The sequence below is a fragment of the Cetorhinus maximus genome, chromosome 15 (assembly GCF_964194155.1).
Source record: "Cetorhinus maximus chromosome 15, sCetMax3.hap1.1, whole genome shotgun sequence".
NCBI lineage: Eukaryota > Metazoa > Chordata > Chondrichthyes > Lamniformes > Cetorhinidae > Cetorhinus > Cetorhinus maximus.
The window spans coordinates 11,807,624-12,055,715 of record NC_135893.1 but is presented as its reverse complement, the minus strand read 5'-3'; the positions used below and the strand labels follow the sequence as shown (position 1 = coordinate 12,055,715).

Sequence of the window (248,092 nt, the reverse complement as noted above, 5' to 3'; positions counted from 1 at the left end):
CAAAAGGGAGTTGGATATATGCTTGATGGGAAAAGAAATGTATTGAAACATGTAAGATTCTTAGGGAGCTTGACAAGATAGATGCTCACAGGTTGTTTTCCCTTGTGGGAGAGTCTAGGACCAGAGGACATAATCTCAAAGTAAGGGGTCACCCATTTAAGATTGAGATGAGGAGGAATTTCTTCTGAGGGTAGTTAATCTGTGGAATTCTTTACCACAGAGGGCTGTGGAGGCTGGGTCGTTAAGTATATTCAAGGCTGAGATAGACAGATTTTTAATCAGGAAGGGAATCGAAGGTTATGGGGGAAAGGCAGGAAAGTGGAGTTGAGGATGATCAGATCAGCCATGATCTCATTGAATGGCGGAGAAGACTCGATGGGCCGAATGGCCTACTTCTGCTCTTACATCTTAGGGTTGTCTTATAAAATTACAGGGCTCTGGGGAAAGAGCAGGAGAATGAGACTCACTGGATAATTTTTGAGTCAGGGATGTTATCGCTTGTTATTTTTAAAATATTGTTTTGTTGTTATTCAAACCTCTCATTACACTCTTATTGTTGCTGTTTTATATTTATTCATGCTACTCTTTCTTTTAAAAGAATGCAGAGGTGCCAATCATTTACATATTGTTGACAGACACAAAAGACAGATTGTTGCCCAGAGCAAAACACAAAACAAGCTGTGATGGAAGAATTATGAAGGTTTCTCCTTGTTTGGAGAAACTTGATGTTTGTTCTCTTTAATTCTTAAATAGGATGGGATCCTTTGGCAGGAAGATGCGAGAGTATTGGATTAATTACTCCCTAAACAGTAATTACTACTGTAATGTGCAATTCCTGATGTGGTAATGTGAACAATTGTAACTTCTGTAAATATTGGAATAGAACACCAGCTTGGTGCTGTGATTTTTAAAAGTTTGTAAATGAGTTGACTATATATAGCATATAATCAGAATTTGGTGCTGATGGCCACACTTCTCCATGTTACGTGTGTGGCCATTTTTCAACTTTGAGCCTAAGCAGAGAGCTGACATGTGATTCAGTTTTAGGTTTTGTCTGATATCCTCTCACCTACACACCGCTTCCCCTGTTTTCCACCTATCCTATCCTGATGCAACTTGAAGGATAAGTCTTAAAGAGTCTAATGTTGTTACAGCCGAGCAGTGGACAGCTCCGGGAGTTTTTATACTCCATTATCATTATCGGCTTCCGTTCAGATTACCTATTAGCTTTAGGGGTAGAGCAGCTAGCTATTCTGATATATCTGTAGCTTTAGGGGTAGAGATTGGTAGAAACCTATCAGAGAACACCAGGTTTTCACTCTGGGATGGGGATGGGATTCTGAGTGTTGGAATCCTAGTCTCCAATATCATTTCAACTTAATTTCTAACTCAGCTTAGCCATGATGAGGTTTTTGAGGTCAGACTGCACCATGATGAAAGAAAACTGCCAGGCTCATCCATACCTTATAGAAATAGAGCAGCCAGCTGGCAGAAAGCCTGTGGAAACTTTCAATGGAGCGATCCATACCCTGATCTCCCACTCTGGCATGAAAAGGAAGGCAAAGGGAGTGCAGCAGTAGAGTTCCAATGGAAAGGCAGCTGGTATAAGAATAGTCTAACCCTTTGTGGGGGAAAGGTTTAAAAAAAAAAAGCCAATTCAATGGCACATCTTTTCTTGGAAAATGGAAAAGGATTGTGCTTTACACGTTCTACAGAACACACTTTATAAATGCTAGTCTACCATTTATTCATTAGCTGCCTTAATACCAACTTCAAAGAGCCTCCCCACACCTGTGATATTTTCATTTATCTCACAGGCTTCCTTGTGGGCTATCAGTGAGGCTAGCAATAAAGGAGCACACAGTACCCATTTTGGATGTCTAAGCCTCCAACTAGTGGGCAGAACTTGAAACCTGAGGTTTTCATCCATTTGAATGGGCTAATTCATTACAGACCCTTGAGATGAAGATACAGTGTGCTACCTCTTTCCCCTCCCACTTGCCAATAATTTATCTTTTTATAATCCAAGGGATTCTCATGGTACTTCGCTTGTCATTTTATTTTATAGGTGGCCTCAGAGGAAGCTGGTACTTTAATTAAAGGGAATCAGCTGGAGAAAGCATTGAAATACTACACATTGGCTGTCCTTGCAAGTAAAAATAAAGCTAAGTATATCCGCCCACGTGCAATATGTCTGACCAGATTGAAGCAGTACGAGAGGGCACTAAAGGACCTGCATGAAATCATCAAAAGGAACACCTCCAGCAACTCCCCAGAGCTGGTAGAAGATTACTGCTCCGCAGGGCACATCCAGTTCCTTATCCTGAAAGATGAAGAGGCTTGCAATAACTATATAAAAGCCCTACAGTTGGACCAGTCTGTGGCACTAACCAACATCTCCAGTAGGCCAGGGCGTGTCAGCTTGTCCCAACACTTCCAGCGAATTGCTCTCCATTATTTTGAAAAGCAACTTTATGAAGAAGCATGGCATTTAGCAGAATACGGACTGATAATTGATGAAAGCAACACTGAATTAAAGAAACTGAGAGCTAGGATCAAACGAGAGGCATCAGGGTGTGTTGTTCACTAGCACTGAATGCCACTCGTGCTTAAAAAAATGATGTGAAAAATGTACCTTGCATACAGTGAGGTTCAGAGGGCAAAAGGGAACAGCAATGTCTGGCAAGCTTGCTGATTGGCCTAGGACTGACAATAGTAGAGAAAGTATTGGAAATATAGTCTGAGGAAAAGGTTAAATATTTAAAGCGACAGTGCCTTTGTAATAAAAACAGGAAATGCTGAAAATATTCGGGTCTGGCAGCATCTGTAAAAGGAGAAAAGCATTAACGTTTCAGTTCGTGACCTTTCATCAGAATAGTTTCGCAGTATTTTGCTTTTGGATTAGGACCTTTGTAAATTGCCTGGCAAATCATTTGGTAAACACCCAGATTTCCCCCTCAACTGCTGTTACGCTGCTGCTGTAACTGAATGATGTTTCTGCTGCAATTATAGCAGGGGAGATGCAAGAAACTATTCCTTACAGCAGAATGACAAAAATTGAGTACAGTTCAGCTTCAAAATATTTTAAATCTTGGTTAACAGACAAATGGGTTTGTTTTGAAGCCAACACTTCTATTTGTGCTCGGTACTCCTAAATAGCCTGAAGACTATTTAAGGGCTGCGTCTGCCCCTCGGTAGTCCTGTTGTGCTATGTGCCTCTGGGCTGCTATTCAAGGACAATTAATTGTCAGATATGACAAACTGAGATCCAATGTTCTCCTCCTTTTGCGACAAAAGTAGAGAAAGGAATGCTATAAACGCACAGGGGAAGGCCTTTTTATAAATAATTGGGTTTTGTAATTTTAATTTTTCCTTCTGTGTTGAAATGCCTGACCTCCACTTTACAAGGGGTCCATTGGTATGATTGAAATCACCGGTGGTTGAAATTGTATCCATGGCTATACGTTAATGAATAACACTATCTGGAAGGAACCCTTACTAAAACTGTTTTCTTCCTGTATGATCACTGTATATTTTAGCCCTTTGCAATGTGGGCACTTCGTGGAAGTCTAGCTCAGACACCATCCCTCACCACCGGGATGAGATTGCAGATATTGCTAATGTATAAATGCAAGTTCATTTTTTTCTTAAATTATATAATCAGTATGTGGTATTTATTTTGTACTAAGTTATAACTTGTACAGGATTTGTAGTTGGATTCTGAAATCCACCAAAAACATTAAGAATAAATGTAATTTGACAAATATTAACTTAACTGTTGGCAATTGCAGAATTGTCACAGCTCCCCAAATGAGCATTATGACTTAGTGCCATTCCACGGAAGTTAAAATAGCTTGAAAAAATTGAGATGTCAAGATGGCTCTTGATTAATCTTGGATGTTTAAAAAAAGTGATTTTCATCACCAGAAGCCCCCAAGTTATTTTGCATTATCCTCCTTTTAGTTTCTGTTCCTCCTCCTCCAACTTTCAGACCTTGGGTTTAATTCCACAGGTTCCAGCAGCGCTGAAGAATCTTTACTAAGTGATCATTCTTCATATGCATGCCCTGACACTTGGCATTGGCAGGATGTTCAATCGTGCTGATGTTGGCATGGCCTTGCTGAGATGTTCACTTACATTTACTTCCCAGCAGGGGTCAGTGGCCAGCAATCAATTACTCAATTAGCAGTCTGGAATTTTCACTATCTTTGCAACATGGAAAATTTCAAAGTGCTTTACCTTGAAATATTTATCGATGATTGTTTCCCTACTTTGCAAGTCCAAATAAATGATGGAATCCCTATCTTCAGGGACTTAATAGTTTTTTGTAGATTGGCATTTCCTACAACCATCTCAGCTGAGTCTGGCAGCAGGTTTTGGGAACGTGGCTTGAGTCCTACCATCACTCATTTACTTTTCTAACTAGTTGTTCATTAGGTGTTGGGCAGAAGTGTATTAATTACAGCAGCTTTTAAAACACGTGGAAAAGTGGGTTTCCACTGCCCCTCAACAAGGCTAGTTGGGCTGGATACATTCCTAAATGAAGCTGGAAGTGGGAAAATTTGGAGATGCTATTAGGAATACAAACAACTTACCTTATGGCACAACAGATTTGCTTTGCTGTTAGCCTGGAATTAAATGGTTGCAGCTTAGTGTATCACTTTAAACCCCAACTTGCTTATTTTAAAATGCCTGCATGGCCTTCCCCTGCCTAACCTCTGCAACCCCCTCCAAACCTCTGTCTCAATCTTTGCTCTATGCCCCTACAACAATGAGTTCCTCTACACCACTTTTCAAGTTCCTCAACTTTCTCAGTTTCGTCTTTCTCTCAACTCTCTCCTCAAAAGGCTTTGCCTTGATACTTGTGCAAAATTTAAAAACTTTTTCAAAATCTATTTCTTTGACAGTGCCTTTAGTCAACTTGCCTGAGCTCTCTACTGCTCATTGCTACTTTCTCTTGAACTCTTTAGTGCTTGGTTTGCCACTCAGCCGGATTCTCTACTGATTGACCTGCTGCTCTCTGAGATGCCTATGGATGTTTTATGTTGAGGACTGTAAATACAAAAGTAAACTATTGTTTTGGCTAGAAAATGAACAGAGAAAGGCTATGTTTGTATAATATCTCAAATGGTTGAACAGTAATTTTGTCAAAACATTGTAATACAGCAGCCAGTCTGATAAAATACAATCTGTGTGTGATGGCTGAAAGGCTCTTAAGTTAAATGAATTTGGCTGTCTGAACCCGGTTACTAGGGACATGAGTGCACTGCACAAAATTGCCTCTAGTTTGATAATTTCAAGCCACAGGATACCTAAAATGAGGAAATAGAAAATACATGTTATTGCATTAGGTGTGCAACTCTGAAGTGGGCTGCAGCAGAGCAAGTATTAATGTGCAGTCAATCATCCATGCCTGGCCAAGGAGTGGTACGTGGAGGATACACTCCTCATCACTTAACACTTGACTCATCCTGAAATCAAGTATGAAACGAGAGTGGAAAAGAAAAACAGCACAATTGGACACTAAAGTCAAATTATAGAGGGAATAACCTAAAAATGGTTTAGAAATATAGATTAAGTATAAATGGGCTAATGTTGCCATAAAAAGTTAAAGGTTTATACAACAATATTGCACCACATAATTTCTCAGGCATTGAAATAATATACACTAAAGTTCCACATCCTCATTCAAAACATGCTAATCTATTCAGAGTAATTCTTTCACAGGATCTCAACAATTCAATCCCCTTACTCTCCTCAATCTTCCCTTCCACCAATGATAATCAGAAGGTTTTATTAACGTGTGGCTATGGTGCCAGATTTATGCCTTCTGCCAAGTTGAAAATCTACCCTGTTGTGCCCAAACTTTAATTGTAGTTAGTAAATCTATATCCACTAAACAGCAACCTGGAAAATTGAGTCCTGAGGTTTTAGTTTTACCTGGCTTGTGGTAATACACTAAGGATGGAAATTAGGACTAATACAAGAGAAACATGGTTTTGCACACCAAGAAAGATGAGTGCAACATTGCTGAAGGTTTTGGCTTTCATATGAGCTATTAGAAAAAGGTTCAAATGAAGGCAAAATAGGCAAGGCACTGTTCACAAGACCAGGGGAACAGTGTCCTGTATAACAATTATCCCTCAACCTCTCTCCTGGTATCATGCCCTGAAAGGCAATCATGGACTTCTGTGTTGGTGCATGGTTATGCTGGGCAAAGTACTGCAGTGATTTGCCATTGCCTTCTGCAGATGGCTGACCAGGAATCTCTCCTACAGCAGATGGCAAGAGTGGGAAAAATTTACAAGTAGGTACTCAACCTGTTTGACCACATTATGAATGCACCTTCCTTGACTATCAAGTTCTGGAGTGGGACCTGAACCCAGAGCTTCTGGCTCAGAGGCAGGGATGCTACCTACTCCGTCACAAAACGTCCTTGGATCCTACAACCAACACCCGTAAAACAAAACCTGGTCATCTATCTCATTGCTGTTTGTGGAACCTTGCTATACATGCAAGATTTCTACCATATATATTTACAAATCAGCAGTAAATTTATCTTAAAAGTGCTTCATTGACTGTGAAACACAGAAATCCTGAGGATATGAAAGACACTCTGTAATTACAAGTTCTTTTACTTTGCATTTTAGTTTGAAGTAGTTTGCTAGATTTACCTTTTCCATACAGTTTATAAGGTCACTTCTCATTCATTTTTTAAAGCTGAAAAGCCCATCTTTCTCTAAACTTCCTTAATTGTTCAGTCTTCCGATTCTGGGAATCAGTCTTATGGCTCTTTGAGCTGTCTTCAATGTTTTAGTGTTTCCGTTCTTGTTGGCAAGAACTGATACAGCGCTCCATATGATCTGACCAGGGCACTAAACAGTTGGAACAGACTTAATCGCTGCAGTTTTGCTTTTATGGTTCAACTATCTACTCGCATGGCTTTGAAATGAGCTTTAAGTGTCTGCTAACTGCATCTATTTTGCAACTTTTTGAAAATAGACACAACATTCACTGATTTTTCACTTCCCACCACCACCTCTTGCTCCACCACCAATGTTTAACAACTCATTTATAAGATAGAAAGATAGATCTATAGAAGGATCCATCGGTGTAAATTGTTAGTTTCGAGAACTTCCATCACCTTTATAGCAAACTTGTTAATTCCAAGGGATGCTGTTTGTATCTTAGAAGAAAGCAATCATTCAGAATACTAACTATTTCAAAGTAGTATTAACTATTTTTAAATTATTATCCTACAAAAAGGCAAGCGTATGTCGAACATTCTTCAGTCCATTTGGGCTGCCTTACTCAACTCATTTTCCAGTACATTGATGACTGTATCGGTGCCATGTCCTGCTCTCCCCCTGAATTGGAAAACTTCCAACTTTGCTTTCAATTTCCACCCTTCTCTCAGTTTCACATGATCCATTTCCAATTTTTCCCTTCCCTGACTTCTCTGTCTCCATTTCTGGTAATAGGCTATCAACTAATTATTATAAGCCCACTGACTCCCTGAACTATACTTGCACACACCCTACATCCTGAAAGGATTCCAATCCATTCTTCTAGTTCCTCCATCTCCATCGTAAGTGTTCTGATTTGTGCAACCTGCCTTTTTTTCCTTCAACCAAGGATTCCTCCCAACCATGGTTCTTAGGTCCTTCAACCTTCCACCCCAACACACCTTCCCCTCCTCTCCCCTCCCCTTTCAGCATTCTGAAGGGACCATTCCCTCTGATACCTGGGCCACTCCTCAGTCACCCCTAACATCCTATCTCCTTCCCACAGCACCTTTCCTTGCAAACACAGGAGATGTAACACCTCTCCTTTTAACTGCTCTCTCCCAACCATCCAAGGCCCAAAAACATTGCTTCCAGATGAAGCTATGATTCACATTGTTGTCTTTCAATCAAGTCTACATATTTGCTGCTCAAAATGAGAATGCAGATTGGGTGACCACTTTTACAGAATACCTCTGTTCAGTCCACAAGCATAACCCTGAAGTGGCCTATCATCTTAATTCTCTACCTTGCTGACATTTCTGACCTCGGCCTACTGAAATGTTCCAATGAAGCTCAACAAGCTTGTGAAATGGCATCTCATCTTTCAGTTAGGCACCTTACAGCCTCCTGTACACAATGGTAAGTTCAACAATTTCAGACCATAATCTCTGCTCCATTTTGTTTCATTTTCTTGTTTCCCCTTCCCCCCCCCCCCCCTCCAGCAGCACACCTGCTCTAGGCACATCTTTTGTTTCTTTGTTTTTTTATTGCCTCATCACCATAAACATAGTATATATATGCAAATTGATTTAGGTATATATTGTGCACATTCAGCATTATGCCTTTATAGGTCTTCCACTTATCCTCTACTGAAATGTTGTTGAGCAAATACCCAATCAATTTGCTTAACCTGGTCCCTCATTTATACGATTAGCTGTTTTAAAATTGTATACCTGACTCCTGGACCTCAGTTCTTTAGAGTTCCAAATCATTGTTCTGTGATTTTCTATGGCCAAAGTAACCTAGGTTTCATGCATACACATAAATAATGTTTAGAGTGAGCCTTCTGTTGCACAACACCATCTGTATCTGCGCATCTTGGACAAGACACTCTCTTTTACCACTTAAGTCTGTACTAGAGTTTGAAATCTGACACGATCCATTTATTTCTCTGCTTTCTGGGCTGCATTTTGCTTCCTGCTTCTTCTATTTCACTTTAATTGACTGATAACTTCCAGCAGTCCCCTCAACCACCTTTGCTTCACTCGTACCTCAGTTGAGGACAGATGGTGGAGTTTGACCTGGTGGTCCAGTAATCATTCAATAACATGATAAAGAAATCATCACTTTCATCGCACAGCACCATCAACTTGGATACTAATAAACAAAGTCAGCCAGAAATGTAACTTACAGCCAACATGCACTAACACCTGTGCAAAATATATACTATCTTTCATCTCCTTGATGAAAGATTTTAATAACTTTTTTAAATCAGTTGAACCTCAGAGCTAATGCTGCCCTATCACAACATTGTCCTGAGTAACGGACCAACCTAAATGAAGTATAATATGTCAGCTTGGCACAGTTGGTAATACTCTTGCTTGTGCATCTGAGGCCCACTCCAGACTGAGACTAAGCTGCTTTGTCCCTCACATCCAACAATCTGTTAAACCAGCCATCTGCTTGTACAAGTAGAAAATCTAAGATCCCATGATGCTATTTGTACAGCAGCAAATTCTGCTTCTCTCAACTAACACCATGTAAATAGTTGCTGCTTTACCATTCTCTCTCATTTCTGAGATCTTGCTCTGCACAAATTGGCTGCCATATTTGCATACAAAACTGCAGTGCCTATGCTTCAAAAATAATTCATTGGATGTGATATGTTTTGAAATCATGAGGATATGATCAGGTGCTATATAAATAAAAGATTTTTTTCCTTGACCCACAGATCAAGACTCAAGTTATTTAAAAATCCCTGATATCTGCATGGTTCCCCTAATGCCTCGGCCGGTAGGAATCATGTAAAGAACCCAAAAGGCCTCAGGCTCAATTCCCTATCTATGCTGCTAGTCAATTTCAGCCAGTAAGGATCAGTAACTGGCCTCAGTACATAGACTAAAGGAAGGAAACATAACAAGGGTTTTATTTCCTGAATACCATCTAGTGACCCCTACCTCAGGATCAGCCTCTGTTATGAAAACTCACGTGATGAGTAGCCTTCACTGGAAGCATTGTGTGTCCCCTGCTGGGCAGTCCTGGTATCTATGTTGGTTTTTCATGCCACAACACAGCCATCTCAAAATGGCTGCCAGTCTGGGGTTTTCCTGCCATTTCACCTGATTTGATGGGCTTTCTTGTGGGTGGGGCTGCTGCTTGTGGGCCTACCCTGTCAATGGAGCCCTGTGAAGTCTTGGAGTTGTGCCAAATTATAGCCTAATTAAATTCTCCAAATTTGGCCTGCCTGGCATACTGGATCCAAAGTAAGCTCATCTTTAGCCTGCAGAAAGTCAGAGTTTTACACCCTGGACACCTAAGTCTATGCAATCACTGATTAGCTCATCCTTCAGCACCCTATATCCGCAAGAACTAGCTAAGTGATATATAGATCGGTTAGAAATAATTCAATCTATTTCCCCTGGGTCATTGTGACCTCTGGTTAAAACGTGCTTGTTCAATTGCTAAGTTTCGCTTCTGGCTAAAACAGGTGTCAAAGACTTTTAGTACAGTCTCAAAGTCCATAGCGGACTTTCCCACCCCCCTGCCTCAGGAGAATGTCATCTGCTACTGGACCTACAGCATAAAGAAAGGAGCTGACTTGATGCTTCTGCTGTTTAGAGTGAAGACCTGATGCTGCTCGATATCAAAAGAAATGTTATTTCCATAATTTCTGCTGCTGGCCTCTCTGTGGGCCCTCTAGACAGGTAAGGGCAGGGACTGCTCACCAAGTACAGTCATTGTTACCTCTCTCGGGTTTGCCGCCTCCTGATGTTGAGTCGTAAGTATGAGCTTCTATCAAGGTTTTCTTCATTCTGGTTCCTTTAATAACATCAATGTATTTTTTTACATTGATGCTTTCTCTGCTGTCATCATGTTTCAAGATGATCCTTTTATCTGTGGACTCTAGACATGTTACTTGGTTACTTGAAAAACTAGTCATACTCTTATATCTGCTTACCACTTGTTTATTAGTTCAGGTTACAGAATAGGCATGTTGCTCCTAGGCATGGTGTTCCAACATTTCTCAAAAGAGTCTGTCAGAAGAATGACTGATGTCACTGGTACATCATCATCTATATCATACATTAACATATTCTATCTGTTAATCCTTAAACTACACAAACTCTCAATTTGGGCTTTTTAAAAATTCATTCTTGGGATGTTGGCATCACCATATTTTTTGCATATTGAGTTTCCATTGAAAACGAAAACAGAAAATGCTGGAAAAACTCTGCAGATCTGGCAGCACCTGTGGAGAGAGAAACAGAGTTTACATTTCGAATCCGTATGACTTTTTCAGAGCTCTGAAGAGTCATACGGCTCAAAACATTAACTCTGTTTCTCTCTTCACAGATGCTGCCAGACCTGCCAAGTTTTTCCGGAATTTTCTGTTTTTATTTCAGATTCCCAACATCTGCAAGATTTTGCTTTTATCTTGGTATTCTCCGATGCTTGTTTAAAAGACCAATTCTAGGCCCTGGACTCATCTGATGTTTGAACATGTTCATTCTGAGGGCCAGAAACTTGTTACAGTCCTTACGTTCTGAGTAGTGGTACAATTACAGACTTACAAGTGAAATTGGACTTGGGAATTAGAAGTACAACATCAAAATTTGTGGACAACATCAAATTGAATGGTAGGGTTTAATACTGAGGAACACTGCAACAAAATACAAAAAGAATCACAGAATTTTTACAGTACAGAAAGAGACCATTTGGCCTATCGTGTCTTCAGCTTTCCAAATGAGCAAGTCACCTAGTACCATTCCCCCGCTTCTCCCCATAACCCTGCATATTCTTCCTTTTCAGATAATGGTCCAATTCCCTTTTGAATGCTTCTTTTGAACCTGCCTTCACCACACGCTCAGGCAGTGCATTTCCAAACCCTAACCATTTGCTGTGTAAAAAGTTTCTCCTCATGTTACTTTTGCTTCTTTTACTAATTACTTTTAAATCTCTTCCCTCTCATTCTTGATTCTTTCACAAGTGGGAACAGTTTCTCCCTATCTACTCTGTCCAGACCCCTCATGATTTTAAATACCTCTATCAAAGACAGTAATAAACTTGTAGAATGGGTGTGTAATTGGCAAATTAATTTTAATGCAGATAATTGTGAAGTGTTACATTTTGCTAGGAAGAATAAGGCCTCATTCAATTTCGATAACGAGAGGCTAAATTGGGAAGCAAAAGGATCTAGCAGTACAGATATGCAAATTACTAAAAGTAACAAAACAAGTTAATAAGGCTATTAGAAAAGCACTGGAGTTATTTCTAAAGGGATAGAATATTTTTTTAAAAGAGTTGTTAAACTTTTATACAGAACTTTGGTTAGACTACACTTTCTAACTAGGGATGATTATTAGGAATGAGCAACAAATGCTGGCCTTGACAGCAATGCTCACAGCCCATGAAAGAATTTTTAAAAAAAACCTTGTGCATGGTGCAGGTCTCCATATTATAAAAACAGAAGTATTGGAGAAAAAGTGCAAATTAGATTCACATCCATGAAGAATTCAGGAGAAATTGCTTTACCCAAGGAGTAGTAAAAAAATAGTTGAACAAGGAGCCGCTGTGGTGAATATCATAAATGTCTGTTCCTTCCTGTGTTTTATGTTGGATATCTGAAACAAAAAGCGTCATATTGGACTTGAAATGCTAACTCTGTTTCTCTCTCCACAGATGCTGCCAAACCTGCTGAGTTTTTCCAACACTTTCTGTTTTTATTTCGGAAGTTTATGGTGCTTGGGTTGGGCAAAGAGAGATGGGAGGAGGCTTGTGTGGAGCATAAATACTGGCATAGACCAGCTGGCCGAATGGCCTGTGCCTATACTGTAGATTCTATGATACATATATAAAGTACATGTATGTGTTATTTAAGGCAGTGTTAGTCACATTTACTGAGTCCCGATCTTTAATTGACCTTCTCAGTGGCTCACAGGCAGCTGTGGAGCCACTCTATTGCAATCTAATTACAATGTGTTGTAAATGGGCTAATGAGTTTCATCGCCTCACCACAGGCAGGGAAAAGGGAAAATCAGTCACATCACAGACAGCAAGCATGCTGATGTTCTGTTATTTCTTTGTTTGTAAGACAGGCAGAGACTGATCTTTGTCCAAAATGAATATGCCAAGAGTGCAATTATGCTGCCAGCCTTGTGAAGATGCAGAGCAATTTCAGGTGAGCCTCAGGTCCCGTTCTGATTACCCTACGATATACCAAAACTACGCATAATGAGATTGCCCTCAGGTATACCATCTTGTATCTTTTGGGCATAGTCCTAAGTGGAGTAAAACTGCAGTGTGGTTGAGGTGGATTTTTAAAATCACATGGGTGCCTAATGCAAAATTTCTCATCTGCCTACTCCCTCCTAACAAAAGGCACCATGAAGAGAGAGTTCCTGTGCAAAGCTCCATCCAGGTGAGCAAAGGACCATTTGTAATCTGCTATATTCAGTCCCCACCACATGTACCATGTCCCAATTACTTATACCATATGTACTTATCATTGGCAGCCACTCACGTTGGACAAATAGCACTAACCATTTGTTTATACCCTAGGAGCCAATTACAAAGGCGCCACTTATTAAATGCATCTTCTATTTTGATCAGTTCAATAAATTCTTTACCTCCATGAGAGAAACAAAGTGATGATGATTCACCCAACAACAATAACTTGCATCTACATAGTGCCTAACATACTGAGATGCCTCATGGCATTTCACAGGAGAATTATCCAAACAATTTGACACCAAACCATGTGAGATAATAGGGCAAACGATCAAAAGTGTGGTCAAAGAATTGGTTTTAAGGAGCAGTTTATAAGAGAAAAGGGAGGCGCAGAGGTTTAGGAAGAGAATGCCAGAGCTTAGAGCCTCAGCAGCAAGATGCATGTAGAGGGATAGTTTACCATGGTCACAGTCATTTGTGACATAAATAAGAACCTTTTCAGTACTGTAGCAGAGGTAGGAAGGATTCAAACATGGGTTTCTGAGAAAGATAGGTATGGATTTGGAAAACAACAACAGGTTCAAGGACTTTGAAAAGGAAAGTGAGATTGGAGATGGAATGATAGTTTACAAGGACACAGGGATCGAAGGTTAATTTTTAGAGGAGGAGGTGATGATGCCAAATTTGATGGAGAAGGGTATTGTACCTGAGGAGTTGATTTGTTAATCCCTCATATTTATCACTTTAAAAGCGATGCTGATTTCAGCCAAAACCAAGTCTTCAATCAGCCTCAGTCGGGTGTTTGCATAGTTAACAATTACAGGTTTACCAACTATGTTTTGCACTCTTCAGCCATTGACATCAGAGGACAGAGCAGCGTAGGAGAATGTCAATCAATTGTACATGTAAAAGGTTTGCACCCAGTATGTGTTCCTCATATTTAAAAGTGTCAAATGCTGTAGAAAAAGAGAACATCAGTCATTTATTTTGGCTTCTTCTAACTTGGAGCCAGGAATTGATGAGCCTTCTGCCAATCTGCCAATTTTCCCTCGCCAATAGCAATTAACATCAAATTGATGCTGGTACATATTTACAGCAATTAGGCTTAGAGATCTTAAAGGGACAGGCTAACTTAATACAATTGCACCATAGCAACAGAACAATGCACAGCATTGTGAACCTATCATCTGACTTATCATGAAAAAAGTTAAGGGAGAGCCAAAATTCGATTATAACCAGATCACTGGGTTTTCTATGTGTTTTTTCCCTCATTTCCTGAGGCTTGCTGGGACAGTAGTTTTGTGAGCAACAGCAACAGCCTAGTACATCACCTGTTCTATTTGATCACTGTAGAGCACCACTGCTTAACCCAACTGTTCTCTGACCTGACATCTATAGGTGAAATAGTTTCATATTGCTCTGGCTTTGGGCTTTCTATAGTATCACTCCCACTTGTGTACAAAGAGTGTAAAATGGTCTTGAGGAGTCTAACTTTTAAATTCCACCCGGGACAGGCTATTTTAGATCTAGTAATGTGTAATGAGGTATAATTAATAAGGGATATCGCAGTTTTGCATCAGTCTCCACAGTGGGGGACACTATAAACATCCCAAATATATCAGATAAGCAAGGAGCTAATGGGTGGAAAGATCTTGCAACAGTCTCTATCACGAGGGATGAAGTGATATTAAAAGTAATAGGACTAAAGGCAGACAAGTCGCCAGGACCCGATGGCTTGCATCCAAGGGTTTTAAAGGAAGTGGCTGCGGAGATAGTGGAGGCATTGGTCGAAATATTCCAGAACTCTTTGGATTCCGGGAGGGTCCCAGCAGATTGGAAAACCGCTAATGTGACGCCCCTGTACAAGAAGGGAGGGAGACAAAAAAACAGGAAACTATAGGCCAGTCAGCCTAACAAATGTTGTTGGGAAAATGCTAGTATCTATTATTAAGGAAGTAATAGGACATTTAGAAAAGCTTAACGCAATCAAACAGAGTCAACATGGTTTTATGAAAGGGAAATCATGTTTGACAAATTTTCTAGAGTTCTTTGAGGATAAAACAAGTAGAGTTGATAAAGGGGAACCAGTAGATGTAGTGTATTTGGATTTCCAGAAGGCATTCAATAAGGTGCCACATAAAAGGTTATTGCACAAGATAGGAGCTCACGGTATTGAGGAAATGCATTAGCAAGGATTGAGGATTGGTTAACACACAGAAGACAGAGTCGCGATTAATGGATCTTTTTCAGGCTGGAAAGACGTAACTAGCGGAGTGCCACAAGGATCAGTCCTAGGGGCTCAATTATTTACTATCTATATTAATGGCCTGGAGGAGAGGACAGAGCATAATGTATGCAAATTTGCTGACGATACAAAAATAGGTGGGAGGGTGGGCATGTTGTGATGAGGACATAAGGAATCTGCAAGGGGATATAGATATGTTGAATGAGGGCAAAAACTTGGCAGATGGAGTTTAATATAGGAAAGTGTGTGTCATGCACTTTGGTAGGAAGAATCAAAAGGCAGACTGTTATTTAAATGGAGAGAAACTCCAAAAAAGTGCAGCACAGAGGGATCTGGGTGTTCTTGTGCATGAAACACAAAATTAGCATACAGGTGCAGCAAGTAATTAAGAAGGCAAATGGAATTTTGGCTTGTATTGCTAGGGGGTTGGAGTTTAAAAATAGGGAAGTCTTGTTACAACTGTACAGGGTGTTGGTGAGGCTGCACCTGGAGTACTGTGTACAGTTTTGGTCCCCGTATTTAAGAAAGGATATACTGGCATTGGAGGCAATTCAAAAGAGATTCACTCGGCTGATTCCTGGGATGAAGGGGTTGACTTATCAAGAACAGCTAAACAGGTTAGGCCTTTATTCATTCGAGTTTAGAAGAATGAGGGGTGATCTTACTGAAACATACAAGATTCTGAGTAGGCTTGACAGGGTAGATGTTGAGAAGATGTTTCCACTAGTGGGGGAGGGCTATGAGGAGCTGGCACAAAAGAGGAGTTGAGGCCTAGGGCAGATCAGCCATGATCTTATTGAATGGTGGGGCAGGCTTGAAGGGCCAAATGGCCTACTGCTGCTCCTATTTCTTCTGTTCTTAACCACTTGAATGACAGCAGAGAGTCGATTGTCCCACTGGCTCATTACTGACAATAAAATTTAAGCAGTTCTTGGACACTGGTAAGTGTATGCAAACCTGATTCAGAGAGTGACAGAGCTGGTAGTATAACTTGAGTAAATTAGTGTTCATTTCTCCAAACAAGTATTGATCTCAAGCTTTCATGTATAGTATAATGAGTCTTTTAAACATTCTTGTACAATATAACCCTTGTCAGTAATCTTCCGATTGATTGAAGTTCTTCTTCAAGAAATACCCAACAGAAGGCTCCCTCTGCACTTAATCTTTAATGGTTTTCCTTTACTTAAACATATAACACAATGACATAACTTGAGGATTGATACACTCATTGGTCTGTAGGTCTGTCACAGTATTAAACCAAAGAGATCTCACATTCACTCCCTGATGTGTCTGTTTAGTTACACAATTTAGCTGTGGCAATGATGAGTCTCAGTCCTCAGGCCAAGAAAATAGGCAAAATATTAACCCAGAAATTCCACTGTTGACCACTTTTTTTACAAGAATATACTTCATTCATAAAATGTCTAAAAGAACATTACAAAACATTTCAAAATGGCCATCACAGAAAATGTAATGACATTCAAGTTGTCTACATAGATCATGTTGCATTCTGAGGTGCTTCAATACAATAAAAAGATGACCACCACCCAACAACTCCTGTTGGAAAGAGCACACGTGTATGGATGTTAGGTAAGGGCAGAGTTGGGTTTGATTATAACCTTACCCCTTACATTTATTGTCTGAATTTGTGCATGAAGAATGGCTACTTTGGCAGGGATTGCTAGCTTCTACCCAGCTAAATCCCAGTTTCATGAGGTAAAATTGGCAGAGGATGAAAAAGGCTAAATAAAAACTCCAAATAGTACACAACATAGTATTATTTTCTTCTATGTTATCCCTTTCATATTAAAATATATTTGAAAGTTTAATAATAAGGCTGTAAGTATGAGCAGGCAAGGGTGACAGAACAGAACCACAGTACTCATTACCATATGTATGTATCATTTCAACCCATCAGCTGAGCCCACAGTCATTACACCCCGAGTTCACTTGGCATTCTGATCCACCTGTGTGGAGTGAGCGAATTCCCTCTCCCCTCACTGTGCTACTTGCTCAGGCAAGGTTGTTAGGGGATTTACATTTCAAGACTTGTGCCTAATTCATCACCATCTGAGAGCAGCATCAAAGAGAACTGGACTGTTGTACTGAACACTCGGAGAGCATTGTGCCGGAACACGAGCCTCCCTCCCCACATACAGACTCCTACAGGCAACACAAAGGCAACCCGTGTGAGTACAAAAAAAATAAGTTTTTCTCCCTCTTGTGGTCTCCTTTCTCTCTCTCTCTCTTCCCCACTGCTTCCTTTTCGGAACCTTTGCTGTAAATCTGAACTGTCCGTGCCTTGTTTTCCAGATTCCAGCAAGCCTGTACGATCTTATAAAATTTTTCTCAGATGAAGAATGTACAAAACAACCCTCTGCGTGGGCTGAACTTGAAAGATGAATTAATAAGTCCCAAAAGCTGTGTAAAGAAATTGTTGCCATTATACAGGTGGCCCAGAGTGAGATTTAAATAAAGAGAATGCCATCAATAATAAAAATAGCACAAAACATTTTTAAAAGAAGCTGTAGCAGAAATCTGGCTTATGATGGCACACTTCATTTTGCAGCAGTTACTCTGACAGTTGCAGTAATAAAGCTACAATATATTATAGTAAGCAGAAGTATATTTAGCATGAATGTTAAATGATGGTCCATTAGATTGTGGTAGTTCCGATCTGTCATGGTTGCAATTGCTCTCAGCTGCAAAAAGGCTGTAATTTTAAAACTGCAGAGGAATGAAAGTACTCCGTAGATACAGGGTTCAGCAGAAAGGGGACATTTTCTCAGGCGTTGATTTATTTTTCAGTTACTGCACTCGGTTCACACAATTGCAATTACTGCAGGAGACACTGATAACAAAGCAGAAGAGGAAACGTTGACTAATTTCACTCTCCTTCAGCCAGGGACATTGAAGCAAATTTCAGCAGCTTTTAAAGGATGATTCCATGATCATGATGGTCAGCCATGGCTCAGCGAGAAGCACCCTCCTCTCGTGATTTTCAGTCCTACTCCAGAGGCTTGAGTACAAAATCCAAGCTTTTACTCCAGTGCTACACTGTCAGGGACACCATCTTTCGGATGAGATGTTAAACAAGGCTCCATTTGCTCTCTCAGATAAAAGTAAAAGATCCTCCTGTATTATTTTGAAGAAAAGCTCTGGAGTTTTCCCTGGCCAATCTTTATACCTCAAACAACATTACTATAAACAGGTTATTTGTTCGTTATCACATTGCCGTTTATTGAACCTTCTTGTAGGCAATTGCTGATGCATTTCCTAAACTACAATAGTGACAACACTTCAAAAGTACATCATTAGTTGTAAAGTGCTTTGGGACATATTGAAGTTACAAAAGGTGCTGTGTAGGTGCAAGTTTTTTCTTTCAGTTTTGTTTATTTATTTCACAATCAGCGCTGCTGGTGAAGAGCAAAGAAAATAGGGATCAGATCTTGGCAAAGCTGTGGGCACCCAACCTGTTAATATCCAGGATGTGTTTCTAATTGGATACTTCTTGCTGGAATCACAGAATCACCCCTTTACTGCTATCTGACTTGAGGTGGCTGGCTTAGCCCAGGCCAAGTTGCTGGTCAGCAGAATTCAGATACATACAGGGCAGAGGCTTTATTGAGCTGTCAGGGAGCTCACATCAAAAGTATTTTACTGAATAAAGGGTGAGTACACTGACTAATGGATAAGAAAATCCTTCAATTATAATATTTAAGGCAGTGCAGAAACTGACTGATATCTATCCATGGTTAAATAGGGCTTTTCTTACCTGAGAAATTATATATCCTGCACTTGAAGATATTGTTATTTAAACAAACATTTAGTACATTTACCTCAAAGGGAAAGGTGTTTAAAGGATTACTACATTAACAGCATGCCTTTATATGGTGCCATTAACATAGTAAAATGTCTCAAAGTGCTTCACAGAAATGTTATCAAACAAAGTTTGACACCAACCCACATTTTTGAACATGTGACCAAAAGCTGGGCTAAGGAGGTAGCTTTTAAGAAACACTGCACAGAAAGAGGGAGATGAAGAGCGACTGAGGCAATGGATTACCTTGCTCTAATGTTCCTTAAGGACAAACCTATATCCTGCTGAATTAATGAAGAACCCAATATGGTTACACATTAAAAGACAGTGGCAGGAGTTCTGTGCAGTGGCTGTCACTAACTTTAATCTTATTGTATAGATAGAAACACAAGAGCTAGAAGTCAGTATAATAATGAGCCACAATGGCCAGAAAGTGCCAGCTTCAATTCCTAGTCTATGTTGAATTTTCTGTGACAGCATTTGAAGCACTACAATTGGCCTTGCCTAGGGAGATGGAAAATATCAAATAGGTGTTTCACACAGTAACTATTCCATGACCTCTGTTGCAAAATACATGTAGTGGTTATTGGATAAAGGCAGGACTTGTGACACAGTGGTAGCATCCCTGCTTCAGGCCAGAAGCTGTAGATTCAAGACCCATGCCAGGACTTGTTGGCCACAGGAGTGTTTAAGATGTGTTTCAGCCCAGGAATCTTTCCACCACCACCTCCCCACGATTCCTCAAAGGGAAACAAAGTGTGTTTGAAGATTATGCTATATTTAAAAAAAGGATAAAGACAGCACTGGGATTTGGTGTGATGGCCTCCATCTAACTAATGTCAGCCTTAGCTCTGTGGGTAATGCTCTCTCTGAGTCAGAGCTTGTGGTTTCAAGCTCCACTCCAGAGACTTGAGCACAAAACCCATACTGATACTCCAGTGGAGCATTGAGGCAGTGTTGCACTACAGGAAGTGCCATCTTTCAGATTAGATGTTAAACAGAGCCAGCCTTCTCTGGTGCACTTAAAGGATCCCATGGTAGTATTTGAAGAAGAGCAGGAGAGTTCTCTCTGGTGTTCTAGCTAATATTTATCACCTAACTAACACCAAATATTATCTGGTCATTATCACATTGTTGTTTATGGGATCTTACTGTGCACTAATTAGTTGCCACATTTCCTTTATTATAACAGTTGCTCCACTTAAACTTTATTGGCTGTAAAGTGTTTTGGGACATTAAAAGGCTATGAAAGGAAAGTCCCTTTCTTGTTTCTTATAGGGGCTATCATGAACAAATCTTGATTCTGTCCTTACTTGCCATCCACGCATACACTTTCCATCAAGGCCACAGGGTATCATTAAAGAATAAGATTACAAACAGGGGTATTGCTAAGACCAACACACCTATAACCTCCCAGTTGTTTTACTTTATGCATTAATTTGATATAATTAAATTAAAGAGCTAGAAAATATTACTCTAATATTTGTGGCATTGAAGTATTTTCAATTAACTTTTAGTTTGATGAAATAACTAAGGACTAGCGTTTATATATAACTTTATCACATCTCTCTGAAACATCCCAAAGGACTTCACTTACAGTAGATTACTTTGAGGTATATGACTGTTGTTATGGAGTCAAATGTGGTGATCATTTTGCACCAAGGAAAATTTCACTAGCAGCATTGAGATGGATGACCAGTTAATATGTTTATGATGTTGATTAATATTGATTAATGCCTGGGAATCCCCCAGGAGGAGCTGGAATCTGTGGTTGAGGAAAGGGATGTCTGGTTGGCCCTGCTCAGCTTAACTGCAACCTTCACCAGGAAAAGTGATGTGGGAATGGATGGATATTGATTAATGAAAGAGCATTGGCCAGGACCACCAATGTCATAAGCGCCTGTCATAACATCCACATGAACGGTTAGGAACTTGGGTTAATATCTTAAGATTGAGATCAACATATTTCTTTTGACCATAGAACATCCTTGTTCCATCAAGCCTAGTTCAAAACGTTTAATAACTTTTCCCAGTTCTGACGAGAGGTCATTGACCTGAAATGTTAATTCTCTCCACAAATGCTGCCATAACCTGCTGAGTATTTCCAGCATTTTCTGTTTTTATTCAATAGGTTTTCTGTTAGGTAAGGTTATCAAGAGATATGGGGAAAAAATGAATAATTGGGTTGTGGTACATAATATTGAATAACATTTGCAACACAGAACCAGGACAAGGTCAGCCATTATTAAGTTGGATGGCAGAACTAGTTTGAGGAGCTGAATGGCGTACTTCTGATCCTATACAAAAGTTGGGCATGTGATAATAGCTATCAATCGAAGTATCCATCTAGACTGCACAGAAATCTAGGCTGACACTCCAGTACAATATAAAGGGGATACTGCACTAACGGAGCTGCCATATTTCAGATGGGACGTTAATCCAATGTCTGCTCTCTCAGATGGATGTAGAAGATCCCATGTGGCACTTTTGAAGTAGTGGAGGGGAATTCTCCTGGGTATCTTCACTAATCTTACAATCTAGCCAAGTTGTCTGGTCATTAATAAGTTGCTGTTCCTCAGTTGCTGTATGCAAATTGGCTGTAAAGTGCTTTGGGACATTCTTAGAGTCATAAAAGGCGCTATATAAATGTGATTATTTTTCTTTTCAATGCAGAACAGTGAAATTGAATTAGAGCAGCATTAAAATGCCTCCAACCGTAAGCTTTCTACCCAATTAAAGAGCTCATCACAGGAGAGGCTATGCTCCTAATGAACTCCATTTGTAGTAATGATGAGTTATTAGGCATGAATACAGAATTAAATTTTGTCCTTCTTGAAGCAACATTCCTTGTCGGCTCCATTAGAAATACTAAACAGGAATAAAAATTCATGATATTCTCCATTAGCAGACTCTGGAAATGATCCCAAACAAATGCTGTGTGATATTTGTTATTAAAAATCCTTAAGTAAATTGTATGATATTCCCTGGGTTAACAGGTTCTTAAAAGGTTCTGAACAAAATGTCAAGTCATATTCCCAAATTATTATGTGAAGTGGATTGCCCAATAAATAACAGACAATATCCCATACTTACTGGGTTCTGGGAAGAAACCTGAATAAATGCTGTTTATTAAGCTTTGGGAGAAACTCTAAATAGATTCAATATTCCACATTCACTGAACTCTCAGAAGGGTCCTGAATGCTAAACTGCACTGGCAATGAAGAATAATTAAAGAAACCCTGCTCATGGGACATCCCACAGCGCGCAAGAGCAGGCAGGAGTGTGACAGCTGAAATATAACCAGCACTCCAGTGTCATGTGGTCAGGGTTGACCTCAAGGTGCAGCATTGGAACAAATGTGGCAGAAAGTCAAATGATGTACACCCACCAAGCACCACCCTGTGCTTTAATTAATTTTCAGTCAATCTTTGGCACCAAGCCATGTCTCTTTTTGTGTCACAACATCTATAATGGCTCTTTAGAAATATAGTTTTTTTTTTGTTCAAGGGCTTGAAAGCATTTACTGGAAATAATGCGGGGACCACAGGAGCTGGCACACTGCTATATTCTAAGAGGCAGCACTCAAGCTAGCCAAATGTGTGGGGGAGCTGTGCCATCTATATCACAGAATCTTAATGGCACAGAAGGAGGCCATTTGGCCCATTGTATCTGCACCAGCTCTCCAAACGAGCATTATGACCTAGTGCTATTGCCCTGCCTTTTCCCCATACCCCTGCACCTTGTTTCTATTCAAATAATCATCTCATGCCCTCTTGAATGCCTCGATTGAATCTGCCTCCACCACACTTCCAGGCAGCGCATTCCAGACCCAAACCACTCGTTGTGAGAAAAAGTTTTTTCCCTTATCATGGCGCCTTGATATTTTAGGCTGGATCCTACAGTAGATACTCAAAAGAAATTGGAAAAAAGCAAACTGAATAATGCACAATTGTTTTAAGAATGTATTTCATGAAGTAACCGCCTGTCATACTTTGCCCAGAGGCAAGCCAAGGTTCACACAAAGTTGTGAGTACAAAACCACTGGGTTGCTCAAGCCAAAGAAAAACATAGGCACCTCTACCAAGAGCCCCTACCCTACATTCTGTCTCTGTTCCCAGCACTGTCACAGGAGCTGACCCTGTAAAAGTCTGTTGTGCAGCAAATGGGATGAAGAGGCTAATCCTGGGCAGCTAAAAAATTAGAAAAGGTATGTTTAATGAAGGAAGTCCACTATTCTCATTTATTCATCTCTCCCTACAATGTACTTTGTGACCATTCCTGTAAATGCAAACTCCAGAAGAGCACAATGTATATTCAAAACGCTTAGAGAATTAATGCTGTGATATTGATCATTTATCGATGCCTTTACTTTTGCAAGCTCTTTGGCTGTTATTTCATAAAAGGAGCTGATATGTTTATCTGTGTTATGCAGCAACAAACATCTGCAATGAACTCTTCATGTTTGTGTACTGAAACTGGTGACCTTAACCACAAAACACATTCATGTATCATTGCATATCAACTTCTGAAACCTTCCATTAAAAGAATAGACACACATTCATTAAAAAAATGCCCTGCATTCATATATCACCTTTCACAACCACAGCCAATTAAGTACTTTTGAAGTATAGTCACTGCTGTAATGTAGAAAACACAGCTGCCAATTTGTGCACAGCAAATCCCACAAATAGTAATATGATACTGGTATTAGCAATGTTGGTTGGGGGTTAAATGTTGGCCAGGGCATTGGGAAGAACTGCAGCTCTTCCACAAATAGTGTCATGGGATCTTTTACATTCACCTGAGCGGGCAGACAAGCTTCCATTTAACATCTCTGACTGCACCGCTGACAGTACAGCACACCTTCACTCTTCACTGGCGGGTCAGCCTAGACAATATGCTCAAATCTCTAGAATGAAATTTGAACCCAAAGCCTTCTTTCTTAAAGGCATTACAGCTTACAGTTACACTAAGGAGCAGAGCAAACCAAGGGTAGCATCATGTATGCATTTGGCTACACTGCTATAGTATGAAAGCACTTCAAAAGAGATAAAATTCTGATCAGGTATAGGAGGGATGAAGGACACATAGAATAACCAATGGTCATAGGTCAGTCTATCAGTGTTGATATACTAGAACTGTTACAGTCTTGGTCATCTATTGACTCAGTCTAAATACCTTACTATGGCAGAAAACTACAGAAAGAAGAAGGATACCAGTTCAATTCCCAGTTGATATGAGTTAGTTGATTGCATTTGGGTCATTACAACTAACTTCAATGTGCTTAGACTAGAGATGGTGAACATGAGCCAATGCTGAGGATGCAATCAGGATCAGTTATGATGCCCTTCACAGTCAAATAGCCTGATATTGTCTGGGCTTACACATAATGTGCAGATGCAGCAAGCAATTAGGAACGCAAATGGTTTGTTGGCCTTTATTGCAAGAGGATTTGAGTAAAGGAGTAAAGAAATCTTGCTGCAATTGTATACAGCCTTGTTTAAACTGCACAGGGTGTACTATGTACAGTTTTGGTCTCCTTCCTTAAGGAAGGATATACTTGCCATAGAGGGAGTGCAACGAAGGTTCACCAGAATGACCTCTGTGATGGTGAGATTGTTCTGTGAGAAGACTGGGCCTGTATTCCCTGAAGTTTAGATGAATGAGAGGTGATTTGGTTGAAACATATAAAGTTCTTACAAGGCTCCAAGGAAGGATGATTCCCTTGGCTGGGGGGGCGGGACCAGAACCAGGGGCTACAGTCTCAGGATAAGGGGTAGGCCATTTAAGACTGAGGAGGAGGAGGAATTTTTTCACTCAGATTATGGTGAATCTTTATTCTCTACCCCAGAGGGCTGCGGAGGCTCGGTCATTGAATCTGTTCAAGACTGAGATTGATAGATTTCGAGATATTAAAGATATCAAAGGACATGGAGATAGAGTGAGAAAATGGTGTTGAGATAGAAGATCAACCATGATCTATTCTAGTTGAATGGGGGAGCAGGTTGAGGGGTTGAATAACCTACTGCGGCTCCTATTTCCTATAATGAAGCACCAGAGCGATGCCAGACAAATTCAAAAGAGGATGCGGGTGAACAGGATACTAAGTCTCCTTTCAGATTTGCTACCAGTTTTCTCTTTTTGCATGGGGACTGTTTTATCCATCTTGGTTTACAATCTAAACGGTGAAACACACAACAGTTCAATCTATCTGCGATCATTTTCCTAGTTTTATTTGGATGGGTTCTTCGGAAACTGACTCGCGATTAACATAGGCTCACTTGCATCATTTACTTCCAGAACTACCACTGGAAGCACAGGGGAGAACCGAACTGTCTTGTCAACGGAGTTGGATGCGAACATTTCGACTTCGGTTCCACCACCGCCCTAAGAGGTTCATTACTTCTCATTCCGTGAAATGACGTTTACGAAGGCTCCTAACTAGTTAAAATGGCACGAAAGCTTTCGAGTTAATTTGCAAAATAAAGCCTGTAAACTGAAGTCAGTTTCCACCTCACCACAGTCAATTTCCATTAATGACTTTTTAAATTACAGCATGGTGTTTTTCACGGAACAAGATCGGACTACCTTGAAAACCAATTCACGTTCTGTATATTCTCTTCAATGAGCTTGGCCAGCAAGCTTTGTAAGAACCCAGGAGGAGTTTTGTGCACCAGGTGATCCTTACAATCTAGAAGATTGTGAGTTATTTATTGTACTAAAATGCCTTTTAAGAGCAAATTTGTATTTTTATCCCCGCCCTTTTAACCAACTTTGAGCTAACTTCTGCCAAAGGAGCTCCGTATTTTTCACATATCGGCAAGATACTGGACCGCGAAGGGCATCGCAGTCTGACCGCTTCTGTTCTCTCCCAAATATTCACACACTTTCCAGGAGGAAACACTGAATAGCAATCAGGAGTGGGGTCCTGGCTGGTTTGTTTTTGACCCTGTGGTAAAGCTAGGATCACTGAGCTCAATTATAGAGTTATTCAGGCCTGGATGGAATGCAAACCTCAAGTTCTGGTCATCTGGCCTGGGCAACTTGCCCAAACCAGTTCCCCAATTTTTATTTAATAAGGCAACTTTTTATTTATAAGCAAACTATAGACGAATACGATGCAGTCCTACCACATTCTGTCGTGAATGGTGGTGGACAATTAAACAACTAGCCAGAGGAGGAGGCTCCAAAAAACATCCCATTCTCAATGATGTGAAGACCAGCAAAAGAAAAGGTTTTACCTTTACAACCATTTGCAACTTCTCAAATACTGAAGCAGTCTATGCCTGTATACATAAAGACCTGGACAACATTCAAGCTTGGGCTGATAAGTGACAAGTAATGTTTGTGCCACACAATTGCCAGTCAAAGCCCATCTCTAACAGGAGAGAACCTAACCATCTCCCCTTGATGTTCAATGACATTGCATATCTAAAAATGAGGTGTCAACCTGGTGAAGCTACAACACAGGACTACTTGTGTGCCAAACAGCATAAGCAGCAAGTGATAAACAGAGCCAAGTGATTCCACAATCAACGGATCAGATCTAAGCTCTGCAGTCCTGCAACATCCCAGTCGCGAATGGTGATGGACAATTAAACAATGCACTGGAGGAGGGGGCTCCATAAATATCCCCATCCTCAATGATGGAATGGCCCTGCACATCAGTGCAAAAGGTAAGGCTGGACCAATCGCAACAATCTTCGGTCAGAAGTGCTGAGTGGATGATCCACCTCAGCCTCCTCCAGAGGTCCCCAGCACCACAGTTGCCAGTCTTCAGCCAATTCGATTCACTCCACGTCATATCAAGAAATGGCTGAAGACACAGGATACTGCAAAGGCTATGGGTCCTGACAACATTCTGGCAATAGTACTGAAGACTTGTGCTCCAGAACTTGCCATGCCCCTAGCCAAGCTACAACACTAGCATCTACCTGGCAATGTGGAAAATTGCTCAGGTATGTCCTGTACACAAAAAGCAGGACAAATCCAACCCACCCCATCAGTCTATTCTCCATCATCAGTAAAGTGATGGGCTCATCAACTGTGCTATCAAGCGGCACTTGCTTAGCAATAACCTGCTTACTGATGCTCAGTTTGGGTTCTGCCGGGGTCACTCAGCTTCTGACCTAATTACAGCCTTGGTTCAAGCATGGACAAAAGAGCTGAACTCCAGAGGTGAGGTGAGAGTGACCACCCTTGACATCAAGGCAACACTTGACTGAATGTGGCATCAAGGAGCCCTAGCAAAACTGGAGTCAATGGGAATCAGGGGGAAAACTTTCTGCTGATTGGAGTCATACCTAGCACACAGGAAGATGGCTGGGGTTGTTGGAAGCCAATCATCTCAGTTCCAGGACATCACTGCAGGAGTTCCTCAGGGTAGAGTCCTAGACCCAACCATCTTCAGCTGCTTCACCAATGACCTTCCATCATAAGGTCAGAAGTTCGCTGATGATTGCATAATGTTCAGCACCATTCGTGACTCCTCAGGCACTGATGCAGTCCATGTCCAAATGCAGCAAGACCTGGACAATATCCAGGCTTGGACTGACAAATGGCAAGTAACATTCATGCCACACAAGTGCCAGGTAATGACCATCTCCAACAAAAGAGAACCTAACCATCACCCTTTGACATTCAATGGCATTACCACCACTGAATCCCCCAATATTAAGATCCTGAGGATTACCATTGACCAGAAACTGAACCGAGCTGGACTAACCATATAAATACTATGGCTATAACAGCAGGTCAGAGGCTAGGAATCCTGCTGTGAGTAACTCACCTCCTGGCTCCCCAAAGCCTGTCTGCCATCTACAAGGCACAAGTCAGGAGTGTGTTGGAATACTATTTGCTTGCCTGGATGAGCGCAGCTCCAACAACACTCAAGAAGCTTGACACCATTGAGGACAAAGCAGCTCGCTTGATTGGCACCCTTTCCACAAACATTCACTCTCTCCACCATCAATGAGCAGTGGCAGCAGTGTGTATGATCTGCAAGATGCAATGCAGAAACTCACCAAGGCCCCTTAGGAACACCATCCAAACCCACGACCACTACCATCTACAAGGACAAGGGCAGTAGATACATGGGAACACCACCACTTGGAAGTTCTCCTCCAAGCCAATCACCATTCTGACTTGGAAATATATCACTGTTCCTTCACTGTCGCTGCGCCAAAATCCTGAAACTCCCTCCCTAATAGCACTGTGGGTGTACCTGCACCACAGGGACTGTAGCGGTTCAAGAAGGTGACTCACCACCACCTTCTCAAGGACAAGTAGGGATGGGCAATAAATGCTGGCCTAGCCAGTGACGCCTACATCTTGTAAATTAATAAAAAAGATAGTCTCCCACCATCAACATCCTGGGGGTCACCATTGACCAGAAACTGAACTGAACTGGACCAGCCATATAAACACTGTGGCTACAAGAGCAGGTAAGTGGTTAGGAATTTGGCAGTGAGTACCTCACCTCCTGATTCCCCAAAGCCTGCCCACCATCTCCAATACACAAGTCAGGAGTGTGATGGAATACTCTCCACTTGCCTGGATGAGTGCAGCTCCCACAACGCTCAAGAAACTTGACACCATCCAAGACAAGGTGGCCCATTAATCCACACCCCATTCACCACCTTAAATATTTACTCCCTCCACCACCAATGCACAGTGGCAGCAGTGTGTACAATATGCACTGCAGCAACTCATCGAGGCTCTTTCAACAGCACCTTCCAAACACATGACCTTTACCAGCTAAAAGAACAAAGGCAGTAGAAGCATGGAACTCCACCACCTACAAGTTTTCCCCCAAGTCACACAACTTCCTGACTTGGAACAATATTGCCATTTCTTCACTACAGCTGGGTAAAAATTCTGGATCTCTCTCCCTAACAGCACTGTGGGTGTATCTGCACACCATGAAATGCAGCAATTGAAGAAGGTAGCTCACCACCATATTCTCCAGGGCAATTAGGGTTTCAACAAATGTTGGCTTTTCCAGCAACGCTCACACGCCAAGAACAAACTTTTTTAAAAGTATGTTGATAAATGCATGTGCTGAGCTTGTTGATCACAGCCAAGTTGATGACAGGAACAATACAATAGGCCTCAATGTGCTGGAGTTGGGCAGGGAGAAAAATCAGACCTGGTTTCTAACCTGATTGCTATTCAGTAACTTTTCCAATGCGGTACAGTTGTGTGGATTTACATCCAGGGATGCATTGGCGTTGGCTGTGGTTTCTTCCAATAGTCAAATAACCTGTTAATACACTTAAGTTCACATGTGAAGGATAGTATTCCTAACTGAGACCAGAAGGTGATTGGTGCACATAAACCTGAGCCTGACGAAGATTTTTTAAAAATCTAAGGGTCCTAAAATTGCATTTTAGGCACTAGCGTATGAACACTGAATACACATATCTGAAATGCATTCCTCTGCTTTATTAGCATCAGCCAGGTTGCTATCATACTGGAAACTATGAGATATTAGTATATAATTAACAACTCTCAAATTCACAAATGTATGTACTGCAGGACCACTTTCTGAAATATGTCTAAATTGAAAATGACTTAACATCTCTAGGCAACTAGTAAATGAATAAATCTAAGACTCCTGATAGGCTAATATCTCATTGAATAATTTGAAGATAAAGACTCTTATGTTGGGAAATTTGACAAGAGATAGGATTGAATAAGAGCCCTTAACATGTTCAGATGATATTCATCTGTTGACCATTTCATCATCTGCATTAATCAATTTATTTTAAATGTGTAACATCCCCATTAAAATAGCAAACTGAGGTATGTCACAAGATCCTTACTTTAAATTTTGGGCCTCAAGTTGCATTAGTAACCTTAAATGTGACAAACAGGGAAATCTTTCAGCTCCAGGACATATTTTCAGCTTTTGGAATCCTTCAAATTTTAATATATCTATAACAGCAGCCTTCAAATACATTTAACATGACCTTTTACTTTCTAAAACATGCCTGAAAATGTTTTAAATCCGTAATGGGATTTTTCCCATCCCAGATGAAGATTTTGTTATGTTTACTGAGGTCATAAATCACCATGGTCACAAGCTTATTAAAAGTATCTATAAACATTCTCATTAAATGTTAGCTTCTGGATGGTTTAACAGTCATTGTTTTAAGGCTTTTCTCTATCTAGCTCTAGTGTGGTGACCGAGATCACTTGTGCAAACTCATAACATTTGTGGCTGTCTGTCTCCCACATGTTTCCTTCCTGGCCTGCAGTCTTCTTGATGGAAAAAATAACAAATGGTGTGGAATTGCTCCATTCATTATATGTGCCAGCATCCTAATTGTGTTCAAGAAGGATATGTTTACAATGTCACTGCATGCAGCAACCAGAGCATTTCCTCCCTCATTTGGTCCCCATCTCCTTTCAATGGTCTTCAATGATTTATCAGCAGTCCAAAATCTTTAGTCAAACAAAATCACCAAGAAGACTAATTTTTAGTTTTGTTCCGTTGACCCGAAGGCCCATAAGAGGCGTTCAGTCATCGTTTTGATGGCATTAGTTACAGGTTCGAGAGTTCAAGAATCCACTTGACAGGGTGGGCCATAAGAAAGCTGTCATCATCCATCCTGTCATCTCTATTCGACAGGATGCAGCAGCACGCAGAGAAATAACTCGTATCAGCAGCAATCTGGACCTCCCCATCCATAGAGACCTTGAAGACACCCCAACCCACCACATGGCTCTACAAAACCCCCACTGGACATGAAGCAAACATCTCCAACTCCATAACACTGATGAAACCTCGAGGAAAGCTTGTGCAGAAAACACCCTCCCAAATAAATACATTGTCTCTGACTTAACATCTCAACAACCAGGCTTCAGTCTCCCCCAGGGCATGCGGACAACCCTCAATAGAATATAGACTGGACATGGCCAATGTGGCCACCTGGTGTACAAGTGGCACCTGAAAACCTTGCCTGGCTGTGACTGTGGAAGCCCTGACCGACCTATGGGGCGCTTAATAAAATCTTGCCCCCAGCTCAAGTTTGAGGCAACATCCTGGAGTTGCACTTGCTTTTCAGCAGGGCATTGGACTGGTTAGGGAACTTGACATTAAAATTGTGACTACAGCTTCTGCTCCTAAAGCCGTATGAAAGAAGACCAGGAAGACCCCAAACTCGATCCCCAATCTCTGTAGGGTTATTGATCTCAGCCAAAACAGGAGTAATGTTACAATTTGTTTCGGAACTAGGGAATGGAAAAATCAACTGAAGTATTACTCCTCCTCACCAACCAATGACTGCTAGTGGAATAGTTACATGTAGACTTCAGGAATCAGTCCCAGCTGCAATACTCATACCCACTATTAAATAGCTCACTGATAGTTACTATCTAGCCTTTGATATGAAGAATGGCCAAGTGGATCATGTACTGGAAAGCAATTATTACTTGTGCAATTCCAAACTGAGTACCTGTGGGAGAGGAAGAGAGAGGAAAAAAATATTGTAAATTAATCTTGATTCAGTTGTGAAAGTTATTGGTCAAACCCCACTCCAAGACATGTACACACAATCTGAGTTAATGTGTCAGTGCAATATTGAGGAAGTTCTGCATTTTTGGAGGTGCCATCATTGAGATGAAATGTTAAATCAAAGATCGATCTGTGTGCCCAAATGGATGTTAAAAATGTTATGGCACCTTTTGAAGAGGAGCAGGGAGTTCCCCCAATATGCTGGGTCAATAGTCAACCAACCCCACCATAAACCTAATTATTTCTTTTCTTCACTCACAGGATGTGGTGTCACTGGTAAGACCAGTCTTTATTGTCCTTGAGAACAACTGAATACAACTGAATGGCTTTCTAGGCCACTTCAGAGGCAGTTAAGAGTCACTTGCATTGTTGTGAGTCTGAAGTAACACATAGGCCAGAACAAATAAGGATGGCACACTTCCTTCCCTAAATTATATTAGTGATCCAGATAGATTCTTTACAATAATACAGCAGTTTCATCTGTACCATTGCTGATACTACATTTTCATTTTAAGTTTAGTTTTGGCTCATGCAATAAAAGGCAAAGTAGCAACATAGATATGAAATTGGCTGTGTGACAGGAAACAGAGTAGTGACTAACGGCTGTTTTTCAGGCTGGAGGAAGGCTTGTAGTGGAATAACCCAGGCATCAGTTTTGGGACCCTTGCTTTTCCTGATATATATTAATGATCTAGACCCTGGTGGACAGAGCACAATTTCAAAATTTGCAGATGATATGAAACTTGGAAACATTGTGAACTGCAAGAAGGATAGTGTAAAACTTCAAAAGGACATAGATAAGCTGGTGGAATGGGCGGACAGTGGCAGATGAAGTTCAATGTGGAGAAAGGTGAAGTGATTCATTTTGGTAGGGGCATCATGGAGAGACAAAGGGCCTGAACTTCCTCAGAGTGTTAATCAGTGTTGGATTGCCACTCTGCTCCTACTTTCTTACCCAAAATTTGTTTCCCATCCTGTCTCGTCCAACATTCCGACTCAGGCTGGGCGAGATTCAGGCAGTGCAGTGCGTCCCTGGAGACTAGTGTTGCATGCAGCTCTGTTGGATGCAAGGAGGCCATACCCTCTTTTTTATAACACTAGCTGCCGTAAACCAGTTAAACCTTAAGATCCAGCCAAGTTTAACGCTCCTTGACAGGCCAGGTAATAAGGTAAGTGGGTAGGATTTGGGGGTGGGGGGGCGGGGAGGTGGGGTGGTATTTGGTCAGGCCGGGCATCTGGAGTGGGAAGGGGGGTTTTGTTGGGTCAGTCTTGTGGGGGGAGGTGTCAGGTTGGGCCTTGGGAGGGTGGGGATGAGAATTAAGCGTGGTGGGTGAAGGTAGGGCCTGGCGGAGGGTGATGGCTCCCCATGGGTGTGGGGGGAATCCCGTGGGTTGCAGAGTTCCCTTCAGGGAGCATTATAGTCTTTTAGTCTCTTGGGGGTGGGGGGGCGGTGGGGGGAAGAGTCCCTTGGGGGGATAATCGAGGGGATGGGGGCAGACCCCTGGGGAGTCGGGGGGTGAGGGAATCCCGTTGGGGGAGTGGTCAGGGGATGGAGAGGAATCCCTGGGAGCTTGGGGGTGGTGCGGGAGTCCCGTGGGGTAGGCAGTAGATGGGAGGACACCTCTGGGGGTTCAGGTGTGTGGGATGGGGTCCTGTGGGGTGGGGGGGGGGAGGTGTCGGTGTGGGTCTGTGCTATAGTTAGAAGTGGCTTTAATCCTTCTAACTTTTTATGGGTCACTATTGATGTAACCTGGTTGGAGCCATCCGAAATTTGTGATTTAAATCGCAGTTTCGGATGATTCCCAGTGCAGGGCAATTGTCCAGGGGAAGTTTGCACTTTCGGGCAATCGCTGTATAAACCTTATGTGTGATCTTCCGGGGGGAGGGGGTGGCGGTGTGGGTTCCCCAGCTCATCTTTAGGGTAACCCCGCCAATACAATGCTCTGGAGCTCGGAAGTTATGGCCTAATATAAAATAAAGGGTACAAATGTAAATGGGGGTGCAGGAACAGAGGGACCTGGATGTATATGTGCAAAAGTTATTGAAGGTGGCAGGACAGCTTGAGAAAGTGGTTAATAAAGCATACAGTATCCTAGGCTTTATTAGTAAGGGCATAGAAGACAAAAGCAAGGAGGTTATGTTGAACTTGTATAAGACACTAGTTCGGCCTCAGCTGGAGTATTGCGTCCAGTTCTGGGCACTGCTGTTTAGGAAAGATGTGAATAAATTGGAGAGAGTGCAGAAAAGATTCACAAGAATGGTTCCAGGAGCGAAGAACTTCAGTTATGAAGACAGATTGGAGAAGTTGGGACTGTTTTCCTCGGAGAAGAGAAGGTTGTGAGGATATTTGATAAAGGTTTTCAAAATTGTGAGGATTCTGGACAGATCAGATAGGGAGAAACAGTTCCCGCTCGTGAAAGGATCAAGAACGAGGGGGCACAGATTTAAAGTAATTGGCAAAGAAGCAAAAGTGACATGAGGAAAAACTTTTTCAAACAGTGAATGGTTAAGGTCTGATTGCACTGCTTGAGAGTGTGATGGAGGCAGGTTCAATTGAAGCATTCAATGGAAATTAGACTGCTACCTGAAAAGAAAGAATGTGCAGGGTTACGGGGAGTGGCACTGGCTGAATTGCTTATTCAGAGTGCTGGTACAGACATGATTGGTCAAGTGGCCTCCTTCTGCACTGTGACAATTCTGTGATTCTGTGAACTAATTGAATTTAAATTCCCCAGTTGCCATGGTGAGATTTGAACTTGTGTCTTAAATCATTAGCTCAGGATTATGAAGTTAGTAACTTAACCACCATTCTGCCATTCTCATTGCTGTTCATGGAATCTTGCTGTTGCACAAGTTGGCCACCGTGTTTACCTACAAATGATTGCACATCAAAATAACATTGATTGCAAGGCATTTTGGACAACTTGGAACATGATAAAGTGTTATTGAAATATAAGGTAACACCTTCAAACTGTAAATTCATGTTCAAGGAAATCTTCCCATATTAGTCAGGTTTATAACCCAAATATTATAAAGCACAGATAGTACATGAATTTAATTATTTTGAGAAATCACACCCAGACAAAACTGAACAGTAATATAAAATTCCTAAATTTTCCTGTACTCCTATGATATTTTACATTGTAAGATGTCTCTTGGGACCTGTTTCTTCCTGTTCAGTATCAGATATTGTGGCACTCTTGCCTCAGAATATCGCAGTGTCATTTCCAGGTGAAATGAATCCCTGCCAAATTCCTCTAGCTATTATTTGAACGGACGCTAAAACCCATTTACTTTCACTTATTTTAGTACTCACGACTAAAATTGATTGCATGTACATGCACTCTCGCACAATTGAGCTTAAAAAGTTCCATTACCCAGACAATTGATCAACATTCAAAGCTGCCTAATCATTTTTATTTTAAGAATCACACTCCAGTCTTTCCATAAATTGCCGCAGTTCGATGACCTGCTCATTCTCTCTGTTAAAAGTTACTGAAACTGCATTGCAGTGATCTCTCCGAGCACACGGCACTGCCTCCAGCGCAGTTTAAGAAGTGGGGGATGGTGATGGAATGCTTCAGGGTACGAATGAATGAAACGGAACTGAAATTGACAAGTAGGGATGCTTGGACTCAGGACTGGGGAGTTTGTTGTTCCTCCTCTCCCTCTCTCAGTGCTGTCCGTTCGCCCAACAGCTCCTGTTACCTGGTGAGATTTGATGAAGTCAGAAGCCTCAAGACAAGGACCCACAGAGTAACTCCTGCGTGTTGAACCCATTATAAGCTCCCACCCCCTTTTTTTGCAGGAACAATGTCAGAAATTAATCCTTAGGGGGAGTTTCCGTCACTAGGCTGATAAATGCTGGTTAGCCGAAGTATTTTCCCTGACTCTTGTACCCCACTTCCACCTTCGCTCCCTCTTACCTTTGAATCACAAGAGAACGACTCTCTAAGACCCCATTACAAAGTTAGCCGGTGTCTCCTGCTCGCTCACATTTCAGTGTCCCCGGTTTGAGAGAATCCAACATCCAATGTCATTCGCAGCCCCACTTTCCATTCCTCAGGTTCCGCGGATCAATATGTTGCTTTAAGGAAGACCCCCACCCATCGATAAGAGATTGGGGGATTTATCCATAGGACAGCCACAAGAGGAGGGGAGATGGAAGATCAGGCGAAAGTGCAGATGTAAAGTGGTTTATTTTTGTTCTGTCGGTTTCCAGCCTGTTCTGATAGAGCCGGTGCTTGCTGTACTGTTTCAGTAACTGCACTCGCTATCTTTTCTCGTATAGAGTCACTATAATGGGCAAGTCGGAAAGCCAGATGGACATCGTGGAGAAGTCGACAAAATCAGTCAAGAAAAGTTGGACTTTCATTGAAATTGCATTAACTGTGCTGCTCCTTCTCATGACATGCGCAGTGGTGGCGCTGGTTGTGTTGTACACAACGCAAAGAGGTAAGGTGACCCATGAGAAATAACCTGGTTAGTTTCCAGCAGACCCTGCTCCCAAAATATTACCCTTGATGGTTCGGACGATTAATGCAGCCTTGTAGCTAAACCATACCTCCATTTTATTAAGAATTCCCAGGGTGTGGACATTGTTTACAAGACTGGCATTTATTGCCCATCCCTAATTTCTCTGAAGCTGGTGCAAGGCCATCTTCTAGAGCAGCTTAATTTTCTTTGTAATGGTTTGATAGAAGAGGGTGGTTCATTAGACCACTTCAGAGGACAGTTAAAGAGTGTGTTGGTGTGGAACAGAAGATCCCTGGAATGTTTCTTGGATTATATTTGGTGAATTAGCCCAAATTTGGTTAGCATTGGAGGCACTACAATTAGCCTCAAAGCTAGTGAGAGGAACACCAGTGAAATAACCTCTGCTGTAAAGTGTGTATGTATGGAATTTGAATTGCATTAGCCTAGACTGTGGTGTCCCTCACTGGCAGCTCAGTTGGTAACATTGCTGTGTCTGATTTAAAAGGTGGTGTGTACAAGTCCCACTCCAGTGATTTGAACACAAAAATCTAGGCTGAAGCTCCAATGCAGTACTGAGGGAGAGTGGGACTGTCAGAGGTGCTGTCTTTCTGATGAGACATTAAACTGAGGCCCTGTCTACTCTCTCAGGTGGATGTAAAAGATTCCATGACACTATTTCAAAGAGCAGGGTGGGTGTGCTGGTTGTTATCACATTGTTGTTTGTGAGCACTGGCCATGTACAAATTGGCTGCTGTTTTTCCTACATTACAACGGTTCCTACACTTCAAAACTACTTCACTGATTGTACAATGCTTTGAGACATCTTGAAGTTGTGAAAGGTGCCACATAAATGCAAGACTTTGTTTTCTTTCTCGCATATGAAGAAATCACTTGAGCGAGATATTGGGGTACCTGAGGGTGGTTGGCACGTGTGGAACCATAATCCTTTTTGACTCATTGCAGACAAGGGGAGAGAATGGGCAAAAGCACAAGTCCTGACTATGTTACCTTAGATAGTCACAGTGACCAAAGTATCCCAAGAGCTAGTTATGTCACTGCATCTTGAGCTTCATGAAGTATATTTGTCTGTGCATCAATGCAGAAACTCAATCTCTGCAATCAGAATGGAGATCTAACTGTGGGCTGCCCTAAAGCTAGGAGGTAGTCACACCACATGGCTTTCAGATCTGTTGCATTATAGCTGCAGTGAGGTGCTAAACTACAGGATTCCCAGCATTGAAATCGAACTGACATTTTGAAGCCTTCGTTCTGTTGACACTGGATGAAACCTCCAGGAGGACTGACAGTATAGCTTGGTTCTCTCAGTGCCCCACTGCACCCTATAAGGATAGGGCCCAGAGATAATGCAGCACAGCTGTCTTCCTATTTTCAAATCTAGGTTTCCCAGTGACATATAAAATGTTCCATCTGCATCTTTTTCTCAATGCTCATTAAAAGATATGTTGGACTTTAAGATTATATTTTTGATATTAAGCAGCTGAAATTAATTTTGACGCTTTTACTGAAACTGTTAGTCATCTTTGTTTAAAACTGTTAATGGTACCGTCAGTTGTCGAGTTAACGTAGTGTTAGGGACATTGGCCGTGTTAGAGATAGCGTAAGTCACAATGACAGTGATAGTAAGGGCGTAAGTGCAAATTATAGTGCTAGCAATCACATTTGTGTCAGTGCTTATTTTAGACATAATGTTAGTTTTCATCCAGTGATACTTTTAGAGAATAAAAGAGGAAAACAGAACATCCTCATTCCTAAAGGTCAGTACTGATGGGTCCATATGCTTCCCGAGCAGGCTACCTGAAATCTGCTTGAAGTTAAAATCTACCACAGTGATTCCAAATGTTAAACGTTTATCTCTGTGTTAAAGTATATTAACACTTGGGACATTTATGCTAGTGTTAGTAATGGTGCTAATGATAACAGCAATACAATGATTACAGTAGCATCTGTATGATTGGGATCTGCAAGTGATATTACACTCTTCATTGTAGTTTTTCAGTTTATATAGTTCAATCTGATTTTAGAGTTAATTATTTCAATTTATCTTAAAAAAAATGAACTGCTTAGCATGGCTTAATTCAAATTTTTTTGTGCAAAATCACTTCAAATGATAAAGACTACAACAGAAAGGAGTAGAATAGATTTTGTTACAGGAAGTATTGACAAATATTCTTTTGGTCATTGAAGCTCTAATTTTCCCCCCTCTGACTTTTCAAGTGATGCAATTCTGAGTTATTGATTTCGAAGGGGCAATGAGATTGCTCCAGGTGACTCTTCTCCCTGTGTAAGGAAACAGGTAGTCTGCATCCTGTGTCTGAACACAGCAAGGTCAAAGCAGCAGTCATGAAGTTAGGGAAACTGTGATCCAATGATTTTACTCCATGACTTCAAAGTGGGGCATATTAGTGTTCAAACACAATATGCCAGCACAATATTTGTCAAATGTATTTAATTTATCCCATTTAGAACACTGTGATTTAGTTATTATAATCTTTTCATCTCTCTAAGTTTAAGCAGTGTTAACAATTAGAGTGTTTTAAGGACCAATTTGGACTTTCTCCAGTCAGTATACTTTGACCAAGAGTTGAAGTGTTGATAAAGTCAAGTCACCCATACTGCTGCACTAATCTGACATAAATCACATAAATAATTTTTTTCAATGATAGACACCCCCAACAAAAACACAAATTTGTCTGATGAACTGCACAGTAGAACTCAAGTGATATTGCACAGTAGTGCATACAGTTCAACTAATCATTTGATTGTAGGAATTCTGTGCAACATTTATTCCTGCTGGGATGTTATCCTGCATGTAATCCGTTCCTGTGGGTGTTAGCCTGCATGTGATGTACTCCTGCTGATGTGCTATCCTGCATACACTCACTGCAACCCTGAGGTGAAATCTCAGCCATAAGTTTTTTTTAAAATCTATTTTACAACACTATATAATGGCTTGTTCCACAAGATTTGAGTTTTATAGCATGCATGACATTATAAGACAACATCATTTATGCTGGGGACATATCTACACATTGTGCTATTTCTTTCCAAATAGAAATAAATATGTATGATCTGATAGCCATTACAAAGACTTGGCTACAGGATGACAAAGACTGGGACCTGAATATTCAAGGGTACGTAACATTTAGGAAATTAGGAAAAGGTGGAGGGGTTGCTCTGTTAATTGGTACAACAATTGACATTAGTACAATAGAAAGAGATGACCTTAGTTCTGGAGATCAAGAATATAGAATCGGTTTGTGTAGAGATGAGAAATAGTAAAGGTAAGAAGTCACTTGTAGGAGTAGTCTTTAGGCCCCTAACAGTAAGCACACTGTAGAGCAGGGCATACAAGAAGAAGTAATGGAGGCTTGTGAGAAAGGTACGGCAATAATTATAATGAGTGATTTTAATCTACATATACATTGGGTGAATCGGATTGGCAAAGGTATCCTGGACGATGAGCCCATAAGAGTGTTTTCAGTACAGTTTCTTAGAGCAGTACGTTCTAGTACCAACCAGAGAGCAGGCTATACTGGATCTGGCAATGTGCAATGAGGCAGGATTAATTAATAACCTCCTAGTGAAGGTGCCCCTGGTTGGTAGTGATCATTATATGATTGAATTTCACATTCAGTTTGAGGGAAAGAGGAAAGGATCCAAGGCTAGTGTTTTCAACTTAAATAAGGACAATTATGAGGGCATAAAGACAGAGCTAGTTAAAATGAATTGGGAAATTAGGCTAAGGGATAGGTCAGTAGAGATGCAGTGTCAGAAATTTAAGGAGATATTTCAGAATACTCAGAAAAGATACATTCCAGTGAGAAATGGTAAGGGTAGGACACACCATGCCGTGTCTAACCAAGGAAGTTAAAGATGGTATCAAATTGTTAATAAAAAGCGTATAACTCTGCAAAGATGAGTGACAGGTCAGAAGATTGGACAGAATATAAAGAAAGGCGAAGAGTGACTAAAAGCTTAATAAGGAGGGAGAAAATTAGAGTGGGAGAAAAGATTAGCTAGGAATATAAAAAAAGATAATAAGCATTTCTGCAGGTAGTTTAAAAAGGACTGAGTAAGTAAAGTGAGCGTTGGTCCTCTAGAGAGTGAGTATGGGGAATTAATAATGGAAAATAAGGAAATGGCAGAAGAAATTAACAGATATTTTGCATCTGTCTTCACTACAGAGGATGCAAATAACATCCCAGAAATAATTGTGAATCAGGAGGTGAAAGAGAGAAAGGAACTCAAAAGAATTACATTCACCAGGGAAAGGGCACTAAGAAACTTACTAGAACTAAACGATGACAAGTCCCTAGGTCCTGATGGATTTCACCTACGTCCTTTAAAGAAGTGGCTGCTAAGGTACTAGATGCTTTGATTTTAATTTTCCAAAATTCCCTAGATTCTGGAAAGGTACCATCAGATTGGAAAATAGTGACCAGGACTTTCCCCTCAACGATTTGGGGGTGGGGCCCGGTCGCCGAGGGGAAAAGGACGCCGGGCCATTTAAATTTTTAGGAAGGCGGGTGGACAGCGAAATCAGCTGTCTGCCCACCGACCTGTCAATGGCCAATTGAGGCCATTGACAGGCTAGTTTAAGTAATTAAAGACCTGCCTGTCCAACCTTAAGGCTGGCGGGCAGGCCAGGAGCCCCAGTGGGCTCCAGATTATTGATGAAACTTCATCCACTGGCGGGATGAAGCTTCATGTACGTATTGTAAAAAGTTAATAAAGTGTATGTGTTCTTTATTAACATGTCCCATCTTGTGTGACATTGTCACACGAGGGGGACATGTTAATAATTTTTTTAAGTTTCTATTATTAATGTTTTTGACACTGTCAGTATTCTCCCTGAGACAGGACTTTGCCTCAGGGAGAAGTGTGCTCTTTCATGCACCCCCACCCCTCCCCCCCCTCACACAGGAAGCGCATAGTGCTTCCCATCAGGGATGCCGCTGGGCGGGCCTTAATTGGCCCGCCCACTTAAAATGGCGGCGAGCCCTATTTCAGTGGTGGGGGTCGGCTGCCCGCCCGCTGCCAAACCGGCGGGGCCCGCACGGCATCCAAGGGCAAAATTCTGCCCAGTGAATGTGATTCTTTATTCAAGAAAGGAGGGAGAAAGAAAGCAGGAAACTATAGGCCAGTTAGCTTAACACCTGTCATAGGGAAATTGCTGGAATCTATTATTAAGGAGGTGATAGCGGGGTGCTTAGAAAATCTCAATGAAATCAGGCAGAGTCAACATGGCTTTGTGAAAGGGAAATCATGTTTGACTAATTTATTGGAGTTCTTTGAGGAAGTAACAAGCAACATGGATAAAAGGGGACTTGTGGATGTGGTGTATTTGGATTTCCAGAAGGCATTTGACAAGGTACCATGTCATAGGATACTATGCAAAATAAGAGCTCATGGAGTGTGGGGTGGAAGGGTGGGGGTAACATATTAGCATGGATAGGGATTGGTTAGCTAACAGGGAAGAGAGCGTAGGTATAAATGGGTCATTTTCAAGTTGGCAAGATGTGATGAGTGAAATGCCACAGGGATCAGTGCTGGAGCCTCAACTATTTACAATTTACATCAATGACTTGGATGAAGGGACTAAATGTATGGTTGCTAAATTTGCTGATCTCACAAAGATAGTTAGGAAAATAAGTTGTGAAGAAGACATAAGGAATCTGCAAAGGGACATAGGTTAAGTGAGTGGGCAAACATTTGGTAGATGGAGTATAATGTGGGAAAATGTGATTTTGTCCACCTTGGCAGGAAGAATAGAAAAGCAGCACATTAGTTAAATGGAGACAGATTTCAGAACTCTGAGGTAAAAAGGGATCTGGGTGTCCAGATACATAAATCGCAAGAAGTTAGTATGCAGGTAAAGCAAATTACTAGGAAGGCGAATGGAATGTTGTCGCTTATTGCAGAGGGAATGGAATATAAAAGTAGGGATGTTTTACTACAGTTGTATAGGGCATTGGTGAGACCATATCTAGAGTACTGTGTACAGTTTTGGACTCTTTATCTAAGAAAGGATATAAATGCATTAGATGCAGTTCAGAGAAGGTTCACTCAACTGAAACCTGGGATTGGGGGGTGGGGATATCTTATGAGGAAAGGTTGGACAGATTGGACCTGTATCCATTGGAGTTTAGAAGATTGCGAGGTGATCTTATTGAAACACATAAGATCCTGAGGGGACTTGACAAGGTGGATGCTGAAAGGATGTTTCTCCTTATGGGAGAGACTAGAACTAGGGGACATAATTTATAAATAAGGGATCTCCCATTTAAGATAGAGATGAGAAGAAATTTTTCCCTCACAGTGTTGTGGGTCTTTGGAACTCTCTTACCCGGAGACTGGCGGAGGTAGGCTTATTGAATGTTTTTAAGGCAGACATAGATAGATTCTTGTCTAACAAGGGAGTCAAAGGTTATCAGGGGTAGGTGGAATGTGGCAATAAAGCCACAATCAGATCAGCCATGATCTTATTGAATGGCAGAGCAGGCTCAAGGGGCCAATTCGTATGTTTTTATGTAAGTACAAAATACTCAGAGCTCAGTCACAAATTTGAAGCACTTTAGCATGTAGAGAACAAACACTGTGCTACTATTAATGATGTGTAACATGACTACAGAACTGCAGAACTGCAAATCCAGCTGGGAAGAAAGCAAAAGGAAGAGAGAGAACTTAGCTTCCAGTGGGCCATTCCAGCAATACAGCACATTGCTAGTAGGACACTCGCACCCACATTGTCCTGGGGGAATGTTATCTTTGCAGAAAGGTGATTGACAGACTTTAGTTTCTGCTGGGGTTTTCATGCACAGCAACATGATATTTAAAGGGATTTTTAAAAAATGTCTGATGGTAAGCTCTCCCTTACCACTCTGCTGTTTTTTTGTCTACTCTTAAGCAAAGCATTCTTCATGCAGGCCACAAGGAAAATTAATTAGTATCTGTTTATGCCAGTAATTTGCAGCATAATTACTTGCTTTGAAATAGTAATTCCCGATCCCTGCATTTGCTAGGGCCACCTGTTGCCACAATGAATTCAGAAAGTAAATAGTTTTTCATGAAGTGTGCATTTCCTTCCAGCAGATAAGCAGCGGGAAGTGCCCCAAACATCTGGCTGGCATTTCCTGAGGGCAGAATGGAAGTCCAGTCTATATGACTTGCAAACACTTTGCATGTCTTCCTTTCTGAATGAGCAAGGAGGAAATTATTAACCCTTTAAATACATTGTATATCCCCAAGCTCTGGAGGACAGTGTATCATTAATTAGTTTGTAAGTGTCTTTCTTCAACGGACGTAATCTTCTCCAGAACTCTCTGACAATTTTTCACTAAGCACGTGTTTTGATTCAGTAGGCAAATGGGATTGAGGAACAGATCAGCCATGGTGGAATAGACTTGAGGGACTGAATGCCCTATTCCTGTTCCTATGTTCATGTCAACTGGGATTCCTGCTAGAAAGTATGTGTATGTGGACATTGGGTGAGGCTGATATTAAGACCATAAGACATAGGAGCAGAAATTAGGCCATTCGGCCCATCGAGTCTGCTCCACCATTCAATCATGGCTGATAAGTTTCTCAACCCCATTCTCCCGCCTTCGCCCCGTAACCTTTGATCCGCTTACCAATCAAGAACCTATCTATCTCGGTCTTAAATACACTCAATGACCTGGCCTCCACAGCCTTCTGTGGCAATGAATTCCATAGATTCACCACTCTCTGGCTAAAGAAGTTTCTCCTCATCTCTGTTCTAAAAGGTCTTCCCTTTACTCTGAGGCTGTTCCCTCGGGTCCTAGTCTCTCCTACTAATGGAAACATCTTCCCCACGTCCACTCTATCCAGGCCTTTCAGTATTCTGTAAGTTTCAATCAAATCCCCCCTCATCCTTCTAAACTCCATCGAGTATAGACCCAGAGTCCTCAAACGTTCCTCATATGTTAAGCCTTTCATTCCTGGGATCGTTCTCGTGAACCTCCTCTGGACCTTCTCCAGGGCCAGCACATCCTTCCTGAGGTACGGGGCCCAAAATTGCTCACAATATTCTAAATGTGGTCTGACCAGAGCCTTATAAAGCCTCAGCAGCACATCCCTGCTTTTATATTCTAGTCCTCTCGAAATAAATGCCAACATTGCATTTGCCTTCCTAACTACCGACTCAACCTGCAAGTTAACCTTAAGAGAATCCTGGAATAGGACTCCCAAGTCCCTTTGCACTCCAGATTTCTGAATTCTCTCCCCATTTAGAAAATAGTCTATGCCTCTATTCTTCCTACCAAAGTGCATGACCTCATATTTCCCCACGTTGTATTGCATCTGCCACTTCTTTGCCCATTCTCCTAACCTGTCCAAATCCTTCTGCAGCCTCCCCACCTCCTCAATACTACCTGTCCCTCCACCTATCTTTGTATCATCTGCAAACTTAGCCAGAATGCCCTCAGTTCCTTCACCTAGATCATTAATGTATAAAGTGAAAAGTTGTGGTCCCAACACTGACCCCTGCGGAACTCCACTAATCACCAGCTGCCATCCTGAGAAGGACCCCCTTATCCCCACTCTCTGCCTCCTGCCAGACAGCCAATCTTCTATCCATGCTAGTACCTTGCCTCTAACACCATGGGCTCTTATCTTACTGAGCAGCCTCCTGTGCGGCACCTTGTCAAAGGCCTTCTGGAAGTCCAAGTAGATAACATCCATTGGCTCTCCTTTGTCTAACCTACTCGTTACCTCCTCAAAGAATTCTAACAGATTTGTCAGGCATGACCTCCCCTTGATGAAACCATGCTGACTTTGCCCGATTTTACCATGCACTTCCAAGTATTCTGAAATCTCATCCTTAATAATGGACTCTAAAATCTTACCAACGACCGAGGTCAGGCTAATCAGCCTGTAATTTCCCGTCTTTTGCCTCACTCCCTTCTTAAACAGGGGGGTTACATTAGCGATTTTCCAGTCCTCTTGTACCCTCCCTGACTCGAGTGATTCCTGAAAGATCACCACTATCTCTTCAGCTATCTCCTTCAGAATTCTGGGGTGTAATCCATCTGGTCCAGGTGATTTATCCACCTTCAGACCTTTCAGTTTTCCTAGCACCTTCTCCTTGGTAATGGCCACCATACTCACCTCTGCCCCCCGACTCTCTTGAACTTTGGGGATGTTACTCGTGTCTTCCACCGTGAAGACTGATGCAAAGTACCTATTCAGTTCCTCTGCCATTTTTTTGTTCCCCATATTAGCCCTCCATGTGTAACATTGTTGGCAGTCCAAACTCATAGATAAAAATTGGCTACACGAACAAGATACTGGGTGACTCCCGATGCTCATGGCACTGCCCGCCAATATAGCTCGGAAGGCATGGGAAGGAAATTGTAAAAGAAAAAAAACACTACAGTTCATCATCATGTCACTTATAATTGACAAAGCAGCAGCAAATTTTATCAATGTTCTGAATGTGATTATTGTTTCAGATGTGATCATTGTCCCTGGTGACAGGCAGCATCTTTTCTAAGCAGTAGGAGTATCTTTTGTCTTTTTTTCCCTCCTGAGTATATGTTTGTGAAATTTGGGTCAGTCTGTTTTCTGTTAAATACGCTGAAAAACTATATCTTATACAGTCTGTATTTTCAACTCAGTGCCCACTTAACCACATTTGCAATTTGAAATCAGCTTGTCCACATACCCCTCATTTCTACTTGATGCTTCCAGTTCTGGTGTAAGCAGGAATTGTTGACTTCTCAAAATCTATTGCTAATGTGACTTGGGAAGTAAGAGAAAGAACAAGCGCTAATGTGAACTAGGGGAGAAAGAGCAGGCTATGGGGAAAAGGGCCAGTCTGAACTGGCTGGGGTTGGAATGAGTGCCAATTTGAATTAGGAGAAGGGGAGAAGAAGAGTGCCTCAGAGAACTGGGGTGAGTGGGGAGGTTGGTGTGGCGGGGGAAGAAAGACTGTTTTCAGATCACCGTGACAACCACATATAAAAAAGAATTACCAAGAGTATCAGTACATAGCCTCACAATTTCAGTCCAGGAAATAAGAGAGAATTCCTGCAACATTTGCTGTGACCTTCCACTATACAGGTGATAGAAAGTTGGATACATCTGTGCCATTGGTTATGATGAGACAGTGTCCCACCACACTTCCATTATAGCTATATGTGAAAGGGTGTTTTGGAGTTGTCAGATCTTCTAAGCTATTGAGTCAATTTTACTTATTTTCAAAGTTGATGTCAATAGAATAAGTAACCATTTGTATGGATTTAGAAAATCTTTCTTTATATTATCTTTGGTTCAGTTAGGTGCATTTCCTTTGGACTGAGATAATGGCCCAGAATTTGCAGCAGTAATTACAGTGAGCTGCCAGCCCTCAGTATTATTATTGTGTAAAACCCACAGCAATGTCCAGTGTCCATACTCATGCAATTAAACATGGAAATTCAGAAGTTGCTGTCTGTGATACCCTGCTCTTCCACAGGGTACGCTGTTGCAATCTTTGCAGATTAAATCATTTAGAAATTACTGATTTGTTGTGAATGCCAACTATTTACACACTATGTTCTCAATGTAAGCAATAATAAAGATAAGCCTTGTTTTGAAATTTTAACAGCATGCCAAGTATTACAATCTCTGTAGAGACCGATAGATAACTTTAAAAAAATAATTTGAACTTCCACATAACAGCTGAAAGGATGATACAGCAAGATTTCTAATTTGAAGACTTTTACTGTAGCGAGATCAAAAGCACTATTGACTAAGCACTTATACTTTAAACCACAAAACAGAAAATTCCTCTTTTTCTTTTAGCACAACTGAAAACATACTTCACTGATATACTTTACACTGTCCTTTAAGTAGACATTCAATTCTCCCAGACCCAGTCCAAGGTGATTCTTTGCTTTGGTGATTCTTTTCCTTTTGCAGCCTGGGAATTTTTAATCTCAGACTGTCTTTCACAATGAATTTTTTTTTACCTTGGTGATTCTTCTTCCAGCATAAGCTAGGTGAATCTTCCAGCCTCATGAATTTGGTCTTTTCAATCTGAGCTGGTGAGAACATTCCAGGATAGATTGGAAATGATTGGCTTTCCTTTTTTCTCTTTTTAAAAAAAATATGAATCAGAAACTTGCTTGCATGACAGTGTGACAGTTGTATTACTAAACTTTTAATATTATAGTGATCTCCTTTGGAACATTTTGATACATTAAAGGTGCTATATAAATGTAAGATGTCTATTTGGTGTTGAAGTGCTTCAGACAACAGTCAAGAATAAAAACAAAAACAGAATTACCTGGAAAAACTCAGCAGGTCTGGCAGCATCGGTGGAGAAGAAAATAGTTGACGTTTCGAGTCCAATGACCCTTCAACAGAACTGAGTGTAGTTAGGAGAGGGGTGAAATATAAGCTGATTTAAGGTGGGGGGTGGGGTGGGGGGAGAGAAGTTGAGGGTGGGGTGGTTGTAGGGACAAGCAAGCAGTGATAGAAGCAGAGAATCAAAAGATGTCACAGACAAAAGGATCAAAGAGGTGTTGAAGACCCAAACCTCCCTGTCGCTTGCCATTTTAACACTCCACCCTGTTCTCTTGCCCACATGTCTGTCCTTGGCTTGCTGCATTGTTCCAGTGAAGCCCAACGCAAACTGGAGGAACAGCACCTCATCTTCCGACTAGGCACTTTACAGCCTTCCGGACTGAATATTGAATTCAACAACTTTAGATCTTAAACTCCCCCTCCCCCCATCCCCACCCTGTTTCTTCCCCCTCCCTTTTGTTTTTTTCAATAATTCATATAGATTTTTCTTGTCCCACCTATTTCCATTATTTTTAAATCTAAAACTAAAACTTTGTTAGTCTTTCCACCCCACCCCCACTAGAGCTGTACCTTGAGTGTCCTGCCATCCATTCTTAATTAGCACATTCTCTTAGATAATATCACCACCTTCAACACCTCTTTGATCCTTTCATCTGTGACATCTTTTGATTATCTGCTCCTATCACTGCTTGCTTGTCCCTACAACCACCCCACCCTCAACTTCTCTCCCCGCACCCCACCCCCCACCTTAAACCAGCTTATATTTCACCCCTCTCCTAACTACACTCAGTTCTGTTGAAGGGTCATTGGACTCGAAACGTCAACTCTTTTCTCCTCCACCGATGCTGCCAGACCTGCTGAGTTTTTCCAGGTAATTCTGTTTTTGTTTTGGATTTCCAGCATCCGCAGTAGTTTTTTGTTATAATCACAGTCAAGAATAGACTGACATGCAAGACTGTCTTCAATTGCATGTGTTCTCAAGTTGAATATTAAGTAAATATGAATGGTTATCTGGAGGTCAAGCAAAGTGATTGATTGTCCAATTAGATAAAAACTGCTATTTTGACAGGATCACTCCCTAAGATTCCTGTCTCCTAATTGTTTTCACTTGTGCTTGTGAGAGTTTGTTTATTGGAGGATCTGTGTCAATGAGTTGGATGAGTCGATGAGAGTGTGACTTGGTGTGTGAGTGTGAAAATATGTGTGTGAGCAAGCTGGTTCAATGAATACCTGCTCGAACATGTGTGGATGAGCACTGGTACATGAGAGTGAGCACATCAGTGAAAAACAAAATTTTGGCTCAGGAAGTGTGAAAATGAGTAGTCGAGTGTGCAAGCATAAGGTGTGTAAATGAGAAGGTAACTGATCGATAGTGCAAGCAGAGGGGTGAGCGAGTACAGCAGAGAGCTAGGTGAAGTTAAAACATCAGTATTTGTGGAAAAGTTAAGGTTATGAACCCTGTCTACACTTTGTTGCCACACAAGGACAATCTCCCCTTGTTCTAAGCGATAAAACAGTAACACTAATCAATGCGCACAGACTAGTTGTAAAACACTGACTATGGGTGAGAAGTCAGCACTTCTATACATTCTGCACTGTGTAGAGTTTTCAGTGACATTGAGCACAGAAGGCATTATTCAAAATCTTGCAGCAATATGTTAAACTAAATGAACTGTTAAGACTGAGACCACCTTTTCTCCTGACGGCAACTCAGTTCGACAGTTGTAAATTGGGTGTCACATATTCATTGTTGTGTGATCTCACTGACTAAAACATTTAGTCCATGTAGGATCCTGTTGCCAATCTTTCATGGCTAGATACCTTTGACATTCAGGAGAGAAGATTTTTAAATCTCCTTTATTCAGTTCTGGTGCAGTATTTGTTGGTCATTTATAGATGGATTTAAAAGGTGATCATTATACCATTAATGGTGACCTGTATATAAAATTGTTTTGTAAATATTTTGTATTTTGTCAAATTCTAAGAAACAGATGGAGCAGATTTTCAACTTGAAGCGGGGAAATCAATGGAAATTAAGATCTTGTGGTTTCTATAATGGGCAGCTGATTCACAACATCCCTATCACAACTGTTAGCAGGTTGAAAATCTATCCCAACAATGTCTATGGAAATTAGTTATATCATTGGTACTGTTGACTTGCTCTGTGAATGGCCAACTAAATCTTTCAGCTTTACAATTTTGGCGCATGTGAATAATGGCCAATTCCTTTCCATATTGTGAGCTACTCTGACAGTTTCACCAATAACACAGCATTCCCTTGATACTGCACTGAAATGTCAATCTAAATGATGTCTTCTCTAATTCACTTGCCTTCAAATAAGCCAAGCAGACCATCAAGATGAAAGCACCAAAACGAAATCAGCTTGGTTTAAAGGAAACAGCTATGGAGTTCCCAAGGCCATGAAGTGTGGAAAAACCGTTTTGCACTTCATTACTATTGTTGGTGCAGAGTATATGATAATGTCACATTTGGAATTTTTTTCTCCATTGTACATGTTTGCTTAACTGTTTGCCACTCAGCTCCTGACCTCATTACAATCTTGGTCCAAACATGGGTAAAAGAACTGAACTCAAGAGGTGAGGTGAGAGTGACTGCCCTTGACATCAAGGCAGCATTTGACCGAGTGCGGCATCAAGAAGCCCCAGCAAAACTGGAGTCGATGGGATTCAGGGGAAAGCTCTCCACTAATTGGCATCATACATTGCACAAAAGAAGATGGTTGTGGTTGTTGGAGGACAATTATCTCAGTCCCAGGACATCATTGCAGGAGTTCCTCAGGGTAATGTCCTAGCCCCAGCCATCTTCAGCTGCCTCATCAATGACCTTCCCTCCATCATCAGGTCAGAAGTGGGGATGTTTGCTGATGATTACACAATATTCAGCACCATTGCAACTCCTCAGATACTGAAGCAGTCTGCGATCATATGCAGCAAGACCTACAAGACATTCAGGCTTGGGTTAATAAGTGGTAAGTAACATTCACGCCAGGCAACTGCCAGGCAATGACCATCTCCAACAAGAGAGAATCTAAACATCTCCCCTTGACATTCAATAGCATTACCATCGCTGAATCCCCTACTATAAACATCCTGGGCATTAGCAATGACCAGAAACCACCCATATAAATACTGTGGCTATAAGAGCAGGTCAGAGGTTGGAAATTCTGCAGCGAGTAACTCACTTCCTGATTCCCCAAAGCCTGTCCACCGTCTACAAGGCACAAGTTAGGAGTGTGATGGAATATTCTCCACTTTCCTGGAGGAATGCAGTTTCAACAACACTCAAGAAGCTCGACACCATGCAGGACGCAGCAACCTGCTTGACTGGCACCCCATCCACCACTTTAAACATTCATTCCCTCCACCACTGATGCACAGTGGCAGCAGGATGTACCATCTACAAGGTGCACTGCAGCAACTCACCAAGGCTCCTTCAACAGCACCTTCCAAACCATGACCTCTAAAACCTAGAAGGACAAGGGCATCAAATATATGGGAACACCACAAGTTCCTGCAAGTTCCCTTCCAAGTCACACACCATCCTGACTTGGAAATATGCCACCTTTCCTTCACTGTCACTGGGTCAAAATCCTGGAACTTCCTCGCTAACAGCAGTGTGGTTGTATCTACACCACATGGACTGCAACGGTTCAAGAAGGCAGCGCACTATTACCTTCTCAAGGGTAGTTGTGGATGGGAGAAAAATGCTGGCCGAGCCAGTGATGCCCACATTCCCGTGAATGAATAAATTAAAAAAATAACATTTCAGCATTCATAAAAAGCAATTTCATTAATCACACCTAACATTCTGTTTTTCACATGATAATTGAATGCAAAGGTAATAAAACTATGTCATGAAGTAATTTGGCCTCATTTCTTGAGGGTTTGCAGTACATTTTTAACATTTCTGCTGATAATGCTCTGGATCATTATTGCTTTCTACAAACAATTTAATCTCCAAAAATCAAACCATGGAAAATGCACTCTAGATTTTGATTGTAAGACCATTCCAGTTGCTCATAACATCCGGATCAAACATAAATCCACACATCTCTGGGGGGGGGAAAGCAGAATTCTGACAGCTGAAGTCTTGCTTGTTAAAGCCATGTTGAAAAGTTCAGTATCTTGCGCATCCAACCCACCCTCTGTTTATATAATCTAAACTAATTCCTCAGTGCAGTATTGAGAAAGTATTGCCAGAGGTGCTGTTGCTGAAATTATACATTAAGTCAGATCCCATCTGTCTACCACAGTGGTTTGGGTGGATGCAAAAGATTCCATTGCACTGTTCAGAGAAAAGCAAGAGGCTCTTTTGCTATTCTGGGTAATATTTGTTCCTCGACCAACTCGTGACTCAGGTCATTCACCTCAATTGCTGGTTGTCAGATCTTACTATGTTAAAATTGTTTGCTCCATTTATTTACATAACAAGCAGGACTACACTTCAAAAATCAAATTGGATGTGTAAATCCTTGAATGTTGCTCAATGTTGCAAAGATGTAACAGTTTTTCTTCCTCAAATTTTATTAATACTTTGAACTAAATATTGTTTATATGCAACTTCATGGGCTGTTTATAAACAGAATTTAAAAATTTTTTGCCAAACACCTGTTTTTTAAATTACCTGTGAGATTAAGTGTGTCAGTACAGGAGGTCATTCTGTGAACAGCTGTCATTTGCTAGTTGTTAAGTACTACGTGAATAACTTTTAATGAAATGGATGGTTCTGAGGGGATTTCCTCACATTGAAAAGCTGAGTTGAAGGATCAAGGCTTATAAATGTAGGACAACAGCAAAAGTTGAGAAGAGACTGTTAAATAAATGTAACACATTTATTAAGACTAACCTAACCCTTGCAGTGGGAAACTCGCACAATCAGGTTGGCTTGATTTTACTCCCTGTTGACATAAATGGAATATAAAATCGGCGTGATGTAAAACAGATAGCTGATTGTGTTAGTTTCCTGTCAGGTGGGTTAGGTTAAAGTTACCCGAGACAAGAGTCTTGGAAGCCTGATGGATTATAGAAAGGAGGAAAAGCTGCAGAAGGTAAGAAGTTCCACAGCTTTGAATTCCTGCAAAAGAATGAGCTGGAGAAGAAAATGATGCAACAATTCTTGATTTAAGCACAGGGAGCGTAGGTGGATGAAAGCATGTGGGATGGTGCGTTTGAAGCTTAGGAGGAACAACAGAGGGAAGTTTGGGAAGGAATGACCAGTGAAGTATTGATAAAAGAGAGAGGAAGAAGAATTTGCATTTATAGAACAATTTTCACTCCCTTTAGACACCCTAAAGCGCTTCATAGCCAATGATGTACTTTTGAGGTCGTCACAATTTGTGCACAGCAAGGTCCCACAAATAATAGAGATAAATGACTAGTTAATCAGTGATTATTAAGGAGTAACTGTTGACCCAGGACACCAGAGAGAATTCCCATGTTCTCCCCGGAAGGGCCTCTTTTTTTCACATATAGACAGATAAAGGTACGGGATTGGTGGGGGAGAATCATTTATCGTAGCTTGCTTGATACCTTTTTGCCTCTTGTTGGTGAAGCAAAACTAAATAGATGTTGCAGTTTTCTGACTGAAGTCTTATTGTGTCCTTGGTCCTCAGACAAACAGTTCTCCAGCAGCTTGGACAATGTATGCATGACCACAGGCTGTGTGGCTGCGGGTGAGTGAGTTTCAGAGCCTTGCATTAATTATGCGTAATAAATAACATCACTCACACTTGAATTGTAAATCCTATTAAAAATTTGTGTACCGCCTTATGGAAATAAATTGTTGATAAGGTGACAATAATTAAGGACTACATTTTCCTAAAATCATTCATTTTAGTGGAAAAGTAGATACAAATGCAAAGCATAAATTGCACCGCTATACCCACATCTCTCTTATGAAGATGAGACTGAAGAGGAAAATGTGTCCTTAAATGTTAAGTAGTAATTCTTATGTATAACCATCAACTCATAGAACCTTACAGCATTAATGAGGCCATTCAGCCCCCTGGGGGTCTCGTAAAATAACAAGGAGCTGTGTGGGGATGGCTCCCAGATGCAGTCCTGACGCCGGAGTGTTTTCTGAACGGTGGCCATCGAGGTGAAACAGGCAGCCAATTTTCATAATTAAAGATTTTTTTTTACCAATTAACTTAAATTGATTATCAACCTTTCCTCCAAGGAAATAGTATCTTATAAACTCTATTGAAACGCTTCCTAATCTTGAACATCTCTCTTAAATCTCCCCTTATCCTTCTCTGCTCTAAGGAGAACAATCCCAGCTTCCCTGGTTTCTTGACCCCTGTGACTAAAAGTACTCTGGCTATTGACACCTTCTGTGGTAGTGAGAGACACAATGCTTCGTGGCAGCACACATTGGAACCTGATGTGCTGCGTTCTCAACCTCCATGAGGCATCCACCACTGCCTAAGGCAGTTGATGCACAATGTGAACCAGACAGGGTTTATATCCTTCATGATTAAATAACACACTAACATTAATTGTCCAGATTAGTGCATGAGGAGCAAAGTAGAGGTTGCAAATGTAGAATAGTAGTTGGCAGTGATGCCTTATATTCAGGTGAGGACAGGAGAAAATGGGAATGAAAAGAAATAAAATAATACAACCAAATATAATTTTGAAATTGTTTTTAAATAATCATAAAATATTACAGTGGCATAACACCATCAGGATAGGCAGCATACATATAACTTGTTTCTTCATTATTTGGTTTAACTGACTCCTTGGAGTTTCTTCCATTTACAAGATCACAAAGTTAGTTCAGCTGAAGAAGATCCTTGAGCCTACTTAATTTCATATTCCCAGAATACAAACCCCATAGTTAAACAGCCCCCTGACACAGACTAGATTAGCGCATGAGGAGCAAAGATTCATAGGGGAAAAATAGGCACATAGGCCAGAGAACAGAAAGTTACCAGTTTCCATGAAGCTACAATCCTGCTTAGGTTAGCACATTTTGGTGAGAAGAGTTGGGAATGAAAAATTGATGATGGGGTAGGGAAAGTTGAAAAGAAAAAAACTCCTCGGGAGTTTTTTAAATCTATTCTTTCATGGGATGTGGGCGTTGCTGGTAAGACCAGCATTTGTTGCCCATCTCTAATTGCCCTTGAACTGAATAGTTTGCTAGGCCATTTCAGAGGTCAGTGAATCAACCACATTGCTGTGGGCCTGGAGTCACATGTAAGTCAGACTGGGTAAGGATGTCAGTATTCCTTACCTATGGGACCTTAGTGAACCAGATGGGTTTTTATGACAATCAATCATAGTTTCATGGTCATCATTACTGAGACTAGCTTTCAATTCCAGATTTATTAACTGAATTTAAATTCCACCAGCTGCCATGGTGAGATTTGAACCTATGTTCCCTCAGAGCATTTGATAGGAATACTGGTCCAGTGACATCACCACAATGCCGCCACCTCCCCTCAAGGAGTAGAGCAATGTGCTCTGTTCATTTGGAAGAAAGTTGTCATTTTTGTTTCAGGCTAATTCTGAATTGAACTCTTCCAACACTCTTCCTGGTTAGGAAGCCCATGTCCTAACAGCCCACCCTACAAATTTATTTTTCTTAATTTCTCTCTTTATTCTATTAATGATGGTTTTCAATTTATGTTGTCTAGTTACTGACTCACTGACCAGTGGAAATGGTTTATCCCTGTTCAGTTTATCAAAATACTTCATCATGTTGAAATACATGTAGAAACATAGATAACACAGTCCCAAAGAACTGGATAAACTGTACAATTATTTTATTTTTTCTATTAAGCTGCACGGATAATCCAGAATATGGATCCATCTGTCTCACCATGTGAAGATTTTTACAGATACGCCTGTGGGGGTTGGCTGAACAGGCACATCATACCAGAGACCAGCTCTAGATACAGTATATTTGATATTCTAAAAGATGAAATGGAAATCATTCTAAAAGGTAAAAGTCCAAGACTAACCAGACTGGAACTCAAAAAGCTATGTTATTTTCAAATAAGGCTAAACAAAAACACTGGCTGTCCTTCAGATGGGAATTACAAATAAATGACTTAATTTCCTTCAAATGCAACAGAAATGATTATCAGACAATGCATGACACTTGAAAGGCGATGGGCAGGACAGTTCATGTACATAAAGTAGGTTATTTTAAGCCAACCCATCCAGTGGGGGACTGACAGGATCTGATTGGCAACTTGTTTTTAAATCTGACGTGATTTTACATTTTGTTGACTTCACTGGAAAGTAAAATCAGACCAGGTATAAAAACAAGAAGCTGATTCAATCCCGTAAGCTTCCTGTTAGGTAGATTGGGTAAAAGTTATGCACAAAGTTTTTAATTCTACATAGATGTGTTTTTGTGTGCATAGCACATTCCCATAGATTATAATGGGTATTGTCATATATGGATGCACTCAGCTATAGTTTCTGCACATTTCTTGACATATTCTTATTCTGGTGAATGTGGCAACCAATATACAAGGAGAGATCCAGTGCTTATACTATATGTAAAAGTTTACAGAAATATTTAGTCCTGCTATGAAACACCGTAAATTTACCCAGATATATCAGTAGCACAAAACAGGTAACTGGGTTAACTTTGTCTTGTAACCTCTTACCCTGTCTCATTAGAAGAAGTGTCATTCACTATCTAGTAATTGGTTTTGATTTGTGAGATGCACAGGTGTTGGTCTGATGCCTGGGTGGGAGAGTTATCTTATGAGGAAAGGTTGGGCAGGCTGGGCCTGTATCCATTGGAGTTTAGAAGATTGAGAGGTGATCTTGTGGAATCATATAAGATCCTGAGGGGACTTGACAGGATGGATGATGAAAGGATGTTTCCCATTGTGGGAGAGACTAGAACTAGGGAACACAGCTTAAAAGTGAGGGGTCTCCCATTTAAGATGGAGATGAAAATATTTTTTTTTCTCAAAGTCATGAACCTTTGAAACTCTCTTCCCCAGAGAGTGGTGGAGGCAGGGTTATTGAATATTTTTAAGGCAGAGGAAGATAGATTCTTGACTAACAAGGGGGTGAAAGGTTACTAGTAGTAGGTGGAATATGGAGTTGAGGCTATAATCAGATCAACTATGATCTTATTGAATGGTGGGACAGGCTTGAGGGACCGCATGTCCTACTCCTGCTCCTAATTCTTATGTTCACATATATGTAGGTCTGGAAGAGAGATCTGCTTCTTTAAAGGTAATTTTGATCCTTTGATTAGAGTCATATTTAACCCAGCTTCCCTGCCCTTTTAGGTGTTTTAGAAAGATCAGACGATGGAGACCGTGATGCTTTTAAGAAGGCTAAACAACTGTACAAATCCTGCATAAATGACAGTGAGTTCAACTTAAGTTCATTTGTTTTCTTAAAAATATATTTATGTCCATATTTCCTTTGGTGGCTCAAAGAGTAAATGTACTGTCACATATAGAATAGAGGCACACAGACACGGAAGGTCAAATCTCCAGTCTTTACTGAGTTCAATGACAGAGGTGGCATGGAACCATTAAGATTGATCATCCTTGGATTGCGGTGGAACTGGAGGGTGGGTTCATATAAAGTTCTTGCTGCTGATACACCTTTCAGCAGGAGCTACTAGTTATGAATGTTGGATGGTGAGAGGAGCAAGTTGGGGCATGCTGCCTTTCACAGCCAAATAGTCTACAAACATTTATAATATAGTTTCATAGAATGTGCAGCACAAAGTAAATCGATGTAGTTCTATCCGCCTAACTTGTCCATGCCAATGTTTATGCTCCACACTGCTTCAACTAATTCTTTCAACATATTATTCTATTCCTTTCTCCCTTACTTTTATCAAACTTCCCCACAAATGCAGCAAATTCCCCTTAAATGCATAGTTGAAGAATGACTGTTTTGTTGAGAAAGCAGTCAGTGCTGGTGGAGCAGTCTGTGGAACAAGTGTCTTCAGAAGATGTACAGAGCGAGCTGATATTCATTTTCTCACTCTTTGGCCATTGTCTTTTGCAATTTTCTGCTGTGATCACAGGACAAGAGAGGAAAGGTGGCCTGCTCCTTAACCTGACTATTAATCAATAGGAAAGTGTACCATAGAAACATAGAAAATTGGAACAGGAGTAGGTCATTCGGCCCTTCGAGCCTGCTCCACCATTCATGGCTATGATCAACACCATACTACTGCACTCTCCCCATTCCCCTTGATGCCTTTAGAGTCCAGAAATCTATTTCCTTTCCTAAATATATTCAGTGACTTGCCCTCCACAGCCTTCTGTGGTTGAGAATTCCATAGGTTTACTACCCTCTGAGTGAAGAAGTTTCTCCTCATTTCAGTCCTAAATGGTCAAGCCCATATCCTGAGACTGTGACCCCTTGTTCTAGGCTGATGCCTCCCGCCTCCACCCCAGCCAGAGGAAATATCATCCTTGCATCCAGTCTGTCCATCTCTGTCAGAATTTTATATGTTTCAATGAGATCTCCTCTCATTCTTCTAAACTCCAGTGAATACAGGCCCAGTCGATCCAATCTGTCCTCATACGACAATCCTGCTATCCCGGAAATCAGTCTGGTGAACCTTCACTGCACTCCCTCTATGGCAAGTATATCATTTCTATGGTAAGGAGACCAAAACTGCACACAATATTCCAGGTATGGTCTCACCAAGACCCTGTACAGCTGCAGTAAGACATCCTTGCTCCTGTACTCAAGTCCTCTCACAATGAAGGCCAACATATCATTTGCCTCCTTAACTGTTTGCTGCACCTGCATGTTTGCTTTCAGTGATTGGTGTACAAGGACACCCAGGTCCCTTTGTACATCAACATTTCCCAATCTATCACCATTTGAATAATACTCTGCCATTCTGTTTTTCCCAGCAAAGTGGTAACTTCACACTTATCCATGTTATACTGCATCTGCTATGTATTTGTCCACTCACTCAACCTGTCTAAATCGCCTTGAAGCCTCTTAACATCCTTCTCTTCGCTCACATTCCCACTAAGTTTCACGCCGTCAGCAAACTTTGGAAACATTACATTTGGTTCCCTCATCCAAATCATTGATATATAGTGTGAACAGCTGGGGCCCAAGCACTGATCTCTGCGGTACCCCACTAGTCACCGCCTGCCACTCTGAAAAAGACCCATTTATTCCTACTCCCTGTTCCCTGTCTGCTAACCAATTCTCCATCAATGTCAATATTTTACTCCCAATCCCATGTGCTTTAATTTTACACTAACCTCTTATGTGAGACTTTATCAAAAGCTTCCTGAAAATCCAAATACACCACATCCACTGGTTCTCCCTTATCCATTCTGCAGGCCCGTTCAACTGACCTACGTGCTTTTGCTGTGAAATTTAGTAGTTTAGTGTTAATCAGAAAAATAGAATAGTTACAGCACAGAAGAAAGCCATTCGGCCCATTGAGTCCATACCAGCTCTCTGCAGGTGCAGTTCAGCTGGTCCCACTCACGAGCTCTTTTCCCCAAAATCCTACAAATTCATCATCCCTTAGAAAGCCACGATTCAATCTGCTTCCACCACTCTCCGAGGCAGTGCATTCCAGATCCTAACCCTACTCGCTCATTGTATTAAAAAAAATTCCTCAGGTCACTGTTGGTTCTTTTCCCAATCACCTTATGTTTGTGTCATCTGTTTCTCAACCCCTCCATCAAAGGGAACAGCTTCTATCTATCTGCTCCATCTAGACCACTTGTAATTTTGAACACTCGGATCAAATCTCCTCTCAATCTTCTCTTCTTCAAGGAGGTCAGCCCCAGCTTCTCCAATCTACCCTCATAACAGAAGTCCCTTACTCTGACAACCATTCTTGTAAACCTTTTCTGCAGCCTCTCTAAAGCCTTCACATCGTCCCTAAAGTGCAGTGCCCAGAATTGGACATATCACTCCAAATGAGACTAAACCAGAGTTATATAAAGGTTCATCATAACTTCCTTGTTTTTGCACTCTATGCCTCTATTTATAAAGCCCAGGATCCCTTTTGCCTTTTTAACCACTTTTAACGTTACAGAATTGAACAGTTTCTGATCTCTAAGGCTGTCTACCACTCATTGATTTCTAAATCCCCACCGTTGGTCATAAATTCCACCATGACCAAGGTCACATTGTTTGTGCAGCCTAGGACCAGCTCTGTGTCCCAGCCTTCAGCTTCCACTTTCTGTATACCCCTTCTCTCCCTTGGGTTCATCCTTGTTGGAACCTTTAGCCAGCACATCTCCGCAATTGAACATCCTTCCTAGAACCTTCATCTCATTAATTCCCTTCTCTCCTCAAAACCAGCCTCTCCAGCACTCATTTACCATCTCCTTGAATTGTTCTCCCATTCCTATTTTGTATCTAATTTCACCACTCCACCCCAAATAGCTCTCCCTTTTGTGAGATGCCTGGCCAGACTTTGCTTTGACAAAGCCACAAATTTAAGTACAAGTTGTTCTAATTGATGCTTGAGTCCTTTTTTTTTATTGTTTTAATATTAATTTCAAGGACACAGTGCCTCAGCTGAAAATAAATAAAATTGGTTGATGCAGGGAAACAAGTTGTTTATACAAGCTTGCTGCCTGTCAAAGAGTTGAAAAGGTTTTGGGGGTGAAATCTGACTTCAGTGTGGGTGCAAAACAAATGGCAATGGATCAGCCTACAGGTTACCATTGACCAAAAACCGAACTAGACCAGTCATAGAAATACTGTGACTACAAAAGCAGGTCAGACGTTTGGAATTCTGCAGTGAGTAACTCCTGACTCCCCAAAGTCTGTCCACTATCTACAAGGCACAAGTCCGGACTGCAATGGAATACTCCCCACTTGCCTGGATGAGTGCAGCTCCAACAACACTCAAGAAGCTTGACACCAGCCAGGACAAAGCAGCCTGCTTGATTGGCACCCCGTCCACCACCTTAAACATTCACTCCCTCCATCATTGATGCACAATGACAGCAGCGTGTACCATCTACAAGATGCACTGTACCTTCCAAACCCGCGACTTCCACCACCTAGAAGGACAAGAGGAGGAGGTACATAGGAACACCAGCACCTCCAAGTTCCCCTCCCAAGACACACACTATCCTGACTTGGAAGTATCTCACCATTGCTTCACTGTTGCTGAGTCAAAATCCTGTAACTCTCTCCCTAACAGCACTGTGGGTGTACTTACACACCACATGGACTGCAGCAGTTCAAAAGGCGGCTCACACCACCTTCTCAAGGGTAATTAGGGATGGGCAGTAAATGCTGGCCTGGCCAGCAACACCCACGTCCTGTGAACAAAGTAAAAAACAGTAGTCAAAAGACAGATAAAAAATATGTTGTTGTACAGCATGACTATCTCTCAAGTTGATGAAGACTTTTGCAAGCACAAAGGTTATTGGGTTCAAATGAAGCATTGGACTTGTTAATTATATTTTAGCACACTTACATAGCAATGGGATTCCCCTAACAACAATTCATTCAATTCACTGCAAATTACAGGGACCTTTTGAGCAGAAAGATTTATTTGTTCGAGCTATCAAACCTCCAACCACACACCACTAACATGCAAAAAAAAGCATAGGAACAATATAGTGATTATGCCTTCTAAAAGAGATTGCAAACTTTTTTAGGTTAGTTCATGAAGTTTAAGTTCTCTCTGGCATCACATGTGAATGGAATTGCCAATTGCTTAATAAAATATTAATTGTGGTTAAAAGAAACACTCACCATCTTTTTCCTTGCTTCTGTGTAAATTCCGACATTATGACGGTAACCCAGCTTCAAGAGTGCTTCATTTGCTGTAAAGTGCAATGTCCTGAGGCTGTGAAAGCCACTATATAAATGCAAGTCTTGTTTTTCTTTTTTACTGTAGGTTTAATAGAGGAAAGGGATGCTGAACCACTCTTAAATCTATTGGATGAAATAGGAGGATGGCCAGTTACCACAACTGACTGGGATATCACTAAAGGTATGCAAGTTTTCAAGTAAGTCTCCATGCTTGGCTATTATTAACTTATTTTTTTAACACTTCTGCGAGACATTGAAGCTTTTGTGAGCCTGGAATTATCTGTTTCTGTTATTACTGCATGGACTCTTAATAGGGTGATTCTGGAATCCAGCTCTATCAGAGGGAGCCACACTTGCAGAGAACTGCATGCCCCAAGATGCAACTTCTTTCTCCCTTTCTCTCTCCCTCTCTCACTCTCTCTCTCTCTCTTTCTCTCACTTTTTCAGTGCTAGGTACTGTACATCTGACCTCTAGGATATTGAAGCAACACTTTTTAATGTTATGACAGCACTTTGAAATCCACCCCAAGAATACGTTAGCTGAGCAAATGCCATATATGTGCCATAGATCTACACCTTTCTGAAGAGGAGGAGGGTACAAATATACCATTTCCAGAGATGCCAGATATCAGGGTGAGGTTAGGTTCACAGGCACTGAGTAATGACAATGTTTTTAATTCATTAAAGATAGGGCCCTTCCAACAGACCATTTAGTTGAGTTATCATTCCCTCTGTCAGTGCTGTTATTTCCCTATGGATCACAATCGATGTTACCATTTATCCCTGTGTATTAATCTTGCCTGTGTGATTGCACTTTTGCCTATGATTCAGCAAAATGTCGGTTTGAGCTCCAGAGACTTGAGCACAATAATCTAGGCTGTCTTATTGCTGTGGTACTGAGGGCACGCTACAGTGTTAGAGGTACCAACCTTTAGATGATACATTAAGTATTGCTGAGAAAAGAGACATGCTCTCAAAACTTTTCATTTTGCACTCATCAGGGCACGTGCAAAAATGCCAAATTTCAAAGGGAGCAACAATTTATTACTGCATGAGAAAAGGATGCTGATTGGTTGGTAAATTGGCTCTGATTGGTCAAAGCATTGCAATGTAGACGCACCAGGGAGCCATTGTCCCCCATGATGCCTGGACAAATTCCTTCTACTTGCAGAGGACAGGGTCCTGGGTATGAATATATGTAGCTTCTAGCAAGTGTAAATGAGCTACATTGCGAGCCTAGCTAAATATCTTAAATTGGTTGTTAATGTAATTCTTAGCACGCTTGGGATTGTTCAGCAAATGCTACCTAATTGCAGAATCACATCTAACATTAGACATTATGTTCTGAGTTTTGCAAGCACGGGTTGGTTGAGTAGTCAGTAGTGTGCCTATTGCGAACAGCTGAAGGGATGTGCTGTTTGATACGATCCGCCAGTCATTGAAACATACGACCTACGTACCTGACATCCCACCGGCACTGAAATCATATACCACATTACTCGTTTGTTTGGTAGGCAGAATGTCTTTTTGGCTTGACAGCGGCACCCTGTTAGTGGAAACTGCCTAACATTAAATGTGATTCAGGCAGTTGGGCATAACTTGCTGAACAATCCCAAGCATGCTAAGAATTACACTAACAACCAAATTAAGATTATCAGTCGGGCTCACAATGTAGCTTACTCGCGCATGCTAGAAGATACATTTATTCATCGGGATCTGTCCACTGCAGCCAAAAGGAATTTATCACAGCTTTTTTGAATTAAACTAAAGCATTGGGACAATGGCTCCCTGGTGCATTCTCCATGGCAACATCTTGACCAATCAGAGATGTCTTGCCAACTGATCACCTTTTTCTCATGCAGTATAAATTGTTGCTTCCTTTGAAATTTGGTATTCTTGTGCTTGTCTGATGAGTGCAAGACGAAAAGCTTTGACAGCATGTTTCTTTTTTCAGCAATACTCAAATTCTGTACTACCAAGCAACTACATGCTACATTAAACTAAGGCCCTGTGCACTATCTCAGGTGGATTGTCAGGTCCCTTATAGGAATCCTCATTTTAATCAGCATTTCCACTGTCACTTCCTTAACTTGCCAACAAGCAAGTTTGTAGTCAGCCAGATTCAAACCAATTTAAAGTGATTCTTATCTACTCTCAGCTAAAATGCTACAATATTTTGGGAGACATTTTGCTGTGATTTTTATAGTGCTATTTTGTTTGATAATGCTCTTGTGAAGTGCTTTGGAACATTTTTACCGTTGGCAATAGATGTTGTCAGAATAACATTTCTATTGTCCAGACTCGCCACCCTTGTGCCCTGTGATACCCTTGCCACTAAAAATGATACCACCTCGGAAGGTGTTACATTACTTTTACTCTGCTGATTCATGCCCGGTAGGGTGAGTTGGATTCTGGCGAAGTCCACCATGCATTCTGCACTGTGTTAAAACTTCCAACCAAATTTATAGGTGTTGCTTTCAATCTGTTTCTCCAGAGCCTGACTGGAGTTTGGAGACCATCCTACCACGGCTCAATGCCAATTACAATAAGAGAGTTGTTTTGGACACGTTTGTTTGGATTGATGAAAGGGACTCGAGTAGACATATCATTTGTGTAAGTAAAATGTCATTCATTTACACTTTAAGTAAGTGTTTTGAACATTCTTTTGCAGCCTGGATGGGGAGGTAATCTCTGTGACATTGTGGAATGACACTGGTATGTAAAGAATTCTCTGTTTGCAGATATGGTTACCATGAATTTGCCATTTGAGGATTAAGGGTATGTAACACTTTTTTTAAAAAAGCATTTAAACCCTTTCTTCGCAATGGCATAGTGATTACATAGTATCTAATGTGCAAGCACTTCCAACAAAGAAACTTAATATTTTAAAGACACAAATGAGTGATTGTCACTCTGAATGATTGACACTTGATGCACCAGATTTCCTTTATCAGTTGTTCATAGAAACTTCAAATATCTGTTTGAAATATTTGAACTTGTGATAATTGAATTTATGAATTTCAATCAGACTATCTGATGCATGGAGGTTATTTTTTGACCTTGTGTTTCTAATGGTGAACATTAGCCGCAAGGAGTCAATATCAAAATATTTCTCACACACTTTGCTAGATTTTTTCAAGCGTTTTAGGTAGTCAGGGATTATGTATTTACAATTGTTGATGAGGTAGAGGACTGGGAATTCACCAGACTAATCACCTGAAATATGGATCACCGAGGTTATATTGTGGCCTGCACGCTGGAAAATTGATTTGAAACCCTTCCAATTGCCTTCCATGCACAATGCAGTCAGATTACTGATTTCATTCAAGAGCTAGGCACTGTCATCTTATGAGCCTGTGTTGCCAACTGGGAAATTCACTCACTGGCAACACCAATCTGAAAGCCAGGAATGCTTTACCAACAAATGTCCAACATGAATGGCTGGAGAGTTACATGCATTTTTATTGGAGATGCCCATACTCTTCTCTTTGAATCACAGAGGCGCAGAAATCACTTTGCTAAGCCAGTGTACCTTTTGCTTAATGAGTCGCCCGTAACTCTTGCAGGTTGATCAAACTAACCTTGGGATGCCTTCCAGAGATTATTACTTCAGAGATGGAAACTACAAGAGGGTGAGCACTGAAACTGACTACACAGAACATATCATAGATTTTACTGGTGCAATCTACTATCTAGTTTCTTTCATTCATGAGTTTCCTATTGCCACTTTTCCTCACTTTAAGGGCACTCATTACTGTTTTGTTTCAAGGGGGATTGTGCAGTTGTCATATAACCTTTTTAAAAGTGGGCTCATTCCACAACCTGGTGGTTGCAGAAGATCTATTATGGGAAATCACCATCATTGTTTTCTAATTTATAAAATTAACAGATAACAACACTCTCATTCACCTCTATCTTCTTCAGATTGCTAGCTGATGTGTTATGTTCACTGCTTAGTGTTCATAGTGCAGAACTAAGATTGTTGGCAGCACATGCTGGAACTCAGGAATATATCTGACTTATGGCTCTATGTTTAACTGTATGTTGCTTTTAATGTGGGGTTAAATATTGGACATGTGCCTAATGTCCCAAAATTCTGGGCACAGTAGCCCAGTGGTTATGATACTGGATCAGTAACCCAGATGTTATGAATTCAAATCCCTTTGAATAAATTGTGAATAGAATTCAAAACATCTGTAAATTTTTGGACTGGCACCAGAAAATAAATATGGGATTGTCATAAAAACTCAAGTAATTAACTAACCTCCCAACCGTACCTTGAATGACCTTCTTGTGACTCAAGTTCCACATTGTGTGTCTGACTTTAAATGCCCTTAGGATACCTACAGAGGTGTAATAAATACTGCCCTGACAGTGTTGCACATATCCCAAGAACAAATAAAAGATAAATGCATTTCCATTGTGTTGGGAGTGTGCAAGACAATAGTTTACCCCACAGTATAAGGATGTACAAATGTAAAGACTTGTATGCTTGTATCTGTCAGATAAATCGCTCCCTGAACTTAATGGTGTTACTCTTATTAAAGGTGCGTGAAGCTTATTTGCAGTTTATGATTTTAATTGCTAAGATGATCAGAGAAGATAGAAATATGACAAAAAATGACACTTCTGTTGAAGAAGAGATGACAAAAGTCCTGGAGCTTGAAACTGAAATGGCAAATGTAAGTATTTGAAAGATAGTTCTGTATCCTTTCCATGAATTTAGTGTGTTGTGCAGAAAGCAGAGCACACAATTGCATTGAAGAGTTGAAGTGTGTTGCATCATTCTCCTTAGGTGTGTGCTCCTAGATTGTGCTCTCCCTGAACACATGTCCATCCCTCTTGTTCTGTCTTAAGGCCTCATGTTGGGTACTTAATGCCGTTTAATGTGGAATGAGAATTCAGCAGTGTAAATGAGGTTTTTAGTCACCTCCAGGGCTAGGTGGAGCAGGGCTCAAACCCTTCACCTCTTCATCCAGAGGCAGAAATGTTACCACAAAGCCAAAGGTTCACAGTTTGAACAAATGGTCTCAAACAGCAAACAGATTTCAGAAAACATGGAATAGATTGTTCACAAAGCAATAGAGTGGATTCATTGGAAAATAAGGAATGGACATATGTTTGAGAAGCAATTTGCCTTTACAAAATGTTGGAAACTGTTTCTGTGACATTAATATGTATTTATACTGCTTGATTATTTTCCTACAGTTTGTGCAATTAAACAGCTGCATCTGGATTCACAAATATTTTCTTGACCAATTAATTTGACAGTTAAATGATACATGTTTAAATGTGTCATAAATATTTGAATAAGATTCAAATGCTTAATGAAGTGTGAAAGCTTGGTCAGTTCAGCTGTATCATTCTGTGACGTACTCTCAGAAATAAACTGGCTAATATTCTCATACGTTCATAAATAAAACTAAAAGCGTCTCTGTAGATTTAGAGGTCAAACTGTTACTGTTTTGTTTTTCTCATTTTTCTGCCCCTCCCTCCCACCGCCTGACACACCACCCCTGGAGATGTTCTCTCTTGATGGAGGACAGTCCCACAGGTAACGTTAGCCCAATGGCAAATCACCAATTCCCACGCAAAAATCTACCAGTGAAGGTCAGCAGCATTTTTGCGGGCATCATAGTTGAGCCCAATTCTGGCCTCACCTGAGGAAAGTCACAGATAGTGATTAGGAGCCAGAAACCTGGCTGACATTTTCCACTCTGTAGCCCGGGGGTTACTGAGGCTGATTGTAGAGATTCTTCCACAACATCTGCTGAAATCAACTAATTTATTGTAGGATTACAATAGGATATGAGATACAGAAATGGGCCATTTGGCCCAACCAGTCCATGCTGGCATTTGTGCTCCAATCGAGCCTCTTCCCATCTTTTATCCCTCTAAATCTATCGCCATCTATTTCCTTCACAATCCTATGCTTGTCCAGCTTTCCCTTAAATGCATCTATACACTTCAACCACTCCCTATGGTAGTGAGTTCCACATTCTTACCGCTCTTTGGGTGAAGAAGTTTCTTCTGAATCTGGCACCTTAACCACACTGTTCTGCGCTGGCACTGCCTGAGAGTGTCGTGGAGGAAGGCTCGATCGCGACACTCAAAAGGGAATTAGACTGTTATCTGAAAAGGAAGAATTACAGGGTTACAGAGAGAAGGTGGGAGAATGGCATTAAGGGAATTGCTCATTTGGAGAACTGGTGCAGACACGATGGGCCAAATGGCCGCCTTCTGTGTTGTAACAATCCTGTGAACTCCCTCTTGGATTTAATGATAATTTATTGATTTATTGGTATTGATGGCTTCTATTTATGTTCTTCCCCACAAAAGGAAACATTCTCTCCATATCCTGTCTGTCAAAACCTTTCATAATTCTAAAAGTCTCTATTAGCCTTCTTTCTTCAAGAGAAGAGAGATCAAACCTGTCAATCCTTACTGAATATGCATAACCACATGTTTCTGCTATCATCCTTGTAAATCTTCTTTGCACCCTCTCCAGTATGTCTATATCCTTTTTATAAAATGGTGACCAGAACAGCGCACAGTTCTCTAAGTGTGGTCTAACCAGGATTTGATACAGATTTAGCATAACTTCCTTACTTTTCAATTCTATCCCTCTAGAAATAAAACCTAGAGCTTGTCTTGCTTTTATATGGCCTTGCTAACATTTGGTGCAACCTTTAGTGGTTGATGTATTTGTACTTAGTGATCCCTTTGTTCCTCTACCCCACCTAGACTTGCACTTTCCAACCAGGGACCTACACCTAGGGTCAGATGTCAGTTATTATTGGTTCCATTTACTCTTCAATCTTTCTATCAATTTATTTCATGCATTTGTTTTGGATAATTTTTGATGATAAATGGCCTACCCCAAACTCTCATTAACTCCTCCTCTTTGACCAGCACTAGGAGGAACAGGTTTTAATCCTGTGCTTCCCAAACATATTCCCCAGTATGACCCCATTTTAATGTCCCAGAATTTGCGTGACCCCACAGTGAAAGTTTGGGGAGTACAAGAGTTGTTAGTGGGGGTCAGGGTGGCCTTCATCTGCTGAGCCAGGGATGGGTTGGTGGGGGAGTAGGATTGAGCATGGTAGGATGTGTTTGAACTGCAGAGATTTAAAAAAGAACAAATACCTACTTTTTTTACAGCCTTTTTTGCAGCAGGGACCGGGGCCTCAAAGATCACTCTGTTAGGCCGTGCCCATCAACAGGAAACAACATGAGGATTTAAAGGGACCTCGCAGCTGTTAGTGTAGTGTAAAGGGTTAAATATCAAGTATGTAAATGGGCAACATCATCAATGATGTAAGATCACAAGACAACAGAGCATGTGGAAAGATAGTGCCATGTGAAACCTTGTGCTAAGCTTTGTCCTGTATATAATTAGAAGAATGTTTAATAAAAGGTAAAGTTTACCAACAGCCTTGCCTCTAGCAGTCTCTATCAGTCCTAACCAAGGATAACCAAAGCTAAGACCCACAATGATGATAACGGAGTTAGCACCCAGTCTATGCTCCATGATAGCTATTGCTGCCTTGGAGCTTGTGACCCTAAAATCTCATCTTGCACCCCCACTGGGGGTCATGACCTACAGTTTGGGAACCCCTATTCTAACCAAACCACATGGCCCCACTCCAACTTTCCATCACTCTTGATCAGAAATGCACAGTGTCCATCCAGAGTGGCTGAATTTAAGGGCTTGAGAGGAGTCAAGGGCTCAAGCCTGAGTCCCCTATTTCTTACCACTGAGTCTCAGTGCACCAATGCTCAACAACTGCTAATAGTTATGTAGCTCTCCTCGGGTAGAAGAATATTACTAAGTATTTACAGCAAAGAAACAGGCCATTCATCCATTACATCCATTCTAGTGTTCATGCTCCCACCCCTTTTCATCAAACCCATCAACATATCTCAAAGGTTAGAGGAGAAGGCGGGAGAATGGGGTTGAGAAACTTATCAGCCATGATTGAATGGCGGAGCAGACTCGATGGGCCGAATGGCCTAATTTCTGCTCCTATGTCTTATGGTCTTATTCCTTCTCTTCCTTTCTCCCTCGGGCTAAGAGGTAAAGATTGCCACAGGTGGATGGAGGTGATGGGGTTGGGGGTGAGAGATTTGAGGTACAAACAGAAAAGATTAGAAGACTTTTGGGCATAGTTAAGAGAAAAGGTTTTGGCGGAGAGGGTTGGGCCGAGTGATGAGAGCTCACCTTCCAGTGGTGGAGTGAAAGGTGTGGAAAGATTGAACAGCAACATGTGTAACAGCAATGAATTGTGTGGGTTGGTGTTGTGGCTGAGGATTTCCCTAAAGCATGTCAAGATTTGAGAACAAGTATGAGGATGTAGAAGTCGCTTTGCAGAGGCACCCAGTGGAGCTGGGTGGCGATGAGGCAGCACTACTAGAATTACATATAAATTATAGCACAGAAACAGGCCATTCAGCCCAACTAGTCTATGCCATTCTTTATGCCCCATGTGCTGCCATCCTCCTTCATCTCACCTGTGGGCATACCCTTCCATTCCTTTTAGGGCTGGCTCGAGGTTTGTTAGTACCCCGGACAAGTTGAATTTCAGCACCCTGAAGCCTTTTTGCCATTTTCATAATTATTTCATAATTGTTTCATAATGACAAAAATTCTACAAATATAGCAATAAAGAATTTATTACAGATAAATGAAAAAAATCAAACACAACAGACATCCAAATATGTACATTATCCTAACTGAAACTTTAAGACCTTTAAATTTTAATAATTTTTTTCATGATAACAAAATAGAGGAAAGGAAAAAGAGAACTTTAGCTATTACCCTGTACAAATAAGTAAATAAAAGAGAGGAAGAAAAAGAAAAAACAAACCTAAATCAAACGCAACAACAGACATGCAAATTCTTATATTATCCTAACTGAATTTTATATCCCTCAACTTTGGATCTACAGATTTTTTAAAGCACTTTCCATATTTATATTTCTGACAAGGTTATTTTCTATTGACAAAATTGCTAGAGAATTTTGTTTTCCTTGTGTCATGGAAAACCTTAACTATGTCTTTATTAGTTTCAGCTTACTAAAGCATCTTTCTCTCGTGGCCACAGTTTTTGGAACTGTAAGCATTATCCATGATGCAACCCACACATTTGGCATAACATCCTGCAATTTGTTAGCGCTGATAAATCTAACTGTTTGTATTGGGGACTTTACAACTTCAAGAAATATTGCATTTGCAATTTGTAATTCACTCAGTAGTCGCATCCATTATTATCACTGTTTTCTTGATACTTTAACTTATCCTCCAACCTTTGACACGCACATGCCAGTTCATTTTTACCTGCCAAAGCTCTTAGGTTACTTAAAAATCTCCATGAATTATTGAAGTTTTGTAACTGTTCGAATCTTTATGATAGAGACATTATGGCTGTGTCTACTATAAAATTAAACACACAATTTTTGAACAGACTTGCAGGATTTTCTGCATTAGGAACTTTGTCAACACTCCCATGCTCAAATTGCCTTTTCTTGCACCTTACTCTTGTATTTTTAAAAATAGCCTCTGCATCTAGTTCTGCAGTTAATTCCTTTGCTGATGTTAGTGTCTTTTCATAACCATTTGCACGATAATTAGTGACACTACTCATTAATGAAACTGCGGTAGACAATTCCACAGAGGCACTCTGCATAGCTTTGCTGACATCATTCGTTCTGAGTAAGATATCATACCAGAAACTGAGAATAACTAAAAATTTGAAATCCTCTATTTGTGATGTAAGAGTTTGCGCTTCATGTCTCATTACAGGATCAGAAACTGGCATTTCTGAAAGCTCCTAAAGAGCATCTCCGATTCCAATAATTTCATATCTAATAGCTTTGAGACATTCTATTCTGCACACCCATCGGGTCTCGCATAAAGGCTTAGCGGTGAGACATTCAACGTGCTTTTTCAGTCTCTGCCATTGCACAACAGAGGCAGAAAACAAAACATATCTGCGCTGGAGAGTTCCAAAGAATGACGTTGATTCCAGGCAACTTGAGGCACAATCCCCAACTACTAAGTTCCAGGAATGACATCCACATGGCATATGAAATGCTTGTGGATTTTCTTTTAAGATTCATGCATGAACCCCTTTATTTTTTCCTTTCATATTGGGCCCATTATCATATCCCTGACCTCCCGCAGTTTTGTAAGTTCAGACTGCTTTCTCTTAAAAAAAATCAAGTATCCTATCCTGCAATCCTTTTCCAGTAGTATCTATAACTAGTTTCTAGCTCAGAAAATGCTCCTAAACTGAAATATTTTCCACATCTAAAAATCTTATTGTATATGAAAGTTGCTCAGTATAACTTATGTCTGGAGTACAATCTAAAATAAGGCTTAAAATATTTGGCTTCTTTAGTATGATTTGATGTATTTTCTTGAACAGCATTTCCCAGCAAATTAATGATCTCATTCTGGACATTTCATGAGTGTGTTTCCAATCATTAATTTCAGATGTTCCTAAAGATGACTTAGTTGCGACATCAAAGATTTTCCAACAAAAAGAAAAATTTTTATTGGCGCTCTCTGAATATACTAGCCACATGGCCTGCGTTACCACTAACGCCACTGGTTTTAGCATTATGTGGCCAACAACAATACTAACTATATATGAATACGTCTTACCGTATAGAAATAAATATTGTAGTTAATTGTTGTTCACAGGCACAGGATATGCACGGGGACAGCCTGTGCTTCCCCACGCTCACCTGCACCAAGTCACAAGACAGGCTAAGGCAGCCTTAAGTGTACTATTGGCTAAAATGAAGTTAAATAACACTAATTAAGATTATAATACAAGATACCTTAAGTAATTCCATTTTCCATTTATTCATTTATCTCTTTTTCTCTCCATCTCTCCATTTTTTGGCACCCCTCAGCACATTGTGCCCCGGGTGACCGCCTGGTTAGCCGAGCCTTGAACCGACCCTGATTCCTATTTCCCTAAGCTTCCCCCGGCATTTATGTTATTAACCTCAACAACTCCCTCCAGTAGCAAGTTCCACATTCAAACCACTCACTGGATAAAGTTTCTCCTGAGTTCTTTATTGAATTTATTAGTGACTTTCTTATATTTATGAACCCAAGTTTTGAACAGCCCCCACAAGTGGAAACATCTAACCTATCAATTGACTTCATAATTTTAAATTTCTCTATTGAGCTGCCTAAGGTTGTCACCCTAAGGCAAATTGCTTGATTCCTGCTATCCCATCGGGGAGACATTTGGTAGAAGCTTAATTAAAGCTGTCCCTCTCTCCATAGGCTACTGCACCGCCAGAGGAAAGGCACGATATTACACAACTCTACAACAAAATGACACTTCCTGAGCTTCAAGCAACGTTTGATCTCAATGTGAGTGATTTTATTTTAGTGATTGCTTTCTGTAGGCACACACTGTACATCAGACATTAGGTGTGATATCTTGGCTAATACCGAGGAGAGATGTAATGATTCTCTTACTGTCCATTTCCAGAAATGTCAATAGTGTTCACATTCATTCCTTTGCCTCTTTGTACATCCATCTCCCACCTGTATACTTTACCTGGTAGCTCTCTATATAGATTTAATTCATTGTCTTCTTTAGTCCACTATTCCCCCTTCCACCTCGTGTTGAGTGTTGATCATTATTTATGCCTTTGGGTGTTTTGTACTTCCCTGTTATCTTTGCCTTATCTGACTGTCAAAGAGCAAGAATATATTGGCTATTGCTAAAAATATTGAGCAGTCTAACTCCAACTTATGTTCTTAGCTTTGTTGCCTTCTATACAACTTCTGGCAGATCTGCTTATTGGTACCTGAACCCAGTTTGTATCATTTTAATATCCAGCCTTCTCTGAGGTTTTGTTAAACATACAGATAAGGGTTAGTCTCTTAAATTCATTGATCTCATGTTTGTGTCTCCAGGGATTTAATTGGACAGAGTTTCTTCAAGAGATCATGTCTAGTGTTAACATTGACATCTATCCAGAAGAAGAAATTGTGGTCTATGGCGCTGGATATCTTCAGAAACTGAAGTATATCCTCCCCAAATACTCCAAGAGGTAAAGTCATTTGATTCTAAACAGTTTTATAATGGTATGTGCTACTTGCTCAGTTTCATTTTAGGAATTGGGGATTCCATCCTAGTGGACAAACCCAACATTCCATTGCAATGAAAGCACTCGCCTTTCCCCTTAACGGACATCACCAAAGTAGCTTTAGAGGGAAGGAGATTCAAAATGGTGGGTGCCCATTGTGCCGCAAATAAAACAGTGTTTTAACTAAGCGCATGTTATTTTCAGACTGAGCTGTTAGGGTATGTTGATCAGAAGCTACTGCCCCTGGACTACAAAGAAATCCCACTAGTGAAATCATCAGGTTTTTGACCATATAGAGTTGGACAGTCGAATTTCTCAGTTCGTGATGGTGGTGCTTGAGCTGGGATCACACTTGGTAGTGCTGATGATATCCACCAGTGCTGACTCCATCAGAGTTCACAGGGTCAGCATGAGGGAACCTCAGTCGCATGGGACAGGCTGGCAGGAGAGCAACTTTGGATGTATCTTCGGCAACCTCCCATGGAAGTGACAGTGGAAAACTGGCCAGTCTCTCCCCTACCTCACATGAGATTTCAAAGCCAGTGTCACAATCATGTTGCCCTCCATTTTTATTGTATACGTCAGGGCACATTATGCCCTACACTAAAAATAAAGGCTTTCTGGTGTGGCTGGTGTAACTGCCTAAGAAATGTTACAAAGTGGGGACCATGTGGATTGTCTTAGTATTTTCGGGACGTCGCCCATCCAGAAAAGTTTGGAAATCCTGACGCTTTTATTTATCTGTCAAGTTTACAAATCACACACTCAGCCTTTAAACAATATATACATATATCATATGTACATAATCAGAAGGGTTCAAAATTCATAATGGTATTTAAATTTATATGAGGTATGTTTGGACTCATCATATGACACATTACTTCAGTGATTGGTATTCAAATGGAACTTAGAAAATTTCAGCAAAACATTTTCAGCACAAAAAGCCCTCCGGTCTTTCATTCATCTTTAACCTGACCCTTGTGACTTCTCACTATATCCTCCAACGCCCTCAGAATTCACGGACAAGTATTCCTCTGTCTGCTGTATGTTAGCAGCACTGTAAATGCAGTGGGAAGATCTCCTTTGTTATTTAAGCCAGTTAATAAATGCAGTCAGAGATGATCTTCGCACAACATTTATAAAGTTATTAACATAAAGGAAATTTCAGGCACCCCTCCCTCCAACCTAATTGTGGCTCAAACCTATTTATACCATTTGCTAAGTATTTGATATGACGATAGCCTTTTGGGTTGCTATCCCACTGCAATTGCATTATTATACTAGTATGAAGTTCTGTTATCCATTATTTTAATTGTTTATATACAAACAAACAAACAAATTGACAGATGGGAAAAGACCTGCTGGTCCATCAAACCCACCCCCACATCATGATGGCTGCAGCATCATGTGTTAAACTTCACCCCTCCCTCCGTTAGCCATGTAATCTCCTGGGAGAGGGAAAAGTAGTTGGAAAAAATCCCAGGACTAATAAGAGGGAATTACTTTGGGGAAAATTCCTCTCTGATCCCTACAGGCAATCGAAAACAATCCAGGAGATCACATAAACTAAGTGTCATCTGTAAAGACATTTCTGCATGATTCGGTACTTGCTCAATCAAGAACTGTGGGATGTGCTGCAGATACAGTGTGTAGAGAAGGTTTGCATGGTGGCTCCAAACCAGTTCCATGCTGACAAAAATAATTTTGATCCCCATGGGTGCATGGAGCCATTTTGGATGATTTAAGTGAATTGTCATCTTTGATAAAATAGTGGATAAAGGAACTTCTTGTAAACGTGCTATCATGTTTGTCACTAACATCACACAGGGCATAATCAACCCTTTTGTCTAGTCCTAATTCTAACCCTAACCCTAGTCTAGCCTGAAAACCATGCTGACCCCCAATCTTTAAATTAAGCCATCCTGGTTTTTGAACAATTTCACTATGAACTTTTTTTTTTCTGGAGCAGTATTAACAAACTCCTTTTACATGTTTGGATAAACTATTTTTTCCAAGAATCAACTTCCTTAGCCTTTCCTCATTAAGGTATATGTCGAGAAAAAGGTAAATAAGGTGCCATTTTAACAGCCAGTTTCTTTGCCTTGTCGATATTGGACTTCTACAACTGGACCTCATGCCTTTAACTCTCTCATGTTTTTAGCACTCTTCAGAACTACCTGGCTTGGCGGCTGGTTATTGATCGTGTTAGAAACTTAAACAGACGTTTTAAAGATGCCCGGGCCAACTACCGAAAGGTACACATTTCAAAAATGTTATTAGATTTTGCTCATGGAGTTAGTATTTGTCAGTACAGTACGCACTGCTGCTTTTCTTAGCTTTCTTCATTCCTACATGTCCTGATCATGATTGCAAAAGATGGGGATGATATTCATATCATCTTGTATGGGCAGGATTTTGCCCCCCATCGGGGGCGAAGTTGAATGGCAGGCGTGGGGCGCGGCGCCATTTTACGTGGACGGGCCAATTAAGGCCTGCCCAGCGCGCTATGCGCTCCCTGTGCGGGCAGGGAGGGGGGATTCCCTAAACCTGAGAGTGCGCTCTTTCGCACATGCGCATGAAAGAGTGACTCATCTCCCTGAGGCTAAGTGCTGCCTCAGGAAGATCGGCTGTTCTGTGACAAAAATTAAAAATAGGAAAAAGAATTCCTGACATGTCCCCTCATGTGACACTCACATGAGTTGGGACATGTCCATAATTTTTACAAAAACTTTATTAAAAGTTTTTAAACCCTACATGAAACCTCATCCCGCCCGTGGATGAGGTTTCGTGCTTTTTCTAATTCCCGCTGGGGCTCCTGGCCTGCCCGCCAACCTTAAGGTTGGACAGGCAAGTCCATTAATTAGTTTAATGACTCTGTCAATGACCTCAATTGGCCACTGACAGGTCAACGGGCGCGCAGCTGTACCGGAAAATTTAAATGAGGCCGGTGACGTCAGGAGTTCCGCCCAATGTCACCGCGCGTCACTTTACTCGTCAGCGAGCGGGCCCCATCCCCCACTTGCTGACAGGAAAATCCTGCCCTATATGAATTTAAAATTTTGTAGTTTATATATTATTTAGAACTTGAATGAAAGTAGTGGCTTTAAAATGTGCTAATATTTCTACTCTCTCCCAAGCTCAGGTCCCAGCCCTCCTAGGTACCACTAATTACTCCACTAACCCTTCCTGGACCACAGAACCTGTCCCGCACTCACTCTGAGGCTGAATGTGCTCTCATGTTAGACTTTGAGTTTGAGGGGTGACTGATGCCTAGAAGGCGAGCCTATGTTGGAAGTATTTTATCTGTCCCAGAGAAGGATGAGAAGAAGAGATATGGAGGAAAAAAAAGCGAGATTTAGACACAAAAGAAGAGAAGCATACAGAGATGATTTTTTTTGATTGTTTCACAGGATCTGGGTGGCTCTGGCTGGGCCATCATTTATTGCCCATCCCTAATTGCCCTTGAGAAGGTGGTGGTGAGCCACCTTCTTGCGCCGCTGCAGTCCACGTGATGTAGGTACATCCACAGCACTGTTAGAGAGGGAGTTCCAGGATTTTGACCCAGCAACAGTGAAGGAACAGTGATTTTTTTTCCAACTCAGGGTCAGGATGGTGTGGGGCTTGGAGGGAACTAAGTGGTAGAGGTTGCAGGTTTGGAAGGTGCTGACAAAGCAGCCTTGGTGAGTTGCTGCAGTGCATCTTGTAGATAATACACAATGCTGTCACAGTGCATCGGTAGTTGAGGGAGTGAATGTTTAAGGTGGTGGATGGGATGCCAGTCAAGCAGTCAGGCTGCTTTGTCCTGGATAGTGTCAAGCTTCTTTAGTGTTGTTGGAGCTGCACTCATCCAGGCAAGTGGAGAGTATTCCATCACATTCCTGACTTGTGCCTTGTGGATGGAGGACAGGATATAGGGGGTCAGGATCTGAGCTATTCTCCGCAGAATTCCTAGCCTCTGACCTGCTCTTGTAGCCACAGAGTTTTTATGGCTAGGGAAGCTCAGTTTCTGATAAATGGTAACTCCCAGGGTGTTGATAGTGAGCTATTCAATGATAGTAATGCCATTGAATGTTAAGGGGAGATGGTTGGATTCTCTCTTTTTGGAGATGGTCATTGCCTGGCACTTGTGTGACACGAATGTTACTTGCCACTTATCAGCCCAAGCCTAAATGTTGTTCAGGTCTTGCTGCATATGGGCATGGACTGCTTCAGTATCTGAGGAGTCGCGAGTGGTGTTGAGCATTGTGCAATCATTGAACATCAAATGAAGGAAGGTCATTGGTGAAGCAGCTGAAGATGGTTGGGCCTAGGACACTACCCTGAGGATCTCCTGCAGTGATGTCCTGGGACTGAGATGATTGGCCTCCAACAACCACAACCATCTTCCTTTGTGCTAGGTATGACTCCAACCAGTGGAGAGTTTTCCCCCTGATTCCCATTGACTGCAGTTTTGCTAGGGCTCCTTGATGCACACTCTGTCAAATGCTGCCTTGATGTCAAGATCAGTCAGTCTAAGCTTACCTCTGGAATTCAGCTCCATGTTTGAACCAAGGCTGTAATGAAATCAGGAGTTGAGTGGCCCTGGCAGAACCCAAACTGAGCGTCAGTGGGCAGGTTATTGCTGAGTAAGTGCTGCATGATAGCACTGTCGATGACCCCTCCTTTGCTGATGATCGAGAGTAAACTGATGGGGTGGTAATTGGCCGGCTTGGATTTGTCTTGATTTTTGTGGACAGAACATACCTGGTCAAGTTTCCCCATGGTTGGGTAGAATCCAGTGTTGTAGCTGTACTGGAACAGCTTGGCTAGGGCACGGCTATTTTTAGAGCACAAGTCTTCAGTACTATTGCTGGAATATTGTCACGACCCATAGCCTTTGCAGCATCCAGTGCCTTCAGCTGTTCCTTGATATTGTGTAGAGTGAATTGAATTGGCTGAAAACTAGCATCTGTGTTGCTGAGGACCTTGGGAGGGGAATGAGATGGATCATCCACCCAGCACTTCTAGCTGAAGATGATTGGCAATGCTTCAGCCTTGTCATTTGCACTGATGTGCTGGGCTCCACCATCATCGGGATATTTGTGGAGCCGCCTCCTTCAGTTAGTTGTTTAATTACCAACCACCATTCATGACTGGATGTGGCAGGACTGCAGAGCTTAGATATGATCCGTTTGTTGTGCGATCACTTAGCTCTGACCATTGCATGCTGCTTACGTTGTTTGGCAAGCAAGCAGTCCTGTGTTGTAGCTTTACCAATCTAACTCCTCATTTTTAGGTATGCCTGGTGCTGTTCCTGGTATGCCTCCTGCACTCTTTATTGAACCAGGGCTGATCCCCCGGCTTGATAGTAATTGCAGAGTGGGGAATGTCGGACCATGAAGTTACAGGTTCTGGTTGTATGCAGTTCTGCTGGTGCTGATGGCCCACAGCGCCTCATGGATGCCCAATCTTAAGTTACTAGATCTGTTTGAAATCTATCCCATTTAACACAGTGGTAGTGCCACACAACACGACAGAGGGTATCCTCAATGTGAAGACAGGACTTCTTCTTCTCCTCCACAAGGACTATGCGATGGTCACTCCTACCAATATTGCCGTGGACAGATGCATCTAGATTGGTGAGGATGAGGTCGAGTAGGTTTTTCCCTCTTGTTGGCTCCCTCGCCAGCTTCTGCAGACCCAATCTAGCAGCTATGTCCTTTAGGACTCAGCCAGCTTGGTCTGTAGTGGTGCTACCGAGCCACACTAGATGATGGACACCCAGCCAGAGTACATTTTGTGCCCTTGCTACTCTCAGTGCATCTTCCAAGTGCTATTCAACATGGAGGAGTACTGATTCATCAGCTGAGGGGAGATGGTAGATGGTAACCAGCAGGAGGTTTCCTGATGCCATGAGACTTCATGGGGTAAGGAGTCAATGTTGAGAACTACCCCATCCTGACTGTATACCACTGTGCCACCACCTCTGATGGGTCTGTTCTAACAGTGGAACAGGGCATACCCAGGGATAATGATGGTGGTGCCTGGGACATTGCCTGTAAGGTATGATTCCAAGCTGTTGCTTGATAAGTCTGTGGGACATCTCTCCCAATTTTGGCACAAGCCCACAGATGGAAGGCTTCGCAGGGGTGACAGGGCTGAGGTTGCCATTGTTGTTTCCAGTGCCCAGGTTGATGCATGTGGTCCATCCAGTTTCATTCCTTTTATTAGAATTCCTAGCCCTTTCTGAAGGTATTTAAGAGTCAACCACATTGCTGTGAGTCTGAAGTCCCACGTAGGCCTCAGGTAAGGACAACAGATTTCATGAAACATGTGGGTTTTAACAACAATCGATGTTAGTTTCATGGTCACAAGAACTGAGACTTGTTTTCAATTCTGGATTTATTAAGTGAATTTAAATTCCACAGCTGCCATGGTGGGATTTGAACCTCTGTTCCCAGAGCATTAGCCTTGACATCTGGATTATTAGTCCAGTGACATTACCACTATGTCACTACTTCCTCCTATAATAATAAAAGTAATTTAAACAACAGAGACGTACCACTCCCTTACAAATGTGGTCATCTGGTATAGTTTAGCTGTTAATAATTAGGGCATTCCCCCTGAGTCAAATATTGTATGTTTTAATCTTGTAGAATATTCAGCTTTTAAATGTAACGTGTGAGGCATACAGATGGGACAAATGCAGACTGAGACACACTTATGGGCTTTATCCCTCTGGTAACGAGTTAATGGAGTCATTTAAAATGTCATAGAAACACTGATGTCCACAGTATAGAAGGAGGTCATTTGGTCCAACATGCCTGTACTTGATTGTTACTAGAACAATTCAGAATTTATCCCACTGCCCCCAACGTCTGCCCATAGTCTTGTCCTTTCCTGTTCAAATATTAGCCAATTTTCTCATGAAGGATGCAATCATCTCCACTTCAACCAGAATGGCAAAGCTTTCCACACTCGAAACAATCAGCTGCATCTAAAAAAAATCTTAACGGATTTATTGACCTGTTTAGAACAGTACACAAGGAAATGTTAACAAATTCATTGACCAATATGCTACTAGAGAAACTTAAACCATGTAGAAAGAAAATGTGTGCAAGCGATAGAAAGTGTGTCAGACCTAGAGCATTCTGTAATAATAAAAGCAATTTAAACAACAGAGACGTACCCACTCCCTTTACAAATCTGGCCATCTGGTATAGTTCAGCTGTTAATAATAATTAGGGCATTTCCTCTGAGTCAAATATTGTATGAGTTTTAATGTTGTAGAATGATCAACTTTTAAATGTAATATATTAACATGTGTTTTCACTCAGCACCAACATCCCCTCCCCTCCCCATACCCAATAAATTCTGCAAAAGTGCAATATGTAAAGGAATACTTCCTCATCTGGATTTGCTCGTCTTTCATGGCACTTGATTTATCTGCTTGTTGAGCAGCTTCCCTCTGTCTGACTAGCAATTTATTTATGTTGTCCATCTCTACTCCCCTCCTGACCTGGTATGTTTCAATTGGCTGTTCTTCCATACACACTTTGGACAAGATTTTCCCTTCGTCCGGCGGGCGGGCCTGGGAGCAGCCACGAAACGGACCACCGCCCGCGATTGGGCCCCAACCGCGATTTCACGCCGGCTGGTCAATTAGCGGTCAGCCAGCGTGAAAGGCGCGCTGACAACCTCAGCTCTGCCGGGGTGGGGGCGGGAGGAGCGCGAGCGCTAAAGTCTGCACATGCATGGGGGAGCGTGCACTGAAAGCTTCCTGAAGGCACAGAGCTGCCCCAGGGAGCTGAAGAATTTTACAATCAAAGATAAAGATTTTAAAAGTAAGGGAAACATGTCCCCCCACATGTGACTCAGTCACATGAAGAGGGACATGTTATAAATGATGTTGAAAATTTTTTTAAAAAATTACCGCTGGAAACTTCATCCCACCCGTGGATGAGGTTTCATAAAAAATCCAAAGGCCGCTTGGCTGATTCACCCACTCGCCAACTGTAAGGTTGGACAGGCAGTGAAAAATAGCGTTCAGTTATTATTACATGTTATTATTACCTTAATAGCCTCTTAATTATAGGCGGGCGCACTTCCGACTCCTGCACGCAACCGCCGACCGAAATATCACGCGAGTGTACGATGATGTCGGGAACGCTTGCCCAACATGATCGCGCATCATTTTATGCCCGATCAGATCAGGCGCACGCCTGCCCACGGAACTTAAAATCCTGACCTTTGTGATCTTTGCACTCATTTGGATGCTGGGATGTGGGGGCGGTTTTATAATGAAACACACTGTGCCATGCATGGGGGAAGCCCCAAAATGAATGAGTTTCAATTTTTTTTTTTTGAAAAATATACTTTATTCATAAAATATCTTGAAGAACATTCCAAAACATTTCAAAATCACCATCACAAAAGTACAATCAGATTCAACTTTTACACATGGACCACGAGGTGCTTCAATACAATCAATGAATATTACAATCATTTCAATATGGTCATTACAGACAATCAGACAATGGTATTGGAGTTATCAACATACATCATGTTGCACTCTGAGGTGCTTCAATACAATTATAATACAATTAGTATTCAATGCATGCATTCATTTTGAGCTGTACAGCCCAAGGGGCTCTAAACAATTCCCAGCCCCTTGGCGCACTATGGCAGAAAGGTCTTAGACAGCGACCTTTCCCCATTGCGCCTTTGCGGCGGCTGCCCCAAGCTTTAGTGCGTCCGTCAGCACGTAGTCCTGAACCTTGAAATGTGCCAGTCTGCAACACTCGGTCGGGGACAACTCTTTGCACTGGACGACCAACAAGTTTCGGGCAGACCAAAGAGCGTCTTTCACCGAGTTGATGATCCTCCAGCTGCAGTTGATGTTTGTCTCGGTGTGTGTCCCTGGGAACAGCCCGTAGAGCACAGAGTCCTGTGTCACCAAACTGCTCAGGATGAACCTCGACAGAAACCACTGCATCTCTCTCCAGACGTTCTTTGCAAAGGCACAATCCACAAGGAGGTGAACAACGGTCTCGTCCCCACCACAGCCACCTCGAGGGCAATGTGCAGAGGGGGTGAGACTACTGGCGTGTTGGAAGGATCTGATGGGGTGGGCCTTTCTCACCACCAGCCAAGCTACATCTTGGTGCTTGTTGGAAAGTTCTGGCGATGAGGCATTCTGCCAAATGACTTTAACAGTCTGCTCGGGGAACCATCCCACAGGATCCACCTTCTCCTTTTCCCGCAGGGCCTCTAAGACGTTACATGCCGACCACTGCCTGATGGACTTGTGGTCAAAGGTGTTTCTCTGCATAAATTTTTCCACGAGGGACAGGTGGTACGGCACGGTCCAACTACTTGGAGCGTTCCGCGGCAGCGTGGCCAGATCCATCCTTCACAACACCGGGGACAGGTAGAACCTCAGCACGTAGTGACACTTGGTGTTTGCGTACCGAGGGTCTACGCATAGCTTGATGTAGCTGCACACAAAGGTGGCCATCAGTATGAGGGCGATGTTGGCCATGTTTTTTTCCCCCCTTATCTAGAGGCTTGTACATCGCGTCTCTGCGGACACGATCCATTTTCGACCTCCAGATAAAGCGAAAAATGGCTCGGGTGATTGCCATCGCGCAGGAGTCTGGAATGGGTGTGTGTGGGAGTGAGGGTGTGTGCTGGAGTATGTGCGCATGTGGGTGTGTGTTGGAGTGTGTGGGAGTGAGTGTTTGGGTGTGTTTGTGAGTGTGTGTTTGAGAGTGTGGGAGTGGGTGTTTGTGGATGTGGGAGTATGGGAGTGTGTGGGTGTATGGGAGTGAGTGTTTGTCTGTATGTGTAGGAGCGGGAGTGTGTGTGGGAGTGAGTGTGTCTGTCTTATTCACTCATTCTCACCATCGCACACCAACACATACTCACACCCAGTCACAGTGGGTGAAGGTGATTGAGTGCGCACCCTGAGACTGAGTGTGAATTGGACACACACACTCTGATCCTGTCACACTCTGGGCATCTTTATTAATCGCTTTTTTTTAACTTGACAATTTATTGCTTTGACATTGCTATATTTTTGCTCAGCAATTGTTTATTTTCTTAAAAACAGAACATTTTTTTGAAATTCAGTTTAATGTTGTGCCAAACCTCATCTTTCCAAAATTTGCTCATCAGCCCCTTGAATGTGAAAGAAATGGAAATGTGGCCCCTCAAGCAAAAAGGTTGGACAAGCCTGAGTTATGGTGTTGAGGTGGTACTGGGGTTAGAGATGCCAATGCGTGAGGAGTAACAGCGACCCATAATGGCAAGAAAAATACCACGGAGTTAGTGGGCTTGTGAATTGATTCATTCTGGTTCTGAATTTTGGCTGAATGATTAGCGAATACAGGGAAATGGTAACTCTCCTCATCACTCAAGATTCAGATAGATCACAGCATTTTTCAACAGCCCCCTGATCACAAGGTAGGCTGCCAGTGACAATACACTGTACCAAACAGATATAAGCTATATATATATAAAACCCACAGAAGCAAATGTCTTTTTAATATTTCCCCAGCTCTTCAAATATAATAAGCATTAAATGTACAAGATATTGTGTGGGATAGTGAGTTATACAATTTAAAAGAAAAAATTTCCAAGTAAAGTTCCTTACGTCTGTAGGGATATATACAGGTACATATGTAAATGTGTTTTAAATGCTGTAACTTATAAAGAAGCAATTTCTCTTTTTAAACTGGCAGCTGCAGCTTTGGGAATATCACACATAATATTTAGATTGCAATGTTATTTTTAGATTGAGTACTATTTGAAAAGGACTATGTGTTAAGCATGGTGAATTTTATAGTTGATATGTTATTAGTAACAGCATAGTTTATATCAGCTTCCACATCATCCTTTACACAGACCATATGTAATTTCATTTATTCAATGTCTGGAACTCTTCTGCATTCCAAATGTCTATTCCAATGTCCATTTCAACAGACTGAAACTGGATTTACAAGAATGCTTCAGGTGAAACTGTCCTGAATTCCCTTCCTTCTGCAAATGCTTTGGTCAGTTCTGATTGAGCCCTGCAACTTCCTCGGAGTTAGCTGTCACCTGCCCTTGGTTTGCGCTAGCGCCAAGGCGGCAACCGTTTCCCAAAAAAAGAATTTTGGTTTAAAATCTTTGTACCCTGCACATTCCCCATCGGACTCATTTACTGTCAGACTCCTTAATTCACTGCTTTTGACACTCACTGTTGCTGTGTGGTAGGCTCACTTGGTGGTTGAATTAAAACTAAAAATAACACTTACAAAGCATGTTGGGGATCTGATAGTAAAAATGGTGGTATAGATGAAAAAGAGCTGTATGTGTTTGCATACAGCTCAATCGTTTTTTATATATATATATATAATTCTACTCATATGAGAGAAGCAAAAGGAGAGGTTCAAACTAAATCCAAATGAATTGTCCTTAGCATAAATGATACCCAATTTTTAGAGCGTTATTTTACCTTACAACACCTTTAAATATATATTCAGATAGATTTATTAATCTATCTGTGTGCAGAATGAAAGGGGATTAAGTAAAGGAGACACAAGTATGCTCAGGGAATAAAGACTATTGTTCCGTCAATCAATATCCAATTCAATAAAGTGCCTTAGCGCATTGCTGCAAGTGTTATCTTACCACTGCATCACCGGACAATATTTTCCAAAAATGTATTCTGCAGTGCCACCAGCCCTCTTTTTCCACCAGCACCCTGGCTCTGCAGAGTTTTTGGAGGAGGTTGTTAGGGAGCGACTTACTCCCAGCAAGTCCAAACAGGTGATTAGTTTTTGATGGGAATAGGCTCATAGTGCACATTATATTGCTCGTTTTGAAAATGTTCAAGACGGTTAATGCGATATTAATCGCCCAGGTTGATATAAAACAGGCAGGAAGCAAGTTTGTGATCCAAGCCACAGCACTCGAACAGGATTTCAGCACAGACATGCCAAGGGTGTCCTACTCTGGTGGTAAGACTATTTCACGATTACTGTACACAGGCATGTTTTAACAAGTGAAGAAGCACTGATCAATTTGTGTATTTTCTTGGCTTCGGCCTTTGGGCCCTGGGGGAATCCTGGGGGTGGTGGGGGAGGAGGGGAAATGAAGCTCAGCACGGGGCCTCACTAACTGTAAATCCACTACTGCAATGTGTGGGGGAGAAACATGAGATGGGGAACACTGATAAATCAATCACTGCTCCCTCAAGTACAACTCCTATCTCCACTTTCTCAATACAGAGCAATGCAAGCTCAAGTGTACACAGCACACAAACAAAAATACCTGGAAAAACTCAGCAGGTCTGACAGCATCTGCGGAGAGGGATACAGTTGGGGTTGAGAAACTTATCAGCCATGATTGAATGGCGGAGCAGACTCGATGGGCCGAAGGGCCTAATTTCTGCTCCTATGTCTTACAGTTGACGTTTCGAGTCCGTATGACCCTTCATCAGAACTAAAAAATACATAGCACACACCTGGCCTAGTCATCAATAAAGAGATCTGACCTGGCCATGCATAACCACTATACTGCACTGCTATAAGATCACCTTCTCTGAACATACCCTCCAGGCTGAAAAGTCTAATCTTTCCTCAAGGAAAGATTACAAGGCTGATCCTTGTAGTGTATCCCTACCCTGCTTTTAAAGAATAAATGTGTTCCCATGACTGGAACCAGGTACAGTTAATCAAGTTATAATCTGATCAGAGAACTGTACAATTTGACCATTACTATTTCTGAATTGTGTTCTGATATCTTGGATATGTAGTTTGACATTCAATGTAACTTGACATTGGTTTTGTTGGTTGCTGCTCTGCACTTGTTGGACATGTTTAGTGTCAAGTCTGTTCGGACACACTAGTCTAGTTCAACTCCACCCTCAGCCATTGCAACACCACTTATAAAGCACTTTTTTTCTACTGATGTGCTTGTTTGCATTAAATTTCTTCTGCCATTGCGCTACTCACTTACATATCCTATCAGCTCATTCTGTAGTTTCAGTGATGCCTCCTTCAATTCTATTGTCCCCTCCTAGTCATCTACAATTTTTCCATTTTGTATTGAATTTCAGAATCCAAGTCACTTATGTCAATTAGAAACTGTAGGAATCCTAACTGAGTGCTGGGGCGCCCCACTTGGTAATTTCTTCCAAACCTCCTTTAATAAGTATTCTTTCTTTTCTGCTCTGCAGCAAATTTATCTTATGCATTCCTAGGGTATGACTTGATTTCCGACAGCATTTTGTTTCACCAAAAACCTTTCAGACGGACAAAGTTTGAAAATGGAGACACTGTACAGGAATTCAGGGATTTCTACAGTCAAATGACATTGTCACTTCCTTACAGAAGCACTAAAAACAGATCATTGATCAATTTGCACAATCCCTAGCTACTTTGTCATTGAAATTAGTAATAATGAGAGTTTTGTGTCCTGGAGATTGTTCCTTTGGTATCTATAATATGGGAGCAATGCTGATGAAAAGCTCTTTGCAATAGGTTTCTCGACCTCTCCTTATGTCTTCATCCTTGGGGTATTCTGGGCTATGGGCCTTTCCCCTTCATGCAGTTTCCTCAAGGCCTGGGCATAAATTATCACAAACTAGAAGGAAGAGGCAATCGGTGAGGTGGGCCCCCTCATCATCTCTGGATAATTGCCCTTAAAAAGCCTCCATTGCCCACTTAAATTGTTAATTGGACCATAAAATGCTCGGTCACATTCCTGAAGCAAAATCAAAATGCGTCCCAAGAGGATAAAACTGTTCTGTCAGAGCAGCAGCTGCAGCAATATTAGTTGCTGCTGTTTCTACCATCAGTTAGTATCATCACTGCTGGCTAACTGTTGGGAGCCAGCACTCCACACCAACCTGGGCATCAATATGTTGCTGTCTGAGTGATTAAGTGAAATTAATTTGTAGAAAATTTCAGTTTTAAGAAGTCTTTGACAAAAAAGAATTTCTGCTTTTGTCACTAAAATTTTTAAAAAGTCATTCTTGGGGTATAGGGAGCTAGGTTACAGATCAGCAATAAAGAAAGACTTGCATTTATATCGCACTTTTCATAACCATCTGACTCCTCAAAGCGCTTTACAGCCAATGAAGTACTTTTAAAGTGTAGCCACTGTCATAATGTAGGAAACGTGACAGCCAATTTGCAAACAAATTGATTGAAGGATAAATCTTGACCAGGACACCAGGGATAACTCTCCCCCCGCCCCCTCCCCATTACCACTCCTTTGAAATAACGCCCTGGGATTTTTTAATGTCCACTTGAGGGGGCATGCCGGGCCTCGGTTTAACATCCCACCTGACAATGCAGTGCTCCCTCAGTACTGCTCAAGTCCTGGAATGGGTTTAGAATCTGGAATCTTGTGTCTCAGAGATGACAGTGTTACCAACTGAACCACAGCTAACACAATCTGATTGATAATCTCATTGAATGGCCAAACGGATTTGAAGGACTAAATAGCTCACTCCTGTTCCGATATGGGCATCACTGGCAAGGCCAACGTTTGTTGCTGATCCTTATTTCCCTTTGAGAAGGTGAAGACAAGTCTTCTCCTTGAACTGCTACAGTCCATGGAGTGTAGGTACTCCAACAATTAGGCAGGGAGTTCCAGGATTTTGGCCTGGTGATGATGAAGGAACAGTGATAAATGTGCAAGTTGGGATGGTGTGTAATTTGGTGGGGTACTTAGAAGTGAAGGTGTTCCCAGGCACCTGCTGTCCTTGTCCTTTTAGGTAGTGGAGATCACAGGTTTGCAAGTGCTGTTGAAGAAGCTTTCGTGAGTTGCTTACAGTGCATCCTGTACACGATACATACTGCAGCCGTGGTGCACTAGTGTCGAAGGGACCAGATGTTAAAGGTGATGGTTGGGCAGCCAATCAAGCGAGCTGCTTTGTCCTGCACGGTGTTGAGTTTCTTGAGTGTTGTTGTAGTTGAACCCACCTAGACAAGTGAGACTATTCAATCATACACATGACTTCCCAGAAGCAAGAAACAATTCGGACCAGTACTCTTATTTCCCAGTCTTACTGGTGTTCCATTTTAAGTTATACAAGTGCAGTTCGCTCCAGTATTCTTATTTCCCAGTTTTTACTGTTTTTCCCTTCTGGGTTGTGCCTTGTAGGTGACGGAAAGGCTTTGAGAATACCCAGCTTCTCATCCGACCTAGTAGCCTTGGCAGTTGTTCCTGTTCAATAGTTATGTTTACAATGTTGCTAATGCACAGGACGCAGGTTAAAGCATCTCTGCTTATGTCCTTATCGCATAAATCCAAAGACCAAGGAATAATTTTCAGTGGAGCACAGTTTCACAGCTACATCAAGGCATTTCATAACTCTCAATCTTCGATTAACTAGAATAACTCAGTAACAGATGAAGCAGATCAGCCAGCTTCTGTTAAGATAAAAGGCAAGTTAACATTTCGGGGACAATTCTTTGTCAGAACATAACAGTAAAAGCTATTATCAGAATCATTGTTCTGATATTCATCATTATCCGATTTAGTTGCTAGGTTTTCTGCCTTTTAAGAAGTTGTTATAACTCTGAAGGTTTTTATAAGTGTATTGCTTGTGTTTGTAAGGGGCACCCTGTGGCTTCATCAGACTTTTAGACTTTATGACTTCAATCTTAGTATGAAGAAGGAAACTAGTGGGTATTGTTAAACCTGCAGCCAAATAACTCAAGCTCCATTATGTGCTGCTTATTTACATGACCACAGGGATTAGTAAGTATTATTAGAAATTTTGTGTAAAGATGTGTATTTTCTCTCCAGTAGTAGATGCAAGTTTAATGCACACACTGTTATTAATGTGTTTTAAAAATTAACAAACAGCAACTTGTGCAAGGAAGAGACGAACATTTAGTTTTGCGAGGCACCACAAAATGCTGAACAATTTGTGTTGCTTTGCCCTGCCAATGACCTGGTATGTTTTTGGTCTGGCTCGGTGAGTTTCGAGTTATTGTCACATTTACACTCTTAAAACAAACTAGACTTGCCACAGAGAATCAGGGCTGGTATTTCACAATCTAAGGACCCACTTACTGATGAGATTTATATTTCTGCAAAGACATTCAACCTTGGAGGTCCAGAAAGGGAACAATTCAAACTGTAGAATCCCATTCCTGCTGGTAACATATTGTTCTGAGAGTTTTAAAAATTTATTTAATTAGAGCTAGTGCCGTGTAAAAGGGCCGTGGCTTCCTTTCCCTTGACTCTCCTGCACTCGACTGAAGGCCTCGGGAACCTGCTGTCTGCACTGTGATTGCCACTCCACAGGAGTCCTGGCCCTATATATTTATATATTTAACATTAACCCTTTAGACAACATCTCCCCCCAAGTCTCCGACTCAATAAATGCTATTTACAATATCCTACATCTCCCCCCAAGTCTCTGCCTCCTCAACAGGATTTATGTCCTCTTGTTCAGGCCTCCCAACAGGAATGCATGACAATGCATCTGCTGTTGTTAGCTGCTTGCCTCGCACATATTTGCTCGGTTCTTTCATCCCCTATTCCAGGGAAATCTTGTCTGGTTTCCTCAAGGTTTTCTAAATCATCTCCTTCAAAGATGAGTTCTAGATCTGTGCAAGCTCTTCGACTTAACAGTGAACATTCTTGATTGTGAATCACATACGAAGTTTCTGTGATTTCTCTTCCTTTGTGCTGGAATTTAGCAGTCAAACTGACTTTCAGCTGAATGCCTCCTGAACTATGATGGTTTATGATCAATGGCTGGAGTATTTCTGGTTTTAACCACTTTTCTTCTGTGTCTGACAGAATTGAAATTCCTGCTCCATTGTCTAATTTGAAGTTTGTTTTATGTCCGTTGGCCATAATATCTGTGCTCCAATATTCCCATTTGATCCTGTAATATCTCCCAAGAATGGTACTTCTGGCTCTTCTTCTTCTTCTTCAACTTCCTAAATGTTTACAATTTCTTGAATGCTGGATGATCTTGACTGGTTCTTCCTTTAATTGTTTTGTTAAAAGCCGTTTGCTGCGGCAAATTGAGTTAAAATGGCCTATCTTCTTGCAGGAACGGCACACTGCATTTTTGGCAGGGCATTCTTCGCACCGATGTAGCCTTTCCTGCCACAGCAAGATCACTGAATAATGGCGGCTACCGCACCCTATTCTCTTTTTCTCTGTTTGGGGTTCAGTGCGCTGCAATTTTTATGTGCTATAAACTGGACAGTATCAGGCAGTTTTCTCCATAAGATTTCTTCTCCGCCTCGAATAAAAATTTTGTTTTGCTTTCTCTCTTCTGCCTGCCTCATTATTTGCACAGCTTTCGATTGGGTCAAGTCTTCCCTCAATTGCAAAAAATGCAATGGTGACTCTTCTAAGACTCCCACAACGACGGATAATTAATTTGTCTTTCAGGGCTGCATATTCACAATTTTCAGCTAATCGATATTGCTCATTAATAAAGAAATCTATGCTCTTTCCCGGTCTTTGGGTGCGCCTATTACATTTTGCTCTCTTGATAATGATGTTTTTCTGAAGAATGAAATAAGTATCAAAGGCTTTGATAATTTCTTTGTAAGTCACTGTGTCTTCATTTATGTCTTGTCTGACCATAACATCATCTGCACTACTGCCTATGGCATAGACTAAGTTACTGACCTGCTCCTTGCTAGTCTTTTCTGCTAGTCCCGGTGCTGTTCTGTGTACTTGATAAACCTATGATGACAGTTTGCCACTTCTCTGTTTGATCTGGGCCATCCATGTGGTCGAAGCACTCTGGTAAAGGTAGGATTTTTTTCCTATCTCTTCCTTTTATTGCCACCTTTTCTGGAGTTTGGTTGAAGATTTTCCTGCATTGCCCCGCAGTTGTTTCTGTTCCAGCTCCTACCAGTCGCTGGGCTCTTTACTTGTTGCTCCTTTTGTCGTGTTCAACCACTGTTGTGAAGGAATATGGTTCAAATAATATGCAGGAATGTTAGATTAACAGTTACTTTGGGTCAACTCACAGTAAGACATATTGTAACAGGATTCAAAACTGGCTTGCAAAATCAACAAGATTAACTCCCTTCATAATAATGTGAATTCACCGATAAGAAAAATGGTATTCTGTGGTTCTTGCCATTACACTAGCACATATGCATACAATGCTACCCCTGATAATTAAAACAAATCCGAAAAAAGAATGCTAGGTCTCAAGTCTTAATTTTCTTGCTGACCACTGGACCTTGAATAAGTAAAATTGACTAACATGACTGTTACATAAAGTCCAGTTTTCAGGAATAAATTCAAAATAACCTTTCTTAGAAATTGAATGGGCAGCCTCATCATAATGGGCGGTCCTTTCACCAAATATGGGATATTAACAATGGCTGGTCTTTTACTGATCAAATGAACATCTCCGACATAATCATTAATTATACAACCCCAAAATTCATTATAAATATCTCAACCCAAACGCAAATTTTCAGATTCATTAGATTCTTGTAGATTGACTTCAGATCTGTTCTGAACCTAGCAAACCTCACATACTCAAGGATTAAGGTAATACTACTTCAATATTTGATGGATATCCTTACTTTCTTTTGAAATGAAATATCTGTAACAAGTAAAGTCTAAACCTAGGATTCTCTTATAGAAATAAAAACTAGCTATCTTTTCTTTTTGGGATTTATCTAGCTTGCAATTTATACCTTTTTGTAACTCTTTTTGAGTCATATACCTTTTTGTAACTCTTTCGAGTTATCAACAGTCACAGATTGTAACTCTTTCGAGTACATTCACAGTTCTTGGTTTCCGGGGGTGGGACATGAACCCACAACCTTCTGATTCAAAGGCAAGGGTGCTATGAACTGAGCCACAGCTGACACCTCATACCTTTTTGTAACTCTTTCCAGTTATCAACAGATCGCATGTAACTCTTTCGAGTACATTCACAGTTCTTGGTTTCCGGGAGTGGGACATGAACCCACAACCCTCCGATTCAAAGGCGAGGGTGCTATGAACTGAGCCACAGCTGACACCTCTCATACCTTTTTGTAGAATCTTTTGAGTCAAAACAATAAACTAAATGAGCAAAAAAAACAAGGGAGAAATCAAGCACAGCCCCTAAGTCAGGTCAGCTGTAAAATCAAGGAAAAAAAAAACTTTTAAAGGAACCTTACAAACATCAAACTAAGATGTGATTAAAGGGGTCAACAAAACACCCCAGTCCCCGCGGTGCCCACCGGGCACAGATAGAGGCACCTTTCTGTAAGTCTCCTTGATACTCTTTCAAGTTATCAACAGTCACAGATTGCAACTCTTTTCGAGTACAATCACAGTTCTTGGTTTCCGGGAGTGGGACATGAACCCACAACCCTCTGATTCAAAGGCGAGGGTGCTATGAACTGAGCCACAGCTGACACCTCTCATACCTTTTTGTATAAGCACCACAATTGCATGCTTCCTTATTAGAATAAATTTGTGTGTGCTTAAAACTTTAATCATCTCGTTTAGACTTCTGTATCAAAGACTCACAAACCTGCAGTCCAGTTTTCTTGTGGCGGGAGAATATTTACTGTGAAGTTTCACCCGGACCCTTATAATATCCGGGAAATTACGATCTATCTAAGAAATATTCCTTCATGGGATGTGGGGATCACTGTCTGGGCCAGCATTTATTGCCTGTCCCTAGTTGCCCTTGAGAAGATGGTGGTGAGCTGCCTTCTTGAACCGCTGCAGCTGATGTGGTGTAGGTATGCCCACAGTGCTGTTAGGAAGGGAGTTCCAGGATTTTGACCCAGTGACAGTGAAGGAACAGCGATATGTTTCCAAGTCAGGATGGTGAGTGACTTGGAAGGGAACTTCCAGGTGGTGGTGTTCCCATCTATCTGCTGCCCTTGTCCTTCTAGATGGTAGTGGTCGTGGGTTTGGAAGTTGCTGTCTAAGGAGCTTGCTCAATTCCTGCAGTGCATCTTGTAGATGGTACACACTGCTGCTACTGTGGAGGGAGTGAAAGTTTGCGGATGTGATGCCAATCAAGCTGGCTGCATTGACCTGGATGGTGTCAAGTTCCTAGTGTATTGTGGGAGCTGCACTCATCTAGGCAAGTGGGGAGTATGTTAATATGGCAATCACCTTGTTAAAAACAATTGCTAGTTAAACAGGTGATGAGCATTGATTATCCCATCTAAATAGAATAAAAAGATACAGCTGGAACACTTTGTGTGGAAGCTATTTGGAAGTTTGTAGCACTGAGGAGTTGTTGTCTTGAAAATAAACCAGCTTGAACCAAAAGATCAATTCTTAATTTCTCCACCACCTCTTATTCTGAGTAACGGTGTATTCCATCACACTCCTGACTTGTGCCTTGTGGATAGTGGCCAGGCCTTGGGAGTCAGGAGGTGAGTTAGTCTCCCACAGGATTCTAGCCTCTGGCCTGCTGTTGTATCCACAGTATTTATATGGCTAGGGCAGTTCAGTTTCTGGTCAATAGTAACCCCCAGGATGTTGGTAGTGGAGGATTCAGTGATGGTAATGCCATTGAATGTCAAGGGGTGATGGTTAGATTCATCTCTTGTTGGAGATGGTCATTGTCTGGTACTTGTGTGGCGTGAATGTTACTTGTCACTTGTCAGCCCAAGCCTGGATGTTGTCCAGGTCTTGCTGCATATGGACTGCCTCAGTACCTGAGGAATCGCAAATGGTGCTGAACATTGGATAATCATTGGTGAACATCCCGACTTCTGACCTTATGATGGAGGGAAGGTCATTGAACCAGCTGAAGATGGCTGGCCTCAGACACTACCGTGAGGAACTCCTGCAGTGATGTACTGGGACTGAGATGATTGACCTCCAACAACCACAATCTTCCCTTGTGCTAGGCATGACTCCAACCATGGAGAATTTTCCCCCTGATTTCCATTGACTCCAGTTTTGTTCGGGCTCCTTGGTGCCACGCACGGTCAAATGCTGCCTTGATATCAAGGGCAGTCACTCTCCCCTCACCTCTTGAATTCAGCTCTTTTGTCCATGTTTGAACTGGGTCTGTAAGCAGGAGTTAGAACTGATTTTAATCCTTCTGACTTGGGTGACTATCCTGCTAAGTAAGTCAGAATGATCCAAAGTCTCCGATTTTCAATCAGAATTTTGGAGGGTTCCAGAGACAAAGTAATTGCCCATCTAAAGTTGAAACTTCCTGGGCAATTCCTGTGCAGTCCTTCCTAGAGGTCCCCCAGTGCATCTTCTGGTGTATCTCTGGGATGCCACCCTTCAGAGAATGGAAGATCTGGGCCTCTATCTTTTATTGAACCTTATGCTAACAATTTACACGGTTGACCCAGCACGAAGCTCTGAATAGAACTATCTCTCTCCCTGCTCTGTTATCATCATCATATGTCACTGATGATGTAGACTATATATTTACATGTTTAGCATTTACCCTTTATACTACAAAGTCTTTTTTCCACTGTCATTATCTTGTACACTTAGAAAAACTTTTATTCATCATCAGACCATGGGCAACACAACAGGCAATTTACTAGCAATAACAAATGGCCCTGGAACCATGATCTGAACCCTAACCTCTGCTGCAATTTGCAGGGAACCACATCATCTGCAGGGATAATGTTTCCTAGCCCACCTGAACCATGTGGAATAAAAGGCAGTTGCCTATCGTTAAAGTCCTGAAACTCCCTCCCTAACAGTGCTGTGGGTGCACTTATACCACATGGACTGCAGCGCTTCAAGAAGGCAGCTCACCACCACCTTCTCAAGAGCAACTAAGGATTGGCAATAAAGGCTGGCTCAGCTAGTGAAGTCCACATCCCATGAATGAATAAAAAAAATAATTTTTTTAAAAGTGGAGAGGTGATGAGGATTCACCTCCAGCTGACCTCATCAGCATTCCAATTGACCCAAAGCAAAAATAACAATCAAAGAATACTTTAATGATACGTCCTTTTCTCATGTTTGTGTCCTTTGCCAATGTGAGCCCCACTGGTAGTGCCCAGATGTGCTCTTGTGAAGGCAGTTCACCTTCTCTTCCTTTGTATACTTACTGCTGCTGACACACTTGGCATAAACTCCCAAATTTGGGAGTCCCTGCTGCAGCCTATCATTTGCCTGGCAAGGAGGAACTGAAGTTCTACCTCTGACACGTCAAACTAGTTTGCAGTGAAGGTGGAGACTCATTGTAACAAATGTTTCTTTGGGCATTACACTGGTTTCTTATCAAAGTTATGTGAGAGGACTGGTAGATATCCTGAGGAATTTTGGCACCAATGATTATTTGTCCTAGAAATAATTCTTGGTGAATGTTTATAGTGTGGCATTCTTCATCCACAATTTTAAGAGGTTTCAACTGTTTTAAATAAACAGCTCAGTGACTACTTTAAAATAGTGGAAAGAGGAATGTCATCTGAAACTCTCGTTGACTGATATCAATAACAACCATACTTAGACTAGAATAATTGTATCTTTTGGTCTTTAATTATTCAAGTGTTTTGAAATACTTTAACATGCCACCAGTCTGAACCAAGTATGTTTCACAGGGGTGAAAAATCAGATGGTATGTTTTCTGGTGCATTTGTTAAGGAAGACCAGAATACTTGGAGAATCCTACTTCAAATAGCAACATGGGATCTTTATCATCCACCTGAGTAGGGCCCTTGTTTAACACTTCATCTATCAAAAGGCATCTCTGACAATGCAGCACTCTCTCAGTACTTCATTGAAGTAATGACCGATGTAACCGTCTTAAATGCTTGTGCAGTTCTGAATCCATAACTTTCTGACCCAAAAGCAAGCACGCTACCAAATGAGCTCTTTACATACACAAGATTGGCACTTGCATTTCAGAGTTACAACTGATAGTTATCACGATTTATGATTACTAAATTGGGTAAGATTGGTTGTTTAATCCTGATGATGGAATCATTTCAAAACACTTCACATATTGTAATGCAGTGATCAATCTTTGTGAACATATCCATTACAATCTTATTACTAACCTATAATTAATCTTCATTACCACAGGCACTGTATGGTACCACTGTGGAAGAAGCTCGTTGGCGAGAATGTGCCAGCTACATCAACAGCAATATGGAAAATGCAGTGGGAGCACTTTATGTAAGAGAGGCATTTGCTGGCGAGAGCAAGAGAATGGTATGGAGATCGCAAATCAATGTCAGTCATTAGGTTTTGTTTTTGGCAGGGATCACAATCCCAACCAAAGTTTTATTCGAGAGCCTTTCTCAAGAATGCTGCAAACTGTGTCATACTTCTCAACTGTCCCATTTTAATTGGTATATATTCCGACAGCTCAAAACATCACTGGGAACAGCAGCAATGGCATGGATGACTCCCAAGTCATTCTTCAAATTGCTGCACACAATAACATGCAATGACTTGTTATGTAGACCAATAGGCTGTTATGTAGGCTGTTCGTTAGCAACAATGTCCCTCGGATGAGTCTTCATCTTGCCTTGAGACCTTTAGCATTCCTTTGAAATAGGCAGAACTGGCAGACGGTATCAATTTTGGGACTCATCCAAAAGATGACACATCCCGCAATGCACTCCCTCAGTACAGCATGGAACGTCAACCTAAGTTCAAACATTGCTGAGTAGCTTCAACTCACAGCTTTCTGGCCCAGAGGTGTGACTGTAAAAACAACTGAGCCTGTGCTGGCGCATAAAACCTATTCCAAATGTCAGATTTTCAGCCACTCCAGGCTCAGAAACTTAAAGGTTGATCTGGTCATGTAGTGATGACAAGGTCAATCTCCTGGTGCTTTCTTTCTAGATTTTCTAAAAGGAAAGAGAGATTTAGATTGGTAGAGTGCCTTTCAGCCATGAAGCACTTTTTGAAGTGTAATCACTGTTGAAATGTAGGAAGAGTTGCAGCCAATTTGCGTACAGCAAGGTCCCATGAACAGCAGTGAAATAATGCCCTGGTTTTAGTGATGTTGTTTAAGGGATAAATATTGACCTGGACACTGGGAGAAATCCCCTGCCCTTCTTTCAGTTGAGCTGTGGGATATTTTACATCCACCTGAGAGGGCAGGTGGGGCCTTAGTTAATATCTCATCCAAAGGAGGGCATCTCTGACAGTGCAGCATTCCCTCACCATTGGCACTGGAGTGTCAGCATGAATTTTGCATTCAAGTCTCTGGAGTGGGGCGTGAACCCACAATCTGCTGACTGAGAGGCGCAAGAGATTGTCCAAGAGATTGAGTTGTTAGCTTATTGTTAGTTTCTTTCATTGGACACTTTTCCTTTTCTCAGGTAAAGGATTTAATTGATAAAATTCGAGAAGTGTTTATCGAAACATTGGATGAGCTGGAGTGGATGGATGCAGCTTCCAAGCAGAAAGCACAGGGAAAGGTCAGTTTCTATTAATGATGCTTGTACATGGCTTTAGCTTCCTACGATAGCGAATGGTTACTGGGGGGTGAGGGGGGTCTGATAAAAATCTGTAGGTGTTTTCCATTCAGTGAAACACTGAATAAATCAGGCTGGATCCCAGGATGTTGTTGCCTCAAGGATTTCAGTTTATCATCGTCATGGGAAAAGTATAATCCTGAGCTCCCTTTTACATTTAGTAAGTATGTCCCCCATCTTGGTGCTGAGCCACACAGACCAACTGGTCCTGGGTTAAACTTCCATTGTGTGCTGTGACAGACTTCCCTCAAACCTTAGGGTAACGGTTGGGTACCAACAATTGGTCTCAGCACCCCTTATCAGAGAGAGTGGGGAAAAGATAATCAACCAGGGTGATCCTGCTTTCTTTCTTTCTTTCTTCTCCTCTCTGTCCTTGAAGGCAATGAGTCTTGATGAGCTCCAATTCTATGGCCTTGCAGGACCTCAGATCGTGAAAGGCGATGGGCTATTCATGAATGAAAGATATCGCAGCTGGGCCCTCTCCTTAGCCAGTGTTCATATCAGAAACCACTGAATAGGGATCAGCATTGGGAAGCCTGTTCCAGGGTACTGAGGCCATTGCACAATCCTAACCCTAACCATAAAAATGTCAGTCGGTAACAAGCAAAGATTCTAGCACTAACGAGAAAAGCAAAATGCTGCGGATGCTTGAAATCTGAAATAAAAACAAAATGCTGGAAAAACTCGGCAGGCCTGGCAACATCTGTGGAGAGAGAAACAGAGTTAGTGTTTCGAGTCCGTATGACTCTTCTTCAGAGCTGAAACGTTAACTCTATTTCTCTCTCCACAGATGCTGCCGGACCTGCTGAGTCTTTCCAGCATTTTCTGTTTTTATTGTAGCCCCAATGTCTTGTTAATTATTTTGAACATCCCATTGTTTATCTCAAAGGCCCTGGCAATAAAAGAGCAAATTGGATATCCAGACTACATTCTGGAAGAGGACAATCCCAGGCTGGATCAGGAATATGAACATGTGAGTATGATAGTGTTATGTACTGTATGCCTTGTTTAGCTTGCCGTACTTTGCAAGCCAGTGCATCATGGGATCACAGAATCCATTTTGTTTTGTTAGTTCAGTTGTTGAAGTAAAATAAACAAAAGCACAATGTTCAACCACCTCCACACCTACATGAGTATTGATCAATCTTTAAAATGCTATTGGCAGTATCAGTATTGAAGCGTTACAGATTATAGGATGGATCTACAATGGACATACCCTTGTCTTGCCTACTGAAATTTGCTCTTTAGGAAATCCAGTGACATGTAACATTTGATAAATGTTAAGGGGTCAAAATTACAGATCCCCTGTTTCACTGCCAGAACCACATGGAATCAGGACTGCGAAGTGTCTTCAGGTACAGATATTGTCCCCAAATTGTGCAGGGCAAGTATTTTACCTTGGTCAGGAATCCAGGGAGGTCTGGGAAGAAGCGCAGAGTAAATTTGCTAAATGAGTCTTCAACTCTGTTAAATAATTGTGACCAGTGGTCACTTTGTTCTCCAGAGCAGTTTTAATAGGCTCCTTTTAGTTAAACTGATTTCAGTCCTTCATCTCCATGCCATGTTTATGCCATTGGCTTCTACATCTTCAAATTTGGGACAATTGATTTCTTGGCCTTTGGCAGTGATCTATCAGGGTTGGTTGTGTATTCTGGGAAACCAAGTAAAGCTTTCCTTTGTTGCAAAATTTCTTGACGTGAGATAATTAAATTGATGTAATGGAGAATAATAAGATTACAAGATCATAGTGATTACAAGATAGTAATCTCAATAAGTGATTAAGGTAATGTCATAACTCAGGCAGTTTGAAACCATTATCCAAACAAAGAAGTGAGATCATCGACTTGTAACCATTCCAATACATCCATTATCTTTCATAATATACATACTAGAGTCACAAAAAGAGATTTATCCTGTTTTTAATGCTTTCTTTATCGTGTTGCTGGCAATAGGTGTCATAGCAACCAACAAGTGCCTGTGTATTTCATGCAGTTTATGCACAAATACATCACACTGAAGGATTAACAACTGTGATCAATTGTTTCAACAGTATGGAGTGGTAATCCACTGTAGATTGGCAAAGCGCTAGCACTGTCTTTACAGGTTATGCCAACTCTATCATTCACATCAAAGTTTAATCTACAGGCTAATAGATGCATGAACAGAAGTCGCAAACTGTGGCACTTATATTTGTTGTACTTTATCCAGCTAAACTTCAATGAAAACAAATACTTTGAAAATGTCCTTGAAAATCTGAAGGCAGCAGCGCAAAAAAGTCTTGGGAAACTACGGGAGCAAGTGGATCAGGATGTGTAAGTATCTAATGAGTGGTAATCCTTGTATTCAAATCCTTCTATGGAGCCATCCCTCCCTACCTCTAAATTCCTTCAGTCTTACAGCTCTGAGATTTCTGCACTTCTCCGATTCTGGCCTAGTGCACATCCCTGATTCCCTTCCCTCCACCATTAGTGATTGTAGCAACCTCCAAGTGCCTGTGCTCTAAGCTTTGGAATTCCCTCCCTAAGCCTATACACCTCCCCCACCCTCTCTCCTTTAAGATGCTCTTTAAAACATACCTCTCTGATCAAACTTTTGGTCAACTGCGCTAATATCTCTTTACATGGCACAGTTTCAAAGCTATGAAGGGCCTTGAAGTGTTTTACTACATTAAAGATGGTATATACATCCTCATTGCAGCAGCAGACTGGTTCATAATCTGTATAATTATACAAATTTACCTCTGGGCTAATGGGTAAACGTACTGTCCGGTGTAGCACTAAGACGTACAGACAAGAACCTTTCAGGTTGTTTCCTAGTTTGCTCTTAGTTACTTGTTCCAGTTTGGACAGTGGTGGAAGTGTTAGAATTGGCCTTAATAAACGTGAGAGAAAGAAACAAACTATGCCCATGCTGCTGATCACTGTCCATTGACATTTGCTGGAATGTGTGGATGCATAAACGCTAGCTGATGGTAACATTGTGCTGGTCTGTAATTCCTCCTACAATTGCTTTGCCTGACAAGGCTATGGTCTTGGCTCAGATATGAATGATGGGCAAGGTACTGGTGAGCAGGCCCTGCCACAGGACGAATTTGCACCTTCAGGGGAAAACTGAAGTGGGATAAAGGAATCTTATCGTGCATTACAGCTATTAACACCCCTTTTTGAACTATGGGCCCGAATTTTACGGTCAGCGTGCAGGCTTAGCGGGAGTGGGCGGGGCCGGTCAGGAAGCCAACTGCTCCCCTCGATCGGCTCCGCACCGCCATTTTACGTGGGCGGGCCAATTAAAGCCCGCCCAGTGTATGATGCGACAGCAGCAACGGGGAGAAGGGGCGGGGGCAGGAGCTCAATGTCCGCTGGGACCCGGCGGCCAATTCAAAAGCAGCCGCGTCAGCCATGCCAAGACTGCCAGTGAAGCAGACGCCCCTCGTCATGGAGCTTGTTACTGGTGAACACAGCAGGTCGGCGGGGCACTCGGCCCCACGTTTTTCTGATGGGTGTCTCGCTGCCCTCCTGGAGGAGGTGGCAGCGTGCAGAGACACCCTTGTCCCCAGGGACTGGAGGAGGAGGCCTCCCCCAACTCACCAAAAATGCCTGGGAGGAGGTGGCATCCAACGTGAGCTCCGATGATGTGGTGAGGTGCACATGGGTGCAGTGCCGTAAGCGCGTTCAATGATCTCCTGCGATCAGGAAGGGTGAGTACCGTGTTGGCATGGGTCACTTAGCACAGCAGTTAGGAGCAGCACCCCATCCCAAACCTCAGAGCTCTTAAGAGTGTGAGTGGCAAATGTCAATGAGGCAGCATCTGAGAAAGGGGTGAGCCCTGGCTGTTTGGAATGAGTGTCTCGTGGCTCCAGGGTCACGAATCGGCTGAGCCCTGCGAGGTGTTCCTCAGGTGGGGTTGGCCAGGCTGCAATAGCAATGCAGGTACAGGGTGGACTAATCAACGCTCCTCTGTCCTTTCAGGAGAAGACGGCCCATAACAATGCTGAGAGGTTGCGGACTGGCGGAGGACCGCCCCCACCTTCTAATCCTAACTAGATATGAGCAGAAGGCCCTGGAGCTGGAGAGGCGCCATGCGCCTAGGTCAGCCGGCTGCGGTGAGGTTGGGGTGCCACAGGGAGGTAAGAGTGCAGTGCACTGGGGTCAGAATGTCTGTAATAGCAACCATTCCACCAAACTCTCTATATTGATGTGAGCCTTGAACATGGAATCCCCATTTGATAATGGGAAGATGAGGGCACCCTGATCCGGGTACCAGGCATGCACAGTAACAGTGTAATGACGTCAACTAATGACGTGTCCTTGTTCTTCCTTTCAGACTCCCCAGCAGCCATCAGGTTGAGGAGCCTGAAGGCCCGCCGCTGACCTCAGAGGACAGCAACCATGGAAACGCACCTGCATCACACCCTCTCAGCCAAGCAGGCACCAGAGTAGATGCCAGCACCTCGGTGGGCATTAGATCGGCAGCTAGTATCTTGGTGCACAGCGGTGAGGGCACTTCACACTCGCTTGAGATGCAGACAGAGGCAGAGAGTGCCCAGGGTGCCGGCAGTCGGAGGACTGCTGGGGACCAGGAACGTGCTCAGTCAGTAGTTGATGATGTGCCTCTGGAGTCGTTCCTGAGGCAGCAGATGCTGGAAGTTCAGCAGGGTGTGCAGGAGGATCTGGCGGAGGAGATACATGAGGGAATATGTGCCATGGTCTCCGTTGTGGAGGAGTCCTTACGGAGCACAATCAATGCAATGACCCTCATGGCCAAGCACAATGCACCCTCCATGGAGAGCGTGACAACTCTCATGGAGAGGCATCTCCAGGAGCTGAATCAGGGGTACTTGGGGATGTACTCAGACCTGCAAGCCTTCACACCGGCAATGACCTCAGGTGGTCACTATCAGTGTGGGAGATGGATTAGGCACCCAGTATTCCAGCTAGCTGCCCATCCATCAATGGTGTGCAGGGAGGTCCAAAGCGACCTCATGTTGGCGCAGGAGCTACTTGTCGTCTCTGCGGGCTCCTCTCAGGGCGCTCTGGACGACGGCAGCAGCTCCTCCGCCCCTCTGCCAGTGACCATGTTATCCAGTGATGCTGTGGCAACTGGGGAAATGCCAGCCGTGGCACTGGCTGCTCCCTCCTAGGCGGGGTCAGCACAGGCTCCATGAGCCAAAGGACGCCCACCAAGGTCTTGATGACCAACAGGACAGCAGAGTGAGCAGGCTGTCACCAATGCCAGTGTCAGCGAGGGGGGAGCACCTAGACATAGCACCCGCAAGCGAAAACTTAAAGCACCTTAAGCACAACACAGGCTTATCACTGGTGATATTTTTTTCTCCCACATTTACATTAAATAATATTTGGTGTGATGGTAACACCTTTCGATTTAATTTGTATTATGTATGCCAGGCAGCACAGCATTAAATGTGTTTCTGTTCAACAAGCCACTGGGTGCTTCATTAGTTCTGCAGGTGCAGGGTAACCCATGATGTTATGAGTGATGTGGGGGAAGCCAGCAATCGCTGCAAAGCCTCTGGCTCGCTCTGCCTGGCTGGCCTTGTCCATGTGGTATTGAATGAAAGTCAATGCACGTCTGAACAGAGCGTCTGTCACCAGCTTGATACAACTGTGGACAGCTGATTGGCAGACTCCACACAGATCCCCCACTGACCCCTGGAAAGAGCCAGAGACATAAAAGTTGAGGGCCAATGTGACCTTCAGCGCCACTGGCATGGGGCGTCCACCCACACAGTCGGAGATGATCTCAGGGCCAATCATCTGACAGATGGGAGTCACTGTCTCCCTTGAGAGGCGGAGCCTCCTTCGACATTGTACCTCAGGCACATTGAGGTAGCTGCATCGCCGCCTGTAAACCCTGGCAGCAGGTCTTCTGCGGTCCTTTCTGCCTTGGGCTTCCTGTTGGCCCTGCGCCCCTTGTGCTTGCGCCTATCCTCCCACAGGTCGCTCCCCTGGAGGCTGAAAAGGGACACCTGGTCTCCTCCCCCTTCCTAGCCCTCTCTTCCTCCTCAGAGGAAGTGCCTCCAGCGGAGATCACAATCCCCATTCCCAGGATAAGGGAAGGCTGTCTGATACCTGGAAGGCCCTAAGTGGTATGACTCTTCCAGAATCCTGAACTGAAGCCTCTTATTTCTGTCAAAGCAGCTCTGAAGCGCAATGAAGATGTTCTGTTCTCACAAGCAAGCAGCAGCAACTTACAAGCTAAAGTACAAACAACTCGCATTAGCAAACCCACTCACCCCTCTTATCCCGTCCGTGGATGAGGTTTTTAAAAATGTGGCTTGCCCGCCTGTCTGTTACGTCCATGCGATGCCCTGAAAATCGTACGGGCTATGTAAACTCCCCGACAGTTGGAGCCTCAAGGGCCTTAATTGGCCTGTTAATTAATGGTGGGCCTGCCTCCATTTTCATTGCATGCCCGCCTAGCGAAATATCGCGAGGATGCACGGTGACGTCGGGATGCACACCTGATGTAAAATTCTGGCCATGGTGAAGATACCAAGAATTATTGTACAGCTATACATAAGGACGCAAAAGGCCATTTGACTCATTATGCCTAATCTCTCCAATGTACTCCAACCAACTTGAGAAAGGCAATTAGTGCCTAATAAAATTTCCAAAAGGCTTCCTCTGAACATTCCTGCCATGTACAAAATACGCTATCGCTATGTCCCCAAACTATATGATCACCTGCACCTATAACAGTAATTTCATTTCATGCCAAATAATCTTCCAACTTTATTTTGAACCAGCTTAGTGATAGACCCTGATGTCCAGTCATCCCACCCATTGCCAACGTTGATAAAATAAACTCCTAATGAAACCTCAAGCGGGGCTGGAGTTTCTTAGCTTGAATCTTTGATCCTCTAGTCTTGCAAACTTAACCTACTCACCTCCATATCTTTAGTTTCTTTTATTATTTGAAAGACTTGAGCATCGAAGCTGCCTTATGATCAGGTATGCATGAGTGCAGGGAACATGGGTCAGAGGAGTTATGTAGTTATAACTCTGGTTCCCTGCACCCTCCTAGCACAGCTTCCCATTATCATTTTGAGCCATTATCATTTTGAGCCATTATTACTTTGAACCATGTTCATTTTCAATCTTTTATGAGGCAAGTTTTTAAATTATAAAGGCAAGTAAAATATGCAGGTATTATAAAACCTGCTCGTTATATTTCTGACCTCACGCTACTATTTCTGCTTTATTTCAGATGGGTTATTGGAGCTGCAGTTATAAATGCTTTTTATTCACCTAATCAAAACCAAATAGGTATGTCACAATTATGCACACTGCCATAAAATGAATATTGGCTCCACTGTGGAAATAAATGTTTAAGGTTCCCCTTATTGTTAAGTTGTTTAAAGCTGTGACTAGCAGAGCCATGTAGACAAAGAAGGTCTCAAGTTTATTGCTCATTGTGTGCTTTACTCAGCTGATCTCGACCAGATCAGTCGTAGTGGGTGCTACATGTGACTTCTACCACCGAGTGTTGTGAAGGGGTAAATCCGCTAGGATCCCTGATCTTGATTAATATCCAGCAACCTCTGTTGCCTAGAATTACCGCTGCACAGTGCCCATTTTTAGGGCACTAAACGGGCTCCTAAGTTTTAAACATGGCAGACAGGAAGCGCATGCTCATTACGAACATCAAGGGCCCAAGCCTGAACCAGACGTTAGGCCCTTTGTACATGCAAGTAAAGGGCCTAACATCTCTTTGAAGCCCTCTCTGTAATACCAGAACCACTAAGTAAGATTTTAAACTATGATTAGATTTGTAGAGCTGACACCACATTCAATGTACACAGGGCACTGCTGGCCACTGATCCCAGCCCCTCCCCAGCCTGATGATTGGGAACTCCTGACACAGTCACCCCCTCCCAGCCAGGTTTTTTACCTTCCATTCCTATTCATCATGCCCCCTTCCCAGTTCCCTTTAAACTCTCAGCTGATGGCCGTATCGGGCTTTGCAGCTATCTGATTTGTCATTCTTCTTTATTGGTGAACTGCCTTTGATCCAGGATTGCCAACTCTGGCGGAGAATATTGTAAGTCACAGAAAGCTGGCGGTGTGGCGCAAGTGGGTTCTAGGTTTATAAGTTAGCTGTACAAATCAAGAACATAAATACAAATCTTGCTCCACCTCCTCTTACTGCTTTTGATGTGCAATAATTGGCAGGGGTTGGTGGAGAGAGATACTGGAAACATCAGTGGGTGGTTGAGTCAGAGTCAGAAACTCTTGTAACATTTAAGTATTTAGATATTCACTTGCATTGCCATGACCCCCAGGGCTATGGGCCAAGCACTGGAAAATGGGATTAGTGTAGTCAGATCTTAGTTGAGTGGCGTGGACACGAATGGCCTCCTTCTGTGCTGTAAACATCTATGAGTCTATAAGAAAATCTGTCTCAGCTGAGCTGCTCCTTACCCTCTGTATCCCTGTACACACCTGTATCCAGCCGCAACTCTTATCTTTTACTTCAACCTCTGGTATTCCACTTGACAGGTCACATTACCACCTCCTCCCGCCAGCCCTCCCTCACCCCCCCACCCCACCTCTGGCTGCGGTGTCCTTGGGGAGCTGTAGTGTGCTTTCCACCCAGTTCCCCACTCTCTGCCATGCAGGGATAAAGAGACTACACTTCCCAGCCAACACCACAGGATCCCCCCTCCTTGGCTTGGGGGATGATGATTCTTGTAGACCAAACTGGCCCAACTCACTCAATGGCGTCAATTAATATTGTTTTAAAATCTCATGGAAGGCTCTCTTTGGCCACTGGGAGATTAATGCTGGTTCCAGGAGACTTCTGGCAGTTCTGGGAGGATTGGAAACCCTACTTTTATCACCTATTAGATGTTTGCAGTTTATCGGCTCCTTGATAATGAGGCCAGATGCCCAATATCAGGTGCTCCTCTGGCAAATCTATTCAGGCACAGGGATTGCTCCCAAAAATTGGCACAGTTGAATTTTTAGACTACTATGACAAGGGCAAGGACAAGATTAGTTTCAGCTAGCTACTTCTCATAGCTTGGAAGATTTGTAAATCCATAGTTACTGTACTTGGTGTTGTGTTCACAAAGGGTAGACCTGGTTTGAGTTGAATCCATATTAATTTAGATTTGTATTGACTTGAGTTTGCATAAAGCTATGTTCATACTAATTAGAGACTGAACTGAGTTGAGTTTGGATTTGGTTAGACTCCTATCGAGTCACATTTCATATTGAGTTGACTTAATTTCAGATGAGCTCACTGAGTTGCATCAGGTTTGCAGATACATTAAGATACCCTTTATTCAGTTGTTTTTCATAGAGATCTGAGTTCACATCTTGTTGGGGTACCAGTAGATTAGGTTCACATTGATCCTACAGGAGGTGTCAGCTGTGGCTCAGTTCATAGCACCCTCGCCTTTGAATCAGATGGTTGTGGGTTCATGTCCCACTCCCGGAAAAACCAAGAACTGTGATTGTACTCGAAAGAGTTGCAGTCTGTGACTGTTGATAACTCGAAAGAGTTTGATCCTACAGGAGGTGTCAGCTGTGGCTCAGTTCATAGCACCCTCGCCTTTGAATCAGAGGGTTGTGGGTTCATGTCCCACTCCCGGAAAAACCAAGAACTGTGATTGTACTCGAAAGAGTTGCAAACTGTGACTGTTGATAACTCGAAAGAGTTTGATCCTACATTGAATTAGAGTCAAAGAGCACAGACACAGCCATTTAGCTCATTGTACCTGTGCCAGCTCTTCCAATTAACTATTTAACTAGTCAATTTCCCTGCCATTTCCCCCTTTAAAAATTTTTATCCTCCCACTACCAATCAATCATTGGGGGCTAATATTAAGTCCCATTATGTGTCAAAGTCTTTAAGTGGAGCTTGAACCAACAATCTTATGTCTCAGAAATGAGAATGCTACCAATCAGCCAAGGCTGACACTTGACATTATATTAGGTATAATCATAAAATGATGCAGCACAGACGGTGGTCACTTTGCCATTTGCTTGTGTCAGCTCTTTAAAAAGGCTATCCAATTATGCCCATGCTCCTGATCTTTCCCCATAGCCATGGAACTGTTTTCCTTTTCAAGTATTTACCAACTCCCTTTTGCAAGTTACCATTGAATCTGCTTCCACCATCTTTTTAGGTGGTGCATTCCGGATGATAGCAACTCGCTGTGCAAAAAGAAAAATCTCCTCATTTCCCTGCTGGTCTATTTGCCCATTACCTTCACTGTGTGCTCTGGTTACTGACCCTCCTGCCAATGGAAACAGTTTCTCCCTATTTACTCTATTAAAACTAGTCCAGAACGAAGCACAAACTGAATTGGATTTTCTTTCTCATGTTTACATTATTCCACTTTATTTTTTTCTTTATTTCATATCATTTTTACTACATCTTGTATTTTACAAAAGCACTTCTCAGGAGTTTTGGATAGTCAATACTTGACCAGGTTATTTGTTTCCTGCAGTATTTCCAGCCGGGATTCTACAGCCCCCGTTCTTCAGTAAACACCAGCTTCAAGCACTAAACTTTGGAGGAATTGGCATGGTGATCGGCCATGAAATAACACATGGATTTGATGACAATGGTGGGCATGAATAGACTGGTTATCTGACTGTGGTATAGGTTCAAAGACATCACTGATGTGGCACTCAGCTACTTGTCCATGATGTTTCATTGCATCTCTTATCCTGACATTAAAGCATGCAACTGAGTTTTAAAAATAAAATTGCCAGCCTGACTCCCAAGCTTCTGAAATTAAGTGATTCAGAGACTGGTAGTCTTGCCCCTGTGGCTGGCCACACACCCATTGACCTTTTGATAGGTTGCAGGTCGAGAGGTGTGGTCTGAGTTGACCTGATTTAAGTGGAAAGATTTTTTGAATATGTGTTCCCAAGGAGCTCCTTGCATACTGACCGTCCTACATACCAGGAAATAGCTAACACCCGATAATTTCCTGATAATTGCAGTTGACGGACAAGGCTCCGCACTGGAAAAATCACCCCCCTTAATCTGAAAGTAGAGAACCAACAAGGACAGAAGAAAATTTCTTCATTTATAATGTCTCCCAGTCTATTGCACCGACATTTTGTAATTCACTAAAGCATTGAAATATCCTTCAGGATGAAACTATTATCCATAATCTCAATCATACACCAGACTGTTCATAGGACAAAACATCCAGCGAAGCATTCCTTTTACACAGCTTTTTTTGTTTATTGCATTTTGTTTTAAATTGTTGTTGTTTTTAAATTAGTTTCACTGCTGTGCCCAGGATTATTGCTGTAACATGCATGCACAACCAATATTTGCAGTCATAGGATTATCTGTCAATTTACATTGTCCATTACGCCTCATAAGAGGCTTCATTTTAATTTGGCTCTCGTTTCAATAAAAAAAAACTGTCTTCATCACATTTTGTCATCTCCAGGAAGAAATTACGATAAAGATGGCAACTTGTATGACTGGTGGAGCAATTTCTCAGCCACGCATTTCAATGACCAATCCCGTTGCATGGCACATCAGTATGGAAACTACACATGGGATTTAGCTGGTGGACAGAACGTGAGTACTGTATTCTTGCTCTACTTTTCATTCTTTCTCAAGTGAAAGCAAAGAGCAATAAATGTGGTGGAATTCCTATTCATCTGAGAGATGGGGCAGTGTTCCTAGTCAGTTAGTAGTGGTGAGAAATACCAAAACAGGTAAACTATTCACTTACCTCACTGCGGTTTGTGGAACCTTGTTATATGTAAATTAGCTGCTACATCCCCCTATCTTGCAGCAGTAATTGCACTACAAAATAAATTGATTGGCTACAAGGTGCTTTTTGGCCATCCTGAGGATGAGAAAGGCACTATATGAATGAAAGTTTTGCTTTTCTTTCATCTTTCCAGTCAAAGGTGACTTTCTCACTTTTGTCAAGAATTTTCCTTAGACCTTTTCGAGAAAAAAATTCCCCTCTCTTTTTCTGTTTCATCCATACACCCTTTCTATGTTTTAAAATATGGACTATGTCTTTGTACAGTCAATAAATTCACTGCTGGAGAGAACTGGCTGCCCACTGAATATTGCTAAATGTGATCTCCTCTTTCCATAATAACATGATAGGTAAGGTCAACTATGACGGGGCAACATTGGCACCCTTTGAGATCCGAAGTGGGGCCAAATACGGTTGTGCTCTGGTACTGACTCTTTGGCGTATTCATCTCTTTGCTTTTTTTTATTCATTCAGGGGATGTGGGTGTCGCTGGCTAGACCAGTATTTATTGCCCATCCCTAATTGTCCTTGAGAAGGTGGTAGTGAGCTGCCTTCTTGAACCGCTGCAGTCCATGTGGTGTAGGTACACCCACAGTGCTGTTAGGGAGGGAGTTCCAGAATTTTGACCCAGCGACAGTGAAGGAACGGCGATATATTTCCAAGTCAGGATGGTGAGTGGCTTGGAGGGGAACTTCCAGGTGGTGGTGTTCCCATCTATCTGCTGCCCTTGTCCTTCTAGATGGTAGTGGTCGTGGGTTTGGAAGGTGCTGTATAAGGAGCCTTGGTGAGTTTCTGCAGTGCATCTTGTAGATGGTACACACTGCTGCTACTGTTCATTCGTGATGGAGGGAGTGAATGTTTGCGGATGGGGTGCCAATCAAGGCGGGCTACTTTGTCCTGGATGGTGTCAAGCTTCCTGAGTGTTGTTGGAGCTGCACTCATCCAGGCTGCTGTCATATGCCTTCAGGTCTTCAACAGAGGGTATCAACTTACATACGCGAACTGACAGAAAGTTGTTCAACCTTGCCCACCTAAGATCCAAGACAAAGGTGTGCCAAGTCTTCATCAGACTGTTGCTCTATGGTGATGATGCAGCACTGAGGAACACCTTCAGCAGCAAGTGGAGAGACTCTTTCATGCCTATAAAGGGTTTGGCTTGACCATCAGCCTTTGGAAGACAAATGTCATGATCCAGAGAAGTTGCCGTATCACCATCTATCAGCATTCAGGTTACACTAGAGTTGTTGAGAGCTTCATATATCTCGGCTCCACAATCACCAGCGATCTGTCACTTCATGCTGAAATCAACACTCACGTCACAAAAGCTGCAACTGTTATGTCCAACCTGAGTAAGTGTGTGTAGGACAAAAGCAACCTGACTGAAAACACCAAACTGCTGAGTCTACCAAGCCTGCATCCTCAGTGCATTCCTCTACAGTGGCGAGACCTGGACAACAAATGCTAGGCAGGTGAAAAGGCTGAACAGTTTTCACCATCGCTGTCTCGGACGTCTCCTTGGCATCTCTTGGCAGGACAAGGTCACCAACCCGGGGTCCTGGAGCGTGCTAATTCCATCAGAAGACACTCATTGCGAAGCCAACTACGTCTGCACTGGCTCGGCCACGTTCATCAGATGGATGATGTCCGTATATCCAAAGAGCTTCTGTACAGTGAACTGGCCACTGGATCACGTCTTCCTGGAGATGTCCAGACTTGTGCTACAAGGACGCTGGCAGTGAGATATGAAGAAGGCTGATATTGACACAGACAACTGGGAGACAGTCACTGACAGCCATGACCTCTGGTGACTAACTGTTTGGAAGGGCATTGGAAGAGGTGAGCAGAAATGAGAAGTTCAGCCGGCCAAGAAGAGGGCCCAGAGAAAACAGAGACCAGCGAATTGTGAACCTTCTCAGCCTGTCTTCCTCTACAGCAAATGTTGACACAGACTGCCATGCCAGGGTGGGGATCCTGAGCCACATCAAGCCACACCAAGTGATGCTTAACACAGAGTTGACCAACGCAACGTAAACCATCATCCTCTGAGATGTAAGGCTACCACAGGAATTGACTGTCCTTCTGTCACCAACTCCCTCTCCCTTCGAATGCCCTGGTGCAGATCTATCAATTCTCATTTATTTTCTAAGTCTCATGTTACATTCGCTCACAACCGGGGAGTAAGCAAAAACAGGATCAGGCGACGCTTGTTGTGTTCAGATTACATTGCCATGTCTGCTGCTTTAATGTTTATTTATTTATTTTAAATTTTAAATTAATGTTTATTTTAAACAAGCTAGTACCTCCATTCAAAGTATTAGCCAAAGGAATGTCATGTAGATGTGTATTGTTTGTCCCCTATTATTGACATCAGTCATTCCTCACTTCACCAGACGCACTATTTTTGATCATGAACCTAACTCCTTTCAGTTCCCTGATCTGGAGAACGATGCTGTGCATGTCTTTCAGAGACAAATAATTGAAGACAGAATTCAAGATATCCCATCTTTTTTTTGCCCCAGCTGCCAGTTTGTTTTCCAATGTGTGGCATGCAATGTTTCACTTCATTCTGGAGTTTCTTTTGACACAGGTGAGCGGGATCAGTACTTTGGGTGAAAATATCGCAGACAATGGAGGTGTCAGACAGGCATACAAGGTACAGCACGGAAATCTGCCAGTCGTACTTCAGATTCACAAGTCAGTGATATTCTACAGAGAAATATATCCCACCAATAGAAATAATGGACAGAAAAATCACAGGTTACAAGCACTCCTGTGACTGCCATTCCCCATTGGCAATGCCAGATCACAGAATTATGGCTAGTCCTGTTTAAGATAATCGTTAAATCCTGTGCTTGATTGAGTTTGCATTATCAAGTATTAACAAGTATTATCATGTTTGTTGCATTGGATGTTTGCAGTATCATAGAATGATACAACGCAGATGGAGCCCATTTGGCCCATTGTACCCATGCCATCTCTTTGAAAGAGCCATGCAATCAGTCCCACTGTCCTGCTCATTTCCCATAGTCCTGCAAGTTTTTTCCCCTTCAAGTAGTTATCCAATTCCCTTTTGAAAATTACTATTGAATTTGCTTCCACTACCCTGGTGCCATACCAACTATAAAGAACTCCCAACTCTTCACTGAGCTAGTTCATTTCAGCCAGAGTAAATAAGGACATTCTACATAAATAAAAGCAAAAAACTGCAGATGCTGGAAATCCAAAACAAAAATAAAAATACCTGGAAAAACTCAGCAGGTCTGACAACATGAAGAGTCATAAGGACTCGAAACGTTAACTGTGTTCCTCTCCGCAGATGCTGTCAGACCTGCTGAGTTTTTCCAGGTATTTTTATTTTTGTTAAGGACATTCTACAATTCATCTCACCATGTGTCGGCTAAGGTTAAAAGAAAATCAGTCAGGATGCCCTGAATGCCATCCAGTCTTTGTGAATAGTGGGTGAGAACAGTATCACTGTCGGTTGTGATACAAACTCCACCCAACTCCCTCTGGTCAGGTAGCCTGCCACTATTTACTGTCTATTCACACATTTGGACATAGTACTGCACAGATGCCAGCACTATGGAACTGCATGCTCGCACAAATCAACAGCTTCAGGAGAGGAGAGGCAACTAAATGCAAAATGGTTTTTAAAAAAAAGAAATTCCAATGAAAGTAGTTCAACTGCTGTAGTAACCACGGGATTTAAAAAAATATATATATTCATTCATGGGATGTCATTTTCTGGCTGGGCCAGCATTTATTGTCCATCGCTAGTTGCCCTTGAGAAGGTGGTGGTGAGCTGCAGATTAGGGTCACTGCTTGGGAGGGCAATTTGACAAGACGTTGTACATAGAAGAATATTTTTTCTTCCAATTTCCCATTGAGTCAATTTGGATTTGGTTTTATTGCCTTCACCGTGTATTTTCCAGGCCTATTTAAAATGGGTGAAGAAAGAAGGTGAAGAAGTGAAACTGCCCGGCTTGGATCTGACACACAAACAACTTTTCTTCCTTAATTTTGCACAGGTAATACAGGGACAGTCCTACAGTGCGTGATCGCGCAGAATGGGGCACGAGGGCAAAGGAATGGGATAGCCACGTTATATATAGTACAGGAGTAGGGCAAAGTGAAGGGACTTTAAGAAAAGATTCTTACCTTGGCCATCACTTTACTGTGCTATTATACAGTGGGGAACACTGAAGTAATTTTTGGATTTCTTACTAAGTCCTTCATTTTATACATAATGGGGTAATGTTGAACCTAGTTAAGTAGACCTCCAAGTATCTCAACCAGGTATGAGCTTATCTCATCCAAGCTGATTGATCCTAGGGATCCAAAAGCAGGCCTGAACCAAATCCATTTCTAAGTCAGTGAAAATTTCAATGCTGGATTGACCTGATATTTAAGGACAGATTCTCCCATTTTCTCCTGCTGTTAGGGGAACCTCGCTCATTGACAGTGGGTCGGGAGCAGAGCACCCATGATGTCAAATATATGTGGCCTAGGGTTGAAGCTCCCGGCTTACTGTCAATGAGCGAGGCCCCCCAATAACAGCACAAACTTGGAACTTTATTTTTAATCCAAATACAAACCGATCTCCTTCAAGCAACCAAGAATTTCTGCTGAGATAAGTTGTCAGGATAGGATATTCATCTCATTTCCTGGTTGATATAAAGCTACAATTAGGTTTGCAAGGAAAATCGTTTGTTCAGTCCATTTGATTACATATTTATGTATACAAACTGCTGCTGCCTTTTCAGCCTCTGTTTGACAATTATTTATATTTTCTAGGTATGGTGTGGGTCATATCGGCCTGAGTATGCCAGTCAATCAATTAAAACTGACGTTCACAGCCCACTGAAGTTCAGGTATATGACTATTGTCCATACAATGCGATCATGGGATTCACGTTGGACATTGACAATGCAATGTGGAATTTAACCAATTTAAAAAAAATCTTTATTACCTTTTACTTCAGCCACTAAGAGAAAATGCTGCCTGGTATCTATGCACGTCAGCTTATTGGGGCACTGAACATATTTAATACAGTTATTACCTGACTGAGGGAAGAATAGTGATAAAAACAAAAAACTACTGCGGATGCTGGAAATCCAAAACAAAAACAGAATTACCTGGAAAAACTCAGCAGGCCTGGCAGCATCGGCGGAGAAGAAAAGAGTTGACGTTTCGAGTCCTCATGACACTTCAGCAGAACTGAGTGAAGTTAGGAGAGGGGTGAAATATAAGCTGGTTTAAGGTTGGGGGGGGAGAGAGAAGTTGGGGGGGACGTGGTTGTAGGGACAAGCAAGCAGTGATACAGATGATCAAAAGATGTTACAGACAAAGGAACAGGGAGGTGTTAAAGGTGGTGATATTATCTAAGAGAATGTGCTAATTAAGAATGGATGGCAGGACACTCAAAGTACAGCTCTAGTGGGGGTGGGGTGGAAAGACTGACAGGGTATTATAGTTATAGATTTAAAAATAATGGATATAGGTGGGAAAAGAAAAATCTATATAAATTATTGGAAAAAACAAAAGGGAGGAGGAAGAAACGGAAATGGGGGTGGGGATGGGGGAGGGAGTTTAAGATCTAAAGTTGTTGAATTCATTATTCAGCCCGGAAGGCTGTAAAGTGCCTAGTCGGAAGATGAGGTGCTGTTCCTCCAGTTTGCGTTGGGCTTCACTGGATCAATGCAGCAAGCCAAGGACAGACATGTGGGCATGAGAGCAGGGTGGAGTGTTGAAATGGCAAGAGACAGGGAGGTCTGGGTCATGCTTGCGGACAGACCGAAGGTGTTCCGCAAAGCGGTCACCCAGTCTGCGTTTGGTCTCTCCAATGTAGAGGAAACCACATTGTGAGCAGCGAATGCAGTAGACTAAATTGAGGGAAGTGCAAGTGAAATGCTGCTTCACTTGAAAGGAGTGTTTGGGCCCTTGGACGGTGAGAAGAGGGGAAGTAAGGGGGCAGGTGTTGCACCTTCTGCGGTTGCATGGGAAGGTGCCGTGGGAGGGGGTTGAGGTGTAGGGGGTGATGGAGGAGTGGACCAGGGTGTCCCGGAGGGAACGATCCCTACGGAATGCCGCCGGGGGGGGTGAAGGGAAAATGTGTTTGGTGGTGGCATCATGCTGGAGTTGGCGGAAATGGCGGCGGATGATCCCCAGCTATGCCTGTCTCTTTATGGGGTATGTGGAACATTCCTTGTTCCAGTCCTACTCCGGCCCCCTCCCACAACTCTTTCTCCGGTACATCGATGATTACTTTGGTGCTGCTTCATGCTCTTGTCGGGACCTGGAAAAATTTATTAATTTTGCTTCCAATCTCCACCTCTCCATCATTTTCACATGGTCCATCTCTGACACTTCCCGTCCCTTCCTTGACACCTCTGTCTCAATTTCTGATGCTAGACTGTCCACCAATATCCATTACAATCCTACCGATTCCCACAGCTACCTCGACTACAGCTCCTCACACCCCACTTCCTGTAAGGACTCCATCCCATTCTCTCAGTTCCTTTGCCTCCGTCGCATCTGTTCTGATGATACTACCTTCAAAAACAGTTCCACTGACATGTCCTCCTTCTTCCTTAACCGAGGTTTTCCACCCACGGTTGTTGACAGGGCCCTCAACCGTGTCCGGCCCATCTCCCGCGCATCCGCCCTCACGCCTTCTCCTCCCTCCCAGAAACATGATAGGGTCCCCCTTGTCCTCACTTATCACCCCACCAGCCTCCGCATTCAAAGGATTATCCTCCGCCATTTCCGCCAACTCCAGCATGATGCCACCACCAAACACATCTTCCCTTCACCCCCCCTGGCGGCATTCCGTAGGGTTCGTTCCCTCCGGGACACCCTGGTCCACTCCTCCATCACCCCCTACTCCTCAACCCCCGCCTATGGCACCTCCCCATGCCCACGCAGAAGATGCAACACCTGCCCCTCCACTTCCTCTCTCCTCACCGTCCAAGGGCCCAAACACTCCTTTCAAGTGAAGCAGCATTTCACTTGCATTTCCTCTAACTTAGTCTACTGCATTCATTGCTCCCAATGCGGTCTCCTCTACATTGGAGAGACCAAACGCAAACTGGGCGACCGCCTTGCAGAACACCTGCGGTCTGTCCGCAAGAAAGACCCAAACCTCCCTGTCGCTTGCCATTTTAACACTCCACCCTGCTCTCTTGCCCACATGTCTGTCCTTGGCTTGCTGCATTGTTCCAGTGAAGCCCAACGCAAACTGGAGGAACAGCACCTCATCTTCCGACTAGGCACTTTACAGCCTTCCGGGCTGAATAATGAATTCAACAACTTTAGATCTTAAACTCCCTCCCCCATCCCCACCCCCATTTCCGTTTCTTCCCCCTCCCTTTTGTTTTTTCCAATAATTTATATAGATTTTTCTTTTCCCACCTATTTCCATTATTTTTAAATCTATAACTATAATACCCTGTCAGTCTTTCCACCCCACCCCCACTAGAGCTGTACTTTGAGTGTCCTGCCATCCATTCTTAATTAGCACATTCTCTTAGATAATATCACCACCTTTAACACCTCCCTGTTCCTTTGTCTGTAACATCTTTTGATCATCTGTATCACTGCTTGCTTGTCCCTACAACCACGCACCCCCCAACTTCTCTCCCCAACCCCGACCTTAAACCAGCTTATATTTCACCCCTTTCCTAACTTCACTCAGTTCTGCTGAAGGGTCGTGAGGACTCGAAACGTCAACTCTTTTCTTCTCCGCCGATGCTGCCAGACCTGCTGAGTTTTTCCAGGTAATTTTGTTTTTGTGAGGGAAGAATAGTATCTGTTTCTTTTCTTCCACCTTTGAACAGCAATCTCTGTTCTTGCAACATGACCTTTCTCCTCTTCTTACTCCTGGGCCTGTTCGAACTCAAACTCAAACTGATAACTGGATATAGTATGAGCATTGGGTAGCTTTACTGCATGGACACTAATCACCCGAGAGATCAGCAGAAACTGTGGACATGCAGGTTAAACAGATATTGTGGGTGCAGGTCCACTAGAAATTCAGTAAGAATGTGGACTGCTGCCCAGCAGGAATTATTTCCCCATTCTGAAATGGTTCACTTTAAGGTAAAGGGCAAGGTACCTCTTTTTTTTAAAGAGGCATAACCTAATAGAGGACTTTGAAATTATGAAGGGGTTTGACAGGGTAGACATAGAAACCATAGAAAAGTTACAGCACAGAAGGAGGCCATTCGGCCCATCTTGTCCATGCCAGCCCGAGGACACCCAGGTGCCCTTCCTAATCCCACCTTCCTCCACCCAGCGCATAGCCCTGCAACTTACAGCACTTAAGGTGTAGATCCAGATACTTTTTAAAAGAGTTTAGAGTTTCTGCCTCTACTGCCAACTTGAGCAGCGAATTCCAGACACCCACTACCCTCATAGTGAAGATGTTTCCACTTATAGTCCCTAGTTTTGGATTACCCCATAAGTATAATATAAAAACTAATACAACAAATTGGAATTCAGAAGAGACCTGTTGACCCAGAGAGTGGTGAGAATTTAGAACTTGCAACCACAAGGATTAGTTGAGGTGAATAATATTGATGCATTCAATGGAGCACTAGATAAGCATTTGAAGGAGAAAGGAGTAAGGTGAAGTAGGATGGGAGAAGGCTCATGTGGAGCATAAATACTGATATAGACCAATTGGACCAAATGGCTTATTTCTGTACTGTATATTCATTGAGATGTAATGGTCAGGTGATGCCAAGCCTGAGTTTTAACAGCTTGCAGATTGAGGGAATCGGTTCAACAGAGCTTGAGCTCACAATCTCTGGAGATGGCAGAGGCTGGTAACGCTAATGCTAAACAAAAATAAGCCCATGGGATAACCCAGTATGCTGGATAGGAACATAGGAGCAGGAGTAGGCTATTCAGCTCCTGGAGCCTGTCCATCATTCAACTAGATCATGGCTGATCTTCCACCTCCAATGCCATTTTTCCCGCACTAACCCCATATCCCTTGATTCACTGTCACCGTCATTAGTATCTAGAAATGTATCGATCTCTGTCTTGAACGTACTCATTGAATGAGATTCCACAGCCCTCCGAGGTAGAGAATTCCAAAGATTCACTACCCGCTGAGTGAAGAAATCCGCCCCTTATTCTGAGACAGTGTTCCCTGGTTTTAGACTCCCAAGCCTGAGGAAACATCCTTACTGCATCTACCCTGTCCAGCCCCTTAAGGATTTTGTAAGTTTCAATGAGGTCACCTCTCATTCTTCTAAACTCTAGAGAAGACAGGCCCAGTCTCCTCAATTTCCCCTCATAGGACAATCCCACCATTCCAGGAACTAGTATGGTGAACCTTCACTGCACTCCCTCTATGGCAAGTATATTCTTCCTTAGGTAAGGGGACAAAAGCTGTACACATTACTCCAAGTGCGGCCTAACCAAGATTCTACACAATTGAAACAGAATATCATTACTCCTGTACTCAAGACCTCTTGCAATAAAGGCCAGTATATCATTTGCCTTCCTAATTGCATGCTGCACCTGTATGTTCGCTTTCAGTGACTTACAAACAAGGAAACCCCAGGTCCCCTTGGACATCAACACTTCCCAATCTCTCACCATTTAAGAAATACCCTGCACTGCCATTTCTCCTGCCAAAGTGGTTCACCTCAAACTTATCCACATTATATTCCTCCTGCCATATTCTTGCCACTCAGCCTGTCCACATCCCCTTGAATGCTTTTGCGTCATCCTCACACCACACATTCCCACCTAGTTTTTTCTGTCGTCTGCAGACTTAAATATGTTACATTTGGTTTTTTGTACCTTCCTCAGTGAAGGCAGACACAAATTATTTGACTTCTCTGCTATTTCCCTATTCCCATTATAAATTCTCCTGTCTCTGCCTGTAATGGACCCACATTTGTCTTTGCTCATCAATTCTTTTTTACATATCTATAGAAGCTTTTACAGTCTGTTTTCATGTCTCTTGCCAGTTTGCTTTCATATTTTATTCTCCCTTTCTTTATCAGTTTCTTGATCCTCCTTTGCTGAATTTTAAAATGCTCCAACTCCTCAGGCTTACCACTTTTTAGGCAACTTTATAAGCCTCTTATGATTTCATACAATCTTTAACTTCCTTTGTTAGCCACAGTTGACTCACTTACGTGTTGTGTTTTTGTGCCTTAAAAATGTATATTTGTTGCAAACCATGTATTAATTCTTTAAACACTAGCCATTGTCTGTGTACTGTCATACCTTTTAATGTATTTTCCCAGTTCACCACAGCCAACTTGCCCCCTCATACCTTCGATACACTTGTAGTGACTTTGTGAGCTTGTTCAGAATGTAGAATTTGATCAATTTACAATCACAATGAATCTCTGTTGTAGATGTAAACAGTACTGCTGCTTAGTACCAATCTGCTGGCCTTGAGATGCATTTTATCACTTGCTGATGATCTGCTGGGAAGTGCCATATATGATGGCTTTGTTATTTCCTGTGAGAAAAAAAGCATAATTCAAAGACAATCTCCTCCCACCAGAAGCATAATTCCTGTTATAGCTTTACATTGGTTGTTTTCCCAAAAACAGTGATGTACAAAATGTCACCATTACATCAATACCCATTTGTGGAAATCATGAATTATCACCTTCCCGTTGCTTTTCCTACCTTGGTTCACTGCAGCACTCTTGCTTCTTCGTCAGAAGGCTACTGATTCAAGTTTCACTTGAGACTTGAACACTGATCTAGGCTGACACTCCAGTGCTGTGCTGAGGAAGTGCTGCACTGTTAGAGGTGTCACCTTTCTGATGAGATGTTAAAAATCTGTCCTCACTCTTGGGTGGATGTAAAAGATCTCACCTATTTCTAAGAGGAGCTGGAGAATTCTCCTTGGTGACCTGGCCAATGTTTACCCTTCAGTGAGTATCAGATTATCTGGTCAATTATCACATTCCTGTTTGTGGCAACTTGCTGTGCTCAGCTAGCTTACACATGTTACAAATAAGATGTCATACTTCAAAAGTTCTTAATTGGCTGTTAGGTATTTTGAGAACTCCTGAGGCTATGAAAGGTGCTGTGCAAGTGCAAATTCTTTTCTCTTCCTCCCTTTGTGCAGAGTCATCGGTTCCCTCCAGAACTTTGAAGCTTTTGCTGAGGCCTTCCAGTGTAAAAGAGGCAATGCAATGCACCCAGCCAAGAAATGTCGAGTGTGGTAACCAAAGACCAACAGCACTGTTAGTTCACACCATCAAAACCTTCTACGTCGTTGGATTACATGAATGCTGGCAGAAGCCAATAGATGTGCCTAATAATCCTTCTCCAGTCAATCACAGTCAAGGTTATTGCTCTCGTTCTCTGCTGCTCCATGTGTGGGCAAACAGAGGGGATAATTAGCGGGGAATTGGTTTTTAGGCTGTTTAAGCAAGTCCTTTAAACACTGACTGTTTTAAACCTTAACATGACTGTTAACTAATATTTGCATTCAGTAATAACATCAAGGTGCTTTAGCCTGCTAAATGTTCCTTGTTCGAGAAGAGACAGCTATGTTCATGAGTTGTAGTTCCAGGAGTTTACACAAATTGCAAACTCTTATAATTTGGTTTAAGAACAGAGCCACCATTTTGCAGAAGGTACAGGAAGATTAGCTGGGGCTATTGTTACACACTAACTCAGTCTGTCTCAAGAGCAAGACTTAATGAATGTCCAATTTCTGCATGCCATGGCTATGACTTGTTAAAATGATGTGTCCCAGTTGCTTATAACTGTTTCAACTACTTTATTTCCCAAAGTACTCATAGCTCAAGGCATACGGTGTGTCATTTTGGTGTTAATATTTCATAAGAAAATTTCTCCAGTGCTGCTCTATAATATAAATTTCAATAAGTGGTATTTGAAAACCTTTTTATAGCATTCAGTTCAATGTGCTTTAGTCAAAGTATGAAGTCCTTCACTAGCTGCACCTTATTTGTAATATATTTAAACATATATATCTATGATTTATACTGTATTGTTTATATCCAGAAAAATTATTTGGCAAATTGTCTTTTATTGCTGTATTTAATCTTGATGCATTGTGTCAATTTTAATATATTCCTGTTCTGTCAATATTTTCAGATAAATACTTTGACCATTATGCATTGTTGCTGCTTTTTATGAGAAGTTGAGCCAGGTTAAAATGGGTTTCTGGTGGACTTCCTATGCTTGCACAGAGGTAAAGGCACGAGTCAGGATTATCTTCCGCTCTGGCTTCAGTTTAGCAGCGGTACTTTGCTGGGCAGTGATGAAGGATTTGGCAGCGTAGTTGCATGCTGTCTGCTGTAACTACTGTTCCAGAAGTGACTGACTCTTAACTTCTATCTCAAGTGGCCTAGCAAGCCACTAAGTTGTAACAAGGGATGGAGTATCAATGCCAACCTGTAATCTGAGAATGAATTTTTAAAAAGTGGCACCAAATGCCCAAAATGCTCACCTAACTATGGGCAGCCATGTTTAATTGAGGCAATAATGACAGGGTATTTTTCAACTTTTCATTGTCACCTTGACAACACTGGATGCTACATACAACAGTCCAGAAAGAGCACCCAGTGCTGGAAGCAGAGGCACAACGCGAGCTAACAGGCCAAAGCATGATTGGTAATCAATGGTGCCTGCTGCAGTTGAATAGCCTACTATCACTCACAGTCTGGGCTCAACCCAATGGGCAAGGAATCAACACCTTCAAAGAGGGAAACTTGCCCTATTGACTCCTAATTGTCTGATGTCCCCTAATTTTTTGAAACCTTCACCTGTGTGAGCAATTTGTCTTGTCCTCACTTATCAGTCCCCTTGCATTTTAGAATTTTTTAAAAAGCACAATTGACATTTTTCTCTCTGACTATATGGCCCTACCATTTCTGGCTGAGAAACTCAGTAAAGGCCAGGAGTTGACCCTTTAGGCCTCCCAGACATGTATTATACGATCTAGACGGGGTACTTCCAAATTGTGTCAACAGAGATTTGCAAAAAATATCACTGAGAACATTCATCCTGTGGAAGGACTTATACAGTGAAATTCTCAGGAATATTATTGAAGTCTAACATTGAGACCCACAAACAAATTGCAGCATTTATTTTCACGGCTGATAAATTTAAGTGCACGGTTTAGCTTTTAAAAGGTTGCATCCATTTTCTTGCATCTGTGGGAAAGACGTTTGTGCATTATCTTTTCCAAGTGACACGACTTTTCAAGAATTCAAGAATCAGAGATATTTCTGTCCGAGATCGGGGGAATCTGGTATTTCAAACATGTTTAACATTTTTCTTTAAACCCCGCCTCCCCCACATAAAAAAATTGAATATGTGAAATAAAAATCCTACTTGATTCCATTTCTGCCCATGTATATGGTTTGAGCAAATTCTACTCTAAATGGGGTAACTTAGGGAGTGAAATTGATCCTGCAAAACACGGCAGCAAATCAGTCATTTGTTTTACTTCAAGAGTATTCAGGGCTACGGAACCAGTAGGCAGGTAGGTGAAGATTAAGATACAGGATCTGCCAGGATCAGATTGAATGATGAAACGTTCTTTGTTCCTCAGAATCACAGAATCTTAATGGCACAGAAGGAGGCCATTTAGCCCACTGTGTCTGCAGCAGCTCTCCAATGAGCATTATGACCTAGTGCCATTGCCCTGCCTTTTCCCCATACCCCTGCACCTTGTTTCTATTCAAATAACCATCCAATTCCCTCTTGAATGCCTTGATTGAACCTGCCTCCACCACACTTCCAGGCAGTGCATTCCAGACCCGAGCCACTCGTGAGAAAAAAACTTTTTCACACACCGTCACATTCGTTCCCTTTGCAGATTTCTTTAAATCTGTGCCCTCTCGTTCTTGATCCTTTTACGAGTGGGAACAGCTTTCCTGTGGGAAAAATAAATCGGGTGGTGTGAAAAACGAGAGCCGCAGAGGCCTGTTTCGGGATACTGCCCAAGGTGAATTCCACCCTATTTACTCTGATCCTCAACATTCAACAACGCTGACTTAAGAAAATATTAACTAGATCATTTCTGGCTTGAGTTTAGACTACTGATGAACACAGTAATGCAATATCGACAGGACAATTAAGGACAGCTAGTTAGATCGAGTGATCCATCATACGCCATGGTCTGCAATTTCTAAACATAGCCAAGGGTGAGGAAATGAGGGGTATACTTGGCACAGTCTGTATTGTGTGTTTCCCACTCAATCCATTATCCATAACTGCACTTAATGCCTGATTCCGTTGGAATTGCTTGTGGTAAAAGACCAAGGTCCATCTAGTCTGCCTTCTACCATCCTAGTAATCATGTGATACGATGGCAATCGGAGTTGTTTAGTAATCACAGGTATCAGTAAGTCTACAACAGACCCAGGTATGAGGTGAGGAAGCTCCCATAGGTGGAAAGTTTTGCTAATCCACAGGTCCAAAGTCACCTGCTTTTGCCAACCAGGCTACACTTACCACTGCCATGTCTCAACTTACTCATATACTGTATCCCAAAATGTTATATCATGTCCAGGTCCTAAGCTGGGGAACCCCTGCTGTAAACCTCTCTACCTCTCCTCCTTTAAGACCCTCCTTGAAAACCTAGCTCTTTGACAAGCTTTTGGTCAACTGGCCTAATATCTTATGTGGCCTGGGACAATGCTCCTGTGAAGCACCTTGGGCTGTTTTGCTACCTTAAAGGCACTAAATAAATGCAAGTTATTGTTGTCTGCAGACATTCCGTGCAAAGTGTTTTTCTGAATCGCTTGCCTCAGAATGAAATCTGTAAAAAAAACTCAAGAGCCCTAAACAGACGGTGTTTAATCAGTCTCCAAATTGTAATGGGCAGTTTAGCAGTAACAATGTAGAGCTTCAGCACAGTACAGGGATAAGTCACTATTGTGATTGCCCTTTACTGATGTACTAGCATTTTGTTTCAGAAGCTGGGAAAGGTTTCTAAAACAAGCGAGCTGAACTCATGGGACATCTGAAGCGATCAGATGCGCAGATTGCAGACATGTAATTACCAGCAGTAGGTGCTCGGCTGGAACACAGCCCAAACTCTGACCCACTGCAACAATCAAGCTGACAGTATTAATTGTACATCTGTGTGTTAAGTAAGAGAGCCAGCCAAGGACGGCGGGGAAGCAGCAGCAAAAAACTGCAGCGTGTTTTCTCCTCCACTTGCTGCAGCCCTGCCAGGAAAACCATCGCCCTCCAATCACTTGTGTAATCACGTTTCAGCCTCTGTCCAGCACCATTTCTAAATCGCTAGTACTGAGATCGCAAGATCACTTCTGGGATCAATTTTAACCCCACTCCTCTGTTCGGAAACTGGCGGGATCGGGTACAATGTTGGTTTTATATCCTGCCCGATTTTACCCTTCATTGAAGTCAAAGGAGAGCAATGCTGGCCAGGGTGGAAATCCAGCCATTCTACCCGATCCAGTGACTTTAGATTAAAATGACCTTATGACTGGATGATGAAGGTCAAATTAAGCCATTCATCCAGAGAGATCCTGAATGTAGCATCCAATTAAAAAAATATATATTTCCAGGATTTTGCCTCCTGTGGAAGTTCACTCTGTGTGAAGACAATTTCTCTGCAACTATCCTGACATTTCCCATTACTGGTTGGAACCTGTGTTTGTTAATACTACTCCCATAATTTTAATTTAAAATAATATTCTAAGTTATTTTTTCCTGCACCATTAACAATCTTACTTACCTCTATCAGGTCACTTTCAAATGACCTTTCTGGGATGAAAAGCACAAATCTGCCTCATAACTCAGCTGCCTGACTCTTCTCTCCGCTGCCTCTAGTGTTTGAATATCTCCCTCATTTCATGGCAACTAGAACTGGGCACAATATTCAAGGTGCAGTCAGACCAGAGCACTATACTGTTTGAACATAACTCCCTCTCACTCCCATTCCACTGCTTAGAAGCATAAAATGGCTCCAGCACAGAAGGAGGTCATTCGGCCCAGTGTGTGTGTGCTGACCCGCTGAAGGAGCAATTCATCTAGTGTAGCCCCCAGCCTTCTCCCTGTAACCCTGTGCATTCTTCCTTTCTAGATAATAATTCAATTTCCTCCTAATGCCTCGATTGAACCTGCCTCCACCACACTCTCAGGCAGTGCATTCCCAATCCTAACCACGAGCTGCATGAAAATGTTTCTCTTCATGTTTCCATTGTATCTTTTGCCAATTACCTTATATCTGTGCCTGCTGGTTCTCGATCCTTCCACCAATGGGAGCAGTTTCTCCTTATCTACTCTGTCCAGGCCCCTCATGATTTTGAATACCTCTATTAAATCTCCCCTCAATCTTCTCTTCTCCAAGGAGAACAGTCCCAACTTCTCCAGTCTATGGTGAGAATTTTCTCCCCGTCAGGTGGGGTGTTGGGCGGGAGTGGGCCCAGGTGAGCTCGCAGCCTATCGCCGCCTGCGATTGGTTGGGTGTTGCCATTTTATGTGGGTGGGCCAATTAAGCTCTGATACGTGCCAGTTAGTGCTCCCCACCCCACCTCCAACATGACAATTCAAACATAATAGATTGGGCACACCTGGAAACGCTGAGCACTGCCTGGGCGGGCGGGGGGAGGAGGGAGAGCCGGGGCCTGCACTCTTTCGTGCATGTGTGCGAAAGAGCGCAGAAACCTCCCTGAGGCACGGAGCTGCCTCAGGGAGATTAGTGTGATTTTTAAAAATTTTAATAAAAGAAAAAAAATTTGGACATGTCCCCTCATGTGACAGTGTCACATGAGCTGAGACATGTCAATGAACTTTAATTTAAAAATGTATTCAATTTACAAACCCTTCATGAAACCTCATCCCACCCGTGGATGAGATTCCATGATAAACGTGAAGGCCACCTGGGCTCTTTGCCTGCCCGCCAACCTTAAGGTTGGACAGGCAGCTGAATTATTTACTTTAATTAGTTTTTAAATGGCCTTAATAGGTCTTTGACAATTCGGTGGGTGCGCAACCAACTCTGCTGTGCGCCCACCGAACTGAGGATCAGAATGACACGCAGTGACGTCGGGACGCACGCCCAAGGTCACCGCTCGTCATTTTACGCGTCGGCAAGCGGGGCTGAAGATTCTGCCCTATGTAACTGAAGTTCTTCATCCCTGGAACAATTGTCATGAATCTTTCTGGCACCCTCTCTAATGCCTTCACATCTTTCCTAAAGTGTGGAGCCTGGCACTGAACGCAACACTCCAGTTGAGGCTGGACTAGTGTTTTATTCAGGTTTAACATAACTTCCTTGCTTTTGTACTCTATGCCCCACAGATAAAGGCCAGGTTACTGCAAGCTTCGGCCTTACAGTTCAACATTCTATTGTGTTTGGTGACAGCTGTTCTACATTGGTTGCCCAAGTTTAGGGTTGAGTTCACTGCAACTCCATGGTCTCTTTCAGCTTCAGTCTTAGTTGTTTCAGCACCATTCATGGTTCTGCCAATTACATATTTTGTCCAATTCATTCTGTAATTCCTGAGGATGTACCTTCAGTTTCATTGCTCCTTCTTAATTGGAGATTATTTGAGATTTGACCACATTGCGTCGAATTTATGGATCCTGGCTTTTTATGCAAGTGCACAAGACCTGCTATCAAGCTCTGATACGTGCCATTCAGTGCTCCCCACCCCACCTCCGACATAACTATTCAAACATAATAGATTGGGCTAGAAATTTGTCTTGGGTGTTGGTGCCAATTCCAATGCAGTGGAACTGAATATCTGGTGCTGCTTTGTAACAGGTGACCAATCCAGTTCCATCCACTCTGCACCATTGCGCGAGAAACATTTCTATCCCCGTTGCCCTCTCCTCTTTCGGCCAGTTTTTTTATATCAACCCCAAGCTTTACCCTGAATCTCCAAAGCTTTTGAGTTTGTTTAACATGTGTGCAATTTCATGTGGAATTTTGTTAAAAACCTTTTGAAAGTCAAATGGTCAGGCAGGATCTTCCTTTCCGAATCCATACTCACTTCTCTTAGTGAGACTGTTGTACTGACCATCAAATTTACTCCTGATTTTATAATAGTTTACATCGAATGGAAATTTTTTATATCCTCCTTTCTGAATGTGGGCACCACTGTAGCATGTTTCCAGCCTATAGATACTTGCCACTGACTCCCTCATAATAATTATCCTCCCCATCCTCCTCCCTGAATACCACCTGTCTCATCTGGAATCCCATTGCCGCCCTCTTCTCTCCTCTTCATATGTCTAGTTTAAATGGGCTTTTTATTGTTACTGTAAAGTTCCTTGCTTACCTGGTTTATGTGCACCCTGTCATATTCGTTCTTATTGTGGAGGGAGTCCAGGCTATTGACCAATGTAGTGTCATTGTTCTCATGCCAATATTAGCCACATGTCAACCCCCTAAATTCATTGCCAACTCCCCTCTTTCCTCAAATACTGGGCATATGGCAGAGAACGTTACCTTGTAATCTCTATCTTTTGTGTTTTGAGTGAATTATCATATATTTAAAGGTCTCCATAGCATTTTGCTTTCCCCTACGTGAACTTACCACCACTGGATCTCTCCCCATCACCTTCAGTGTCCATTCTAACATTTGCTCAATAGGTATTGTGCACTATCTCTGTACTACCCCTATCTCAGAATCCACTTCCTGATGCTCAGTTTGGCTTCTGCCAGAGCCATTCGGCTCCTGACCTCATTACAGCCTTGGTCCAAACTCAAACGAAAGAGCTGAACTCAAAAGGTGAGATGAGAGTGACTGCCCTTGACATCAAGGCATAACTTGACCGAGTGTGGTATTAAGGAGCTCCAGAAAAATTGAAGTCAATGGCAATGGGGGGAAAACTCTCCACTGGTTGGAGTCATACCTAGCACAAAGTAAGATGGTTGTGGTTGTTGGAGGCCAACCATAGTCCCAGGACACCACTGCAGGAGTTCCTTAGGGCAGTGTCCCAGGCCCAACCATCAATGACCTTCCCTCCACCATAAAGTCCAAAGTGGGGATGATCAATGATGATTGCAGTGTTCAGTACAATTTGCAACTCCTCAGATACTAAAGCACTCTGTGTCCATATGCAGTAAGGCCTGGAGAACATTCAGGCTTGAGCTGATAAGTGGAGAGTAACATTTGTGCCACACAAGTGCCAGGCAATGACCACCTCCAACAAGAGAGAATCCAACCATCTCCCCTTGACATTCAATGGCATTACCATCGCTGAATACCCCGCTATCAACATCTGGGGGTTAACATTGGCCAGAAACGGAATTGGATCAGCCATATTTTTTAAAAATTCATTCATGGGATATGGGTGTCACTGGCTGGGCCAGCATTTATCACCCATTCCTAATTGCCTTTGAGAAGGTGGCCGTGAGCTGCCTTCTTGAATGACTGCAGTCCATGTGGTGTAGGCATATCCACAGTGTTGTTAGGAAGGGAGTTCCAGAAATTTGACCCAGCAACAGTGAAGGAACGGCAACATAGTTCCAAGTCAGGATGGTATGTGGCTTGGAGGGAACTTGCAAGTGATAGTGTTAATGGTGTGTATAAGAACTGTGGCTACAAGAGCAGGTCAGAGGCTGGGAATTCTGCGGCAAGTAACCCACCTCCCGATTCCTCAAAGCTTGCCCTCCATTAACAAGGCACAAGACAGGAGTGTGATGGAATACTCTCCACTTGCCTGAATGAGTGCGGATCCAACAACACTTAAGAAGCTCAACAACATTCAGAGCAAAGGGTCCATCTTGATTGGCAGTCCATCCACCACCTTAAACATTCACCCCCTCCACCTCCAATGCACAAGGGCAGCAGTGTGCACCTGCAGCAACTCACCAAGTCTTCTTCGGCAGCTCCTTCCAAACCCCTGACCTCTAACATCTAGAAGAATGAGGGCAGCTGGTACATGGGAACACCACCGCCTGCAAGTTCCCCTCCAAGCCACTCACCATCCTGATTTAGAACTATATTGCCATTCCTTCACTGTTGCTGGATCAAAATCCTGGAACTCCATCCCTAACAGCACTGTGGGTGTACCTACAACACATGGACTACAGTGGCCCAAAATGGCAGCTCACCATCACTATCTTAGGGGTGGTCAACAAATGCTGGCCTTGCCAGTGATGCTCATGTTCCATGAAAGAGCAAAAAAAAAAATCCTCCCTTTCTGCAATCCTCCAGTTAGGGCCTCTTGTGCATCCCTGATTTTAATCTCTCCAAACTGGCAGCTGCACTTTCAGCTGCCTAGGAGGGCCTAATCTCTGGAATTCCCTCCCAATACCTCTCCACTCCTTAAAACCCCTTTGACCAGGCTTTTGGTCTTCTGTCCTGATATCTCCTCATGTGGCTCAATGTTAAAGTATTTTGATAACACTCTAGTGAATGCCTTGAGATGTTTTACTACCTTGGAAGTGCTACATAAATGTAAGTTGTTTTTGCTATTGAACTACCTCTAGGTAGACAGCTTACCATCCTGGAGCGTTCATCTTTGGAATACACATGGTTATCCACTTACATCAGCAAAGAATCACCTATAGCAACATAGGAAGTCCATCTAGTTCACCTTCTACCATCCTGGTAGTCACATGAAATAATGGTAATGGACTTGTTGACAAACCATAGCAATCAACCTCTAACAATTAGTCAATAATTACAATTGCTCTGTCGTCTGCAAAATGAGTCTCTGTATAGCTGCTCCTCACTATCTTTCCCTCGGTATCTTTATTGCCTCCTGCGGCTCAATCTCATGGCACTTGGCTGGTCAAAAGCAGCAGTGGTACATTACCAATGACTGGAGATTGGCTTATGGTTTTATTATAAATCAGGACACATGGGATTTTTAAAAAAAATAAAATTCTACAAGGTAGTGTAATGTTCACATAACTCAGACGGGCAGCCTGTTACTTCACAATCTTGTCTCCAGCCAATGTTTAGCTGGACTTAGCAAGGACTCAATTCCAGTCCTAAAAGGAAGGACAAGCATCTTTCACAACCCAAGGCTGTTCACAGGCCCCAAATTATTTTGGAGTGGAGTCACTATTGCTATATAGATCTGGGTGAATTCAACCACCATACCCCAGAATACCAGGGATGCCATGACTGATTACAATGAAACTTAAGGGTGATGCAACTCTAGACAAAAGTGATGGATCCTTTAAATCCACATTTATTATCAGAAGCTCCAAAATATGGCAATCCTCTCCTACAGTGGAGGCTGTCATGCTGTCGGTCCCTCAGCCTATTGAAGTTCACTGTTTTATCTGGTGCAAGTATCAGCACACAAAAAGAAGCAGACAGAAAAACTGTTCAGTGACAAAACTGGATTATAAATAGAGAAAAAAAAACTATCAAAGATGAAGATCAAAATCTGAAATGAACAAAATTAAGATTGGGCTTTTTTCTAATCTGTTATTTTTGGTGTTGAATTACCCTTGCAGTCACAAATTAAGCCTCAGCTCTAATGGTCAGGTTGGAAGTTCAGATCAGACTATACACCCACAAAGATATGATGGGCTGAATGGCCTCCTTCTGTGCCATAATTTTTTTAATTTTTTATGCTTGATTGAAGAATGCTGTCATGTAAATATGGCATGTATAAAAAGCCTTTCTAACCCAATTAACTCAATGCTTTCTTCAACAAGAAGGCGCAATTCCCTCAAAATCTACCTCAAAGTTCTATTTCTCCCTTTAAAACGTTGTGCATTTATATAGCGCCTTCCATGACCACCTGACAACCCAAAGCACTATGAAGTGCTTTTGAAGTGCAGTCACTATTGTAATGTGGGAAACGTGACAGCCAATTTACACACAGCAAGCTCCCCCAAACAGCAATGTGATAGTGACCAAATGATCTGTTTTTTGTGGTGTTGATTGAAAGCTAAATCTTGGCCAGGACACCAGAGATAACTCCCCTGCTCTTCTTCAAAAGGGTGTGACAGGATTTTTCACATTGACCAAAAAAGGAACAGAGGTGGCCTCGGTTTAACATCTTATTAGAAAGATGGCACTTTTGACAAGTCAGCACTCCCTCAGTCCTGTGCTGGAGTGTCAGCCTTGATTTTTGTGCTCGAATCCTGAAGGGGGATTTGAACCCACAACCTTCTAACTTACAGGCAAGAATGCTACCACCCCAAGGCTCTAGAGCAAATCCAACTTGATGTTCATTGTTCCCTCCCAGGTTGTAAACTTAGGCACAGACCAACAACAGGGGCAACTTGAGAGTAAATGCCTTATCTATTTTTCCCGAGCATAAACTGTGTGCAGGGCAGAAACAAAATCCTTCCTCAGCATTGCTCTGGCAAGTTAAAGTGTTATAGATATTACGAAAGCAATAGCAATAAACTGGAGTCACCACCCTCAACCATGAACACTGGAAAGCAAGTGGGTTAAATACAGTCACCAAGCACACTAGTATATGTTCTCATGAGTATTTGTATACATGTATCTGTGTGTGGATGCATGTAATCCACAAATGTCATTTGGCTGAAAAATTAGGAGATATATTGAGAAAATTAGAATGTTTACTTCTAAAAAAAATAAATTTGGTTTCTCGCCTGTGACACTTTTGCCTCTTCGACCTCAACCTTGGCCAAAATGTCCACAATCTGGAGCATGGTATCTAATGGATTATGGGTCACCTGGAGAATCCTGGACAAAATGAAACAGCACCTTCTCTCCACCTGAAACACAAGGACTGGCTTAACTGAGTGATGGCTTAACTCAGCTGGTAGCACTCAGTTGTATATGAACTGTAATGTTTATGGGTTCCAAACCTACTCCAGGATTTGACCACATTAGACAGGCTGACAGTCCAGGATAACATTGAGGGTGTTTGTTGTTTGTCACAGGTGCCATCTTTCAATGAGACATTAAACCACGTCTTAAGGAAAGAAAAGGGATATGATATATATTTCACATTAGAACATCCAAAGCATTTTCAACTCAATGAATTATTTTTGAACTGTAGCTAATTTATGCACAGCAAGATCCCACAAACAGCAAATTTGATATTGCTATTTGGTGTTGTTTGAGGGAGGAATATGGGCCGGTACACTGGGAGGTCACCTTAGTCTACTTCAAATAGTGCCTTTGAATCTTTTACATCTGTCTGAATAGGCAGGTGAGAAATCAGTTTAACATCTTATTCAACAATAGTACCTCTGATAATTCAAGAGGAGTGCTACACTTAACTGTGAGCCTCAATTGTGTACTTAAGTCCTGAGGTGGGGCTTGATCCCACAAGCTTCCAACTTGAAAAGAGTTCCACCACTGAGCTAAATTGACAGGTATCAAATTTCGCTAATAAATACCAAAACATGCACCAACTCAATTTTGCTGGCTGCTGCACATATCCATTATCCTGCGGCCATCACTGATTATGTCCTGGGATCTCTTATCAATCCCATAGTAGGGCTGTGGCTGATTGTAGTTGGGTAACTGCACCACCTTGTGGCCAGATACTTACATTGTTTTGACATAACTAAAAATGAGCTCAATTTTAAACAGATTCAGATAGTTCACCATTTACTGCGATGGTTTCAAACTCAATTTAAGTCACTTTCTGATAAAGATCCCCTTTAAAACAATCTTTGTAGTTCTTTCATATAAAGATATTTAACATGTTTTTAATTTAAACTTTTAACACAACATATATTGAGGGATGGGTTTGGAAAAATACATTGCCATCAAAAAAATATATTAATTTATATTTGTAAGATGTCTTTTATGACCTCAGAATGTTCCAAAGTGCTTCCAGCCAATTAGTATTTTTGAAGTGTAGCCCCTTTTGTAATGTGAGGAAAAGTGGCAGCCAATTTGGGCACAGCAAGTTTCCACAAACAGCAATGAAATAAATGAGCAGATCATCTTTTTTTTAGAGATTTTGGCTTAGGGATAAATATTAGTCAGGACACCAGGGGGAACTGCCCTGCTCTCCTTCAAAATAGCGTACTGGGGTCTTAAACATCCATCCGAGATGGCAGACAGAGTCTCAGTTAAATGTCTCATCTGAAGAATGGCTGTAATGGGGTTTGAATCCACAGCCTTCTGGCTTAGAATATTAAACCACCTCTATCTAAAGGGGTTACTTCATTCAGCACACAGGTGACAGGAAATAATTTCCTTCCTGCCCGTACTGAACCTTGTGGAAAGATTCTGAGGTGAATATTTACCTTTGCTGACAATAAGCATGCCCCCTGCTCTGCATCACATCACCACAGAAATCTCCCGATATCCTAACTATTTTGACCGGGGAGGGGGGGAAAGGAAAGAACTTTTTGTTTGTCAGACAAGAAATTTCCACAGGGTGCACGGTCTTAGTTAGGGAGTGTCAGTAATACTGATGTCCTAGTGAAAAAGAAAGAAAAATTCCAGTCCATTTAGCTGACATTTAACTCACAAATCATGGAGAAGATGTAATTGTGGTGTTTAAAATGATGAAGGGATTTGATAAGGCAGATAAAAAGAATCTGTTTTCTCCATTTGGAGAAATCAAAAACAAGAGGGATATAACCTTAAAATTACAGCAAGGCCATTTAGGAGGTAAAAGCAAAAGCATCTTTTTCACATAAATAATGGTGGAAATCTGAAACTCTCTCTCCCCAAAAGGGCATGGGCACTGGGGGATCAATTGCAGTTTTCAGATCAGTAGATTTTTTTGTTGGGTGAAAGTACAAAGGAATATGGGTCAAAGGCAGAAAAACAGAGATGAGGCACAGATGGTCTGATTGAATGGCAAAACAGGCTTGAAGGGCCGAATGGCCTCTGCCTGTTCTTACATTCCCATGAAGCAAAAGATCGCAAGTATTTTAGAGTTAAGTTATTAAACGCAGCACCAAATTAGAATTACAATTTTAATCACAGGCAATGTATTTGCTGCAATAGCGCCCTCTGTGGGCTGCAAAGTTGTCTGCACTTGTACATTATTGTATTGGCTTTCTGTGTGCAGGGGGGCCAGCTGCAATTGTTCACATACCACCAGTGATCCTATCCTAAATTCAGGTCAGCTTCCATCAGAGGACTGTGCTATCATTGCATAAAACATGTCTTAGGAGTGTACAGCAACAGAAGTAACGTTAAGATAGATTTTAATCTTCGGCACGCAATGAGCAGACAGAAAACCCACAACTGGGAAGCCCAGTTCTTGAAGATTGGATCACATTACCTTACACAGTTCACAAGCTCCAGGCTCCTAATGGCTGCACCAAATGGCAGTAACACAGTTTTGGTGGGGATGGGTTGTGATAGTGGAGGGAGGGGTAACCCAGGGTGACAGCAGCCCACTTTATACTTGTTGAGCCTGGGGAAGGACTCCCGCTCTTCCTGGCCCTCAAAATAATTGTTACTTACTTAGGTTTTTGTTGCCTGTTCCTCTTTTCCAGCCAGTTCAATTGGGTGGAGCGTGCACTGTGGGTGTTCAGCCCCACTGTCCCTCCAAAGTTCCTTGGTGTTCCATGTTTGGCGTGGGACCTTAACTTACACATAGTATTGAGGCTCCCACCTGATTTAGGGCAGTGTTTGGAACATGCAATGGATACAGCAGCAGATCGAGGAATGAAGCAGAATCACAGAATTGTTACAGTGTAAAAGGAAACCATTCGGCCCATCGTGTCTGCACCAGCTCTCTGAGCATTTTAACTTAGTGCCGACTCCTGCATTTTCCCCGTAACCCTGCACATTGTTTCTATTTAAATAATCATCCAATGCCCTCGTGAATGCCTCAATTGAACCTCCCTCTGCCAGGCAGTGCATTCCAGGCTGTGTGAATGAGTTTTTTCTCACCTCACATTTGCTTCTTTTGCAAAACACTTTAAAACTGTGCCCTCTGATTCTTGATCCATTTACGAGCAGGAACAATTTCTCCCTATCTACTCCAGCCAGACCCCTCATGATTTTGAAACCTTCTATCTAGTCTCCATTTAGCCTTCTCCTCTCCAAGGAAAACAGTCCCAACTTCTCCAATCTTTCCGCATAACTGAAGTGTCTCATCCCTGAAACCATTCTCGCACATCCTTCCTATAGTGTGGCACCCAGAACTGTACACAACATCCAGCTGAGGTCTAAGCAGTGTGTAATATAACCTCCCTGCTCTTGCACTCTATGCCGCTATTAATGAAGCCTAGAATACGGTATGCTTTAGAAACAGCTCTCTCCACCTGTCCTGTAAGAGGTACACAGTATTTTAACTCCATATCCTATTTTGACCAGACAGGCCAAGTTAAAATTGGCCCTGGTGTGCCATTATGTCAACAAGCACTGAAATTTGGCACGCAAACCGATGGTCTCCGAGTTGCCTATTTGGAAACCTATGCATTCTAGTATTACAGTAGTATTGTGGTTACGTGCATGACTTCTAATCCAGAAAACGTTGAGTTCAAAAGCCCACTAACAGCTATTTGAGAAGCTGACCAAAGAACCTGGAAATAAAAAGTTGTGGCAGTGAAAGTTATCCAGAAGCTGGTGGATTGTCATACAAACCCAACTGGTTCAGGGAAGGAAATCTCTTGTCCTTACAGAGACTGGCCTTAATGTAACTCCAGTCCCAGACTATTGTGGTTGATTCTTAGCTGCCCATTGAAGTAGCCTAGCAAACCACTACAAACTACAATAGATCAAGAAGGTCCCTTACCACCTTCTCAGGGGAACTAGGGATGGGAAGACACAACTGAATTATTAGCTTGCAGTACAATTTATATGGGGAGTTGCTGTCTCTGGTGATTTTTCCTTTGCTATTGGTTAGTTTGGGTTCTCAGCATTAAAAATATAAAACTTTCCCAGTTCAGATCATTTGGAACCTACTTTGAAGAAGTGATTTTGTTAAATGCTCAGAGTTCCAAGTTACTCCTGTGCAACTCTCCTTAACTGGAAAGCGATCCAGAGAGAGAGCTGAATGGCTCCCTCAACTTTAGTCCAGCACAGAACAAGACTTTTCCTTTCAGGGTCAAAGTGCACATCAGTATTAACATAGATGGCATTGGGCATTGCCCACATTCTCCACTTTGGAGTCTGGGAAGAGTGTCCTGCAGTCAGCATCACGGCGAAGCAGTCTGGGAAGAGTGTCCTGTAGTCAGCATCAGGGTGAAGCAGTCTGGGAAGTGTGCCCTGCAGTCAGCATTGGGGTGAAGCAGTCTGGGAAGAGTGTCCTGCAGACAGCATCATGGTGAAGCAGTCTGGGAAGAGTATCCTGCAGTCAGCATCACAGTGAAGCAGTCTGGGAAGAGTGTCCTGCAGACAGCATCATGGTGAAGCAGTCTGGGAAGAGTATCCTGCAGTCAGCATTGCAGTGAAGCAGTCTGGGAAGAGTTTCCTGCAGTCAGTTCTTGTTGAAAATAACAATAGTAACATCACAAGACCAGCGCGAGAGATCGGCGGAGAGATCAGAAGCAGCGCAAATTCGAGGAAGCTTCAAAAAGTGACGTCAGCACAAAGATGAGAGCTGATTGGTGAGTAGTGGGTAAGTGTTTTTCTCCAGTTTAAAGTAGATTAAGCTAAGGAAAGGTAAGAGTTCTAATTTTTATTTAAAGTACATAAATAATTTAATTTTTTTAATGTATTTAACTTAAATAAGGGTTTTTTTCAACTAGAGGCATGGCAGGGCAGCTCAGTCCCGTGTTATGCACCACCTGCAACATGTGGGAAGTCTTAGACACTCCTTGCACTCTGACCAGCCACGTGTGCAGTAAGTGCCACCAGCTGCAGCTACTTGAGCTCTGAATTTCAGAGTTTGAGCAGCAGCTGGAGACACTGAGGTGCATCCGTGAGGCTGAGAGTATCGTGGCTAGCACGTTTTTAGATGCGGTCACCCCACAGCTTACGGAAGTGCAGACAGAGAGGGAATGGGTGACCATCAGTCAGAAGAAAGGTGTCATGCAGGTAGTCAGGTGCATCTCACTCGAGAACCGTTTTTGTTGGAAAATGGTGAGAGTGACAGTTCCTCTGGGGAGTGCAGCCACGCTCATGGCACTGTGAGTGGCTCAGCTGCACAGAGCGGGAGGAAAATAAGGGGAAGAGCAATAGTGATAGCAGACTCAATAGTAAGGGGAACAGACAGGCATTTCTGCAGCTGTGAACGTGACTCCAGGGTGGTATGTTGCCTCCTTGGTGCCAGGGTCAAGGATGTCATTGAACGGCTACAGGGCATTCTAAAGGGGAAGAGCAGACAGATGGAGGTCATGATACATATTGGTACCAACGACATAGGTAGAAAGAGGGATGAGGTCCTGCAAGCAGAATTTAGGGAGCTAGGAAGCAGATTAAAAACAGGACCTCAAAGATAGTAATCTCTGGATTACTTCCGGTACCACGCACTAGTGAGTATAACAATATGAGGTTAGTCCAGATGACTGCATGGCTGGAGATATGATGCAGGAGGGAGGGCTTTAGATTTCTGGGACATTGGGACCGTTTCTGGGGGCAGTGGGACCTGTACAAGGCGGACGGGTTGCACCTGAACCGGATAGGACCAACATCCTTGCGGGGAGGGTTGCTAGTGCTGTTGAGGAGGGGAATGGAATCCTGAGAGGACGTTCAGCAGGGGGAGATGCACAGCCAAAATTAGAAGGGAGAGTAAGTGAGTCTGGAAGGCAGAGAAATTATAGGCCAGTTAAGGCACAAGGGAGTTTGGCAAGGTTGGATGGTATTTATTTTAATGCAAGGAGTCTGATGAATAAGGCAGATGAGTTGAGGGCACAAAATAACACATGGAAGTATGATGTCATTGCTGTCACAGAGATATGGTTGAGAGAAAGGCAGGATTGGCAGCTCAATATTCCAGGATATAGGATCTTCAGGCGAGACAGGGAAGGAGGTAAAAGAGGATGGGGTATCACAATGCTGATTGAGGAATCAATTACAGCAGTAAGGAGGGATGACATCTTAGAAGGCTCCTCAAATAAAGCCATATGGGTAGAACTTAAAAAGAAAAAAGGAGCAATCACATTGCTGGGAGTGTACTATAGGCCCCCAAACAGTCAGAGAGAAACAGAAGAGGAGATATGTAGGCAAATTTCAGAGAAAAGTGTGTTAGGTTTAGAGGAAGTGGAATTCTTAAAATGCGTTCAGGAGAGCTTTTTAAGCCAGTATGTAGAAGGTCCTACAAGAGAGGGGGTGGTCCTGGACTTAATTTTAGGGAATGAAGCTGGGCAAGTGGTAGAGATATCAGTGGGGGAGCATTTTGCAGATAGTGATCATAACGTCGTTAGATTCAATGTTGTTATGGAAAAGAACAAGGATAGGCCAGAAATCAGAGTTGTAATTTGGGGGAAGGCCGATTTTAATAAGATCAGATATGATTTGGCCAGAGTGGACTGGGAGTGGCTACTTTTAAGTAAATCTGCGTCAGAGCAGTGGGACTCATTCAAGAAGGAAATAGGGAGAGTACGTATTCCAGTAAAGATAAAGAGTGGGACTAACAAATCCTTGGATGTCAAGGGATATACGAGATTGGATAAAGAGAAAAGGGTAGGCTTATGGCAGATACCGAGGGCTCAAAACAGCGGAAGCCCCAGAGGAGTATAGAATGTGTAGGGGGGAACTTAAAAAGGAAATTAGGAGAGCAAAAAGGGGGCATGAAAAAACATTGGCAGGTAAAATAAAGGGAAATCGAAAGTTATTTTACAAGTACATTAAGAGTAAAAGGATAACTAGGGAAAGAGTAGGGCCCATTAAGGACCATAGTGGTAATTTGTGTGTGGAGCCGGAAGACGTAGGTAGGGTTCTAAATGAATACTTTTTGTCGGTGTTCACAAGTGAAAGGGCCGACGTGAGTATGGAAATCAGGCAGAAGGACTGTGATATAATTAAAGAAATTAGCATAGAAAGGGAGGAGGTTCTAAGTGGTTTGGCAGGCTTATAACTAGATAAATCTCCAGGCCTGGATGAAATGTATCCCAGGCTGTTGAGTGAGGCAAGGGAGGAGATGGCAGGGGCACTGGCAATAATTTTCAATACCTCTTTGGCCACAGGAGAGGTGCCAGAGGACAGCTAATGTGGTACCGTTATTCAAGAAGGGAGGAAGGGATAAACCAGGGAACTACAGGCCACGCAGTCTAACCTCAGTGGTGGGGAAACTATTGGAAGCAATTCTGAAGGACAGAATTAATCTACACTTGGAGAGGCAGGGATTAATCAAGGACAGTCAGCATGGTTTTGTTAAGGGGAGGTCATGTCTGACCAACTTGATTGAATTTTTCGAAAAAGTGACCAGGTGTGTAGATGAGGGCAATGCATTTGCCACAGTCTACTTGGACTTCAGTAAGGCTTTTGATAAGGTCCGGCATGGGAGACTGATTAAGAAGGTAAGAGTCCATGGGATCCAAGGCAATTTGGCAAATTGGATCCAGGCTGAGTGGCAGGAAGCAGAGGGTGATGGTCGAGGGGTGTTTTTGTGACTGGATGCCTTTGTCCAGTGGGGTTCCACAGAGATTGGTGTTGGGTCCCTTGCTGTTTGTGGTATGTATAAATGATTTAGACTTGAATTTAGGAGGGTTGATCAGTAAGTTCGCGGGTAACATGAAAATTGGTGGGTGGTAAATAGTGAGGAGGATAGCCTTAGATTACAGAAGGATATAGATGGGCTGGTCAGATGGGCTGATCAGTGGCAAATGGAGTTTAATCCGGATAAGTGTGAGGTGATGCACTTGGGCAGGACAAACAAGGCACGGGAATATATGATGAATGGTAGGACCCTGGGAAGTACCAAGAATCAGAGACACCTTGATATGCGTGTCCACTGGTCCCTTAAGGTAGCGGGACAGGTAGATAAGGTGGTTAAGAAGGAATATGAGGTACTTGCCTTTATTAGCCGAGGCATAGAATATAAGAGTAGGGAGGTTATGCTGGAACTGTATAAAAGGCTGGTTAGGCCACAGCTAGAGTATTGCATGCAGTTCTGGAATCCGCATTATAGGAAGGATGTGATTGCACTAGAGAGAGTGCAGAGGAGATTTACCAGGATGTTGCCTGGGCTGGAGAGTTTTAGTTATGAGGAGAGATTGGATAGACTGGGGTTACTTTCCCTGGAGCAGAGGAGATTGAGGGGGGACATGACTGAGGTGTATAAAATAATGAGGGGCATAGATAGGGTAGACAGGAAGGAACTTTTCCCCTTGGTGGAGGGATCAATAACCAGGGGGCATAGATTTAAGATAAGGGGCAGGAGGTTTAGAGGGGATGTAAGGAAGAATTTTTTCACCCAGAGGGTGGTGGGAATCTGGAACTCACTGCCTGAAAGGGTGGTAGAGGCAGAAACCCTCATAACATTTAAGAAGTATTTGGATGTGCACTTGCGATGCCATGGCACACAGGGCTATGGGCCTTATGCTGGAAAATGGAATTAGAATAGTTTGCTACTTGTTTGACCGGCGCAGACTCGATGGGCCAAAGGGCCTTTTTCTGTGCTGTCGATCTCTATGACTCTATGGACTGGGGGTGGTAATTAGAACCTAATTCAGTGGGTAGGTAACTGATGGTACTGGGTGGAATGCCAATTTTATGCCTGCTCAATATTGCTATTTTGCTCCATTAATTTCAATGGAGAGTAAAATGAGGCGTGGTGTAAACCCAGCATTGCACCTGATCCCATCAGTTCCCGATGGTGGTTCAGATTAAAATTGCCCCTAATTTTGCCTTGAATAAATAATGCATTGAGGAAAGGGGAGAGGTGGGGGTGAGGTGAACAACCTTCAAGGGGCATTTAGTCAGCAAGAACGATCCACATTGTGCTCTGCAACATGCAGTGTCAGGGATATCAAATGTGGGTTTGTAGCCGATACAACAAATAATCACCAAGCAATATGTTGTCACGTTAGTGAGATCTTTAACAGCCAGGTCTGGGGTGGGGGGGGGGGGGGGGGGGGGGGGGGGGGGGTGCACAAAATGTAAAACACCGAGGCCCCTGCGGCAGTGTCCAAAGCAGCCAACCTGTTGTTCTGAACAACAGCAATCATTGGCTGGGTAGGACACACCAGGTTCTCCAGTCCTTCCTTACTTGCCCACCTTGTGACGTTTCTGTTTCTGTTGGCTGTTATCAGATGCTGCTTTCTTCACTCTTCTTCAGACCTGGCTGGAGCGCAAGGTAAGGTGAAGCACCTAGTGCCTCGACATTTAGTTACCCCCACAAGGCACTTCCCCTCCCGGCTTCTCCTCCTTCGACAATTGTGTGGCCCTGGCCCTTCCTGACCACAATAGCCCATCCCTGTCAAGGTTCAGCCCAAAGAGTCTGCTTTGTGTCTTAATTGTTTTCAAACAAATATGAAGGATAGCCATTCTGAACTCTAACATGCAGCTGTCTTAAGACATATTATGGACATGGATCTCATCTGACATTATCACATTGCATGTGTAGATAAGATCAGTTTTTAAACCTAATGAAATGAGTTAAAATGACCATTTATACCTATTAAACTTTCAATTAATTCATGTTAAACTCTGAATCTATATACTTCTCTTGACAAGCTCATGATAATTCATTTTTACTGCTGAGTAGCATTTTATCCAAGATAGTTCTTCTAATTAGTAAAAAGAGAAAGCACAATAACCTTTAACAGAAATGTTATTGATGGCTCCATTGTTGCTATAAATCACTTTACACAAGTTTATTTACTTTACTTTCCCAAGATTGACTTAATATATTGGGAAGTTTTGTCAGGGGAACATAGATTATTTTATGAATTCCTGAGCCTGTGGCTAGAAGAGGCATCTGAATTGTGTGAGATGTAAGGATAGTGCATCATGATAGGAGGTGCTCGGCGGTAAAGGACTTTGGAAACTGCTCCACCATCAGTGGCTCGGTCAGTACTGACCTCTCCTCCCTCAAGTCGATGGTATGGCCCTGGTTCCACTTTGCATGCCAATTGGTTTATAGAGTGCCTTTCACAACCTCACAAAAGTGCTTCTCACGGTTACTGTGAAGTACTATTGTAGTCAATGTTGTTATGTAGGGAATTCTGGCACCCAATTTGCACTTAGCAAGATTCACAAACAGAAAGGACCATGTGCAGATGGACGGACAGATGGACACACACATACCCCCATCCCCTTCCTCCTCTAAAAACTATCCACACACTGGGCCAGGAGTAGAGGAAAGCCCAGACTGAAAGACAATCTGCTTCCAACCCCCACTTCCATGTGAATTCAGCCAAGGCCAGCTGAACCATCAGAGGCGAAAGCAAGGTCAGTGTTAGTTAAAACCAACTCCTTAGCTTGGCCCTGGTCTGCTCCCCTTTCCCTGGTGACCAGGATTTGGGGCCTAGTCTGTCTGTCTTCACCTCTGCTTCTTAAGCGCAAAAGCTAAAAAAGGCTTTATTAGTTAGCTCTGCTGCTTGGCACTTTTTATTGGCTATTTTTACTAATTACTCATCTCTTTGAATTGTCAATTTATTGCTTTGATATTGGTTTTATTTTCTCAGGAAGTTGCTTATGTTTTCTTCATACCTTAACTTTTTTTTTTGAAAGCCCTGTTTAATGTTGTGTCAAACCAGATCTCAGGCAGCTGCTGCTGGGTTTTGTTGCTGAAGGAGAATGAAAGGCTCACAAGAAACCTGGCTGCTTTTTGGAGGGCTGGCAAAAGGGGGTTAATTTTGCTCGACAGAAATAGGAATTCTCGGCACTTCTGGCGGCATCCATGCCAGAGAGAAACAGAGGTCATTGACCCTTCATCAGAACTAGTACAGATAAGGGACCTTAAAGCATTGGCTCTGTTTCTCTCTCCGCAGGTGCTGCCTTGCCTGCTGAGTATTTTCAGCGTTTTCTGTTTATATTTCAGATTTCCAGCATCTGCAGTACTTTTCTCTCCTGTTATATGCTCCATGCTGGGAATTTGTAAGTGTGGATAGTTTCAATTTAAAATTAGAAAAAAAAAATCACTCAATGCAAAGTGTAATTTTTCTGTTGGCAATACCCACTTGTGTTGGTAAAAATAGCACATGATTGCAGGGGAATTGGATGGTGGTAATTTACTGGAAGGCTTTGCCATTATTAAACTTGGGAAATGAAACCAGGAGTCATGCGCCAATAGAATATGTCACTGTTAGTTCAAAATATTCTCATTTGTACATAGGATTGTTGTTTGTGGTGCTTGTGAGGTTCAAGTCTTTTGGATGTTGCTGTCCGATATTGTACAGAGCCAGGTTCAGAGAAGCAAAGCTAGTTGCATAATATGAAAGGCCAAGTTGTGTGTAATTGTCTGACAAAGCCATGGTTTAAGGTGTATCATACTGAAACTTAAGCTTTCAATGGGCTTCATAAGTAGGGGCACAGAATACAAAAGCCAAAAGGTTTTACTAAACATATATAAAACAGTTCGACTCCACTGTGACTATGGTTCCCAATTCTAGGCACCCAAAGGATGTGAGGGGGAGGGGGAATAAGGGGCCCAGAAAGAGGAGAAGTACCAGGATCCATGATTTCTCTCTCTGGTCCTGACAACAGTCATTTCTATTCTCAACTCTCAGAAAGCACCCAACATTGCATGCCCTTTGGAGGTCTGGAAAGGTAAACTGCCAATGACGAGGGGAGATTGCCAAGCCAGTCTTGTGACCTAAATGTTCATCCCTGGGAGGCGATTTCATGAAATAGATGCAGTCAAGACAGGGATTATCATTTAGGATTGCAAGTCAAAGGTCGTCTACAATCGTGAGTTGCTGCTCCCCTGGTAACAGCATGCCACCCCTTCTGGCCCAATGCTGCTGGAAGAAGAGTGAATGTGTTGTACCCGAGGGCAGAAACATCAGTTAGTATGGGTGCAAGTCAGTTTTTTTTAAAATCCTACTCCTTACTCCTCCCTCTTGTTGAAAGGCAGCAACAACCTTTGCTCTCAGAGGTGCACAACACAACACACGTAGGAATTAAAAAATAGGCCCAATCAGCGCCCAACGCACTGACCGACAATTCCAGAAAGCTGCAAAGGCAGGGAGATTTTCCCCTCCCAATAAGTCTTTCCAGGGTCAGGCTGCTGTGTCTTCTGGTGCCTTAGAATAACAAAAGCACAGCCATTCCATGGTCACAAAATGGGAGACAGTATGTGAGTAATTTAAGACATGACATGCAGTAAGCATAGCATGCTTGGGAGATCAAAGGTAACTTTGGACTTATGGTTTCTGCCCCACAACCACTAGGTACTAATTGTGACTGGATAACACATACATGGACAAGAGTTCAATGGGTGAGGACGTAATGACACGGCTAAGTTCAGTATCTGTAATAGGCCAAAGACAATCCCCACCCCATTCCACAAATATACACCCGCAACCCCACCAAACCCGGCAGTGGGTGGTTTTAACCTCCTCTGGTGAACTCACGTTTGCACTGAAACTTGACTGGACTGAGTGGGCAGCCCCACTGACCCCATGCATCACCACATTGCTGAAATGATAAAGCAACAATTGTAAATCAACTGTTCAAAACCCCCAGCTGACTGGCAAACTCCTTCCCTAGCATGCAGATACAACATACACACAACATTAAATAGTGGAGAGCAACCTACCCATGGTTCAGCAAACACACTTTAACCATTAAGATATTCACCCAAAGCAAATGGCTAAACCTTCCCCATCCCCTACCTCCCACTCCACAATCTCCCACTGAGCAACTAGACTATCATCCTCTCTCAACCAAAGAACAAATCAGCCTCTCCTGCAACTAAGGACAAACTAAGCCATCACCTTTCTCCCAATTATAACAAGTTCTTGACCGCCCCCCACCCCCCAACCCCAGGGAGCAAAATCTCATTCCTCACTCAACGTGGAGGAAAGACCTCCAACCCCCGCCCTACTCCCTTTATGCTGAGAAACAACTCATGCCTCATCCAGGCAGACCTTAAGATCATCCCAACCTGAAATGAAAACTTCCTCTCAGTAATAATACCCTCTGCACAAGAAGAAAAGGCTCTTCCCTCTTCCCCATTCCCCTTCCCCTTCCCCTTCCCATGGACATGGTGTTAGGCCCTGGACTTTACCCAGGAGAGAGGCAGCGAGCAAACCTGTTGGGAGAACACACAGGAGACAGCAAGGATATAAAGAGAAAGCAGGGCTCAGGGCCTACATTTACCCGGGAGAGAGGCAGAGAGCAAACCTGGTTGGAAAACACATGGGAGATAGCTGCTTCAGCTCCAGCTCCAGCTCTAGAATGATAGATTTGAAAAAAAAAATGAAGAGTGACATCATTGGAAAACAAGTTCATTGGTTAGTGAGAAACTACTATTTAGGAGTGTCTTTAAATAGCTGTAAATTAGTAAAGAGCATTATCTTTAAAGAATTAGATACTTGGATTAAAGTAAGAAACACAAGGAATAGGGGAGTAAATTTAAGCCAGGGCCAGTAAACTGAAGTAATATAAGTAAACCAAAGAACATTAAAGTTAACATAAGGGAAGTAAAGTTAAGACATGGCAGAGCAGCGCGGTCATATGGAATGCATGTCCTGTAATATGTGGGAAGTCGTGGGCACTGCTGATGCCTTCGATGACCACATGTGCAGGAAGTGCTGCCAGAAAGAAACTTGAGCTTTGGGTTTCAGCGCTCGAGCGGTGGCTGGAGTCACTGTGGCATATCCGCGGGGCTGAGAGCTACATGAATAGCACGATCAGAGAGGTGGTCACACCGCAGGCTAGGACCATGCAGGCAGAAAGGAAATGGGTGACCACTAGGCAGTCCAATAGAACCAGGCAGGTAGTGCAGGAGTCCCCTGGGGTCCTGCTCGCTAATCAGTTTTCTGTTTTAGATACTGGTGAGGGCACTGGTTCCTCAGAGGAGTGTACGTTTGTGGCACCACGAGCGGCTCGGCTGTACAGGAGGGGAGGAAGAAAAGTGGAAGAGCAATGGTGATAGGGCATTCATTAGTTAGGGGAACAGACAGGTATTTCTGTGGCCGTAGATGTGACTCCAGGATGGTATATTGCGTCCCTGGTGTCAGGGTCAAGGATGTCACCGAGTAGCTGCAGGACATTCTTCTGGGGGAGGGTGATCAGCCAGAGGTCATGGTCCACGTTGGTACCAATGACTTAGGTAGGAAGGGGGATCAGACTTTAGGGAGCTAGGTTGAAAATAGCAAGCAGGACCTCAAATGTAATAATCTCTGGATTACTCCCAGTGCCACTTGCAGGGGAATACAGAAATAGGAGGATAAAGCAGATGAATGTGTGGCTGGAAAGATGGTGCAGGAGAGAGGGCTTTAAATTCCTGGTACACTGGGACTGGCTCTAGGGAAGATGGCACTTGTACAAGCTGGATAGGTTGCACCTGAACAGAGCCAGGACTGAGTTCCTTGACAGGCGTTTTGCTAGTGCAGTTGGGAGGACTTTAATCTATCTCAGCAGGGGTGTGGGAACCAGGAGAGAGTAATAGAGAGGAATACCAGAGTACACAAAATACTGGGAGAGACAGATATCACTAGTATAGAGAATAGTAAGTTAATAGGTGGAGTCAGAGTAAGGGAGAAAGTCATGAAGTCTAAATCAGGGTTACTGTGCATGTATGTGAATGCATGGAGTATAGTGAATAAGATTACAGGCACAGATTGCCAGGTTGAAATATGATGTTGTGGCGATAACAGAGACCTGGCTCAAGGAAGGGCAGGACTGGGTGTTAAATATTCCTGGGAACAAAGTGTTCAGAAAAAATAGGAAAGGATAAAAAGGAAGAGGGGTGGTTAAGGAGAGCATTGCAGTTCTGCAGAAAGAGGATGTCCCTGAAGGTTCAAGGACAGAATCAATTTGGCTAGAGCTAAGGAACAAAAAGAGTGCAATTACATTGCTCGGTGTAGTCTATAAACTGCCAACTAGTGGAAAGGATGTAGAGGAACAAATCTGCAGGGAAATTACAGAGAGATGAAAACATTATAGAGTAGTTATAATGGGAGACTCCAATTACCCGAATGTAGACTGGGACAGTGGTAGTGTAAAGGATGGAGAGGGACAAGAGTTCCTGGATTGTGTTCAGGATAATTTTCTACAGCAGTGTCCAGTCCAACAAGAAAGGAGGCACTGCTAGACTTGGTTCTTGGAAATGAGGTGGGCTAAGTAGATTAAGTGTCATTGGGGGAACATTTAGGAGACAGTGATCATTGTATCATAAGGTTTAGGATGATGGAAGAAAAGGACTGTGCAATCCAGAGTAAGAATAACTAACTGGGAGAGAGTCAACTTCAATGGGGCAAGAACAGAGCTGGGCCAGATAAGACTGGAACCAAAGGTTGGCAGGAAAAACTAGCTGAATAATGGGCTACCTTCAAAGGAGAAATGGTTCGGGCACAGTCAAGGTATATTCCCTCAAAAGGAAAAGGCAGGACAGACAAATGCAGAGCTCCTTGGATGAAAAAGGAGATCGAAATTAAGATAAAGAAGAAAAAGTGTGCTTATGACAGGTGTCAGGTAGAAAGTACAATTGAGAACCAAGCGGAATTCAGAAGGTTCAGGGGAGAGGTGAAAAAGCAAATAAGAGAAGCAAAGAGGGATTATGAGAAAAGTCTGGCAGTCAACATAAAGGGGAATCCCAAAGTCTTCTATCGGCACATAAATAGTAAGAGGGTGGTAAAAGGAGGAGTAGGGCCGATTAGGAACCAAAAAGGGGATTTACACATGGAGGCAGGGGGCACGCTGAGGTGTTAAATGAATATTTTGCATTTGTTTTTTACCAAGGAAGCAGATGCTGCTGAGGCCATGGTGATAGAAGAGGAAACTCTGTCACTGGAAGGATTCAAAATTGATAAGGAGGAAGTGTTGCGTAAACTGTTGGTACTTAAGGTTGACAAGGCACCGGGATCAGATGAGATGCATCCAAGGATATTGATGGAAGTGACAGTGGAAATTGCAGGAGCATTGGCCATAATCTTTCAGTCTTCTCTAGGCTTAGGCGTGGTGCCAGAGGACTGGAGAATTGCTAACATTACACCCTTGTTCAAATATGGTTGTAAAGATAAGCCCAGCAATTACAGACCAGTCAGTTTGATTTCAGTAGTGGGGGAGTTTCTAGAGACAATTATTTGGGATAAAATTAGTTGTTACATGGAAAAATGTGGGTTGATTAGGAAGAGCCAGCATGGATTTATAAAGGGGAAATCATGTTTAACTAACTTGCCTGGGTTTTTTGAAGAGGTAACAGAGAGGGTTGATGAGAGTAATGCTGTTGATGTGGTGTACATGGGCTTTCAAAAAACATTTGATACAGTGCCGCACAACAGACTTGTGAGAAAGGTTATAGCTCATGGAATAAAAGGGAGAGCAGCAACATGGATACAAAATTGACTGACTAATAGGAAACAGAGGGTAATTGTCAATGGATATTTTTTGGGCTGGAGGAAGGTTTGTAGTGGAGTTCCCCAAGGGTACGGTATTGGGACCCTTGCTTTTCCTGATATATATTAATAATCTAGATCTTGGTGTGTAGGGGACAATTTCAAAGTTTGCGGATGATATGAAATTTGAAAGCATTGTAAACTGTGAGGGGAACAGTTTAGAACTTCAAAAGGACATAGACATGTTGGTGGAGTGGGCAGATAGGTGGCAGATGAAGTTCAATGCAGAGAAGTGTGAGGTGATTCATTTTGGTAGGAAGAACATGGAGAGACAATATTAAATAAGGGATAAAATTCTTAAGGCTGTTCAGGAACAGAGGGAACATTGGTGTATATGTGCATAGATCATTGAAGGTGGCAGGACAGGCGGAGATAGTTAATAAAGCACATAGTATCCTGGGCTTTATTAATAGGAGCATAGAGTACAAAAGCTTGGAGGTTATTCTGAGCTTTTATAAGACTAGTTAGACCTCAGCTGGAGTACTGTGTACAGGCATCACACTATAGGAAGGATGTGATCACATTGGAGAGAGTGCAGAAGAGTTTACAAGAATGGTTCCAGGATGAGAAACTTGAGTTATAATGATAGATTACAGAGGTTAGGACTGTTTTCTTTGGAGAGGAGGAGGCTAAGAGGAGATTTGATAGAGGTGTTCAAAATCATGAGGGGGCTGAATAGAGTAGATGGGGAGAAACTGTTCCCACTCGTAAAAGGATCAAGAACGAGAGGGCACAGATTTAAAGTGATTTGCAAAAGAAGCAAATGTGATGTGAGAAAAAACTTTTTCACTCAGCAAGTGGTCCAGGTCTGGAATGCACTGCCTGGAAGTGTGGTGGAGGCAGGTTCAATCGAGGCATTCAAGAGGGCATTAAATGTTTATTTGAATAGAAACAACGTGCAAGGGTACAGGGGAAAAGCAAGAGAATGACACTAAGTCATGATGCTCATTTGGAGAGCCAGTGCAGGCATGATGGGCTGAATGGTCTCCTTCTGCGGCATAACAATTCTGTGATTCCCTTACTGGAAAGAAGTTGTGCCCTTTCAATGCTGTGACATCTCAGTGACTAGGGCCCGCCCATCACTCCTCTACCCGCTGCCTTTGTTCTGCACTGTCTCGTTTCATAGCACGTACCCTCTTGTCTTGTGGGAGGATCAGGAGGGAATCCCATATCCCAGCTCCTCTGAGAAGAGGAGCACTGGAGTGCCAACATTCTGACAACAGCCCATCCACCATCCAAGAGTGGCATGTCACTCATAGATCCATTCCTTAATCTTATTTGATTGGGTGACTTCAGATCCCTCATTTCCTTGGAGATTTGGTTACTTTCTTACCTTTGCTAGCCCAGGTCTTTGAAACACTCTTTCTTCTTATCAATGTACAGATCTACAGAAAGACAGGACCAAAGAGCCTCAGAAACAAACAGGAACCAGATTGTTCTGTATGATATTTTGATTACCAATCAGCAATGTCTCTGTTGGCTGGTCCACTGCAAGCATTAATCCAATCTGATTTCTGAGCTAGATAGTACTCCATGATTCACTCATCAGCCTGGCTCATTGATGGGGCTTGGAAGGATGAGGACATTATCAAACAGAGATTCTTATCGCTCGATTTCAGATAAACTTGAGCGCCAATGAATTAAGGGGAAAGTGGTGGGTGGGGGTTGGGGGTAGGTCTTAGACAGACAAGAAGGCTTTGCACTGCTCCTGCAGATACATGAAGGTCCATAGCCCTCATCCAATTGTGACCATATCCACTGGGCTGAGGCAAATGAGGTGTGTCCCTAAACGAGCGTGTGGACTCCACCTAAGGAAAATGGAAAGTAGTTATGTGGATTTCTGAGTAGCTTGTTTGGTGATACAGGGTTTCCTGCAATGCCGATAACATTGTAACAATAATTCATATTTGCTGCACAGAACCTGTAACTTTTCCTGATTTTCCAAATACATTACATGGGATATGTGGTGGAATAATCAAGAGGATTTATGGAAACTTGGAAGAATGGAGTTTTGGTTTGAGATCATTAATCTTTTGACCAAGGATTGTCAGGTAAATTTATTTTGTTGTATTGTGATAAAACTCCCAGGAGCAGGGATATTATTCCAGATCTTTAGCTGGGATCCACTGGTTACCTGACCTTCCTGCTCGTGGAATCAGTTTCTCCTCAATTAGTCGATCAAAATCCTTCATGATTTAGGACACCTGATAAGTCTGTCTCTATATTCCACAGGAATTTACCACCTTTGAAAGATTACCCTTCAGTGAAGTCCTTTATTCCCAGTTCCTCTGGTCCAACAGCAGCTCAGTGAATGCCATTCTGCTCAAGGACCTCCTTCAGTTTGCTGATCTCCTTTGTAGTCCAGCGACATGCCTGGCATCTGAATCTCCTCAGGAAAAAGATCACAAGAGGTGTGCACCTGCCGCAGCGACTTCAGCTCCACCATCTACACAAAGTTACACACATAACTTATAAGGCTCTTGCTTTTCTTACTAGCAGAGAAAATTAAGGGGAGGTTGAATAGAGGTGTCACACAGGCTGCAACTGTTCAAGAGGGCCCACTTACATTTTCTCAAAGGCATCTAGGGATGGACAATAAATGATTCTTGCCAGTGACACCCACATCCCAAAAATGAATTAACTAATACGTGAATAAGACCAGACCCTTAGGATACTAGAATATATAGAATAATCCCATTAGGATTAAAAAATTAGTTTTATCCTATTAACATGAAGCTGCTTTTTTTGCCTCCTTTCCTGAAGACTCCATATCACCTGGGCTGGGCCAACTGACCATTTCTCACATGTGAACCTAGAACAGCAGTTTTTTGGAAGGCTATTTAACTATGAGAACCATCATAACCAACCCCTATCCTACCAAGACTTCTGTTTTCCTTAACACCCTGGGGGTTACCATTTACCAGACACTGAACTGGAACAGCTATATAAATACTGTGGCTACAAGAGCAGGTCAGAGGCTGGGAATTCTGTGGTGAGTAACTCATCTCCTGACTCCCCAAAGCCTGTCCACCATCTACAAGGCACATATCAGGAGTGTGATGGAATACTCTCCACTTGCCTGGATGACTGCAGCTCCAACAACACAAGAAGCTTGACACCATCCAGGACAAAGCAGCCCACTTGATTGGCACCCCATCCACCACCTTAAACATTCATTCCCTCCACCACCAGCGCACAATGGCAGCAGTGTGTACCAAGTACATGATGCACTGCAGCAATTCGCCAAAATTCCTTCAACAGCACCTCCAAACCTAAAAGCTCTACCACCTAGGACAAGGGGCAGCAGAAACATGGGAACACCTATCACCTGCAAGTTCCCCGCCAAGTCACACACCCTCCTGACTTGGAACTATATCGCTGTTCCTTCTCTGTTGCTGGATCAAAATCTTAACAGCCTGTGGGTGTACCCGCCCCACATGGACTGCAGCGGTTCAAGAAGGCAGCTCACCACCACCTTCTCAAGGGCAATTAGGAATGAGCAATAAATATTGGCCTAGCCAGCGTCGCCCACATCCCGTCAACCATTTAAAAAAAATCCAGATGAAATCTCCAGTTTTAATTTAATCCTCCTGATGTGGCCCTGTCTCTGAAGAACAAATCAGAACTGACCCAGAAGCAACTGATTGGTCCCCTGAAAGATGTGTGCGGGAGAAGAGGGTGAGCTTGCTTTCTGTTTCAATCCCGTTTAAAAAAAAAGTGAAACTCCAGTCATTTCAACGGATTTACAATCTAAATGTACACTCTTTTCAAAATAAGTTCATTGATCTGTTGATTTTGCTTTCATAACCCCTGTTTGACTTAAGTCTCATTTGACAAACGCAAAACCATTACCTCTCCTGCATGGACACTTTTAATAAGTTTCACCTCAATTTTGTTCAGATCAACTGCACTCGTGTTCACAGGTGAATACAACACAGGTTTACACTGAATGTTAATATTGTCCAGTTGCAATGTTGCAGTCGGTTACACTCAGAGCCATCCCTCGGGTAGGGCGAATTGGGGCGCCTATGCTTCGACATCACAGTGTCAGGGGTAAAACTATTCCGAAGCAGTTAACGCCTTTAAAGCAGGGATATAGGGCACAGGGTCCAACCTGCGGGTCAAGTCACTCACTTGCTGCGTTTAATTTCTATCCCGGGCAATTTAAACCCTCCGCTTCTTATTTTATTTTCCACCCCAGTACACATGTGATCAACCATCATTTGCTCAACATTAGAAGATGTTGGACTCAACATTGGACAGTCATTTTTCTTTCAAAAAAAAAAGTCGAATAATTTATTGCACCCTGTCTGTAATTTTTTTTTAAAACAAAAAGTTAAATGCAGTGAATGTCCTCGATCCGACATTTAGGCCGGAATTTTCCAGCCTCCTCACGGCGGGTTCTCCGGCGGCGGGGCCGGCGAGCCATTGAAATCGCCACTCAGAGATCGGCGGGACAGGAAGATCCCGCCGGCTTGAGGGGCTGAAAGCTTTCTCCAGTTGGGGGTGTGGGTTGTGTTCGTAAAAAAAATGTTATAACGGGATCCCATAGAGATCATGGATTTCTCCTTAACGAAAGGAGAGGCAGTAATGATGTTCAGCCTTGGAAGCAAGGTTTTGCGTGTTTAACACAGTCAATAGTGTAGGACGTGCTTGTAACCGGTTGCTGAGCAGCTGGGACGCTTCTTTTCACACACACACACACGCTCAGGGGCCCAGCCGTCAGAGGAAACCTGTCTAAACATGTTACGGGGAGCCCACACAGTGTGATTTGCCCCGGTTACACTCTTGCAGTTTCTGGCTCAGTTGCAGCTTATGCCGCCTGTGCTCCACCAACTCCAGCGCCCGAACTTGCTGACCTCTCCGCACAAATAAGCACAGCGTCGGTAACCCGCCACTCACAGTCCAACTGGTCTTAACCATTTCTAACCCATGAAGTAGCTGCAATGATTGGCTGCAGTGCTGTTGCACAAGGAGTGTGCAGCTTGTAAATACATGTTTGTTGTACCTTGTATAATCCTGGAAGCGCATAAAGCTGTTTTTTTATATATATAAGAAATGTTACATCTTATGAAAATTGCAACAATTCCATTAGCTGATACTGATTAATTCAATAAAAGTTAATTAAATAAAGGTCAATTCTATTTCCAAGAGGAGAAAATGTGGAAGAATGGACTTAATTGCCAGTGACAACAGTTATGTTGGATCGTTCAACGTGTTCCAAATCTCCACTTTCTTAGAAACTGTGAAAGTGGAATCAATCAACAAGCGGTTAACATTCCCCTTTTACAACCTAATTCTGGGACACTCTGGCAGGAATTTTGAAACAGAGATCTCGGTAGATCATTCAGACGGGATATCACGGACAATGTGAATCTCAGTAGTGACTTTCACAAGGGAATTGGATCTATATTTGAAAAGGGGGGAAAATGGCAGGGCTATAGGCAAAGATGCGAGGAATGGGCTTAATTAGGTAGCTCTTTCAAAGAGCCAGCATCAGCACGATGGTCCGCACGGCTTCCTTGTGTGTTATAAGATCTAGAATCCCTATGATTCATCCACATAGTTCAGACCTGGTGTTAGAGCTACAGCTGAGCAACCAAAGCTGCGATTGTATGGGATATTTTTATGGTCATAAACAAACAGACTGAATGTAGCTGATATCACACTTGGCAAAGAGTAGACATGAGGAGGATTCTGAAAGTGCATGTTTTCAGCAGAGCCCACTGTCTGTGCATATTGGGATATTGTGGGCACATGGCCAATATTATCAGTCTGCTGGTTTCAGTGGGTGAAAAATTATAGGTGGCAATGTTCACTGCTTCCTCCATACACTTTCCCCTGATAAAAATAGCCTATTGTACAGACTGTCAAACCTCACATGTTAACGTTTGCGATGGGCTGTCCCAGCCATCAAGCACTTTTTTTGACTTGACTGACCTTGCAGTGAGGCAAACAAATTCAGAATAGATGAATGTCACCCCACAAAGTTCTGCTCCTGCAGCCAGTTATATGCATTGGTCCTGGCAGAGCCTCACTGATTGTAGCTAATGTTTATAATCAGGCTTAGTCCAACTGTCTGACATCACATAACTAAAATACACAAATCTTCCTATTATTGGTACATCACACCCTCTCCAGTTTCAGGGAAAATGTACTAATTGTCTCTCACATGGCCTGTGCAAGAATTTATCCATCTGTGACATGTTACATTTTCCCTATACCTCTCTTGCATGAAGCCAATCATGATAATTGGTCGTTTCACTACATTGTAATATATGTGCTATTTTGAATCTATTCCAGATCAGGCAATAAGTACCCTGCTACTACATAATGGTATAGGTTTTCAGTACACATTTCACCACTCCCTGACCACCACCCCCACCCCCCCACCCCCTCCATTATGGTAAAAGCAAAATACTGCAGAGGCTGGTAATGGCCTTAAAAATAGTTTCCTTTCCAGCCCCAAATTTAGTAATGTAATGAGATTATGTTGTGCAGAGTTGTGAGCTTAATCAGCTGGGTCCTCACTCACTGGCCTTATAGTTGTTAAACCCCTTTCTGCTCATTCAAGTACATGCCATTTCCCGTTTCCTCCACATCATGTTTCCGCTCCCCTATCTCAAACCAGTGCTTACTTTCTTCACCTTGTGCTCACACCATGTCTTGTCCTGCTAATGTTATTGATTTTTCTTACTGTGTGTGTGCATCACTCTTCTTTCTACCTGTGTCCCTGTTTTTCCTGCTGTATGTCAGTCTGAGCATTGCAGCTTCATCTTAGTGTTGGTTTCCACCACTGGCATACTAGCCCGTACTAACCCTTCATGTCATTCTTAGATTGTGTGATCACAATAACCACTGCTGGCGTCTGATAATTTACTTCAAGCAGCCTGTTTCATCAGCAAGTGATAGTTACCACACTTTAGATTGTTATTGATAATAGTTATAATTAGACCATTTTTCAATATTTGTTATTGGCCTGAAGTGCTTTAGGTTTCCATAAGGAGACTGAGGTGTAGAAATTGGTACATGTTGCGTCTGTTTTCTTGGGTGTAAAAAGAACAAAACATGTTAATTTAGCAGTGAGAGGATCTACATCCAATATGCTGAGGCGTATCACTGTTAAATTCATGGGGACCATTTCTTAGGCACCTCGGTTGGATGCGTTAAACAGACATTAAGCCTCCTTAATATGCTAATTAGGGCCTAAGCTCACCTGAGTTCACACCTGGCACAAATGATCATTCAGTGAGGTTTCCAGAGGACTAACATCACCATGGAACCATGTTTCAGCCTTAGGCAACACTTTCTGTGCAGTGGAAAAGTCAGTGAAGAAGGAACCCATAGCCTTTGAAGATTTTCTAGTCTTTGGGACCTTATTATTTTGCAATGCCAGCTTTGTTATTGCCTAAAGAATCAGTATGTATTGGTTAATTTGTATTTTGATGACTTTTATTTGATCCTGTATTTGCAGTATTGTAGCTTGTATTTAATCATCATTGCAAAAGCACAATTATTATTGGATTTTGGCAGTTTTTGCTGATATCCTTTAGGTGGCAGTGATCGCCTGATTGAATCACTCTGCTATTGAAGTGCAGGCAGGATGTTACAGTTTCACACATACTCCCATAAGCCACTCACCCTCTCCTATAAGCCATTTTGTAACTAGCCTGATCTCACTTAATGATTATCTGTTAAACATGGCATTTCAATGTCACTTCTGAGTCAGAAGGTTGTGGGTATAAGTTCCACTCAAGACTTTGATTTGCACTTCCCAATTGTCGGCCTTCCTAGCAGCATGGGAGCTGCTTGTGCAGGTCTACCTTGCACCTCTGCTGTGGAACAAGAAATGCAGCACCAACAACATGGAGAGCCAGCATAGACTCAGTGGGCTGAATGGCCTTCTTCTGCATCATAAATGACTGTATGATGCTATGACTGTATGACCCACTGGTCTCAGAGGCTGCCTTCCTCCTCCCATTCACTGGGAACAGATTGGCTCTCTGAGTCCTTACAAGATGCAGCACGATGTCCACGGACACATCAGGGAACTGTGTGGCAGCCTTTCCTTATTGAGACTTTATTTCTCCAGTAGTTTTCTCTCTCTTGACATGTGCATAATGGTTCCATTCTGACTGTTGCAGAGTCCGTTTCAATGTTGATGCTTTCAACAGACAGGTGAAGTTCGTCATCACGACCGCCTGTTCTAATTGGTTGGGAAATCTGAAAGCGGGCTGCCAATGCCATGGCTCAGCCAAAGAACCACTCAAAAATCCACCCCTTGAACATGTGGGCTCCTGACCCGCTGTCCCAGCCTCCCCTGCTGTGAGGGGAACTGACCATTAAAATGTATTCCATAATCACAAAGTCCAGGTTGAGACTTCAGTGCATTACTGAGGGGGTGCTGCATTGTTGGAAGTGCTGTCTTTCAGATGAGGTGTTAAAGTGAAGGTCCGTCTGCCCTGCCAAGTGGATGTAGAAGGTGTCCCCAGTACTATTTTGAAGAAGAGCAGGCTATTTGCCCATGTGCCTCAGAAGCATCCTAAAATACTTTACATCACTTTTCAGCAGGAGGGATCAACATCATGACCCAAGGTTTGTTGCCTCCACCTCATCCCATCTCAAGACAAAAAGGGGCCACTGTAGCCAAATATACTATCATATCTACGCTTGAATTGAATGAGTTCAGCAAAGATCGAATCTGGAACTTTCCTGTTATCAGTTTAGCCATACATTGCATAAAAATGTTGAATCATTAAGGTAACTGATTGCAATATTTTGCAATGGTAAATTCCAGTTTGAAAAAGCCATAATGAAAGATTAAATAAGCAGCCGTGTTTTAGATCATGCATCGCAAAGAAACACTCCACCAATATTACTCCACTAACAGCGCCTGGACACAGACAGAGAGACACCAGATGGTATCAATACTGAATGTGTTCAGTGTGGATGATGTACAGAGCATGTGATTTAACAGGAGAAGGGTGAAGTGGATGTGTGATAGCAGATGATTCACTGTTTTAGCAACAGAAAAGAGCTGAGGTAATGCCAGTACACAGGATGATAATTTTCTTTTAATCTCCTGTTCTTTTCTGGAGTGAACTTTTCTTTTGTGCACAGGAGGCCATTTGACCCATCAAGCCTGTGCTGGTTCTGGCTCATCAACTGGAGCTCCATGTCTGAACAAATTTCTTGCCCTGCTCCTGTAACATTCAATTTTATTTCTTTCTAAATACTTATTCATTGATTTATATAGAATTTAATGGCCCAGCTGCTCTATGCTGGTACAAAAGCAAAATCGGAAATAAAAACAGAAAGTGCTGTAAATACTCAGCAATCAGGCAGCATCTGTAGCAAGAGAAACAGAGTTAACATTCCAGGTAGTGACCATTTATCAGCAGCTGGTGCTTTTGCTCCATGTAAGCCTCCCCCTGCCTTATTTCATCTATCGTTTTAGCATGACCTTCTCTTCCTTTTTCCCTCATGTGTTTATCTAGATTCCCCTTAAATGCATCAATGCTATTCACCTCAAGCACTCCATGTGTACGTCATTTCCACATTCAATTCTATTTAAAATGATGTTATGGTCACCGCCTCAATAGCTACTTGTGACTGTAGCCTGTGGGTCATACACAGCTCAAAAGAAGAAAGAAGCTTTAGCTGGCTGAACCGAATGCACCAGCATTGGAAAATGGGGAGGAAAACTGTACCAATGCACTTTCCGAAACAGCCCAACAGTTTGTGGAAGCTCCAAAGCGAAAGAGAGAGAGAGCTATATGCTAAAATAAAATGTTGCACAACTAAATGGATAGTCCAAAAGGCCACATAAAAGTGTTACTTAACGAATGTCAGTGATGCACTGTGGACCAATCCAGATGTGGAGAGCACAGATTGGTCCACAGTGCATCACGGACACTAGTTAAGTAACACTTTCATATGGCCTTTTGGGTTATCCATTCAGTTTTGCAACATTTTATTTTAGCATATAGCTCTCTCTCGCTTTCGCTTTGGAGCTCCCAGAAAGGAAGTAGTGGGTAGGTGACTCCAAGCGTGGGTTTGAAAACCATGTAGATTGTCGAAATAAGGTAACTCTCAGGGAGATGAAAAATTGCTCAGGTTCATGTACATTAAAACATACAAAATAGGAGCAGAAGTAGGCCATTCAGCCCCTTGAGCCTGTGCCATCATTCAATAAGATCAAGACTGATCTGTTTGTGTTTCGAGTTCTACATTCCCATCTACCCCTGATAACTTTTGATTCCCTTGCATAAAAATAATCTATCTACCTCTTCCTTAAAAAAATTCACTGACGCCACTTCCAATGCCTTCTGAGGCAGAGAGTTCCAAAGTTGCACAACCCTCTGAGAGAAAAAAATGCAACATTCCAAAACACTCTTGATATCCGTGTTGCTAAAAACTGTTCATTGTCCCAGGTTGTGAGGTTATAAAGATGGTGAAACTGTCAGAGTTAGCCATCGTTACAACTGTGAAACTAACAGCAACTTCTCGCATCTGCGCATGCCCAGTTAAACGTGGCAATCAGAAGTTGCTGTCTGTGATTCACTGCCTCCAGAGAGTGCACTACTGAGGTCCTCATCAATGGAAATCTTTAGAAATCACATGAATTGATGTGAAGTTCTACTTTTTACACACTAATCCCACAGTAAAACCCCCCCAAAAAATATTGGTCCTCATTGAATGAGGTGTAACTGGGTTTTTAACAATGTAACTAGTCATAATTAGTGATGAACAACCTCTCTGGCCCTGAAAAACTAATTTTACATTTGTGGAATGCCAAATTTCTCCATTATGATAAAAATTGCATAGATTTTTAATATAATAAACATCATTTTAAAATATATTTAAAAATTATATTTCAGCTTCTATCTTAATCCCATGTGAATGTCCAAATTTTTATTGCTCTCTTTATAAAATGATTAAAAAATGGAGGATAATCGGTTCATTTTACTTCCCAGTGTGCTGGCTGTGAGAATTCTTCAATGTGATTGATTGCTTAGCTTGCTTGATGGCATCTTTATTGCTGAATATGAGAGATCTGCTATAATTAGTGCCAGAATCAAATCAATGTTGGGAATGATGAAACCAATGCCATAGAGATCGCCAGATCTTTGTGGCAGCTTTCGGTGGATGACGTCACCACCACTGACCGCAAATTCCAAGCTATTATTATGTGTACTTATGAAAGCCTTTATGCCTCAAATTCTGTGGCAAACAATCACGATGAATGAGAGAAGTCATCTTTCTAATCAATGCAGGTCGAGATCAGGTATTGAAGTAGGTTTTTAATATAAACAACACAGGCCCTGGTTCTGTTCAAGGACAACGGTCATTGCAAATACTGTTAAGAAAACATTTGTTACTATTAAATTTTAGGACAACTTTACGGGGACCAAGAGAAACCAATGTCCATTTTTGCAAGGCAGCAGCAATGCTGCCAATATATGACACCAATTTTACAAACGCAAAATACACAGGAAAAATAATCGTAGAAGTGACCTTCTATCCCCTTCCACCCACCCCACTCCCCCAGAAACAATTTCATTGTCCTGTATTTGTTAAGAAAATCATCAGCTGTAACAAAATACCAACAGAACACACTGAATGCCCAAAGTGCATAAATAGACAGACATGACCTGGAATTACCCCCAGTGGAGAAATCATTTTACAATTTGAATGCTTTAAAAAATATAAGCAATCTTAGACCCACTTTCTCTTCACCTCCCCACCCAACCCCCAACCTACAACCTAAATGGCACCAAACACACTCGGTCCTGCAGGAATACCTGCTTTAAATGTTGCCCCTTAAAAATTATTCTTTTAAAAATTTAATAAAATAGAAAGCAATGGTCAGTAGTATTGACATGCAGACATTACTTAATGTCATGTTTTTCCAGACAATTCCCTTTCTACCCCCTAAAAGATTTGATTTTCTACCATCAGAGGACATGAAAATATTTGCCTGATTCTTTGGTGCTTGACTTATTTCCTCGTGGGTGAATTATAAAATTCCCATGGTACAAAACGAACGTAGAAACACCTTTTTTTTTTGTTTTTTTTTGAGGGGGTTGGGGGGCGGGGGAGGCTCCAGACTCACTCCTAGGATGCAGATCCAATGGAATCGGAATGAAAAGTCACATAGCCCGAAGAAGCAGAAGGCGAGCTTAAAAAACTGTTTGTGCTCCCTTTGCTTTCCACTTTGGTGAGTTTTTCCTGATTGTCCCAAGAGACACATAGATCTGTCCGACAGTTCCTGGAGGCTTCCTCCTTAATGCTGGGGTTGACACTTGCGGCCAGGTTGCCATGAGCCTGAATGCAGGTCTCTGCGTTCTTTTGAGCTGTGGTAGGGTCACTGGGAAAAATATTCGGCAAGTATTCCTTGGGCCTAGTGACCCCTGTGAAGATGCATTCCTTGCCCTCCGATAACCGACGGAGAACATGAGGCTCCCTCTCAAAATTGGTTAGCGGAAAATAGGAAAACGCGACTGAATATTGTTCATATTTTTCTGGGATTAGGGATATGGAAGATGATCTCAGCGGGGTCTTCATTGGACTAGGGAGTGGAGATTCGTCGATGTAATTTATTATTTCATCACGGCTGAAACATTTTAAGTCATCAGCAAAATATTCCTCCCTGGGCTGCTGCTTTAGAGATATGATGCTATCCACAGACTTCCTTCTTTTATGGAAAGAAGCACATTCATCGTGTTGGGAGAGCAGGCTGCTTCGCCTCCTCTCATGCCTGGGGGAGCTGTAGTGCAGTATTCCTGTGATGTCCTCTGAAGACCCCCATCTGTGAAGATATGAAGGGATTGGGTTTGTTGCCCACATATCTGACTCATCATGAGAGTAGCGTCTGGTTGGAGGAACCTAAGAGACACAAAAAAAATTAAACAGTCTGAAGTAATCTTAATGTCCTCTCCCATTTAATTGACTGGCTTGGTAAACTCTACCACTTGCTCCTATATAATTTACAGCCGAGTCAACAGAGAGCCAACCCTAACTATACCACTCTCCCACACCCAATTGGCAACAGTCCATCTGATAGACAAAGCTAGACCTGCCACTCTCTTCCATAATTTCCAGGGAAGCCATATGATAGTGCAAGTCATCCACCTAATCTTCACTCTTTCCATTTGCAGGTTGTTAGGTTGAGATGACATGGGATGTAAGGGGACCATTGCACTTATATTACAATTGTGCCACCAAGAGCCTTGGCTATCTCTGATGCCAGGCATGTAGTATAAAATGCAGCATTAGGCTGAATCAATGTAGCACAGGGTGTTAGGTGACAAAAATACAAACAGTTAAATACCAGAGTATGAGTGTTCTTCCTTAATTGTCATACTATTGCCTTTTTCCAATATGCAATACATCTGAGAAAGTATGTATCATGCTGATTATAACACACTACTTTGAATATCAACTACAATGAGGTAATTTCTCTTGCTCCTGGGTGCCTATTTTATTTTTCAATACTTAGATCCTATCAGCCTGCAAACCCATTAGGCTACTTATAGCTGCCAGTACATTATATTGTGACATATTATGAGAAGAAAATGAGCAGAAATCAACATACCATAGACAGAAAATAGACTACACAGCAGCAGAAGCAGACAAATTTGATACTGAGCCAAAGAAGATATGAGAACAGGTCACTAAAGAAGGTAGGTTTTAAGAGAATGTTAAAGAAAGAGAGAAGGTGGTAAAGTTTAAGGGAGAGAATTCTAGAACTTAAGGTTTAGACAGCTGGCCTCTGGAGCAAAAGGATTGGGGGATGTGTGAGAGACCAGAGTTGGAAGAATGCAGAGACTGAATATCAATAATGATTGCATTTTAAAAAGAAATAATTGTTATTAAGCACTTTGGGGTATCCTCATGATATGATAAGCGGCCATAACAAGTTCTTCAACTTGTATGTGCTACTTAAAAGGGTTGGGCCCAAAAATCAGAGGGGAGGGCTTAATATAGCATCTTTCAAAACCTCAGACATCCCTTAAAGCTTTACAGCCAATGAATCACTTGTGAAGCAGAGTCACTGTTGTAATGTAGGAAACACAGCAGCCATTTTGTACATAGCAAGAACCCATAAACTGCAATTTGACAATGACAAATTATATATTTTAGTGATCTTGGTTGATACTGGGAATAACTCCCCTGCTCTTCTTCAATATAGTGCCCTGGGATCTATTGCATCCATCGGAGAGGACAGACAGCACCTTGATTTAATATCTCATCCAAAAGGAAGCATCTTTGACACTGCAGCACTCCCTCAGTACTGCATTGAAGTGGCAATCTGGATTTTGTGTTCAAGTCCCTGGAGTGGGACTTAAAACCACAACCTTCTGATTCAGAGGCCACTGCTAACACAAGATGGGGTTGGGCCAGGGGGTATGCTGCATATATCCTATCTCACATCAAACCCTGTTCACTCATCACCCTCATACTCGCTGACCGACATTGACTTCTGATGCAGCAATGCTTCAATTTTAAAATTCTCATCCTTGTTTTCAAATTCCTCCATGGCTTGTACATCACTATTTCTGTGACCTCCTCCAGCTCCACAATCCTCCTAGTTCTCTCTGCTCAGTGAAAACAAGTACTTTGAAAACATCCTTGAAAATCTGAAGTCAGGAGCTCAGAAAAGTCAGAGGAAACCATGGGGGCAAAGGGATCAAGATATGTCGGAACCTTTGTGTTAAAATCTCTCAACAGCCTCACCTGTCTCTATTTCTGAAACCTTCTCCATCCCTACAACTCTCCCAGATCTCTGGGCTCCTCCAATTCTAGCCTCTTGTGCATCCCTAACTTTCATCCCTCCACCATTGGCGAACAAGTCTTCAGGGTGGAATTCCCTCCCTAAAGCTCTCCACCGCTTCCTCACAACACTCCTTAAAACCTACCTCATTCACCAAGCTTTTGGTTGCCTGTCCTAATATCTTCTTTTGTGGCTCAGTGTCAAATTTTGTTCGATACCGTTCCTGTTAAGTGTCTTAAGATGTTTTACTATGCCTAAGGGACTATATAAATGCGACATCTCAATGCTGTTGTTGAGATGATAAGCTTTCAGGCGATTCACTATAGAACTGAGCTACACAGACCAGAATGGTTCCGGCTTCAAACCCTAGTCTGTACAATGTCAGTGATCTCAGCTGTCGGAGCAATACTATTGGCCAAAGCACCATCAAGGAAGGGTCACTAACCAGTCACCTTTATTGAAGTGTGGATTTCTCAAGTCTCCACAATAATGGCCTCAATGTGAAGCCCAACCCTTGGTCAAAATAGTCAATACTCACTGTCACAATGTAAAATGTGAATAATGGACATTTGGGCACAATGCCAGACTGCAGGTACAGTAAGTAATTAGAAAGACAATGGTATGCTAACCTTTATTGCAAGGAAGTTGGATTGTTAGTGTAAGGATGTGTTGCAGCAATTGTATAAGGCCCTCTTGAGAGCACACATGGGGTACAATGTACAGTTTTGGTCTCCTCTCCTAAGGAAGGATATACTTGCTAGAAGTGTTTTTTCTCTCCATTTATACATTCATGGAATGTGGGTGTTGATGGCAAGGCCAGCTTTATTGCCCTTGAAAAGATGGTGGGAGCTGTCTTTTTGAACTGCTGCAATCATTGTGGTCTAGCTACACTCTCAGTACGGTTAGGTAGGGAGTTCCAGGATTATCACCCAGTGACAGTGAAGGAACGTTGATTTGGTTCCAAGTCAGGATGGTGTGTGGCTTGGAGGGGAACTTGCAGATAGTGATGTTACCTTGCACCTGCTGCCCTTATCATTCTACGCGGTAGATGTGGGTTTGGAAGATGCTGTCGAAGAAGTACAGTGCATCATGTATATGGTACATACTACTGTGGAGGGAGTGAATATTTAAGGCAATGAATGGGGTGCTGATCAAGCAGGCTGCTTTGTCCTAGAAAATGTCAAACTTCTTGAACGTTGTTGGAGCTACACTCATCCAGGCAAGTGGGGAGAATTCCATCACACTCCTAACTTGTGCCTTGTAAATGCTGGCGAGGCTTTGGAGAGTCGGGAGGTGAGTTATTTGCCACAAAATACCCAGCTTCTGACCTACTGTTGTAGCTAAAGTATTTATGAGGCTGGTCCAGTTAATGGTGACTCCCAGCATGTTAATGGTGAAGAATGCAGTGATGGTAATGCCATTGAACGTCAAGGGGAGGTGGTTAGACTATCTCTTGTTTGAAATAGTCATTGCCTGGCACTTGTGGCACAAATGTTACTTGCCACTTGTCAACCCAAGCCTGAATGTTGTCTAAGTCTTGCTGCATGTGGGCGTGGACTCCTTCATTATCTAAGGAACCTTGAATGGTACTGAACACTGTACAATCATCAACAAAAATCCCCACTTCTGAACTTATGATGGAGGCAAGGTCATTGATGAAGTAGCTGAAGATGGTTGAACCTAGGACACCGACCTGAGGAAGCCCTGCACTGATGTCCTGGGGCTGAGGTGATTGGCCTCCAATCATCACAACTATTTTCCTTTGTGCTAGTATGACTTCGACTAGTGAAGAGTTTCCCCAATTTCCATTGACTTCAATTTTACTAGGTCCCCTTGATGCCACACTTGGACAAATGCTGCCTTGATGTCAAGGGCAGTCAGTCTCATCTCGCCTCTGGAATTCAGACCTTTTGTCCATTTTTTTGGACCAAGGCTGTAATGAGGTCTGGAGCTGAGCAGTCTAGGTGGAAGCCAAACTGGGCATCTGTGAGCAGAGGTGCAAGTGTGGCTTCATAACACTGTTGATGACATTACTTTCCTGAGGATGGGGATAGACTGATGGGGTGCAAATTGACTAGACTGGATTTATCCTGACTTCTGTGGACAGGATGTACCTGGGCAATTTTCCACATTGTCTTGTAGATGCCGGTGTTGTAGCTATACTGGAACAGCAGAGGTGTGGTTATTTCTAAAGCACAAGCCTTCAGCATCACAGCTGGGATGTTGTCAGGGCCCATGACCTTTGTTGTATCCAATGTACTCAGCCATTCCTTAATAACATGTGGTGTGAATTGAATAAGCTGAAAACTGCCATCTGTGATGGTAGATCCTCAAGGGAAGGCTGAGATGGTTCATTTACTCAGCACCTCTGACTGAAAATGGTTGCAAATGATTCAGCCTCGTCTTTTGCACTGACATGCTGGGCTCCACCATTGTTGAGGATGGAGATACTTATGGAGCCTCCTCCTCCCACTAGTTGTTTAATTTTTCACCACCGTTCACAACTGGATGTTCCAGGACCGTAGAGCTTTGATCTGATCTATTGGCTGTAGAATCGGTTAGCTCTGTCTATAGTTTGCTGTTTCTACTATTTAACATGCCTGTAGTCCCGTATTGTAGCTTCACCAGGTTAGCACCTCATTTTCAGATATGCCTGATGCTGCTCCTGGCATACTCTCCTATACTCCTCATTGAACCCTGTCTTGATAGTAATGGTAAAGAGAGGGATATGCTGGACCACAAAGTTACAGTTTTTAGTGGCGATGGCGATGTGAGGGGTATGGGGGTGCACTTGATGATTCCTGGGATCAGGAGGCTACCTATGAGGTGAGATTGAGTAGAATCAGCTGATATACTATGGCGTTTAGAAGGATGAAAGGTGATCTCATTGGAATGTACAAAATTCTTAGACTTCTTGATAGGTGCTGAGAGGGTGATCCCCTTGGCTGGAGAGAGTAAAATTAGGGTGTTCGTTTCAGGATAGGTGATCAGTTATTTTAGGGCTGAAGCGAATAGAAATTTCTTTACCCAGAAGGTTAGAATTCTCTACATGAGTTGTGGATACTCAGGACTGGATTTTTGCAGAGTCAGACCTGTAAAAGAAAAAAATTGTTTGGGGGACCCAGATGTGGAAGTCCTGCTCAATTTACAACATCCAATTTTTGCTGGTAGGGGAAAAGGTTTGGAGTTCAAACAGACCTCATTTTGGCTGTTGTAAAGGCCTTAGCGCAAAGTAGGGGAGTCAGGAATTGATGGAGTAGATGTAAACCCTCAAAGGATTGAAAATTTCTGTATAACTGTTAAGGTCTTAAGTTTTTTAAATGCCCTGCTCCTTAAACTTCAAAAAAAAACAGGCCACAGCTATCAGAGAGTTAGAAAGAGCTCTGCTGGGTTGCTTCAATTGTCAGGCCATCTGGTAAAAGTTAAGAAAACAGTGAAGCATCTGGTGGTGCAGTTTCAACAGAGCTCTTTTTTGATATTTCCCCGAGTGCTATCATTATGCCATAATGAATGCTTGACTGAGTTTCAAAAGCTACAGTTAGATTGACAGTTTAAAGAGTCTATTAAATGATTATCTGTCTTTGACGTGGGGTCTGAAGAGAAGTTTGTTTTTATAATTTGATTTATAAGCTTGAGATTTAAAAGCTTTGAATGGGTTCTCTCAATGTGAATTTTTTCCACTATCAAGTATGCAGGAGTGAGAGCTGTGTTAGATTGTTAGGAATTTACTTTTCTCATCTCCACAAGGCTCTTGAGGTCTCTCCATGGTGGATACTGGGTGAGTGGCTATGGAGTGTATGAGGGGCCATAGGGGATGAATGCAGGCATGAGTTGGCTTGGAGGGCATTTCCCACAAGAAAGTTACATTTTAAAATTATTTTTGACTGAAAAACAAAGCAAATGTGTTCCATGGGTTATAGGCTAAATAGTTTTCTGGTATCTGATTGATAACAAGCAAAATATTCACAGGGAGTATGTTTTTTTTTAACCAATTCAGGAACAGTTTTTAGAATGCTTATAGCATTCTTGTTATATTTGGAGTTCAGCACCGATTACTTTGCGTACGTTAGATTATTGAGTTAATCAATTTTCAGATCCATCAGATAGAAGAGGAAATTGCTTCAACTGGATGGTGCAGGTTAGGAAACAAACAGAGTTTTGGATGAGTTAAGGTTTCTGGAGTGTGGAAGATAAGAGGCCAGCCAGGAGAGTACTGCAATAGTCAAGTCTGGCAGTGACAAATGCACGAACGTGAGGGCAAGATTTTTGAGAAGGTGGGGCTCCTCACCCTGCCACTCGAATGCGTCCACACCGCTCATGGCTGCCCCACAGCCATTTAACACTCCGAGGGGCGTTAGCTGATTGGAGGCAGGACTTCCACCCTCACTTGGACAGAAGTCCCACCTCAGAGAGCTGCCAGCCAATCAGATGCAGCCCCAACAACAGCCAGAACTTTGATCACAAGTAGTCCCCAGATTCTAAGTCCAGTATCACGTCAGTGCTGGGGGTCTTACGGTGGGGAAGGGAGGGGAGGCCCACTGGTGATGGGGTGAGGGGTCTTGAGGAGGCCAGGCGGAAGGGCAAATCCGCAGGTGAAAGACCTTGGAGGGGATGCCAGATGTGGAAAGAGGGCCCCGAGGGAGGCACCACCACCTTCCTGCCCGAGGTACAAGGCTTGCCAGGCTTGCCCCCAGCTCCCTAACTCCTCCCGCCAGCCTTACAATTGAGGCTGGACAGAAGCGGCCTTTAAATTGGCCATTTAAGGGCCTCACTTGGGGAGAGAGCAGGTAGGTTGCCCTAGCCCTTGCCTGCCTTCCCCCTAACCCCAATAAAATTGCGAACAGGTCGGAGGTGGGTGGGGTGGGGGGGGATGGCGCAGGTAGGACACCCGGGGAGTTTTGCAGGCAGCCCCTCCTGCAAACCCCTGGCGGGAGACCATACAATTCTGCCCAGAGTTTCAGCTACAGATCAACGAATGCAATAGCGGAGATGGGCCAACATTAGGGCAGTGGGAGCAGGCTATCTTTGTGATGGAGAGAATGTGTGATTGAAGCAGAGATCAGGTTCAAATTAGTGGCAAGTCAGCACCTTCCCTGTGAAACATGCCCGTTTATTGCAGTGTCTGCAAGAACAATGCAATCCATTACTCAAAATAAATCAGCACAACAGAATCACTGGACATAATGCTATCAACATGAAAGAGATAGGCAAACAATAATTATAATATACAGAGGATGAAATAAACCAGCTGAGAGAGAGAGATGATCAACAAAGCTTCCTTTCCTGCAGAATGTTCATTTTCATAGAGGGTATATAATAACTATTTATAACAAATGATATGACATTAAAACTAGTGATTCTTGTAAATAATCTTTGTATGTGTGCTGGCCGCTTGTGGTAGAATACTTGACTTTAAAGCACAGATTATCTTACGAACAAAACCACTCGAGAGAAATCAAGAAGAAATACTGTAATATATTCCATCTCTTCATTAACACACAAGTTGAGGGTTAGGAATCTCAGTATAACAAATTTGTCTATATTTTCCAGATCTTCTTGACTCAACCAAGTGCTCTTGGTTTATTTGTTGACTGCTGTAGTGTTCACATGTACTGTTGTGAGCTGCTCTGGCAATGTCTTCCTTTTGTCAGTCCGTGAGTCTCGATGTATTTCAGATTGGAGATAGGGCCGGCCGTTTGCAGGGACAGAGGGGTTAAGGCAGGGGGTGGGGAGGGGTTTAGGAATAGGGTGCTGATGACAGATCTGAAAGGGGAGGAGGCTATTACCTGAGGAACAGGAACCATTTTGCAATATCAGCTAATATGGGGTCCCAGATGGGAAGTTGGGTGGTCAGCAGGTTAAAGCTGTGGAACTCCTTACCTCCTTCAGTCTTCCCTTCCTGATAATCTTCAGGCCTTTAAAACCGAACCTTAGCATCACCTAATCACTACTTCCTAATTTATCTTGACTTCTTTCCTCTTCTTTTCAATCTTGATGGAATCCTACACTATGGGTCTCAGCTTCTCAATAGCAAATGAGGAAAGAAAATGCATTTATAGCACCACTCTTGGATATGAAAGAACCTATAACAAAGTCAGCCTCCTGGAATTGTACCAAAGCAACACTCCTGGGCATTCGACAGTCCATTACATGTACTGGGCTGCTTCTCATCATGTGGCAATCCATTAATGACATAAGGCAGCTAAGGACATTTAAAGGAGTAAAATGAGGTCAATCTTGTCCAAATCTTTTGCTGCAATTCCAATTTTCCATAAAAACAGATAATCCTAGTTGGGAACTGAGTCAGGGAGCACCCAATGGATTTAGCATAGCTCCGTGATAATGTGCCAAACGACAAGTCCAGGCACAGTGGGAGTATCTCATTGGCCCACTGGGGAATTCATTTTGCTGGCAGTTTTGAAATTCCTGTTTGTCTTAACATCTGTAAAAACAGTATAAAAGCATGTTTTTAATCTTTTCTGCATCTAAATACAATTGGAGAAGCCAGCTCAACCAGAAAACAATTCCAAAATATTATAGCCAATACTGGGCAACAGCACAAGTATTAATAACCCCTCAGAGGATCATTCCCCTTTATGGCCTTTAAATTTGCCTCTATCTCACTGAAATGTAACCTAACAACAGTTATAACTAATTTACAATGCAGCAGTCTTTAGCTCTGTTGGTCAAAGATTTATTTCATTCTTCAGGATTATTTTTTTTTTACTATTTTACAATGTATGTTTATATATAAAATCCTGCTGAAAAATATGATAAAATCAATTAAGTGGGAATATTTTCACAATCCTGCAACTAGGAAGTTTAACGCATGAGGGAGTAGAATATATTGATTTTCTTCACAGATTTTTAGGCAGATATACCTTAACTAATTGGGATTAGCAAAAGGGACAACTATGTACAGGTATTAAAGGAAGGCTCAAGGGTTCCTGACTCAGGCAGTCTTAAAGGGACAGGCATCGATTTTTCCCCACTTGCACCTCTTCCCTGTAATTTTGAAGTTTAATTTTTATTTGAAGAACAATGACTGTCACTGTTAGAGGTGAGTAACCCATCTATTAGCAACTCCATTAAGTATTGGGGATCAACTGTTTGCAGCCCGAGCAAGAGTTAATTTCAGTGACTTGGATTCTGGACCAGAGGGGTGGGGTAGTGATCTCCACTCTCTGGTGATGTTAAGGCTTTCTAGAAGTTGGGATTTGAACATTGAGGTGTAAAAACAAGTATGTCATTTGTTTCAGGTGACGTTGACCATTGCAGACCTGGAAGCTTCTAGATTTAACCCCTGGCCTCTGCCGAGGTCAAAGAAAAAGAATGTATGAATCATGAAACGTCGTGTGAAATAATTGCCCTTCTTAGATCACCAAGGTAGTAGTAGTAGGAGTGAGGCCTATCAGGTTTGATGGGGAATGGATTAGATCTCAAAACCGCATCCTCTTGAGTGCCATTGTTCTACTTCTGCATTGTTAATTTTGATGATATTTGTGAATGAAACTTTCTTTTTTAAATCAAGAAGCCCCAGTGAATGGTCAGCCATAGGTCCTTACAAAAAGGCTGAAAGTAAAGGTAGGACAAGGTAAAGAAAGAAATATAGTTAAAAGTCCATAAATATGGGAAAAGGGGAAATATGGTTCCACAGTTTTGAGATTCTGAAGAAAGATTAGTTAGAAAAACAGACTGCGCAATGAATCTTGATTTCAACAGAGTGAAGATGTAGACATGAGGCAGAACATCTAAGAGTGTCTCTGGAGCTGATGAAGGAGGGTCAGAGGAGCAATTATGGTGGCGGGGGGGCGGCGGGGTGGAAGGTTATGATGAAGAAAAGATTGAAGGGTAGAAGACAGTATTCAAATCTCTGTGGGAAATGGATTTAACCAGGAAGTAAGAGTTTTGGTGGTTGGGGGTATGGGGAGAAATGCTTGGCATGAAGGAGGGAGGTATTGGAGAAAATGTGCAAGTTCCATTATACATCAGAGGAAATCTGAGGCTGTGTCTGCTAATAGATTATTGTAGTAATTATAGTTTTGATAAATGTAGGACTGTAGCTTTAAAGAATAATCCTGTGTTGTAAGATCACATGATCTGTGTAAACCTACCAGTTTGAAGTGCGGGGAACCTTAAAGAGGGAGCTCTTCTTTAGTTATAGAGTTAGATGCACATATGTAGCTGCTGCTGCTGCTGCTGCTGCTGCTGCTATGTAAATAAAGTTTAATGTTTCTGCCAAGACACGTTGCCTAAAAATTCAACTCTAACAAACTGGCGATGAGGATAAATCAGATCTGGTGCTGTCCCTCGCCCAGACATTGAGAGTATCTAAGGTAGTTAAAAAGAAAGGAAGATATACTCATCCAAGATGCCACAGTTTGGCAGAATTGATCCCTTCGAGCCAGACGCAGGTGACTGGTCTCAATATATAGAATGCCTTGGGTTCTACTTTCAAACTGACAAAATGATGGGGGAGGAGAAGAGGAGAGCGATTCTCCCGAGTATTTGTGGGAGTAAGGCCTACAGTTTAATTCAAAGCTTGACGGCCCCCAATGCCCCTGATTCAAAGACCTTCCATGAATTAGCAGACCTCATTAAGGGACATTTTCAACCCAGCTCTCAGTCACATTGCAGAGGTTCAGGTTCAATTCATCGAATAGAGCCCTGTGGGACACCATTGCTACCTACGTGGCAAAATTCAAACAACTAACGGAATATTGTGATTTCGGTGAAACCCTGAATGAGATGCTCAGGGATTATTTGGTCTGTGGTGTGCAAGATGATGCTATTCAGCAAAGATTGTTGGCTGAAGTGGATTTTGATTTTAAGAAAGCATTAGAAATAGCGCTTGCGATGGAAAGCACTGTAAGGAGATTCACAAGCAATTCAAGGTGAACAAAATGGCCTAGTTGGGCGGGAACGGTCAGCCAAAAGTGGCACGAAAAGCCGGGAGTCCACTGCGAAATGGGAAACAGCTCCCTCTACCGGAAAATTTAGAGAAAACAATCATACTCCTAACGATTGCCGATTTAAAGAGGTGGAGTGCTTTTTTTTTGTCACAAAAGAGGGCACATATTGAAACATTGCAAAGCAAGATTAAAACAGGCTTCCAGGCAACAAACAAAGTCAAATGACGTGTATAATGTGGAAGAACCAGAAACAACCAATTCTGACATTTATTCCTTATTCAACATGAAAGTAGGGAAGACAAAGTGAATGGGAAACCCTTAAACCTGCTGCTTCTACCGCTGCAGTAAGAGAGCACACTTTCAGATATTTGAGTAAAGGTGCTCAACAATTAAATTTGGAACAGACTTCTGCCAAGTTGAAAACGTATACAGGTGAAGAAATCCAAGTAAAGGGTATTACCTGTGTACCTGTTTATTATAGACACCAAGCAACACAACTACCAGTGATGGTGGTAGAAGGCAAAGGACCAAGCCTTCTAGCTCGTGGTTGGTTGAAAGAGATTAAATTAAACTGCTCTGAAATCTCTCAGCTGCGAGGAGGACGACTGCCAGAGCTGCTAAAAAAATAAAATGACACCATCTTCCGGGATGAACTGGGGAAAATCAAAGGCTTACAGGCCAAGATTTACATGGACTCAGAAGCAACTCCTCGCTTCTCGAAAGCAAAACTGGTTCCATATGCTCCAAGAGAGGTTGACGCTGAGTTGAACCAGCTAAAGAGGCTGGATGTCATAAGAGCAGTTCAGTTCTCAGGAGTGGGCAGCACTCCTGTCCTAAAACTGGATCAGACCATCTGGATCTGTGGGGACTATAAACTAACGGTCAACAAAGCAGCCAAACTGGACAGGTACTCTATTCCCAAGAATGAAGACCTCTATGCCAAACAAGCAGGAGGAACAACATATACAAAGCTTAATACGAGTCACACATATCAGCAACTAGAACTGGATGATGCTTCCAGAGAATTTGTGACCATAAACACCCACAAAGGGTTATATCAATACACATGCCTGCCCTTCGGTGTTTCTTCAGCCTGTGCCACTTTCCAGGGGACAATGGAGAACTTGCTACAAGGACTACCTCAAGTTGTGGTCTACCTGGACAATGTACTAATAACTGGATTCATGGAAATGGAACACTTGGCTAATCAGGACCCTGATTAACACCCTGTTGAAGAGAAGGTTAAAGCTATCAGAGAGGCACCTGCACCTAAGAACGTCTCTAAATTTAAATCATTTTTAGGGATGGTAAACTATTATGGTCAATTCCTACCCAACTTATCAACAGTCTGAGCCCCTCTACACTCACTGCTAAAGAGAAACCAGCATTGGGTTTGGAAGTCACCCCAGGAAGAAGCCTTCATGAAAGTCAAGCAGCTCTTGCACGCTTCAAATTTGTTGAAATACTACGACCCAACTAAAGGAATTGGTGCTAACCTGCGATGTGTCCTCCATATGGAGTGGGAGCAGTACTCTCTCTCAAGATAGACGATGGTGCAGAAAGGCCAAAAGGCTATGTATCCAGGACACTTACCACAGCCAAAAAAAGATATTCTCAAGTCGAAAAGGTCTGTCGATTATTTTTGGTGTTAAAAAATTCCACCAATACGTGCGTGGGCAACACTTCACAATAGTATCAGACCACAAACCACTCTTGGGTCTGTTTAGCGAGGATAAGGCTATTCCTCCCATAGCTTCTGCATGAATTCAAAGATGGGATCTAATCTTAGCAGCATATGAATACAGTTTTGTGCATAGACTGGTGATTCATATAGCCAATGCACTAAGTCACCTTCCTTTGCAAGAGAACAATGAACATGTCTCAATTCCCCAAGAGATCGTATTTGCAATGTTTCCTGGATTCCTCATCAGTCTGTGCCAGGCAGATAAGGAACAGAACAAATCATGATCTACTCCTCTCTCGAATGAGAGACTAAGTGTTAAATGGATGGTCCCAGGAATCAGTCCCTGATGAATTGAAGCCATTTTTCAACCGAAGACACGAAACAAGCAGTCAAGATGGTATTCTATTATGGAGTGCGCAAGTAGTATTTCCTTCACAAGGAAGGGAACCACTCTTAGTGGAGTTACACAGTGCGCATTCAGGAATCTTAAGAATGTAGATGATCGCGCGAAGTTATCTTTGGTGGCTGGGAATGGATGGTGATATTAAGGAGGTGGTTAAACACTGTGTGCAATACCAACAGTTACAGAAGTTGCCAGTGGCAGCCCCATTACACCTATGGGAGTTATCTGGTAGACCCTGGGTGAGACTGCACATAGATTACGTCGGTCCTTTCCTTGGAACCTTGCTTCTACTGATTATAGATGCTCATTCCAAGTGGATAGACATTTATGAGGTTAAGTCGCTAATGTCAGGCACTACTATATAAAAAAGTTACACCAAAGCTTTTCTATCCATGGATTGCCAGAAGTAATTGCCTCACATAGTGGTACTGCATTTACTAGCACTGGATTTCAAAGATTTGTCAGCCTAAATGGTATCAACCATGTGAAGACTGTGCCATACCATCAGTCATCTAACAGACTGGCAGAAAGAGCAGTACAAACTTTTAAGGAGGGAATGAAAAAATTAGCAGGTGAATCGTTGGAAACTAAACTTGCTCTTTTCCTATTTCACTATAGAACAATCCCAAACACTATTACAGGTGCCATCTTCGAACAAGACTAAGCTTGAAACTTCCCAATTTGGAGGGAAAGGTGGAGAAGAGTCAAGAGAACCAAAAAGCGACTCATGATTTGCGTAGTCATGAGCGACAATTTACTGTTGGTGAAGCAGTATATGTGAGGAATTTCGGTGGAGGACCGAAGTGGTTACCTGGTAAAGTAAGCTCTGTGACCAGACCATTGTCGTACCACATAGAAGTGGAGAGCCGGATCACCCGTAAGCACGTGGATCATTTCAGAAGAAGGGAGGTACCCCAATAAGATGATGTTCCACCTGTAACTATTGTTGAACCTGTTGAAGTTGTTCAATCAAGGATAGACATGCCTGATGTCTCTGTCGGGGTGGATGACACTGAACTGCCTGTGCCTAATGAGGTACTTCATGTTATTGCAATTCCAGAGAATGTGGTTCCTGCAAAAGTTTTGGAAGTTGTGGAGCTACAATGTTCCACACGGATCAGGAGACCACCTGAAAGACTGATCTTATGACCTGTGTAAATATTGTAATGTCATGAGATAAATATCCTTGTAAATACAAAATGTACAGAGAAGTTAAAGGAGGAGGAATGTAGTAATTATATAAGGAGGACTGTAGCTTTAAGAATAATCCGGTGTTAAGATCACATGACCTGTGTAAACCAGTTTGCAGTGCAGGGAACCTCTAAGAGACAGTTCTTCTTTAGTTATAGAGTTAGATGCACAAGCGTAGCTGCTGCTGTCTTTGTGAATAAAGTTTAATGTTTCCACCAAGAAAAGATGCCTGGAAAATCAATTCTATGACAGCTATGATGAAGGATGTCAGCAAGTAAAACAGCAACTAAAAGCCAGCTCAAGATGCATGTGAAGGAAGTTCAATATAGTGAAGCTGCAACAGGAGGCCCAGATTGATTCAACTCCCTAGCCATCAGAGAGGAAACTTGCATCTTCAGTTTGTTTTGTATTTGATTAACGATTCAAGAGATGAAAGTTATTCATTCTTATTGAAGAACTTAAATACTTAGGCCACAGCACGTACAAATTTAAATGTTAAAGTATTGGTAAAACTTAATCCAGGAGGTTGGATTTATAGCCACCGTTTTGAAAGCCTCTCAAGTTTTCAAAATGGTGGATGTGAATAAGGCCTATGAAAGTTAATTGACTTAGTAAGATAGACATTTGAAAATGTCAATAAGGGAAGCTCTGAATAACAGCAATGATTTTCATTTGAATTCTCACTGCGAGTATCAATAATTACTAGAATTGACATTTGTTTATACACTTCAATGTTCAAATCCCACTTCTAGAAAACTGCATTACCTCAAAGTCACTACCTCCTCCCTCTGGTCCAAAATCCAAGTCACTGAAATGAATTCTTGCTCGGACCAACACTTAAAGGAGCTGCTAAAAGATGGTTTATTCACCTCTAACAGTGACAGACATTGTGCTTCAAATAAAAAATATACTTCAAAATTACAGGGAAAGGGCAAGTGGGAAAAATTGATGCTTATCCCTTTAAGATTTCCTGTGTCAGGAAACCCTGAGCCTTCCTTTAATATCTCTACACAGTTGTCCCCTTTGCTAATCCCAATTAGTTCAGGTATCTCTGCCTAAAGATCTCTGAAGAAAATCAATATATTCTACTCCTTCATGCCTTTAACTTTCTAGTTGTAGGATTGTGAAAATATTCCCACTTAAGTAATTTTATCATATTTTTCAGCAGGATTTTATATATAAACAAAATTACATAATTGTAAAATAGTAAAAAGTAATCCTGAAAAATGATGTAAATCTTTGACCAACATACCTAAAGACTGATGCATTGTAAATTAATTATAATTGTTGTTAGGTTACATTTCAGTGAGATAGAGGCAAATTTAAAGGCCATAAAGCAGAATGATCCCCTGATGGGTCATTAAGACTTGCGCTGTTGCCCAGTGTGGAAGTGGGCTATATGGGCCATTAACATTATAGGTTCCCTCTCTGCTCTGTGCTGAGTGAGTCTAGAACTGGGACAGCATTGAGGGTGCAAATAGATTTCGATGGAGAGAAAAATCAACCAAGATTCTTACACCAGCTCACAATCCAGTGACCTCTGCTGGAGGGTGCATGTGGGTGGGCAAGGTCAGACTTGACCACAACTTCTACCTTCTCTCGATGTCACAACCAATGAACCTGCTGAGACCGAACGTTTAAGTTCACATATGAAGAATGGAGGACAACAGCTACTGTCCATTGAACTGCATCCAGCACATGTCAGCACCTCCAGGAGAGAAGAGAGGAAACCTGGAGGGGGGAGTGGGCAGGTTGTTGCGGTAATAAAAGGAACTTACAGGACAACTGGGAGCAAAATCCTAATCTCTACAAATCATAGCGAGATGGATGACTGTAGCCAGCAAGCAGAATGAGGAGAACTGAAGGCAAATGGTTTATTTTGAGTCATCAGCTTGGAGTGGAGGTTTTAAGCCTGAATAACGCAAACAGGAATTCTGGAATCAGTGTTTAGACAGATACCTGTAAATACTGCATCTTATCCTCTTGCATCTCTCTCATTGGGTACACCTGTGGTACTCCCCTTTCCAATGCTGAAAAGTCATACTTGGCAATGCGATCCACTGTCAGGATTTCAGTGGTGCAGTTATAATCATAGGGCCTTTCATAGAAAGATTCAGGGTGAATTGCTCCATCCTGACTGTTTTCTGTAACAAAGAAATTCATCTGATGAGTTACTTTGATTCAAATCTGTGTGAAGCTCAATCTGCAACATGACTTTTTCTAGAACGCAACTTTAATGAAGCTTGAAATTAAATTAAAAAGCAATTGCAAAATAGATGTTATATTTTACACCACAAGGAAATGTAACAGTACATTACACATGGGAGGGAATCAGCTGAATTAGCAATTAAATTCACAAGGAGATCTTAATGCACAGACGCCATGAACTAGACTTTGCAATTCATAGAAGTGCTGCATGAGTGGGGTAATGCTCAGTAGGGATGTTAAGGAACCATTTTAAGGGCTTTCTGCATCTGTACTTTGCACAAAATAGGGACATTCCATGGATCGGGCCATGTGCACAGGACCGCTGCCCAGAATGGATCATCAACTGAAGGTTTGTGTGTTCAAGACCCACCCCAAAGGCTTGAGCACAAAAATCAAAGCTGACAGACACTCCAGTGCAGTACTGAACAAGGGCAGCACTGTCAAGGCGTTCAACCGAGGCTCCGTCAGCAATCCCTTGTGGATGTAAAATATCCCAAGGCACTATTTAGAAGAAAAGGCAGTGGAAGTTATATCCAATGTCCTGGCTAATATTTATCCCTCAATTAACATCACAAAAATAGATTATCTGCAGTCATTACTACATTGGATGTTTGTGGGAGCTTGCTGTGTGCAAATTGGTTGTCGTGTTTTCTACATTACAAGCAGAGTAACTACCTTTCAAAAGTATTTAATTGGCTGTAATGCACTTTGGGACATCCTGTGGTCATGAAAGGTGCCATATAAATGCAAGTCTTTTGTTGTGTATTGCACTGAGTAAGGCTAACATGTTCAGCTGCAGGCAGCCATTATTGTACTAACTTTATTTACACCTGACCCAACAGAGAGGGCAGCAGAGAGCACAATATAACAAAAAACTCAGGTCTTACAAATCTGCTACATCAATCTTTTTTTATTTTTGCAGTGTTGTAGGAAACTGCACCATGTCCTATGTACAGAAACACTAGAGATAGGGCCATGTGCCACCACAAAGAGGTACTGCTGTATTGACAACTAGACAGAGAAGCTGTACACACAGGGCTATGTACTAAACAATAGCACTGCGCAGATTGGGTGTACACAATGGTACTACACGAACTGAATGTACACAGTGGTGTTGCATGGGTTGAGTGTACATCATACAAGCTCCTCAGATGAACTGGGGACAAAGACTTTAAATGGACAAAATCTGCAATACATGGCTGAACATGATACTACACATGGTATAGCATTTTAAAACTCAACACAAAGATAAATTCAAGACACTAATTGATGTTAGCCATGTACAGAATTCAATAAAGGAGGAAGTTTACCTTCATCTATTTCATCGTTGGACATGATAGCTACACATTTTTCCCAGACGCTTTTTACATCAGCCCTGTAGCGGTCACAAGCCCAAAGGAACAATGGCAGAAGAATGGACTGCACTATGGAGCACCATAGGAAACATAACACCATCCAGGTATAAGAGGTGTCATACTTGAGGCTTGCAAAACTCACCACCTGGAAAACAGAAAGAGATTTACTTGAAATCTGAAGAGCTCAGGAACAGCTTAAAACACATTAAATTTCAAACACTGATGTTATGTTTTCACTCGTACAGGGTTTGTTATTTCCTCCCCCTCCCCTCTTTTACTGAAGGCACTGTTGGGGTACACGTCCACAGATGTTGGGGTACATGTCCACAGATGTTGGGGTACACGTCCACAGATGTTGGGGTACACGTCCACAGATGTTGGGGTACACGTCCACAGATGTTGGGGTACACGTCCACAGATGTTGGGGTACACGTCCACAGATGTTGGGGTACACGTCCACAGATGTTGGGGTACACGTCCACAGATGTTGGACTGCACTCTGGTACTTCACCCAAGTGGTTATTGTTCATGATGGGCAATCATGATCAAGTATGAATCTGACCTGCGAGTCAACAGGTATCATGGATGAGCCTGGTCCTGTTCTCACTCTAATATCCACATCCAGCAAGAACTGGAAGCAAAGGAGAATCTTGGCTGAATTTTCCTATCTCAGAGATTGCAGCCAATTTCCACCAGCTCATATGAGCCAACTCAGTACTGACTGCGGATTGCCATTTATACAACTCAACTTCATGATTCACCACTAACAAAGATGGAAATGATTTGGTAAAGATGGAAATGATTTGGTAGAGACAGGTGCGATTTGCAATTGTGATGATACCTAGCTTCCTAACCAGATTCCCTTTAAAATAAATCACACATTAATATACATCTCCTAGTTTATCATCTCTATAACATGGGTGCTCCATAATCTAAATTAGTATGTAAAAGCCCTCCCTTATTGTCTGAGATAGTGAGGGCCTCTCCTTTGACAGCAGTGATGAGATTGTTTTCTGTGGGAATTACAATCATATTGTAGCAAGCATGTGACAAAATGGGTATGATGCCAAAAATAATCCCTTTCTCCAGCAACGTTTTCCCACAATTCATTAAGAGTCGAACGAATGATGGCTTGAATAAGGAGGCTACGATCAGTTTTGTTCCTAACAGCCTTTGAGCACAGAGTTCTGTTTTAAAGGCGTTTAACTTTCTCAGCCTTTTCCTCTTTTTGACCAGACACATGAGCAATCTACTCAATCCTGTAATTCCGGAATACTATTTGCAGATAATCTAAGAGAGCAGAACAAGTGGATGCATGTTCAAACTGGTGAGAAGCAGGTTTAGGACTAACGTCAGGGTAGAATGCCTTCGTCAAGAAGTCAAGCAACACTTGGAATGAGTTTCTGGGTAGCATATGGAAAGCAAAAATCATGAAATCATTTCAAGACTCCGTTAGATGCCAGTGGGGAAAGCTGTAGACCTTTCACTTGGAGTGACATGTGAAGATGGATGGATGGAAAATCTTGAGTGCGTGCGTGATTCATTTAAGTGTGTGGCCCCTTTAAATTATTTTGGGTAGCTGTTCATGCATGGTAACTTACAGGGGCTGACCTGGCCTACATGGGGATTTTGAGGTTGCTGTGCAGCCATCCAACCATGTACCGTGCAGGAAATACTGCTGCAAAGATCCAGGATCTTGTGACCTTTAGCCTCTACCAATACTGTTTTGTAAACAGCCAATAGCAGAGTTGTTAGGCAAGCCTTCAATGGCTCTCAAGTTTTTCTCTCTCCCCTAATGGGAAGGGCACTCTGACTCCTCTCTGCTCCGCCCCCTTGTCCAGAACAATCAATGATGGCAACTCATCAAATTAACCAATTGTGATCATGAATCTAATCCAGGACACAGTATTTGAAGTCATACACATTGTATCTCACACTACCAATTTTCTCCCCTCTCCTTATCTTCTAAGCATTGTAACTCCTCACTGGGGTATGACTGCACAGATGACCATCCAGTACATTGGCCAAGTAGCCATCCTTCATTTATGAAAGTTGGCAATGGATTTTGCCAGGCTAAACCACTTCAATCCTAGTCAACTAGAAGTCAACTGTAGCACCCATTCAGGTCACTCCCATTTTATAAGGCAGGATTTATTAAGGGAGCTGTCAGCGCAGTTTCATTAGCCTGAAGGAGGAATTGATTTCTATTACACTAATGGATTCTGTTTATTCACAAAGGCTTTCATGTTGAATTTACAGAACTCTTATCAGAAAAAACTCTTAAATCAAAGAAAATAGCTGTTCTAAAGGAAGAATTACTTTAAATTACTTGCAAGATTGATGGATTTTAGAATTAATCCAATAATAAAAGCCATGCAGAGATCACAGCACTCAGTGCCATGCCCTTCATAGCAACAGGTGACTCATCCCTTCGTGATCTGGGACCTTACTGATGGATGCAGTGAAACCAATGAGGATAATATTGGATTAAGTATCAAAGCCTGTCAGTGAGTCACAGAAAAACATTGCAGAGTTTCAAAAATACAAGACGACAGCAGTGTAGTCACTGACCCCAACTCGATTCAGTGACTGTAATATTTAGTTCAGAGACTGCCCTTCCTGATGCATAAACACAAGGTAGATGAACTTAATCATTTAATTTGTCTTCTCTGATCCTGTTTTCATCCTTGATGGCATGCTGAATAAATGGGAGATATCTCAGCACGTTCAGTGTCGCAGCATTCTGCCTCCAGTTAGCAGGATGATCCAGCCTCAAGAAAAGACACAAGACAACCTCACCCAGAGGCAAATGCCACAACAGCAGCTTGTAACATGACATTGACAGGCGTGGAGCTGGATGATGACATGAGAATAGATTACATGATGCCTTGATTTACAGTGAGAGAGTGGAAGGAAGGTGGTATGATAAAGCGATAGTGGGGTTTCTATTCAAAAGCTTCTGAAGTTCCTTTTGTTGGTTCTCAGGATGTGGGGAAATCTGGAACTAGGGTACACTTTTTAAAAATAAGAGAAATGAGGAGAATTTTCTTCTCGGAGAGTCATTAGTCTTTGGAATTCTCTTCTCCAGACAGCAGTTGAGGCAGGGTCACTGAATTATATTCAAGGTTGATATAGACAGGAAAAGTGGAGTTAAAGCCCCAATCAAATCAGGTATGATCTTATTGAATGGTGGAGCAGGCTAGAGGGGCCAAATGGCCTATTCCTGTTCCTAATGCTTATGGTCCTATTTACTGCCCATCTTTGTTGCCCTGAGCAGGTGGTCTTCTCCTTGCTGCAGTCCATGTGATGGTGGTGCTCCTAGGGTGGTATAAGACAGGGATTCCCAAAATTATAACCCAGCAACAATGTAGTGGTATATGTACATGTCACAACAGTTGCGGTTTGGAGGAGATGCAGTTTCCAAAATCTGACCACTTTTGTTTTTCTTGGCAGGGTTTGTCAGTTGCTGCAAAGCATCTTTAACCAAAAGCATAGTTTAGTCACAATGTGCCCATGATAGAAGGGTTGGAATTGAAGTCAGTGCACAGGTGCTAAACAGGTAAACTGGTTTCACCTGGATGACACTGAGCTTTTGTTGCAGTGGCACCCATCCAGGCTAATGCTGGGCAATCCATCACACTTCAGACTCCAACCCCTGTACACAACAGGCAGGTGTCAAGGGGTCAGGAAGCGCAAAGAATTGGGCCAAGGACACTGCCTTGAGGAACTTCAGCAGCAATCTGCTGGGATGCAATGATTGGCCGTTGACACCCATGAACATCTTCCCAATTGTCAGTTATCACTTCAGCCGAGAGCTTTCCTATTGATTCCCGTTGACCTCAGTGCAAGCACGTTTATTGAATAATGTTTCCTGTTTCCTTTTGGTCTTTCTCCATTAAGCAGCAATAACCTGTACTTATATAGCACCTTTAACATAATAAAGCAACCGAGGTGTTTCACAGGAGGGTTATCAAACAAAATTTGACACCAAGCCACATAAGGACTTTTAGAAAGATGACAATAAGCTTAGCCAAAAAAGGTAGGTTTTCATCAGCAATCCATCGTGTCGAGGATGATTCTTCCTTGCGGATGGATGAGTGGAAATGAGGTGTTGGCTTTGGGTTTGCAGATGGCTTACAAGCCCTATCTTAACCTTGCAGAATTAACTTCAGCAGCTGTCCTCTCTCCGTCTTTCCTACCCTTGTATCTCAGTGGCTGTCCCTGTTGATTGGAAGGTCTTGACACCATTCTCGATGGTAGTCACCATTTTGGTCATGATTCGGCATTTGCTTCCCATGTGTTAATGTTAATAAGGCAGACCTTCATGAAAGCTTTGAGATTATCTTTGAGGCGTTTTCTTTGGCTACTGTGCGAGTGTCTTAAAAAGGTGGGGAGAGAGGTAGAGGAGGGACAGAGCTTTAGGGAGAGAATTCCAAAACTCAGGGCCCATGGCTACTAATGGTGGTGCAATTAAAATCAGAGATAGTCTAGAGGCCGTAACTGGAGAACACAGATATCTTGGAGGGTAATGGGGCTGGAAGAGGTTATAGAGGCAGGGAAGGACAAAGCCATGAAGGGATTTGAAAACAAGGATGAGGATTTTAAAAATCATGGTGTTAATTAACCGAGAGCCAATATAGGTCAATGAGCAGAGGGATGATGGGTGAATGGGACTTGGTGTGAGTTAGAGCACACAGGCAGCAACGTCTTGGATTACCTTCAGTTTAAGCAGGGTAGAACATGGGAGACCAATCAGGAGTGCGATGGAATAAATTGAGTCTAGAGGTAACAAAGGCATGGATGAGGGTTTCAGCAGATGAGTTGAGGCAGGGACGGAATCGGGTGATGTTATGGAGGTTGAAATAGGCCCTCCATTGAGGTCATCTAAAACTCTGCTGCCTACATCTTAACTACATCATCACCCCTGTGCTCACTGACCTATATTGGCTCCTGGTCAAGCAACGTCTTGATTTTAAAATTCTCATCCTTGTTTTCAAATCCCATGGCCTCGCCCTTCCCTATCTCCGTAATCTCCCCCAGCCCCACAACCCTCCAAGTTATCTGTGCTCTCCAGTTATGGCCTTTTAACCATACCCAATCACACCACCATGGTGGTCATGTCTTCAGTTGCCAGGGCCCTAAGCTCTGGAATTCTCTCCCTACACCTCTGCCTCTACCTTGCTTTCCTCCTTTAAGACACTGCTTAAAACCTACCTCTTTGACCAAGCTTTTGGTCATCTGACCTAATACCTCATGTAGTTCAGCATCAGAGGTAAGAGCAGCTGGCACTGAGCTGACATGTTTAACATATTTAACATGAATATATATGGCAATTATACAGCCATGTAGAGGAAATACGAAAACCTTCTTTTAAATTGAGGAATTAAAAAAGGACAAAAATCCAGGGAACAGGGCACCAACAAAGAAACTTCAGCCTCCTGGGCAGACATTTTCTTTTCCACAACAATTTTAATTACAAAACCATCTTTCGCATTTGGCAACATCCTGAGGAGATGCAGGAGGAACACCAGCAGATGGTAAGGGAGAAACTTAGGAGAACTGACTGAATGTATGATCAGAGAGAGCTAGTTTTGAGAACAGTGTGGGATTTGGAGATAGTTGAGAGGGAGTCAGAGTAGCAGTTAATATATGCAGTGTGGTCACCTTGATTTAATAGTTTGAAGTTCATATTTTGGTAATCACCTAAAAGTTAATTTTCAATTAAAATAAACAGGTTCAAATGCTCAACTTGTCATCTCTTTTTATTCCTCCTATTTTCTCTCCCTGGCATTTTGTTTCAGCAATGTGCATTTTCTAATAAGCAAGCTCTGCTGGTTTTATGCTTTTATTTTCAAAAGTTTCCAATATCCTGTTTTCCTCAGTGTGTGCGCCCATTTTGGAGCAATTTTTTTTTTTTTTTTAAAGGTTTTCATTGACTGAAAACTGTATCCAAAATGGCCGACTCCCCAAAATTGACATGCTGGCATTAAAAGGTTTAGAAAACCATGTTCAAAACTCTAAGTACTGCTGATAATTAAAGGATACTGGGTGATAGCTGCTGGACTTCCACCCCTGAGAACTGGCTTTCCAAGAGTTCCATAAGCGTATATTTTCAACTTGCTCCTGAGGTGTGAAATGAGTGTTGCAGAATGGCACCTGTTATAGAAACTGGCCAACTTGTATTCAGATTAAAATCAACTACAACTGGTTTCCATCCACAATGCCAGTTCTACAACAGGGCAGCAAGTAGAAAATACACCCCAACAAATTCAGCTCAGATTGGTGGGACAAAGTCTACTCAGAGTTGTTAAGATCTTACAAGGCTTGTGTTTGAGATAGTCCCAACTCAGTTCCAAGTGGACATGGGCCCAATGCACAAAATCGTTCCTAGTCGGTACTAAGGAAAATGATCAGTTTGGGAAACCAAAAGAATCCTGCTTCCTTACAACAGTTACGACTGTTCTGCTTAAAGGCTGGAAATCAGAGACATCGTTTGGGCAGAGTACAGAAAACTTAACTTTAAACCCCACTTTGCTACATTGGACTTGGGAGCACCTGTGCAGTGAGTCCCTCCTCAAAATGGAAAATGTTCCATTTCCCAGTGCAGCATTCCTTAAACATAAATTTGGCCAAAAAAGGTACAGAGAATGAGAGAAGACCATAGATAACAAGTGAGACAGAAAATCAGGGTGAAACAGAAAGAAAATGAAGAACGGAACGAGTAAACATGTTGGCAGGACAACACTATGACTTTTCTATAGACAAGTCCTTTTCGAATGGAACGTAAAGACTAACTGCTGCAGAATGAAAGAAAGGCTTGTATTCATCTTCATCACATTCCGGAAATAATTCAAGGAGATTCACAAACAATCAACTGCTTCGAGGTTTGCTGTTACTTAGACAAAGAAGGCAGCCATTCGGCACACAGCAAACCACATTAAGATGCATGATCAATCTGCTTCTGTTAAATGGTTTTGGAGGAGGGAGGAATATTGGCTAGCACACTGGGAAACACAGTATGCTACAACACAGAAGAGGCCATTCAGCCCATGGTGCCTGTAGCAGCTCTTTGAAAGAGACATTCAATTAATTGCACTCCCCTGCTCTTTCCTCATGGCTTACAATTTGTTTTTTCTTTTCAAGTACCTATCAAATTTTTCTTTGAAAATTACTGATGAATCAACTTCCATGATCTTTTCAGGCAGCGTCAGATCATCATAACTCACTGGATAAAAATATTCCAATTTCTCCTCGGTTTTCTGGTTGATCTTTTTGGTCGGTAGAAAATCAGTTTCTTGCTATTTACTAGTTTCAAAATCTTTTATAATTTTGATCACAAAATTTTGACTCGCATATGTCCTTTTAAGTTGTGCATCAGAACATTTGTTAAGTACATAAGGAATGCTTGACCTGTGTGTGTGTTCAGCAGGTGCTGCAATGGATGGGTGATGATAGGTGATGCACTGCACTCACAGAAACAGCCTCCATGTACACGAACAAACCCAAATCACTAACAGTCTGTCTCACAAAGGACAGGAGGGCTTTGCAGTTTCAGTATCAACCATTACCGAATCCTTCCAGGTTGAAAGGTGCATCTAAAACGAGTTCAGCAGGCTCTGAATCAGTGATGAAAGGAGAATGGCGGAGGGGTTTGCAGGGAAATAGGATGAGGCAACCAGGGAAGCAACCGGAGCAGCACTGGCAGTATTCCGGGAGCAGCCAATTCACCATTCGTCCCTACTAGGAAATGGTGGGCAATGGGGGAGATTTGAGATGCAGGGGGTAAGAACATTTAGCTTTCTTCCACTTTTCTCCCGTCTTTGCTGCACACACCATCTCTTACTGAGGTGCAGATTCCCCCAATGCTAGTAGACTCAGATACCTCACTATAGTAGACTTTCTTCAAACATGGGACTGGATGGCTCAACAAAGAATGCAGGTGGGCATAGCAGGAGCAGCACCAGGCATACCTAAAAATGAAGCGTCAACCTGGTGAAGCTACAACACAGGACTACTTCCATGCCAAACAGCATAAGCAACAAGTGATAGACAGAGCTAAGCGATCCCACAACCAACGGATCAGATCTAAGCTCTGCAGTCCTGCCACATCCAGTCGTGAATGGTGGTGGACAATTAAACAACTCACTGGAGGAGGAGGCTCCACAAATATCCCCATTCTCAATGATAGAGGAGCCCAGCACATCAGTGCAAAAGTTAAGACTGAAGCATTTGCTACAATCTTCAGCCTGAAATGCAGAGTGGATCATCCATCCCGGCCTCCTCCGGAGGTCCCCAGCATCACAGACGCCAGTCTTCAGCCAATTCGATTCACTCCATGTGATATCAAGAAACAGCTGAAGGCACTGGGTACTGCAAAGGCTATGGGCCCTGAAAATATTCTGACAATAGGACTGAAGGCTTGTGCTCCAGGACTTGCTGTGCACCTAGCCAAGCTGTTCCAATACAGCTACAATACTGACATCTACCTGGCTATGTGGAAAATTGCCCAGGTGTGTCCTGTACACAAAAAGCAGGACAAAAATCAACCTGGCCAAATAGCACCCCATCAGTCTATTCTCAATCATCAGTAAAGTGATGGAAGGGGTCATCAACAGTGCTATCAAGCGGTACTTACTTAGCAATAATCTGCTCACTGACACTCAGTTTGGATTCTGCCAGGGCCATTCAGCTCCTGACCTCATTACAGTCTTGGTTCAAACATGGACAAAAAGAGCTGAACTCCCGAGGTGACATGAGAGTGACTGCCCGTGACATCAATGCCATATTTGGCCGAGTGTGGCATCAATGAACCCTAGCAAAACTGGAGTCAATGAGAATCAGGGGGGAATCTCTCCGCTGGTTGGAATCATACCTAGCACAAAGGAAGATGGTTGTGGTTGCTGGAGGTCAGTCATCTCAGCTCCAGGATATCACTGCAGGAGTTCCTCAGGGTAGCATCCTCAGCTGCTTCATCAATGACCTTCCTTCCATCATAAGGTCAGAAGTGAGGATGTTCGCTGATGATTTCACAGTGTTCAGCACATTCGCGACTCCTCAGATACTGAAGCAGTCCATGTCCAAATGCAGCAAGACCTGGACAATATCCAGGCTTGGGCTGACAAGTGGCATGTAACATTTGTGCCACACAAGTGCAAGCAATGACCATCTCCAACAAGAGAGAATCCAACCATCGCCCCTTGATGTTCAATGACATTACCATCATTCAATTCCCCACTATCAACATCCTGGGAGTTACCACTAACCAGAAACTGAACTGGACTAGCCATATAAATACTGAGGCTGCAAGAGCAGGTCAGAGGCTAGGAATCATGCAATGAGTAACTCACCTCCGGACTCCCCAAAGCCTGTCCACCACCCACAAGTAACAAGTTAGGAGTGTGATGGAATAATCTCCACTTGCCTGGATGAGTGCAGCTCCCACAACACTCAAAATGCTTGACACCGTCCAGGACAAAGCAGTTCACTTGATTGGCACCACATCCACAAACATTCACTCCCTCCACCACCAACACACAGTAGCAACGTGTACCATTTACAAGATGCACTGCAGGAATTCACCAAGGCTCCTTCAACATCACCTTCCAAACCCACAACCACTAACATCTAGAAGGACAAGGGCAGCAGATAGATAGGAATACCACCACCTGGAAGTTCCCCTCCAAGTCACTCACCATTCTGACTTGGAAATATAACGCCGTTCCTTCACTGTCACTGGGTCAAAATCCTGGAACTCCCTTCCTAACAGCACTGTGGGTGTACCTACACCACATGGACTGCAGCGGTTCAAGAAGACAGCTCACCACTGCCTTCTCAAGGGCAACTAGGGATGGGCAATAAATGCTGGCCCAGCCAGCGAAGCCCACATCCCGTGAATGAATAAGAAAAGATAAATGTTCTAAGTTCTACACAACTACGTAGAGGTGACTTTGGCCAACCTCGATCCGGTCCTAGCCAATAGCCACACATCCTGCCCAGGTAGGGTTACTGACTGGCGATCAGGAATGGGCCCTGGGTGAATATTCTCCTTCCTGGACCATGGGATTCTCAGCCCAGTTATGGAACAATTCTGCTTTATTGTCTGATAGCAGCTGGATTCCAACCAGGAATCAAAGCTGATATTTATCCAATTAATATACTTCGTTTACCTATATGTCATAAAAATTGGACTGCTATGTAATAGGTATTAACCCAATTATTTCACTGATATTTCAGTTATCTCTAGATCATAGACTTTATATTCAACATATTTTTTTAAACAGAAGCTAAATAATAAATATCACTCCTTTGTTATGCTTTGTTTGAGCAAAATGCTTGGTTAAAAAAGGTTATAGAAATGTCATACGCATGTGGTACAGGAAATAATCGGGCAATATTGTTATGTGCTGAATGACTTCAGTGGGACACCACTTCAGACACATATTCTGTAAAAATTTTAAATCACAAGCAACATTGAAAAGTCAGAAAGCTAAATATAAACAAGGATAGAAAAGAAAGTAACACGGAATTGACCCAATGATCCATCATAATTAGAAGTCAACAGGAAGTGGAAAACAGAAAGCAGGAAAAAGGTGAGGCCATTCACCCCAACATATTTAATTGATCACTCAGGGAGGTGGGCTGACCTATGGAAAAGGATGACCTTGTTCCATCCAATGATCTTCTTCACTTTGAGTTCTCTTGCCTGAACGGCAAGTCCTTGGCAATTGCCAGACAAAGGCCATGATTTTTTGGGTAGAGTGAGGAGGCAGGCCTGAGTCTGCCTCAGCCGAAATGGGGATTGAACTCTGTGCTGTGGTGATTCTCTGATCTACAAGCTTGCTGCTTAGACAACTGGCGCACCCCCCAACCCACTTCGCTGCCCTTCAGTTCTCATAAATCCTTATACTTTAACCTTACCCACCCATCATCTCACCCTTAATTCCCTTCTCTCCTTAGACATGAAACTAAAACTTTATAAATATAAGCCCTTTTAATGTAATAAAACATCCTAAGGTGCTTTATAGGGGCAATGTAAAACAAAATTCAACACTCACGTAAGGAGATATTAGGTCAGATGGCTAAAATCTTGGTCCCAGAGGTAAGCTTTATGGAGAGTCTTAAAGCAGGAAAGTGGAGTAGGGGGTCAAGGGGTTTAGTGAGCGGACCCCAGGGCTTGGGATCTAGGCAACTGAAGGCATGGATTAAAATCTAGGATGCTCAAGAAGTCAGAATTACAATAAGGCAGATGTCTCGGACAGCTCTGGGACTGAAGGAGATGAGAGGGATAGGGAGGGATGAGGGATTCAAAAACAAGGATGAGCATTTTAAAATCAAGATACTTGATTGACCAGGAGCTAATGTAGGTCACCAAGTACAGGGTTGATAGGCAAACAGAACTTAATACGAGTTAGGACATGGACAGCAGAGTTTTGGCTGACCTTAAGTTTAAGGATGATAGAATGTGGGAGATCAGCCAGGGATGTACTGGAATAGAAGGTATGAATTGTCTAATTGCTTCTTCTCTTAGCCATCATATCAGAAAGCTCTGCCTGACTTCCCATCTTCCTCACTTGTAACTTAAATTTTAGGTCTTTGAAAGTTATGGAGAATTTTCCTGGATGAGCTGTGCAAATCCCCTTTCTAATCCTGAAAATTTCAATTTTGTGGCTCTCAAGGTCATCCCTTTTCCAAAGAAACCACCTTAATGTTTCTTCATAATTTAAATTCCTTATATTTGGAATTACTTTTGTTGCTCTACCTAAGACGCCTTAAACATGTAAATGCACAAAGAATGCTGCAATGTCCTGGACTGTTCACTAGAGTGGGTGAAGTATTCATCTCAGACAATGAATACAGAATACTCAAGTTGTAGAGAACATGGGAAGTCGTGGACTCTAATTATGGAAATTTAAGGATAGGGGAGAAGTAATGGGTAGGGAAATGGAGGTGGAATTAAGAAATAATCCTGTATGGCAGAACTAAACACAACACTAACACAAAACTGGCCCCAGGAGTATAGATGAAGGTCCATGAACAACCAGTCTATGAGGAAAGTAAATGTAGTTTTGACATTATTGCAATATTGCACAAATGACTTTGATAGAATAACTAGGGGCCCAGTGCTTCTACTGGCTGGAGGGTCAGTAAAGAAAGGACGTAGATTTAAGGTAATTGACAAAAAGGGTCAGTTGCGGAGATGTGCTGTTGTGATCTGGAATACGCTGTCTGAGAGGGGGTGGAAGGAGATTCAATAGAAACTTTCAAAAGGGGAATTGGATAGATATTCAATGGGGTAAAAATGGTAAGGCTATGGGGAAAAAGGAGAGTTGGACCAAGTGTGGGAGGCAGAATGACGATCAGCTCCACCGTCAGAAGCCATAGGGAAGACTAATGTGAAAGCAAAATGCAGCAGATGCTGGAAATCTGAAATAAAACAGAAAAAGCAGGAAATTCCCTGCTGAGCATGCTCAGCAGGTCAGGCAGCATCTGCAGAGAGGGACAGTTAACATTTCAGGTCAGTGACCCTTCATCAGATCTGAAGGCTAATGTTTTTTGAGGATGGTTGAGGCACTGCCCACACTTATAGTAATCCCTGCCTCTACGATACCTACAAGCCTTAACAAAGGTGTTGTCAGTCAAGCAGGTGCCCTGACGTTAAGCAACTTTACCAAGAATTACTTTCTATTTTCATCTTATTTCTCTGGCAGAGGTGATGGGGAATTGGTGGGGCGGGGGAGTGGAAATAGTCAGTCTAGCTGTGCATCATGCACAAGCAACGCGGGTGTAACTTGGACTCCAAACTTGTCTGTGTGACTGCACTGCAAATTTTCATACATGAAAAATGTAAAGGTATAACCAATAAATATTAAACTTTGTCAGGAGCTTGTTAACTGCTGCTCAATTACTGCAAATATTTATAAATTCCCTTACAACTGCATTAACCCATATTAAAGGACTGATTGTAAATATAATCTATTTGCAAAAAAGGTTCTTGGAACAATGTGCCACAGGTCACAGAAACCATTTGAAGAAAAATTTGATAGATACTTGAGGCAGAAGAAAATATAAAGCTGTATAAAGAGTCAGCACAACAGTGAAATTAGTTATTCGGGAAACAAACCCACACAAACACAATGGGCTAAATAGTCTATCTTTGCTGTAAATTTCTATGGTTCTATAGTACAAAATCAAGGACCAAATTTAGAAAAAACCTTGTTAAATGCTTGTTAACTGTTAGCTAATGCCTGTGCAATCTTTGTTGGAGGTTTCTCCCATTGAAATATATACTTATTTGAACATAGAAATAATTATAAATTGAGATTATCTCCACCTGCCATTCAAGTAGGAATGGAGATTAACCTGATCAAATTTCAGTGATGTCTACTTTCAATGAACGAAGGAATTAACATTTATGTAGCGCCTTTCATAACGCCAGAACATCCCAACAGAGAATTAAATATATTGCAAGTACACTTAGTGCTGCAACGTAGTGAACACAGCCATCCATTTGCCCACAGCAATATCACTCAAACAACAATGTGATAATAATCCTATAATCTGTTTTAGTGATATTGAATAATGCAGTGGTATCTTTTACGTCCACCTGTGTGTGTAGGCAGGGCCTTGGTTTAACATCTCAGCGGAAGGACTGCACCACCGACAGTGTGCATTCCCTTAGTTCTGCACTGATGTCAGCCTAGAGTAGGTGCTCGAGTCTCTGGATTGGGACTCAGGGCCACAGACAGCATTTATACAACATTCAGCTTTTCCTGCCATGCCAGATCCAAGTGATCCAAGGTCTTGGCAGTTCTCAGCTGTATGATACTATACTATCTCTTAGCAACCCTACCAGTCAAGCCCAGCATGGCACACCTGAGCAATGACAGGGCTTGGCAGTGCTTAGTGAAAAAAACCCCACTGGCAGCCCACAAACAGAAAGAAGTGAAATTATGGCTGACAACTTAGCTGTAATTTAATTTATTTTCATGCGCGAGTCATTTATAAATTCATGCTGTTCATAAAGTCCAGAAAATAACTTTACAATAAAATTAACTGCTTCCCATATCAGGACAATGAATAAGCAGCTGAAGACACAAAGCATTCTTAAATTGAATGCATAGCCATAAATTGGAAATAAATGATCATTTCAGAAAATAATAGTCATTCACATATTCAGCTCTGAAACTATACTGCATCTGATGTAACACAATAACTATATACACTTGCTGTGTTTTTTGAACGAAAACTATGATTGAAATAAAATTACTTAAGAGAAAGCTTCAATAATCTTGGCTGCAAATAGTACAAGAATAAAGAGGTAACTCTCTCCCAAACCTTATAAAATTGAATCTTGGCTTGGTTGGTTGCACTCTTGCTCTGGTTAGAAGGTCATGGGGTTAACTCCCACTCCTGGGATTTGGAGCACATAACCTAGACTGATAACTCCAAAGCAGTACTGAGGGAGTGCTGCAATGTCAGAGGTGACGTCCAACAAATGAGAAGTTCAACTGATGTCCTATTTGCTTGTTCAGCATAGTTTCTGTTAATGTTATAGACGCCATGGCATTACTCTCAAAAAGGCAATGAGCTTCCTCTGGTGTTTGAGCCACTATTCTCTTAACCAACGTCACAAACACAGAAGAAGCTTTATCTTATTGCCAACTTCAAGTGTGAAAAATGGCCACCATTTTTGTCCACAGAACAACAGTCGCTGCACCTTGAAGTATGTCATTTTGCCAAGTACTTTGAGTTGTATCTGAGAGACGTAATAAGGAGCTATATCATAGACAATGGCTGCAGCACAGGAGGCTGCCATTTGGCCTGTCATGACCATGTTAGCACTCTGAAGGAGCAATTTAGCTAGTTCCCAATCCTCCATTCTTCCCTATAGCCCAGCAATACAGTTGCAAATTTTTTACATTAGTGCATCTCTATCATTTCTGAACAAAAAATTAATTTAAAACAGAAAGCAGCACAAATGAGATGGGGAAAGTGTGAAGTTGCTGAGACAAATCTCCAAAAAGATTTATAGCATTGACCCTGTTGCCTCTGAAGATTTCCATTAAGGAACAATTCTTCATTTCTTTTTTGCCTCATTGAATTATTTTAACTTCACCAGAGGATTCCTGGGTAGCAACTGGGGAAGATTTCTTCTATCTGTTACATGTTAAGAACCTTAAGCCCACACCTTATAATTGTGTTTACAATTTTACTGAACAAAACACAATCCACTCCCAACATGCAAATCTCTGTCATATTAACAGCAAAAAAGCCAGCCACTTACCAAAACGGGAAATCCAGTCAAAAAGTCGTAGATAAAAACTATTCCACTGATTAAGTAAGTTATCTGGAGAGAGGTTTTTAATGGTTCAGAGCCATCAATGGATGACCTCCTGTTACCCTGTGCATCTTCCACCACTATCGTGGGTACATTGAATTTGTTCTTGTTGGCATTGTTTCCAGCTTGAATGGTGAAAGTTTGAAAGAGGGCAATGCCAATGCATACCACACCCATCACTACACTCCCACTAATCAACAACAGGAAACAGACCCCAAAACCAAGGCCTATCTCCGTGACAATGAAACGACAGTCCTTGGCGTAGAAACGTTCTGTGGTGTCATGCCAGCCTACTGCGGGCAATGTAGATAGGATAAAGGATACCATCCAGATTCCCATCACTGTGTGCACAGCTTGCTTCTTGGTGTTACTCAACCTGGAACAGTTAATAAAAACAGTTACACATCTGCCTGGTTCGAAGTGCAGATAAACCACCAGTTTCAATGTACTGTTCAGGCATTGTTAGTGTGAATAATACTTAATAACTCTGACCTATTTTTTTGGCACTACATATAAAAGATTTGTATCACATAGAATTTACAGCATTACTACAGGACATTCAGCCCAACAGGTCTATCCGTGCCTGTGCTTATGCCCTACACAAGCCCAGGCTGCCCAGCCCTGTATATCTACATATGAAGAATCACCTTCAAGTTTTGTTGTCTGTGGTTAACAACTGTGGGTAAGGTGAAAGGTCATTTACAAATGGAAAAGGGAAATAACATGGAATGCAAAAAGGGCCCTCAAACCTGATTCTCCCACAGGTCATGTCCAATTTATCATAAGCCTTCCTTTACTCATTTAAACCCCTGACCAGAAGTAGTGCAAAGCATCTCACTGCCCCAACCAAACAAGGAGGTCAGCAGCACGTCAGAATGCCTTTCTGCATCCCACATCTGCAGAGGTCACTGAGGGAGAACCATGGTTAGAGAGACTGCAACAGTTCAAGGAGAAGACTTAACACCAGCAATAGGGATAGGCAATAAATACAAGCAAAATCCAACACATTGTGGACCATCCGTTTGTTGTTTCTCGGAGTAGTTGGGTTAAGGTGTGTCAGGCAAAGAGTACAATACTAGAAAGTAAATGTTGTGGTTGGCAGGGATTGGGGAACAGAATCATAGATTATGAAGAGGGAGATGAAGCAAAGCTTACCCAACAAAAGCAGGCGCCTTACAGACCAAAAACAACACCTTGCATTTATATAGCGCCTTTAATATAGAAAAATATTCCAGAGCACTTCACAGGAGCAAAAATCAGACAAAAACTGACAACAAGCCAAAGTTAGAAGACATTAGACCAGATGACCAAAACCTTGGTCAAAGAGTTAGGTTTTTTTAAAAATGCCTTAAAAGAGGAGAGATTGAGAAGCCAAGAGGTGTAGGGAGGGAATGCCAGAGTTTACAGCTGATTTGGGGGAAAGGGGAGCCAGAACTGGAGGAATGCTAAATTCTTGGATGATGGTAGGGCTGGTGGAGGTTACAGATAGAACAAGGACTAAGGCTATGGAAGGACTTCTATAGGAGGATGAGAATTTTAAAACTGAAACATTGGTGTGCTGGCAGCCAATTAAGGTCAGTGAGTACATGATCGATGAGCAAAGCTTGGTGTGGATCAGGATACGGGCAGTAGAAGGCTGGATAAGTTCAAGATTACAGAAAGGGTGGAAGTTGGGAGGCCAGCCAGCGGAGTACTGGAATATTTGAGTCGGGAGGTAACAAAAGCATGGATGATGGCTTCAGTAAAATATAAGCTGAGAGGGGTCAGAGACAAGCTATGTTATGGAAGCCGAGTTATGGCGTCATAATAATGGAGAGGGTTTAAGGTTCGGAAGCTCAACACAGAGTCAAATAGGAGGCCAAGGTTATGAGCAGTGTGATTCAGCCTGAGGCAATGGCAGGGGAGAGGGATGGGATTAGTGGGAAGGAAAGGGAAGCGAGGGAACAGTGTTTGTAGTGGTGGTGAAGACATTGAATGGATTCGGTCTTCCAACATAAGCAATCACATCTCAACCAGGATTAGTTGTCCAATATGAATTGTAACAACAGAGGCATTGGCATTAGAGGAGTGGAGACAGGTGGATTGCGAGAGGTCATCTTATATTTAGAATCTCAGAGCTTGCTGTTGAAGTTGAGGGGTCAGGGACAAGGTGATTAAATAGATAGTTGGTATTGAAAAAAGAAACCAGGGTTTATCTTTGCATTCCAGTATGACCCTGTAGTAGTGAACAATTTGGCAGTGAGAGCAGGGTCTGATAGTGTTTGTGTGTTTAAGCCACATCTGGTGTTGGAAGAGTTAAACCAGTTGTGCATCATGTATGTTCAAGTCTGCGCCTCCTGGCCTTAACAAAGAGGAGATTGGAGCCCTACAAGGCCATGAGTGAAAGCAAGTAAGGCAAGTGAGGGAAAAGCTATAAAAGATGGAGGTGAATGCAAGATTGAGCAGATTGATTAATGCAAAAGTATTGTGATGAATTGAAGTGAAGCTAAACTATTGGGAGTTTGAAAGTGTCTTTGGAAACAGTTCTTTCTGGGGTGAAAACAGAAGGAAGTGGGTTTGCAAAAGGGATGCAAATGGTGAAGTACATAAGAAAGTGATCAAGGATGGCTTTGTCTATGATTGAGACCGTGTAACTAGAATGGCCACATAAGATGGCAAGGGCATTGCCATGAGTGTGTGTATGGAGAAAGAGGTTATGGAAGGGCAGTGAATTCATAGGAGAGAGTGTAAGACAAGTTGCGATGGTGTTGAAATTACAGAGGATGAAAGGTTACTGAGTGCAGAAACTGGAGGTGGAAGGAAATGGCGAAGCCTCAGTGATAAACGTGGAACTGGATTTTATGCTCCCGCCAGAAAATTTGAAGGTGGAGGAGGGCGTGGGGATGGGGGAGGGGCACAAGTAGAATCCAGCAGGTGGCCTGTAAGCTGCCCACCCAGCCATCCCTGAACTGACTGAAATTTTATGGGGAAGGGGGAGGCATCAGGTGACCTGCTCACCCAATTGATGACCACTTAGGGGCCTCATCCCACCACCGACGGTATTTTATCCTCGGTGGGGGAGGCCTATGCCATGCAGGAAGCATGGTTGGTGTTGGCCAAGGTGGGGTGGGGGGAAACCTCCTTTACAGATCCCCGGGGCCCATTGGTGGCATTTCCACACCCCCCAGGTCATACTTCCACCTTTACCTCGCCCCAACCTCTTGAACCTGGTCCCTACTTCCTCGCTGGGACCCCAGACCCCGGGCTCCTTGGCATACTGGGGCTGCCTGTGGTCTCAGTGCTGGCCATCCAATTGTCCAGCTGCTCTCTAAGGCAGGACTAGCTCCTGAGAAAGGGGCAGAAGGTCTCACCTTAAAGCAACTAACACTGCTCCTAGCTTTAAATCGCTACAGGGCAGTGGAATTGTGGGCGGGCTCTCCCTGATCTTTTGGTTGGGGGGTGGGGGGTAAGGAGGGGGAAGGAGGTGGAAGGGTGGGGACTGCGGTGTCCCGTAAATTCCAGCCCTTGGCGTTGGATTTGGGCACTGGTAGAGCACGAAGGCTAGAAAGAAGATACATGGAGAAGTGAAAAAAGTTGAAGTGCTCAAAGGAGGAGAAGGTGAAAAAAAAGTCGAGGGACAGAGCAAGGAGAGGTCTGGTGATAAGGGACCACCACAGTGTTCTGGATCGGCAGGTGGTGAAAGATAGAGCCAAGTGGAGAGGCTTCAGGCTTCAGTAAGGGACAAGGAGACATCATTCATAAGTCAAGTTTCCATTCGGGCCATCTACACAGACATATATATCACATATAACACATATTATATGCATACATACATACATGCATGACATGTGGGCAATATCAGGCTGTTCTGTGACACTTCCCACGTGTGAAATGCCTGATGGAAATCATAAAAGAGGTAGGGTCATTCTGAATGGATGACTAGCACGGGTGGAATGATAGCCAGGCAAGAAATCGTAGCCTTGAGGAGAGGAGCAGTGAAAATTAACAAACAAAATGGAAACAAGCACTGGTTGTGAGTTGCAGATTCCGAATGAGACTCATGCTTACATACACAAAAGCCTATTTAATAATTACTTTTCCCTTCCATGTACTGGCCTGTTCCCTGCATAAAAGTCTTCATTTTAAAAAAATTAACTTTATGCTAACTTTGTTCTCCTGTGTTTTAGCATTTCAAGACACTTTAATTAATTATTCACTACTACTGTGCCTCAGGATCTGAATTAAATATTCATGAATAGCCCCTCCCACTCAAACAGATAAAAATTCAGTCACACACCCTGTTCAATTATTCATAGACCAGTTATGCTTATTAAATAAGGGTGTGCCGTACCTCAGACACAAAACAGCTCAGCTCTAAACTAACTCTTGGGGGAAGCAATCTCATGTATGGGGAAAGTGTTATGTTCTGATGAGGCCGGTAAGACAATGTGCTGGCAAGGGTTGAAGTGAAATGCTGCTGTATAGAACGAGTAGGGTTGCCAACTCCTAGTGGACATATTCCTGGAGGCCTCTCTCCCACCTCCACTGTCCTTGCATACTCAACCAGTCTTCCCTCTTTCCACACCCCATCATTTCTACAAATAATAAACAAAAGTGTTGAAAGAATGAAAAAAAAACACATCAATTTTGTAAAGCCCCAATTAATTTTTCACCGGAGTCTGGAAGTGTCCAGGTTATTGCTACAATTGTGAGGTTTATAAGATCATGATGTTTTAGACTGTCTCTTTAAACTTAAGGTAGAATCAAGGGGATCATGTGACCTGTTCTGCCTGACATTAAGCTTAGGTGATAAAAACAAAAAACTACTGTGGATCTGTTGAAGGGTCATGTGGACTCGAAATGTCAACTCTTTTCTTCTCCACCAATGCTGCCAAACCTGCTGAGTTTTTCCAGGTAATTCTGTTTTTGATTAAGCTTAGGTGATTTGATTGTTAGACATCAAAGAAAGGCTTAGCTTGTTTTATTGGGAAGAAGGTGCAAGGTTGGAGACAATGGCAGCAACCTGTATATTAACAGTTGGGAGACTGCAAGCCCCAGAAAAGTGTTGAGAATGTCAGGTTGTAAACAGTTGTGTTTTAAACTGTCCATTTAGTTCCAAGATGAAAGAAATTTGGGCTTTCAAGCATAGTTAATTAGCTTTTCTACCTAGATGCAAGGCCCAAAGTGATTCACATTGCCATGGGGAAGGATGCAGAGGGAGGCATCGTAAAGATCGGATTACAGGCTTCCCTGTAAATCAATGAATATCACAGACAGCAGTTTTTGTGTGGTCAGTAGAGAGAAGAGGCCTCTTAGATTTGTGAACTTCTACATCCTGATGCAGAAGGGGGACAGTCTCTAGTCAGAGAGATGCATCCTGCAGCCATCCAAGGATTCCAGGAAATTCATTACTGCATGACCAGAGGAGAAGAATCATTGGGACAGGGGCGTTAATCATGGTAGTAGATTTAGAAAACTCTCAGAAAACTAAGGGAAGCACCTGGAGGTGGTCAAAGTTACCACTCAAGTGAAACAGGAAAAACGTGAACCCAATGGAAGCTGGAAGTGACTGTGGACGGTTTGCCATAAGGACTGTAAATCTATGGAGAGTGCAATGAGTGATAAGTATAAAAGAGGAACATTCCTTTCTGTGGTTTAAAGTACAAGGTGCCTACAAAAATAGTATTCAGTTAATAGTGTTTTTAATCATTTGTTACAGTAAAAATCTTAAAACTTGAAATCTTGTCAGGTCATCCTTTTCAGCTATTGACTAGAAACTCAAATTTTAAACTTCATCAGTCTCTAAGGAAATCATAACAATATTAATCTTCAATTCCTGGAGACTCCAGGGCAATCCTGGAGGGTTGCAACCCCACATCTGGGTCAGAAAATGAAAGTTAAAAATGGCCAAAGGAAAGAGTAGCACAAAATGGAAGCCACCTGTAACCAGGCTGTTGAAATACTTGTACACGGCCTCAATCTCCCACACGAGTGGTTGATGGAAGAGCTCTGCCGACTTCTGGGATGTTTTCTGCGCTATGACCAGAATATGAAGCAGGAATATATCATGGGTTATGACAAGGAAAGTCTACAGGAGTCAGTGATTAGATGTTGGAGGATAAAATAAGCAATAAATACCAGTCTTGTCTGCAGTTCAAGGATAAAGGGGTACAGGGGTGAATGACTCCCATTGTGCAACACTCCCTCTCCTTCTTTCAAGGCAGTCGCTGAAGTCCCCTCCCCTTAGGGATTCAGATATGTAATGCCACTTTAATGAGTGTCCCCTCTATCCCTAGGCTATGCACTGCCCCTTTAATTTTTGGAACTAACACTTTAGGCTAAATTACTTCCTACTTCAGACTCTGCCCTTCAGTGTCAGATTATCAAGCTTGAACACTGAAAACCTCTGAAGACAATGAAGCTCCCTATGACTCACTCTCCTGCAAGTCAAAAGAGCTCTCAAAATGAGTCAGCTAAGCCATGTTTAAGTCACCAGCATTCAATAGATGGGTTACTGAAGGGAGGGGAGACTTGTGCCAGTTTCATTCAATCGGAGAGGCTAAATCCCAGTAATTGCAAATGGTTGATTTTGAATATTTGAGATTCCTGCCGATGACAGACGAGTTTCCCGCTTGCTTACATTCCTGCCGCCAACATAACCGGTAGCCATTTGTCCAGCCGTGGGGTTTTGACATGTGGACTCCCATGTGATTCTCCAAGCCCAACCACCATCCTGCCCGCTCCAGCAGGCTCCACAAAATATCCACCATTGTGATTTTTTTTTTTAAAAACCCATTCTCAGATGTGGGAGCTGCCGACAAGGCTGGTATTTATTGCCCATTCCCAGTGGCGGTTGAAAAAGGTGACCTTGGGCCTATGTCTTGAACTGCTGCAGTCTGTGTTATTTCTAGCAATTTGACACAACTGGGTGGTTGCTAGGCCAATTCCCAAGGAAATTATGAATCAACCATTTTGATGTGGGACTGGAGTTGCATAAAATACAACAGGTTTCCTTCCCTTAAAAAAAAACAATAAACCAGCTGAGATTTTAGCTTTTGATTTCCATATTTTTAAAACTAAATTCAAATTCTCAAACTAACACGGCAGTATTTAAACTCCACCATGACTTTGCCCACTGGTCAATAGTGAGTCGAAAGCCCTTTTTACATCTCTCTCTCTCTCTCCATCACTTTCATTCCCATTAAAGCCACCTCACACTACCACCCCCTAACCACCTAAACGTTTCTACCTGAGTAAGTGTGTTGTGTAAGAGACTCACCTTCAGTGGGTTCCATCTAACCATCTGATAAATAAGTTTGCCCATTAGTGTGACCCTGGTGGTAAAACTGCAGGAATTGGAACACACTCTGCTCCAGCCCAGAAGAGAAAGAGTCGCTCCCACTATGATTGCCCCTTGATTAAGGGCTAGCCATGGACAACTTTAACTTCATTTCAATGTAGATTTATTGCACCAAGTCAACAAAAATACCCTATGAAACTTAGAATAGTGGCTACAGTATTATCTGACAGGGACTCACTTGCGACAAGAGAATATAATGATCGGGTTAGATCTGCTATCTGCCAGTACAGTGACATAGAATTTGGCCACACACAACGGATTACTTACCACAAACAAAAATAAATGCTTGCTCGCTACAGAAACAGGTTGCACCCTCAACACAGCCATAGTTGAAGCACAAAGCTAGGCCTAGAGTGAATGTTGCTCCCCACAGTCAACTACCCATCTTTGGGGATATTTTGACAATTAGAATCAAATAAATTGAATAGGCTTAAAAGAACAAGGCTCTTTGATCTATTTTGATCTCTTCCTTCCCAGAACAAATGCTCCACCATCTTCCCATTGCAGCTTGAGCATCCACCTATATAAAGACTGCAACTTCAATTAAGATAGTCTCCAAATTATGACACTCGCTCATACGACACTGGAGTATTAACATTGATTCCACACTCGAGTCTTCACTTGGGATTCAAACCCAAGAGATGAACTGATATGCGATAAGGGGAGCTTATTATTCAAGGGTAGTTATGTACAATCACTGCAGATGTTCTTGCACAATAAGGAGAGATGGGGATAGAAATTCTAATTTGGCACTTGCCAACCTGTGATCACTCTGCACCTTGGAATTCTGCAGCCGTTCGCCATTTAAGTAATGCTCTGCTTTTTTATTCTTCCTGCCAAAAAGTGAACAACTTTACATTTCCCTACATAATACTCCATCTGCTAGATTTTTGCCACTCACTCAGCCTATATAATCTACATCTGTCTGCAAACTCCTTGGGAAAAATTTTCCCCCTGGAGCGGAAGTGCAGGAGCGGGTGTGGGCAGGCGCATCTCCAATCGGCACCCCCAATTGGGGGTGCGCCGCCATTTTACGTGGGCAGGCCAATGAAGGCCTGCCCAGCGTGACATCCGCCAGGAAGCGCTCCCTGTGTGGGCGGGGGGGGGCAAATTCCCTCAGCCGAGAGTGTTCTCTTTTGCACATGCCATTGACAGTTGACGGGCGCACAGCTGATTCGGCTGCGCCCCTGCCAACCTGAAAATGGAAATGACGCGGGGTGATGTCGGGAGTTCCGCCCGACGTCATCCCGTGTCATTTTACGTGTCAGCGAGCGGGCCCCGCCCCCTCTTGCCGGCCAGAAGATCCTCCCCCTTATGTCCTCTTAACAAGATACTTTCCTACCTATCTTTGTGTCGTCTACAAATTTGGCTACCATGCCTTCACTCCCCTCAACTAGGTCATTGATATAAATTGTAAAAGGTTGAGGTCCCAGCACAGGCCCCATGCGGGACTACACTCGCTACATCCTGCCAATCAGAAGACCACCCATTTATGCATACTGTTTTCTGCCAGCCAGCCAGTCTTCTATCTATGCTAATATGTTGTCCCCTACACCATGAGCTTTTATTTTCTGCAATAACCTTTGATGTTGCACCTTGTCAAATGCTTTCTGGAAATCCAAATACCATACAGCACATCTACAGGCTCCCCTTCACCCACAGCACACATTACTCCTTCAAAGAACTCCAATAAATTGGTTAAACATGATTTCCCTTTCACAACACCATTCTGATTCTTCCTGATTACCTTGAATTTCTCCAAGTGCCCACCTATAACCTCTTTAATGATCGATTCCAACGCCTTACCCACGACACTTGTCAAGTTAACTGGCCTATAGTTTCCTGTTTTCTGCCTCTCTCCCTTCTTGAATAGAGGGGTCATATTTGCTACTTTCCAGTCTGGTGGAGCCTTTACAGAATCTAGCGAATTTTGGAAAATTAACAACACATCTACTACCTCATTAGCCACCTCTTAGAAGACTGTAGGATGAAGTCCATCAGGATCTGGAGACTTGTCAGCCCACAGCTCCATCAGTTTGTTCAGTACCACTTCCCTAGTGATTGTAATTTCACCAAGTTCCCCACTCCCTTCCACCTCCTGATTTACAGATATTACTGGAATGTTTTGCATCCTCTAGTGAAGATAGAAGGAAAATATTTGTTCACTTCATCCGCCATTTCCTTATTATCTCTTATTAACTCCCCATTGTCACTCTCTAGAGGACCAACACTCACTTTATTTACTCTTTTCCTTGTTAAATACCTGTGTAAACTCTTGCTATCCATATTTACATTTCTAGTTAGCTTCCTCTCATACTCTAATTTCTTTCTCCCGATTAACCTTTTAGTTCTTTATATTCTGGCCAATCATCTGACCTCCACTCATCTTTATGCAGTTATATGCTTTTTCCTTGAGATTTTTCTTAACTTCTTTAGTCAACCACTGTGGTGGGTCCTCCCCTTAGATTTTTTTCTTTTTAAGTAGAACATACTTAGGGGATATTTCAGAATACTCAGAATAAGTGTCTGCCACTGCTTCTCTATTGGTCTATCCCCTAGCCTAACATCTCAGTTCACTTCAGTTAGCTCAGCTTTCATGCCCATATAATTGCCCTTATTTAAGTTTAAGATACTAGTCTTTGATCCACTCTTCTCCCTTTCATACTGGATGTAAAATTCAATCATATTGTGGCCACTTCTACCTAGGGGTGCCTTCATCCCAAGGTCATTAATTAATCCTGTCACATTACATAATATCAAGTCTAATATAACTTGCACTCTGGTTGGTTCCAGAACATGCTGCTAAGAAAACTATCTATCTTGAAAGCATTCTATGAACGCCTCATCCAGGTTACTAATACCAATTTGATTTTTCCAGTTTATATGTAGATTAAAAGCACCCATGATTATTGCTGTCCTTTTATCACAAACACCCAATATTTCTTTTTGTACAATTTGTCCTACATTGTTATTGTTAGGGGCCTGTAGGCCACTCCCACTGGTGACTACTTTCCCCTACTATTCCTCATCCCCACCCAAACCAACTCTACATATTGTTTTCCTGAACCAAGGTCACCTCTAACTATTGCACCAATGTGATCCTTGATGAAAAGTGCTAACCCCCCCCCACCTTTACCTAACTTGCCATTCTTCTTGAATATCATATACCCATAATATTCAGGGCCCAGTCTTTGTCATCCTGCAGCCATGTCTCCACAATGGCTATCAGATCTTATTTATTTACTTCAATGTGTGCTATCAATTCATTTACTTTGCTATGAATGCTATGTGCAGATACAGAGCCTTTAGTTTTGTCTTTTTGTTATCTTTGTAACATCTAGCCTTGCCTATTGGTGTATTCTTAGGTTTTATCTCTCCGCCCCTTCCTGCTATTCTATGACCCTCATTTCCCATATTACTATTATAGTCTCCTGCCTTGAATCTACCCCTTGATTTGCCACATCTACCCAAGCTTGATCCCTCATCCCCTCCCTCCACTGCCTTGTTTAGTTTAAAGCCCTCTTTACTTCCCTAGTTATGCGATTCGCAAGAGCATACATCCCAGCATGGTTCAGGTGTAGACCGTCCCAACGGTACAGCCCCCACTTTCCCCAGTACTGGTGTAAATGATCCACAAACCAGAACCCACATCTCCCACATCAGTCTTTGAGCAACGCATTCACTCTTTAATCTAATTTGCCCTATGCAAATTTGCATGTGGCTCAAGCAATAATCCAGAGATTATTACCTTTGAGGTTCTGCTTCTTAATTTGGTACCTAGCTTCTGATACTGACTCTGCAGAACCTCCTTCCTTGTCCTGCCTATGTCGTTGGAACCTACATGGGCCATGGTGAATGGATCCTCCCACTGCAAGTTCCTCTCCAGCCCTGAGCAGATGCCTGAACCCTGAAACTCAGCTTCTGGGCTCTTGCTCTTTGCTGCAGAGAACAGTGTCAATCCCCCTCACTATATTATCCCCTACCACCACTACATTCCTATTTGCTACTCAACTTGAACGGCTTCCGGTACCATGATGCCATGGCCAGCCTGCTCATCCACCTTGCAGAGCTCGCTTTCGTCCACACAGGCTGCGAGCACCTCAAACCTGTTTGACAACTGCAAAATCTGAGGCTCCTCCACTGCTGTCTGCTCAGTCCCATTACCTGCCTCACTCACAGTCACATCCTCCTGTCCTTCACCACTGATCAAAACAGACGCCCCTATTCTGAGAGGTGTGACCGTCTCCTGGAACAAGGTGTCCAGGTATTCCTCCCCCTCCCTTTTGTTGCGAAGTATCTGCAGTTCAGCTTCTAGACTGATAATCCTGATCCGGAATTCTTCTAGCTGCTTACACATTCTGCAGACGTGTTTGTCATGGATCACCTTGGTGTCCAAAGGCTCCCACATTTCACGGCTGCAACATAAGTTTCAATGGCAGGACAGGTTACTCATTAACTTAGAATAATTCCTATGTATACTACACCTCTTTCCCCTGTGCACTGAATTCCCACATGAACCTAATTCACCACTCACTCAGTCTCAGTCTCACTCTGGCATAGTCGCCTGTCTCCTCTCGTGCCCCTCAACTTCCTCCAGACCAAAAAACATCTATTAACCCCTACTCTGTTTCCTGTCACTCAGCCAATCTTGTATCCATGTTGCTGTAGAGTAAAGGGTTAACTCTAATATTAGCCACTGAGTCTGTGTATAAGGATCCATATCATAATGACGTCACACAGAGAAGATGAGTGAGAAGCACCTTAGAGAGGAGCTGTAGCCATGTCCTGATGTTTGGTAACCTTGTAAATAGTTAGTGATGTAAATAAAGGGATTTTGAATGAAAGGCCATAGCCTTCAGCAAGATCACTTCTAGAGTAAGAAACTAAGGAATCCCAAGATAGACCCACAATAACAGATTGTGGGTTTAGTCACTGCTGCCACCAAGGAACAGTAGGAAAAGGTGAGAGAAGCCTGAAGAGAAACCCAGCAGTGCAGAGCAGCAAACCCAGCAACCTCACCGGGGAGAAAAAACACAAAGACAGCCCAGTGGTTAGCAAAACAAGCAGCACGGAAAGGGGGGCCTTGGCCCAGGGTGAGAAATGGCTAATGCCTCATCATTAATGCCCAGGATCATTATAAAACAGAGGGCCCCAGACAGGCTGAGCAACGACAAAATTGGCAAAGGTGTTTCACCCAGTGCCGCAACAGCTTCAGGCCTTGAGTGTAAAAGTTTCAAAGATCAAGTTAGCACTTCGTCACTTCGTTATATGCTGTCGGGAGCATCGTGGACAACGTGCTGGCCAGGCCGGGGTTGAACAAAGAGACAGCCTCCTAAAAGGATGTCATCGGAGCCTTTTATTCATACTTCAGTCTCCATAGAAATATTATGATAGAGGGCGCAAAGTTTAATTGACACAGTCAAAAGCAGGGTGAAGGGATCAACTCATTCAATGGATTGTACCATAACTGAGTGTACAGGACATTAAAAGATGATCTGACCAGAAATATAATATAATAGTTGTAGGTGTTTAGATGAAAACCTCTACAACTTTTTACAATCTTGGGAAGATTCAACTTTAAGTAAAGCTGTAAAACTGGCCTGACAGGCTGAAGAGTGGAGGCAGAATAGAGTCCTTGTATGGGGTGCGAGGGAAATCCAGCAGGAACAGCCTGATAAAGCTGCTCAGTTTGTGGGTTGTCAAACAAAAGTATGGTGCATCAGCAACCAGGGAAGCACCATGAAAAGGCGCTAACCGTTATTTTCCAATGTCCCAGCTTTGTCGGGAAGAAGGTGCACAGATGCAAAGAATGCCCCACGCGAAGAGCGCCAGTGCCATGGCTGTAGCCATTTTAAAAGTGGTCTGATGATCCTGGAAATCACTGTTTACAAGACAAAAGGAGAAATCTGTTGAAAGGAACCTCCATTCAAGAAATTCAAGATGCTAACAACCAGGAAATCCCTTTCCTAGGAGAGATGAAGGAAAATAAAGGCCAATATTGGAATGCTAACGCTGAAGTCAATGGACATCCTACTGAATTCAAATTGGATACAGGAGATGGAGTCTCACTTTTATCTGACAGAGTTTCATGGCTCAACAGAATAACTCTGCAACCTTCCTCTATTCAACAACAAGGTCCAGGAGGAATCAAGCTAAATGTTAAAGATCAGCTTGATGCAACTCTAAAGTATAAATATAGGAAGATTTTTGAAACATTATACATTATTCAGAATCAAGAATTCTCTTTGTTTAACAGTAAAGCCTGCATAACTCTGAACCTGTTCATTAAAGTTGGCAAAAAATCAACATACAAGAGGGAAAATAAAATCATCATCGAGGAAGTTAAAGCCTTCACGACCTTAAATACTCAGCAACAGAGCAGAAATTGTAGAAGCTTTGTGAGGCTCAAACGCAAGATGAAGAGCGAACACACTGCCTGATAGATGGCCATAACACATTCCAAGCAACCCTGTCTTAAGGAAATACTTTGAACGACGTTACCAAATTAGTGTTATGGATGACCTCTTGGTATACAGTGATTGATAGATGGTACCACAAGCTCCTTGCCCGGAAGGAGGCACAGTGGTATACAGTCGGGAGGGAGTTGCCCTAGGAGTCCTCAACATCAAATCCAGGCCCCATGAAGTCTCATGGCATCAGGTCAAATATGGGCAAGGAAGCCTCCTACTGATTACCACGTATCACCCTCCCTCATCTGATGAATCAGTGCTCCTCCATGTTGAACACCACTTGGAGGAGGCACTGAGGGTGGCAAGGGCACAGAGTATACTCTAGGTGGGGGACTTCAATGTTTGTCACCAAGAGTGTCTCGGTAGCATCACTACTGACCAAGCTGTTCCAGCCCCAAATTACATAGCTTCTAGACTGGGCCTGTGGCAAGTGCTGAGGGAACCAATAAGAGAGTGAAAAATATACTTGATCTCATCCTCACCAACCTGCCTGCTGCCGATGCATCTGTCTATGACAGTATCGGTAGGAGTAACCACTGCACAGTCCTTGTGGAGATGAAGACACGCCTTCACATTGAGGATACCCTCCATCGTGTTGTGTGGCACTACACCGTGCTAAATGGGATAGATTTCAAACACATCTAGCAACTCAAGGATGGGAATCCATGAAGCACAGTGGACCATTAGCAGCACTGTACTCAAACACAATCTGTAACCTTATGGCCCGGCAAATCCCCTACTCTACCATTACCATCAAGCCAAGGGATCAACCCTGGTTCAATGAAGAGTGTAGGAGGGCATATCAGGAGCAGTACCAGGCATACCTAAAAATGAGGTGTCAACCTGGTGAAGCTATAACACAGGACTACTTCCATGCCAAACAGCGTAAGCAGCAAGTGATAGACAGGGCTAAACGATCCCACAACCAACAGATCAGATCTAAGCTTGCAATCCTCCAGACCAAAAAACATCTATTAACCATTACTCTTGCAATCCTGCCACATCCAGTCGTGAATGGTGGTGGACAATTAAACAACTCACTAGAGGAGGCTGCTCCACAAATATCCCCATCCTCAATGATGGGGGAGCGCAGCACATCAGTGCAAAAGATGAGGCTGAAGCATTTGCTACAATCTTCAGCCAGAAATGCTGTGTGGATGATCCTCTGAAGGTCCCCAGCATCACAGATGCCAGTCTTCATCCAATTTGATTCACTCCAAGTGATATCAAGAAACGGCTGAAGGCACTGGACACTGCAAAGGCTATGGGCCCTTACAATATTCCGGCTATAGTACTGAAGACTTGTGCTCGAGAACTTGCTGTATCCCTAGCCAAGCTGTTCCAGTACAGCTACAACACTGGAATCTACTTGGCGATGTGGAAAATTGCCCAGGTATGTCCTGTACACAAAAAGCAGGACAAAACCAACCCAGCCAATTACTGCCCCATCGGTCTACTCTCGATCATCAGTAATGGAAGGGGTCATTTAACAGAGCTATCAAGCAGCTCTTGTTTAGCAATAACCTGCTCACTGACACCCAGTTTGGGTTCAGCCAGGGCCACTCAGCTCCTGACCTCATTACAACCTTGGTTCAAACATGGACAAAAGAGCTGAGCTCCTGAGGTGAGAGTGACTGCCCTTGACATCAAGGCCATATTTGACCGAGTATGGCATCAAGGAACCCTAGCAAAACTGGAGTCAATGGGAATCAGGGGGAAAACTCTCCACTGATTGGAGTCATACCTAGCATAAAGGAAGATGGTTGTGGTTGCTGGAGATCAGTCATCTCAGCTCCAGGACATCACTGCAGAAGTTCCTCAGGGTAGTGTCCTAGGCCCAACCATCTTCAGCTGCTTCATCAATGACCTTCCTTCCATCAGAAGGTCAGAAGTGGGGAAGTTCACTGATGATTGTACAATGTTCAGCACCATTCGTGGACTGCTTCAGTATCTGAGGAGTCATGTCCAAATGCAGCAAGACCTGGACAATATCCAGGTTTGGGCTGACAAATGGCAAGTAACATTCACACCACACAAGTGCCAGACAATGACCATCTCTAACAAGAGAGTCTAACCATCGCCCTTTGATGTTCAAATGATCACTGGATCCCCCACTACCAACATCTTGGGTGCTACCATTGTCCAGAAACTGAACTGGACTAGCCATATAAATACTGTGGCTATAAGAGCAGATCAGAGGTTAGGAATCCTGCGACGAGTAACTCACTTCCTGACTCCCCAAAGTCTGTCCACCATCTACAAGGCGCAAGTCAGGAGTGTGATGGAATATTCCCCACCTGCTTGGATGAGTGCCGCTCCCATAACACTCAAGAAGCTTGACACCATCCAGGACACAGCAGCTTGATAGCCACCACATCCACAAACATTCACTCCCTCCACCACAAACGCACAGTTGCAGCAGTGTGTACCATCTAGAAGGTACACTGCAGGAATTCACTAAAGTTCCTTCAACAGCACCTTCCAAACCCATGACCACTACCTTCTAAAAGGACAAGGGCAGCAGATCGATGGGAACACCATCACCTGAAAGTTCCCTTCCAAGCCACTCACCATCCTGACTTGGAAATATATCGCCATTCGATCACTGTCACTGGATCAAAATCCTGGAACTCCCTCCCTAACAGCACTGTGGGTGTACCTACATCACATGAACTGCAGCGGCTCAAGAAGGCAGCTCACCAGCACCTTCACGAGGGCAACTCGGGATAGGCAATAAATGCTGGCCTAGCATGTGAAGCCCACACCCCACGAAAGAACAAAAATCCTCCAGAAGGTTCACCAAGGACATCTTGCTATTACCAAGCGTCAAGCCGAGGCACAACAGTCCGTATGGTGGGCAGGTATTTCACACTCTATCGACGAGATGGTCTCCAACTGTGTCACCTACACCATTCACAGACAGGAGTAGAAAGAGCCACTTCTGCCCTCCTCCTTCTCACCCAGACCTCAGGGATGCCTTGGCTAAACTTGTTTGAATTCAAAGGGATAGTGTTTTTCATAGTAGCAGGCTATTTATTATTCCTGCTGGTAGAGGTACAAAAGATACATGGCTTCACTTCTGAAGACGTTATTACCTCCTTGAAGAGGATGTTCTCCACACACGGCATTCCAGATGCTGTCGTCTCTGACAACGGGCCACAATTTTCCAAAGAATGTTGCCAATCCTTTGGATTTGTCCACATCACAAGTTCGCCGAAGTGCCTTCAGTCTAATGGAGAGGCTGAGCAAGGACCATATACTGTAAAAGACCTACTAAGGAAGAATGACAACTTTGAGCTCACTCTGCTCAGTTATCCCTCTACACCGCTGCAGAATGGCTTCGCCCCATGCGAGCTTCTGTTGAGTCACAAGCAAAGAACCCAACTTCCTTTCCTTCCTCACACATTGATACCTAACAGTCACAGTGGAAGACCATGGTTGGGCTAGAAAAAGGGAAGAAACCTACAGAGCAAAAGCTACAGAGCAAGTCAAGCCTGTACCTTTAACCAAAGGTACAGGGCACATGACCTTCCCACTCGCGAAAGGGGCGAGATGGTATGGATCGGAAACCAGCAGCAAGAAGGTACCGTAATAGAGAAGCTACAGTAACTGAGATTGTATCTTCTGCAGACGCAGTCAGGCATCATCCAAAGGAACAGAACCACCCTTATTTATATGGGCAGAACACCCCTTAGCAGGATGGACTGCATAACCTGATCCTCAGGAGAACATCACACCTACAGAATCAAGTATGAGGGAAACCAGGCGTGAAAACCCCCAGAAACAGACTTTGGAGAGAATGAATTCCCAACCACCTCAGAAGGAACTCCACACTCATCCAGGAAGACCAAGGGGACGATCCCTTTAAAAGCAGAGAATGTGTGGGGAGATGTAGGAGGAGGTGTATATAATAAGACAGGAATAAAGACATTTGGGGGGGAGGGGGAAGATGTAGAGTAAAGAATTAATTCTAAAAATAGCCACTAAGCATGCACATAAGGAGCTATATCATAGTGATGTCACTCACTGACAGAAGATGAGTGAGGAGCACCTGAGAGAGGAACTGTAGCCTATCCTGATGTTCGGTAACCTTGTAAATAGTGATGTAAATAAAGGTACTTTGAAAGAAAGACCATTGCCTTCAGCAAGATCACTTCTAGACCAAGAAACCAAGGAATCCCGAGACAAACCCACAATAACAGAGTTGTTACTTTCTCTTTTATTCCATGAACTATAACTTTGTTCACAAGTCTGTTTTGCGGCATTTAATCAACTGCCTTTTGATATAGAGCTGCTAAGTCATTGCCCTCTTGAATCCTCTCTATTACCTCTTCAAAAAACCCATAGATGTCTCAAAATGTTTTACCTAGTGGATTATTCTTTGAATTGCAGTGACTCTTCCTATTCCTATTTAAGTAAAGCTGAGGTGCAGATTCTTAGGCAGATTTTCCAATTCCTGCTTCTGGACAGGAAGTTTGACTTGCAATCCTTTCTACCCAATTTTCCTCACTGCACTGTGTCCTGCTGATCCAATACACCCAGATACAGGAACAGGAGAATCTGTCTCCCAATATTGAGATACTCTCTCCAAGCGCCTGTCATCCTTCATGATTCAGGTTTTGTTCTGTTCAGTCTGAAGTTGATCATTGGAAATCAATCCCAGCTATGTCATGGAAAATCTAAGCTGGTAGCATCAACATTTGGAAAGTCGATTGCATTTGGGTTATGTTAAGAGGAGGTTGGGTCAAAGAAACTCAAAAAAAAACTCTCCTTGCCCTCTAATAGAGCAACTTAGTGCTTCCAAGAATGCACATAACATCAAATATTAGGTGTGTGCAGGCTATGATCTTCTGTCTATTCCACTTGCAAAGTGTGTATCTTGGGAAATGGTGCAGAAACAGCCAGTTGCAAACCATAAGACCGTAAGACATAGGAGCAGAAATTAGGCCATTCGGCCCATTGAGTCTGCTCCGCCATTCAATCATGGCTGATATGTTTCTCAACCCCATTCTCCTGCCTTCTCCCCGTAACCTTTGATCCCCTTACCAATCAAGAACCTATCTATCTCGGTCTTAAATACATTCAATGACCTGGCCTCCACAGCCTTCTGTGGCAATGAATTCCATAGATTCACCACTCTCTGGCTAAAGAAGTTTCTCATCATCTCTGTTCTAAAAGGTTTTCCCTTTAGTCTGAGGCTGTGCCCTCGGGTCCTAGTCTCTCCTACTAATGGAAACATCTTCCCCACGTCCACTCTATCCAGGCCTTTCAGTATTCTGTAAGTTTCAATCAGATCCCCCCCGATATCCTTCTAAACTCCATCGAATATAGACCCAGAGTCCTCAAACGTTCCTCATATGTTAAGCCTTTCATTCCTGGGATCGTTCTCGTGAATCTCCTCTGGACCCTCTCCAGGGCCAGAACATCCTTCCTGAGATACGGGACCCAAAATTGCTCACCATATTCTAAATGTGGTCTGACCAAGGCCTTATAAAGACTCAGCAGCACATCCCTGCTTTTATATTCTAGTCCTCTCAAAATAAATGCCAACATTGCATTTGCGTTCTTAACTACCGACTCAACCTGCAAGTTAACCTTAAGAGAATCCTGGAATAGGACTCCCAAGTCCCTTTGCACTCCAGATTTCTGAATTCTCTCCCCATTTAGAAAATAGTCTACGCCTCTATTCTTCCTACCAAAGTGCATGACCTCACACTTGCCCACATTGTATTCCATCTGCCACTTCTTTGCCCATTCTCCTAACCTGTCCAAATCCTTCTGCAGCCTCAACGCCTCCTCAATACTACCTGTCCCTCCACCTATCTTTGTATCATCTGCAAACTTAGCCAGGATGCCCTCAGTTCCTTCATCTAGATCATTAATGTATAAAGTGAAAAGTTGTCGTCCCAACACTGACCCCTGCGGAACTCCACTAGTCACTGGTCACCATCCTGAGAAGGACCCCCTTATCCCCACTCTCTGCCTCCTGTCAGACAGCCAATCTTCTATCCATGCTAGTACCTTGCCTCTAACACCATGGGGTCTTATCTCACTGAGCAGCCTCCTGTGCGGCACCTTGTCAAAGGCCTTCTGGAAGTCCAAGTAGATAACATCCATTGGCTCTCCTTTGTCTAACCTACTCGTTACCTCCTCAAAGAATTCTAACAGATTTGTCAGGCATGACCTCCCTTGATGAAACTATGCTGACTTTGCCCTATTTTACCATGCACTTCCAAGTGTTCTGAAATCTCATCCTTAATAATGGACTCTAAAATCTTACCAACGACCGAGGTCAGGCTAATCGGCCTGTAATTTCCCATCTTTTGCCTCGCTCCCTTCTTAAACAGGGGGGTTACAGTAGCGATTTTCCAGTCCTCTGGGACCCTCCCTGACTCGAGTGACTCCTGAAAGATCACCACTAACGCCTCCACTATCTCTTCAGCTATCTCCTTCAGAACTCTGGGGTGTAATCCATCTGGTCCAGGTGATTTATCCACCTTCAGATCTTTCAGTTCTCCTTGATAATGGCCACCATACCTCACCTCTGCCCCCCGACTCTCTTGAACTTTGGGGATGTTACTCGTGTCTTCCACCGTGAAGACTAACGCAAAGTACCTATTCAGTTCCTCCGCCATTTCTTTGTTCCCCACTACTACTTCTCCAGCGTCATTTTCCAGTGGCCCAATGTCCACTTTTGCCTCTCTCTTACCATTTATATATTTAAAAAAACTCTTGCAATCTTCTTTTATATTACTGGCTAGTTTACCCTCATATTTAATCTTTTCCCTCCTTATTTCTTTTTTAGTTGTCCTCTGTTGGTCTTTGTAGGTTTACCAAACCCCTGGTTTCCCACTGCTCTTCGCCACATTGTATGCTTTCTCTTTAACTTTTATGCTGTCCCTGACCTCCCTTGTCAGCCATAGTTGCCTCGTCCTCCCTTTAGTATGCTTCTTCTTCCTAGGGATGAATTTTTGCCGTGTCCCCCAAATTACTCCCAGAAACCCCTGCCATTGCTGTTCCACTGTCTTTCCTGCTAGGCTCATCTCCCAGACAATTCTGGCCAGCTCCTCCCTCATGCCTCTGTAGTTGCCTTTATTCAACTATAATACCGTTACATCTGATTCCAGCTTTTTCCTCTCAAATTGCAGGGTAAATTCTATCATATTATGGTCACTTCCTCCTAAGGGTTCCTTCACCTTAAGCTCCCTTATCAAATCTGCCTCATTACACATCACTAAATCTAGAATTGCCTGTTCCCTAGTGGACTCCACCACAAGTTGCTCCAAAAAGCCATCTCATAGACATTCCACAAATTCCTTTTCTTGGGATCCACTACCAACCTGATTTTCCCAGTCTACCTGCATATTGAAATCCCCCATGATAACTGTAACCTTTCCTTTCTTACACGCCTTTTCTACCTCCTGGTGTATCTTGTGCCCCACATCCTGACTACTGTTCAGAGGCCTGTACATAACTCCCATTATGGTTTTTTAACCTTTGCGGTTCCTCAACTCTACCCACACAGATTCTACATCATCTGACCCCACGTCATTTCTTGCTATTGATTTAATTTCATTTCTTACTAACAAAGCAACCCCACCCCCTCTGCCAACCTGCCTATATTTTCGATAGGATGTATATCCTTGGATATTTAGCTCCCAGTCCTGATCCCCTTGCAGCCATGTCTCCGTGATGCCCACCACATCATACCTGCCAATTTCAATCTGCACCACAAGCTCATTTACCTTATTTCGTATACTGTGTGCATTCAGATACAACACCTTCAGTCCTGTATTTCCCATCCCCTTTCTCATTGTCGTCCCTTTATCTGATGTGCTTGAAGTTAGATTCCTAGCCCTTTCCAAACACTCTGTCCTATTTTGTGTTCTGGGGTCTTTATTAGCCTCTCCTGGGCTCTCCTTTCTTTTCAGTTTTTTCATAATTTTCCATGAAGTTGAATCCACCCCCCACACGCTAACCTGCTGCTTTGTTTCCTATTAGTCATACTCCTTGGAGTTTTACCCTTGAACACCTCCCCCACCCCCCTTTCTAGTTTAAAGTCCTGTTGACCACCCTATTTACCCTTTTCGCTAGAACATTGGTCCCAGATCGGTTCAGATCCCTCCTGTTCCAATACTGATGCCAGTGCCCCACGAAATGGAACTCCTCTTTCCCGCACCACTCCCTTAGCCACGTGTTTACTTCCCTTATTCTCGCGTCCCTATGCCAATTTGCACGTGGCTCGGGTAGTTATCCGGAGATTATAACCCTTGAGGACCTGTTCTTTAATTTAGTTCCTAGTTCCTGATAATCCCCAAACAGGTCCTCTTTCCTAGCCTTACCTATGTTATTTGTCCCGACGTGGACCACAACAACTGGATCCTCCCCCTCCCTCTCCAAAATCCTTTCAAGCCGGTCAGAGATGTCCCTCACCCTGGCACCAGGCAGGCAACATACCATGCGGGACTCTCAATCCTGCTTACAAAGGATGTTATCAATTCCCCTAATTATGGAATCCCCTACAACTACCACTTGTCTTTTTGTTCCCCCCACTTGAATGGCCTCCTGTGCCACGGTGCCGTGGTCAGCTGGCTCATCCTCCCTAGAGCCCTCTTCCTCATCCACACAGGGAGCAAGTACCTCATACCTGTTGGACAATGTCAAGAGCTGAAGCTCCTCTGTTCCTGAACACAGGATCCCTCTACCTGCCTCACTTGCAGTCACACCCTGCTGACCCTGACCACTGACCGGACTTGAGGTACTTAATCTACCAGGTGTGACCGCCTCCTGAAACAAAGCGTCCAGGTAACTCTCCCCCTCCCAGATGTGCCGCAGCGTCCAGAGCTCGGACTCCAGCTCATCAATTCTGAGCCGGAGTTCCTCCAGCAACCAACACTTGCTGCAGATATGGTCACTGCGGCTCGCAATGGGATCTGTCAGCTCCCACATCATACAGCCACATCACCTGCCCAGCCATCTCGACTTAGATAATTAATTTATTAGTTAGCTTTGCAGTGTTTTTTTTTTCAAATTTGGTGCAGATTTCCTACCAACCAATCAGGTCACAGCTTTCCTGTGATGTCACTTTTTCAGTTTTGGCTTCAGTTACAATGTGCCCCAAGGTCACTACTCCAGGTACATTCCCTGCAAGCAATGCTCCCCATAAGCAATAATCCCCACTGGAAGTGCTGGGCCACAGAATTAGTCCTTCATTACCATCTCAAATATTAAAAAGGGGTCTACAGCTAGGCCCTTAGTTCTTTTATTGTATCTGAATTTTTACAAATTGGGTGAAGCATCTCTCTAAAACCCCTTCAAATGCATATAGGTCTTTTCCCTTATTAGGAGCATAGGAACAGAGGTAGGCCATTCAGGCCCTCAAGCCTGTTTCATCATTCATTTAGATCATGGCTGATCTCATTGCTTTGGCCCAATACTTGAACATCTGGATCAAGCAGTTGGTGATATGTGATTGTACCATGCAGTATTTCATTTGGATGCCCAGATTATAAAGATGACTGGCACATCAGATGCATTGATAATAAAGATAGAAGTGCATCCGAAAAATGGAATCAGAACTTCAACCTCAATAGGTTTCGGGTGTCCTAGTGACCAGAAGGAAGCGTACATGTGTCCACATTCTAGGACATAGAAACAGGATTTTGGGTGAAGGCAGGGCATGTGCAGAGATGCTGAAACCATGAGAAAGCCCATTGGCCACATTACTAAATGCTGAGCCATTTCATTCGACCCACCCCCTTACCTGTAATTGACTGGCCACCGCACCATCCACATGCGGTGATAGGACAGGGAGGTCACAGAGAAGCATGTCACCAGGGTCAGCGTATAGAAAGTGGAGACAAACACTTTGCACAGCCCCTCGTTCCATTCATAGTCCGAATGTTGCCTCCTGAGTTGGATGACTGAGTACATGGTGATGGGGATACCCACGTTAAGAATGTGTGTACCAGCCAACGTGCAGATGAGGAATTCCAGTGGCTTCCATTTCTTCTGCTTGGCGCTGATGCTCAGGATTCCCCAGGTGTTGGCTAGCAGTGAAACCCCCGAACAGATTAGCCAAGCCAAGGCATTGTTGTACAAGCTCTGCTCGTCTGTGTTCTCACTCATGGCGGATCGTGGAACTCCCATTGTATGGGACCTGTAGCAGATTGTGTGCAAGTGTGCGGGCGAGCAACGGCATTCCTAGGATTGAATCTGTTCCAGTGAGAAGATAGTCAATGAAGTCTCGAGCCCCTTCATCCCACACGTAGGAACATTGCACAGACACGATATGTCACCATCACCTGCACATTAAAAGAAAGTGTTAACAATGACACAAACATTGAATGGTGGAACAGGCTCGAGGGGCTAAATGGCTCTAGTCCTGTTCCTCTGAGCTTCTGTCAAAGACTTAATGAGTAGAAAAAAACCACCTGATATTGCACTAAACACACAAACCTGAAGATACCGGACTTATTCCCCCCCGCCCCACCTAAATCTGTGCTGATCTTAACCCCAGTGCCCCTGGAAGACAGGGAGAACCATCAGCCACTCCCAATTGCCAAGTCACACTCCTCACCCCTCACTGCATTATGTTGCGTGTCTATATGCCCAAGTGCCTGTGTTTCGCATGCGCCTGTGCGTGCAGTGTGTAAGGACATGAATGGACTAAACTTTGATACTCTGTGGTCAAATAGAATGCTGACACTTGGCAGCTATGCTCAACTCTGAAGAATGGCCACTCGGGAATGATGGGGGAGGAGTGTGCAGAGGGTGTTCTCTGACCTGGTGGAACCATATTCGATTAAGGAAAACAGAACTGGCAATTACACAGTGCCCTATCAGAAATGTTTTCACAGACTTATGACAATTAATTACCTCGAAGATAATCGTTCTTACGTAGACAAATTTGCAAATGGTTTGTGCACAGCAAGATCACATAATAATGAATGAGTCTATTCATCGGTGGTGTAAATTGGGTGAGGAATTCTAGTCAGACAGTGAGGGAACTCCTTACTCTCCCTTGACGATCCTAGCCTTTTCTGCCCTCGCTCTAGGGGGACTTAACCAGACAGTCTTGGACACACTGGATTTTGGGTCAGGACTTGAATAGACTGATTCCTGATCTGCCTTTCCACTTTCTGGGTTGGCCTGTTAGGGGCAGAGACTCCACCAGCATAATTATTGGTGTAGGATGGGGTAGGATCTGAAGCAAGAACTCTCTACGCCAGAAGTACCTGTGTCATTGGCCCTCAATGAGACCCTGTGTATGAGTGCTTGAGGTGGGTTTGGTCAGGCACATTCCCCCACCCCAAACCAACACTCCACAAATCCCCGACCCCACAATCCTCCTCTCCTTGACCCCATACTCATCCCCCATCCTGAACCAACACTCCCCTACCCCCCAACCCAAATCTGCCCTCCCCCCAGCCCCACAGACTACCTCACCCTGACCCTACACACCCATAACAAACCCGCACACCCCCAGGGACCCCACACTCCCCCACCCCGACACTCCACCTACACCAAGCTGACAGTCCTCATCCAGACTTTGTGCTTTTCAGTGCCATTTGCCTCTTGCCAAAAGTAATGCATCGACACCCAACCTCCTCACCACCTGCTTCCCCCTAACCCCAGAAACGTTGCCAGCGTCAGTAACGATGGTTTCTGGTGGGCGCATCTCCCTATTTGCACAGAGATACCTCTCTCCGCCACCTACTCCAGATTCCTGGGAACATCTGTCCATCACAAATTGGAATTCACTCCCACCTGAAGGAGGGCACTGGGGTGTCAGCCTGGGCTGACTGCTCAACTCCTACAGTGGATCCCAAAGCCCTTCTCTCCGGAGTCAACGCCTGCTGGAGAGGAACAGGAAAGGAACTGAAAACAAACTATAAAAGGCGTTCAGCACAGCTCCTACCTGCATCTGAGACAAAATGTTTTCATCCTCTTCAAGCACCCAAACTGGAAAAAAAAGAGAAAATTCTATGTATAAATTATTTCACGGAAAAAAAACTCAAATGTCAGTCTCTTGCAGCAGGGAGCTCAATACAGCAGCACAGCCAAAGGCAGAGCTGCCAGCCAATTCTTAAATTAAAATAGCCGAAGGAAGATGATGTACAGCGTTAATATCTGAATCCTAGATTCATGCTGCATGTTTATTCAGCATCACAGGTCTCAGAGCAGAAATTAGCCTCTCAGCTTTACACAGTTACTTCTCGTATTCAGACAGACATATTGCATTGGAAAACGGTTGGGAATGCTGTCTGAAAACAGAGGAGGGGTTGCTCAATCTCCAAGAACAGTTTGTGGAAAAGATAAAACATGAATGCAGGCTGCTCCCTGCAGAGAGGGTTTCCATGGTCACGTATGCGTTAGGGGTGATGCAAAACAAAGCATTAGAAAGAATCCAGTCTTAACTTCCTGCTCCCTGCGAGTGCCTAAATTCCCATGTTTGTTACAATTCTTGTTGCCTTTCTCCTCCCCACAGCGACAAACGTTGCCTTTCGAAGGGTGGAAATACTAAGGGAAAGGTCATTAGGCCCAACAAGCTGATCAATTTATCTTAATCAGCTCTTTCAACCCTTTCCTCATACTTAACCTTCAATCCATTATCACTCTAGAAAAGAAAAATTTGCATTTATACAGCACCCTTCACAACCTCAGGATGTTCCAAAACGCTTTACAGCCAATGAAGTGCTTTTGAAGTGCAGTTACTTTTGTAATGTAAGAAACACCAAAGCCAATTTGTGCACAGCAAGCTCCCAAACATCAAAAGGTGACAATGGCCAGAAAATCTGTTTTAGTAATCTCAGTTGGTGGATAAATATTGGCCAGGGAGAACTCGCCTGCTCTCCCTCAAAACAGTGCCACGAGATCTTTAATGCCCACTCGAGAGAGCAGACAGGGCTTTGCTTTAATATTTTCTCTGAAAGACAGCATCTACAATAGTGCAGCACTCCCCATTGTACTGCACTGGATTGTAGCCTAGATTTTGTACTCAAGTCTCTAGAGTTGGACTTCTAATTGTCTCTTTATACACTCTGCGACAATGTCCTATTCTGCTAAATTATTCTACATTTCTACCAAACTTTGTGCAAAAAAAGAAATTTGCATTTGATTTCTCTTGTTTATTGTAACTTGCTGCTCTATAGTTTGCATTTTCTGAATTTTGAACTGTTCATTGCAGTGAATGATTCCTCAACATTAGTTTTGTCAACTTTATTTTTCCATTTGTCCACAGGATGCAGGTTTACATTGGCAAGGCTGCATATATTGCCCATCCCTTAACATTACGTCAGAGGACAGGTCATTGATGAAGCAGTTGTAGATGATTGGTAGCTTCCTCAAGAAACCCTTGCAGTGATATCCTGGGCCGTGATGACTGGCTTACAACAAGTTGAGGAGAAATTTTTTGTTCATCTCTGTCCTAAAAGAGTGGCCCCTAATTTTAAAATGAAGCCCCCTGTTTCTGGACTCACCCACAAGAAGAAACATCCTTTCGACATCCAGAATCTTGTATACTTCAATCAAATCACCCCTCTCTCTTCTAAACTCCAGTGGAAACAAGACCAGTCTGGTCCAACCTTCCCTCATAAAACAACCCACTCACTCCAGGTAAAAATCTAATAAACCTCCTCTGAACCACCTCCAATGTATTTATATCCTTCCTTAAATAAGGAGACCAAAACTGCACACAGTACTCGAGGTGCGGTCTCACCAATGCCCTGTATAACTGAAGCATAACATCCTTACTTTTATGTTCAATCCCTCTCATAATAAAGGTTAGCATTCTATTAGCCTTCTTAATTACTTGCTGTACCTGCATACTAACTTTTTGTGACTCATGTATTAGAACACCTAGATCCCTCTGCACCTCAAAATTATGCAGCCGGTCTCCATGTAAGTAAAACTCTACTTTTTTGTTCTTCCTGCCAAAGTGAACAACTTCACATTTTCCCATATTAAACTCCATTTGCAGATCTCTGCCCACTCACTCAACCTATCTATATCGATCTGCAGCCTCCTCATGTCCTCTTCACAACATACTTTCCTACCTATCTTTGTCTCATCTGCAAATTTAGCTACCATGTCTTCACTCCCCTCAACTAAGTCATTGATGTAAATTGTAAAAAGTTGAGGCCCCAGTAGGACACTGCTTGTCACATCCTGCCAATCAGAAAAAGACCCATTTATGCATACTCTGCCTTCTGCCAGCTAATCTTCTATCGATGCTAACATGTTACCCACTACACCATCCGCTTTTATTTTCCGTAATAATCTTTGATGTGACGCCTTATCAAATACCTTCTGGAAATCCAAGTACAGTACATCTACAGGTTCCCCTTTATCCACTGCGCATGTTACTTCTTCAAAAACTCCAATAAATTGGTTAAACATGATTTTCCTTTCACAAAACTATGCTGACTCTTCCCAATTGCCTTGAGCTCTTCTAAATGCCCAGCTATAACCTACTTAATGTTCGATTCTAATAACTTCCCCACGGCAGACGTCACACTAACTGGCCTATAGTTCCCGGTTTTCTGCTTCTCTCCCTTCTTGAATAAAGGGGTTTTATTTGCTACTTTCCAATCTGATGGAACCTTTACAGATTCTAAATTTTGGAAAATTAACACCAGCACATCGACTACCTCATTAGCCACCTCTTTTGCTCTAGGGTGTCGTCCGTCGGGACCCGGAGACTTGCCAGCCTGCAACTCCATCAATTTGCTCAGCACCATTTCCCTAGTGATTTCAATTTCACCAAGTTCCTTTCTCCCGTTCACCTCCTGATTTGTAGCTATTACCGGAATGTTTTTTGTATCCTCTATAGTGAACACAGAAGCAAAATATTTGTTCATTTCTTCCGCCATTTCCTTATTATCTATTAACGCCTCACTGTCAATCTCCAGAGGACCAACACTCATTTTACTTACTCCTTTCCTTTTTAAGTATCTGTAGAAACTCTTGCTATCCATATTTACATTTCTAGCTAGCTTCCTCTCATACTCTAATTTCTTTCTCTTGATTAACCTTTTAGACGTTCTCTGCCGTTCTTTATATTTCATCCAATCATCTGTCCTGTCACTCATCTTTGCGGAGTTGTATGTTTTTTACCTTAAGTTTGATGTTTTCCTTGACATCTCTAGTTAACCATGGATGGTGGGTCCTCCCCTTAGAATTTCTCTTTATAATAGGAGTCTACTTATTCTGAATACTCTGAAATATTCCCTTAAATGTCTGCCACTGCTTCTCTAATGATCTGTCCTCTAGCCTAGTTTCCCAGTTCACTTCAGCTAGCTCAGCTTTCATCCCCACATGGTTGCCCTTATTTAAGTTTAAGATACTAGTCTTAGACCCACTCTTCGCCCTTTCAAACTGGATGTAAAATTCAATAGGGGCCTCAAGAATTTTGGGACCATAAGTTCATCTATAACTTACAGTTTTTGATGTTTAGCAGATGGGTAACTCGGTGTATCAGCTTCACTATATTCACAATTCATTCCAAGATATGTTTGGTGCTGCTCCTGACACACCCTTCTACACTGAACTATGGTTTGTCTCTTGGCTTTAGGTTGATCAAAGGGTTAGGAATGTGGCAGGCCACAGGGTTACAGATTGTGGTGGTATACAATTATTCTGCTGATGGCGCCCAGTAACCAGCTTTGGGCTGCCACATCAGTCCTTATTCTGTCCACAGCGTTAGTGCCACAGGCACAGTGCTTTCACTGTGGAGATCAGACTTTGTCTTCACAAGGACTCTGTGGTGGGTGTTTCTGCCAGTGCTGTTGTGAGCAGACATTTCCATAACAGTAAGGAATGGGATCCAGTAGGTTGCTTCCTCATGCTGGTTCCTTCACCACCCAACACAGGCCCAGCTGGCAGCTGTGTCCTTTGGCACTTGGCCAGCATGGGCACTGGTGGAATCACATTGAAATCCAGCCCCCAAAATACATTCTACACTCTTCCTATCTTCAGTGTTTCTTCCAAAGGGTGGGAGAGGGGGGGGGTGGGTGGTAGGTAGTGATCAGCAGGAGGCTTCCTTGGCCTGCTTTGGCCTGAAGCCACAATACATACCAGAGCAGGGTTAGATCACCACAATCAAGAGGGGAATGAGGACTAATATGCACACTACAACTGATTGCACCAAGGTGGGTGCCCTTGAGGGTGGGGGTGGCAGGATTTAGGCTTCCCACTTCAATAGAAGACACAGCCCATATATATTGGGCAAAATTCCTCACTTCCAGGTGTGCGACATACTGCTATTGTGAGAAGCCCATCACCATATGACTTGGTTAAGAATAACCTCCTTGGTTAGCAGGGATACTTGGAATCAAAAAATCATACATCATAGAAAGAGGCCATTAAGCCCTTCATGCTGGTGCCAGCTCCTTGAAAGAGCTATTCAATTTGTCCCAGTCCCTGGCTCTTTGCCCATGGCCCTGCAAGTTTTTCCCTTTTCAAAGCATTTATTCAAAACATTTTTGAAAATTTCTATTTAATCTACTTCCTCCACCCTTTCAGGCAATGCATTCCAGATATATGCTGTGTAAATTATCACACCATATCTCTTGCTGTTAAAGAGAGCTCCTATAAACTTTCTGCAGTCACCAGCTTTATAGAGTAGCCTGGTTGAATTGTAGTTGTTTCTGAACCACTGGAATTTAATCAATTCATTAGATAAATATTAGCTGTTATGATGAAAAACTTTAAAGATGCTAGTTTTATTTCACAGAGAGCCAATTAATGTCCAGTAAGCAGCCTATATAACAAATCACTAGGGACAGTCGGCTCTTAGCAGAAACATCTCCTGAATTCCATGTCTAAGCAGCTCTCATTTATTCTTAAGGGTGACATTCAGAAAGTTGTGGCTTCAGCTTCTTCCCCAAGACTTGGCAGGTGGCTGCGCTCAACAGGCCAACAAACCAAGGTTAAGATATTGTAACTCCCCTCCACTCTGCTTCCCTTTTGTACATGACACCCGGCTGTGAGTGAGGAATAAAGGAATCGTTCCCATAATCTTGGGTGATATTGAAATGCGTCTGAGTGTGCCATCCTTCCGAATGGATATTTTTCTCAGGTAGATATTGAAGATCCCAGAGCATTATCCAAGGAGAGCAGGGAGGCCTCCCAATGTCTTAGCCAACATTCCTCCCTCAATCAAAACCTCGTCTCATTGGTTCCTTCTGGGTCCTTGCTGTGTGCAAAATGGCTTCTCTATGTAACAACAGTCACTGTGCTTCAAAGCATTTAATCTTACATGAGATGCTTTGCAATTGTTCCCGCTGATACCTACACTTATATAAGCGCATTAGTGTATTTCTTCTTGCAGTAGAGCAAAAACCATCACCAGTCTATAGGAGGCAAAAGGTTCAAATTTCTGAAAGGTTAAAATTGATTAATTCAGCATCATCTCTGTCTCCAACACAATAGTACTTATAATATGTTCCAGGGACCACCACCCATTCGCCTGCAGCCCCTTAACACTTTGGATGCACATTTTGATTTTGGGATCCCCACTCAGACAGGGTTGCCAGCTCTCCCAGGATTCTCCAGCAATTAAAGATTAATCACCTGAACACTGCTGCGAGCAACCTGGGAGAAAAATCATACGGGCATTAAGGAATTTTCTTTTAACGGTTTTGTTTATTCGTTATACAAACATTGGAATTATTAAAACAGGGCCATTGACAATCACAACCCACCCAATCGGATGGTAGGGAGCTTGTTCACTTTCCCATTGGCCAGTGGAAAGCAGCGTGCTGCTCTGATAGGCTTCAGGGCAACCAGTAGCAGAAGCCTGAGAGATCATGTGGTGAAACTTCTGGAATACATCCAATTAGAGTTGGCAACCTTGGGGGTGGTGGGGGAGATGACGGAACTGAAATTTTCCTCTCCCTTTTCTGCTCTCTGGCAGACAAAAGCAAAGGAATGTTACTGCGAGGCAGAGATATTCCTGAAGGGGACAAGCAGTCTGTTAAGGTACACCTATTGACCAGAAATATTGGCACTATAGTTAATTCCTTCCTGTGGGCAATTGTCTGCCTTTCAAATCAGCAACTGCCTTCACCAGTGTGACTGAAATCCAAGGATCACTTTGTAAATGACAAGGTTCCACCAGCCATTGATACCGTGTGCTGCAATACTCAAGGTCTCAAACAAGGCATTGGTTGGGATTATGGATTTCAATGAACTGTTTGAGTCTCACCCATTTGTTCAATCAGCTAAGCCCAAGGACCCTGCAGTTACTCCAATCTTTCACGTCTTAGATCATAACCCATTCACCCAGCAAGTACAATACAATACATACACTCAGGAATAAGACAAAAAAAGTTAACACGCTTTTTTGGGTTGAAAGTGCAGGGTTCATCTGACATGTTAGTTGCTGTGCTGGGGAGTATCGCAGCTCATTCTGGGGAGCACACACTGCTCTGGAGCTGGTCCCCTTCTTCAGCTTATGCTGGAGCCTGCAGTGAAGCCTCTCTCTCGCCCTAGTTTCCAGGCCCCAATCTCTCTCCAGTTTCTAGTCCCCCAGTCCTAATTTCCTACTCCTCTGATGATAAATAGGGAAATTTCCATATTTATTTAGATAAATTGTCCTGGCCAATACTTGTTTCTCAACCAACAACGCTAAAACATATTTTCTGGACACCGTCACCTGCCAATTGTGGGAGTTTGCCGCAAATTGCCTGCCATGTTTGTTATAATACAATAGCAACTGCACTTCAGAAGCACCTAATTGGCTGTGAAGTACTTTGGGAAGTCCTGAGATTGTGAAAAGAGCTACATAAATGCAAATCTTTCTATATTATATATATAAACTTGCAGTTTATAACATTGCAACAGTGATGCTTGCTATTCTCACTGGCTCCACAGGGTGACGCTACAGCATCTAAAAACAATATTATAAAGGAGGCCTGCTGTTCCTATTCGCTCCAGTGGTGGCGCTGCATTCTCTCTCACCCTGCTACAACCAGCCAAGCTAAAAGACCATGGTCATTGAATCTGCAGCAGAACAGAAGGCCAGAACTTACACCATCGTTTTGACCTGATGACAAGGATTCGTTTAAATAATCACTGGTGGGCACTCAATCCACAGAGAAGATCTCAGACCAGCTTCAAATACAAAGATCTCTAGAAACCAGCAGCCTTTATAAGAGAGCCTACTGCAACAGCCTGCAGTCACCTGGAGCTGTGCAGTTCTGGGCTACATCCTGGGTACACTTCCACTGCTCCTTTGACCTGCACACTGGTATCTCCCCAGCATCCAGATTACTCAGGTTAAAAAGGAGAAGGGAGAAATCCAGAGGCTAATGCCATCTCACCAACACTGCTCCTTCACGTCAGACCTCCAACATGGCAGGCAGAATGACTGCCTGCTCCCGCCAGTGTGCCCAACAGGAAAGCTCAGTGTATCGTCTGCTGAGTAGGGACCCACGATGGTGAAATCCATCCTGAGCTGCAGTGCAAGTGTCATTGAGAATGAAATTCGGGATGTGCGGCTTGCCTCTGCCTGTCTGTCCTTGCCCATCTGTCTGTCAGTCTGTCGGTCCTTTTCTCGGTCTGCTTTATCCTCCACTTTCAATGGTGGATTTCAGCCCCAGACCTAGAGATTTGACACCTACTTTGGCTGTTGGAACAGCTCGGTTGAAATGCTAATGTATGTGGTTTGACAGATGGAATTGCAATTTTTTTTGATCAAGTGTGAAACTCAGTCTGGGGTCTTATTCAAAGGATGCCATAGTTTCAAAGCAGTACCATCTCACCTACCAATGTGCAAAGACTGCAAACAGCTCTATTTACTTGTTTACTTCGATAGAAATGGCTTCACATGAAAGAAGGCTCACAGCTCAAAACACATCCCTGGCTGCAAGTTTTTAAGTTCTTGAATCAGAGCCAGAGTCTCCGTGAGCAAAATGGAACTCGCGTCATTGTGGCATAGCATTTCCTCTTGAAGGGCTATGAAATATGGAACTCAGTTATTCCGTTCAAAGAATCCTTTGGTTGCCAATAGATTGTTGGAAGCTACCCACTGAAAATCAGCTTTTAACTCCTTACGAGCTGGTCTATTTGATACTGTGAGGCTTTGTGGTGTTTACTATCACTTTTGCTTCTGTATATCGATTGTAAATAAATCCGACTTGGTAGTTTAGCCTGTATGCATTTGCCTGGTTATGGGTGTATACTTTTCAGCCTTCAAAGGGGAAGTGGTGGTCATTGCATATACTCTAGAGTGATTTGTTACGATTCAAGGCTAAGTTTAAAACTGACAGTGCACTAACTTATACAAGACAAAAGAATGAAGTTGTGGGTTTTAGATCATAAGAGACTCTGTCTGTTTACAGAAACTCTCATCCAGCTTTAAATATGAATAAAGCTGTTGGGGGAGATGAAACCTGAACTCTAGCAAATGAAAAAAGAAAACTGCAGATGCAGGAAATCTGAAATTAAACTATAAAATACGACAAGTACTGTAGCAAGTGTGTCAGCAACCGTAAAGAAAAAAGGCCAAGTTGACATTTCAAATGCAGGCGCCTCAACAACTTGCATTGATGTAGCTTCTTTACCATAGTAAAAATAATCCCAAGGTGCTTTCTTCACAGAAGGTTATTTAGACAGAATTTGACATTGAAAACCATTAGACATCATTTGCAACTGAAATTTTGAGGATAAGCTATCACCTCCTAGACACGTGACTTCTCCCACCTAGAAAGGCAAGAGGAGATGCATGGGGACACCACCACCTCCAAGTCACACACCATCCCGACTTGGAAATATACCACTGTTCCTTCAGTGTCACTGGGTCAAAAACCTGGCACTCCCTCCCTAACAGCACTGTGGGTGTACCTACGCCACAGGGGCTGCAGCGGTTCAAGGCGACGGCTCATCACTGACCTCTCAAGGGCAATTAGGAATGGGCAATAAATGCTGGCCTTTCCAGCGATTCCCACATCCCCTGAGTGGATGATTATTGGGAGTTGGGAATTAGAACAACAGTCAATTAGAGAGACAGTTAATTTGATTAATAGCCAGCAGGCTGCTTAACAGAAAACTTAAAAATACAAAATATCACCACAGTGAAGCCAGGGGAAAAACGGTGAACTGCAATAGCTTTCTCGCCAGCTCCCAGTCTCTCACCCCCAGGGATCTGGGCAACATTAAAAACATAAGTTCTTCCTCTGAGGAGATGCGCATTCTGATGGGACAGTTATACACGGGCCACAGGTTTAACTTCAAGAAGCCAGGAATAATTTGACGTGTGGATCATTTTGCATGGAATTCTGTAAAGTTGGATTAAATATCCTTGCCAAGGCTGTTCATTCGCTGCCCTTTCTTATAAATTTAATCTGTCATGAAAATATTGTCACATTTCAGAACGATAACAACTTGGAGACTTTCCCGGCATAAAGCTGACTCGATACCTCGAAAACAGAAATTGCTGGAAATACTCAGGTCAGTCAGTATCTTTGTAGAGAGAAACAGAGCCAACAATTCTGATCTTCATCAGAATTATCTTCAATCTGAAACGTTAACTCTGTTTTTCTCTCTCCACAGATGTTGCTGGACCTGCTGAGCATTTCCAGCATTTTCTGTTTTTATTTTCAGATTTCTAGCAATTTGCTTTTGTATTGATGCCTTGCACGTTTGCTAATAGGTTGTTAAAAGAACAGGCCATTCTACAAGGTATTGGTTGTTGCTCTCCCACCTCCTCCTGATGTTTGTTGGCCAAGTATGCGGTAAAGGTATGTAAAAGGAGGAAAGTTGAGCTCCTGCCTTTGCTGCTGGTCGATCTGAGCCCGGGTGACAGCGGGGGTGTTGAAATTGGATGCAGAAAGAACATTGTCAGGGGACCCCCATCCTGACTCCTGCTGGGAAGTGAGAAGCGATGTGCGGAGGGTCATCAGTCGAGGCCAGGGTTGAATTTGGCTGTGATTCTTTCCGCTCCCTAAGCTGACTGCCTGGGTTTACTAGGGGGCTTCCTGCATTCAGGGAATTATACCCACAAAGAGGAGTAAAGAAAATCAAGAAATGGAGGGAAAAATTACACACACAAATTGTTTCAGATATACAAATGATGACGTGCAGAAAACTACAATAAACATTGCCCCTAAATTCACAAGTGAATATTTTAACATAGCTCACTGCTAACCATTAGATTACTTATGTACCCTGCATTAAACAAATATTTGTTTAACACCTACTTTTAATTTAATTAGTTCATCTTGACTGAGTTGGTGACACTCTAGCCTCTGAATTGGAAGGTTGAGAATACAAGCCCCTCTTATAGATTCCAGCCCATAACCTAGGTCGACACTTCAGGGCAGTATTGAGGGAGCGCTGGGTTGTTACCAAGGCTGCCTTCTGGATGAGACGCTAAACCGGGATTTTCCCCGCCTGCTCATGAGAGTGTTAAAGATCGTAGAACACTATTCATAAGTCACTTCATAAGGTGCTTCTCCTACACCTTTTGCCTCTCCTTGTGCACAAAGGAAGTAGGATGTTCTCCTAGTGTTCCGGCCAATATTCCTCTCTCGTTCAACACAAGTATATTTGGGCAGAAATTCACCTTTGGCATTCTCGCACGCTGTCCAATATTCAGTCCCATTGCAGTCATGAAATGAAATATCAGGTGGCTGTAGAGTGGGTGGACAATTGGTTACAGCCCATTTTGTGTTAACTCCAAAGACAAATTTCCAACCCTTTTACCTGGTCCTTGATATCTGCTCGCAGGGTTTTGCTGTGTGAAAGTCACTGCTTGGCCGAAGTACAAGATCACAAAATCACAAAAAATAGGGGGAGTAGGCCATTCAGCCCATCGAGCCTGATCCACCATTCAATAAGATCATAGCTGATCTGATTGTGGCCTTAACTCAGTTTTCCTGCCTGTCCCCCATAACCCTTGATTCTCTTGTCAAATCAAAAATCTGCCTAACTCGGCCTTGAATATATTCAGTGACCCAGTCTCCACTCCTCACTGGGGGAGAGAATTCCAAACACTACTGACCCTCAGAGAAGAAATTCTTCCTCATCTCAGTCTTAAATGGGAGACCCCTTATTTTTAAACTGTTCCCCCTAGTTGCAGATTCCTCCGTGAGAGGCAACATCCTCTCACATCCACCCTGCCAAGTCTCCTCAGAACTTTACATAGGTTGCAATAAGATTACCTCTCATTCTTCTAAACTCCAATGAGTATAGGCCAAACCTGCTTACCCCTCATCCCAGTTCTCTGAATTGCTTCCAATGCAAGTGTATCCCTCCTTAAGCAGGGAGACTAAAACTGCACACAAGACTTTAGGTTAGATCTGAGCTGGGAGTATTGCGTACAGTTCTGGGCCCCGCATTTTAAGAAGGATGTGAAGACATTGCAGAGAGTGCAGAAGAGGTTTATGAGAATGATTCCAGAGACAAGAAACTTCAGCTTTTGAAGATAGATTGGGCTCTTTTCCTTGGAGAAAAGGTGGCTGAGAGGTGATATGATAGAAACATTCAAAATCATGAGGTGGAAAGATCAAGAAGCAGAGGGCACGGATTTAAGGTAATTGGTAAAAGAAGCAAAAGCAATTTGAGAAAAAAAGTGTTTTCACACAGCGAGTGGTTAGGGCCTGGAATGCACTGCCTAAGAGAGTGGTGGAGGCAGGTTCAATCAAGGCAGTCAAAAGGGAATTGGATGATTAGTTGAAAAGAAACAATGTACAGGGTTACAGGGAGAAGGGCACTAGGTGAAATACTCAAGAGAGCCAGTGCAGACACAATGAGCTGAATGGCCTCCTTCTGCATTGGAACAATTCTGTAATTCTGTGTGGTCACACCAATGCCCTCCAGCTGTAGCAAGACATCCCTACTTTTATACTCCATCCACCTTGCAACAAAGGCAATTGCCTTCCTAATTACTTGCTGTGCCTACATGCAAATTTTGACGATTCACGGACAAGCACGTCCAGAACACTCTGTTCTCTAGCTTTATTTTTGCAAAAATATACTTTATTTACAAAATACCTTCAACAACATTTCAAACCATTTCAAAATCACCATCACAAAAATACAATCAGGTTCAACTTTTACAACATGTATCACGAAATGCATCAATACAATAAATGAATATTACAATCATTTGCAGACATTCATTTTCAGCTGTACAGCCCGAGGGGTTCTAAACAGTTCCCAGTCCCTCAGTGCACTGTGGCAGAAAGGTCTTAGACAGCGACCTTTCCCCATTGCGCCTTTGCGGCAGCTGCCCCAAGCTTTAGTGCGTCCCTCAGCATGTAGTCCTGGACTTTGGAATGTGCCAGTCTGCAACACTCGGTCGGGGACAACTCTTTGCGCTGGAAGACTAACAAGTTTCGGGCAGACCAAAGAGCGTCTTTCACCGAGTTGATGATCCTCCAGCTGCAGTTGATGTTTGCCTCAGTGTGTGTCCCTGGGAACAGCCCATAGAGCACAGAGTCCTGTGTCACAGAACTGCTCGGGATGAACCTCGACAGAAACCACTGCATCTCTCTCCAGACCTTCTTTGCAAAGGCACAATCCACCAGGAGGTGAACAACGGTCTCTTCCCCACCACAGCCACCTCGAGGGCAACGTGCCGAGGGGGTGAGACTCCTGGTGTGTAGGAAAGATCTGACAGGAAGGGCCTTTCTCACCACCAGCCAAGCCACGTCTTGGTGCTTGTTGGAAAGTTCTGGCGATGAGGCATTCTGCCAAATGAGTTTGACAGTCTGCTCGGGGAACCATCCCACCGGATCCACCCTCTCCTTTTCCCTCAGGGCCTCTAAGACGTTACGTGCCGACCACTGCCTGATGGACTTGTGGTCAAAGGTGTTTTACTGCATAAATTTTTCCACCAGGGACAGGTGGTACGGCACGGTCCAACTACTTGGAGCGTTCCGCGGCAGCGTGGCCAGACCCATCCTTCGCAACACTGGGGACAGGTAGAACCTCAGCACGTAGTGACACTTGGTGTTTGCATACCGAGGGTCTACGCACAGCTTGATGCAGCCACACACAAAGGTGGCCGTCAGTATGAGGGCGATGTTGGGCACGTTTTTTCCCCCTTTATCTAGAGGCTTGTACATCGCGTCCCTGCAGACACGATCCATTTTCGACCTCCAGATAAAGCGGAAGATGGCTCGGGTGATCGCCACCACGCAGGAGTCTGGAATGGGCCAGACCTGCGCCACGTACAGCAACAGCGAGAGTGCCTCACACCTGATGACCAGGTTCTTAACCGCAATGGAGAGGGAGCGTCGCTCCCACATGCCCAGTTTCCTTTTCACCATAGACACTCGCTCCTTCCAGTTTCTAACGCATGCTCTGGTCACCTCCGAACCATATCCCCGCACCTTCAGGCCGACAGCCCTGACAGTGAAGGGGACAAAGGATCGGTCAGCCCAGTTCCCAAAGAACATGGCCTCGCTCTTCCCACGATTTACCTTGGCTCCCGAGGCCAGTTCGAACTGGTCGCAGATGTGGATCAGTCTGCGCACCGATAGCGGATCTAAGCAGAAGACAGTGACATCGTCCATGTACAGGGAGGCTTTGACCTGAGTGCCTCCACCGCCTGGGATCGTCACTCCTCTTATGCCCGGATCCTTCCTGATGGACTCAGCAAAGGGTTCTATGCAACACACAAACAGAACAGGCGAGAGAGGACAGCCCTGCCTGACTCCAGATTTAATCGGAAAGCTATCTGATTCCCACCCATTGATTGAGACTGCGCTACTGGTGTTAGTGTAGAGCAGTTGGATCCAGTTGCGAATTCCCTCCCCAAACCCCATTTTGGAGAGCACATCAACCATGTAGGTGTGCGATATTCTGTCAAAGGCTTTCTCCTGATCCAGGCTGATGAGGCAGGTATCCACACCCCTGTCCTGTACATAGGCAATAGTATCCCTGAGCAGCGCGAGCATTCTGCAGTTTTTCTCCATTTAAATAATATTCTGCTTTTCTATTCTTCCTGCCAAAGTGGACAACCTCACATTTTTCCACATTATACTCCAACTACCAATTTTTTGACCACTTACCTATCTATATCCCTTTGCAGACTTGTATCCTCCTCACAACTTGCTTTTCCGTCTATCTTTGTATCAGCAGCAAATTTGGCTACAAAATAGTTACAAACATATGAAATAGGAGCAGAAGTAGGCCATTCAGCCCCTCAAGCCTGCTCCATCATTCAATAAGATCATGGCTGATCTGTTTGTGTTTCGACTTCCACATTCCCATTTACCCTCGATAACCTTTGATTCACTTGCCTAAGAAGAATCTATCTACCTCTGGCGTAAAAATATTCAGTGACCCCGCCTCCACTAGCTTCTTGAGGCAGAGAGTTCCATAGTTGCACAACCCTCAGGAGAAAGAATTTCTCCTCATCTCCGTCCTATTAAGGGCGAACCCTAATTTTAAAATTGTGCCCCCCCTAGTTCTGGACTCATGCGCAAGAGGAAACATCCTTTTCACGTTCATCTTGTCAAGACCATTCAGGATCTTGTATACTTCAATCAAGTCATCCCTCACTCTTCTAAACTCCAGTGGAAACAAGCCCAGCTTGTCCAACCTTTCCTCATAAGACAACCCGCTCATTCCAGGTGTCAATCTAGTAAACCTCCTCTGAACCGCCTCCCACGCATTTACATCCTTCTTTAAATAAGGAGGCCAAAACTGCACACAGTATTCGAGATGTGGTCTCACCAATGCCCTGTATAACTGAAGCATAGCCTCCTTACTTTTATGTTTAATTCCTCTTGTAATAAATTCCTCTTGCATTCCATTAGCCTTCTTGATTACACGCTGTACCTGCATACTAACATTTTGTGACTCATAGACGAGAACACCTCAATTCTCTGCACCTTGGAATTCTGCAGTCATTCTCCGTTTAAGTAATACTCTGCTTATTGGTCCCTTCATCCAAGCAACAATTCAACTTCCAGAGGAATTACTTGGTTATAAAGCACTTTGGAATATCCAGAGGATGTGATAATACACTAGATACACATGCTTTTTCACTATTTATTAAATATTTAATAGAGACATGCATAATGAAAATACATAAAGCTACCCATGATCTCCAATTAAGATAATTAGATGGAATAAGGATTCAGTCATAAAGGAATATTATATTCACTCCTTGGGTTGGTATTTTTAAAAGAGCCTGTTTTTGCTTTATGGTTGCCTGTACACTTGCTGGGACATTGGCATAGAGTGTTAACATACTAGCAGATGGTGTATCTGAGTGGGTACAGGCTCAAACTTTTCATTCTGCCCAGTTGCCAATCTTTGCTATAAGGAGATGCCAGTCTCAAAAAAGAAGAGTCATCAGCTGCTCCCTCCTACATGCCTCCTGGTGGCTACTTCACCAGAATTAAAGACAAAAAGGAGAAGGCCATTCATCCCCTCATGCATGTTCTGCCATTCAATTAGCTCAAGGCTGTTCTGCACCTTAACTCCACTTTACTCACCATTTGCTCCATATCATTTGATATCCCAACACAATAGAAACATGCTCTGGGACTCCATCTATTTACTCCAGGGTATGGTTTTCGAGCCCCCTGCCTGAACAACCCAAAAATGTAAACCAGGCGCCGTAGGGCCACATTTACAAAAATGCTCTGTGCAGAGCCACAGCCATTGTCAGCACACATTGGGAAATTTACGGGCATTTCCTGTGATCTGCCTCGCACTTCCCAAGAACCATGACAGATAAGCAGTCATCATCCTAGTCTCAACCATGACTTAATTTGTCACTAACTAGTCACCGGTTGTTCAGGATGTTCAGGATGGTGGTGCTGTTTGAATGTGGCTTTTCCCACACAAGATGAAACATTGGTAAAAGGTAAATTACCATAAAGCAATTAAACAAGACTAATTTTGTTGATCAGCTGATTGCACGAATCCTAACAGCTTGGCTAAATTTGAGGTTGGTGGGCCTTGATATTAATGGGTTTGGGTTATTTTAACCCATTGCTGTCCAGATGCCATTTTAAAAACACCCAGATTGCCTAAAACCACACCAGGGGCCACTAAAGCTCCAATACCTGCTTTGGGTTGGATTTCACAGGGTGCGGGGGGGGGAGGGGGGCAGGAAAGAAAGTCAGCCAGCAGCCAACGCACTGCAAAGAAGCCCACCCCATAGCCAGGACATGCTGGAGACAGGTTAAAGCAAGGCAAGAATGGGACTTCCCCTCAAGTGGGAGGAAGTCCACCCTCAAGAGCTGCCGGCCAATCTGATTAGCCAGCAGCACTTGAAGCCCAGGCAACGCCAGAGCTCAGTAGTGGGTGCTGCTGGGACTGCAAGGAGGGGCAGGAAGGAGAGCGATGGCTGCCGGAGACAGCCAAGTCCCAAGCTTTTAGGGCGGGGAAGAGGCGGGTGGGGTGCTGGGCTTTGGGGGGGGTGCACTGGCGGTGAGGAAAGAAAGTTGGGGTTGGGGAGGAGACTTTTTTTTGTGGGGAAAGGAAGTGGGGGTGGTGGGAGGTGGCTCCAGTGCACACAGGAACACCCCCCCACACCCCCCCCCACCCCCAGGGTGAGGTGCTGCCATTTCCTTCCCACCTTTTTTCACCTAGGCCACACAAGAGAAAACACCCTGCCCACGCCAACCACATTATGGCTTTGTCAACACATTACCTTGGTCAATATGCAATTGGCCTTTAATTATTTATTTCCACATGGAGGGCAGGCTGCAGATTTCGACACCCAGCCACCTGGGGGTCAGCTCAGGGGTGGGCAGGAAGGTGGTGGGTTAGCCACCCAATATATCTTATGCCCATCTCCCAACAAAAACATACCTGGTGGGGACATGCGAAATCCAGCCCATTGTACCTAACTTCAACACTCAACGCAGTCATGAGGATTTTAGTGCAAGGAGACGCCATTCTACACACACACATGCAGAAGCAAAAACCCTAAAATTGATGAACTCAGGATTAAAACATTTCCAAGCAAGCTGCGTACTATTCTTTTTAAAAAAAACAACTGTTATTTTTGTTACTGGTTTCCAGCCCCAGGAAACGTGCAAACTCTCCCGGATTCATTGTTGTCTTTTCAATGTTGGATTTCATACTGCTTTTTAGAAAGCAATTTGCCATTTTCAACTCGCAGAGGCAGAACTCACGGACAGCTCTGACACTGTTAGAAATGCAGGTCCCTCTAAGAGTAAACCAGGACAAGCTTCAGAGTGAATTGACAGCAGGTGATGCTCAATGAAGCCTCCACTTAACAGCTAGGTTTTTCCCTAGTAGGGGGTTTTTTTTTGGCTTCTGGATGTGGAAAAGGATCCAGAAGGGAAGAGTGGAAACTAGTATTTGTACTGAACGATAGTTTAACAATAAAACAGTTGTGATTCACAGAACGTCTTCCGCTGCCTGATTCAATAAATGGTTATCCGCCTATTAGACAGGCCCATCAAATCAGTGATGAACTTCTCTTGACCATGCACATTACTAAACCCCCTCAAGCCACCATAGCCAGTTAGAACTGCTCGTCACGAGTCCTCCACACCAAAACATCTTGATCTACACTTCATACGCTCCTGAATATCTATCTTTCCTGCCTGTAAAAATAAAACGCATCATTTAGATTTTCTAAATCAATCATGGCACATATAACAAATGAAATCAAGTTTGAATTACAATTTCTGTTGATTCATTATCTTTTTCAGCTGGATGTTTAGGAGGTTGTGCTTTTTATTTTTCCTCAGAAAGAGAGGTTGAAGGTCAAGTTTGGTAAATTTCTGCTTTCATCATCTGCTCCTTCTCATGGGCTATTTCTCTCCGTTTTTAATTCCGCTTGAAGGTTTACACATTCTAGTGGATTGGCTAATAGTGAATAGGGAACTGGAGCTTGGATTATAAAATGGTATATGCTTTGAGCAAAATAAAAACTTTGCCCTTATATAGCGCCTTTCACAACCTCAGGTCGTCCCAATGCGTTTACAGTCAATGAAGTGCTTTTTGGAGTGTAGTTACTGCTGTAATGTGGAAAAGGCAGTAAAAAACTTGCACACACAAATGTGATGACCAGACCCTGTTTTACTGATGTTGGCTGACGGAGAAATATTGGCCAGGACACCAGGGAGAACTCCCCTTTCTTCTTCGATATAGTGCCACAGGATCTTTTACCTCCAGCCTCTAACCTCAGTCTGTTGCCCCATCTAAAAGACAGCACCTCTTGACACTTTGCCACTCCCTCATTACGGCCCTGGAGTGTCAGCCGAGGTTATGTGACCAAGAAAGAGGAAATAAAGGCTAACTGAATAGAAAGAGCTTTAAAAGGAGATGGTGCATCGAGTCTTAATTTCAACAAAATAATGAGTTATATAGAATTACATGGCACAGAAAGAGGACATTCAACGCAACTAGTCTGCATTGGTGTTCTTCCTCCACACAAATTTATCTATCTTCTCTCAGTCTTTCAGCATTCCTTCTCTCGTACTTGTCCAGTTTCCTTTTAAAAGCGTCTAAGCTATTTGCTTCAACCCCATTTCCTATGGTAGTGAATGCAACATTCAAACCACTCGCTGACTCAAAGAAATTCTCCTTATTCCCCTATTGGATTTAATAGTAACTATATTGTATTCATAGTCCCTCAGTTTTGGATTCTCCCTCAAATGGAAACACATTCTCCTGACAATCCATTCATAATTTGAAAAATCTCTCGTCAGGTCACCTCAAAGTCCTCCCTTTTCCAACCTGTTCAATCTTTCCTAACAGGCGTAATCTTGACTGAATAGTCGGTAGCCTAGGAAGAAGAGGGTAAAGTTCGGAGCAGCAAAGTATATAGTAACATGACTAGGATAGAGACAAGAAACATTGCAATTATGGTGCTGGCCAGAGATCATCTCATATGATAAGCTTTTTCTTGTATCTTGCCCAGGAATGTGAGGGAGTTGTTCGAGTTACCTCCCCAAGTGCAGATGCAGTATTCAAGTTTGGAACATATGAATTAGGAGCAGGACCAGGCCATTAGGCCCTTTAAGCCAGCTCCGCCATTCAATAAGATTATGGCTGATCTGATTGTGGCCTCAACTCCACATTCCCACCCACCTCCATGGAAGGAAAAGAATCAAATTTTTCTCATGTCAATCACAGCCCCAAAGAAAAGTCATTGTTCGGTGTTGGCTTCCAAACCAATCAATGGAGACTGGAAGAGATGCAGTAACAGGTTCAAGCTGGGAAGACCAGGGCTCATTCACCACTCATGGAGGAGCCCATATGCCATCTAGAGTAGTCCAAATGCCACATGCAATGGATGGATGTCTCATAGACACTCATTCCAAAATGCATTCACAATACCCCATGGTAGTTATGAAATAGAGCAAGATGTGTACTTAATGTTTTTCAATGAAGATAGCATTTCTGTGTAGAATAGACCCCATAGCACTAAATGTTAAAAATCATCTAGGTGATAACAGTTCCTAGACTGGTGGTCATCCATCCACCAATCTCTTTGTCTATTTATGTAGAAGTCTTGTATCTCCTCTGCACTTCACTCTTTAGGTGACACACATCCATGGCCTAAACTCTTCAGTCAGTGTCCACGCGCGATTGGTGGGCCCAGAAGCGGACGTCAACTCCGCTCCCACCCGAAACTGGCAGCCAATAGCAATCACACCCTGGCTGGCCAATTAACAGCCACGCAGTGTGAAACTCGTTCATTGAGGGTCATGGCTGCCGGGGTGTGGGATGGTGGGGGCAAGTGGGGAGAGGTGGTGGTGTAGGGACTGGCAGGAACTGGACGGGCATCTCCATGAAGTTAGCTGTGGGCAGGGGGTTTAAAAAGGCCACCAGGAAGGATGCAGTGAAGGTTGAGGCGAGGAGCTTTGGGAGTTTGTTCTGTGGCAGAAGTCAGTTGATTCTCGGTATCCAGATTCAAAGGCAGGTCCAACTTGTCCAAGGATTTAAGTAAATGTCACCCAGAGAACCAAGCCATAGAAATGGCCGTAGCCAAGCAGCCCCTCGTTTTCCAATGACTGCTTGCAGGCAGTAAGTGATCGCTGGGAGTTACCGCTGCCGTGTGATGGCAAGAGGAAACCCCCACATGTCAGCAAGAAAGCCTGGTCAGAGGTGGCAGCTACATTGGGCAGCCATGCAGCCGTCCGCAGAACCTGGGTGCAGTGCTAGAAAAGGGTTAATGACCTTCTCCGCTCTACAAAATGTGAATAAGGAAGCCCCTTTGCATCTTGAACGAATGTATGCGTGTGGACTTGCATTTGGTGAGGCTGGAAGATATTAAGCAATCAGCTCCAGTCACCAGGTTGACCTGCCCTACAAGACTGTTGAGTACTGGACAGGATTGTAGGCATACCTACAAAAGGTGGAAGTCCTGCAATGTGTTGGGCACATGGACCAGCAATGCTGGGGAGGGGCATGTAAACCTCAGCCATATTGAAGAGGGACTCATGAATCTGCTCTTGTCCTCACAGGAGGAGGAGAGGAAGCACAATGCGGTCCAATGAAGCCAGTGGTAGTGGTGACCCAAATCTGGCTCCGATGGAGGACGACATATTAGAGCTGGTTTGTGAGCATGGAGTGGGATCCACTGGTCATGGAGGCTGGGGTTTTGGGGAGGGTAAGAGTGAAGAGGACACACATTGAGGGGAGGGGCTCAGAAATGGAGGGCAACAGGTCAAGGAGCACAAGGTTATATCCACTGCTCCTCTATGCTCTTGCATCAGTAAATGTTTGAATTGCAAAATGCAGCAGCAGCTACCGACTCTGCTTCTTTAATGTTCACGCACACTTACTGCTGTTTTTCATCCATTAGATACAGAGGATCCAGATGGTCTGCCATTACCCTCGGAGGAGGAGGCATTCTCAGATGCTGCGGTGTCACATCCTCACTCTGCACCTCACACCATCTCAGATACTGACACTCTGGTGGGGTTAAGCATGTCGGTACAGATGGTTGCACATACTAGGGAAGTCATGTCACGTTTGCCTGAGGAGCTGTTGGAGAAAGAGCGTTCCCAGGCCTCTTGCAGTCGGAGGAGGGTTAGAGATGAGGAAGATGTTGAGCCCCAGACAGATGAGCCTCTGGAGGAGTTGTACATTAGGCGGCAAATGCTGGACTGGATATGTGGGATGTACGTGGGGATCTGGCAGAGATTCCCGAGGGTTTGTGTGCCATGGTTTGTACAATGAAGGAGCCCATGCGAAGCGTGAGCACTGCGGTCTCCCTCAGCTCTGAACGCACGGCATCATCCATCGAGTGATTGACAACTCTGACGGAGGGCCAGCACCCCGAGCTCAATCAAGGGTTTCTGGGGTTGTGTTCAGACCTGCAAGCCCACACACTGACAGTGACCTCAGCCGGGCATTGCCAGTGTGAGGCACCTGGTAGCACTGCTAGCTGCTTGGCCATCTATGGTAAGCAAGTCTCATATGTTAGAGACTCAGTGGCAGCTATCTGCATCTGGGGCTCCTCTGAGGGCACTCCTAATGACAGCAGCTTCTCCACCCCTCTGACAGTGACCATTTCCTGTAGAAGAAACTGTAAAGATTAAGGAGTTTCCCACCACTGTGCATAATTCCCCTGCCCAGTCGGGGCCCTCACAGTCTCCGCTGGCCAAGGTTATCCAGGCCAATGGGGCATATGAGTCACCATCCTGCCTCCAACAGCCAGCAACGGGGGCGGGGGTGGGGCACCAAGATGAAGCACTCCTAAATGATTTAGGAAATCACTGTAAACACGGGAGAGGAATCATGGGTGAAATCTCTCTCTGGCGACTTGTGCATTGTTGTTCCACACCACTTTATTCAAATCTCCCCTCATGTCACATCTCTTTCCTGTGCTGAGTGCTGTTAAGTTAGGAGGCCTGCAAGTTGAGCCAAAAAAAAACTAACTGAGCACGAAACCCTTCTGCTGCTGTGCCGCCTCCTGGAAAAAAGATATCAGGAGGGCTTCATGAGCTCCAAGCAATAATGTAACTGCAGCTTTTCAATGAGATGGGCTTATGACTTTGGAAGCCTACTGGAAACTCCTTTGACTGAGAGCCCTGGCTCCTAAAAGCTACAGCCTTTCTGGGTCGTCCGCATGAGCCTGTGGCTGTGCTGGTATCATCCTCAAGCATTTGCGGGAGTACATCGCAATCTTCCTTCGCCATCTGATCTCCCCGAGAGATAGCCAGATTGTATCTGTGTGTGTGTCGCTTATTGTGCAGGGCAATCTGGTGGATTTTGAAGAGATCCTCCAGGCAATGGAACCTCATTTCCGGGAGGCCTATCACCCTCTGAATTATGGTCCTGGTGGAGGCAATAGCTTCTGTTCCATCTCTCCTAGGTGGGCATTCACGGATGTCTTTTTGGTGTCATCAACCCCGGATATCCTTCATCCCCCACCAGCTGGCCATCCAAGCCTTGGAACCTGGGAGTGCCCGAGAATATAGGAGGATACCTTTCGAAACCTGGAGGACTTGCTGCTGGTGATTGCACGCTGACTGGATGCTGAGCGAATGGAAGCCATTAATGATTCACAAAGGCTCTCCCAGCAGATGTCTTGAATGCTTGACTCAGGGTTTAACCGATCGCACCCCGAATCTTTGGGAAGTGTGCAAATCTTCTTGCATGCTCTACCTCATCTGTTCAGAAATGTATGAAGGTATTCGCCCTTCTGAAGAGTGCGTCCAGTGCTTTATGCAGCTGTGTGCTGCAGATTGTGACACACTGCAGAGATCTCCTACAGGATCCTGAAGCATAAAAATCGAGGGTGACAGTCACTTTCAGCGGCACAGACATGGGTGCCCACCACAGTTGGATGTGACCCGAGGCCCTACCATCTCATTGATGGAAATCACCGTCTCTCTTGAGAGGCAGAACCTTCTTCTGCACCTCGGTCATGCCCTGATGGTTGTATCTAACTCCGTGTACTCTTCCAGCAGGGTAATGGCACCTCCACTGGCACCTTCTCTCTTGCAAGGCTTCCTGGTCTTCAAACCCTTCAGGGTATGCTGCTTGTTCTTGTGGGCAGACACGACGATAGCTCTGGGCAGCTGGCCTTTTCCCCCACTCCTCCTCATCTAAGGAAGAGTGTCCACCTGACGTGACAATCCCCATTTTTAACCTTCTGGATTGGTGAGGTGCTAACTTAATGGTGCTATGGGCAGTCTGTAAATGCTTCTTTAAGGACAGAAGCCTCCTTACCACCAGAAAATATGAGGTTTACGGTTCACAGAGCCAAACAGGAAAGTCCAGATTTAAACCAGAAATGTACGCTCCACCTCCACACTCTTTGCTCTATCCTCAGCCTTATATCTTGCCTTGGATTGAGAAAGTGCAAATTGTGCATTCCCTGCCTGCCCATTCAGCCCATAAAAATGCATGGACCTCTTAAAATAGCCATGCATTGCCCTTAATTGCCTAAATTGGCCCTTTAATTGAAGTCAGGTGGGCTGCTGACATTCAGGAACCCCTCCCGACGTCATCGTGATCTTTTTCATAGCGCTATCAACATCCTGGGGGCTAGCATTGACCAGAAACTGAACTGGAATGGTGATATAAATACTGTGGCTACAAGAGCAGGTCAGAGGCTAGGAATCCTGTGCCGAGTAACTCACCTCCTGACTCCCCAAAGCCTGTCCACCATCTACAAGGAACAAGTCAGGAGTGTGATGGAATACTCCCCACTTGCCTGGATGAGTGCAGCTCCAACAACACTCAAGAAGCTTGATATCATTCAGGACAAAGCAGCACGTTTGACTGGCACCCCCTTCCACAAACATTCACTCCCTCCACCATCGACGAACAATAGCAGCAGTGTGTACCATCTACAAGATGCACTGCAGAAACTCACCAGGGTTCCTTAGGCAGCACCTTCCAAACCCCCGATTGCCACTATCCAGAAGGACAAGGGCAGCAGACATATGGGACCACCACCATCTAGAAGTTCCCCTCCAAACCAATCACCATCCTGATTTGGAAACATACTTCCGTTCCTTCACTGTCGCTGGGTTAGGAACTCCCTCTCTAACAGCACTGAGGGTGTACCTACACCACAGGGACTGTAGTGGTTCAAGAAGGCAGCTCACCACCACCTTCGACGGCAATTAGGGATGGGCAATAAATGCTGGCCTAGCCAGCAATGCCCACATACTGTAAATGAATAAAAAAAAACATCAGGAGTGCTGAGCGCCCACACCCACGCCATAAAATTCAGGTCTGTGTGTCTAAAATATAAAGAAAGGAGAAAGCCACTTTTCACTTCCCCCGACCTCAAGGTGGAAATTAACAAGCACTTACCAACCTGCACACTTCCTTCACCTATAGCTATTAATCTGAAGTTTATCTCCGAATGCACCTATTTACAGCAATTAAAACACTGGGGGTTAAAGGGATAGGATAAATAGGAACAGCCTCCCTTAGCAGCAAAATAATACTGTTCATCTCCACATCATAGCACGTCTGCAGTTATGAAATAGCACCTCATTTGATTCATCATAAGCAAGTCTGTGAGATCCAGTCAGTAGTAAAATACTGAAGGACATCTCACCAATAACAGTACACCAACGCAAAACAAGGCACCATTGTACTAAAACACTGAAAAGCATCTCATCAATAACAATACCTGTAAGACAGGCACCATAGTACTAAGATACTGTGGTCTCTCTCATTCATAAAAGCATCTCCATTGAACAAAGGCCTTTAATGCTAAAATATTGAAGAGCATCTCTGAAAACAGCAGCAGAACTATTCATTTAAAAAGCTAACTTAAAAATATTTTCATTACATGGCTTTCATGTTTTGTGCAAAACCATGAAGCTGAATACTTTATAACACAATGAAAACAACATGAAAAGCAGAAGGCAATGGATCTATTTTTAGTCAACTGGGAAGAAGGAGGCTCTTGTATTAGGAGGATGCTCTAGGCGTGTTGCAGAAACCCTGTTACACTCCTCAAAAAGCTTTACATTAAGAAATACATCATTTCTGAAGAGATTTTCTTGACTTTAAAAGAAAAGCAGGCAGCGGCATAAAATAATCACACCAGAACATTTGGACAAAAAGACAAGGGAAATAAAAACAAGTGAAATAAAGTGGATTCATAGGGATACCTTTAAGCAAAGCGATGATTGATGTAACATGATTACAGTGAGGTACAGATTCACTGTAATTAGTATCAGCAGGACTGTGTCCCGGCCATTCCTTCCATTCAATGTTGTTTATTGTTCAGGGAGCCGTGTTCTAGTGGAGGAGGCACTTTCAATCTCTCACGGTTCAATGGAGTAACTGAAAATGCGCATGCACATTTAAAGCTACAATACCGCCTTTCAAATGGAAAGTGCCAGCCAGACCCTGAACTGCCCACTAAGACTGATGCTGTGCCTCTTTTAAAGATGTTCCTCAAAATCTACATTTTTGACCAAGCTCTGATACCTCCTCATATAAGCTCTGTCAAATTTTATCCTATAACTCTCCCATAAAACATCTCGGGATGTTTTATTAGATTAAAAGACACTATGTAAGCGCAAATTATCGTTGTAAGAAAATCTCCCTCTCTCTCCCCTTCCCTCCCGAAGGTTATCAACTCTCTACTGTTACACAGGCTGCGCCTGTCCTCAGATGCCTCAGCTGAGTGGTTGCTTTGAGTGGCTGAGGTTTTGAGTGATTTAATAGAGGTTGTTCCAAATTATGAAGGGTTTTGATAAGAGTAAATAAGCAGAAATCATTTCCACCAACAGGAAAGTTGGTAACCAGAGGACACAAATGTAAAGATAATTGGCAAAAGAGCCAGAGGCGACAGATGAGAAGATTTTTTCCTAAATAAACAGTGAATTGTTATGATCTGGAATTGTGGTTGTGGAAGCAGATTCAACAGTAACTTTCAAAAGAAATTTGAATAAATTATTTTTTTTAAAAAGGGAAGCCTGCAGGGTTGTTGGGAAAGAGCAGGAGTGTAGGACTAATTTCACAGATCTTTTAAGCAACTGGCACAGGCTCCATGGGCTAAATGACCTCCAGTAAGATTCTACGATTCTTCTGGTGAAAGCCTAAACAGTGAGGCTATTTAACTGTGGTTTTAACTGTGGTGCTTAACAAAGAAAGAAATGGCCAGGACACAATTCCGCTGCTCTTGGCTTAGAATTAGGCCATGCCTTTCTGTGATCATTTTACATCAATCATTACTTTCCTTAATTGTATCCAAATTAATCCCCTGTAATTCATTTGATTTTTCTCTTCCTTGCCTTTCCACCCCAATGGCCAGGATTCTACCGCCCCACCGCAGCGTCTTCCCCCCACCAGCGGATGTGGCGAGCTATTTAAATCTCCATTCAGTTCGGCAGGACTGTAATATCCCACCAGGCGGGAGGGACCGTAAAATCCTGACCAATGTTTCTATGAGATTATTATATAACTCCTTGATCAGTTGCAAGCAGATTGGTAAAATAAAAAATTTCCTCAGACATGACCTATTTCTTAATGTAAAGCCTTTGTGGAATGTAGCAGGACTTTTTTTGACAAGCCTCACTCAATGTCTGCACGTATACTTTCAAGCAATTATTACTGGTTGGTGGTAAGGAGCGAAATGCTGCATGCGTTTTCCTCTCGTAAGGAAAGAGTTTATTATTTTACATTAGCTCTCTTGATTAACACAAGAAAAACGCAGTTCCCTTCATTCCATGGGCATAGGCAGGAATGTGGAGTTGAGGCCACAGTCAGATCAGCCGTGATCTTATTGAATGGCAGACCAGGCTCGAGGGCCAAATGGCCCACTCCTGTTCCCAATTCATATGTTCCAAACTCGAATACTGCATCTGTCCTTGGGGAGGTAAATCAAACACCTCCCTCACATTCCTGGGCATGATAATAAGAAAAAGCTTATCATGTTAGATGATCTCTCTCTTATCTCTGACCAACACCATCATTGCAATGTTTCTTATTTCAATCTTTGGGATTCCAGCCAGACAATATTATAACTGATAAGGCCATGAACTACCTTGTTCACTCGTCTTTGGGAGCTACCATATCCAAGCAGTGAAATACTTATGGACATCTTTTGATCATCAAGGTGAGAATCTAATTCAGAAAGTGACTCCTTCGGGGGGTCACTGTGTAAAATCCCTATTCAGGGACATTAATTCCTTTTAAGAGAGTCCCCAGTTAAATGACTTTATTGGCAATTCAGTCAAGGTGAAGGTTTGGGAAGTTCTCATCAAAACTGACATCCAACAAATTGGATGAAGTGATACGTTAAAACATGCACATTCTCACATGGCCAGAATGAAAGATAGGTGAAAAAGGCAAGGTGTCAGAATAGATACTTCAGAATTCCATTAGGCTTGGTAGTCCAGCTGACCCCCCACCCCACTGCCCCCCAAGCTTGAAACCTGTGACATGGTGAATTTTCCAGCAATGTGTTTTTGTGTAAATGTTCAAGTATATGAGTAATTATTATTAGTAATGGTCATCATTGTATCTGTGGGGTTATGGTTAATGATTGTTCTTATCGAATGCTCAATTCCTATGAAAGGAAATAAATTCCCTTGAACTCTTGTGGAATAACTTATAATTTAATCAATAAGAGCATCCATTCCCAACGTTCTCTGTAAC

At 42.9% G+C, this 248,092-nt stretch overlaps 3 protein-coding genes across 7 annotated transcripts in view; 2 read left to right on the top strand and 1 right to left on the bottom strand.

Annotated features, from left to right (window-relative positions):
• ttc34 (tetratricopeptide repeat domain 34) overlaps positions 1 to 4,305 on the top strand; it is a 114,356-nt gene extending 110,051 nt beyond the window's left edge. For 3 of the 4 annotated variants that reach the window (XM_078557886.1, XM_078557887.1, XM_078557888.1), the window contains exon 8: positions 2,069 to 4,305. In XM_078557886.1, coding sequence (XP_078414012.1) covers positions 2,069 to 2,590 — 522 coding nt within the window. In that variant the 3' untranslated portion in view covers positions 2,591 to 4,305. The remainder of the gene's footprint in view (positions 1 to 2,068) is intronic. The other variant, XM_078557889.1, reaches the window with a different exon arrangement.
• Positions 4,306 to 17,359: 13,054 nt separating this feature from the next.
• Positions 17,360 to 121,741, top strand: mmel1 (membrane metallo-endopeptidase-like 1). 2 transcript variants are annotated; one of them, XM_078559238.1, is made up of 23 exons: positions 17,360 to 17,606; positions 36,046 to 36,209; positions 53,192 to 53,251; positions 55,363 to 55,524; positions 56,840 to 56,920; positions 61,420 to 61,515; positions 63,829 to 63,947; positions 64,901 to 64,966; positions 65,882 to 66,016; positions 72,636 to 72,725; positions 73,278 to 73,414; positions 75,612 to 75,705; positions 96,443 to 96,571; positions 97,693 to 97,791; positions 98,738 to 98,821; positions 100,057 to 100,160; positions 105,076 to 105,134; positions 108,326 to 108,445; positions 109,289 to 109,422; positions 112,206 to 112,271; positions 113,551 to 113,646; positions 114,413 to 114,489; positions 120,726 to 121,741. In XM_078559238.1, the coding sequence occupies exons 2-23, from the start codon at positions 36,056 to 36,058 to the stop codon at positions 120,823 to 120,825; spliced, it is 2,262 nt and encodes a 753-aa protein (XP_078415364.1). In that variant the 5' UTR covers positions 17,360 to 17,606; positions 36,046 to 36,055; the 3' UTR covers positions 120,826 to 121,741. The 2 variants fall into 2 exon arrangements, with proteins under 2 accessions (XP_078415364.1, XP_078415363.1); XM_078559237.1 differs by lacking the exon at positions 17,360 to 17,606 and adding an exon at positions 35,801 to 35,941.
• A 38,429-nt stretch (positions 121,742 to 160,170) lies between these two features.
• gpr153 (G protein-coupled receptor 153) overlaps positions 160,171 to 248,092 on the bottom strand; it is a 97,507-nt gene continuing 9,585 nt past the window's right edge. Inside the window, exons 2-7 of the mRNA XM_078557885.1 lie at positions 220,476 to 220,519; positions 218,319 to 218,859; positions 194,693 to 195,122; positions 179,365 to 179,554; positions 177,806 to 177,990; positions 160,171 to 161,768 (exon numbers count right to left, since the gene is read on the bottom strand). Of these exons, the coding sequence (XP_078414011.1) occupies positions 160,998 to 161,768; positions 177,806 to 177,990; positions 179,365 to 179,554; positions 194,693 to 195,122; positions 218,319 to 218,704 (1,962 nt within the window). The 5' untranslated portion in view covers positions 218,705 to 218,859; positions 220,476 to 220,519 and the 3' untranslated portion in view covers positions 160,171 to 160,997. The remainder of the gene's footprint in view (positions 161,769 to 177,805; positions 177,991 to 179,364; positions 179,555 to 194,692; positions 195,123 to 218,318; positions 218,860 to 220,475; positions 220,520 to 248,092) is intronic.

What these genes read in the sequence shown, in the direction of transcription:
- mmel1 (XM_078559237.1), top strand. Translation starts at nt 35,916, where the DNA reads ATGGAAGATCAGGCGAAAGTGCAGAT. An exon ending in GTGTCAGACAGGCATACAAG is followed by an intron (nt 112,272 to 113,550) that starts GTACAGCACGGA and finishes TGTATTTTCCAG; the next exon opens with GCCTATTTAAAATGGGTGAA. An exon ending in CACAGCCCACTGAAGTTCAG is followed by an intron (nt 114,490 to 120,725) that starts GTATATGACTAT and finishes CCCTTTGTGCAG; the next exon opens with AGTCATCGGTTCCCTCCAGA.